The sequence below is a fragment of the Homo sapiens genome, chromosome 5 (assembly GCF_000001405.40).
Source record: "Homo sapiens chromosome 5, GRCh38.p14 Primary Assembly".
Lineage (NCBI taxonomy): Eukaryota > Metazoa > Chordata > Mammalia > Primates > Hominidae > Homo > Homo sapiens.
This window is the reverse complement of record NC_000005.10, coordinates 109,643,869-109,932,226: the sequence shown is the minus strand read 5'-3', so window position 1 is coordinate 109,932,226 and position 288,358 is coordinate 109,643,869. Positions and strand designations below refer to the sequence as shown.

The 288,358-nt window shown below is 37.7% G+C and overlaps 1 protein-coding gene, 3 long non-coding RNA genes and 3 pseudogenes across 9 annotated transcripts, besides 8 other annotated features; 4 read left to right on the top strand and 3 right to left on the bottom strand.

The window, feature by feature from the left end:
- Positions 1-19,955: 19,955 nt before the first annotated feature.
- Positions 19,956-24,724, bottom strand: LOC105379119 (uncharacterized). Of its 2 annotated transcripts, none has more exons than XR_948666.3 (3): positions 24,606-24,724; positions 20,699-20,778; positions 19,956-20,430 (listed from the first exon to the last, which is right to left on the bottom strand). It is a non-coding gene; the product is annotated as an uncharacterized LOC105379119 (long non-coding RNA). The 2 variants fall into 2 exon arrangements; XR_948667.3 differs by having other exon boundaries at positions 20,704-20,778.
- On the top strand, positions 46,732-48,141 carry PGAM5P1 (PGAM family member 5, mitochondrial serine/threonine protein phosphatase pseudogene 1; annotated as a pseudogene).
- Positions 47,324-49,045, bottom strand: LINC01848 (long intergenic non-protein coding RNA 1848). Its single transcript, NR_033175.2, has 3 exons — positions 48,943-49,045; positions 48,257-48,356; positions 47,324-47,790 (listed from the first exon to the last, which is right to left on the bottom strand). It is a non-coding gene; the product is annotated as a long intergenic non-protein coding RNA 1848 (long non-coding RNA).
- Positions 49,046-62,601: 13,556 nt separating this feature from the next.
- Positions 62,602-242,300, bottom strand: MAN2A1 (mannosidase alpha class 2A member 1). 5 transcript variants are annotated; one of them, NM_002372.4, is made up of 22 exons: positions 241,675-242,300; positions 218,453-218,707; positions 215,963-216,107; positions 202,714-202,885; positions 176,771-176,898; positions 164,519-164,692; positions 161,686-161,872; positions 157,262-157,439; positions 150,629-150,831; positions 147,301-147,483; positions 143,179-143,293; positions 142,700-142,767; positions 114,789-114,954; positions 112,340-112,558; positions 111,885-112,007; positions 108,390-108,504; positions 89,766-89,899; positions 86,221-86,362; positions 84,437-84,570; positions 76,893-77,087; positions 67,081-67,191; positions 62,602-65,381 (listed from the first exon to the last, which is right to left on the bottom strand). In NM_002372.4, the coding sequence occupies exons 1-22, from the start codon at positions 241,807-241,809 to the stop codon at positions 65,229-65,231; spliced, it is 3,435 nt and encodes a 1,144-aa protein (NP_002363.2). In that variant the 5' UTR covers positions 241,810-242,300; the 3' UTR covers positions 62,602-65,228. The 5 variants fall into 5 exon arrangements, 4 of the variants coding, with proteins under 4 accessions (NP_002363.2, XP_016864961.1, XP_024301816.1 ...); XM_017009472.2 differs by lacking the exon at positions 241,675-242,300 and adding an exon at positions 240,325-240,345; XM_024446048.2 differs by lacking the exon at positions 241,675-242,300 and having other exon boundaries at positions 215,963-216,067; positions 218,453-218,464.
- On the top strand, positions 91,530-92,278 carry CT45B1P (cancer/testis antigen family 45 member B1, pseudogene; annotated as a pseudogene).
- Positions 95,605-95,899: a silencer, noted in NCBI's record as "tiled region #1675; HepG2 Repressive non-DNase unmatched - State 15:Elon". NCBI's record gives its function as "represses a minimal TATA promoter and a strong SV40 promoter by Sharpr-MPRA in HepG2 cells {active_cell/tissue: HepG2}" and the evidence as "EXISTENCE:reporter gene assay evidence [ECO:0000049][PMID:27701403]".
- Positions 99,265-99,512: a silencer, noted in NCBI's record as "fragment chr5:109168416-109168663 (GRCh37/hg19 assembly coordinates)". NCBI's record gives its function as "represses an EF-1alpha promoter that drives an FKBP-Casp9 reporter gene in an ReSE screen in HepG2 liver carcinoma cells {active_cell/tissue: HepG2}" and the evidence as "EXISTENCE:reporter gene assay evidence [ECO:0000049][PMID:32094911]".
- On the top strand, positions 232,393-232,625 carry RN7SKP230 (RN7SK pseudogene 230; annotated as a pseudogene).
- Positions 241,128-244,426, top strand: MAN2A1-DT (MAN2A1 divergent transcript). Its single transcript, NR_186543.1, has one exon. It is a non-coding gene; the product is annotated as an MAN2A1 divergent transcript (long non-coding RNA).
- Positions 241,437-241,536: a silencer, noted in NCBI's record as "silent region_16228". NCBI's record gives its function as "represses an Ori minimal core promoter by ATAC-STARR-seq in GM12878 lymphoblastoid cells {active_cell/tissue: GM12878}" and the evidence as "EXISTENCE:reporter gene assay evidence [ECO:0000049][PMID:35858748]".
- Positions 241,947-242,156: a silencer, noted in NCBI's record as "silent region_16227". NCBI's record gives its function as "represses an Ori minimal core promoter by ATAC-STARR-seq in GM12878 lymphoblastoid cells {active_cell/tissue: GM12878}" and the evidence as "EXISTENCE:reporter gene assay evidence [ECO:0000049][PMID:35858748]".
- Positions 242,187-242,706: a silencer, noted in NCBI's record as "silent region_16226". NCBI's record gives its function as "represses an Ori minimal core promoter by ATAC-STARR-seq in GM12878 lymphoblastoid cells {active_cell/tissue: GM12878}" and the evidence as "EXISTENCE:reporter gene assay evidence [ECO:0000049][PMID:35858748]".
- Positions 242,717-243,006: a silencer, noted in NCBI's record as "silent region_16225". NCBI's record gives its function as "represses an Ori minimal core promoter by ATAC-STARR-seq in GM12878 lymphoblastoid cells {active_cell/tissue: GM12878}" and the evidence as "EXISTENCE:reporter gene assay evidence [ECO:0000049][PMID:35858748]".
- Positions 242,976-243,644: an enhancer, noted in NCBI's record as "H3K27ac hESC enhancer chr5:109024284-109024952 (GRCh37/hg19 assembly coordinates)". NCBI's record gives its function as "activates a minimal SCP1, AML or CMV promoter by ChIP-STARR-seq in naive H9 embryonic stem cells {active_cell/tissue: H9 hESC(naive)}" and the evidence as "EXISTENCE:reporter gene assay evidence [ECO:0000049][PMID:30033119]".
- Positions 243,117-243,216: an enhancer, noted in NCBI's record as "active region_22883". NCBI's record gives its function as "activates an Ori minimal core promoter by ATAC-STARR-seq in GM12878 lymphoblastoid cells {active_cell/tissue: GM12878}" and the evidence as "EXISTENCE:reporter gene assay evidence [ECO:0000049][PMID:35858748]".
- Positions 244,427-288,358: the final 43,932 nt, after the last annotated feature.

Sequence of the window (288,358 nt, the reverse complement as noted above, 5' to 3'; positions counted from 1 at the left end):
CCATCAAGCAACAGAGGCCCATGTCTCATAAAGCTATATCGTGGTTAAGATTTAAGTGCTGGCTGGCCACAGTGCCTCGTGTCTATAATCCCAGCACTTTGTAAGCTCAAAGTGGGAGGATCGCTTGAGCCCAGTAGTTCCAGACCAGTCTGGGCACATTGTGAGATCCCATCTCTTAAAAAAAAAAGAAAGAGAGAAAGATTTAAGTGTTAATTAAGTTACCCTTCTGTACAAACAGCATGTAACCAGGAGCAACATTTACATTTGCTCTCTTCCCTTCTCCATCACCCTCTTGCTAGAAGCATTGTGGGCTCAAGCAAAAATCAACTCAAAACCACTGCTGGTTTTATTGGCTGGGGCTGAAGAAGCCCGAGCCAGTGGTTGAATTTCAAAGGAAAATTTGCATCTCTCTCCTCCTACCTGGGTATTCTCATCAGCACATCAGAGGGCCAGAAATCAGCTAGAATTTTAAATTAAGTCAAAACAATATCCACAAATATAAAAGTCGTTGTGTCCCTCCGGACTGCCCAACAAGGCTGACTGAAGTATGAGTCTGTGCTAGCAGAAGCAACACTTGTCCCCTTTGAAGTGAGTGGACATCTCTTCAAGGAAACCCTTCAAGGCTCAATCTTCAAAGGGATACAGGATCCATCTGATGCCCCCAGCCACAGCCTCTGAACCAAGTGGGCTTTGCTCTCTGGCAAAAGAGCCAGAGAGTTCTTTTCAGGTTGAAACAGTCTCAGATGGCGCGGCTTTTAAAGCAAATTAACCACTGCCTGTCAGGTAGAAAAAGCTGGAACTGTGACAAGGGACAGCAATAGGAGATAAAGAAGAGGAAGATGAGGAACCCAAAGTGCTAAGAGAAGGGGGGAATTTTGAAGAAGCATATTTTTATCACTGTTTAAAATTAGCAGAAGAGACCAACAGATGTCTTAGAAAGGTCTTTTGCAAAATCGAAACCAATAATCCTAGTGAAAGCTAGACTCTCTCGTAGGCTCTACTGGGACTTAGAAAATGAATTGTATTTAAATCTATGTGTATTGCAGCTCCCAAAGAGCAGCCTTGTGCAGTCACTGTCTCCCGAATAGCTAGTCATAGTTCATTGAACACTGATAGGTTTGTTCTTATGTGTCCACTCGTCACACCCATAATAGTGCACCTGAGGGAAGCAGCATCATGTGGTGGTTAAAGGCCTGGAGTCAGGACTTGGGAGTGTATGATTTCAAACTCCTGTTCCACTGCTTGCTAGATGTGTGACTTTGGAAGTGTTACTTAATTGCTCTAGGTTTCAATTTCTTCCCCTTCAAAAGGTGGAGAGGAGTGATCATGGTGCTTAACTCACAGGAAAATTAAGTGAATCAATATAATCAATACATGTGAAATAATAGAACAGTGCCCACCAAAAGGTACATGCTGTATAAATGTTGGTTATCATTTATGGATAATAGAAGCACAATTGGATAAATTGTTCATGTTTGTGGTTGTTTGCATCCCTTCTTGTCCCGGAATGAATGTGAGGCAGCTAACAAAAAATAAGTAAAGTTCAGTAAGATAGCGTAATTTTCCAGTAGGAGCAAGAGAAAAAGAGGGCAGGGCTAAAATTCAGCTAGAATATTTATTGTTGGCATTTTTTTTTCAATTGTGAATTAACCTCTCAAAAGGGACCAAGAGGAAAGACACCAGCTAAATAGACAATGGGAAAGGCAAGTCCTCATGTATTGATGTTGGTCTATTCCTCAATAATTTTCAGGTCGACGTCTCATTGCTTCCTTTGAAGTCAACATTTTCCCTGGTTTTGTTCTCTTTTCTTCTTATTACTATTCCTACAGCTCATGCCAGAAATACATAGTACGGATCAGGAATGCTGCTAAAGCGAAGACGGAGAGAGTGAGGAGGTAGAAGCTAAGAACAAATGCAGACACGGACCCAAAGGGAAAGAAGAGAATCAGGAAGTTTAAGGGACTTAAAATACTTCCTGTCCAGACCTATAAATCTATTACCTAAAGATGTGTTCTTTCTACCCTAGAGTGCTCTGTGACTCTCAGGCTCTACAGGGAACTCCCAGCCTGGCCTCTGCTTCCAATTAATGCTGCCCATTAACATTTTCATGAGGTGATACATTTGTCTTCTGAATATGGTAATGATCTCAGAGTTCTTCCTTGTCTTGGGAAAATTTATTCACCAAAAATGTCTGCTCCAGGAACCAATTAGAACAGCACTGTCTTAAGGAATTTTACTATGGTTTGAACATCAGTATTAACTTAAGCATAGGCCATGTTTATGTGGCACATAAACAAAGAAGTGATTGATATTCTAGAACTAGATGGTTATAATAACAACTCATGTTTAGACTCATGAAACTGGAAGAGACCTTTTAGAGATGAAATGCTGCTTCCTTATTTTGCAGCTGAGATAAAGTAATTTCCTCCAACCCACCCTATTCTGTTCTTAATAGAGTGAGAGGAGATGCACAAAATTTATTTTTCATCAAAACAGATTAAAGAAACCCGATGCATTATTTCCTTGGTTTTCCAGTTTATCAGTGTGAGAGCATCTTTTGCTGTTGGAAGATGTGTTTCAGGGACTGGGCATGTCAGGATGTTCACTCCGACTCCTCTGTAGTGGGCCACTGGGGAGCCTCTGCTAACTCCTCTCCAGCTGTCCAGCTGCCATCTGTCAGTGTAGCCATTGTTAATTCTCGTGAGAATCAGTTATGATTTGAGAAGAGTTGCCATTTGTCAGGGGGAAACCACATCACCAAGTTTATTATGCTGGAAAGCATAATTTTATTCAAAATTAGTTGGTAAACTCTAGCTGGAGATCCAGAAGTACGGAGATCCATACTTAATGTGTGTGAGCTTTCTGATTCCTATTTTTCTCACTTCTTAGAAACATGGTGTCAAAAAAAAATGGCCTCTGCAAATAGACGGTCATCAGGCTTGTGATCTTAGGTCAACCTCTCTAAGCCCCAGTTTCCTCATATGTAAAATGGAGACATTAACAGTATTGTCTATGACATATGGTTATTATAACATATAAATGAGATAAATCAAGTAAAGCATTAGTTCATGTAGGCACTAAATAAAGCAAAGGACAGATCTCAAACCTGAGGAGTAGACAGACATTCATGTAACACAACAAAGTAATAAAAAAAAGATGTCACGCTATCAGACTGACCTTTGTAATGCATACAATTATGTTTTCCAGATAGTCCATTCTGAGGACATACCTTTCAGGGGCTCCCTGTCCCTCGCCTCCTTTACTCTCATGACATGACACTTTCACAGCCACCTCTTTACCTCACACACTGCATTCAGGAAAAGCACTGCATGCAACAGAAAATGGCTGATTCCCCCATGTTTTGAGTCTGGACACAGGACCTGGCAGAAATCTGAGGGATGGAGAACAAAGAGATGAAAAGCACTGATGGCATAAGAAATAAGGAAGGAAGGACATCTATGAATATGACATCGCCAAGAATCTAGAGTGCAACCTGTGGAAAAGTTGAATAGATTAAGAAATTTATTTTGTTTCACTGGCCAAGTGGTGGGTGAGGAGGGAAGGGAATATGTGTTCTTTTTCCCCATCCCCCATCTCCACTTTCTAGCAAACACTTGGATTTCTCCAATTGGAAGTTAGGAAGGTAGAGATAAATAGACATATCATTTGGCAAGTATAATAATAACAATAACTGACTCGGACAAGAATTATCAAAGGCTGAGAAAACAAGTGGATGAAAGTTTGATAAGAAACAGTATATTTACACCATTTCCAAATATTAATTACAAAGAAGATAGTGCTAACTTTACAGTAGAAAAACACTTAAAGATGCCCCCATAACCACGTAATCCTAGCTAACATCACCAATAATGGGACAAACTGGCATCATGTCTCTACTGATGTAATGGATACAATATTATTTATGTAGTATTCCTGCCAAAAAGGCATAACCTGAAAGTAGTGAGGAAACAAATACACACAAATGGAGGAGCATTGCACAAAACAACTGTCCAGATACTCTTGCAAAATGTCAATGCCGTGAAAGACAAAAAAGCCTGAGTAATTATTCCAGATTTAAGCAAACTAAAAAGTACAATAAGTGATCCTGGACCAAGGAAAAAGGCTATAAAAGACATCATTTGGACATGATCTACTACTGTCTGAATGTTTGTGTCCCCCCAACATGCATAAGTTAAAACCCTAACCCCTAAGGTGATGTTAGGAGGTGAAGCCTTTGAGGAGTTAAGTCATGACAGCTCTGCCTTCATTAATGGAATTAGTGCCTTTATAAAAAAGACCCCAGAGAGCTACCTAGCCCCTTCCATCAAGTAAAGGCACAGAGAGAAGGCACCATCTATTAACCATGAAACTTGCTCCACTAGACACAGAACCTGCCAGCACCTTGATCTTCGACCTCCCAAACTCCAGAACTGTGAGAAATAAATTTCCGTTGTTTGTAATCCTTGTTTTTAAGAGAGACACACAGTATTTAGAGATAAAATTCGTGACATTTACAATTTACTCTCAAATCATTTAGCAAAGCTAACAGTAATAGTAATAGGGAGAAGAAGGAGAAGGAGACTGTTGGAGGGGGAGGGGAGGTGGAGAAAGAGAAAGCAAGGATTGTATAACATTAACATTGGTGAATCTAGGTAAAGGGCATATGGAAGTTAATTACATTACACTTGCAACTTTCTGACTTTCAGTAAGTTTGAAGTTTTTTCAGAATAAACATTTTACAAAACATTACGAAAAAAAGAGAAACACAGAGAAAGAGAGAGCGTGCACCATGTATAAGACAAATAACTAGCTGATTGTAAGATAGGTTTGTTAACTGAAAGCACCATCCCCTCCATGAGGAGAACACTGACCTTGGTCACATTTTTTTTTTCTTTTAAGACAGAGTCGCACTCTGTCGCCCAGGCTAGAGTGCAGTGGCGCGATCTTGGCCCACTGCAACCTCCGGCTCCCAGGTTCAAGTGATTCTCCTGCCTCCGCCTCCCTAGTAGCTGGGACTATGGGTCACATTTCACTTGGAAGTACTCCACTAAGTTCCCATATTGTTGCAGTTTCCAGGGTTGTAACCCCCAATCATTGTGCTTTCACTGCCAAGTTACACTGCTGATTTTGTGTAGCCTTAATTCTTTCTGAAAGCATTAAATTATTTTTAGTAGAACTCATGCTACCTACCAGTCATGAAAAATTGTTTACTGTTAATTGAAAATGTTTGTAAAAAGAGCAAACTATTGTCAAAAACAATGCATACATGGCTGAAATATTTCTTTTCCCTTGAATCCTTAAGTATTCTTTGAGTAGGCATTTGCCAATTGGAGTTGTACATTGTCTTTCTTGCGTTAAGCACACCCATCGCCAATTATTTCCAGGTTTCATTTCTTTAAAGTTGAAAGTATATTTTGTCTAGATGTTTACATTCTTTTCCATCATTTACAGATATCTTGTCTGCTGATGCAATATAAACTCTTTAATCACAAGAAATTTCGTTGAATTTCTTCAGAACATTCAACTTATTTTTCATAGAAATGACTCATATATATCATCAGTTTATGTAGTATTTAATTAATTCTATAATTACAGTTTTAAAGATAACTGGAAGGAAGAGATTTGGAAACAAACACAATTAGCTCTTGGTACACATACAAGCATACAGCCAACCTAGGGAAGAACAAGAACATAAGGCTGACCAGCCAACTGACTGTAAGCATTCAATGTGCCATGAGCTTCAGTCATCGTGTTTAGAGAATAGAAGAAAATCAGTTAATTCACAAGGTGTTGGGTGTCAATTCAGTAGCAGTCACTAAGAGATCTTCTGCGTATTTACTTATTTTCAATCCACAAAAAAGATTTGCTATCTTCCATATGTAAAAATATCCCTTCCATGGGTAAAGATTGATTGTCAATTCTCCATGAAATTTACCACTTATCAGAGAAACTAAAATTAGGAGTATTGATCTGATGGACATACAGCCATTGAGTGCCTACTGTGTGCCAAGCACTGTTCTGGACATCAGGATAACGGGTTCCTACAGAGCTTCATCACAGTGGGTATAGTTATCTGGTAGGATTAACTGCTGGACTGCACTTCTCTGCCCCAGTAAAGTTCATAAGAAAATGCGTGCTTGGCTCAATAAGTAAGGAATTAATTCAAGGCTATTCTTTCTGTCTTCTGAGAGACTGGAAGAATAAAAAAGAGGGAGGTTTTACCCTGTGTCAAGTTAAATGCTGTTATCAGTTGCTGCATGTACAACATGTTGTTTATGGTAAAGTCAATTGATTATGATGCCCGAAACCAAGTGATAGATGGGACATGGCTGTAGCAGCAGCAGAAAAACAAAGAAAAATAGCCATCATTAACATATGGAGGCACATGTATGCGATTTTGTGTTTTCTTTTATTAAAGCAATTTTGTAAATTTGAGCTGATCCTTTTAATTAATCATGGAGCCAAGGCTTTTTAGTTTTCTGTTTTTTATCTGTGTCTTCAAATTACTTTTAAAAGACTGTTGCTGCTTTTAGTAGAATTTTGCCTTCAAGTTAGGAAGTAACTGAGAAGATTTCTGAATATTCGGGTTAAAGAACATAGCTGTTGGTTTTGGTGTTGAACTCTGGTTTGCCTACCTGCCTAGTTGGTTCTGCCCATCTCTGTGCTTGTGATTGATACCCACTCCCCTCTTTTATTGGCTCTCATGCCCACAAGGCAGGCCATTCCCTCCACATACACACACCCTGATGTACACAAGGGTCCCTGCCAAGGGTGGCTCCATCTTTCTTCTCTATGAATTAAAACTTCTACTTTGCTAAGTAGCCAAAAGAAGGTTCCTGAAATCTCAGTAACTTCCGGTCTTTACTCCAATTTCATGAATACCTAAAGTGCTTCTCATGAATACCCTTAGTCAATGATCCAGGTCAAACTCTTATTTTATCAGAAAATCAAGATGGGAAAAGGTGAATGACACAGCCACTGTCATATCATAGAACCAAAGCAAAATCCAAGACCTCCTCTCTCTCAGCTAAGCTCTTTCTACTGTGTAACAATCTACCATTTTTTAGTACTTTAACAATGGTTCATGTAGCCTCTACAGCGCTATCCTGAGTTTGCTTTCTGTGATTCCAGCATGTAGAGCATGCCTCACAATTAGCATGTAGGTTCCTTGAGGGCAGGGACTATTCCTTTCATGTCCACAGCTTGCACAGAGTGGAGAGGACACTGACTAAAGGACAGGGGGATTTAATTAGCCAAATCTCATATCAGACAGCACCAGATCCTCCCTCCCAGCCACCTCCCAGTACCCCAATAAACAACCAGCCCATATCTTCTGATTACATTTCCAGGCTCCCATGTGCTTTTGATTAACTTCTGTGTTTTTCAGCCTTTGCATTGCTGATGCATCCATTTTCTGTCCCCAAGTGGGATATAGAACTGTAGGTAACAGGCAGTTAATAAGCTAAACAGGTAGGGACAGAGGCTCATTAATGGTTGCTCTATGATTTGTGGCCGGTTCCCTCAGCACCTAAATCTTGAAATAAATATATTCAGAGACTCCGTTATCCAGGAAGAGGACATGGATCATTTTTCTTTCATTAACAATGGAGCCGCTACAGCAACATTTTTATTTATATGCACATTTCCAAGCCTAAAAGCTTGTCCCTTTAAACCTGCTTGCACTAAATTTTGATCGGCCCTTGATGAAAGAAGACTTATGAATCGGAGACAACCTGGTAACCATCTGTGCCCAATGCATATTAAAGGAAATGTAAATTCGCAAAAGACTCCCCAGCATATATCAGCTTCTCCACCCTGGGAAGACAGAGGATGATTAGAGAATCTGGGACCAAATCTCCCAATTCAGGAGGGCCATGTTAATGAGGAACTTTGCCGAAGTACACAGCAGGAAGAAGCCTTCAACAAAAGAAATTTCTAGATAACAGATGGGCCCAAATTTCTTCTATCTAGAAATCTATCCTTCTATCTGATGTGATAGGCACTTTAAGGGGTCTCTACCCAACCATAAGACCACACATGCATGCTTCACACATACACATGTGTGAGCATGTACCTGCACACATATGCCTCTCTGAGCTCTAGTACATGTGGGTCCAGGCAGCCATATTAATTGTCTATGTGAACATTTTGTGAGCTTTCTATCCATACCATGCCACCCCAGGACCATAGTCTTGGAATTGTTCTGGACAGCCTGTATACCATTAAGGCATATACTGTGATCAGAAATCAGGCAATCACATCCCTCCCTCAGAACCCTTTTAACCTTCTCTGACTTAATCTAAACTAATCAGATTTTTTTCTGTGAATTTGGAGTTGGCACTGATAGGAACAGCTCTACTGTTTGCCTGAGTTGAGGGCTTTGTAAAATTGCCAGATAAGAGGCAGCCGTCTTCTGCCATGTGCTTGAAGAAATAGCAAAAGTTGGTGTAATAAGAGAAAAATAAAGCAGATACACAGTGACGAGTGGAGAGCAAGAGCCTCAAAAGTCAGAGACAGACACACACATAAAGACAGAGAGACAGAGACAGAGGGAGAGAGAGGAATTGTGTTACTTTCTGAACACTTTAAGATGCTGGTCCCAAACCTAGACATGTCTTCCCCTGGTGTTTCATGAGATAGATAGCCTATTTTCTTAGTGTCAGTCCTCCATTCTGCTTGAATTAGCAGTAAAAGAGCTTTGGGGACAATCCCTAGCCAGGTGAGGGCTAGGCCCATCTAGGCTTCAGGGACAGATTTCCAGCAAAGCCACGCAGCAGTTCTTCCCCACCACTGAGCAAAGGAGCCTTTGTTAGGCTAGGGTGCACCACCTGTGCACTGTCTGCCTGTCCTTTGTCAGAACCAGCCCCTCCTGCTAGCTTTTTAACATCTCTGTCCTTGCCAAAAACATTCAGAGTTGGAAGACAAAGGCATCAAGGATGCAGAAGAGAGGCCCTGGCAAAAGTGAGAGCAAAACCAAGGATTGCTGTGGACAAAGATAGCAAGGACAAGTCACTTCAGTGGGCTGTCATTCACAACCGAAAGCCACAGGCTGGAGTGCCTGTGGTGGCTGGAATACAATGTTCTACCATAAGGAAAATGAGGTGGGTAACTCCTTTCATTTCCACCATAGTGAAGGTCTATTCTTTCCTTCAAAAATATTTAATATACTATTCCAATTGTATTAAAAATGCAATACCAGCCAGATATGGTTGCTCCCACCTGTAATCCCAGCACTTTGGGAGGCCAAGGCAGGAGGATCACTTGAGTCAGAAGTTCAGGACCAGGCTGGGCAACATAGGGAGACTCCATCTCTACCAAAAAAAAAAAAAAAAAGTTGAGTGTGGTGGCACACACCTGTAGTCCCTGCTACCCATGATGCTGAGTCAGAAGGATTGCTTGAATCCAGGAGGCAGAGGCTGCAGTGAGCTGATTGCACCACTGTACTCCAGCCTGAGAGGCAGAGCAAGACCTCATTAAAAAACAAAAAAAATCAAGCAATACCCAACGTGGTCAAGTTCTGTCTCTTCTTGGCTCTAACACACGTCCTAGGTATCTGATCGCAGGATAGAAATCAGTACAGAAAGTATTTCACACCCTGCCCCACCCCCAAACAAAGCCAAAGCAGGTCTGTCTACAGCTTACTCCATGGCACTGCATCATTCTTCACCCCACAGCCTCCCCCCAGCCCCCACACCTTTCCTCCACCGTGCTCCCTGGATAAGCATCCCACTCATGCTTTAGACTGCCCAGAGGGAGTAATTTGGCACCACACGGGACACCTTATTCTTGGAGTGCTAAACAGAAGTTAAGACTCGTGACTCTTCTCAGCTCTAATCACACACTAATTTCTCTGATAAAGCCACTTCAGATTTCTGTTCAGCCCAGACCCTTGGCATCAGGCCTTGGAGCTGTTCTGGGCCAGGCTGCTGGACATACCATGTGATCTGAGCTCAAGCAGTCACCACATACCTCCCCCATCAAACCTTCTAACCTGCTTTGTTTTGATTATTTTAAAATCCTGCCAAACCTATTAGGGCTAATGCTCCGCTGAAAGCAGCCACGACCTCCTGTCAGCACTTGGCACTGCAGGGCCATCCGTGACAAGGGGGGAGCTCACAGTCCTCTCTGTAGGAGGCTAGCACCCTCTGCTTCCAAAGAGGGAGGGAGTGACTGCAGAAAAGGCACCTGCCACCTAAACCTCAGAAGTCAACGGCTCCCCTGCCCCTGCAGCTAAGGCCTCAGTTCTTTGAAGCATATGAGCAGCTGCAGAAGCAATGGTGGCCTCAAAAAGTCCCATCAGCAGCTCTCAGAGTTTGTCTTCAAAACAAAAGTGCACCTGTGTTTTGGCAAGCTTCAAAGGGGTTATGAGTTGTGAGCAAATGCAATGTGGTTGAGTGAGAAGTGCTTTGAGCCTATGACTGCACAGACACACCACAGCATCTGGCACCATGGCTGCTCTGTGACCTTGAGGAATCACTCTCTGGACCTTCGGCATAGAAGAGATTCACACCTGATCAGATTCACCCCTGAGCTTCAGGACCTGGGTTAACAGTTAAAGACCTTCCCAGCTTGTCCTTCCATGCCTCAGGTTTGTACTGCTTTCTTTAGCATCTAATAAACAGTTCCTGTCCCTTCCCCTTTGGTCTTGGCTCCTAGAATGCCCTTCCATCTCCCTACTCAAATCCAGCACATTCTCTAAGACTCAGCTTAAGTTACTTTTTCTTGAAGGCTTTCTTGGCTCCCACAGCCCTCAAGGCTCCTCCTACTATCCCATCAGGCAATTGCACACAATTATGCAGCCATTATAGACTCCTTTATGTTGTTCTCGATTATTATGTCTGTGTTAATATTGCATCCTTCAATATCCTAAACTCCTCAAGGATAGGGTCCAAATCATTTTAGCACACTCCTGGATTGTGTGCTAAGATTAAAAAGAAAAAAATAATAAAATGGCAACATCCCAGGGCATGATTATTCTGCCACCCTTCCCCAGTAGTCACACTCTTAGTCAGGAGAACACAGCACTCTGTCATTTTCTAAAGGTCAGAAAAAGGTGATCGCGGTCAGCCAGTAAAAGTCGGGTGAGCCACGTCCATCTGGGTGTCCCTGCTGTCTATTTCTAAGTAATCCTCTGCTTAGGGGGCAGTCAGTGATGCCAACAGTGGGGGCTTTCAATCCATAATTACAACGTCTTTCCTTCAGCCCAAAATGTGGAACAGCTCCTGATTCCTCCCTTGGCAGCCAAAAGGCTGATCTAGCCCCAACCAACTGCAAGAGGTAATGGCAGGACCACGAACCTCCTGCAGCTGCAGGGATGAGCCATGGGAGGCTGATAACCACGAGAAATGACCACAAGGACTCTATGGGTGTCCTTGGAGGCAAGGACTGGTTGAGAGAAGAGTTGGGGAAAGTAGAAATGAGGCTTTGCAATGAAACTCTGAATAAAGCTAGCTCTATGGGCCTTTGCAGGTAAAAGCCCTAAATGACGGAAAGGTAGCAATCCCCATCCCCAACACTACTCTCCATATCCATGCAGGCACAACCTTCCACATGCCCCAGGAGCCCGGCAGCTTTTGAGGACCCTGCTCACTCTCAGTGGTAGAGGAGGAAGAGAAAGAGAGAAAATCCATTCAAAGCCAGGACCTAGCAGAGTCCAAATAAGAGGATATTTAAAAATAAATAAATAGCTCAATTCACTTTACAAAAGAAGACATAGAGGTGGCCAACTAGCATATGAAAAAATGTTCAACACCACCAATCATTAGAGAAATGCAAATCAAAACCACAATCAGATACCATCTCACACCAGTCAGAATGGCTATTATTAAAAGGTCAAAAAAGAACAGATAGTGGCAAGATTGCAGAGAAAAGGGAATGTCTATACGTTGCTGGTGACAAAGTAATTAGTTCAGCCATTGTGGAAAGCAGTGTGATGATTTCTCAAAGAACTTAAAACAGAATTACCATTTGGCTCAGCAATCCCATTATTGGATATATATCCAAAGGAATATAAATCATTCTACTATAAAGACGCGTGCACATATATGTTTATCACAGCACTATTTACTGTAGCAAAAACATGAAATCAACCTAAATGCCCATCAATGGTAGAATGGGTAAAGTAAATGTGGTACATATGCACCATAGAATACTACACAGCCATAAAAAGAATCAGATTATGTCCTTTGTAGCAACAAGAATGGAGCTGGAGGCCATTATCCTCAGCAAATTAATGCAGGAACAGAAAACCAAATGCCACATGTTCTCACTTATAAGTGAGAGCTAAACACTGAGTACATATGAATGCAAAGAAGAGGACAACAGACACTGGGGCCTACATAAGGGTGGAAGGTGTGAGAATGGAGTGGATCAAAAAACTACCAATTGGATACTATGCTTATTAGCTAGATGATGAAATAATTTGTACCCCAAACCCCCGTGACATGCAATTTACCTGTATGACAAACTTGCACCTGTACCTCTGAACCTACAATAAAAGTTTATTTAACAAGTCAATTTAAAAGGATCTAGAGACTTGGTCATTGGCTAATTTCATTGCACCGGATCCATCACAGACAATAGATATTTGGGCTCAAATGTTTCTAGACTGGAGCACGGGATGAGGGAAATATTGTATCTTTTGTTTTGTCCTAAGGAGGAGAAACAAATTCCCAGGGTGTATTAGTCCATTTTCATACCCCCATAAAGAATTGCCCAAGACTGGGTAATTTATAACGGAAAGAGGTTTAATTGACTCACAGTTCAGCATGGCTGGGGAGGCTTCAGGAAACTTACAATCATGGCGGAAGGTGAAGGGGAAGCAAGGCACCTTCTTCACAAGGTGACAGGAAGGAGAAGTGCTGAGCTAAGGGGGAAAACCTCCCATCTCAGGAGAACCATCAGATCTTGGGAGAACTTACTTACCATCCTAAGAACAGCATGAGGGAAACCACTCCCATGATTTAGTTACCTCCACCTGGTCTCTCTCTTGACACATGGGGACCAAGGGATTATGGAGATTACTATTTAAGATGAGATTTAGGTGGGGACACAAGCCTAACCATATCATTCTCCCTCCAGCCCCTCCCAAATTTCATGTCCCTTTCACATTTCAAAACCAATCATGCCTTCCAAACAGTCCCCCAAATTCTTAATTCATTCCAGTATTAACCCAAAAGTCCACGTCTAAAGTCTCAACTGAGACAAGGCATGTACCTTCCACCTAGGATTCTGTAAATCAAAATCAAGTTATTTGCTTCCTGGATAAAATGGGGGTAAAGGCACTGGGTAAATATACCCATTCCAAATGGGAGAAATTGACCAAAACAAAGAGGCCATAAGCCCCATACAAGTCCTAAATCCAATGGGAGAGTCAAATCTTAAAGCTCTGAAACGATCTCCTTTGACTCCATGTCTCACATCCATGTCATGCTAATCTAAGAGGTAGGTTCCCATGGCCTCAGGCAGCTCTGCCCCTGTGGCTTTGCAGTGTATAGCCCCCTCCTGGCTGCTGTCTCAGGTTGGCATTGAGTGTCTGCAGCTTTTCCAGGTGCATGGTGCAAGCTGTCAGTCGATCTACCATTCCAGGGTCTGGAGGACAAGGGCCCTTTTCTCACAGCTCCACTAGGCAGTGCCCCAGTAGGGACTCTGAACAGAGGCTCTGACCCCACACTTTACTTCCACACTACCCTAGGAGAGGTTCTCCATGAGGGTTCCACCCCTGTAGTAAACTTCTGCCTGCACATCCAGGTGTTTCCATATATCCTCTGAAATATAGGCAGAGGTTCTCAAACCTCAGTTCTTGACTTCAGTGCACCAGCAGGCTCAACACCATGTGTAAGCCACAGGCTTGGAGCTTGTACCCTCCAAAGCAATGGCCTGACCTGTAAGTTAGCCCCTTTTAGCCATAGCTGGGATGCAAAGCACCAAGTCCCAAGATTACACAAAGCAGCAAGGCCCAGGAACAAGGCCTCTGGGCCTGTGACGGGAGGGGCTGCTGCAAAGGTCTCTGACATGCCCTGGAAACATTTCCCCCATGTCTTGGCAATTAACATTTGGCTCCTCGTTACTTAAGCAAATATCTGCAGCTGGTTTGAATTTCGCCTCAGAAAATGAGATTTTCTTTTCTATTGCATCATCAGGCTGCAAATTTTCCAGACTTTTAAACATAACTTCCAATTCCAAACCGTCTCTTTGTGAATGCATAAAACTGAATACTTTTGAAAACATCCAGGTCACCTTTTGAACATTTTGCTGCTTAGAAATTTCTTCTGCCAAATACCCTAAGTCTCAAGTTCAAAGTTCCACAGGTCTCTAGGATAGGGGCAAAATGCTGCCAGTCTCTTTGCTAAAGTATAGCAAGAGTGACCTTTTCTCCAGTTCCCAGTAATTTTCTCATCTTTATTTGAGACCACTTTAGCCTGGGCTTCATTGTTGATATCACTATCAGCATTTTGGCCCAAACCATTCAACAAGTCTCTAAGAAGTTCCAAACTCTCCCACATCTTCCTGTCTTTTTCTGAGCCCTCCAAACTGTTGCAATCTCTGCCTGTTACCCAGTTCCAAAGTCGCTTTCAAATTTTCAGGTACCTTTATAGCAGCACCACACTCTCTGTGGTACCAATTTACTGTATTAGTCAATTTTCATACTGCTATTAAGAATGGCCCAAGACTGGGTAATTTATAAAGGAGAGAGGTTAAATTGACTCACAGTTCAGCATGGCTGAGGAGGCCTCGGGAAACATATAATCACGGTGGAAGATAAAAGGGAAGCAAAGCACCTTCTTACCTTCTTCCCAAGGCAGCCGGAAGGAGAAGTGCTAAGCCAAGGGGGAGGGGCCCTTATAAAACCATCAGATCTCGTGAGAACTCACTATCTTGAAAACACCATAAGGGAAAATCACCCCATGATTCAATTACCTCCACCTGGTCTCTCTCTTGACAAGTGGGGATTATGAGGATTATGGGGATTACAATTCAAGATGAGATTTAGGTGGGGACACAAAGCCTAACTGTATCACAGGGGCAGTATTTTTAGGAAGAGAAATACAAGCATTAAAAAACAAGAAATGGAAATAAATGCACCCAGAAATGTCTCTAGGACTTGAAATAACATCTTTGCACATGCCTTTGGCAGAGCTAGGCTTGCTCTAAGAGTCCTATCTCAGACACAGCAGTGTTTAACTGGGGCCTTCTTTTCCCTGGAGATGTCCTGTTCTCTTCTCACCATTTTCTTCGCATCCCACACTTCAGGACTTCTGTCCACTGCTCAGTTTCTCACCACTCACACACAAGCCCAGCAGCCTCATGGCTGTCAGGAGAATTATCTGTTATCAGGCTTCTGTGAGATTAAATTTAGTCATTATCTTGGAAGAGAATTATCTCATGTTGACAAAATCCCTCAGAGTTCACTGTAGAGAACTTTAGTTTCCACATTCAAGTGAGATTTGAATTTGATCAGGCATCAATTAAACACTGTGCATTACATAGTGACCTAACTTCAAAAGAAAAGTCAGTGCTTGTGCTATGCTTGTTCAGCACGAAGGGTTTCGTTTCCTTCTTCAACCATCATTTGAGGTTACAGGTCAGACTCAGAAATAATGGGCCATACGTTTACAATAATACATAGGGGTTATGATTGCTGCTTTTAAAAAGAGCCATAGCATTCTAAATTATAGGCTCATTTTCCTGGGTCAGCTTTGCCTCAATGAGGGCAGCACCATGTGGCACTTAAGAGCAAAGCTTTGGGACCAGACAGGCCTGTGTTCAAATATTATTCCATCACATTTAGCCATGTCAGATTGAGCAATTTCACTAAGCTCACCAAGCTCAGTTTCATAATCTATAAAGTGGGAATTAATAAAATCATGTATATAGAAAGCATAACACAGTGCCTGCTATATGATAAGCAGTCAATAAATGGCAGCTACCACTCATCGGTACCTCTCTTAGAGTAGTTATCATTTTCTAAATTAAATAATTTATTTAATTAGCAAATATTTGTCAACCATATACTAAGCCATTGGGGAAGATAATAGAGATAGAGTAACTAAACTCGTGCTCTCCGCCCTCAAAGAACTTATAATTTTGGAGTGAGACATGTTTTTTTATCAAGCTTATGAGACTGTGTATATAAAGTGTTTCAAGAGCATTGGAGGCCGGGCGTGGTGGCTCACGCCTATAATCCCAGCACTTTGGGAGGCCAAGGCGGGAGGATCACGAGTTCAGGAGATGGAGACTATCCTGGCTAACACAGTGAAACCCCGTCTCCACTAAAAATACAAAAAAAAAAAAAATTAGCCAGGCGCGATGGCCAGTGCCTATAGTCCCAGCTACTCAGGAGGCTGAGGCAGGAGAATGGCGTGAACCCAGGAGGCGGAGCTTGCAGTGAGCCGAGATCACGCGGCTGCACTACAGCCTGGGAGACACAGCGAGACTCCGTCTCAAAAAAAAAAAAAAAAAAAAGAGTATTGGAGAAGGAGCATCCAAACTGACTGAATATATCCAGGAAGGCATTGTAGAAAAGATAGCTCTTGAACATAGATTTCAATGATATGCATTTATTAGGACTCAAGTGCAGGCAAGCCACTTTAGTGGAGAACATAGCATGTACCGAGTCTCAGAGGCATGAGAGAGTAGAGTTCATTCACGTAATCGCAAACTGGTCTGTCATACCTGGTGAGGAGAGGTTAAAACAAAGATGAAGAGCTGGATAAGAAAAGGTCATTGTAAGCTCCCTGAAAGGAATGAAAGGTTTGATCAGTTTTGCATATTGAGGATAAGGCCCAGCTCATATTCATGTGTGCCCAGCACCGAGACCTGCACATAGCAGACGCTCAATAAATGTTAGTTGAAAAGACAAATTAAAGAATGAATGGAGCATCTCAGTATTACTATCTCACTTTCAGTAATCAGATCAAATTTGTACGGGGTAGGGGTTCCTAAGGCAGAACTGGATGTTCCCAAATAAATCTGGACCACAGCCTTTTGTATCTTCTACAGGGAAATCCCCAAGGCCCTTTTAATCATCTTACACATGTTGGACCACAGAACATACCTGAACACACTTTTCCAGCTCTCTGACCATGATAAAATTAGTTTATACTCAGGTGAGATTGGCCCTTTCCGGGCATTTTCATTTTTGCCCCCAAGCAAATACTTACTGTAGGGTTTGAGTATGAAACAGTATCTGTGGTGGAACAACTCAAGTGCCTTTCAAAACAAAGGATTTAAAGATATGGTTCAGGAATTCAGAAAAGTCAGAGCCAGTCCTAAAGTCTGCAAGCATATCTGGTGTAAGAGCAGAAGAAGGGCTGGACTTGTGAGGTGGAGAATGGAGGAGATCCACAAGAAAAGAAGAAAGATGGTTTCTGCCAGGCTGTTCTAGGAAAAGAGAAATAGAGTGAACCCTGTTGCTTCCCTCATCTTCTAAACGCTGCATTTCTTTATTAATCATTTTGCTCTGTATTCACCATGCATTTCACTGTGGCCAGAAATGTTATTTAAGCTTATAATTTGTACTTTGGTTATTGTTGACACTTAAATGAATATTGAATAGTGATGACAATTGTGTGTATAGAAGCACCATCCAGCGGACTGATGAAGGGAAAACCTACATGCCACACCAAAAATGCCTTATGAGGCCCAGTTTTCAGGATTCAGCTTCACATACTCCCTGGCTTTTCAATATTACACAGTAAAACTGCAAATCAGAAAGCATGAACAATGTGCTTTCCAAATTTATTGGTTTTGATAGGCACTGAAAAATATCTTTAGGATTTCGATATAAGGTGGGGTAAGCTGGCTGCTTCTGAGGTCAAAAGAATGTAACCCCATTAACAACAAGAGGAAGAGAACAAGAATGCTTTGCTCAGTAGAGTGTTCCATAAAGGGTTTGTCAAAATTTCTCCTGGAGAGAGAGCAATTTGCACACTATTTCCCTTGGTTTTATTTTGTGTTGTCTCAAAGGTCCACTGTGAAGAAGATTCTAAACAGAATTAACCTTGGAGAGAAAAGTAGCAACTTTGGTATCCATTGTTTTTTACATCATATATACCATTTCCTTTCTCTGACCTTCAGCGTTAGTTAGAAGGCAAGAGCAGAAGACAGAATTGTACTTTGAAAGCTCAAGAGGCTTTTGTTGTTCACGTTCAAGAGTGAAGTCTAGATCTCCCTGCTGAAAGAGCTCCCTGCCTGTGCTAGATTAAAACAATCAGGATGCTTTTCTCTGTAGAATGAACATTTTTGCCATTCAGTGAGATTCCATTTTCCTTCAAAAGGTCTGCCTGGCAAGGTTAGCACCACATGTGTGAACTCATATTCTCACATGGTGGTCAAAACCATGCTTGTTAATTAGATGCCATCATGGTTTGGGTGAATGGTTACAATCACTTTCCATTTGTCTCGTTAGCAACTTCACTCTTGGAGTCAGGCTTCCAGCTGCCCGGGGAGGACAATCTAGAAAGAGTTAAAAAGACCCTACTACCCTTGTCCATAGATATATGCAGCAACCAGGAGCTACTGGCCAGAAATGTGGCCATTTTCAATGTGTTTGTTGTCATTATTTTGCAGAGTACCATAACCCCTTCAAGGAGTTCTGTATTTTGTATCAGCAAACATATATTAAGAGTCTTCCATGCACAGGCATTGTGGGAGATAGAGGAATACAATAGCCTATACTATACAGAGTTTTCTTGGAAGGTGGTTATGTGTCAGTAACAATAATCCAGGGGAAAAAGTATAAGCGTCTTAAGAGTGTTTCAGATAAAATGCTATGAGAATTCAAAAGGGGAAGTTATTGATTACTTCTGGCATTTGAGCTGTGCTTTAAAGGGTAAGTATAATTTGGACCTATCTGGAAAGCATTTCAGAGGCATTGTCATTTGAAAGCTTTCTATTTTTACAGTAAATATTCTAAAATAAATAGGTGGGCTTTTTTTGTTTGTTTGTTTTTCAGATGAATTTTCACTGTGGCAAGAGTGGCCTGGAGCGAGCAAGTATTTCAAAGAAGACACCAGACAGTGGGAAAGCACAAGCTGGACCCATGAACTTTCTGGATTCACATTTTCACTTACAATAGGCAAAACTTTGACAACCTCAGATATAAGTGATAGAAACAGAAGTTTTTCAGTAACTTTTTTGGGAGGTATGTGACCAGTGGAGATACGTTCAAACTCCTGTCCCAAAGCAGAAGGGGGCCCACAGTACTATCTCTGGCTGGGCATTAGAGCCTTATGGAGGGGTTGCTCTGCAGGCTAGAAGTATAGGTACAGAAGGTAGCACCTGGGCCTAGAGACTGGATATGTGAGCAGGCTAGCCTGCTAGAGTTGTCAATCTAAAGACAACATGGTGAGGCCATAGTGAATCTAGAGCATGAGATCAAGTCCAGCAGTTCCCTGAGGTACTAAGGCTGACCACAGGACTCATAATATTGTGCACAATGGACAAGGCCTGCAGAGAGCCAGGAGTCATGACAGTTGCACTTTCAGTCATGCAATGTAATGATGGACCCTTCAGCAAGCCTGCAAATAAGACAGGAGACTCTCCAGGAAATGGGTGCCCACCTGGGTCAGGCACACTGGTCCGGCTATGGAGATTCTGAAATTTGCATGTGCCACCACAGGATGAAGCTGTTGCCCTGCAACTCAGTGGGGTTGTGCCAACAGGAAAGGCTCACTTGGTAGCATCATGGAAGCAGGTTGTTCAAAGAAGCATTTGTTAGAAGGTGAAGGGGAAATGCCTAAATTCTCCTCTGAGGCCTAAAATCAGAGCAGGGAGAAGTGCTGCTGGCATTGCCGAAGGAATTTTAACCAGTGGGGGACAACAAGAGAGACTGAAAAGTGCAGCCAGGTCCATCCTGTGCCTGGAACAACCTGTAGGTCACAGAATCTACACTTTCTTAGTGACACAGTGTAATACAGTTAGTCCATCATGTTATCTAAGAACTCTTGTGGGGATGGGTACTGAATCTTACTTAGTTTATTGGTGTGAGTACTTTTGAAGTGAACAGACTAGTATTAAACTGCTTTGCTACCCCATTCAGAGAAATGCACAGGATTCTGAGTAGAAGCTTTAGCCAACAGAAGCATGACACCTCTGAATGTAACCGAGCCTTTTTTCCTTTCATTCTTTTTTGCTGGCATTTTTAACCCATGAATCATGAAAAAAATTTCCCCCTAAAGATCACTGTTTCATTAAATAGATAACCATCTTCCAGCCAACTCTGAGATCTGTCTGCCCATGGCCACAATGTCCAGATGCTAGGTTCCATCACTGTAATCTGGAGACACAGGCATCCATGCAATTCTTCCCCTGGTTCATAATGATATTTTGAAATACAATCTGCTATTTAAAACAGCTGTTGTTGATTTACTTGGGACACATGCTGATTTTACGTCAAACAGAATGTCATGTGAACTTCTCCAAGGAGTCCTAGGGAAAAAAAGAAGAGCACAGAAGATAAGAACAGCATTTATAAATGTTTGCCTACGTTGGAATCCCCAATATAAAATTTTTTGACACTCTGAGAAATAACATACCTATGTAACTGACTTAATATTTCTTATTCCATCCTCCAATCTCCTATGCTGATATGAGCAAGGAGAAAAAAGAAAAAAATCCCCTACTGACAGTGAAATGCTTGTTACACTGATGAAACCTTTGATAAATACTAAAAATATATATATTTTAAGGGACGTACCTTACCTCTTCAAGTCTTCTACTTCTGTTCCATCTTCTTTTCCCCTCAACCTCAACTAATTTCCATCATCATTATTTTCCCTGAAATTAATGCAAATTTATCTGATTTTAAAAAGATTTCTTGTGTAAAAAGCACTTCGAAGGCATAAAATGGGAATGGGGGCTTCCTTTTTCGCTTCCTATCTCCAGTAGCTAGCACAGAGCCTGGCATGTATGGGCATTTAACAAATTCCTAAATAATTAAGTTGAATAAAGAGTGCGGTTAGTACCCCAGAAAGGAGGAGCTGAGGACTCCCTAAGCAGAAATTAGCCTCTCCTTTAACATTATCCCCTCTCTCCTGCAGGTTGATGTTTATCTCCACGGTCCAGCTCTGTGATCACCTCCCTCATCTTGCCAGTCACCATCAGTAGGCCCCCCACCTTCCAGCACTGGGCCTCTCTGCTCTGCCTTGAGGTGTTATATCAGTCTGTGCCCCTGACTCTCAGTTCTGCTTTCTTCAATGTACTGGAGCCAACTCTCACCCTGGCTGGCTCTTTCACCAGCTCACCTCCATTCTCACCCTAATTGCTTCCATCCGCAGTCCCTACACTGACACATCCGTGTTTCAGGAAAGTGAATTACAAAAGAACCCAGGTTGGTTTTCGTTTGTTTGTTTTGTTTGTTTGTTTGTTTGCTTTTTTCAATTTTGCCCCAAAAGCCCATTCCAAAGCACATCCAAGTGGTCAGTTTCCCTTGTGGTGTATCCTTGTGATGTATTGGCATATCTAGGACTCCTTAGGGAGAAAAAAACCGCAGGAGTTATAAAGAATCAGCAACTACACAAACATGGCTACTGAACAACACTGTGAGAACAAACAGTAGTGCACTGGAGTTAGCCAACACAGCAGGCATTTTCTGATTCCATAAGGAAGACCTGATGTCCTTATGCATCAAAAGTTAAACATGACAAAGAGATTTTCAAAGAAATTTAGATGGTATGGTGAATTAATAAGATTTTTTAAAGTCACTATGAAGCATCTACTATATGCTAGTCTTATTTCAGATGCTGAGGATACAACAGTAAACTTCGCTTTCAGGGAACTTACCTTTACTTGGAAAGACTGAGAAAACAAAAAACAAAAGCAAGTTAAAAACAAAAAATAAATGATGTAACTTTAGACACTAATAGATGCTCTAAAGGAAAATTAATCAAGTTGAGAGATTGTGGCGACACAGCCGGGACTCAAGGACCATTTTAGGTCAGATGCTCAGGGAAGGACTCTGGATAAAATCCTTCAAAATCTGGAAGAGAAACTTCAGGCAGAGGAAACAGGAATTGCAAAGAGCCTGAGAAGAAAATAAGCCTGGCATGTTTAAGGAACCCAAGAAAGCTCAGATGACCAGAACAGAATGTGTAATGGGGACAAAAATAGAAAATAAAATTAAATCTGATGTGAGATTTATTGGCCAGTGTAAAGAATTTGAGTTGGAGGATTTTGAATGAGAAGTGAAAGAATCTCTTTGAGATTTTAAAAGATCTTTGAAGGTGATGTGTGGACACTGGATTTTGGGCAGTCTAGAGTGAAAGCAAAATCCATTACAAGACTTTCACCCTAGTCCAAATGAGAGATGATGGTGACTTAATAGAATGATAGAATAGGATATTAATGACTTAATAGAATGATCAAGTGATAGGATAGTAGTCATGAACTTGGTGGAGAATAGTTGGATATATAATTTGAAGAATGGACAGGATTTGCTGATGGGTAGGATTTAGGATATGAAGGAAGAAGATTCAAAGTTAACTCCTGGAACTTTGGCCTGACTAACTGAATAGATGTACTGAACATGCTAAGTTTGAGAAACTTATTAGATAGACACTGGCAATGCCACAGAGGCACCTTGATGGGAGTTTGTAATTCAAAGGACAAGTTGAGGCTGGAGATAATATTTACAGCCATGAAACTGGATGGAGTCACCTAACAATACAGAGAAGACAAAAATCTGATAAATAAGCCCCCCCAAACTCCAAAACAGTGATCAGAAAGAAGATAAGGAACCCATAGAGAAGCCTGAAAAGTAGTTGAGGAGACAGAATGAGTATGAGAAAATTGTCACAGCCTGGAGGTCAAGTGAAGAGTGTTTCAAGAAGTAAAAAATTGTGTCAAATGATGCAGAGAGTTGACGAAGAATGAGTGCTGTAAGGTGATCACTAGATTCAGCAATGTGGAAGTCACTGGTGACTTTACCAGAACAGGTTCAAATGAGTGATGAGAACAAAGCCTGATGAAATGAGTTAAAAACAGACTGGAAGATGAGCAAGCAGAAGGACAGTATAGACAACTCCATTGAGTGTTTTGTCATGGAGGGGAGCAGTGCAAGTGGGCAGTAGGTGGAGAAAGACATGGGACTGGGAATTAAAGTTCTTTTGTGTTTGTTCTTTTAACATGAGAAATATTAAGAGTTTTTGTATACCCATGGGAATGATCCAGTTGATGGGGAATATTAATGATACAGAACACAAGATGAACTTCTGGAGTTAAGTAAGTAAAAGGAGATGAGCTGCAGTTACTAAGTGAATAGAGAAATTGGCTTTTGATAGGACAAATTGTTCTAATCTAAATGCTTTTCTTTCAGAAGAAAATACATTAATTGCTCCTTTTTTTCCTCCCTTAATAAATACAACCTTGTGGGTTAACTCTAAAAGAGAGTTACTACCTTTTCACACACCAGAAAGCTAAAATAACACAGTCAAGTGATTTGTCCAAAGTCACATACAGCCAGGCCTCATTCCCTGAGTTTCTGATGCCTTATCAATGGTTCTTTCTGCCTTTCTACACAACATGTGTGTGAGAGTCAGGCAATGGAAATGTCACTCTCAAGGGCCGATTCAAAGTCACAGGTTTAGACCCTCGTGGAAATTAAGTAAGGCAAACTTTTGACAAATTCATTCAAAAAAACTGTTTTCAACTTCAATCTGCACCTGTCTTTTCCCCAATCAGCCTAGATCAGAGATTCAGAGCTGACAGATGGTCTTTATGACTTATCAAGGCAGCACTCCTATCCCTTCTATTCTGCCAGTCCTTCCAGACGGATTTTTTTCTCAAATGGCAGTCTTATCAAGGATATAGTTTATTCTGCTAGCAAATAGCCAAGGGACAGGCTAGAAACAGATAGGCAGCAGAGGGAAGATGGTCTGGAATTATCAATTTGCTGGGCCTCATGCTCAAACGCATAATTAACAGTTGATAATTGTTCTGGGTTGGGCAGAGTCCTATAATGGTTAGATCAAGGCATAGTTTACTGTACTTAAATCTGGGCATTTACAATTATTCTCCCCTTAATATAAATTAGGAAGTTGGAAGCTCTCTCTCTCAAACAGATTTCTCTCTCTCTCTTTTTTTTCTTTTTTAACAACTCTACTACCACCTAACTTGCCCTTTAAAAATATGCTCAGATTCTTCCAAGGATAAGAGTGAGAGACAAGAGGATATGAATCCAAAAGGTGGTTTCTGCTGTTTTGCCACATCTGCTCAAAATTCCACAGCTGGCACTGCCTCCTAGAGATTACCAGAATGACTAATGATTCACACAGCTCCCAGTCTTAAATGTGCTCGGGAAAATGTTCAGGGATTTGACCACAGCTTTTCAACATCAAGAATGAGAGGTGTGAGAGCTCCCAGACATCAGCTAGTTCATCTCTTGCCAGATCTGGATTTTTCCCTTCTGGATAAGATTCTAGCAGATGCTTTAGCTAGTCTTGTTTTAAATATCTTAAAGGATGGCACTCCCTCCGCTTTCCAAGGGTAAGGCTTTTTCACAGTCCAGTGGATCTTCTCACCAGTCTGTGTTTTCCAGAAACTTGCCTGAAATTTATCTTTTGTTAATTTCTTAACATAACTCATGTTTATTCACTTTGGCAACTCACCTGCAAGCAGCATCTCTCCCTCATTGGCAATTAAGCAACTAAGTCTACAAGCGAGAGATCATCAGCCAATGTCTTCCCTCTATTTCTTTTTCTTGCTGGATAAATCCAGCATGCCAAGAAGTTCTGTGCACTGAACACCCAGTGGTTTTCTGTTCATTTTACTCTGTCTCTTCAATTATTACCTCATCACTCTCAGCCACCGCGTGGACTGTTCCTATCTACCAAGCTTGGCAGGGGACTCAAGTATCAACACAATGCAGTCATTCTCACTGATTCCTGGCCCTGACCCTACAAGGATTCACAACAAATTCCATCCTGTCACAGATTGCAGCATGGGGATGGTTAACAGAAGATACACACTGCATCAAGGTCAATGTAGAAGACTCCAACCCATCACCAAGTGGCTCCATGTTTTCTGCTGTGATGGTATCTTGTCCACGCTCATGCCAGCCTCTCTCTACGCATCAAACCCACTGCTACTTTTCTTCTAGCCCATTCTTCTCACTCTAGATGCTACTTTTGGGCCCCTTAGCTCTTCACTTCCAAATTTTCTCTCAACCTTCTTCTCTTTGTACCTCACAGCTCTCATTTGAAACTTGCTGCATATTTTCCCAGCTGAATATGTTAATCACATTCATCTTTTCCTCCTCTGCTGTAGACAACCCTGTGGGCTAAATAAGTCATATTATTTCTTTCACTTTTTCACATACTGGAAAATTAAGACAGCATAGTCAAGTGACTTGTCTCAAGTCACAGCTAATATCAGGTTCGGAGCCAGCACTCATACCCTGAGCCCTATCCATAGTTCCTCCTGATTTTCTACACAACACATGCATCAGTGACACACAATGGACACAGGCTTTGCTATTGACTCCCCTATTATTCCAGGAAGGTGCTACATACCTAAATATACTTATTTTACATGCTGTAAAAAATCAACTTTCTAACTTTCCTTTTTACAAGAATTGTGTCTTGGATGTTATTTTAAATGATTAAAAGCAAAAGACAAGTATAGTCAACAGTAATTTATTGTACTTTTAAAAATAACTAAAAGAGTATAATTGGTATGTTTGTAACCCAAAGCAATGATAAATGCTTGAGGTGATGGATACTCCATTTACCCTGAGGTGATTATTACATATTGTATGCCTATATCAAAATAACTCAAGTGCCTCATAAATAATACATCTACTATGTACCCATAAAATTTAAAAATACTTATTTTTAAAAAAACAAAGGAACAGTTTCTTGCAAAGTTAAATCACTTTTTTCCCTTTGCATTTAGACCAAATATATTTTGCTATGCAGAAATGCCTAAGTAAATTATGTGATAACTGAAAAGTAGTTTAATAGAATTTACATTTGATTTTTTAAAAATCCATTAAGCTAAGGATTTATAAAGACATTTTTTCTTCTGCTCAATACTTGCCTGAACAAAACACCCACCCAGCCAAAATCAAACAAAAAGCTTCTTTTGTCTTCATGAACTGATGTCACTTGAGTTGTACTACTTTAGAATCCACAGGACTAGAGTGAAAAAACAAGCAACTGGAATGTGAACAACATCAGGGAGATGTGACTCACATACCTGCTTACTGGCTATTAGACCTCTTTAAATTTCCCACACAATATGAACTACGGTCTGCTTCAATTTCCACACTGTATTTTAAGAGTTTTTGCTTCAATACTCTAGTATAATTTCTAAAAACACAAGGCTTCACAGCTATGGCCAACTGCTTATCCCAGGCAAATTAAATTAAGCCCCTGGCATGCAACTTAAAGTTTGTTTCGCCTAATTAAGCAGCTAATGGGTATGGATGAATCTGAGGTGCAGATAAAAATATGGTTTTCAAAGAGCCTTTCTGATTACCATGCTCTGAAATGAGCAAAGAAAAATATTTATGCAGCCATTTTTATAATCATGCTCAAATCCATTCGTTAAGCTCCTGGGAAGATTTCAGAAAACTCTGTCCTATCTTTCCATGAGGTGACCTGCTCATTGCTAAAGAAGGTTAAAATCCTTCACCAGCGATTTTCTGTATTGTGTCAACACCCAGTCATCTTTAATATGACTTGTGGAAAAATAACCTCTTCCTATTGCCAACATGTGTCTTCACTCAAGGACTGTGTGGGTCTCTATTCCAATGAAGCACCATTCTAATAAAGTGCCTCATCTAATAAATGGCCCTGGTGCTGCTGTGCCACTGCAACAACTGTTAGTGGGATGGAGGAGAGAAGAAACAAATAAATAGTTGGGGAGGAGTCTCTGAGACATCAACATTCTGGAACGTGTATTATTTCCCTATCATTTTGCTGTGTTTTCATGTATTAAATGTCAGAGAAGATGGCCCTCTTTCCCAGTGAATCTCCTTTTCATTGCATCTTTTTAAAGTAAGCTTTCATTAACAACAAAGCAAATACATGTGTTATTTTCCAAAACTTACAATCATAAAATAAACTTCATGCCATGTTAAAGTCAGTTAAACACTGGGGCTCGGTGGCTCACTCCTGTAATCCCAGCACTTTGGGAGGCAAAGGTGGTCAGATCACTTGAGGCCAGGAGTTTGGGACCAGCCTGGCCAACCAGCCAAAATCCTGTCTCTACTAAAAATACAAAAATCAGCCAGGTGAGGTGGTGCATGCCTGTAATCCCAGCTACTCGGGAGGCTGAGGCACGAGAATCACTTGAACCCAGGTGGTAGAGATTGCAGTGAGCCAAGATCACGCCATTGCATTACAGCCTGGATGACAGAGAAAAAAAAAAAAGTCAGTTAAACAAAATTTTGAAGACAACTATTTTAAATGACAGCTATCATTGTGACAGATTTATCTCAAATTCTATCCATTCCATCCATTGTCCTTGTAAACATGGGCATTTTGGGGGAGGGGGGTTCTGTGTGTTTTTCTTTTTCTTTTAGTTTTGATTTTCTTCTTAGATCTCTTACCCATTTGTAATAAGAGAGTGAAGAAATACCATGGATATAGACGAAAAAAACCCAAGGCCACAGCAAATGTTCCAGAGGCATCTGAAAACTGAAGTCAGGTTACTGTGTGGATAATTCTCAAGCAAATGGATGCCTTTATGGTTACTTCATTTGGTCCACAGGTGAACTTGTCACATCACATTTACGGCAAAAAATCCTTTATGTTTCAGGTATTTCCTGAACCTTAAGTGAGTTTCTATTAGACATGTTCTGTTTCCAAGTAATCTGTTTTCCACCCCTGTGTCCAGGAAATGATTATCAGAAAGGAAGAGAGAAAAACGACATCATAATGTAATCTGGCCCCTCTTTTGCTGGGCTAGGAACACAGCATCTGGCAGAGACTTTCAAGTGTCAGATACTACTTTATCCATCTATTTCTGAAGTTCATTTAATAAATAATGGAGACTGATATGAAAAGGCTTCTAGTTCTACCAATGGAAATCCCTCACCCTGGCTATGAAACAAACTTTAAAAAAGAAATTGTGACTTTTCTGATGTTAGTTTGCTTCAGATGAAACTTGTTCTTATTCCTAGCTTGAAGAAGAAAATTTCACCCTTTGCCCCTTTAAGACTGTATAACTTTTCTTCCCACAAACTAACAGTATCTCCACAAGGCACTACTGTCCAGGTTGAGATGAAGGTTCCAGTTGCATTCTCTTCTGGGCGCACGTCATTTTGTTTGCTGTTCACTTATCACATCAAAATGCATAGCAAGTACCAGCTTCCCGTCAGATAACACATATACATGAGCTATATGCACTCATGTGTATACACATATAACTCAATCTAACTTTCCCCTTTCTATAAATTCAAATTATGTTCCCTGATGTGGTCCATCCTGGAGGTCACGCACAGAGCTCTTACCTGAAATGGAAGGGAAGATAGGAAGGAACCTAACACATATTTAGCATCTACTATATGTATATAAAATTAAGACATATATTATCCTATTTTATCCTCACAACAACCCTGTCAGGTATACATTATTACTTCTATAGATGAAACAAAATAAACTCAGAATGGTAATAGTCACTCATGTTTGAGTGTCCTGGCCAAGAAAGACACCTTCCTCTTTCCCAAGTCTTTATTGTAATCTCACCTATGCACATATATCCAGGACTAATTCTCAATCGGAGGAAATTTCTAAAAGGGCCAGCAAAAAGGAGCACTGCTCAGTCTTCATGCTCACAGCAGTTTCCTCCTTGAAAGTTTCCATGGCAGGGCCATCAACTGGGGCCAGGAGCAGTGGAGGAGCACCTGGAGGTGGAGATCTTTTCTTCCAGCCTGTCAGGGCTCTGCTCAGATGCCATCCATCTCACAGGCCCAGGGAGTGTTTAATGAAGCCGATTTGGATCAGTGGGGATTGGTGTTTAGGCTGTTCTCCAAGACTCCTAAAATGGCCGGGAAATGTGCCCATTTTTGGCTTGCTGTTGTTTTATTTTTAAATAATCTTCTTCAACAACTTTTTAGGTGCCTGTTCTATTGAAAGCTCTTTCAATTATTCAAATCAAGTCAATCAGGATTATTGAGCACCTATTCTGTGCCAGGAACAGCTGGAGTATACAAAAATCTGTAAGATGCTACTCCAGGAACTTAAGAAGGATGAAATAAAGTCACCAATAATGCCAAGGGGTTGAATACAAGAGCTATAAAGAAGTCATAGGTAAAGAACTACGAGAATTCAGACAAAGGAGACATCCTTTCTTGTTGGGAAAAATCAGAAGAGACATCATGGATAGGAAACAAGCATTAGACAGACCTTTAGGAATTCATTCACTTGGTCATTCAGTCAACAAATACACAGTGAATATTTACTATGTACCACGCATTTGTTAAGAATCGGATATACCAGAGGGATATAATCCCTGCCTTCAAGGCATTGGCATTCTAGCAATGAGAAAGTAAACAACTAATTATAGCATGTATGGATATTAAGAATTGAATGACCAGGATGAACTGATAGTATTAAGAGGGGTAGGAGGTATATGGTATCAGTGGGGGTGGGGGAGGTGCTTCAGAAAAGTGGTCAAGAAAGATCTTGCAAGGGAAATGATTTTTATTGAAGACCTAAAGACTAAAGAGGAGTCAGCCATTTGCATAGCAAGGGTAAGAATATTCATGAGACTGAAAGCAGAACGTAAACATTTCCTAAAATGAAAAATAATTTGGTGCTCTCAAGAAAGTCTCAAAAGGTCACTGTGTTCAGAGAATAGGAGCAATAGGCAGGCTAGCTTGCGACAAAGTTGGACAAGCAGGTGGGGTTCAGGTCTTGCAAGGCAGTTAGTTATGAGTGGAAGTCTTGATTTTCTCCTAAAAACAGCAGGAATTTTGACAGGTTTTATTCTGGGAAGTGGCATGAGGCCAGTCTGCAATTAGGAAAGAGAAGTCAAGTCAGAGTACCAAGTGGAGAATGGGGTGGATCTGGGAGGTGAATTAGAAAACTATAACATTGCTCCATTTGTGACAATGTGTTTTACACAAGGGTGAAGCTGGGAGACATAAATGTAGACAAATTCAAGATACATTTTGGAGGAAGAAACAATAAGAATTTACTAGACTGAGGTGAAGCAGGGCATTTACATAGATAAAGCAGCATAAACAGAAATTCAGAGGAGATAAATGGTAGGTCTGTGTGGGCTTCAGTGAGACAAGACCAGTGTAACTCTTTCTTGCAACAGAGCCCTGGGCCATAGAATAGCATTATTCATCTTTGAATGTGGAACTAGACCCTGTTTCCACTCCTTAATTCCAGCTTTAATTCCCCTTCCCCTGCTCCTGGTCTCCATCCATGACTCATTACAATAAAAAAAAGTACAGGTTGTAAGACTTCACAGATACCTAAGCAAACAGTGAAGCCAACATTCTCCAAAATGTATTCTGCGTGTCACTTGTTATATGAGATGCTTCTTGAGAAAAAAAAAAGTTGGAGAGCTTTGTGGTCAAATAAGTTTAAAAGATGATTTTCATTTTCTTTTTCTGGAGAGTGACAAAAATATTAACATGTAAACACTCTGAGATGTCCTTCAGTAAAGAAACTTACTTATCTTTGTTTAATGGTTAACCCACCTTTTTCCCAAACAAATAGGACCTTAGGCACCTTAGTCCATAGACCAACCCCAGGAATCCTGTGGAATCACTGACTTGGCCCACAGGACAAGTTACATAATTACCCAGTGCAAAATGAAAATGATGAGCCTTTTGCTTAAAAATCATTAAGAAATTCAAGACAGTGACAGCAAAGCACTAAGCCAAGTGTGGGGCTGTTCTACATGAGGGCTCCTCTGGGACTGCACAGAGCTTGCATGACCATGAAGTCAGCCTTGTAGTACCTCAAGTTACAGAGGAGGAAACAACCCAGAGAAGTAAAGTGGCCTCCCATGATCTCACATTAGGTAAACATTGACACCGGATCTTCACCCTGTGCCTTCTGACCACTTATAGCATACCAACTTGGCTTCTATAAGATGAACCAGATAATTTGGGGGATGGGCCATTTGTGACTGATGCCTCAGTCAGGCGCAACGGCATCATCTTTGGTTTTGCTCCTGCTATGGCAGGCACCAACCCTAAGGGGCAACCTCTGGCATGACTTGCCTCTAGCTTGTCTTCAAGCTAATTTCATTGCTTTTTCCTGTCATCACTCTGGTTTATTGTCACCAGTCACTGAACTTAATCACTACCCTAACAACAGTTCTGGGGATAATGTGTGTCTTCAAGAAATATTGTGAACTGCCTAATTAGAGATGAGTCAGAAAGTAAGGCTAGAGGAAGGGAGAAGACCATGATTATCTAATTCTCACTCTGAGAGAAGAAACTAAGTACCTTTGTCCCTGACTTACAATGGTTCAACTTCCTATTTTTGGCTTTACAGTAGTATGAAAGGCATATGCATTCAGTAAACACCATGTTTTTCATTTTTAATTTTGCTCTTTTCCGATGCTAGAGATATGCAGTGGGATACTCTCTTGAGGTGCTGGACAGCGGCAGTGAAATGCAGCTCCCAGTCAGGCACATGATGACAGTGTGCTGTGTTGCCAGCAATTTTTGGATATCCTGTTTCCGCATCCATCATGTCTACAAAATGCCCATCTGTGTCTCCTGCTTCTGGTGAGAAGAAGAGGAAGGCAATTACTCTTGAGATGAAACTCAAGATAATTGCCCAGCATGAAGGCAGCAGGCCAGTAATGGCCATCACACGTGAGTTGGGACATTCACAGTCCGCAATCATGACTTATCCTTTACATGAGTTTTTAACTTCCAATATTTTCAACTTCCAACAAATTTATCAGGACATAACCCCATTGTAAGTCAAGTAGCATCTGTATTTCCTATCCATATTCCATAAACCATTAACACAGGGTTGTATACATAGTGGGTGCACAAAAAAAGCGTCTCTTCTCCCTTAAAGGTAGGGAAGCTATAGAAATCCATGTGGAATCAGAATGAGGAAATGGTGGGGAAATACTTATGCTCTGTGAAACTATAAGGTGGATGATGCTGAGTTCTCCAAGAGTAAAATAAGGAAGGGCTTCAAAGCAGAGGATAAGAATGAGCTTTGGAATAGGCCACACATGTATTTCAAGGATAGGAAGGAGATGTGGGTAGACAGAACACAGGGACTTCAAAGACACAGCAAGAGGACATGGAGAGTGTAGAGGGTTTCTACTGTCTGGCCTTCTGTATTACTCAAGGTTCTCCAGAGAAACAAAACCAAAAGGTTATATGCATATATAGAAAGGGATTTATTGTAAGAAATTAGTCTGCATGATTAGGGCGACGGACAAGCCCCAAGGTCTGCAGGGTGAGAAAGCACACTGGAAGCCCAGCAGAGCAGATGGTGAAGCACCAGTCTGAGTCAGAAGGACTAAGAACCAGGAGAACCAATGGTGTAAATTCCAGCCTAAATGCATGCTGGCTCTAGACCCAGGAAGAGCTGGTATTTTGTTTTATTTATTTATTTATTTTGAGACAGAGTCTCACTCTGTCGCCCAAGCTGGAGTGCAATGGGGCGATCCTGGCTCACTGCAACCTCCACCTCCCTGGCTCAAGCAACTCTCCAACCTCAGCCTCTTGAGTAATTTGGACTACAGGCATGCACCACCACACCTGGCTAATTTACTTGTATTTTAGGAGAGACAGGGTTTCACCATGTTGCCCAGGGTGATTTCGAACTCTCAAGCTCAGGCAATCTGCCTGCCTCAACCGCCTAAAGTGCTGGAATTACAGGCGTGAGCCACCGTGCCCAGCCAAGAGCTCGTATTTTAGTTTGAGTCCAAGGGCAGAAAAAAGCCAGCGTCCCAGTTCAAATGCAGTCAGGCAGAAAGAATTCTCTGTTAGTTAGAGGAGGGTCAGCCTTTTTGTTCCATGCAGGCCTTCAACTATGTGTGACGCCCACACACATCAGGGAGGGCAATCTACTTGACTCAGTCTACCGATTTAAATGTGACTCTCTTCCAAAAACACCCTTAGAATAATGTTTGACCAAATATCTGTTCAAACACTGACCCAGTCAAGTTGACACATAAAATGAACCTCACATCTGCCCAACATCATTCCTTCTTATTTCTGCTCCATGATTCAATTTTCCTTTGGGGAGCCACCCCTTGCCTATGAGCAGTCTATGTGGGTGGGCTAGGGCTGACTCCAATTCTGAATTTCTAAGAATAGACATTGAGAGTATTCCAATGCCCTGAATAGAGTTACTGAGTTTGAGAGAGGCCAATGAGTCTCAGATCCTGGGACTTTGGCTGTAAACTGTTTGAAAAAAGGAAAATAAAATGAAAAGAGATGTTTTCTGCCAGGGTTGTTATGCTGAAAATGCTGGGCTCACTATGTGGAGAGGACTTACTTATGAATGACGCCAGCACAGAGGAACAGAAGTGAGAGAGAGCCCTGATGACACGGTTTGATTTGAGCCCCTGCTCAACTTTTCCTGGAGGTTTCAGTTGCATGAGTTACACAAGTTAGTTACATGAGTTTCATTTCATACTTAAGCTGGCTTAAGGTAGGTCCTTGTCTTTTATAAGCAATGAATTTTGACAGATGCTATGAGCACATTATGCTCAGAAAATAAGCCAACGGAATGGGCCTGCCTTATCTAAGGAGCTGTGAGCGAGCAGCCGGCAGCTCTGCTTTCTGAGTGGTCCTTTTGAACAAAGTTACAGCATCGCTAAAGGCAGATGAGTGAGCTTGACTTAGCTCCCGAGGCTGATGGTAAATCTATCAACTCCTAATGTCACACTATTAACTGGAATGATTCTAGCCCTGAAATCCCAACACGTTCACAATAAAAATCATCTTGTGCTATCTAATATGAGCGTAGACAGTGTACTGTCAGGACTGGGATTGGGGACAGTAAGCAGAGAGGTTAAAATCCATTTCTATTGCTCTGAGGGATGGGAACAGAATTTGGGACCAGGATGGTGCCAGGAATAAGTTAGAAGCATGGAATATGAAGGCAGAGGCACCAACATGTTAGTGCTAACTTCAAACAAATCCATGTGGAATCCTAGATAACTTCCTTTTCCCTCCCTCTTTCCCATCTCTCAGTTTGCTTTTTCTTCCCCCTTTCCCCCCACAATTTTGAACCCTCTCCTGTTCCAAGCACTGTGCCAGACACAAGGGCTATGAAAACAGGCATCAAAGAAGGTTACAGGCTGGGGCTGGGAGGGTCACGTTGGTGGGGACAGAGCAAAGCATGCATGACTATTGTAGCACAACGCAGTCAGTGTTGGATAGTGACACAAGATGCTTTGGAAGCACAGTGAGAGAGACTCACCTGCCAACTGCAGGGATATAATCAAGGCTGCTTACCACCACTTTTGGGTTTCAATACCAGGCGAGTGGGACTTCAAAAAATAATAATTTTAAAAAATTACTCTAAGGATAAACTTGGAATCTTGTAACTGGTCACATTTTTTTTTCTTTGTTTTGATCACATCTAGAAACAATATATGATCTATTCTAAAGTAACTTTAGTTCCTTATGGAAATGATTTCATATGTTAACCTCACTCCTAAATTAATCTTAATTCTTACAAATGTTTTCATTTATTTTTATTCCACTGTACAATGCACATTTCTGTAAAATATTTCAAATTTGGAGGTAATGAAAGGTAAATAAGTAAATCATGTACTTATATATCTTAGTAACTTTTCAATTACTTAAAACAAGTAAGTTTTTTTAATGATCATTAAAGCATAGGTAGTAACTCTTTTATAGTAACCCTATGATCCTTGCTTAAATGAATAAAGTAGTATGTACTGGTTCATGAAAGTACAAATATCAATAGGACAGAACAAATATCCAAGAAACCAACACTAGTATATATAATGATTTAGTGTAAGATAAATGTAATATCACAGCTTAATAGGGAAAAGGATGACTCTTCAATAAATAGTGCAGGGATAATTAGATCACTATTTAGTGGGAAAAAAGTAACCTCAAGCAAATAAAACTTCTGATGGCTTAAAGAGTGAAATGTTTAAAATTCGCCTCAAATAAATGAAGAGAAATATATTTAATATTTATCAGATCCTTAGATGTGGAGTGACTTTTAAGGAATTACCCAATATAATAATCAAAATAGAACAAAATATGTTTATTTTTTATTTTATATGTTTTCTATATTTATTTTTATTTTTATTCCTATTGATTCCTAGGGCTAGCCCAGTCACTGGGCTCCTTATCATTAGATAAGTAATGGCAATATGCATGAACATATATAGGCAGACACACTTAGATTTAGTAATTTTGCTTCTCAAAATTTACCTAAAGGAAATAATCAGAGATTTGTCTAAAGATTGATAAAGATTCTCACTAAAGTTTAATTATTTAGAGAGGACATTTACAAATGTTTGACTTTTTAGGTATCCCAAGACTTTTTTTATATTTTACACAAAAATACACGCAAATATCCCCTAACATTTGAATACATTCTATTTCTTATATTGGATGATAAAGTTGCAGGTAGTGATGGATACCGGCACATACGCATATGCATTTATTTTAAAAAGAATACAATCAGCTCACACTCTTCTATAATTTATTTTTAATTTAAGTATATATTTATACTCATCCATCAATTTTTTATTGCATATCTACTAAGGGGAAGGAATACAGTGGTAAGTAAAAACAGTTGAACTCTACTATTGTGGGGTTTATGATGTAACAAGGAAGGAAGACATTACAGAAATAAGTCAACTAATATTAATGTAGACTCTCAAACGAAGTTAAGTGCTAAGGTTTGGATATTTGTTCCCCCAAACCTCACATGGAAATTTGATCCCCAGGGTTGGGTACAGGGTCACATGGGATGTGTTTTGGTCACGGGGTGGATCCCTCATGAATGGCTTGGTGCTATCGTCAAGGTAGTGAGTGAGTTCTCACTCTATTAGTTCCCAGGATAGCCAATTGTTAAGAAAAGCCTGGCGCCTTCTCGCTCTCTCCCTTGCTTCCTTTCTTACCATGTGATCTCTGCACATGGCAGCTTTACTTTGCCTTCAACCATAAGTGGAAGCAGCCTGAAGCTCTCACCAGAGTAGATGCTGGCACTACACTTCTTGTACAGCCTGCAGAACCATAGGCCAAATGAACCTCTTTTCTTTATAAATTATGCAGCCTCAGGTATTCCTTTATAGCAACACAAATGGACTAAGACAATCATCCCAAGGGATAAAAAGGTTGTCTTATGAGGTCATATGACAAATGAAACTGATCCCAAGTGTGGGGAGTTAGGAAGGCTTCCCTAAAGAAATTAAATCTGAAATATGAGTAGAACTTAAGTGAAAGTAGAGAGATGGAAAAGAACGTTCAAAAGACAGGAAATGGCCATCGCAAATACTCTGTGTTAGGAAAGAGAAGGCACATTCAGAAACTGGAAATGACTGGTATGACTTGGTCATAAAAAATGAGGAGAGAGAGTAAGAGAGGAAGCTTGAGGAAGACGTAGCATCTAGGCATGAAGAGCCTTGGTCATTACGCTGAGGATTTTGGTCTTTATTCTTTATCCCAAGCCCAGTGGATGTGTTAAAATCCAATTGAAACTTTGAATGGATTCCTCAGGAGAAGATGGCAATTAAGCACAGAGCATTACTTAGACAAGAGATGATGGTAACTTGGGCTAAAATGGTGATTGCATCAATCTTATAAATGAAACAGATTTTTTTGGAGGTGATACCAACAATGCTTTTAGTATGGATATGGGGATGATGTAAGGGAAAGGAACATTGCCTAAGTTTTATTCCTGTGCAACTGAATGAATAGAAGGTGGTACCATTCATCACAGTAAGAACAATGGAAAAGTACCAGTCTAAGGGAAGATCATGGATTCAGTCCTGATCATGTTCAAGTGAGAAACTTTTATTTCAAGTAGTTAAATGTATAAGTCTGGGCTAAATATTATATTTACATAATAATAGTAACTGAAGCTTTGAACTTGGTTGAGATTAAGAAAAAAGTATGACATGAGAAAAAGATAGACTCTAAGAGAAGAATGTCAACATGTAATTTCTGGGTAGAAGGAGAAGAGCCTGCAAAAGATACAGAACAAAATGGCCATTGAGGTAGGTGAAAAGCCTAGTGAGTTTTAAAATGTATCCGTTGCATATAGCATTATTGAGCTTATTACTGACTATAGCAAGGGCTGTTTCAGTGAGACAATTGGGGCAAAGTCATATGGAGTGAATTGGAAAAAAGACCAGGAAATAAAGAAATAAAAATGGTGAATATGGACAATTCTTTGAAGAGGTTTAGCTATTGTGCTAATCAACTTTTGCTGTGATAATAAACATCTTCAGGATCCTTGTAGTTTAGAGCAACAAACATTTGTTTCAGTGGACCAGCTATAGTTCTGCTGGGTTTGACTGGGCTCCACTCAACTATGCATGTATTTCCATTCTGGGATCCAAGCTGAAGGAGAAGCTACTGAGATATTCTGTGCTCATAGTGGAGGATAAAAATATGAGAGAAACCAAGTCATGGTATTTAAAGCTTCTGCTAATACATGAAAATGTGGCCTTGGCCAAAGCAAACGGCCAAGCCCAAAGTCCAGGTCACAGCAAAATTTAATTAAATAATTCCATAGCATTGCACATTTCAGTGTTTCCAATTTTTTCATTTCTAAATATCTTCAGTAAAGATGTATGTATAAGGAAGATGATTGCAGCATTGACTGTAAAAATAACAAAACCTCAAACTACCTATGAATAAATGCTCACCTACAACAGAGAGACACATATTCCTCCTTCAGTAGGCACAAAAGAAAGGACCATAACATGATGGTAAGGAATATGTAATTCTATTACACAGTAGGTAAGAAAAATATTCCAATCTATCATAGCTATGAAAGGTAGAAGAAAAATAAGGAGATAATCTATAGGGAGATGAGGGGTCTAGGGAGCTTTTTTATTCCCCCTTCATTTTTTAATATAGGAAAGATTTAGACATATTTAATATCATTAGGAAGAATCGAGTAGAAAGGAAGCAAACAACTTGCTGGAAAAAAAGAAGAAAAACTGATAGCATAACTTTCTTGAACCTGTAGAAAGCTATAGTTGTTAAAGCACAGGTCTGGCCTAAGATATCCAAGGGATATACGTCTGTGTGTTAAGAGGGGTTAACACATAGATATACGTGTGTGTGTGTGTGTGTGTGTGTGTGTGATGAAGGGTTGTGTGTATTGTACACCTTTTCCTAGTAAAACACATGTTGATTTATTTCATTTATTAAACAAGTGCATATATATTAATTTAGCTTAATTTTAACCATTCTGTGGTAGGTAAGCATTTAGGTGGTTTAAACTTTTGTTACTTTTACAATCAATGCTAGAATGAACTTCCTCATTATACATATCTTTACTGAAGATACTTATAAATGAAAAAATTGTAAAAATTTAAATGTACAATGCTATGGAATTATTTAATTAAATTTTGGTATTCCACTTAATAAAATGCTATGTGATATGGTTTGGCTGTGTCCCCACCCAAATCTCATCTTGAATTGTAGCTCCCACAATTCCCACATGTCATGGGAGGAACCCAGTGGGAGGTGATTAAATTATGGGGGTGGGTCTTTCTTGCACTGTTCTCATGATAGTGAATGAGTCTCACGAGATCTGATGGTAAAATGGGAGTTTCCCTGCACAAGCTCCCTCTTTGCCTGCTGCCATCCATGTAAGACATGACTTGCTCCTCCTCTTTGCCTTCCGCCATGATTGTGAGGCTTCCCCAGCCACATGGAACTGTAAATCCATTAAACACTTTCCCTGTATAAATTACTTAGTCTTGGATATGTCTTTATCAGCAGTGTGAAAATGGACTAATACACTAAGTATCCATTTAAAATCATTTTGTACAAGACTATTGAATGACATATACTGCAGGTCATCAAGCAACTTAAACAATGTGATAATATCTATAATATATATATACAGTTGACCCTTGAATAACACAGATTTGAACTATATGATCCACTTATATGCAACTTATATGTGGTTTTTCTTTCACCTCCACGACCCCTGAGACAGCAAGACCAATTCCTCCTCTTCCTCCTTTTTCTCAGCTTACTCAGTGTGGAGATGATGAGGATGAAAATGTTCATTACAATCCAATTCCATTTAATGAATGGAGAATATAGTTTCTCTTTTTAATGACTTTCTTAATAATATTTTCTTTTCTCTAGCTTGTTTTATTGTAAGAATACAGTATATAAGATATATAACCTAGAAAATATGTGTTAATCTGCTTATGTTATCAGTAAGGCTTCTGGTCAACAGTAGGCTATTGGTAGTCATCTTCTGGGGGAATAAAGAGTTACACACAGATTTTTCAACTATGCAGGGGGTTGATGTCCTAAACCCTGCATTGTTCAAGAATCAACTGTATATACATATATATATATATATATATATATATATATATATATATATACACATACACACACACACACACACACACACACACACACACACAGACACACATATATGTATACACAGAGTACACAGAAAGAGAGAAATTAGATAGTACACAAATATGTGTAATACATGTAGTTGATCCTGGATAGGTTGATTTTTGCTTTTCTAGGCTTTTCTGGATATCCACTCTTTTTCAATGGCCTTATAATACTTTTGTAATTGGGGGAAAAGTGAATGTTAAAAATGTGTTGCTCTTCACCAGATCACAGTAGTGCAGAGCAAAGCAGCACAGCAGAGAGGTTGAGAGAACCAGCCCTGAAAGCACCCCAGTGCAACCTTGACACTGGCCGTTACTGCAGGTATGCCCTCAGGCCAAGTACTTCTTCTCTGCCTCAAGGTCCTCATCTCTAGTATAGAAACAATAATTATTCCATCAGGTTTAGTCAATATTAAAGGGAAATAACAGGTTAAAAATACTAAGCTCAGTAAACTGGCTATAGTTAGTGCTTTAAAAATCTGAACTTTTGGCCAGGCATGGTGGCTCATACCTGTAATCCCAGCACTTTGGGAGGCCAAGGTGGGCAGATCACGAGGTCAAGAGATCGAGACCATCCTGGCCAACATGGTGAAACCCCATCTCTACTAAAAATACAAAAATTAGCTGGGAGTGGTGGCATGCGCCTGTAGTCCCAGCTACTTGGAAGGCTGGGACAGGAGAATCACTTGAACCTGGCAGGCAGAACTTGCAGTGAGCCAAGATCACGCCACTGCACTCCAGCCTGGTGACGGAGTGAGACTCCCTCTAAAAAAAATAAAAAATAAAAATAAACTGAACTTTTTTTAAAAAAAAAGATACTATCTTTTTTTATCACGGAAATTATCAGTGTTGGAAAGAGTGAGGTGAAACAGGTGCTTTAATATACTATGATGGAAGTGCAGATTGGCACTGTCTTTCTGGAAAGTAACTGTGCAATATATTAATTCTCTTGTTCCTGTAATCTCAATTTTTAGGATTTTTACCTAAGGAAACAGTGCATGATAAGTAAGAGATTCATGATATTAGGATTTGAATGAAGCCTTATATATAATGAGGAAAAACTGGAAATTTCCTCAACATTCAATCATAAAGGAATAATTAAATAAATTGCAAAGATAATGTAATAAAAAAGGAAAAAACTCATAAAATTATTTCAAAGTGACTTTTAAAAATTAATAATTAAAAAAACTTTAAAATGCTGAAAAATATGATTTCAGGAGTATATATGTCAATAAATATAATAACAGGTAGTAGGAGTGTAACTAATTTTATTAAGTAATTTGCAAACCAGTTTTTTTCACACTTGCTTACAATAAGTATTAGTTAATTTTATAGTCAATGACAAATTTTTTAAAATGTAGAGACATTTTTAAAATAAAGAAAATGTATTTCCTTTGTATACTTTATTGATCTTTGGAAAGGAAAGGAAAAAGGGAAAAAATCCTTTCTAGAGAGTATATTTCAACTTCTTGTTGCCAAAGCAATCTCAGAAAAGATGGTCTCACAGACTTCCATGTCATTCAGCAAAGCAGCCATTGAAGGGGTTTTGTACAGCCTGAAAACAGCCAGGGTCTCCTGAAGCTTGGAGGGGACTGGGTAAGGCAGTAACAACCTTTACTTTATAGAGGTGCACCCACCTGTATGGTCTTCTCACAGACTTTTCCAGCCAGGCCAACCTCACAGAATGAGAGAAGGTCAAAGGTTATTTCTAAACTTGATTTAACAGACCAGATACTGAGGAGCTGGATAAATGTGGGCCTGGCTAACAGGTGCTGCATAGAGGAGCAGGAAAAGCCTGTGCTTGGTCGACCATCTTATAAGCCTGGCTTACTCTTCAGGTTTCCCTTTCTCCCGGTTTCCTTCTAGTTGAGTAACCATAGAAAAATTACTTAATCTCCTTGAGCCTCAGTTCCCACAGCTATAAAGCAGAGGTTATAATCTCCACCTCATAGTGCTATGAACAGGGGTTCTATTGGGGCAGTGCACAGTGCTAACAGTTGTATTGATCGTTAAATTATTAAAATACTTTACTACGAGTTGGTGAATAACCACTTCTGGAGCCCACCCAGTGTTTCCCATGACCATCTATCCACACCTCTCCATTACCCTCCAACCAGAGACACAAATGGGGCCTTCAGGTCTCTACTCCAGCACTATTGCCGGTGCCGTTTGGATAACCTGTGAAGAAGCCATATTTGTTGTTAAATGTTTTGGATATTATCCCCGGTTGTGGGAATAAAAGATGAACAAGATGATTTCCATGGCTGAGATTGTAGACTGTAGAGATTTGGAACTTTTTTGCAAGAAGTATATACTTACAGCACACACACACACACACACACACACACACTCAGGTCAACAGGATATTTTTCTCCCATGAGACCAAGAAATCTCCCTTTGTAAGGGAAGAAAGACTTGAGGAGAGGGTTAAAGAGCAGTGAGCAGGATGACCCCCAGAGCAGTTCTCGTAGCTGCTAGACACTGCCTAACCTGAGCTCAGAAGAGTGGGCAAGTTCAACCATTCACTAAGCCTCATTATGAAATCATCAGAAGCGGCCTTCCTTAGCCCTGCTACTTGGAAATGAAAAAGAGATTTTATATTAAAAAACAGATTTTCTTAAGAGAATGTACATGGCCTTGGATTTTAATAGATCTTCTGAGAGTTCTTGACACTGGTAGAGTTTAAGAGCACAGCTTTTGGCCTATCTTGCTTCAAGGCTAGACTGCTAACTGCTCAGAAAAAAAGGCTCTAAGAAAAAACACTTTAACTTATGATTCTGGTCTTTTCTTAAGGGCATTTGTTCCATTCCTTAGTAAAGACAGGTCTAGGACAATCTGCTCAGAGATATTTCATAGAATTATCACTAATTCTGGGATCCCCCTCTTCCAATAATGGACAACCAACACTCCTCCAGAACTTTTTGTTTCATTTAGCTTGTATGGGATAATATTGAGGAAACGGGATACCAAAACTCTAAAACAATTTTGTTAAGAAAAACATTGTCTAGATTTTCAAGAAAGAAACACATTAGTGATACTAAAGTAAATGCAACTTACACAAGAATAACTTCTTTCTTGTCCTTGATTAGTGTTCTGTAAAGAATAGCATGTGATATTAAACTGGGGCAGCTTCTGGGAGCACTGGTACTTGGTTGGAGTGAGAGCTATACTAATCTGAGTGTATTTAAATTGGAAAGAATTTAGATTTTTTTTCCACGTGCTAGATTTCCTGTCAAAAATGTGACTCTCTTAAATGCAGTATGTTCTATTCATTCTCAGGCCTTCTAAAGTACTAGGGAAAACGAGAACAAGCCAAAATCTTGTGCCCATGTCTTTTTTTTGGAATTGAGTTTGCACACCTATTATATCACTTTGGAAACCTGATGTCCAAAAGGCCTCAGCACCTCTAAAGACAATTTCATGAGCTACTATTGTTTTGTTTCTTTCATCAGGCATCAGAAAACCTTCTGAACCTCATAACCAGACTTTGGATGAGGGCAACATGCACTTTGCACAGGTGTTCTGCCTGTGACAAAGGACAAATTAAGTCTCCAAAAAGACTCATCTGCTAGCTTTTTCTGGTGACTTCTATTTCAAGGTCTTCTCTCTCTCTCCCTAATTAGCCTTCCCAAATGGACTGTTTAATGCATAACTAATCTTGAACTTGCTCTTTTCTCTGACTGAAGAGAAAATTGCACTTCATTTTGTTGAGCTATGGTGCTTATGTTGCACATTTATCAACGAGTGATATTTTAGAATTCTAGATGACAGCTGTTCAGAGTTTCCTCATTGGCAATATTAGATTGGGAATTACTAATGGTGAATATATAAACCCTCTTTTACATGCAGTCTAATCAAAATTGTTCTAAATATTTAGCTTCCTAAATTCAAATTATTTTCCAATGTATATTAGTCTAATGAAACGTTCTTTTTGGGATCTAGAGGAAAGTTGAAAGCATTTATAACATTAATCATGTGGCCAAATGTGTAATTGATAACAATATAATTCAGTGTATTGATCTGACTGTCTTCTTAGCTCTGCATCTACATCATCTTAATTTATTTCCACTATTTTCTTTTTGACAATAAATATAATACTTCAAAAAATTTTGGTCTGAAATAAATGGCTATGCTTGTTTTGTGTTGTTTCATCAAAGGAATTTTTTTAAATGTTTGCCTTATTCTTCTGCTGCAAGTAAAGAAGTGGAACAAAGTAAGCACATACAAGCTGAAATACAACTGGCAAATAGAATTCACAACGTGCTTCCTTTCAGTGATTGAAACCACACTTCTGTAGGCAAAAACAAAAGGGTCTCCTCTGTCTCTGCAAGCAGGCAGAGTTCCCTTGAAGAAAGCAGGAATCTGCAGGGGCCTGGATGATGAGGTACCAAGGGGACCACGGGCCCAGGATATTGGAAAAATTTCTCTAACATCTCTTTCTAAGAACTATAGTCCTTACCTTTTTTTAAACAGGAATCTTGCATTGAATGGATAGCACAAACAGAAGTTAAAAATCCCTAAGTTTGAGGGTGGAGGGATATGAAGCAAGGAAATATCAAATTGGAAAGAGCTGCAAAATCAAAGAATGAGTGATGACATGAAATAGATGCTATGGGGGTGACTTCACAGAAAGTGGAGGCCCTTATCATGTAGGAGAGGACGGGAAAAGAGAAAGTCCCAAACATCAGGAAATTGCAGAGATAGGTGAGAGCTCAGAAGTATACACCATTTCCATCTAGTTGTACAGATCCGTAAATGAGATTTGGTCTCAGTTTAGGCCGAGGTCCCAAGGCAATAGGTAGAAACAACTGCTTCCAGGTTCCAAAATGATATACAAGGCTATTTATGGAGAAAGTGTAATGGATGTAGTCTAAATCTGGTTTTGCAACCCTTAGCCTCTCTCAGAAAAAGAATAGAAAATGAAATTAAATGCTTGGAAAATTGCAATTAGAGAAAAAAATGTATTTAGGAATAATTGGTATAGTGCTGAGTCTCAACTCTTCCTGCACTCTCCACTCCTGACTGGGAAAGGGATGAATGTTGCCTTCTCCTGACTTCAAATCTAGTGAGGAGACTTCAAAATCAACCACCAGGAGAACCTGTGATGTGACCTCTGATACCAGACTGGTATGTGACTAGTGCCTGAGAGATCTAAAGGTTAATTTTATGGCTAGGGCTGGATGCCTACCAGGTGCTCAAAGGAAAAATGGGCTACATCTTAGGAAGCAATGGCATTTAAAAATGGAGGTGTACCACAATATACCCAGGGGGCTGTCAGATAAAGGCAAAGTGATTAGCAGAAGCACGTGCCCACATCGAGGGAGACTTCCAGCAATGGATGTCCCCAAAGAACCTATGAAGATGCTCCAGGACAAAATCAACTGTAAATGTCTATCATAGATTGATGTGAGTCAATAAGGCTTCCTCCCAACCTCTTGCCTCCCCTCCCTTCCTCTTACCTTGTCAGGGACCTGGGAAGGAGGGCAGGGGAGAAGTGACAGAGTCATGAAGCCAATCACTCCCCGCTTGCTTTTCCACCTTGGGCCCTGACAGGCCAATGCTGGAGGAGGAAAGAAATTTTAACTTTGGATGAAATTTGGAGTTTTGGCTGGACATCCAGGTTACTAAACTGAGATTACTCTGGAGATTAAACTATGTAGAAGATATTTTATTTTCTAAGAGTAACCAGGAAAGTCAATGGCACCTGCCCCTCATTTCATCTGGGACAGAGAAGAACTTGCCCTCAGAGTGGTTGTGCTTGCAGCAGTTGTCAAAAAAATTGTTTTGATTGTCCCTTGTTTGTTCAATGCAATGCTGACATAAAAATGAGCATAAACATATAAACGGTAGGTGAAAGCCAGCTGTAGAATAACTCTAGAAATGAGAAAGCATTTCACTGAAGAGAAGTGAAATTTGGAAAGCGTGAAAATCTTCTGCAGATACAAAGGCAAGAATCTGCATTGCACTTAGGAAAACAGCGGAGTAGAACTAAAGGGACCTCTAGTAACTGCATCTGCTTCCAACTGTGTCTTATGAAAAATATTATCTCTGGGCCAGACACAGTGACTCACACCTGTAAACCCAACACTTTAGGAGGCCAAGGCAGGAGGACTGCTTGTGACAAGGACTCCGAGTTTGCAGTGAGCAATGATCATGCCACTGCACTCCAACCTGGGCAACAGAGTGAGACTCTGTCTCTCAAAAAATAAAATAATAATAATAATTTCTGGACTGAAAGCCAACTTCCTTTTCTGGGGGAAAACAAACATATAAACACAGAGGTTTATATGTTATATATTTAGAGTTGTCTGCTGATATGGAAATAAGTATTCCTCAGTTAACTCATCAAATAAAAGGGAGTGACATTTGTAGATGGACAACTGATCTCGGTTCTGGAGCTATGTGTTCCATAACATGCAGAAAGTTGGTGTTCCAATATAAAGCAGTCCTATGTATGAGTTTGGGTTACAAGTTCTTCCGGAATCTAATTATTGGGATATGCTGAAAATTCCTATGTCAAGGGACTGAGAATTCTCACCCCCAGCTGAAAGTGTTCACGAACCTTGCCACACTCATTTGAACGATAACTTTAAGAGAGTCATGGGGGTGGAGTATGGGAGGGGAATGGGCATCCTGTGACTAAAAGACAAGATTAACCAGCCTGGTATATCTCATAAACCATCCCCATCGTCTCTCCACTCTCCCTCTCAATTAACAAATTATGAAAGACTATTATTAGATACAATCTTGGCTCTTCCACTAACTAGTGGAGTAATCAGGAGCAAATCATTTGCGCTTCTACACCTTGGTTTTCTCATTTGCTAAATGAAGTCTAGGACTAGAAAAGTGGTATAGGTGGCACAAAACAGATCAGTTATTTACTTACTTACTTACTTACCTACTTATTTATTGAGATAGAGTCTTGCTCTGTCGCCCAGGCTGGAGTGCAGAGGCGCCATCATAGCTCACTACAGCCTTGGACTCCCAGGCTCAAGCCATTCTCCCGCCTGAGCCTCCTTAGTAGCTGGGATGACACGGACGTGCCACCACACTCCAATTTATTTTATCTTCATTTTTGTAGTCTCGCTCTGTTGCCCAGGCTGGTGTGGAGCTCCTGTATGGCTGGAATTACAGGTAGGCTTGCGCAACTGCGCCCGGCCCAACTCTGTTATTTAAAAGCATATCCAGAGGCGGCGCGCCTGCCAGGCATTGAGCGCCTGGGACCTGAGCGGGAGCGGGCGGCCCCGGGATCCAGCAGGTGCTGAGGTTGGCAGTCTGCGGGCTGGCCAGGGGCTTGGTCCCGGGGTTCTGCTTCGCTGGCACAGTGGGGAAGCCGCGCGCAGCCGAGGCGCCGGCCTGGGCGTGGGGCACGCGGCCGAGCCTCAGCGTCTGGGACCCCGACCGGGACAGGCAAGAACCACTGTCTCTGAACAACCTAAGGAAGAGGAACGTGGAATCTGGAGAATAGCTGGCTTCCAGGCTGGACCACTGCAGAGCCAAGGCCACAGGGCACACCCTCCTCGTCATGCGTTCCCAATACCATGTGGACGGCTCCCTGGAAAAGGACTGCAGTCTGAACCCACTGGGTCGTGAACAGGTCGAACTAACTGGACTCCGACTTGCAAGCTTGGGGTTGAGGTTTAATAAAATCGTCCATTCCTCCATGACCCACCCCATAGAAACCACTGGCTTCAGCAACAGGCACCTGCCAAGCGTCTTCAAAGGCCGCACAGACCTGGGGCGGGAACCCTCCTCGTCAAGCCAGCCTGGCAGCGTATCACTGGAAGCGGCCGCTGGGCATGCTATGAAGATGGAGTCCGGATCGAGGGAGCGCTCCGAAACTACATCCCTCGGGGGATGCCAAGCAGGGGGAGGATAATTAGGAGATCTTCCGATGTCACGCCAGTGTCATTCGCTGCAGATGACAGGACACAGCGCTGCAGTTTCCTCCCGAAGGCTGGCTCCATTGCTCCCTCAACAATGGCAGCATCACCCACCTGGTGATCCGACCCAATGGCCGAGTGGCGCTCAGGACCCTCAGGGACACGGGGTTCATGCTCCCTCACAGCATCACCCAGTCCTGAGGGCCCTCCGCAAGACTCTGCCCTCCTCAGCTCAAGACCTGGCTCTGGCTTTTCCTTCCCTCCGTCCTCCTGTACAGGCTGCATTGCAGTTACGTGCTGTTCTCGAGGAGGCAACAGACAAGTAGAAATCCCTCAAATGCTGCGTTTGGGTATTTGTTTCTGGCCCGGGCTGACAAGGGAAAAATTCAGATCAGATAACCTGACTTATTTGCAAGGCTTTCTATCTTACCATGACCTGCCAGGACGACCGTGTGGGGTTTAAGGTGAAAACTCAGACGAAACTCGGGCCTGTTTTGGGGACTGAATGAGTCCTGACAGAGGCCATCACTTGGACGACCACAGCAGCCCGTCGCTGAGGGTCCCCTGGGCTCCGTGGGCAAAGCCTTGTCAGGCACGAGGGTAACTGAGGCACACGGAAAAGAAGGGCATGGAGGTTTTGTTTACAACTCACTTCATTTCACATTCTTTTAATTTCTTAAAACCCTTGTGTCATTTAAATATTTATCCATTATAGATTTTCCCCAGCTGGATTCTTGCTTTGAAAACCAATTTCTCACTCCAAAGTTACAGATCCCTGATGATTCTGGATCTGAACTCATCTACGTTATTAGGCCTTTGAGGGCTCAAGGACTTACCAACCACACAGGTGACCGTAGGCAGGTGAGGGGTGAAATGAGTCTGCAGAGGTGGTGTGAGCTTCGACCTTCATGCTGGTCTCAACGGGGAGGCGATAGGCTGGTGACAGCCCAGCAGGAGGAGATTACCCTTATTCAATAATAAATCCCAGACTGACAGCTCAATCCTAGTTTGCTTCTGATTTTTTTTTATGCTTAGGGATTAAAATATTTAAACATGATGTGTCTATCCCAAATATTTAGTACAACCATCCTATTAATTTAGAAAAAAACAATTTCTACAACACAGTAGTGAACATTTTCTGCAGTCAATACAACTAATTGGGATAGTTAATCTATTTCTTTGTCAACTTTGGAAATGACTACATACTAAAAATTACTGGTTTAAAAAAATTAAAAAATACATAAAAAATAAAAACATATCCAGAGTCTATCACTAGAGATTTGTGATTCAGTTGATAAAGACTAGGGTCCAAGAATCTACTTGTTCATACATTTAAGCTGATTCTGATGCAGATGATTACAACAAACATTAAAATACACAACCTCTAAGGTCTCTTGCAATTTTAACCCTCTCTTCTGTTCTAGTCTGTCACAACTGTTTATCGCTCACTTAGAGAATACGTGGTGCCTTACAAAATCTAGCGTGCTCGATGAATATAATTTTATTTGAAATCCATACTCACAGGTTGCTGGAATTGGTTAACAAGGATTCCAGTCATCATAGCATATTATAGCATTCTGCTGGCTGGACATGGTAGTCTTGTTTTTTCTCTGGTCCAGGTTACTTAGACGGTTGGACTGAAAGATTCCCATCACTGTGAGATTCTATGATTCTGATTCTAATTCTATCATATTATTAGGTCTACCATTAGGAGTTGCTAAGTTTTCTCTGTTACTTGGCTAAACATATGTGTACTGCCTCAGAAGGCCTCCAGGAAGTTCTCCATGTGGTTAAGAATGTTGATGTTTATGGTTCAAAAGTTATACACTCAGAGTGAAAATATAACTTTATTTATTCTCTACTTGCTATTTAAAGATACCTCAGTTTTGGATAGTTCAAAGTTTAAGCTCCTTCTAAGTATTCCCTTCCTCTCATACTTTCCAAATTGGCACCTGGACATACAGGTATGCTTATGTATCACACATACAATAAATGAATTGTCCTTAGGGATAGATACTGCCTCTGAGTCCTTGCTGGTCTCTGACATGTTGTAGCTTGTTTGGTCTGGTGCCCAGGAAACAGTGGTGGTGCCCACAGAGGTGTGGTTTGTCCCACCTGGTTCCCTCAAATGCTATGTTGGCATCCCTGCTGAAGTCAGAGCTACATTCATGACCTCTTCCTTCTAACCTTAGTCCTCTTCTGGTCTACTGCTTCTTCCATTTCCCATTCATGTCAAGGATACAGAATATTGGAGGATATGAAGAAATGAGGTGATATCTAAAGCTCAGCCCTCTAGACAGCCCACTCAGCCATTTCTGCCATCCAATCTGGCACCATGTTAGATGCAGTGCCACGCCAACTGTGGGATGCTCTGAAGCACAAGCTGGGATATACCTGCTGTCCTGGACCATGTTTCTACCACATCTTCCAAGAACTACTACCCCAAGGGGACAAGAGAGCTGACATAATCATGTCTGATGGCTTGTCTTTCTTCTCTTTACTCCTCCCAACCATCTCCTCTCAGAAATATAAGGGGCTTTCCCTATTCTTAGATAGAAATGTCCCTTGCAGCATATATTGGTCTTCTCTACATAATGGCTTATAGTAAAATTCAGTGATCCAGATTCCCTAGGCTTAGCATTTGATTTGTAAATGAAATTTTGGCAAATTTAAACAATATTTTTCCCCTCTCAACAAAGCCTGGATTTCAATATTATGTTCTCACTGTGAATTTTTTAAAATGTGGTTTTCCATTGATGGCCAAGAAATGACTCCTCTGTTCCAGCCTCCCATGAAATGAAGTCCAGTGATTTAATAAGTGCAGAGCTGCATAGCAACACGATTTCTGAAAATGAAAAACGTCAACTTAACATTTGCAAAAATATTATTCCTGTAAAAATAATTATCTAGATAGGTCTGCTTTTGGAAAGCCGGAAGCTAAGAAAATAAGCTATACAAGTATAACTGTTGCATCAAGGGCCATAGATGGCAAACTGCTTAAGATCAAGTATCATTGAGTTTACACATATTTGGTTCTCTTGCAGCTGCTACAATCATAGAAACATAAGGAATGCAGGACCTAAGTGATCCTGACAGTGAAATTTGACATAATGAAGAGAGATGATTTTTCCTAGGAAAGAGACAAGATTAACAGTATCAATTATCTCACAACTTGGCCCAGTCTAGCACTCCAGCCTTACTTCCTCCTCCTCACCCGTGTCAACCTACTCTTCCTACAAAGCCAGTGGACCCATGGACCTTCAGATCCACCAACTGCATTCCTATATCTGTGTCTTTGCTCCCACAATCCCCTCCATGGGATGCCCCCGGGCAGTAGGGCTCTAAAGATTAGCGAGCAAATTCATGAGGATTAAGTGAGTATCAATAAGCATGCCTCCTGTTTCTATCTCCATCAAACACAGGAATCATGTGTTGTTACAAGAATGGAAGTACTATATTTAGTTAGGCTCCTTTCACCAAAAAAAAAAGTGGATCATATTGGTATCTTACTTTGAGGGAAAAAGAGATTATATCCAATTACCGTTTTCTATAATTTGTCTATTCTTTTCAGAAAACCTTCTGAGTAGGAGCCACAGGCTGAGTCTGGCTCTGAGGGGGGTGGGGAGAAAATGGAAGAATAAACACTGAGCAGGAAGCAGGGAGACCACGGTTGTTACCATAGTGATGAGCATTGAGTCCGGATGGTGCTGTTGCCAGCTTGTGCTAGTGAGTGGGAGAAAACCACTTTCCTTCTGGACTAGTAGAGCTGAGGACAGAAATATCTGGGATGACCAATTTAACTTGCTACTTGACAGTCTAAATTCTATCTCTGTAGATATAGCCAGTTTTTATTAAGCACCTACTAAGTGATGCTTAATAAATGGCAAATAACAGGCAATGTGCTGGATGTATTAGAAGCTTTAATGTATGTAGACCCAGAAATTTAGGGACCAACATCCTCATTTTAAATATAAAGTAAAATTTCAAGAGACTAAATAATTTATTTGTTATTTAATGACCTAGCTAGTAAAAGGACAGGGCCAAAATTTATAGTCGGATCATTAATTTAATTCAATCTAATTTATTTTCGGTGTAAACCTATTTCCGCCAGGCCACAACTATGCCTGTCAAATGGTATGGCAGGAAAATTATATCCCTTTGAATAATGCAAACTTAGAGAATCCATGGTGGTTACCCCAGACTTTGACATTTTAGTTTTCCCTGTTTCGCAAGTTTCCTAAAAAATGATTGATGTTAAAGCTTTCTTTCCTTCATTTATAAACTGAATGGGTTTTCTGATAAATATCTTTTTCATAGGTTTGTTGGTGAACTATCATTTCTTCATTCTTAATTAAAATGATTAGAAAATGATCCTAAATGACAGGTTTCAATGTATTTGGCATTAATGTGACAGTATCAAAATTTACTGACAGTAACATTGACTTATAGACAGACAAAGTTCATGAAATTATTTCCTACATTCTTTTTTTTCCAAAATGGAAGCACCTTTGAATCTTTAACAACAATCATTTATTACCAGTAAACACAATAAACAATATCAGAAAATTAAAGACCCTTATAATTCCATTTCTAATATCTTCCTTACTCCCCAAGTAAAAACTGTTTGTGTTTACCCTTTTTGAACATTTATGCACAGTACAGTAGTGAAAAGTGTGAATTCACGTTCTGACTTTGTCACTTACTAGCTATGTGACTAGACAAATTAGTCTTTTAACCCTCAATTTCTTCTCTGCAAAATAGTAAATAATATTATCATTATTTAATATTTAAAATTAAATAATATTACTAACACATACGATTGTTATATGTAATAAATCATATAATAAGACAAATTACGTTACATGCTTAGGGCAGTACTTTAGCACTTTATAAATGGTAGCATACATATGTATGTATCTCTCTTTATACATATTGTTTACATAAATGAATTATGCTACACATATTGAGCCATAACTCTCATTTAACAAAATATCTTAAGCCATATTTACATGTCTATATGTAAGACTCTACCAATTGCTGCATAATACTCCACATTGTGAATATAAAATAATTTTAATTAAACATAATTAATTAATATTTAAGTTGTTTATGGTTTTAATCTCAATAGAAGCATTGGCAAACTGTCAACAAATGAAGAGATAAGAAATATTTTAGGCTCTGCAGTCCATTCAGTCTCTGTTGCAGTTACTCAAGTCTATTGTTGTAGCATAAAAACAGCCAGAAACAATACATAAACAAATGAGTATGGCTCTGCTCCAATATTTTCTATTTCCAAAACAGGCAGTGGGCTTGATATGGCAATGGGCTGTAGAGTTTGCCAATCCCCAATATAATGTTCTGATTGATACTGCAGTGCTTACATTTTTTTTTTTTACTTCTCCTGTTACTTGCTTTTAAATCGTACACACACACACATACAAACAATGTCTTAGTCTGTTCAGGCTGTGATAGCAAAAGACCAAAGACTGGGTGGCTTAACCAACAGGAATGTATTTCTCACAGTTTGGGAGGCTGAAAGTCTAAGATCAAGGTGCCTACCGATTTGGTGAGTACTCTCTTCCTAGATTGCAGATGGGACTTCTGGGTATGTCCTCACATGGCAGAGAAAGATAGAATGGAGGGAGAGGGAGAAAAAGAAAAAAAAAAATCTGGTGTCTCTTCCTATAAGAGCAATAATTTCATCATGCAAGCCCCAACTCTCATGACCTCATCTCTCCTTAATTACCTTCCAACGATGCGTGTCCAAATACCATCGCATTGAGGGTTAGGACTTCAATACATTAATTTGCTGTGGGGTGGAACACAAACATTCAGTCCATAACACTTTGAATAGAGAAACCAATTTTTAAATTGTAAGTCTTGATAGGCATTATACGATTTTCTACAATTTACACTCCTACAAAGAATGAGAGAAAGCCCAGGTTCCTACCTCTCATCACCTGCAGTTTCTATTGTAACTCATTTGATTCTTTAGTAATCTGATAGGTAAAACATTACATGTCATTTTGATTTGAATATCTTTGTTCACAAGGGTAAAATCTTTTCCTGTGTTTATTGGTGAACTATTATTTCTTCATTTGGGAATTTTCAGTACATATCTTTTTTCAACTTTTCTAGGTTAATATTTTTCTCATTGATTTCTGTCAGTTGTTTAGAGATGCTAACTCTTGCCTATCAAGACTTATCCACATCACACTTTCCCATTGCATCCAGCTTGACCTTTATAATACTCATTATACTCAAAAGTACTTGGTTAATGCAGGCTAGATAGCAAGGTCCATGAGGTCATGATGACTGCTTGTCTTATTCAGGGCTTAATGCCTAACACTGACCGCGGTGTCTGGTGCATATCTGGTGCTCCAAAACTGTTTGCTGAATATAATTAATAAATAGCATATATTTTGCAAATATTTACCACTGTATATTGTTTTGTTTTTCTGTTGACTTTATTATAGCATCTTTGACCACATCATTTTTAATTTTTATAACCAAATTTGTCTATTTTTCTTTGCAGCTCTTAAGTTCATTTTATGCATAGAAAGGCCTTCTCCACTCCCAAGTCATTAAAACACATTTCCTGTATTTTTTCTATTATGTATATATATATTTGCAATTAAATATCTAATCTATAAATTTTTTTCTATCTGTTTAAGGTACATAAACAATTTAATTTTTTCCATATGAAGACTATACTATTTATTGAGTGAGCTACCTCTTTACCACCAATGTGCAATGCAATCTTTATTATATTCTAGGCAGAATAGATGTATAATATACGTGTGTTTCAGCGTGTGGTAGGGTGTATCTCTATTTTTCCTGTTTAAAACTTTTTTCCCCCTATTCTCATGCAAGGACATTTCCAGGTAAATGTGGTTTCAATTTGTCAACTCTCTGTTGAATCAGTCAGTCATTCCCCACAGAGTGAGTAAGCCAGTTAAGCAGGACACTGGATGAGGAAAAATTATCTTTCAATCTGGCTTTGTTCGTTAGCTTTAAGTTGCACAGCTTAAAAAGATTCATAATCTTACCTGTCTGACCTGCTTCACAGAGTCATTGTGAGATTCGAGAGCGCAAATTGATCTGCGTATTTAAAGTGCCCTACAAATTAAAAGTTTCTGAGAAGTGAAAATTATTCATATTCCCTACTATTGACAAGTATCCAGTTATTTCATCCTGAGAAGATGACTCAAATCAACTGGAACTGGATGAGTAACATTCTGTGGTAAATGGAAGCAAATCAATGAAAACATCTTCCTGTTTTTATTCCAAGCAGGTGGAATAAGTAGTCCCGCCAAATGAATCCAATACTAGAGTGGTTCTTGGCTAGTTCTGTGCCTCTGTCATCCTGGCACACCACCTTGTCTATCAGGAGTCAGCACAGTCCCTCAGCCCTTTATTCTCTGGCAAGATCACAGGGAGGTGGGGAAAGCTCTGATGTGCTTCTCCACAGGGGCCGTGGGATGGGTTGGATGAATGTATTCTGGGTACTAGATTTGTTTCCTGAGGCTGTTGTAACAAATTACCACAAACTGGGTAGTTGAAAAAAAGAGAAACTTATTCTCTCACAGTTCTGGATGCCAGACGTTGCAAATCAAGCTATCAGCCAGGCCACATACCCTCTGGAGAATCTAGGGTAGACTCCTCCCTGGCCTCTTCCAGCTTCTGTAGCTGTCAGCATTCCTTACCTCGCGGCCGCATCACTCCCAGCGCTGCCGCCATGGTCATGTTGCCTCCTCTCTGTGTCTTCTCCTATTCTGCCTCCGATAAGGATGTTTGTCATTGGATTTATGGCCCACCTAGATAATCCAGATGATAGCCTGTCACGGTCTTAACTTAATCACATACGCATAAGGCCCTTTTTCCAAGTAAGGCTGCATTCACAGATTTAATGGATTAGGGCATGGAGATATCTTTTCAGGAGCCACCACTCAAGTCGCTACCTGTGCCCTGTATCCTAAGAGGAAGTAAATGTAAACGGGCTCTGTGCTTGCAGTGCTTTACCAACCTGAGACTCAACAGGACACAGTGGAATTAGCCAAATGGGAGCTCACTCTCAAATGATGGGCTTGAAGTTCTGACATTTTGCTATTCCTAAAATATACACATAACTTCTGTCAGATTCAAACTTGACTGAGGTTGTATTTTAAAAAGATATACATTTAATTACTTCCTCTCTGCTCCCACTCCAAATCTTCATACTCTAAATTGAAGAGTCAAGACAGCATCACCAAACTACACATGCTTCCTGCTTCAAACCACCACGACGCATTGTGGAACAAGGCGAAGGTCCCGTCGCCAGACACCTTAGCAAATCCACCCTATGTGGAAGTCATTGCTCAGGCACTTCTTACCAAGCAGTCATTATATTTTCCTAAGCAGTTCTTTCCCTTAATCTTTCAGGGCAAAGATACACCAGGACTGATTTTTAACCACAGATAGCCAAAAACTAAGATTTCTTGAGATCTAAAAACATTTCTCCTCTTAGTACTTCAATTGAAGAGAATCTCCTCTTCTGCAGGTCCCCACACTGATCTGAAGCCAAAGGCATTTATGAGCTGTGGTTGCTGGTTCCCTGGTCAAAACTCAGCTATTTTCATGTAATCCTTTCAAGATTTTTCAGATTACTCTTAAAATGTGGGCTTTAACCACCCCAGATAAAGTTTCAGGTTCTTTTTTTTCAGGTTTATGTTGTTTCTGGGAAAGGAAACCCCGGCATTTACAAAACCAAAACAAAATCAAAGTAAGTTTTGCATTAAACAGATCATTTTTTTCCCATCCCCAAATATCTATCTACCCAAAGATGCCATAAGCACAACATGGAGAAGTCAGACTTCAAAAGGTTACTGGAAAGAGCTGTAAGCGTTGCCATGGAGAACCAGTTAAAATGCATTTTATTTCATCTGCTAAAATAGTTTTTTGCAACCAGAAAAAGTGTTTAGGAAACCTTCTAATTTGGAAAGTTGGCAGTGTGGCTTTAATCAGTAGACCAGGAAAAAGAGTTCTTAGGAGGTATAGTGACTCCTCAAAGGTCCCACAGCTACTTTTGCAGAATTTGAGACTGAAATCCAGATCACCAGATCCCAATCTGGTGTTCTCTCCATTACTGTTGCATCATTTCCATTCTCTTTTGTAATAAAAATACTCCCTGAAGTGACAGCTTTAGGACTTCCATCTGAAGTGGAAGGATAGTGTTAAGAACCCAACCTCTACAGAGAGACAAGATGGCAGCGACTCTTCTGTAAAGGAACATTAGTAAATATGTTCAGCTTTGCAGGCCACACAGTCTCTATCAAAACTACTCAATCTGCCTTTGCAGCCATAAGGCAGCCACAGATCTACATGCGGATGGCAGTCTTTAATCAAAAACACTTCCAGCCAAACTTCCAATAATTTCCCTTCATGAAACTTCTATGAGAAATGAGATTTCTTGCCTTTGTGCTGTTGGTTTCAAGTCACCCTCCTCTCACACACCCAGTTGGTGATACACTTATCCTTCAGGCTCAGCTCTAATTCTCCTACCTCCTTGCCTTCCCTCCTCATCATTCCAGATGGAAGGAAAGTCTCCTTCCTCTGTACTCCCAGAGGATTTGTCATTTGTGCCACTAATGTGACCCTCTTGCTCTCATCTTCTGGCACCTTAACTGCACTGGGATTTATCTCCCTTACTAATAGGAGGGCAGGATTATTAGAATCCCCCTCTCTCAGAGCCTGGCACAACTGCCCTGCTTAAATGATAAATTCAGTTAATGTTCATTGATGGCACAATGCAAAAGTGAAAACCGATTGCCTTCAGGCTCCTCTTAAAGGTACCCCACAAATTCCGTAAGGATGAATTTGCAGATTTTACTTAAGAAAATATATTTTAACCTCAAAGTAATCTTATTACCTGCACTTAGAAAATTCATTTAGGAAGATGAATACGTGAATGAATGACTCACATGATTTTTCTGGAACACTCACTTCCATATAGCTGGTCCGAAATTATTTCAGTCCTGCATATGGCTGAAAAATCCATCCCAAGAAACACAAAGGCTCTGAGTCTCCAGTTCTAGGAGGGAGTTTCAGACCAAACAAAGACCTACCCTCAACTTCAGATCAAGCTTTGAAAGCCAACCGGTGAGGGTTCCATTTTATTTTACTGGTGTTTCACACATCCAGACCCTATAGGTACATCTTGCTTGCTAGCACTGTCATTTAGCTCTGAGATCAGAAAATGAGTCCTAAGGCTAAACTGTGAATTTAAAAAACTGGGAGCCAAGAACTCAAGTCTACATGTAAAGCCCGTAAAATAGGCCCTTCTACAATGTCAATCTAAACAATAAATTTGAAAAAAAAAAAAAAAGGCCTTTTTAAATAGCAGTGTTACAATTTCCCTCCTTTGTAGATTTAGAAATTCACAGACGGCTTCTCAATGATGTTTGAAAAAGTCTCAAAGTACTTGAAAGAGTTACTTGACATACTTCAAAGAAACTAGATGCCACTGACTCATTGCTCCCACCTCAGCCCCTTTTACTTATTCTTCCCCTCTACCTCCAGTTTTTGGTTGACATTTGGAAGGGTCATCTTGCCACACAGGAGCCAGCCCCAATTCCACATCTGAATTAAAACACTCTCAGAGTATATGCTAAAGGAACTCTAAAATCTTCAGGCATTTCCCTAGTACCCACATGCTTAGTTCACTTTGCATTTTTAAAAACCCGTCTACACACCTTATGTTTGAAAAAAGATACTGCAGTGTAATAAAGTGCAGTTTATTAAAATTTTTGAGCAGAATGTGCGAGGGGTGAGGGGAGGAGAGACAAAGTAAGAGGCCATGTTCCAAGGGACTGACTGCAATCAAGTGCACTTGAGTGGACTTAGTCACTCAAGTCCACATGTACTCATTCAGCAAAGCATCTACATAAGTAAGAGCGTGGTGCTGGGGCAGTGGTGACACCCAAGAGCATTGGTTTAAATGCTTTTAGCTCTTTGTCACGTAACACTAAACTCCAAATACTCAAGTGAGTTATTACTTCATACAACGAGAAAATTGGAATTGGTTCATTCACCAGCTCAGCATCATCAGGGACCAAGGCTCTACTTATCCAGTTGACTTCTGTCCTCAGGCTTTCCCTGCAGGGTTACAAAATGGCTGCAGCAGCTCCAGCATCAACACTTACCCAATGCTGTCTTTGAACACGGTCATGCGAGAGTAAGATGCTCTCCCCTTTTTAAGAGGGAGAAAAGAGGCTTGTCCCAGAAGCTCCCAACTAATTTCCATGATAGGTCATTGGATTGGCCAGAATTGTATCACATATCAATTCCTAAATCAATAATCCAGCCTGGAGAAGGAAATTATCATGATCGATTTAGACCAGCCACGATTCCCCCTCTGAGACCCACGGCTACCTGATACTTGAGAGTAAAATCAGAGTTTTGTTAGGAAGAAGGTGAAGGGGCAGATTTTGGTTGATAATAACTTTCAGTATATTCCACAAGGTCATATCCTTTGAGGGGATTAGGAATACAGCTTGAAAATTTATACATTCTTTACTGGCCATGGGAATTCCCTGAGAGTTTTGAGCAGGGAAATAACATGAACAAACAAATATTTAGATGTAAGGGATTTTGCAGCCTTTTATTCTGAAATTATAATTCTTGTTTCTCTACATTTACAGGTGGTAATCACTATTCATTTATTGAACAAATATTTATGGAACCCCTGCTGTTCCAAGCGTGGGGATACAATGCAAGACGGCTGCAGTTCTTGCCCTCAGAGGAGCTTACATTCTAATGGGGAAGTAAAACCAACAAAATTTCAGGTTTGGCTCTTCCTGTAAGAAAAAGGAGATAACTCAGTGAAGGAGTGGAGGTAGGACTCTGATAATGTGGCTGGTCAAGAGAAGAGGGCCTTAAGAAGATGACAACTGAACTAAGATGAGAAGGATAGGAGGAGGCCTGCCATAGGGAGGTCTGAGAGCAGAGCCTTTGATGCAGAGGGAAGCGCAAGGCCCTTAAGAGGAATGATCTTGGCGAGCTAGAGACCCAGAAAATCCTAGACAACTGTCAGTAAGAGGGAGAGTGGTAGAAGGCAAGACTGGCTTGAGTCAGGAAATAAATTTTTAAGCAACACACAAAATAAAGTTCACATACGCGGAAGGGCAGGGACCAGGCCAGGTAGGGCTTTTAGGCCATGGCAAAAGTTTCTATGTTAATCCAAGTTAATATGTGTCTACGTTTTTCCAGAATAAACAGAAGATTTTTAACAAGGAAGATTTTTGAATGTCACTTTTTAGAAGTGGGCAGGACCGGAAATAGCTTGTAATTGGTTGGTGTTAGGACAAGTGCACAGATTTTATGGGATGCTTTCAGGCAGTAGAGATTGTAAGGGTGGGACTTAAGAGTTATTTAGAAAAGTTTGACAAGACAGAGATCTGACTTCTTGAAAAATGTGCTAGGGCAGCTTTAATGAGCACATGAACTCTTGGGGGAATCTTGTTAAAATGCAGATCCCAATTCAGTAGGTCCGGGGTGGGACTTGTGAGGCTTCATTTCTAACACGTTTCAGGCAATGTCAATGCTTCTGGGATGAGGACCACACTTTGACTAGCAGGATTCTAGCAAAATGTGGCCTTAACTTGTATTTTCAGTTGTACTTTCTACTAATGTATTATATGTAACTATGCACTCTAGACACAGTAGCCACGTGTTGCTATTTACATTTAATTAAGATACTCAGTTCCTTAGTTGCACTAATCAGATTTCAAATATTTAAGAGCTAAAAGAGGCTAGTAGCTACCACACTGGACAGAGCAAGTATAAACAACATTTCCATGATCAAAGAAAACTTTATAGCACAGCACTGCTTCAGACAGAAGATAGTACTTCTAGTTTTTTAGGATTTGCTGTTATCATGTCTTCCCCCCGCCGCCCCGCTTTTTTTTTTTTTTTTTTTTTTTTTTTTTAACAGGGGACACATATTGTCTCTACCTGCTAAAATCAAATTCGTCTTCTAAGAATTAATTATCTCAAGTCCACTTCTTCTATGAGACCTTTCCTGAAACTCAAACTGGGTGTTGCTTTCAGCTTCCTTTAAATCCACAATCTCCACTTGGTTTTCCTCTGCAATGTATTCCTACTGTATTTTGCCTGCCTAGTATCCAAAGTGTCTGAGCATCCAACTCCTGTTTCTCTGGTTGTAGAACTCCATTTTCTTTGGGTTGGGGGTGGGGCACTACTTCTCATCCATTTCTCCATGTGATTCAGTTGAACCTAAGTCTATACTCCTAGCCATAATCATTAGCACATGAGCCAGATGAGAGCCAGTGACATTAATCCCAGGACATTTGCTGAAAAAATTAGACAAAAGTGTAGATAAAAGTGCCCTTTCCACTGAGGTCTCTGAGCTGTCTGGATGCCAGTCTGGACCTGCTGGCAGCCATTTTGCCATTCAATGGGCAGACCTTGCCCAAGAATGAGGACAACTCAGGGGAAAGAAAAACCGAGAGATCCAGACAGAGCTTAGATGGCATCTCATACCTGGCAATAGCTGTATTTGGAGTGTTATCTACCTTGAACATTAGTTACTGGATAGTTACAATTTCCTATTTTTGCTTCATCTAGCGTGTATTGGAGAAATCTCGCCCTTTACAACCTCTTAAGACGTTTGTTTTCTGCTTTGATATGTGGTAGTAACAGAGTACTTGCTAATTCTTTCAACTCCCCTGTGATCCAACTTTTCAACATCATAACGGCCCTTTGTTAGTCTGATTCGAAGGTTTGTAAAAGGCATTGTGAACATATGCCCACCTAAATTTTCTTTACCAATTTTAATACTCAAATTATTTTAACATGTTAATGATCTAATTTTATGGGGCCAAAGACAAGTCTCATTATTTCTCAATGACACCTATTTTTACTAACTTCTACAGATTGTTACACTCCTGTGTGTACATAACTGGGTTATTATTATTTTTTGAAACAGATTTTCACTCTTATTGCCCAGGCTGAAGTGCAGTGGCGCAGTCTCAGCTCACTGCAACCTCCGTGTCCTGGGTTCAAGCAATTCTCCTGCCTCAGCCTCCAAAGCAGCTGGGATTACAGGTGCCCGCCACCATGCCCGGCTAATTTTTGTATGTTTAGTAGAGATGGGGTTTCACCATGTTAGCCAGGCTGGTCTCAAACTCCTGGCCTCAAGTGATCTGTATGCCTCAGCCTCCCAAAGTCCTGGGATTACAAGCGTGAGGCACCACACCCGGCCTTAAGTGGATTATTTCTTTACTGCATAAGTTATCCAAACCAAGTGCAGATTTCCTAGTTAACATGTACTGTTTACCTAGCTAACCCATGTGTACCTCCCTGAATATTTATTCTCTCCACCTGCGCCTGCCTCTCAGCTTTGAGGGGACTCCTCTAAAGTCATTGAAGCTGTGTAATAGTCTGGGCCAGCAGGCTGGAGGGTACCTCCAGATCCGACTCTTTCAACCCACCCTCCCTTCTAGATCAACTCACATGGACCTTCTTAGCTTCATGTCTGAGCTTACTCCCCTCCACAACTTTGTCCTGCTTATATATGGAATCTGACCACAATCTGCCTACCTCCTAATGGGCTCAGAAGGCCCCGTGGGGCACAGGTGCTAGGAAGGTCCCTAGACTTCAAGCTGAAAGGTGCCTCCAAACCCAGATGTAACACTCACCACCACCCATCTACAATCTTCACCCTACAACTACATTTTCTAACTACAACTGGACTAAAGAAAGAGCAATCCAGGCCAGGCATGGTGGCTCACGCCTGTAATCCCAGCACTTTGGGAGGCTGAGGTGGGTGGATCACGAGGTCAGGAGTTCAAGACCAGCCTGGCCAAGATGGTGAAACCCTGTCTCTACTAAAAATACAAAAATTAGCCAGGAGTGGTGGTGGGTGCCTGTAATCCCAGCCACTTGGGAGGCTGAGGCAGAGAATCGCTTGGACCCAGGAGGCGGAGGTTGCAGTGAGCTGAGATTGCACCACTGCACTCCAGCCTGGGTGACAGAGCGAGACTCTGTGTCCAAAAAAAAAAAAAAAAAAACCCAATCCATCATGAAGGAACAAAGAACAGACCCTCACTACTCCCCCTACCCCTTCATTATGTTTTAATACATGTTTACAAAATAGGATTAAGAACTACTCTAGAGGACCATGTACATGATAAGATTATCTTTTATTAGAGATCTTATATTACATATTCCCAAAAAGATATAAAATCTTCCAAGAGAAAATATCAAAACCTGTTGATTCCAAGGTGAACAAAATGATCAAAATGAAAGCAAACATTTTCTTCCAGACAAAGGAATATCAAAACACTTCGGCACAAGTACAACAAAGGCATGGGAAGATCATGATAATGTTTTACATCACATTTTACAGCATTTTATTTTAATCAGTATTTGTAGAAAACAAGGATGCTGAGTTCTTGAACACTGCAGTCACAAACTCAAACTAAAATTTCCAAAAAAAGGAAAGAAAACACTGAACTACTTGGTCAACTGAACATCTGTAATAATAAATGTAACGAAACCTAACCAAATAAATATGCCACTGAGATCACAACTGAAGTGTATGGTTTTTAGTGTGTGCCAGAGACATTAAATTATTTAATCAGTTTTTGACTACAACCCAAAGCAAAGCATCCTCTCTGTTTCCCTGATGATTTATTCTAAAAGTAACCTTAAAAAGCAGAAACTTGCTGGTTAAAGAGAATTTCTGCTTTACCTGTGAACTGCTGGTAGCAACACAAGCTGAATAAAACCCCAGACTGACATGGGACAGATCCATCGCAAACAACCAGAAGTGGCAAAACCACTGTTATTGCATCAAGATTTTTTTTTTATTTCATCTGATCACAATTTCGAGAATGATTAAGCACACCCACTTAACCACAGACAAACTGAACTCCCACAGGAAGGTTATACATTTAAGATGCAATGAAAATACTGATCTCATTCCTGGGATTTGCTTCTGGCAACCCTAACATCTGTAGATGTCCACAAAAAGGAAGTCCTTTTTCTTTTTTTAGTTTTTTCCCAAAATATGTGGAAGAAAACTTACGGTACATGTTTATTGCATGAAATTACCCCTTGTAATATCTTTATCAACACTGGTATTGTTTCCTTAATTATTAAAGGTGAAGGAGTTTATGAATTTAACATAACAATAATCTTAGGAGCTGCATCTTGAGTGAAAATCCAGATGATAATCAAACTAAATGGTGAAAGAGAAATTGGGTTTTTATTTCTCTATAAAGATGTTGGAATGACAAGAGGTAAATGGAGGTTGAAAGCCACAGAATATGAAATCAATTATCTCAAAGAGAATTTTCAAAACTGTACATACTCAAAGACTCCTTTCTATGCTAAAATTGCATAGTCTAAATGTCGCTATTATTTTAATGTTAAGGAAACAATAATCCCAAATAAATTTTATTAAAAGCACTGTAATGGCACACGGGCTCAGAACTTCACTTTAAGGTTAGCACATACAAAAGTTGAGAACTGAATGAACAAACATATTCCTTAGTAAGATAAACCATGATGAGCTACATAAAAGTGGGTTTCAAAACAAGATCAATTTTAAAGCATTCTCTCTTTAATATAGTTAACTACTGTGAAATGGAAACAGTAGCTGGATTTTGCATTTTACAAAATCCTTGCTTCAAGTTGCAGTTTCCTTGGCAGCAGCACATTTTAATTAACAATATTTTCCTTCCTTGTTTTGTTTTCTGACATCTCAGTACATTCAAATAGTCAAAATGTTTAGAGTAACATCACCACAAATTTAATGAAACAGATCAGAATGTGGCCAGCATTGTCAGGCAAAAATTACACAATTTATGTGTCATAGAAAGTACCCACCCTCTCCCAGACCCCACAACATTCCCCCTTCCCCAAACAGTAATATGGACACTGATTTAACAAGACTTATAAAAAAATAAGGCACATTTATTTTGATATGGTAATTTTAAAATAGAAACCCCTTCTCAGAACACCTGTATTCAAATGAGCTGTGTAAAAAGACACCTTGTGGTACCTAAAATAGGTTTATGGTACCTATGGAATTGCTTCTATTTTAGTGAAGATGGAATAAATTGCACCCATCCCACATTGTCAAGTAATGAAAATATGCCTCTTTTTCTACTGTTGAATGATTCAAAATCAGGTATTTCTGGAAATACTTAGAAAGGGTAGGAAGGGAAGGAGAAGGTCAAGAGGTACATCAGAAAAAGGTATAAAAATCATCTACGTTAATCATAAGGGTGGATGGATTGCACTTTTCCACTTATTTCAACACATAATTTTTCTAACTAGTATGAATGATTGCAACCATTTTGGCCATTAGCTTTTACCCACAAACATTTTATTCCATTTCAGCCAAATAGGTGTTTTTGTAAAACTGATGATCAACACACAGATACTTTTAAGAATCTCTTCGCAACCCCCAACACAGACATAATTAGTTAGCATTTAACCTGAGATACAATCTGTTGAGAGGCTGTCTTTAAATATTTCTTCATTTGTTGCATCAATTCATACTGATGGTGGTAGTTCATGGGAGAAAGTTTAAAAAAAAAGAATCTTGATTGATAGCATGGCTTTTTTTTTTTTTTTTTTTTTCTTACTGTACTGGTAAAAGAAAAAAGAAAAAACCCACAGAATCACAGAATTCATGTTCTCACAGTAGCCAGAAGCTAAAATAATGTGCTTCTTTATTGCACGTCAAACCAAGAAAGGTATAAAAGCCAATGATTCTCAATCCAAATGTGAAAGTCAGGTTCACCTCAACTGGATTCGGAATGTGCTGATTTCCATTGGACTCAAGTTGATCTCACTTATATTCTGAGTGCCGGGAGGTGAATGCATCAAGGATAGTGATGAAGGTGTGAGACTTTCGACAATAAACTTGTTTAAAAGTTTCTGTACCAATATCTGAAAAGTAAATGATAAAATTTACATATTTAGATCAACTTTGAAGATTAGCAGCACAACTACATATTCTGTGAAAATTAGTATGAGAAGGAATAAAACAGTATGTTGAAGTTCTCTTTTGAGGAAAAAAGGGTGGATTAAATATACATATATGTTATTAAATATACATATATAAGTTCTCTTTTACAGAAAAAAGGGTGAATTAAATATACATATATACATGCTTGAACATACAGACTACGCTTGGAAGGGAACAGGAAACCAGTAATGGTCATGAGCAACATATTCTGCATTCCTTTTTGTATTGCTTGAGAATTTTATCATGCACAGGGGCTTTTTCAATAAAAGAAAGGACCTCCAATGGCCAAGAAGCTTTAAAAACATCCTCATTCTCTTTTAGTCAATACTTACCCCTAACAATGGTAGTCCTCAACCACTTTTTCCTGTTCCAACAGAGTTAAGAGAGAGCACACAGGCTCACTACAAGGAGGGATCATTATGTCATTGAGTCCCAGTCTATAGAGGTGGACAGGTCATTTGGAAAGTATTTCCCTCACCGCTGCCATGTTATCTGTCTCTCTGGATCGTATAACCCCCTTATGACTCAAGGCCTTAATGTCAGAATGCTCAGAACCAAGTAAACTTAGATCATCAACAATACAATAGAGTGCAAATACAGTATAATAAAAAAGTAATAAAAATATCAGTGCTTTCTTGGCACCAGCTCCAAGCAGGGTAGGGTAAAAGAAATGTAGAAGCTAATCTATCTAAGTAGGTTCAGGGCTCCTACCACATTTTTCTTATCTTTTTGGACCCCACACACATGCTAATTTGTAGGGTTGGAACTGAATCACTTGAGTCTGGTCTACAGCATTATTTATGAGGTTTTGGAGGAAAGCTGGGTCAGCTGAGCTGCCTGGTGAGGCAGACCTGCCTGTGTACCTAAATCAGCCCAGCTGCCTTCTCTGAGTCATGGCCCTTTCAGTGACAGAGGCAGGAGATTGGAGGTTTGTTTCCTTTCAAGGACAGGCTTGATGGAACTGCCAGAAAGACCAACTTGAAGAGAAATAAACAATAGGCAGCCAGCAAGCTGTGTTCAGACTGAGGATCTGTTTGGCCTGCACGGTGTGTTGACTCATATGCAAATCTGCATTAATCAGAAGACCAAGACCTACATTTATTTCCCAAGGGAAAACAACTGATTGGCGCTACGTACAGCTGCCTCCTGGGCTGTGGGTGGATTATCCCACTAGCCTACAGTCTCAATTTTCCCAGTTGCTTCTTTATGGCTACCTCTATAAGCTTCAGTTATTATAAACTTGCCTTGGCCTCTGTAGGACTTAGGTTTACCAATGCTGAACTAGATGATATGTGAGCATGTGTGGTTCAGGGGAGGAGAAAACTGGGGGACTGGGAGCAAGGCACTTTGTAGGCTGGAAATAGAAGGCCTAGGAAATAACAAGAGCATTGCCTTCAAATGTGCATAAATTCCAGCTATGCCTTTTGATGTCAACAAGGAAAGGAGGCTGAAGTTTTGAGAAAGTGCATTTTTCAGATGGGGAGATTCAAACTAATTTGCAGACTGATGAAACTGAGACAGTAAAGAAGCAATGAAACATGATCTTATTGTCAAGATCCTTTGCAGAAAGAGGATTTCAAAGCACACTAACAGTAAGCAAAAATAACCTTTTCAACTTACCTTTCCCTGAGTAGTAGAACAAAACAGCCCTGTGCCTTTGCTAGAGAACCGACAATCAAACCCTTTTCTGTGGAGGATCAAGGCTGCCTCATTGGAGTGCCCATTGCCCACCTGCAAATGAGCAGAATGCAGTCACACCGCGCAGACAATAAAGCAAATATTTATGGTACTTCACACACCACTCTCTCGATGTCAGCATCCAAAAGCACATTTATTTAGCAAGAAAGTTAGGCAAATTCATTTCTCCTCAGGTCCATGCTCACTGCCCATTCACCTGCTACCATTCTCTCCTACTTGTACTGAGCCAGGTAAGATTATGTTCTAAGGTTCCTTGTTAGGTAACCTCATGCCTTGGTTTCCCCTATAATCCCCGAGGACTTAGGTTTCCTTATGTCCATACATTATATATTGTTTTATTAAAGTTTATTCAAATAAAGCATTATGTTTTCGTCTTATTTTTCAAACACACACATCAGTTGAATAAACTGCACCTGAACTTAGTCCTTATCTGGTCATTGAATGACATACCATCTAACTTAAAAGTCACACATGCTTCTTTATTGAACATTAATTTTTGCTAACTGCATTCTTAATCTTTGATGTACTGATTCATTATTTTTATATCAGAGCTATTTAAATTTAGTTATGCTTTCACTTGGTAGGCCAGCTCACATTTACCAGCTTGATGTATCATTTAAATTGATACTGCAGAAGCTATTGTTGATAGGCAGGCAAAAATAAAAATACTAAACATGACAAGTCAGCTAAGAGGGTCAGTATACCTTTTCTTGCAATAAAATTTCTCATATCCATTTAAGTATCAATGTCATGAATGGTTTAGGCCTCTGAATATTTTAAAATACAATTATCTTAATAAATTTTGTTTCCTAAAGTTGGAAGGTGTTTATGATAAATGAATTAAAAATCCCTGGAAAAATTAAGAAACATACAGTTTTTGAAAAGAGTCATGTGCTGCTCAGCACTGACATTGTGATAAAACTGATTCTTTCCTCTGTTCTCTGGCCACAGACAGGAATATGCCCAAACGCCTGATCATCCTCACTAGGGGATAAGATTTTTTAATGTACTAAAGAGACATCTTTCCTGAATAGCTGCCAGAATCTCCACCACTGATTTGATTTTAATGTGCCTGAACAGTTTAAAGCTGTCCTCACCTCAGAGTCTTGGCTGGAATAACCTATGTTATGATGTTTCACACTGATATTTTGTAGGGGTACTGCTAAGATTTTGTTTGAAGGAAGAGAAGAGTCATTTAAGGAATTCTGAGTCATCACAAGACCACATGATACACACAGCAATTTTAAATCATATGATAAAAATTTCTAATTCATTTCAATACATTTAAAACACCCTGCCCATGTACTATAAAAATAACACATAGGAAAACCCTTCATTTATGGTATCATTAGATCTCCAAAAGAATAAGAAACAGGACTCTATCATGTGCCAACTGTGAAACCTTAGGATAGTAATTTCTTCTTCCTAAATATCTATTTTCTTGCCTGTAAAATGGAGGTAATGCTTGTATTATTTCCTTCATGGAGTCACTGTGTGGATTAACCTGTTGAAAATACTATGTAAGTAGCTTCACACTGCCTTGTAGGGCAGAATGCGCTAGTGCACGAGCTGTGTAGTAAGAGTGGTTCAGAGCCTGAGTGGGGAGTCAGACAGCTGGAGATCTGGATCCTTGCTCTGCAATTTACTAGCTGTGGGTTTCAGCAAAACCAGGTTTTCCTTTTCCATAAAATGAAGATGAAATGAAATGAAATAGCTTAACAAAGATCTGGCCAAATGTCTGGCACACAGGAAGCCCTTAGCATAAATTTCCTTTATTTGACATTACAACTTTGTAGCTAAAGACTCAGGGAACTCCTAAATTATATGTCTAGAGTCGTACATCAAAGTCATAACAAAGTCTGGATTCAGATTAACAGATTAGAAACCCTCTTCATTAAGCTCTTTTAAAAGCACATATCACTACTAACCTAAAGCATTTGTCCATTTTAACTCATGGGTCCATCCTTACATATCACTTGATAGCATGCATGGCTAAAATTCCTGCAACACATTTGCTCTTGGAATAATGAATATGTAAGGCCTTTATAGCAACAGAAGGGGACAAAAAATGTGGGGAGGGAAACACCTTTGGAATTCTACATTTGAATTCTACAAGAGATTTAAACCGACAATACAAAAATAGAGATAAAAGTCATAAAAATTAACTTTCACTGATAGAAAAAGTTATACTTTCTCTCAAAACTAAAATTACATCACTTTTGTAAAAACGAACTGAAATAGCAATCATCTTGTCCAAGTTTTTAAAAAATCAAATATTCATGAAAGTATCAGTTTTCAAGCAAAAATACCTGAGGCAAAGCAGCAGTTTTTCAGTTTCAAAGTCTGTCTAGACATTTTATTTCCAAGAAAACTGTTTTTCAAAGTAGGGAAACTGTGAATTTAACTTGAATATGCATGCAGGAAAACAGATACCTTCAAGCAGTCACACTGTATGCTCTAGGAGAGTAAACAGATTTTGGAAGAACTGCTTTTACATTCATTAATGCATTAGTAATATCTGGACCCCATAAAATGGGAGGATGTGGGGAAGAAAATTTACAATTTTTGAAATTGTGCCAAGCACTGTGGTAGGTAACTATCTTTGTAAAACAGATTAGATCACTTTCGAGGCTGAATTACTGAAGTAAGGCTGGCGTATTCTAAAGTTGCACAGAGAAAACCCATTGCAAACTTAATTCAGGGGATAAAACCAACATTCAGCTCATAGACTAAGCTGGGCCTCTGAGGCTCTTCCAGCAACTTGGTGGAGTATGGGGAAAGATGATTTGGTTTGCAGAATGAAGCCATCAGATAAAGCTGGGCTTAGAGAAAGCTGGATCAGACCAATGATTTTTTCTACCATGAACCATTTATGTGACTTTGAGTAAACCTCTATAAATTCAGCAAGCTAAGCTGGACCTGTGAAGAGTCCCTCTGAAGACTGAGGGTCAACCGCAGTGACAATATCAGTCATTGCTAATACCTGTTGAGCACTTGCTGTGTGCCATATCCTGTACAGAATGCTTTTCATCAATTAACTCATTTTATCGCACAACAACCTTTGAAATAGTTGAGGTGATATATAAGTTTGTATTAAAATATGTAAATATACGAGAAAATCTCTATCACAAAGCATTCTCTCTTATACTCAAATAGCAATGACCACCAGTGATCCTGGATTAGCCCTTAGTCTTCTCCCGCCAATGGATGGGATATCCTCTGTAGGTGTCCTATTATTACTGAAGACACAAGAAAAATAGACAGTGTATTCCCTCACATTTTCAGTGCTCCCTCTCCCTTCTTGTTCCCATGCAAGACAGTATAAGGTTCTGAGAAGCCATCTGGACTCAGACACACCTGAGCGTGCTCCCAGGACCACATTACTGGCTGTGTGCCCTTGACAGTTATCTATCATATCTCTAGGTCAGTTACTTTCCTATTCTGTAAGATGGGATGAAAATATTGCCTACCTTCTTAGGGTTGTTGTGAGAGCTTTAAATAAAGTTCATGTAAAGCACTTGGCACAATGCCTGGCAAACAGACAATTTTAGATATGTTATTTTTAAATATCTGAGGAATTATTAACAAAGTATTAAGTTGGTGCAAAAGTAATTGTAGCTTTGCCATTACTTTTAATAGCAAAAACTGCAATTACTTTTGTACCAACCTAAAATATCAGGAATAAGTCAAAGTGACATCAAGATTTACTCTGGCAATGTTTTTACCTCATTATTAGTGACAACTGCCGTTGTTCATGACTGAACTATCACAGGTGAGAACCTTTACTTGTCAAGCACTCATAGGGCTTACTATGTGCCACATGCTGTTCTAAGTGCTTTACTAACACTAAAATTATCTCCAATCCTCAGAACATCTCTAAGGTGAGTATTATTACCATCTCCATGTTACTAAGGAGTAGCCTGACACTCAGAGAGTTAAGTGACTTGCTCTAAGTCTCATGGTTAGAAAGCAAAGGAGACATGCTCATACCCAGGACATCTGACTCCAAAGTTTAAGCTTTTAACAGCTTCCTTCTCCTACCTTTGCACTAGCTATGAATTTGTGCTCATAGATACCTAGCCAGGAGAGAAAAGATAAAAAATATTTTTGATGTAAAATAACAAAATACTGTAAACTAAAGGAGGTAACCCCTCCAATTTATGGCTGAAAAAGGAGAGTATTGACTGATGGTTCCAGCAGAGATAAAACTATAACTTATCAAAAAATATATCAATTCAGAAACCAAGCTTTGGAAATTGTAATTTCCTTCCATCTACCACCTATCCACCTATCCATTCACCCCACTTCAAATAGGATTTGAGCCATTCTGAAAATTATACACACATGACAGTCTCTTTTAAGGAAAAAAGCAGGTGAATAGTCCTCTACTGAAGATCTTAAGATGTGAGTTATGTCATTCCTCTCTCGCACCAAAAGAAACAGTAAACTTTTGGAAACTGTAGTAAACATTATGTGTGCAACCACCGTTTGTGGGGAAGAGAGGGGCCATAACTTTGGCCAAATTCTCCAGGATGCATGGGACCCCACCCTCTTCACACGGTTAGTAAGGTGCACATAGATTAAGGCACGGCTACACATCTGGTGGGAAAATTTCTCCAACCCACTCAGATTCTTTGAAAATACCTAACACTCATCCCTAGTGCATTCTGGCAGCTGGAAAGGTTAGAAAATTACATGCTTCATTATAAGTCCTAAGATGGTATTATAACCAGTAGAAATTCATTTTTTAGGGTGCTCATTAAAATGTCCAATAATAGCTATCCTGTTTTGATCAACAAGATAAAATGACAGAAAGAAAGGGAAGGTAAATGGCTGTTCTGAGATACGTACAACAAAGGAATTTTTTTTTCTCACAATTTTCACCTTTCCAGAAGCTAGGGAGATCAATAAAGCACCAATCAATTCTTATAAGAAAGACAAATAAAGTAAAATCCTCAAACTGCCTTTTATAAGAAAAGAAGAGGCAGAATGAACAAGTGGAGAGAGAAAATCTTATTCAGTAAGTGGTGCTGATATTGAAATGATGGTTAACTATTTGCAAGAAACAGTTAAACACAAATCAAAATAAATTACATAGAGAAAGAGTTAAGATATATATATATATCATGTTTATATAAAATAAATATGTCTAAATATAAAAGCTGTGGAAATAATCTAAAAAAAAAAAAAAAAGCTGAACTACATATCACATTTCTAAAGTATTCCAAGTAGAATGGCTCCATGAAGCTGAGCTTATCCAGCTTCCTCTTTGTCCCTCTATTCCAGGCTGAACCAGCAGCTCCAGCTTCAGAAGCCTGACTCATCATCTGTCCTCCCATGAGATCCTCCCTGCATCTTCTCTACCCAATCTCCCTTCTTCTTAAATAATGGTCCTTTCCTGATGACAAGGCTTTTGCATGTAGTGTATTTCAGTGGTGTTCATGTTCCCTAGGTTTCAAACCTTTACAGAAGCTTCTTTTTAGTATCTCAAGATCTTCATAGTGTAGGGGAAAGGTGTGATCAAGGAAAAGAGTTGAAAGACAGGCCAACAGAATAGGAAAGCTAATGGGTAAGTTTGTAGATAGTGGCTGGAATGGGCAAGGCCACGCAGCATGCTGTGAGGCAGGGCTTCCAGAGATGTTTGTTCCCCTTTTCATCTGAATACAAATATACGGCATATAATCATTTTCCAAAAATTGATATAAAGCAGAAAAGCAAGATATGTCTGTCTAAAAGCAAGATATGTCTATATAAAATGTAAACTCATCTACTAATATAGAGCAATCCCTGAAAGCTTGGACTTTTAGAAACAAATTTAGTAATTCTAAAAAAGTCAAATGCTACCCTCTGAGGCCACACACAGCACTGAGATTCAGAACGCCTGATTCTGCCATTTACCACTGGGTGATTTTATTTTTATCATTTAACTTAGCTCTAACTCTCACTTTCCTAATTTAGGAAATGGAGATAACTCAGCAATTTCATGAGAAACATTTTTAAAAATTACAAATTCCTAGGCTCTCCTCCCCAGCCCTATAGAATCAGAATCTCAGAGATCTGGAAATCTGTAAAAGTCTCTATGTTTAAAATCTCCCCTGTGTGATCCGGGCACAGTGAATTTGAGGACTAGTAGCTGGAACTGCTGAACCACCTCAGTGGGTTGTCATACCTGCAGCCTGCAACTCGCCTCCCTCACTGTTCTTCGAATCTATAACCCCTTATCCCAGGAGTCAAGAAAACCAACTGAGGTTTAGAATTGAGAAACCTTTAGACAGCGGCCCAGAGGGCCAAGCAAGGGCACTCTCTATCATGGTGCTGAAGGAGTTGGTCAGGCAGGAAGACATGCGTCCTTATCATGCTAAGGTGGCCTTCAGACACATTTCTCATGAAATACTGTGGTGGTTAGGAATATGCTTACTTAAATACAGGCCAATGCAGACTTCAGGTCTTGCTTGGAACCTATGTCTATTTTGACATTATTTCAAGGGGAAAAATGAGTTGCATTCTCCAAATGAACAGCCCATTATTGCACATTGGAAGCTTCCAGCACACAGAAACAGGAACCCAAACCAAAATGCTTAGGTCTGGCTTCTGTACTTATTCATTGAGTCATTTTGGTCTTTTTTTTTAGTATAAGCATGGAATTACACTGGACATTTTGTAAGTACAGCTTTCTTTGAATCAATACCCACAACAGTTCCCTTCAATGATTATCCTTCTATTATCAGGTTAGGGAATTCTTTAAAGAAGTGGTTTTGAATGGACCAGTCCTTCCTTTGGATTACTAGTGGGCTTTTAAACAACTGTTATAAATATGTGCTAAGAGTCAAAGGCTAACACAGGAACTGGCACCAACTGATATGATAATGCAAAACTGCCAAGTATTTAGTTCTGATTATGAGCCAGCATGGTAGTTATCAATAGGCATTATTAACATTTCAGTTTTTAATCTTCTTGGTCAAATCTTTATGTTGTTAAGTTGCTCTCTATTCCCTCTGCTAAAACCCTAATCTGCAACCAAGTTGGAGTAAGTGTCATTAGGATAACAAGGTATGTTTACAGAGTGCCTTTGTTCTCAAAAGGCTTTCACAATAGGATTTCGTCTGTTTTTAGCAAAAGACCTGACACAGCAATACGTGACATTAGCCTCATGTTATAAATGGTAGCTGAGTCAGCAGTCACTCAGCCCACAGGTAGGGAGGGTGGCCCACCTGTCCAAAGGCACGAAGAGCAACGGGAAGCCAGGTGGCTGCAGTAAGTAGAGGCCAGGCTGCAGAGGACCTGAATGCTCAGTGTCTGAACCAATTCAGTAGGCAACGGGATTTTTCATCTGAGAAGTGATTAGATTTGTATTACAAGAAAATAGTCAAAAGCAGGAAGGATGTGAAGAAGTGAGTAACCACAAAAAAAGGTGACATAAAAAACAAGTTCCAGGCTTCGTTTACAGAAGGTAAAACCCTATGCTCACTGACTCTAGTCAGCTCCAGCTGCTTCCAGAAAACAATCACATTTAAAACAACTACAGTGGAGGAGCCACCTAGAAGTGAGGCTAAGGGATGGTGACCGCCCATCCTCCCCAGAAGCCTCTGGGTTCTTCAGGTCGCTGATGTCCTCTACCATCTATGCTGGGTGGTGGTAACCTCAAGCCCAGAGTATTTGATGCCCTCCACTCTATTCTTTCTGTTTCTTTTAGCTCATGAATTTATGACACGACACCTCGGGGAGCCAAAATGTAGACCTACAAAAAACCACAGCAGAATCCTAGAAAAAACATCTACACAATTCACTGATTCAAAATAGTTTTTGAGATCCTATGTGCAGACACTCTTCTTCACGGGGATATAGCCATGAATAAAGGACAAGCATAGCTCTCATGGAGCTTCTGTTCTGGCCACATATCTCTCCGGCCTCAGGGCCTTCACACTTGCTCTTTTCCTGGAGCACTCTACCCCCAGAAATCTGCAGGAGTCTCTTATTCTCTGACCTTCTTCAGATTTTTACTCCATTATCACCTCTGTGAGGCCCTCTCTACACACCTTAATCAAAATTGTGTTACCTCCTTTGAATGGCTGTTCCCTTTTTACTCCTTCATAACACTTAACACCATCTAACATATTACATATTTCTCTTACTTTTTCTTGTTTTTCTCCTCCCATTAGAATCTAAGCTCTAGAAGGGCAGGGGCATTTGTGTGTTTTATGGCAGTAACTGACATGTAGTGGGTAGGAAATAAATCCTGCAAGTTCACTGATAATGATTTTAAAAAGCCTTTCAATACACACACACGCACACACGCCTCGAGCATTTGCTTGTAGTCATTATTATAAGTCATATATGTTTGCCTGCATAGCCAAGCATAAGTTCCTTATCTCTGAAGGAAACCAAAATACTTCTCTCTCAAAAAACTGAGGATTATTGAGCTGAAGAAGGAAAAAAACCAGGGGGCCATTCTGTCCCTTCTTCTGCCTGCTTGATGGCAGGACAGCAATTTACAAATACAAGAGGTCTTCATCCCTTCCTCTCTGCCTTTTCTAGTCTAAAGACAGGCCCCTTTACAAGGCTTGCTAATTAGCTAAGAGACAGCAGTGCCAGAGCATCTAGGAGCAGACTTCACTCTTCCCATAAATTTATCCTCCCACATTTTCCTACCTTTTGGAAGCCTGAAGGTGCTTTCTTCTTTGTCTTGTCTCTAGAGGATTTATGGCTCTTTGTTAAAACATTATTTAGGCAAGGTGCCAAAACCACTGCCTTGGGAAAAAAATACTTTTGAACTTAGGCCTCTCCCAAGTGACAGGTATAGCATGTACAATATACTATTGCTATTTTTCCCCTGTTTATCTGACCTTTGCTTTCAAAATTGTCTCAACTAAAAATCTATAAAGAAAAAAAAATTATATTTTTTCTCCTATATCTTAGACATAAAGTTGTAAATCTCTAATATCCAAATTATAGGCATTTATCCTTACTTTATTGCTTTAGTTCTTTGTTCTACATTAAACATTTCTCACCTCTTATATTGTCTTTAAACATGAGCATCCTCTTCTTTTCATACTTAGGCCATTTACCATGAGATATTTTCCACAGAATCCATAACCACTTACTATTTCCAGCTAAATCTATGTCAATTTGCAATATCAAAACAGCTTTGCAACACATAAGAACAATGTCAAATGTCTAATTCTTATTCTTTCCAAATGCAATCTTTTTGATGTTAAAAACAGGTATGTATATAACTGCAGTCTAACTAAATTAAATTTCATACCTAATAAAACTTCCCCATGCTTTTCCTCTAATATTTCTTCTAAACAGTTGGTTTTCTAATGGGAAACTGAGTTGCAGTGATTCTCAAGAGAAAGGTACGAAAATACAAAGCCTCTGATATAGAAATAACTAAGTACTATTTCTCTAGCTTCTGAGAGATATTGTCTAACAAGGAGAAATGAATGGGAAAAGTCACTAGTGCTAAACTTAAGGCCCAGATTGCCCACCTACTAATGGTATTTCCTGACCTGCTCGCCATACAGAACTTAAGAGTAAATTAGTATCAGGATATACTCTAAAATATACAGCAATAGTCAAATGAAAGGCATGAAGCTTTTGGCTAAAGGTGAAGCCCTGTTAATAATTCCTCAAAGCATAGTAAAGCATACATTATTTTTTTCTCCTTTCCTTACCCCCTTAAAACAAGTACATAATAAACAGTAATTTTTTATAAGATATATTTTGAGACATACCTTTGACTGTATTGTTCTCAAATTAACCAGATGAATGTCACAAGGCAAAGATGACTGTAATGGAGAGAATTCACCTTGCAGCTCAAGGGTAGGTGAGGAGAACTTATTTGCCATTGGAATGACTGGATGATTCATGAGAGAAGAAGTTATGTGGCTAAGGAGAGAAGGATAACTGACCGACTTCTTTTCTTCTTCCTATCAAGAAAAAACAAAAATGTTTAAGAGGTCTATATTTCCAGTTCTCATCATATTAACAGAATTATCTGAGAGGGTTTAATATAAAAATATATGAATAATTTGGTTTCATTACATTTTATAAATAACAGTCTTAGAAAATACTCCATAAACTACCAAGTTTAGTTGTAAGCAATAAAAGAAAATAAACAGCACACATCTAACTCATATGTTTAAAATATATCTTCCATTGATTTAATACTAAAAATACTGAAAACATTTCCTACAAACATTTCAGGACAAGGCATACCTTTTTATGAAAATTCTCAACCTATCACAAAACTCTCAAAGTACAAGGATTGGGCTGTACATAGATTATATGTTGTGCATCATCAAATATTATCTCCCTTCTCAGGTTTCATCCACCATATTCTTGTAGTTTCATTTATACCCCTTAACAAGACCATAAAGGCATATACTGATTCAAAGCTAAAGTCCATCCATGTTACCAAATGATAGGAACTAAATGTTACCCAATGACAGAATTTAAAGAAAACAAAACTCTCAAAATAAATCCAATTTTTAAATATAAATAACATAGGCGGCATGCCTAGATCATCTGATTGTTTTCTTTCAACTTGGTAAATCATTGCCAATTGTTTCACTATTTTTATTCCAAAAGTAGAAGTGTTAAATATGTTACTGAATAGTTATCACACACTTACATAGTATATGATTATTCCATATAATTTAAAATGCTTTAGTTTTTGCTATGGTATATGGTTAAAAGCAACACTTCTGTATGTTCAAACATTAAATAATCTACTAATGTTGGTAGATTAAATATGCTAGATGACATGCAAAATTAAATCAATGACTGAGTAGAATCTTAACCTAAGGAGTAAAAACAGACACAAATAACTTAGAAAATAATTTATGCAGAAAGGTCCTTTGATCACCAGTTACATTTGAACCAAATTTAATTTTGTATCTTATTTCTTAAAATGATTACTCCATTGACATCTTCTGATTTTGCATCCTTTTTGTAATATAAGGCTCAGATAAAAGGCTTGGCTACTGATCTGTGTGAAAAGACAGGATTTATAGAGATATACAGCTTAAAATTCAGAATGTCAGATTAGCATTGCACAGAAGGGTGCTAGCAAAAAGTGACTAGCATCGTGCCAGAAGCTAACATTAGATGTCATTACATTTCAGACTATGGAGAGAGAAAAAAAAAATTTTAAGACAGCAGAGGGACACTGCAATATTAAGATACTGATAAAAAATCGGGTCTGAATGAATTGTATTAAAAGAAAGATTAAATAAAGCATATAAAATAATATTCTCCAACAACACTGAAATTTAATGCAGCTCGTAGAATAACATGAATAGAGAGGGAACAATTTCAACAAGATATTTTAAATGTACTCCAAGATCAAAGGACTTCATAATCTAAGTTAGGATTGCTGACAAAGTCACTCACGAGTAATAAAACATAAAAGATTCAAACAGAAAAGAAAACACCTCCCTCATCAAATCTGGGAAGTATTAAGTCCACTCTAGGTCAAGAAACATTCAGAGAAAGCTCTGGCTTTGTTCCACACTCTTGGAGTAATTCCTCACCACTCCAGTGAGTAGCCAGAACACTTCCTGATTAATCTTCTATACTCCAGAAGCAATAACGTGCATATATACCAATCCTCCAAACCAAATTAGTTCTTCCTAACCGTTGGTGTTTCCCCAAATTAACCACACAACAGAATGAGTTGGGGCACCTCTAATCAACATAGATTCTTGGGTCCTATCCCAAATCTACACAATCTTGAGAGGTGGGGTCCTGAAAATGCAAAGCTGAAAAGCCTCCCCAGGTGAATTTCATGGAGTTAGCCGCACACTGCTCCATGACCCTGTGCCGGGAAGTGCCACCCCAGACATCCAATCTTATAGAGAAAACAGAGCTCCCTTTAGAATCAAAAGATAAACTTTACCTTTTAACTACCTTTGCATTAGAAAAACAAGATTCAGTTTCAAAGACATTTTGATGGGAGTCTTCTAAAAGGAAACAATGTCATGGATATTAAGGACTTCAAGAATTTAAAAACTGTGTAGTTTACTGTCCTTAGAAAGATAAGGAAGTTTATAGAAGAGTTGTGGTTCACTACCCTAAGAGCACCATGAAAAAATAACACTGCTGGAGGCTGGCCAGGTTGGAGTGGCAAAGTCTCACCCAGAGTTCTGCCATTCATGTACTTTCTTATCATATTTACAGCAACAAGAGGCTCAACAAGATATTAACTGTTGAACCATCAATATTTAAATTAATCTCTACAAAGGTAACCTTTCCACTGTAAATCATATGATAAACCCAAAGTTTTAAAAACATGTTTTCTACAGGAAATTTTATGTGTTTAAGTTATAAATGAATACCCCAGCCTTGTACTTAACTAATCTAGTACTATAAACCTTATTTAATTTCTTGTTGGTTGGAAGGTTTCAGACTGTATAAGTGTAGCTTTCTCTCTGCAGCCTGTCTGACATTAAAGAAAGTTTCTAGCACCTTCTGATCCAAACCACACAAAGTACAGCTCTTCCTCACTGGGTTCCAGCCCTTAGTCCATGAGTCAGAACTTCTTGCCAGACTTCTTGGTGCCCTTTATTAAGCTCACTTTGAGTTAAACGATCCTGTTAAATCATGGTGAGATAGTAAGAGACCATTTTTTAAGTTACCCTTGTTTATTCAGTTTGACTTGAAACATGGTGGGAACTTAATAAATGTCTGTTGAAGTAAATCTATTAATTTAATAAGCAAATGCAATATAAATAAATGAAAGAAGAACACTAGAGAGGAAGGGTGGAGTAAAAAAGACAAAGAGGAAGGAGGAGAGAAAATGAAGAATAATACATTGAATCATAACATTTGGAGGTAAGTATCTGTAGCTGAAGACTGTGGGGCAGATTTGTAGATCACACATTTTGGTAGGTCTGTATGGTATTAAAATGTTTTTTTTTTTTTGTTTTTAAGCCAACTCTTTAATAAAAAATTCATAATAAAAAAGCAACCTCAAAAAACCCAAAACACATTTTTTGTTTTTTACCCAAGAAACTGGAAATCTGTGTCACCCTGGGCAGGCATTCAGTCCTATTGTGGAAACAATCAGCTGGAGCTGAGTTGTGGGTCTTGGTGGGATATGTCCTCAAGTTTACTGTAGATCTTCTGGTCACCTAAGTATTTACCCTTAAACCTGGTTGATCTCCCTTATGCTGTCACTTTTCTAAACCATATAAGTATTTAATATTTTAATCTGATCTCTCCCAATTTCTTCTCCTTATATTTAAAGGTACAACAACACAATTTTAACACTTGAACACTTACAGGGTTCCTAGCTCAGTGCCTCATTAACCAACCAGTAGCAGGAAAGGGGTAAGGATAAACCGTCAAAGAAACAAATCCTAAAGCCGTCAATGCCTGTTTTTAGTCCATTTTCTGCTGCCATAACAGAATACCACAGACTGGATAATTTATCTATAAAAGAAGTTTATTCAGCTCACAGTTCTGGAGGCTGGGAATTCCAAGAGCATGGCACTGGCATCTGGTGAGGGCCTTCTTGCTGCATTATCACATGGTGAAAAGGCAAGAGAGTGCAAGAGAGCTCATTTTTATAACAAAGCCACTCCTGCAATAACTAACCCATTCCGATGATAATGGCATTAATTCATTCATGAGGCAGATCCCCCATGACCCAAAAGCCTCCCAAAGGTCCCACTCCCAACATTACCACAATGGTAGCCAAGTTTTCAACACATGAACTTTTGGGGGACACATTCAAACCCTGGCAATGCCAAAGAGATGAATCCTATTTTCCATTTCTATTGGCTTTGAGGATGATTAGCATAAATGATGGTCAACCTCGTGCAGCCACAGTCCTCACTGGACACCTGCACATATTACACAGTGGATATCATCCAAGTCCTTGTTTTTACTGACTCTCTGCAGAATTCTCTGAGGACAGGACTTACTTCCACTTAGTCAGCTCGGGATTATTTCCATGAGGCTCTGTCATGCTCAGGGCTTCCCATTAAAATCTCTTCCTATTCAGGGAGTATCCCCCTACTTCACTTCCCTCCATCATTATTTTAGATATTTGAGTCTGAGTTGAAATTAAGAACTCTTTCTAGAAAATTCAAGTTACATGGTATTAACTTTCATCAATTAAGTGTCTTTTTAATTATTTTCACTAGACATTAAAATGTATTTTCTCTTCTCTAGTTCATTTCTTATTTAAAAGAAACCATTAATTGAAGACCCAGAATCTATACTTGAGTAAAAGAAAAATTTAATCAACATAAAAACATTAAATTAAATTTAAATCAATTACTATCCAAGGAGTTCTGAATGGGAATAAACAAATTATTTCACTTCTAAGTCAAAGCTTTATAGATTTGATGTGAAAATTTTTATTATTGCAGTTAACAGAAGTTTTATAGATTAGTGTCAATATAAAGTCATATAAGCGAGAAACTTTTTCAGGAGGAGCAAAAGACAGTAGCTGTCAGCACTCAGACAATGATTTTCCTATGCAGATTTAGTCCTTAAAACTAAGCTATCTTGTCAGTGATTGATTTAAAATATGAGTCTCAAGAATGGTATGGCTCTTGACATCTAAAGTGGATACTAATTCTTTTTTCTAAAATATTCTAAATACTGGAAGAATTTTTGCTTTAATTAGCTGTTGCTATTTCATTCAATCAACTAGTATTTTGTTTAAAGAATGTCTACCAAATATAAGGACAAATGAAAATGAAGGCAACAAGTCCCTGGAATCTAGTAGGAGGAATGCAACATGCATATGAAGACAAGGTAATAGGCAGAAATTGCAATAAATACAGTGGCAAAATGTACTCTAACAGCTCATTCATCTATGCATTTCGATATTCATTCATATGACATATATTAGGCATGTCCTCTGCCAGGAACAATCCTAGAAGCAAAGAAAGGCACATTCCCCACTCTCATGGAGTTTATGGTCCAAAGGAGGGGAGAAGACAGGATCAAATAATCGCACACTTGCAGGAAGGTGAGATGCACAGTTTGGAGGCAGCATAGGGGAAGGGCTTTTAACCTGGTCCAGAAGCAGCTGATGAAGTAAGCACTAACCGGAACTATCACCAAGAGTCTCTAAGGCAGAGGATAACAGGCCATGTGCAAAAGTGCGGTGGGGAGGAGGGGATGGAAAGTACTTGGGACTTAAAGGAAACCAGTGGGCCTAAAGCAGACACAGTAAAAGGCATGCCAATGCCAATGCCTAGGGGACATGCAGGGCCCATATCATGAGGGGCTCTGGAGGCCGTGGTAAGAAATTTTGACTTTTATACTGATAGCAATGAGAAGATATCAGAGGGTTCAACAGGAAGCAATAAAGTTAGATGTGGCTTTGAAAAAAAACAAAAAAAAAAACCATTCTGCCTTCTGGGTTAAGAACAGACATACGGCAGAAAGAGAACAGGGTGGATGTGTATAGGCTAGACCCAGGAAATACAGGAAGTCACTTTAGATTAGGGTGGTGGAAGTAAAGAAGATTATAAATTTGAAATATTCAGGCAATGAGATAGATAGGTGATGGCAATTACTCTGTGAGAAAAGGCTGATGGGGAGAAGTGTCTATCAGGCAGAACTCATGTCTGTCTTGGAGTTGTATGGATGGCGGTGGCTGTTGACTGGGGGGAACACTGAAAATGGGCCAGGTTTGGGAGAGAAGAGAGATTATGAGTGTTTTGGATATGTCAAACTTGAGGTGTCCTTCTAAACAGAGAATATCAGGAAGCAATTAGATAGATAAATCAGGAGGTCAGACACAAGCCTAAGTTGGAGATATGTATTAGTGGCTTCTACCTGTGTGGAAGATGCAAACAAAACCAGAGGAGTAGAAGAGATTGCCAAGGGATAGCATAAAAAATAAGAAAAGGAGAAGGCCAGGGGACATGCTTTGAGAGCTCTAAGATTTAATGGCTGAGTAGAGAACTATTAGAGAGATAAAGAACTGCCAGACAGGTAGGAGGAAAACCAAACTGCATAGCTCCATAGAAGCCCTGGCAAGGCAGTATTTTAGAGAGTGACAATGGCCAGTGCCAAATACTGCTGAAAGGTGAAGTAAGATGACGAAAGTCAATATGCACTGGATCTACTGACATCGGAAAGAGCTCTTTCAGAATATGATGGAGGCTAAAGCCAGACTGAAACAAATGGATTGTGAGAAGGAAGTGATGAAATAAACTCATCTCATAAACTCTGACTCAATTGGGTAGGAGAGAAGAGGATAGCAGCTTACAGGAAATGGAAATAAGAGTCTGAAGGAAGGCTGTATTCCATTTCTACTTTTAATAGAAGAAAACAGAGTGTTCAAAAGCTAACAGAAAGAATCTCCCAGGAAGTGTTGGATATGAGGAGCAAGGGAGAAAGAGAGAGGGAGAGAATGAACAGTAAAAGGATGCTGAGGTGGGTGAAGAGAGTAAGTTCCAAGGACAAGTGGTGGGACCTGCCTAGGATGATGGACTGTAAAGTGTCTTTTAAATGTAACAGGAGGAGAGATGGGAAGGGTGGGAGTAGATGTTAGATAACTGGAACAGAGAGCCCTGTCTAATGGCTGTTCTCTCTATAAAGTGAAAGGTACGATCACTGGCTGAAAAGAGCAGAAAGGACTTGCAATGGTCAGGTGCAGAAAGGAGAATAGAGCAAAAAGAAAAAGCCCATGCTCAGGGCTATCCAAGGTGGGTGGATCAATAACTTACGGAGAACTCTGAAGATAACTTTGCCTGAACAAGCATATCGTCAGGTCATTCAGGTCCAGCTGGGCTTTTGCCAGACCATTCAACACAGAGTACTAGATTTTTGCTTTGAGGAGTAAACCTCATAGAAAACCTACATATAAATACATTTTCAACTGAAGAGTCTAAGACTAGAATAAGTACACTAAGATTTCAAATAAATTTTACTAAGATTTCAAATAAAGTTTACCAAATTTAATCTCCTAAGTATATGACTAAGTTCTATTCTTTAACTTTTATTTAGCTCAATTTTTCAATTCTTATGTCTTTCAAAATAATTTCAGGAATATTTACCCAAAGTGATTTCCTGTCATTATTTTTTATCTACATAATAAGCAAACATAAAAAATAAAAAGACCTAAGTGCAAATCTTACACGATATTTATAACTGAAGTTCTCTTTCTGTGAATGTGGGCCACATCTACTATAAAGAAATCTCAATATTGGAAATGATTTTTAAAATTTTAAAAGTGGAAAGTCATAATTTCAAGTTTTGGGTGACAAAGAACAATCAATATCAGATCATGCTAGTTATTTTTTCATACCGTATTAACAGCACTTCTTTTTTCTAGTAGTATTCGAAATAGATTAGCTGTAATCTTGTTATCCTGGATACCTTGCTCAAGGCCACGATTATCATCTTGCATGAGTCTTCGATCCATGATAACTTCAATCTGACCTAACACACAAACAAACAAACAAGCAAAACTGACCAGAATAATTTAATACTGACATTCATTGAGCATCACTTAAGTAGCAGTCATGATGTATTGCTCTAAATTTCCTCTCTAGTCAAGGAGGTGGATTTATACAACCCACTACACCATGGGCTTTCTCTTGATAGTAGCTCAAAGTAGCTACTACAAATTCATAAAACAGGATAGTATTTCTGTGTTTCTTTAGTAATGTTTCACAATATCTGATAAGAAATTTAAAAGTGAGACAGGACAGATCAAAATTTAAATGAAACTTTTTTTCCAAAACATTAACCTAAAGAGTAAATTAAGTTCTCCGAAACTTTTAGTAGCACCATTTGGAATCAAAAATGCTTATGAGGTTTATTAGGAAATGTACATCACATTTCCAGGAAGTGAGATAATGCTGCTTTGTTAACCACGGCTTGAGTCTTACTGTCTAGTCCTCTATTTAGGGCACAGCTTTGAGAATTTAAGGCAGTGTTTAAAAATGAGTGGCTCAAGAGTCATGTACGGCACAAAGATGTTTTATGTTTTCTCAACATAGTGTTTTTTAAAAAATTGTATCAATATTTTACAGATTGAACAACTTCACGTAAAATTCCAGACTTCTGGACTCTTCTTCAAAAAAAAATTGAATTTAGCAACACTGGGCCCCTAACCACACAGCAACAATGCTGCCCCACTGCACATCGGGAACATGCTCTTCAGTTTGCTCAAGTCTCTAACCCTCCCTACTGGATCCCTGATGTGGAACCATTACTACTTTCAAAATCGAATTCATGTCTTTATGGCATGAGTTTATATGATCTTATCTAATGAAGGCCACAAAGAAAAATGAGAAGTAGCAGTTTTTGTGTGTGTGTGTAAGATACAGAATGCATGTATACGCCTCATGTAAAAAGTGGGCTTGTGTCAAAGGACACACCAGGAATCTGCACTCAGTTATTATCTGGCTCCTTCAGATATGTATCTCTACCAACTCTTAGAATGTAAGAAGACCAATGATACCATGTATGATAACCAATTAAAAATATGTATTATAAAGGATCAAAGCCTCTCAATAGAAAGACTTGCAAAAATTAATCAGTGTCTATTGACTATTTTCTCTCACTTTCTGCGCATCACTTTCTCTCTTTTGGAATCCTCAAAGCCACACCTCTTTATCCCCATATCTCTATCATTTCTACTCCCTTCCTTCTTTCAGGTGGTAGCAGAATAGAAAGACCATGATTCAGAAAAGGACCTAAGTTTGAACCACAACTTCCCAACTTTGCAAACGTAGGCAACTTATCTAAACCTCTGAATCTGAGTTTCCACATCCGTTAAATCATAATGATGATGGAGACCTCTGCAAAATACATACTATTAGGAGAAGCAAATTATCTTTAAAAAGAAATCTTGACATGGAATTTTAGGTCTCCTGTTCTTCATCTGAAGATTTAGGAGATTCATCTTTTTATGTTGTTCTCACAAAACCCAAACTTAACTAATAGTCTGGTTGTTGAAAGAAAAAAGCTGAAAAGAAGACAGGGAGGTTTTAACTAGAGATTATACCACATCTGACCAACAGAAAAAGTATACAGTTGGAATTGAAACCTTTCAGAGTGGAAAAGAGTGTAAGCAATACATACCACTATTCAAACTCGAAACCCCTAATGACTGAGCAGAGAGCAGTGTCAAACGATGTTTGGCATCCTGGATATAGGCCATTGTGGTCATGGGATAGACATTTGCTTGAAGAGGCAATTTGCTCAGTGTCATTCTAGGTTGAATCTATAAAACACAACAATTCCATCTACAAAAAGTGATATTTACATATGTTCTTTTAAAAACTTGAGGACAGGTGATTTTTCTTCCCAAGAGAAAAAGACAAAGCTTCCTTTTTATTCAGTGGAAGAAATAATTTAAAAATTAAAACATTATTTAAAACAATATGAAGAAAAACCACAAGGATATTAGAAAACAACTTTTAGGTGGGAAAGGTAGAACTTGTCCAGATTTTTAAAATAGGCATTCCTATTTAAATTCAGAATAAAAATGCTTAAAAGTCTTCTAGCTCTCCAATATTTGCATAAAACAAATTATAAAGGTATTAAGTATTCATTTCTCATCTAAATCTAACAAACTGCTTTTGTAATGAATGCTAAGTATAATACCTCTCTATCCCCTTTCAAGAAATATCTCTTATTATTCTTGAATTGGTTTTAATAAATACCACAGGTCTCTGCACCAAATCTTCTAAGATATTATGTTAAAATCAAATGCATATTTATATTTAAAAACCATTCAGTGCTTACTCTTTTTGATTAGTTTCAATGTAGATAGTTCCAAATTCCAATTCCTTGCAGCCTAGTACCTGAATGTTTGAAATATGACTCTACTTTTTGAGAAAGACTGTCGGTAACCCCAAAGCCCATCTGGGTCACAGTGACTGACTCTAAGCTCAGAACCCTATTATCAGTGAATCTTAATGATACCACATAAAAATGTCATCTCCTCATTTAAACTCATGAAAGTTGGATATAAAAGTGAAGAAAAGAAGAGGTACAAAGTTACCGTAATAGTTAACATGTATTAAGTGCCCATTAACGAAAGGCATGGTCCGGAGTATTTCACAAATGTGATCTTTAATCTTCCCAGCAACCCTGCAATGTCTCCCTCAAATTACTGGTTGTACTAGGTTGAATAATGCCTCCCTCTCTCAAATTCCTGTCCACCCACAACCCATGAATGTGATCTTATTTTGAAATACAGCCTCTGCAGAAATAGATGAGGTCATTCTGGATTATGTTGGGACCTAACCTAATGACTGGCATCTTTACAAGAAGAGAGAAATTTGGACACAGACAGACAGATACAAGAGGCATAGGGAGAACGCTGTATGACAAAAGAGGTAGAGATGGGAGTGATGCATACACAAACCAAGGAATGCCAAGCATAGGCAACCACTAGAAGCTGGGAAAGGGCAAGGAAGGTTATTTCCCTATAGCTTTTGGAGGGAATATGGCCCTGCCAACACCCTGATGTTAGAAATCTAGTCTCCAGAACTGTGAAAGAATAAAGTTTTGTTGTTTTACGTGATTCCATTTGTATGGCAGCCTTGGGAAATTAATAAACTGATAAAGCTACAACTGTAAAATGTTTAAAGAAAAAAAAAAAAGTAAAGCTACCTTAAAAGAATTCTCTATTTCTCCTTTCCAAACCCAATTAACTTGTAAATGTAAACTTATTTTAAAAAATGTAAAACTACCACAATCGTGTTGTTGCTACCCCGATTCCCCACTGGTGGAGCTAGATACCTAGTTTTGCCCAAGTACTACTATATCCAAAGCTTAAAAAATGGTCAATTTTAAAAGCAGAAATATTACAGACTTAAAAGTAATATTTTCTTTTTTAGTCAAACGTTCCATCCTCAAAAAGAAAATTCACATTTTTAGTTATTCGGTTTTACTAAGTTTCTCATTCATGTCTACACCCAAAAATACAAATAACTGGTTTTGTATAATTTTAAGAAAATACTTTCTTTTGTACATAAAAAAATGAATCACCATGAAGTTGAGATTTTATCTGGAATCCAAATGGCTGTAGTCGAATTAACATGCTAATTCAGAATGTATGCTGCAATTTTTATGTTTTGGAAAAAGTTTAAATTTAACTTTTGCAGGAAATCATAGAAGAGAAAATTATTAAAATCTTTTTCACCCACCCCCAGTTGAAAATCAAAGTGTTTATTGTAAAATTATTTCTATTCACAGCCAGAAATTTCTAAAACACTTGTTTTAAAAACATGCTCATGGTTTTAATGGTATTTCAAAGATATGTTATCAAACACATACACTCAGAAAACAGAGATTTAGGTAACAATCAAAAGTGCTCTATTAAATTGGAGAATTGACAACCTGATAAGATTGTATAAATCAATTTCCTTACTACAATTTGAAACATTTCATGAAAATTTTGATTAAATATATACCTGCCCATTTCTGAATAGATATACCTATGTATATGTATACATGTGTGTCTGTGTATGTATAATGGTATACACACACACACATATAGAGGAAGAGTTTTCCTGAAATTTACAAGGGCCCATTATTAGATCATACATTAAACCAATATATAGGGAACAAACTTAATAGGTATGGATCAATTCCTTATGAGGACAACTAATATAGACTTTGTATCCCCACCCAAATCTCATCTTGAATTGTAATCCCCAGGTGTTGAGAGAGAGACCTGGTGGGCAGAGACTAGATCATGGGGGTGGTTCCCCCCATGGTGTTCTTTTGACAGTGAGGGAGATCTCACAAGATCTGATGGTTTTATAAATGGCAGTTCCCCTGGGCTTTTCTCTCTCTTGCCTGCAGCCATGTAAGACTTGTCTGCTTCCCCTTCCTCTACGATTGTAAGTTTCCTGAGGCTACCCCTCCAGTCATACAGAACTGTGAGTCAATTAAACCTCTTTCCTTTATAAATTACCCAGTCTTGGGTATTTCGCTATAGCAGTGTGAGAGTGGGCTAATACAAAAACAGACCGGGCACAGTGGCTCATGCCCACAATCCCAGCACTTTGAAAGGGCGAGGTGGGCAGATCACTTGAGTCCAAGAGTTCGAGACCAGCCTGGCCAACATGGTGAAACCGTGTCTCTGCTAAAAATACAAAAATTAGCTGGGTGTAGTGGTGTGCGCCTGTAGTGCCAGCTACTTGGGAGGCTGAGGCAGGAGAGTCGCTTGAACCTGGGAGTAAGAGGCTGCAGTGAGCTGAGATCATGCCACTGCACTCCAGCCTGGGCAACAGAGCGAGACTCTTTCTCAAAAAAAAAAAAAAAAACCCAATAAGTATAATCCATCAATCCCTAATTATGTTTCCTTTCTGGTAGATAAATTCATATATATATTTTTTAGCATCAAGATATTTAACATTCATAGTGGTCACCAAATTTACCCTTTGAACAAATAAATCCTTACAAAAAGATGTTCTAAAAAAATGGTCTCCCAAATATTTCTTCTAACTGTAGAACCCGAAATTTTCTGTCAAAATTCAGTTTTATTTTAGATATAATTTGCAACTTTAAGTATACTTTTTCAAAGGATCCAAAATTAACTGGGCCATTGTTATATATAAGAATTACACACCAATACAACCATTACTTAAACATTTTAAAGGAAAAATTACCTGGTACCCATTTAGGTCAGTATAAAATCTATTTTGGCTTTTTATATCAGAAGAAATTTTCATTGCAATCTCACGGTTATATACTTTTCGGATGTCCACAATATTGGAAACTTCCACAGACTGTCCTTCTATTCCTAAATTTAAAAAAATATATATGGATTAATAGAAAGAAATTACTTGCCTCACCTTTTTGAAATATACTATACAGAACTCTTTCCAAAGTTACATTTTCTTGTTTTCTACTTCTTGTCTTAACATCTCTCATATAATAAATGCTATGACAATTTAACTTTTCTTTTTAAAAACTATCAGAAGGTAGATAGCACTTATTCAGGGGAGCATATTATTCATCTAAAGAATGAAGCAGCTGGGATGAGAAAAATGTAGATGATGTATAACATGTAAATGATTCTCTGAGTTCTAGAGGAGAAACAGGACATGAAATGAAAAAAGGGCTGCCCAGCTACAGGCCAGTCCACTTCTCATCTGCACCACCATTCCCCAAAGAGCCATTCTAGCCCACTTTTTCACCATTCTCTCCTTATAGACCAGAAATTATGAGCCAGTAAAGTTTACATTCTGCTGGTTCAAGTGACAGTGTATTATTGCTAGGAAAAGAGACAGGAGATCTAATGAGATGGTTTATGGCTGAAAGTAATATTAACATATTAGTATTTGTGGACTATAATCTGGAAAGCTCTCCAGAAGTTAAATCAATTTTAGTTGAGTTTAGTTATCTCTTAGGACTCCTTGTTATGAAATGATCCATTTTGTCCTTTGTTATGTAAAACAGAGGACAGCTTTAAAAAGTCCCTAACATATCAAACATTCATTTGGATAAGCCTCAAGTGTTTACTAGTTTCTGTCATTCTACTTTAATTGTATCTTCAGGTCCTCAGTGAGGCCTTGGGTCAATTTCATAGATAGAGAAGAGGAAATCCAACACACTTAATACAGATCAAGGGTGTATGAGATAAAAAGGAATGAATTAATGGCATTTGCAGCGACCTCCATGAGACTGGAGACTATTATTCTAAGTGAAGTAACTCAGGAATGGAAAACCAAACACTGTATGTTCTCACTGATATGTGGGAGCTAAGCTATGAGGATGCAAAGGCATAAGAATGATAGAATGGACTTTGGGGACTTGGGAGGAAGGGTTGGAGGGGGGCGAGGGATAAAAGACTACAAATAGAGTGCAGTGTATACTGCTCAGGTGATGGGTGCACCAAAATTTCACAAATCACCTCTAAAGAACTTACTAATGTAACCAAATACCACCTGTACCCCAATAACCTATGGAAATTTTTTTTAAAAACGGTGCGAGAGAGATATTACAGGACCTTCTAAAGAGAGCAATTAGGAAAGTGGTCATAAGAAGAAAGAGTGACATCATTCTATTCAATAAAGCTGACGCTTTCTGAGGTTCAGAAAGGAAAAAAGGAAAAATGCATAAGGTAGGAAAGGAGTAAGGAAGACTTTTTCCTAGGACACAAGTAGAATCCCCAGAGCTTAGCAGAAGGTGACAGCAAAGAGTTAAAGAAAGGAAGTTTAACTCTGTGAGGTTTGTGGGAAAGAGTGTAAATGCAGGCCCCATGATTGTCGGGGCTGGCACCCGTGATCCTACTGAACACAAGGCTTCTCCTCAGGACTCCGGCGCACCACACAGGTTCCCAGTGTTCCCAGTATTTGGCTGGGGCAGGGCACGCCATAGCAGGCAGTTTCCCTTCCATCCCCCTTGGGCCATACTGGATCGGTCCTTCTGGAAACAATGACTGATAAAGCAGAGAAGGTTGCTGTAGAACCTGAAAATGTGTTTAAACGTCCCAGGGAATCTGAGACTCCTTCATCTCAGAAAAGGCAGAAGATGGCCCTGTTGTTAAGGAAACAAAGAGCAGGAGACAGCCTTATTGGAGGCTCTGCCATGTCCAAGGAAAAGAAGCTTATGGCAGGAGATGGTATTCCACCAAGCCAATTGGATTCTCGGTTTGATGACTTCAGTGGTTGCAGCAAAGATGGGCTGATGCAGAAACCTGGTAGAAATGCACCTGTAGGAGGAATCATTACCAGCAATTTCTCTGGAGATGACCTAAAAGTCACAGAAATACTCCCTTTTCCAAAATGTCAAGAAGAAATTAATGCTGATATAAAATGTCAATTAGTGAAGGAAATTCAACACTTTAGACGAAAATATGAAAAACTCTTCAAATTGCTTGAAGGACTGCAAGGACCTATAGAAGTCAAGAAATGATTTTTTGAATCCATCATCAAGGAAGCCACAAGATTTATGAGACGAGACTTAATTCAGCACCTTGAGAAGAAACTGGAACAAATGATTTCTGGCTACTTGTTCAAGAAGGATCATCTCACCGCAAATGCATAATCTTGTTAATGACTGAGGAGGAAAAAAGGATCAAATTGCTGTTTTCTAGAATGGAGCAGGATATTGCTGAAGCCTCCTAGCATGTGTTAGTGAATAAAATGGCCTTCCAGAGGCTAAGACATTTCTGTTAAAAAAAAAAAAAAAGAATGTAAATGCTGTTAGTGTAGGCACCATAGATTTATCTGAAAAGTACAATGGAAATTCTAAAATAAAAATAACAATCTAGTGATAAATTAACACTTAAATGGGCTGAAGCCTCTAGGATCAGAATTTTCAGAATGCTCACTGAATTTCTTTCCGGTATATACTGCTCTTCCAACTTGAATGGAGCTAACTTCAGTTTCTTCCTACATTCATAAAACTATTATGAGTACCATCTCCATGGGTGAGGAAATGCGGAATGTTATTTAAAAAAAAAAAAAAAAAAAAGAGAGAGACAGGGCCTCACTATGTTGTTCAGGCTGGCCTCGAACTCCTGGGCTCAAGCAATCTTCCCACTTCAGCCTCCTGAGTAGCTGGGACTACAGGCATGTGCCACTGCACCCAGCTAATGCCTTTTTTTTTTTTTAATGGCCATAGTCTGAACCACTAACCCCTGCCAGTTACCTACACATGTACATTTCCTGATGACAATTATTACAAGGACCTGCAAAGATAGATGACCCAAATATCTCCACCACTATTGGGAAGTTGAAAAAGAAATCACACATATAGCTGATGATAAATAACAGTATCTTCTCTGACCTACGAAATGCATCACTCTAAATGCAAACCCTCTTTTCAGTATGCTTACATTAACCAAAATAGTTTTGTAAAGCCAAAATGAAATGTATATGGAATTTTAATAACAAAAGATAAGCATCTACAAATGAACCAAAAACATCCAAAACACAAAATGTAGCACCAAGCATGATAGTATTCACGTAATACTAGGGAGCTTAGCTGATGACAAGAAGTAAACTCTAATTCACTAAAAGAATTCATTGGGTTTTTAGTACTATTTTATGTTTTCTTCTCTCTAGATTAGATATTGTCTCAAAGATCAACAGAATACATGAAATGAAATAAAGCCTTAACAAAAGAGAACATCATTAATTTTAATTCATGTATCTCCAGAAAGCATTTATAAAAGAACATGCTTCAAGGAAAAAATGATAATTTCACACTACCTCTAGCAATAATAAAGTATTTCTGTTGAGAAAATCATCTTTCTCAACCTCAGTATTATACTCAGACCCTGTTGTGGCAACAAACACTTAAAGCTCTTTAAAAGGAGCCTTTATGTCCATTCACAATTCAGCAAGATATCAATTTAAAGTTTGTATCAGGACAGACTTTTAAAATAAGATTAAACTTAATATGCTTATTATGAACAAGCCAAACAAAACCTGTAATGGTCATAAAAGCAAGGAGGTATCCCTGAGTTCTCAATGATAATTTATTATTTTTTTAAAGATCAGTATATGTGAAAGAGTGAAAGGATTGCCAATTGTTCCTATTCTGTGTCAGTAATTCCCTAAGTTTGTACCTTTCCCAAAGAGGCTCATGAAATGGAAGGGAGAACTTCCCAGGAAGCAGGAATGCAAACCAGCAGTATCCAGTGGTCTGTTTTACCTGTGCATCACATGGCAGCAAAAATGCTATTTTTTTTACTAAAGTGGCTCCACCTGGGCATGAATGGCCAGGGCTTTCTAAGTCCCTCTGGGGGACTTAGACTTCTCTTTAACACTTTACAAGATTAGTCACTAGGGAAAGAAAGGAGTGATGCCATTCCCAGGTTTTAACAAAGAGAAATATGTGCCCTCTTGCTGCTAATTCTCTCCCCCTTGGAAGAGAGAATGGAGTTTGTTTATCCTTATTTGCATAGGCAACGCAAGGTAGAACAGAGCCAGTTCACAGGTGAAAAGTGGTAATAAAAAGGCCAAAAAGAGTCCTTCAGAAGGTCCCACTACATCAGAGTGTTCTATAGATGCTGTAGATTCCAGTCTCACACCCGGAGCTAGGATTTTTTTTTTTTTTAATCTCCCTACAGAATGTTAGCTTCTCACAGATACAGACTGTCTTACACACCATCTTTGCATTCCAGTTCTTAACAACATTTGGGGTACATGGTAAGTACTGAATCACTGTTAGACAGAAATAGCTAAGATATGAAAGCCTGTCCTTTATCATGCAGAAGTTAGCTGACATGGGAGGAAAGTAAACTGGGCTATGGATAAAGTTTAAGTAGCTGGAAAGATGAGAGAATAAGAACTTTCATTTTACATATATGTTACATGCATGTTAGAATATAAGTTCCCTAAGGCTAGAGACCATGTCTTATTTATCTTCATGTTCCCAGCACGTAGACATGTACAATAAACGTATACTGAGTGAAGGGTGGTAAACGTATGCTGAGTGAAGGGTGGCAGCTATGTCGCAATGACAGGAGCCAAGAGTTATTGATGCTTACTATGTACCATATGTTTACTACAAGCTTTACATATAATGACTCCTTTCTTCCTGACCCTAAGCTGAGGAAGAAATCACTCGCCCAAGGACAAGACTGGCAGAACCAGGACTAAACTACTACATCATCATGTCTCACTGGCAGACCAACTATTGGAGAAGGCTCAAGTTACTCTGGGACCAAGGGCTGGGAGAGGCCTTGTAGTAAGCGAGTAGAGAGAAGACCTCCAGATTTTGTTTTTGTTTTTAAGGGCAGAGGGCACTGAACTGAAATCTGATATCCTGCAAGAGCTATTTGAGTGAAATAAAGCACAAGAGGCTTCCAGACCCCAAAAACTCTTTAAAACAACCCAAAACTCTCTTTTAAAATGGCACACTCACCTTAGAAGCCAAGAAAGTAATACATATTTAATATTAAAGACAGATACTCTATTGCACAGCAGTTCCTCCCCACTGTACCTAGCTGAGATGTACATAATGGTGAGCCCAGGAGGCACACACCAGCATGTTCACTGCATACTGGCACTAGGAACAAAAAAATGGGAAGACATACTAGATGCCCTTCAACAGGGAAATGAATAAATAAAATCACATACACCCATGTTATGGAATGCTGTGTCACAAATGAGAAGAATGAGGTAACTGTCTCTCTTGGCAGAGAAACATCAGAAGAAAAAAGCTAAATGTAGCATTTGTATAGCATGATAAACTATGCTGAAAATCGACACAAACACAATACTATACTTTTCTACAGTTGTAAGACCGTGTGGTGCACGTATGCTTGCACATATATCTGAATTCCTCTCCTGAAGAGTGGATGGAGACAGACACAGATGCCAGAGGAATTTTACTTTATATCTGTAATGTGTGAAGTCAGAAGAGTACACATATATATTATTTATACCTGTATTTGTAAAATAATATTAAGCATCTTTAGAATATTTTCTGAGACAGCAAGAAGAAATAAAACCAAGTAGGTCACCGTCAGGAGGCTGAGCCGTATCACAGCTTTGGGAGGACAGAACACTCAGGCTTACAGGGTTTTAGCACCACTCTCAAAATGATGTTGCTCTTCTCAGAGCCTTCCCCCACTGGGTGGATCAGGAGAGAGAGAACAGAAAACAAAAGGCATCACCCTTTTAACTGTTGCTTAGCACCAGTCTAAGGAAACCAAAAAGCGTGCTCCCTCGTGTGGGGAGAGAAAAACTGGAGGGCATGCCGGTGCGGTGGCTCATGCCTGTAATTCCAGTACTTTGGGAGGCCGAGGTGGGTGGATCATGTGAAGTCAGGATTTGAGACCAGCCTGCCCAACATAGCGAAACACTGTCTTTACTAAAAAAAAACCCCACAAAAATTAGCCAGGTGTGGTGGTGGGCACCTGTAATCCCAGCTACTTCAGAGGCTAAGGCAGGAGAATCACTTGAACCTAGGAGGCAGAGGTTGCAGCAAGCCAAGATCGCGCCACTGCACTCCAGCCTGGGGCAACAGAGTGGGACTCCATCGCAAAAATAATAATAACAATAATTATTATTATTGTTATTATTAAAAGAAAAACTGGAGGGCAAGCCCGACACACGCCATGCCTGAAATATGAGGTAAAAGAAACATCCATGAGGGTGTAAGGACTCCAAAAAATGCAAATGGAAACCCTGGAGTCATAGCTCTGAGCAACAACTAATGACGGCCTTTGGAAAATCCCAGGCTTTTACTTCCTCTGTACCACCAACTCTCTCAGATCCTTCAACAATTTATCTGAAGCCGCCTAATTCAACCCTGAATTGCAGAATCTCAGAGTTAGCTCAACCCTCTCCACCTCTCCAGATCATTTTATTCTAGCTATTTTGAAATGCAAAGTATACTTTTCCAAGGAATATACTCATAAACCATACACCACTCTCACCACACTCAACCAGTTATAGGAGTGAGAGGCAACAACTTGGGAAAAACGACAAAAAAGAACCTCACTCATATCCCAGCAAAGTCCAGTATCTTATCAGTGGCACCTAATGTGATTAGGACAACTCATTAGATCAAGAGGGACAATAGCAAATGGCCCACGGTCACCTAGGAAAAAGACAAGTGATGGCGAGAATCCTAAGCGGCATATTTAAGTCTGCAAATAAAAGTTTAACTGAAATTTAACATAGCTATCAAATCACATAAAATAAATCTCCAAAACACCCATCTAAGATTCAAAGAAATGTCTGAGTGTCTTAAAAATACTGGCTCTCAGGCAAAGGGAACCTTGTTATCTATCTAATTGTTGCTCTCATCTCCTTTCCTCCAATCTGTGTCTGAGCAGAGAGGATGACAGAATCATCATTTTGTTGCAGAAGTAGGATAATAATAGCTATCAGAAAAAACTAGGGCTTCTGATTTTGAATATTCCCTCTTCAATATGGGAAACATTTTGTTTTGTATTTTAATCATCAAAAATATAAAAATACCTTTGCTATTATGCACTTACTTTAGTGATGTTTTTGTAAACTTTATCCAACTTAGCTTAAAGCTCAAGCTTATGGTTATTAATTAACATATACTGCTTAATTCGATAAGTATGCTTATATGAAATTCTCACAACAATGACAAACTGAGTAAGTCAACATCTAAATGTTTCTAAAAAGAAAATATTATCGTGACCATATTTAAAAAAAAAACTGTACTTATATCTGAAAGTACCAAAATAAAAATGGTAATAATTCCCACTACTGGATGATCTTTTTTTCCATGTTGACTCACTCAATTTACCATTCATTATAAGATCTAATTTATCGTCTGAGTCACTGCCGATTTCTGGGTCTGTAAATGTTCATATTGATTATTTCTCCACAAGTGAAAATGTTAACATCTGCTTTCATGAATACAAATTTTAGTAAATTTCATTCCAAGTCACAAATTTAAGAAAATGATGATATACTGCTTTGTGCCATTCATAAAACACTACTAGATAAACAGCTACTATTACTTACCAATAACTTATGAGTTAGGCACTAGTGTACCTACTTTATGCCTTTCATTTCAATAATTCTCATGAAAATGTCAAAAACTAAATCTGTAATAGGAAAGGTATGGCATTTTGATCATATGAATTGCAAATGTTGGGTAAAGATTATACCAATAAACTATGATATACTTGAAGAAGACATAATAAATGAAAAACATAAAACAAAACTGAAAGGCTTTTTGGTTTTTTTTTTAAAGTACTAATGTTATGAAACAACAGAATTTTTTGGAAGCTCTGTTTTGGAGGGATCATAATACCGACATCAGTTTTAACCTCAAAATAGATAAAATAAATAAGGTCTAACTAAAACACTCCCCTACGAGGTGAATAAAATACCTCACAACACCGGAGTTTTTTGGTGCCTTCCCCGTGTCCCAGGCTTGGGCTGGTCTAGGACAGAGGAGAGAAGTTGGCTGAACTAATCATGATATTTGATCTGCACATCTGTGGCACTGGCAGTTACTCTGAACTTACCTACTTCCTGTTTTCCCAAACATGCTCCTTTCTAAGGCACCTTTAGGCAGGAAAAGATTCCTCATAATGACCTGCCTCCATGACAGATGTTTCTTTTCCACCACTCTATTTCTTCTCCCAACTTATAAAAAAAATAAAACAAGCAGCAGCATATCTCTCACCTTCTTTAGTGGGTACTGAACAAAAACAGTTCAACATATTGGTGTCTGACTGGACTTTAATGACTAAGCAACAAATATTTCTGCAAAACACATGGTTTCCAATTGCTTGCTTTCACCAAAATTGAAAGCATACCTAATCAGGTTGTCAGGCAGTAGATCTTTAAAAATAATTGATTAAAATTAATGTTTGACGATAGATCAGTCTGTGGCTTATGGCATCTAACTCAGGAGTTCAAAGTACTGAATGATATTCCTATAAGAAAACTCCTTCAATCCCTCTCCCCCTCCCCCTCCCCCTCCCCACAGTCTCCCTCTCCCTCTCCCTCTCTCTCCACCGTCTCCCTCTGATGCCGAGCAGAGGCCGGACTGTAGTGCTGCCATCTCGGCTCACTGCAACCTCCATGCCTGATTCTCCTGCTTCAGCCTGCCGAGTGCCTGGGATTGCAGGCGCACGCCTCCACGCCTGACTGGTTTTCGGATTTTTTTGGTGGAGACGGGGTTTTGCCGTGTTGGCCGGGCTGGTCTCCAGCTCCTAACCACGAGTGATCTGCTAGCCTCGGCCTCCTGAGGTGCCGGGATTGCAGATGGAGTCTCGCTCACTCAGTGCTCAATGTTGCCCAGGCTGGAGTGCAGTGGCGTGATCTCGGCTCGCTACAACCTCCACCTCCCAGCCGCCTGCCTTGGCCTCCCAAAGTGCCGAGATTGCAGCCTCTGCCCGGCCGCCACCCTGTCTGGGAAGCGAGGAGCGTCTCTGCCTGGCCGCCCATCGTCTGGGATGTGAGGAGCCCCTCTGCCCGGCCGCCCAGTCTGGGAAGTGAGGAGCGTCTCTTCCCAGCCGCCATCCCCTCTGGGAAGTGAGGAGCGTCTCTGCCCGGCCACCCATCGTCTGAGATATGGGGAGCGCCTCTGCCCCGCCACCCATCGTCTGAGATGTGGGGAGCGCCTCTGCCCTGCCGCCCCATCTGGGATGTGAGGAGCGCCTCTGCCCGGCCGTGACCCCATCTGGGAACTGAGGAGTGTCTGTGCCCGACCGCCACCCCGTCTGGGAGGTGAGGAGCGTCTCTGCCCTGCCGCCCCATCTGAGAAGTGAGGAGCCCCTCCGCCCGGCAGCCGCCCCGTCTGGGAAGTGAGGAGCCCCTCCGCCCGGCAGCCGCCCCCTCCAGGAGGTGGGGGACAGCCCCCACCCAGCCAGCCGCCCCGTCCGGGAGGGAGGTGGGGGGCAGCCCCGGCCCGGCCAGCCGCCCCATCCGGGAGGGAAGTGGGGGGGCCCCTCTGCCCGGCCGCCACCCTGTCTGGGAGGTGTACCTAGCAGCTCATTGAGAACGGGCCATGATGACGATGGCGGTTTTGTCGAGTGGAAGGGGGGGACGTGTGGGGAAAGGAAAGAGAAATCAGATTGTTGCTGTGTCTGTGTAGAAAGAAGTAGACATGGGAGACTCCATTTTGTGCTGTACTAAGAAAAATTCTTCTGCCTTGGGATGCTGTTAATCTATGGCCTTACCCCCAACCCCTTGCTCTCTGAAACATGTGCTGTGTCCACTCAGGGTTAAATGGATTAAGGGCGGTGCAGGATGTGGTTTGTTAAACAGATGCTTGAAGGCAGCATGCTCGTTAAGAGTCATCACCACTCCCTAATCTCAAGTACCCAGGGACACAAAAACTGCAGAAGGCAGCAGGGTCCTCTGCCTAGGAAAACCAGAGACCCTTGTTCACATGTTTATCTGCTGACCTTCCCTCCACTATTGTCCTATGACCCTGCCAAATCCCCCTCTCCGAGAAACACCCAAGAATGATCAATAAATACTAAAAAAAAAAAAAAAAAAAAAAAAAGAAAACTCCTTCCATTACCAGCTACTTATTTATGTGAACAACTTTCCTTTGCACTGATATTTATATAAATAAAAATTAAGAATAAAATCATATATCATTCTAGCAATGAGTGACATTCATCAATGGATACATTATCCATTAGGAATTAAAAAGGTACAACCCACTGAGAAAAATGTTTTCATTAAAATTTATAAAATAAAATTATTAAAATAGGAACATATTTATGTTTTTTGACCAACTGCATACAAATAATAATTTTTATATCTCAATCCAGAAGAAATAAAATACTTAGAGCCTTATAACAGACTTTTAAAACTGTATACATAAATACACACACACACACACACACACACACATGATTTTTGTTTTAGAGAAGTAATGAAAGACTGACCAATAACAAGGCTCTGAACCACAAAAATACTACATTAAGATAACATTCTGTGGAGAAATAGAATGTAATTATAAGGAGAAAATAATGATGTGAAGTTTCCGACAGTTAAAGAAAAAGCTAGTGCAGGCTTTTAAAAAACACATGATTTAGTACCACTGCCCATTGGATATGCTTATTTTTAAAAGTCACCATGTACAATACACCAAAATAACATCCTTTGCAATTATTTAAATGTATAAAGAAAAACTTCAAGTCAATTAAAAAATATATAAGGGACAAAGAGTTCTTCAAATCCTTATAGTGGGGTTCTAAACAACCTTATTTCACACATTGTGATATTCTTTTCCTCCTTTCTGCCTTTCATGTGACATTCTCTAAGACCTAGCCTCTCAGTGACTCACTTCCTTCATTAAATCCTCCCCAATTCCCCCAATCCTTAATGACCATGCTTTGTCTTATAATAGTAAACTATCTAACCCATCTGGCTCACTCACTCTTGTAAGTAGATACAACACTCACTATGGGTAAGGTTCCTTGTATATTTACTCGGTGAATACTCCAAACATCCTCTGAAGCTGATTTTACTACTGTCAACATTTCAGGATGATAAAACCAAAGCCAGGTTGGCAGTAACCTGTGCAAGGTCAAACAGCTGCTAAGTGGCAGACCTAGGATGGGCCTGGGAATAAAACACAAGAGAACTGGCTCTGGAGTCTCAACTCTGAGCCATTACATATCTCCTGTGTTTCCCCCATCCCTGTGCCCTTCACCTGAGTTCAGTGCAACCCACCTTTGTAGGGGATGATGCTTCTTTGCTAAGGAGTTATGGCTTCAACAATCAGCTGCTCTCAAACAGCCCCAAAGATAACCTCTGAGTTCTGAATCTGTGTAACCAGAATGTGCTTGCAGTCCCTTAAAATAACCTTCTCTTTCATGCCTGTAGGGAATGATCAGATTCGTCACATAGCTACTTATTTCAATTTTTAAAAGTTCCAATTAACAGGGAAAAAAATCCTTAGCAGTCAATTGCATATTATGATATTCCAAAAATGTTTTAATTACCTAAGCCTGCCTAGCTATAACTTACTTAATGCTTTTTACTTTTAAATCAAACTAAATATGGAATATAGCTATGGAAAAAAATGAGAGATTGATTGCAAACCATCTTAATGTCTTCATGAATCTTTTTATGAAAATAAAAAGAACTTCAGTGAAGCTCTGAGACCTTGTTTACAAGTGGGGCAGACTCCAGGGATGGAAGCCCCAGATTCAGGCATTCTTAGAAGATGAATTTAATCACTTCTTGGCCTTTTGGCTAAGACCAAGTGTAGAAGATGAATTTAGAAGCAGGGAGTCAGGCACAAGAGATTTTATGTGAAACTAAGTTGTATGAAGACTCTTTGACAGTTATACCTAATTGAACATCTACCTTTTTTATAGATTAAGAAACTGAGTCCCTAAGAAATTAAAGGACAAACCCATACTCCTCTAGTTTGCTTAGAGGCAAAACTAAGGATTTGGATCTCCAAATCCCAATGTGATTCCCTTATAAGAGGGGTCTTCAAAAGTTTCATGGAAAATGCATATCATGAAAAAACTATGCATGGATTTCATCAAAATAAACTCATACTTACTTATTGTAACATGTCTGAACAGGATCTAGTTTGAGCACTAAGAAGGGTGAGACTTGGATTTGATAAGAGCCCCTATCAGAGCAATATAAATTATGCTAAAATTTAAACAAGAACAAACATCAAATTTATGGTGAAGCTTAGGTGGAAGTATGGTGAAATCACTGATGCTTTATGAAAAGTTTATGGAGACAATGGTCCAAGAAAATCAGCACTTTACAAAACAGATAAATTGTTTTAAGAAGGGATGGGACAATGTAGAAGACGAAGACTACACCAATTTTCAAGAAAAAAATTAAGTTTGCTCCTGCTCTAACTGAAGAGAACTAACAATTAGCAGCTTATACAATTCTGACTGAAAAATTAAAGTTGAGGAAACTTTCCACTCAATGGGTGCCAAAACCATTGCGTCCAGATCAGCTGCAGACAAGAGCAGGGCTTTCAATGGAAATTTTAAATAAGTGGGATCAAGATCCTGAAACATTTCTTTGAAGAATTGTAACAGGAGATGGAATACAGCTTTACCAGTATGATTCTGAAGACAAAGTACAATCAAAACAATGGCTACCAAGAGGTGGAAATGGTCCAATCAAAGCAAAAGAAGACTGGCCAAGAGTAAAAGTCATGGCAACAGCTTTTTGGGATGCTCAAGGCATTTGGTGTGTTGACTTTCTGGAGGCCCAAAGAACAGTAATATCTGCTTGTTATGAGAATGTTTTGAGAACATTAGCCAAAGCCTTAGCAGAAAAACACCCAGGAAAGTTTCATCAGAGTTCTTCTCCACCATAATGCTCCTGCTCATTCCTCTCATTAAACAAGGGCAATTTTGTGACAGTTTGAATGGAAAATCATTAGGCAGTCACTTACAGTGCTAATTTGGCTCCTCCTGACTTCTTTTTGTTTCCTAATCTTAAAAAAATATTTAATGGGCACTCATTTTACTTAATAATATAAGTAGACTGAAATGACATGGTTAAATTTCCAGGACCCTCTGTTCCTTAGGGATGGACTGAGTAGCTGGATTCATTGCTTACAAAAGCGTCATGAACTTGATGAAGCTTATGTTGAGAAATAGTTTATATTTTTAATTTTTATCTTTTAATTCCATTTGTCCACAAACTTTTTGAAGTCCCCTAATATGTTTAACTAGATGAAGCTCATTTTGATTCTCTAAAAGCCAAGAGTCAGGTTATAAATCCACTTATGTTTATATATTCAAAATTGCTCAGAGAAAAACTAAGCAACTCTGTTCGATTGCTAAATATGCAAGAAAATCAGTCATTTCAGTCAAAGGAAAGTCTTTCCTTCCATACTTTTTGATGTCAGTTCATTACATTTTACCTCCAGGCTGCTTGTTTTCTTTGAGTAAGATCCATTACATATAATACTTTATAATATGTTGGTGGAAAACAGGGCAGAAGTATTGCATTTAAGATGTTTCCCCTAAGGGTTAAAACATGGTTTACACACACATACATACTAACTCGCTAACAAACACCTGCCTAGGAGAACACAGTCCTTGCGCCAATGAAATGTACACGACATACTCGTTACCCACAGTGACCTAATTCTTCAAAGTAGCTGTTGATATCAGAAACTAGGACACTAAAGTCCAATAATTACAGCTCTGAAGACAAATAAGGCCACAGTTAACAATGTCACTTATTGGTATTATATTATTGCAAGGTATGTACTTTCCTTGTAGGTGCAGTATTAAATAAAACACAAGAGGATACAGGAGCTTCTGTTTGTATTATATTCTATCTTCTAATTACAGATTAACCAAAAAAGCTAAAGTAGCAGCCTATATGGTAATGTTTAAAGCTTCAATTAAATGAAAGATGATTATACTGCAAGAAAAATTAATTCCCACCTCCCTCAACTTTTCCCCCAGAAGAGTGTTATTTTCTACAAATGAAATAAATTGCATTTCATTAAATTATGGGTGCTATAAAATGGATTTATTAAACCTGACATGGGCAAAACAATATATTTCATTAGAAATTTTTTTTCTTTTTTTCTTTTTTTTTTTTTTGAGACAGAGTCTCGCTCTGTTGCCCAGGTTGGAGTACAGTGGCGCTATTTCGGCTCATTGCAACCTCCGCCTCCTGCGTTGAAGCGATTCTCCTGCCTCAGTCTCCCGAATAGCTGGGATTACAGGCACGTGCCACCAAACCCAGCTAACTTTTTGTATTTTTAGTAGAGACGGGGTTTCTTTCACCTTGTTAGCCAGGATGGTCTTGATCTCCTGACCTTGTGATCCGCCTGCCTTGGCCTCCCAAAGTGCTGGAATTACAGGTGTGAGCCACCGTGCCACGCCTTCATTAGAAATTCTGAACTGCTCTGATCTTGTAGAGCTTTTAAGGCTAGTGAGCACAAGATTTCTTCTAATTTAGTATTTTTAGAAACCTTTTGAATGCGATGTCTGAACGATAATGAAAAGGAAAACAGAGTGTTCTTTTATTAGTTTAAAAGATGTTAAGAAAGAGAGAGCCCTTCAACTGCACTTCTGATCATTTTCAGAATCTGGAGAGAATGCAGATAGAGAAACAAAAGTTAAATACCAAACCAAAAACAAAAGTAGGTTGAACTATACGGCCTCTCAACTCTGTTTCAAAATCATTAAGGACCAAAAAGTTTATATAATTTTGGAAATGTTGCTTGTCGTTCTTGATTTTGTTTTCTCCTGAAGCTTAATTTGGGCAATAGTTACTTTGGGGAGAAAAGGGTCAAAGAACAACTAAAGTAGAGACTGAGAAATGTAAGAATATTTTGTCAGGTATGCGTTAGTTTAGTTTTTAAATTGGATTTGTAAGGTTTAACAAAAATAGACACCCAACAAAGACAATCTTTAATACTAACTCATTTTCTGTTTCTTTATTCCTTGTTGCTGAGATTACAAAATCTTTTGTATAATTAACTGGTTTAGTAACCTAATACAATTACAGTATGTAATCATAAAACATTAATAGTCTCTCTCCCCAAACCCTCATTTCTTCCTGGATTGAAAATCTGGTACTAACAACAAATAGGCTCTATTCATTAATACTCATGCAAATAACTGCATCTGGTTGGTTTAAGGGGGACAAAAGTAGCATATATCCAAAACTAGTTTAGTAAATTAAATTCAAGAATAAATATTTTTTGTTATTTTATGCAATACTAGCTAAAAGCCAATCTACAACAGCATGGAAGTTGGCTGACGTTTCCTTTGCATCTAAAATGAAAAGCCACATTTTGTCTATGCATTTTGATCAATCATCCAGGTGTCTGATTTACAGGAGGCCAAAGTTTAGAATGTTAAACAACTTTCCAGTATTTCTTAATAAGGAAGACTTGGCACTAAATAACAGATCCCTGAAGACTGATCACCCTTTCAGGCAGCGTGAACGCTGATAGAGCCAAATACCCTGAAGACTTCGTATATCTATCATGGGCCTTGATTAGTGATTTCATTAAAACCACAATCAGCCAGGATTGAGACAACCCGAGTGTTCAGGCAATGGTATGTGAAAAACAGGAGAGACAGGTGAGTCATGAAGATTACTAAGGAAAGACTCTCTCCACAACCGGGCTTATCTTTTCCCAGAGGGAGATTTGTTAAGAGGAGCTCAAATACAAACACGGGAAGGTATATAGTTTGGAAGAAAGCATTTCAGGTGATTCTGGTATCTCTATTTCCTACCAACTGCTTTCATGTTGAAAAAAAAAATGATCCGGACTAGAATGAAAAAAGATTTACAGGTTACGTCCAGTTTATATATGACGGCTTCTCATTTAATCCAGGCAACTACTGTAAAACTCATCAGTGAGGCGCTCTAAGTTTGCATTACACTTATTTATCCATCATTTATTATTTTTTTCATATGCCCGAGAACACCAAGGAAGAGAAGACAAATAATCTAGAAAGGAAACACATGAAAAAAGAAAATCAAGCCAGGTGCAGTGGCTCATGCCTATAATACCAGCACTTTGGGAAGACAAGGCGGGTGGATTACCTGAGGTCAAGAGTTCGAGACCAGCCTGACCAACATGGCGAAACCCCATCCCTACTAAAAATAGAAAAATTAGCCAGGCGTGGTGGTGTACACCTGTAGTCCCAGCTACCTAGGAAGCTGAGGCAGGAGAATCCTTGAACCAGTGGGGCAGAGGCTGCAGTGAGCCGAGATCGCTCCACTGCACTCCAGCCTGGGCGATAGAGCGAGACTCTGTCAAAAAAAAAAAAAAAAAAAAAAAAAAGGAAGGAAAGAAAGAAAGAAAACTAAAGAATAAAAAAGAGAAAAGAGGCAGAGGCAAGACCAGCAAATAGAAATGGGCTACATTGAGAGCCCCTTTGGAAGGCCAGGAGCCAGTCAAACCTCAGTGGCCCGGGCTCCTGCTTAACACTATTAGCCACTGGACAGTTCACTGCCCAGAGGGAAACAGGAAGAGAGGGGGAAAGGAAAAATGACAAGCATTTAGTTCTGATGAGTGTAGTTTGCTCAAATAAGTAAATAGGCAAGTCAGAGCCTATTAATTTCCAAGTCAAGCACTAAGCTACAGCCACTAGCAGCAGAACAGGGCCATCTAGTCTACACAAACTGCCCTATGATGTGAGAACTAGAGGTCCTGGATAATCCAAGGAAAACCCAGAAGATACAGTGACATAATTAAATAAAAGCAAAAGCAATTATGCAAATATACCTGATTGAGAAGTTGGAATTTTAGGAAGAGTTGCTACAGCATTTCCTCTGAGACATAGCCCATCTCTAAATATAACTGATGAAAAACAATGGTAAATCAAACCTGATGACACAAGTTTGTGCCAAAGTGTGTGCCATGTTGTACTCCAGGAAAAACTTTTCCACTAAAAAACAATAGTTTAAAGCAAACTTAAAAATAGATCAGCATATCTTCTGTGGGGTAATGCTATAAAGTTGAAGATGTAACTTAGAGCTCTCAGGGGTATTAAATAATGGCTTACACAAGAGTACAAACAGATGATCAAAAACAGTTTCTGACTTACCAGAAGTTTTGAGAAACTCAATAGAAGATTATTTCAGAACTACAGGTTTTCCTGTAGGTAGCAAAGTGATCACAGATAACTTCAGAAGTCACATTTAGGACACAAAATTAGTGTCTAGCATTATTTTTCCCACCTGCCAGAGAACTTTTACTTCTTGATTCATCCTATGAATCATGGGTTATTCTGAAAAACCTATCATATTATTACCTAAAGAAGTTGCATGAGAAAGTTTGTCCATACCTGAAATTCTAACAAAAAGCAAATACTAATGAAATTTGAAGTTAATAAAAAAGTTAAATAAAAGCAAAATTAAATTTAACTATGAAATCAGAAAATTGAACTTCTGTGATTTAAGAGATTCCCTGAACATAGTATCCCTTTGCTTTCCCACAATACCTAAAAAGGAAACCGTGCCTACCTATACATTTATCTTTAGTTTGTGAAATCCTTTATTTTTTACCTGTATGAAGATTCAGGGAAATAGTATTTTTTCTTTTCTAATTTGTTCAACTTAGCTAACAGCAAAGATAAATTTAAATGGCATTTTTATGAGGTCTTTTTCTAAGAGTGTTGATAATATGGTAAATACCCTGGTTATTAGGATTAAATCTGTAGTTGGAAAAGCACACCATTCTACAAACAATGAATTCTAAATCAACCAACCTAAATGTGCAAGTCTTTGGAAACCACAGCTCCACTCAGACCCCATGGAATCAGTTCCATTGCCCAGGGTTAAGTTCTCAAAAGGATCAAAAGCCTATTTCCTATCACTTGGGTTCATAAAGATGCTGCTCAATACTGTTCTAAAAATGATAAACAATTGCTAGGTTTTATACTCTACTGGGTAAAGAGCTGTAAACAAATAGAACCAGCTTAGAACATTTTTCTCTTAAAGTTACATTCCAGTGATACAGGCTATATTTAAGGAAGCAGGCCCCATATATGTGTGTGGTCTATTAACTGAAAGTCGTATTTAATATAATTTCCATTTCATAAAATCAAAACACTGTATTGTTTTCAGGTGTTAAAAATAAAGTTACCAGTTAATGAGCTCAAGACCAATATGGCAACAATTAAGAGAAGATATACAGAGGAACATGTATATGTAGGGATTGAAACGTTTTACCATTTTTTATTATCAAAGGGTAAGTTTCATATTTTAAATCATATTAAAAATGTCAAGTTTAGAAAAACATCATCTACAAAAACCAACTGTTAATTTAAGAATGGCATAAGAAAAGCAAGAATTCAAAAACCATAATACATATGTTTCATAACTGCATTCCTATTTTCTTACCCTGTATGTGGTATAGTCGGACTCTATGAGTAACATGGTCAAAAAAGCAAGTCACTTCCGAATAAATCCTTCCATGTGTCACTCTGACAAAGGGCGGTGTTGTGTAAACATAAGGCTGAAAAGAAAATAATATATTTAAGAAAAATATTTTGGCTTCCAAACTTTTAAAAGAATATGTTTATTATGGTTTCAAAAATAGAAAATACGTATCACCTGATATTTGCAATTTTAAGTGTAAACCAGATCTTACAAGGTAACAAAATATGCATGTGATAAAAACTGAACGTGTTTTTTATTTTTAAAAATGCTGAAAATAGGAAATAAAAATGTTTACAACTTCACTGGTCTAGAAAGCATTCCTCCCAGCTATACAAATTTCTAACTAAAATCCTTCTATTTGTCCATATAGTTACTTATTAGAAACAGCAATCATTCTACAGAAGTTACATTTTCCCAGGTAAATAATTATTATAACCATGGTCCCAGCCCCCTAATGTTCAGGGTTTGGGACAGGTGGCAAGGATGACTACAGGGAGTCATCTAAGCAAACTGAAAGCAGGATTCAGAAACATAGTTTAATCATAGCTCGGTTTACTAAACTATAAAACATTCTGTCCTTTTACTTGAAAGAACTAGCTGAATATAAATTCACAAACTTGAAAAAACTACTTGGAAACCACTAGTTTAGTTTTTATTTAAATTTTAAAAAATGGTAATAAAGCACATAACTTATGTGACATGGAAGCAAATTTAAAACATTTATGAGTAATTATATTTTTAAAGTATTAGATACCTTAGCTCAACAATAGCATAGAAAGTTAGGCTTGCAATATGAACTACTTAAACAGTGTAAGATTTTCGGCCAGGCGCCGTGGCTCACGCCTTGTAACCCTAGCACTTTGGGAGGCCGAGGTGGGCGGATCACAAGGTCAGGAGATCGAGACCATCCTGGCTAACATGGTGAAACCCCGTCTCTACTAAAAAGACAAAAAATTAGCCAGACTTGGTGGCGGGTGCCTGTAGTCCCAGCTACTCGGGAGGCTGAGGCAGGAAAATGGCGTGAACCCAGGAGGCGGAGCTTGCAGTGAGCTGAGATCGCGCCACTGCATTCCAGCCTGGGTGAAAGTGCAAGACTCCGTCTCCAAAAAAAAAAAATTTTTTTTTCAGAATTGTGTAATTTTCTTCCAAATTTACCTCTTTGGCTAGGGAAAATTTTCTGGAGTTATTAAAATGCTTAATGGTTTACAAATTTCTTGTACCTAATTACCAAATAGCTAGAAAGTGAGGGAGGGGATGAGAACCTGGGATGATGAGTTCTGGGCTCTTGCCTTTTTCTGATGCACTAGACTGCCTCTTTCCCTGATGTTTTTTATTTTCTCTCTGTAAAAATGACAATTGTTTTATCTTTCTATCTGACATTAGAGCTATTTAAAGATAAAATGGTTTTAAATAAATTAGTTATTGGTATCTACGCATGAAATTCTATAGCACAACTACTTTTTTAAGTATAAATACAGTCAATCAAAATAAAATGTCCAATGACAAAAGCTGGTGAATGAGAAAACACTGAAACAGCTCATATTTGGGACTCACTGCCCATCCTGGAATGCCTCATATGAGTTGTAGTTTGTCTTTAATTCTTCACTGACTTAAAAAAAAAAAAAAAGAAAAACCCCAAACAGCCAAAAAAAAAACCAAAAACAAAAACAAACAAAAAACCTAGAGTCCTTACTGTAGCCTACACAATCCCTTAAAATCCAGTATTGGATTTTAGTTAGCAGGTTTCATAACTTGTGGAACAAAAGTAACTTTTTCAGGAGATAGGTCCCTAGCTAACAAGACAATAATTAGGATAACATTTCACTGATCTTGAGGTATAGAAAACCTATAAAGGTATAAAAGCAAAGGAAGAAACTCTACAGAAAAAAAAGAAATGACTACACAAAAATTTAAAACCACTATAAATGAGAAATACAATAAAATAATTAACAAACTAAATGACACAATAAGAAAAATTTTACAACATATAGGGAAAAGGATTAATTTTACCACATATAGAGTGCTCAGAGATCATCAGGACACACCAACAGAAAAACAGTCAAAGAATAGAAATAGGAAAATCACAAAAGAAATATGAAAGATAAATGAAGGTACAAAAACGTTCAACCTTACTAGTAACCACAAAAATCTTAACAGAAAAATATTTTTCTACTAACTTACTATTATAGGCAAAGCTTGTAATATGGCCAATTCTCAGTGCTTGGAGTGGGATTTTAGAGTTAATCTCAAAAAATGCTGGTGGGATTGAACATTTACCTAGTCTTTCTAGAGGGAAGATAAGCAGTACACAGCAAAAGTCCTTAAAAGACTTCAGACACTGATACAAAATGACTCTTCTAGAAAGTTATTCTCAGCAATTAATCAGAATTGCATTGTAGCATTCTTTTTGAATGCTACAAAGAAAGCTTATTACAATGTTATGGTAGTGAAGAATCGGGAGAAAAAGAATATAAGCAACATCTTAAACACAACAGTATATATTAAAATTGGATTTTTAAAAAACATACCATCAGATTGTGAGCACTGTCACAAATGAAAAACAAAATATGTACATGCAATAAGTCAAGACTTGAGAACGGGGAGAAAAGGATATGCATAAAATAAAAGACAATAAGAAATACATCCAAATGTTGGCAATGGTTTTCATGGGATTGTGCACCTGTTGGTAAATTTTAATGTTTTCTTTAGTTTCTGGCATTTTCAAAATGTGCCAGAGTTTGCGTATTACTACCTTTATAGTCAAGAGTGAGAAAGATTTGTTTTTTAAAGGGCTGAAAGTTAAGGAGAAAAATGGTCCAGTGGAAAATCTATTTTTCCCATACGGCTAGAGGTTTTGTGTCTGTATAAAATGCATACATATAAAGCTCCCTAACTCTACGTAAAATCTAGTTTCTTCCCATGTTCATTGTTTATCCTAACTGAACATTGTTCATTGTAGCATCTTAACAAATTCCAACTCTAAAAAACTATTTATCTAACGGGGTCTTGCTCCGTCAACCCAGGCTGGAGTGCAGTGGCGTGATCTTGGCTCACTGCAACTGCCTTCCGGGCTCAAGCCATCCTCCCACCTCAGCCTTCCTGAGTAACTGGGACTGTAGGTGCAGGCCACCATGCCTAATTTTTGTATTTTTTGTAGAAAAGGGGTTTTGCCATGTTGCCCAGGCTGGTCTTGAACTCCTGAGCTCAAGCAATCTACCCTCCTTGGCCTCCCAAAATGCTGGGATTACAGGTGTGAGCCACTGCGCCCAACCATTTATCTAACTTTCGACTACAAATTGCTAAGTATCAATAAGGTGATAGATAATACTGCAACCAAAAGTTCATCTATCCCTAATAAATCAACAGATGATAAAATAATGACACTCACTTATCTTTTTCCTCAATACTCTTTCAATAAGTGTTTATTCCATTTGTCATCTCATCAGTACCACTTACCTTGGCATTACCATCAGGTAAGAAGAGGTAGGCACCACTTTTGTCTCTTTTAATTGTGGTTCCATACCATGAAAATTGCACATTTACTTCATGGTGTTTACCATCTTCTTTAGTCATCATTTGCTAAAGATTAAAAAAAATAATAATAAGCAACTCACCACTAAGATGTTAAGCATGTTGCATCTGGTTCTATGTATATGACAATTTAAAAAAATAATTTCTGTACTTATCTGGTGGACCAGTGACACACAGACCACGGAGTAGCGCCACCCACAGACTATACATGTGAGCAGCAAGTGGTCAATGAAGGTGCAAAAAGCTCATGCTTCCTTTTACTCAAGAGTATTTGATACAGCTCTACTTAAGACTTTTTTCCCCTTTTGCCTAATTAATCTACACACATTGTAGCAAAAATGATAAGCATTCTATGAATTTTAGAACTATTCAGAACATACCTTCATAAGTCCAGTTTGATCAAACCGAAGTAAAACAAAGGAGTTCTCTAGTGTTATACCTTCTTCAGTATTTATCATATTCTTTATGGTGAAAATTCCGCTATCTTCTACTTTATTCTTATACAAGACATAATCAGCTAAATGTGAATTTGAACTTGCTGATTCCAAAATCTTATACACTTTCAGTCCCAATGGCGGTATATGTGCTCGAAAAGAGATCTTTAAAAGATAGGGAAGGGAATTTATTAAAGATAAATGTTATCTACTGAGAGGCAAACCATTTATATTTTTGGTAAAACCAACAAACTATCATATTTTTTAAAAAGAGAATCCAGTTGGCCCTCCATATCCACAGGTTCCATGTCCACAGTTTCAACCAATTACAGATAAAAAATGTTTGAAAAAAAAACAAAAAACAAAAAATACAAATAAAAACTATAGTATAATAACTATTTACATAGCATTTACATTGTATCAGATGTTACAAGTAATTTAGAGATGATTTAAAATACACAAGAGGATGTGTGCAGGTTATATGCAAATGCAGATGCTCCTCAACTCATGATTGGGTTATGTCCAATTAGAATTTGAAAATATCGTAAGTCAAAAAGGTGTTTAATACACCTAACCTATCCAAAATCATAGCTTAGCCTAGTCTACCTTTCATGTACTCAGAACACTTAAATTAGCCCACAGTTGGGCAGAATCACCTAACACAAATCATATTTTATACTAAATATAAATAGCTTATGTAATTTATTATATACTATACTGAAAGCGAAAAATAGAATAGTTGTATGGGTACTTGAAGTACGGTTGCTACTGAATGCACATTACTTTCACGCTATTATAAAATTGAAAAATCTAGGTTGAGCCATTGTAAGTCAGGGATCATCTGTACTATGCCATTTTATATAAAGGACTTGAGCATCCATAGATTTTGTTATCCCCAGAGGGTCCTGGGACCAGTCCTCTACAGATACCAAGGCATGGCTGTGTAACAATATTCTATAAATGTTTGATATCTTATGGGTAAACCATACATGTCTCAGTTTATCCAGAGAACCTAATAACCTAAAGTTGGTAGGCCTATCAAAAGCACTAATGTTTTTATCCAATATGTGAACCTGTATGATCATTCTCAATTGTTTGGCTGTACTCTAGAATGCCTAGAGAAGGAAATTTTCCATGAATGTAAGGGCTTTACAACAATGCCATTTCCTAATTATTAATTTTTTTTGCAATATTATGATATTTCGGTTAATAAAAATGATAAACATAATATAAATATTAAACAAGTTAGCATTAGCCATCAAATGCTTGAGGTTCAGCAGACACTGAACAGAGCATGGGGGATGCACACAGTTTAAGACATGACCCCTGCTTTCCAGGAGCTGTTGCTGTTCCATTTTCTAGATGGAAAGCTTCCTGTAAAATCTGACCAAAATTTTTATTATAGTTTACCTTTCTATCTAAAAGATGATGCATATTTAAGAGTAGCTAGAAGGTGGATCACGGGGTCAGGAGTTTGAGACCAGCCCAACCAACATGGTGAAACCCCCTCTCTACTAAAAATACAAAATTAGCCAGGCGTGGTGGCACATGCCTGTAATCCCAGTTACAGGAGGCTGAGGCAGGAGAATCACTTGAACCCGGGAGACAGAGGTTGCGGTGCGCCGAGATCGCGCCATTGCACTCCAGCCTGGGCAACAAGAGCGAAATTCTGTCTCAAAAATAATAATAATAATAATAAAAGTAGCTAGCAATAGCTTCTGTCAAGCAGAAACAATTCTTAGAGTTCCTAGTTTATGGCTGTATCTCCAGAAATGCCGTTTAAATGACATTCCAGATTTTAAAAGTCTAACCTTTCTAGTGGTACAGTGATCAGTTTAATATTGCTTATTTTAAGAAACTTTGGCACAAAAAATACCTATTAACTTGAGCACAGATTTTCCACAATTATATCTCACAAAAGAAGCATCTTAATTATTTTAGGGCATTTCTCTTCCATGGTGTGTTATGTCACCTTTGCAATGAAAACCTAAAACTATCCAAAGTTACTAAGGGTGGTATTTATCTCACTTTCGATATGCATAATTATCATTAAATTCACTTAGAGCAAAACATTCAAAATTTTATGAGTAATAATTACTGCATTACCTTAGAATAAACAGTATGCATCCTTACAAAGATATACAATATACATATGAACAACATATAATAAGATACAATATATATACTAACAAAGAAATTAACATTTTAGGGAACACAGGATCATTTTTCCTTTAGTGTCATTTGACCCACCAGTTAAACTCTCTGGTATTTACAACTTTCATCACCTCACATACACCAACATGATGGCTAAATGGGGGCTACTGTACATACACAAATTATATACTGGCTAGGTTTGTTTTACAATGCCTCCTTAAGTTCTATGGCTACAACATACCTCATAGGCTGTTTCTGAAATAGTATTTGCTGTATCCCAAACTGCGCTGACTTGAACTTCCACAGGTTTTCCTGAAGCAGAGAACACTTGCACTGTCGGGGAACTCACATAGACTGAGACCAACGAGATTCGGTCTTGTTCTAAAGGATTATAGACCACAAGGTACCTGCAAAAACAGCTGCTTCATTATTGGGATCTCAAAATATTTTTACTTCTTACATATACATATACATGTAGATATACATATACATATACATATACATATATATTTTTGAGATAGCGTCTCACTCTGTCACCCAGGCTGGAGTGCAGTGGGGAGATTATAGCTCACTGCAGTCTCAACCTCCTGGGCTCAAGCAATCCTCCCACCTCAGTCTCCTGAGTAGCTGGGAGTAGCAGGTGTAGTGCATGCTACTACATCTGGCTAATTTTTTCCAAACCCTTCATAATACTTCAGTTCATGGACAGTCATAGAGTCAACTCATGGAGAAGAATTAACAGGAATATTCTGTGAGAACTTTCAGAGAACAGGCAATTTCATCACAACAAATATCACACAGTACAAAGGGTAATTAAATAATGATTCAGAAGCCCTTTCTAAAGAATTAATGCTTTACAAATGGAAGATATTCATAGATGTGTAATAAAGCTTTTCTGTACCCCAGAAAAAGACTTATATAAATACGGTTTTATTCATCTGTTTAAAAGAATGAGCTCCATACAACTAATACCCTGATTCCTACCTAATCTCACAGAATAAAAAAAATTCACAATTTGTTTGCAATTTCATCACAATGAGTTCCAGTTAAAAATCTAATATTCATTTTAGACCACTAAGAATGTATGGCTATATATGGAAAATCACATAATTCACACATATATTTTATATACAATGGGACTTTATTATTAAAGAAAGTTGATTCTAAAAAAGGTCACTTGAAGTGAATCCACTTGTAACAGGGCCCCAAATGTTTATAGTAAGTAATGGTGAAAAAAAAAATTGATTGGGATTAGGTAGAAAAAGGAAAATGCAAACTATTAAAATAAGTTTAGGCAATATTTGCAACTACGTGCAACTTTTGGTATGAACAAAAACATAAATGAACTGAAATTTGGGACACAATTTTTCCAATATTTTATACCAGCATATTATGACATCCTTCACATAACATTTAATTTTTACATGATGGTTTTATTAGTAAACTATATTTGAAAAAATATTTAAGGACTTTATTTTTCCTAAAATCCTCTCCCAGTTCTGATGTTCAAATAATTCTCAGTTGAGGTACCCAACAGCCTTGATTTTCTTACTAGCATAACTCTGCCAGACTGTCATTCTTTCATGGCTTTGCCTGTGAGCAGAGACGTTCTAGACCATCACATTGCAGACTTCATGAAATCTGCATCCTCTGCAAGGTTTATGATTTTATAATTTATAATCAATTTGCATCATATTGTCTTCAAATGAAGAGTATTTCAAAGAGGATGTTGGACTAATAATATAACTCACTGATTCACTAGTGCATATTTTCATGATCTGAAATATTTTTGTTTTCCTATACAATTTTGTAACCGCAGGAACACACTGAATAGTTGGATAACAACCACCTCTCCCCCAATACATTGTAGCTATAGATGGTAGCACCAAGCTTACCAGTATTCTTCCATCCTGTATATGTGTTCTATATATTTTTGCTTTAATTGCATTACAAAGTGTTCATTAAGAAATAAAATGAATACCTACAGGGGCCAAAACTAAAGGGAAAAAAGACAACAGGAAAAATGAAGAAAAAGAAAGAGGATATAACACAAAATCCATGACACTAGACTTATAAATTGTTCATCAGAAGCATTTATGTTAAAGCAACATTCTGAGATACCAAAGGTGATAATGACATTAAGAATGTCTCTAATTCCTATTAGGCTTACAGTATGCATCAGGATAACAGGACCTAACTTGTATTACTTATGTTCACTGAGATTCCATATGTATACAAGAGATGAACAGATGAAACCACATAGTCACAAACATATTTACAAAGAGCAACGAATCCTCCTAGTACTTAGATAAAATCCCATTTTACGCACAGAAGCAATTCTCAAGGCGAGGGAGGGTGATGCCCTCTTGAGAGGTATACTCAACAGACTTACCTCAGAGATTTGTCAATCTATTTGCAGCCTCCCACAGCCCTCCTACCAGAGATTACATTTCGCCTGACTGTTCCCCATTCACAAACACACCTGGCTAACTGCAACGGCCAGGATTCATTATTACCAATGGGACTGTCCTATATTTCTAAGGTGCAATGGGGAAGAAAAACAGTGGTGGATCACTCATTCTCTGTACCAAAGATGTTCAAAGCAGAACCCCAGAAATGAGTGATTTACTACTGAAACCCATGTTCCCAGAGGCTTACAGAGCTAGTATTTAAAGAACTTGAGAAAATGGTGCCTGAAAACTTTGGCCAATCTCCTAATTCTGTAGTAGCCCTGAGGCATACCTAGGCACACTAAGCCTAGAATCCCTACTGGCATGTTCTTTGGGTGCTCCACTACAGCCAAAGGTCATGAAGACTGTGATACTATAATGTGTGTCCAAGCAATAAATTAGATAATAAGCATCCAGAACACTAATTCCTTCTATGAAAAAAAAGTACTCATACTTAATGCAAACAATAATTTTAACCATATATTTGGTTTTGCACCCTATTAAATCACTTTTTATAATAAGCTATGAACTAGGTTCTATTTTGTTTCATTTTAGTAGCTAATTAGTATTTGACCATAACGATGTTTCTACTGTACTGAATGATTATGTAATTATCATGCCAGGAATCTATTCAAAGACTAAATGTGTAGAGTATATAATGAGTATAATGTTGCACTAAGAAAATAATTTTTAACATGATTAGAGATTCACAGCATGTTTTTTATGTGCATCACAGAACAAATTTATCTGACACACGAACTCCTATCTATGTACATTTTAAGTAGAGTACAGAGAAAGGATGATCATATATAGATATTTCCTTTGGAAATAAGTATACAATCATAAATAACTTAATTTTCATTGTCATCACATTTGGTAGTCAAACATTTGTTATACTGCCAATATCCCCAAACATGAGTCCTTTCAGGCCCTCTAGTTGTGAATGAAACCAATAGGTTTCAGTATATCATAATATCATACTCACTTACTGAAAATTAACAATATTTGATCCACATTAACAAAAGAATTATGTTTATATCTTCAGAATGGGGAGGGTTAATTTCAATTTTAGCTGTAAGGTCAGTGCTTTTTTCTTCTCCAATTTCCACCACATCAGCATTAGCTTCTTACGTATCATCTGTCACCAAGTCACGTCCAGCCTCCTAGTTCTCACTGTGACATTGGGCCCCCATAATTCAGGGTTATGAGCAATTATCTCAGTTCTCCATATACAAGGAAAAACTCTCACCTCATGAAGAAAAAGCATTCATATGTTACCTGCCAATCAAACTAGAGGGCAGAAGATAATCTACTTTGGCTGGAGAAAAACGAATGGACAAAAATGAAAGAACATCTGTATGCTCCTATCAAACTGGGAATCACTTTATGGAAGAATCCCAGTGTAAACGTGGCTGTCCTTGAAGATTCTACTGAGGATGAGTATACTAAAAATTCCTTCACCTTTCATAGAAGTAATTCATATCATGTTAAAAAAGACAACTATGGAATACTGAATTTTCTCTTTGAGGTAAATCTAATCAGTGCCCACTAAAATGTGAACAACAGACTGGGAGCACACAGGCTTCCTTCTAGGACTGGCTGCAGTACAAAGTGGAAGGAACATGCCCCTTGGTCAGAGGGACCTTCATTCAGAGTGCATCCTGCATGCCTGGGCTGGTCCTCAGACCTGCATGGGCAACCCCTGTGGGGCAACCTTTCATTCTTCTCACTGGACATATAAGGAAACTGAGGTTCAACAAGAGCAGGAATGTTGCCAAGACAGGCCCAGGTAAAAAGTGCCACAATAGGGCTTATAATGCAATTTCACCTCCACACCCATCTTCTTAACTACTTCACTCACAGGCCAGGCATATAAGGATCTTTGTGACAGTTGTGACAGCTGAAGTTTCCTGTGGAGATTCCCTTAGTTGCATCCAAATTCAAATGTGAAGAACTTTCTCCTTAGCAAGGCCAATATCCCCAGAGAGCCTCTCTCCTCAGGAAGCTCAGATAAGCAATAAGCTATTTACATTTCAAGTATATTATATTTGTGAAAGAAAATTTATATACTGGAACACTGGAACAGAAAAAAACTTGCAATATATACTAAGGAGTTCATCTCATGACCTCACTGCATGAAGTAAGCAAAAACGATATTTGAGGAAACATTTTAAAAGCAACTTACATATTTTTATGATTGTGTAATGAAGATTAAAAAAATACATATTTTTTCAAGTTCTTTATAAGTGCACTTTAAAATCAGTTAAGCAAACACCAAAAGGCATATGAAAAATAACTGTAATTTCATGTGCTTACTATAGGTACCTAGCACAGAATAATGTTCAGTAGTTAATGAATCATCAGTGCAGAAAAATACCACTAGGAGAATTTATTACTTGTAAATAGTATCTACTGATGTGGGGCTTTATAGTTTTATCAGAGCAGTTCCATTTTGATTATTTCAATTCCTTAAAAAGTGCTTTTCAATTCTTCGAAAATATAAATTATATAATTAGTCCCTTTGTAAAGATGGGGCAAATGGCACATTCAATATTACAAAGAAAGTTAAGAATAAAGCAAAAATTAGAGCTCATTTTGTCTGACTCTTAATCAATGACAACATATTAAAAAAATCATTTCAAACAAGAATGCATTCATCTTCTCTAAGTAGCCTCATTAGTGGAATATAACCTAAAGAAAAACATTAAGCTTTATACAGTATTCTGAATATGGAAACATGAATTTACATGTTAACAGAAGTTGCAATATCTAGATTTGAAGTTCTTTTGATATATACCATTTTGTTTTCTAGGTTTAAAATATAATGCTTACCATATTGACAGGAAAAAATTCAAGACCTTAAAAACTAAGAGTGTCTTTTTGAGTTATACTAGATCTTCAAAAATCACAATTGTGTGATTCCTGGGCTCTTGAGTCAGACACATTCAAACTCAAATCCCCACCATGTCACTTAGAGTTTCAGAGGCTTTGGACAAGTTATTTCACTTCCCCAAGACTTAATATCCTCATCTATAAAATCGGGAAACAAGATTATTGTTAATGTTAAATTATAAAATGTTTAGAAAACCACCTAGCTCAGACCAAGCACAAAAAAAGAATCTCAATAACAATTCACTTCTCTCCTTTCCCTTACAAGACTCTCATGGTATCCTGACCAAGGACCCTGGCACATCATCACACTGGGTAGTACAGTGAACGATTTAACAAACCCAGGTCAATGAGCTGTCATAAATCCTTTTTTTGTGTAAGGCATGTATAAATCTAAATAAAGGAAATTAACAACAGGTGATAATACAGATATCTTGAAACAAGAATTCTGATAACATGGTAGTGGTGAGAATACACATTCAAAGTAACCACATGGCTTATGGCTAAGTTAAAAAGCAAGCAAAGAAAGGAGAGAAAGATGCTGTATGGTATGTGTAGTTATAAACTTATGAATATGAATACATAATCCCAGTCAACAAAGTACCTACAGTTTAGGAGGGAGAGGCACAGAAACAAACTGGTAAGTTCAATATAACAGGGTAGGCAATAAGACAAAGGTATGTAATAGCATGTCATGGGATGCATACGTATGCATGCAGACACACAGACACAGACACACACACACACACACACACACACACACACACGGCTGTTAGGAAGATTAACAATCTTCAGGAGACCAATCAAAACAGAAAATTAATTTTATACAAAATGAGCAGAATGTATAATATACGCAGAAAATGAAAAAATGTCACTTAGTAGAACATAAAAATGAATGGAGAGACATATCTTTCTAAATAAGAAAACTAAAATAATGCAAAAGCACAACTCTCCCAAAATTCATTCGTAAGTCTTATGCAGTGCCAACCAAAATCCCACTGAATTTCATTTCTTGGAAGAAAGGTGAGGGAAGGAAAATGATCATGAGATGGGCAAAACAATTCTATAATATACATACATCCTTAATAATAGATGAGCAAGACAAATGGTTACTAGATGCATTAAAACAATATGTCAACACTGATTCCAGATAAATGTAAATTTTGAAACATAAAAAAGATACAAAGTTAGTAGAAAAAATAAATATATAATCTGTGGTACAAAAGGTCTTTCTAGCCATAACTGAAAAATACAATGAAGTAAAAGGCTGACAGATTTGGTAACAAAAAACTAAAAATTTTTCTATCTTAAAAATGAGATTAAAGAACAAAAACTAAAAAAAAAAAAAATAGTAAAACTTGTAAAGTGCTCTTATAAATCAACAGAAATATAAACACTCTTTTGAAAAAAAGGTGAGCACTTTATTTTTGTCAAATTGAAGTTGAGAAATAAATGATGTTTCCACTTCCAGGGGAAATGGAGTAGCTGTCAACAAACAAGAGCTCTCACTTCTACTAGCCAACTAGAAAAGCCAGATAAAAAATAATAATCATTTGCCTGAGGGCAACAGAAAAACTGCTGAAGAGAGGAAAAAACTTCAGAAAAGTGACCAGCCTTCTGCAGTCATTTTCACTCTGGGGCATGCCAATTCTCAGCAAGGGAGAGGCTGTGAGTTCCATGCAAAACCTAGTGGAAAGTCTGGAAGAAATCACTGGGGAACAAAGAGATCAAAAGAGCATTTTGTGGAGACTTTGGGAGGCTTCAGGTACACAGTTGATTTTTTCATTACGACAAGTGCCAAATACTGAGGCTGCGCAGAAAGGGAAGCTTAAAACCTGAACAGAAAGCTTCTGAAAAGTAGAGCAGAGACATCTCATGACATTCCAGAACCCACCAGGGGATAGGGCCTACAGAATATAAGCAGGCTATTAGTTGAAAAATTACTTAGAAAGCCAGGTGAACAACAGGTTGAATAAATCAGTCTCAATTTAACATAGTCCTTGATTGGAACATCTATCTAGAAGAAGATATTTTCTAGAGTCTCTCTAAATTTTATGCACAATTGTCTAGTACTCAATATGAAATTAAGAGGCATCACAAAAGACAGAGCCACGTGACTAAACACCAAGAAAAAAAGAAACTAGAACTATACATGACCCAGATATTGAAGTTAGCTGACATGACTTTAAAATTATAATTAATATGGCCAAGGAAAGAGAAAAACATGAATCAAGTAGAGGACAAGGTAGAGAATTTTACCATAGAAATTAACACATTACAAAATAATCAAATGAAATTCTAAAAGGATAAATATTTACAGTTAAAAACTCCAAAGATATCTTTAACAATAGCAGAATAAATATATTTAACTCAGCAAAAGAGAAGTCAATAAAAAACATACAAATGGAAGTGGTGAAAAAAAGAATATGCAATATAGAAAAGAACGTTAGGGACACAGGGAACTCAGTGAAAAGATCTAATATGTGAAATAGGATATGTGTAGATGGAAATAAAAGAGAAAATAGCACAATATAATTACCTGAATAGCTGAGAATTTCCCAAAACTAAGGAAAGGGACTAACCCACAGATACAAAAAAACTCTGTGATCCCCAAACGGAGAAAATACACCTGGTGTGTCATGTTAAATCCCCTATGAAAAGGCAAAATCTGAGAAGCAGCCAGTAAAAATAAGATTACACTGTTCAAAGAAGCAACAATAAGATCATCAGCTGACATATCAAAATAATTAAGAAAGCCAGGAGAAAATGGAATTATATATTTGAGGTGGTGAGGAAACAAAAAAATACTGCCAGCCTAAAAATCTATATCCAGCAAAAATATCCTTAGAAAATGATAAAAATGCCTTCAGAGAAACAAAAACTGAGTGTATGGGTTACCAGCAAACTTGTACTGAAAGAAACGTTAAGTCTTCAGGCAGAAAGAAAATAATATCAGAGGGAAACATGAGATTGCAGGGAAAAATGAAGAGCACAAAGAGGGGTAAATATATAAGAAAATATAAATGACAACACAAAAAAACACAAAAGTAATAATTTCAATTAAACTATAATAAGTCATCTATGCTTTTCTATGTAAATACTAAAAGAATATTAAAATCATCTATAAAAGATGGCAAGAAAGAAGAGAAAAATAACTTGATGACTTACCAAAATATTAGCAATACTTATTGTTAGGTGGCAGCATTATAATTATTTTTCATACTTTATACATTTCTTATATCTAGCATTTATAATTTTATAATCAGAAAAAACTATAACTTAGAAATAGTCTGTCTTTCAATCCAATGATTCCTACTTTTAGAAATTTAGTGTAAGGAGGCCAGATGTGGTGGCTCATGCCTGTAATCCTAGCACTTTGGGAGGCCGAGGCAGGCAGATCACCCGAGGTAAGGAGTTCGAGACCAGCCTGGCAAACATGGCGACATCCTGTCTCTACTAAAAATACAAAAATTAGCCAGCATGGTGGTGCGTGTGTGTAGTCCCAGCTACTCAGGAGGCTGAGGCACAAGAATCACTGGAACCCAGGAGGTGGAGGTTACAGTGAGCCGAGACTGTATCACTGCACTCCAGCCTGGGTGACAGGGTGAGACTCTGTCTCAAAAAAAAAAAAAAAAAAATTAGTGTAAGGAGAAAAACAGAAATATAGTAAACAAAAAATATTTAAACTATTTCCACAGCTAAGCAATGTAAATATCTAAACAATACTATTCAAAACATTATATTAGCTAATCAATATAATATTAAATTGAGGGAACACATTAACAATTAAAAGTATACTTACGTACTAGAATACTAATAGCCATTAAATATTTATAAAGAATTTTTTAAATACAAGAAAATGTTTGTTGCATTATTAAATACAAAAGAATATTCTGAATTATATACAAAGAATAAGCAGTGAAATATAAAAATATATAAAATTCTAAAAAGAAACTGTTGTTAATAGTTACCTCCTCTAGGTTCTAGGGTTATCAGTGAATATGCTAGAAATCCTTTTAATAGCTTTGGATGTAAACACTATTCTACAGGAAGTTACGTGTTTATTAGAAAAATTCAGAACAATAACAACATCAAAAACAAACAAATTTTTTAAAGGGCAAAGGAAGCAGGGAAATCCTTTTCAGTAATAAAGACACAGATATACGGGAAATAATGTTATTTTCAAGATATACAGGCCACTACCACTAGACGCTACACAGTAAAGTGCATCTCTAAAATGCAATTATATGAAGTTAGAAAAGTAGATAAAACTCAAGTCATAGTGGGGAGTGGGTTGTCTTTTAGTCATTACAAGGAGCTTGGAGCTTTTTGTGCAGTTGATGGAAAAGGTTTAACATGGTCAAATTTTCCTTTTTAATACCTATTTCTAGTTGCCAGGCAGAGAAAGAACTTAAGGGGTGAAGGCTCAAAGCAGGACGGCGAAGTAGATAGCTTCAAGTTGATAGCTTAGGCAGGAAAGGTGAAGACAGATAGATCCATTTTTCCACTGGAAATTTAAAAATCAGATTTCCAGGTATGATAGGGAGCATAATGACCCCAAGATGTCCATGTCCTAATTCCATAACCTATGAATGCTACCTTATATGGCAGAAAAGACTTTGCAGATGTGATTAAATTACAGCTCACGGTATGGGGAGCTCATTCGGGGCTGTCTAGGTGGGCCCAATGTATTTACAAGGGTCCTTATTAGAGGGACGATCCAACAGAGAAGAAGACTATGTGACAACAGAACCAAGTGGATGGGATATACAAGGAAGGGGCCACAGGCCAAGCAATGCAGGTCATCTCTAGAAAAGGAAAAGGCAAAGAAATGATTCTCCCCTCAGAGCCGCCAGAAGGAACCAGCCCTACCAATATTTTGTTAATCCAGTGAAAATGGTCTTGAACTTCTGACCCCCAAAACTATAAGATAATAAATTTGTGTGTATTTTTTAGTAGAATTAAGTTTGTTGGTAATTTATTATAGCAGCAACAGGAAACTAATATACCAGGTTACACTATTCCTGTTGAAAATGAGGACTAACTTCCAGTTTCATACCACCAAGGATATATAAAAGAAAATCCTGAGTCCTGGAAAACAGGATGGAGGTGGGCAAAGAGTAACAAGCAAGAAGAGCTTGGGGTCCTTGGAACTGGGACCAAGCAAAGATTAAATGAAGTGGGTCTAGCCCTTTGCCCTCTCTCCTGTATTCACAAGGGAAAAATTTTAAATGATGGTTTCTGGAAGCTACTAGCTGGTTAAGTAACAAATATGGCCTGCTCTTACAAGAAAAAAAAATTCAACGCTAAGGTACAGAACACTCTTTCAGCAATAAAAATTAGAATTTTACTTGGATATAGTAGTACATAAATGCTACCCTATCTTCCTAATATATGAAAGTTTATTTCACACCTTTCTCTATATTTAGGAGAAATCATTCTTAAAATCATGGACAAAATATTATGAGCCTATCATCCCATGGAGAGCCATTTGTCCAAGGAAAAGATTCAAAAGGAAGGTAAACAAGCATGCTGCATGTGTGATCAAATGCAAATATAAAGTTGTCCTTCACAAAACAGTATGACCACAGTACCTAAAATTGCTGTTGGCAACTAAGTGATTGCTGCAAATACCTTATTCTCCTCAAATGCAAGAATTCCACAAAATATTACTAATAAACTTTTAGTTTCTAAACTAAGAATGGCAAGGAAAGTATGATATTATTAAGTAAATATTCTAGAAAGCTCTATGTTAGAAAATATTACTGGGGCAGACAGTTATGTTTGTTTATAATACTAACAGACAAAGCAGTAAGTCAAATATAAAACTGTATTAAAGGAATATTTTTGCTATATTTAAGTAAATGACTTAGCTCGTAGCAGAGTTTTTCAGATGTTATGGTAATCTTAGCAGCTATGATGATAATAATACCAACAGCTAGCACTTAATTAGCCTTAAAACAGTGCTGAGCAGTTACTTTACAAGCCTATTTTACAGAAGCATAGAATGGTTCTGTATCCTACTCATGGTTATGTAGCCATAGAAATGGTACAGCCAGGATTCAAACTCAATCCGTCAGGGAGTCAGAGACAGGGAAGGTGACCTGCTGTCTCCCTTCAGTGGGTAAGGCAGTCAGGGTGCACGTGCTAGAAGCACTGATGCAGCAACTAGAGCACTCAGAATCCCATTACCCTCCCCCTGCCTCTCTGAACAGAGCCTTATCAGACTGCTCTATATTCACCCCAGCAGAGAACCTTCACTCCAAAGCCTCCCCACCTGCAGTGCCAGGAATGGGGTAAAGGAGTTTTCCTGGAGGTGAGGATTAGGCTACTTCCCCTGGTTGCTATGATGACAACACAAGCGGTTGTTTCACTACCCAGTTCTGAATTTCTGTAAGAGGTGGTAAAAAGAAAATTTGCTACATAATAGGTCTTCATTTTGGAATACTGGAGATATTTTGGAAGACAGATTATCTTATGTCCCAGTTACTGGAAACACTTGGTTATTGTCCACAGTAGTCTCTTCCTCAAAACTTCCTTTCCTGGTGTTTATCCAAATGATTGCTTTATAAATGATTAATACTTAGACAAGAAAACCAAATGTTAACTGGATGTGACCTCGGGGATTACCTATTAATACCCGCCAAATATAGAGAGCAAATGAAACTGAAGTTCCAAAAATATGAGCTGGTTAGTGACAGAGATGGGGCTAGAATCAGTCCTCTGACTCTCATGCAAGGGTCCCTTCACAACACTGTGCTCCGGAAATTCCAGGCATCTGACAGTGAGATCTGCCTAGAGCTCAAAGGCATGGAAAGAACAGAGTTGGTATCAATGTCCACAGAATTTGTAGTTGCAAATGCAACTTAAAACTACAAATGAAAATGTTAACCCTCAAAAGTAGAACTACAAATTTCAGGAACTTTTCACAATGCAAAAAGCATTTCTAAGACCATAAATGTAACCGAAGCAGAATAAATATGTGGACTTACAATTTTTGTAAAGAAAAGATTGAAAAATTTTACAACTATTTCCAGTACACAACAGAAAATAGTAAAGTCAAATAAAAGAATAAATATTCCAAGTATTCTAAAACTTTTGATATTAAAGCAACAAAAACAAACACAAATTGTATATAATTTGGCTGACCCCAAGAGTCTTGTCACCAATTAAGTTGCTTTCTCTGAGTTTTGCCTCAAACAAAAATACCATCTGTTTTACCTAAAACATTAAGATGTTCTATTTCCTTGTCAATTCAGAAATCACATCTGTAGCCATTTTCTGAAAAGACAGCAAAAGACATTATATTTATGGGTGACTGCATAAGGAATGATGTTCAATCAAAATGTAATTTTCATCTACTGGAAGAAAATTCATTTCTCCAATGAATATAACTCTGTAACTTTGGAAGAACACATAGTACATAAACAACCTAATTTTCACAAATAAAAAGGACCTTAAAAAGTTAACAAAGTAAAATAAGACTGTTTTGTTGTTAAGGACAGAAATGGCAAAGATGTTTGTATTCACTGTCTATATCTGTGTTGACAAATGAAATCTATCCTGTGTGAGGTTTCCAGGTGAATAGAGGAGAAAACAACAAATTTTTACTAGTGCTACATCTCTTCACATTAGTAAGCCATCATATGACTGGTAAAAAATATGAAAACAATAAAACACAAACCACTTTCTACTTTCAAAGTATTTTTAGAAACAATATTGGTCCTAGGAAAGACTCCCTACTATACAACCCAATGAACCGATTAAAGATACAAAACACTAGAGAAAACATCACTCACAGTGAATGCAAACACAATGTCACAAGGGATAAAAGAACACATTTCAAAGAAAAACACACAAGCCAACCAACTACCTGTAATATTTTGAGTATATATTAAGTACCTACAACAAATCTGAAACCCTATGTTTCAGTTTGAAAAGTAACGCGATTTCACATACAATTGTCTTGCCTAAAAAAAATAAAAATTTTAAAAAAAGCGCTACTCTCTGAATAAGGATGAAATAAATAAGTCCAAAGGCTCTATTTAAAATGTTTCTTTTACCACAAAGTTGTGAGGTGTTCTGAAGTCCAAGATGGGCTTGAAGCCCTCCCTGACTTTTTCAGGATCAGGATACCTTCACTAAAATCCTTTTCCTTGTTCCTCTTGTTGTGCACGCTTTATTAATCTGCATTTAGAAGGAAAAAAAATCTAGTTCAGAAGAGTGGAAGACTTTGAAATATGCCACATCACTTTAGTCTATGTTCTGAACTGCTTTGGGTTAATAATTAGCTTTATGTTACTATTTCAGAAGACATGATGGACACTGGGAGGAAAAGAAGTGGAAAGTGGACAGAGAACTAAGTTTGCAAGAAACTGAAAACAATAAGCTACTGAAGTAATCTCACGTAACCATCAGTTACTCCCACCCCAATAGAAATCATTTTTTAAAAATCACTCATACTCCAGATATTTAGTTTACTTTAACATTTTCACAGTACTTTATACAACTTCAAGTGTTGGTGCTACAGCAATAGCAAAACAGAATCATTCAAAATTTATATTATCTAGCAAACACACCAAAACTAACACCAGCTATTCTTTGACACCACCTCGTCTTCTTTTCAAAGTTTTTCTTCAGTTACATACAGTTATGTATTTCCAAATATCTTAACTAGAAATTATTATAATCCTTTATCCATTATACATGGTACTTTCCATGACAATTCTGCCTTCATATTTTAATATATCAAAATACCTCATCATAATTCTATATATATGAGCACCTGTTTTTCCTCCCCATCATTTGCATTTTCTGATTATGGTCCTTGATGGATGAAGATGTTATTTATAAGAAACAAGCAAAATAAGTTTAATCTCACCACACAAAACACACAATTAAAACACACTTTGCAAACTGAATTCACTGTATAATAATCTGACAATAAACTAGAACCATGCAATTAGTTAATTAAGAAAGTTTGACTTAAAATATAAACAAAATCAATTAAAACACAGACTAACCAGGCAATTTAGCAGGTGGTCTCAGAACATTAAGCTACTCTGCCTTTATTTTTCAAGAAATAAAAATAAAAAATATAACTTTAAATGCAATCTATCTGTTTAATTACTTTCACAAATAAAATCTAAAAGAATTTTGTACCTAAGAACAAAATCATAGCAGACTAAATTATAAGGGCCTGGTAAGGAAGATTCTTTTAAAGTTCATGTGAAATTGAAGAAAAGAATGATTTAAAATCCTATGCTGTTAAAGCACTAAGGCAAATCCCACACTGCATATCACTTAAAAATCAATGTGTGAGACTGGTAATAGCCTAATGACAAACACTTTTCTTCGAACTTCTAAATGACAGTAAAAATATATATTTAATTATATTGTATTAGGTAGCCTATCATAAACTTTAAACTGCCTGATGCAAGAAATGCAAAAAGCATTATTTTAGGAGATGCAAGAATAGAACGATAAATCTTTTGAAAAAATGAATTCAGATGATGAGGGAAGCTTGAAGTATAATTAGGAAGCTACAACACTCAGTAAAGTCAAGGAATGAATTCTCGCAAAGAAAAAAAAAGTCAACACCTAAATACCTACATGTTTAGAGAATGTGGTACAAAAGGGTGAAAAGCACTGCTCAGCTAGCAAAGATTTCTTAAGAGACAGACATTTTTGAACAGATTTTTGAAATGATGGGAATCAGAACAAAGAAAAGCTGAGGCACCCAAGTATGGATGATAGTAACAATCAATGCCATTTAGAAGAATCAAAATGGTTTCTGCTATAATGCATCTTTTTAGGAAGCTTGCTAATTATTTTAAGCAATTTCATAATTCGCCCAAACCAATACTCTACAGAACTACAATCTCTAAACTGTGAAATCCAAAAAGCTCTGAAAAAATCAAAAGCTTTTTTATAACTCATTTGGTAGTAAATCTAAACAGAACTGACATGAAGCTTTATAGAATCTTTATTTTTTGATCGGAACATTCAGAAATTTCAAAGGAGACTGTGCAATAATATGCCACATATGCACAGTACTTTCCTAAAATTAAAAAGAATTCTGAACCCTCACATACATCTACCCCTGAAGATTTCAGGTAAGGCACTGAGGGTTTGTCTTATGGGCAGTCTACACAGTACAGTATAAATCACAGGTCACTTAGAAAAGAGACCTTGCCTGTGTAGGTTCTGAGCAAGAAAGAATCAAGAAGAAATGAAAGAGGCAAGAAAATATGAACACATACCAGTACAGTGCTGCCCAAGACAGAAATACAAAGTAAATTTGTCACTGAATGAATGAATGTATGAATCAAAGAATAAGGAACTATATTTTAACATAGGCCCACATAGTCCTACAAATAAACAGGAAATGTTTAAGAATAAATATTCTATTTTCTTAATATTTAAATAACCCAAATCTCAATTGTATATATATGCTCTTATTTTATGAGCTTTTCTTTATCTCTTTAAATTTTTAATTTTGCAGCATCTAATTATGTTTTGGTTTTAGAATATGTAGAAAATTTTTCAGTTTCATTGTGTTTGGTATGATTTTCCTAACTGATAAGTCTTGAGAACATGTTTTAAAGACATTTCTAACAACCATTACTGATTTATTCAGTATAGACCTGCTCCTAGAGTATTCAGAACACAACTCCAGTCCCTGAGCCGAAGTGGGCAAGGAAGAGTAGCTGACAGAAAATCTGGTAGCTGCTTTTTGATCTAGTTAATGAATCTAATTTGCAGATGCTGCTCCTTCCTACCCAACAACCATTATCTCTTTCTCCTTTATTGATAGAAAGCCAATTTTATTTAGGATGGCAACAGTCATAGCTTAAAAAACAAAATCAAAATGAACAACAAAAAAAACCTGCTTCCCCATGCTAGATGCAGACATGTGGCACAGTTCTGGACAATGACATGTAATTAGAATTCCAGTATGTGGAAATTCTGACAAAGTTACTGAGTCCCCAGTTTATCCCAACTGCCATGACCTTCCTCCTTTGCTCATCCCTCTTTCTGGACGAAACACAGATGTACTGTATGTAGAAGCAGGAACCATCCTGAGTTCACAAGAACAAGAGCCACAGGCTAACAGTGGTAGAGCTAACAGGTAAAAGCAGCCTGGACTTTTGACGGCACCATGGAACCCATCATGAGCCCTAACTACCTGCCTTGAAACTTGTCCATAAGAATAATAAAAGGCTTTCTTCAGAAGCCATTGTAATAAGGTTTCTGTTGTATGCAGTTCAGTGCAATACAAAATGAAACACTATACATACAAGAAGTCATATTGGGTAACAAAGGAAAGCCAACAAGTACAAAAAACTTCACCTTTAAAGAAGAAAACAATGAATGCGAGATGATTCTAAATCAAAACTTTTCCCATAAGGGTTCATCACTATGGATAAATTATTTAATTGCCTAATGATTACATGACTTTTTCTCATAATTTTCACTCTCTCCACCTCCAATTTTTAGTTATTAGTTTAGCAAACACCTCCTATGTACCAAGCACTTCTTCCATATTTCACTCAACCATTCACAACTTCAATTCAAACAAGTCATCTTCATTTACTCCATAAAACTTGAAAACACAAATTTCATAAAAACTTAAGTTAAAATCCCAGAATTTACCAGCCCTATGTTCTCTATTACAAAAAGAAATGCTAATTTAGGCATCTTTTAAAAATCTTTCTATATAACTTACACATGTAGAATATTTGACCAATTCATTACTGATAAACATTTAAGTCTTTTAAAATATTTGTTCACATGATAAACAAAGCTGAAATGCACGTCCTTTTCCAGAGTTCTCTCCACCTCCATATCTGATTATTTCTGCAGGACAGATTCCCTCTAGTGCAATTCCTAGCTCAAATGCTACTGGCAGTAGGTCATTTTCCTTAAAGATTTGCTAGGCACCATTTTGGAATAATGAACAAGACCAACCCATACCGGCAAGAGGTTTATAGCAAGTCTCTTCAGAGGACTATTACGCAGGCATTTAGTGGGTAAACACAGTCCCATGGAGTCATATGAGAACACTACCTAGCTTCAAGGATCTCAACCAAGTTTCCAGAGGATGTAAGATGTAACATCTAAGCTGAGTTCTAAAAGACAATCAGAAATTTATCAGGCAAATGGTGTATGTGTGCATGTGCATGTCTGTGTGTGTGCACATTCGGGTGCATCTAGAGGTGAAGTCTGAGGTTGTTTTTTTTTTTTTTTTTTGAGACAACAGTCTCACTCTGTTGCCCTGGCTGGAGTGCAGTGGCGCAATCTTGACTCACTGTAACCTCCACCTCCCCGGTTCAAGCAATTCTCCTGCCTCAGTCTCCCAAGTAGCAGGGATTACAGGTGCATGCTACCACTCCCGGCTAATTTTTGTATTTTCTGTAGAGGTAGGGTTTCACCATGTTGGCCAGGCTGGTCTCAAACTCCTGACCTCAGGGGATCCACCCACCTCGGCCTCCCAAAGTGCTGGGATTATAGGGTAAGTCACCATGCCCGGCCAAGATTGGAGATTTTTTGTTGTGATTTGGTTCTTTCGCTTTTTTTTTTTTTTGAGACGGAGTTTTGCTCTTGTTGCCTAGGCTGGAGTGCCATGGTGCAACCTCGGCTCACCACAACCTCCACCTCATGGGTTCAAGTGATTCTCCTGCTTTAGCCTCCCAAGTAGCTGGGATTCCAGGCATGCGCCACCATGCGCAGCTAATTTTGTATTTTTAGTAGAGATGGGGTTTCTCCATATTGGTCAGGCTGGTCTCAAACTCCTGACCTCAGGTGATCTGCCCGCCTTGGCCTCCCAAAGTGCTGGGATTACAGGCATGAGCCACTGCGCCTGGCCTGCTTTTTTGTTTTTTTTAACCCCCCAGGTAGTAAAGATGTAGAGGTAATATAACAAAAAATGGAGTGTCCAAGAATTGATAGTTCTCTGAATTTTTGTGTTCTGAATAGAGTCATTGTGGGGCTGGAGCACATAGTGCAGACTGAGCTGATGCAAGAGATGATGCGAGAGACAAAAATACAGGCACACAAGCCACGTTAAAGAGTCTAGAGTTTATCCTTAGGGTAATGGAAAAAAGAAGGGTTTTGAGCTAAGTTACATCATTGCTAATATTAGTTAAGTGCCTGCTAAGCGCTAGGTCCCATACTATGAAGTTCATACACATAACCGTATTAAACTCCGCCAACAAATGTGTGAGGCAGGGACATCTGTCACAGGGTTATTACCATCACCCAGTGGAGGGACAGTAGCAGTCTGAAGCAGGGTAGTAGCATTGAAGATGAAGAGGACAAATTTGAGACACATTTAAAAAACAGAATGAGGCTGGGTGCGATGGCTCACACCTGTAATCCCAGCACTTTTGGAGGCTGAGGTGGGCGGATCATGAGGTCAGGAGATAGAGACCATCCTGACTAACACGGTGAAACCCAGTCTCTACTAAAAATACAACAACAACAAAAAAAATTGGCCCAGTGTGGTGGCGGGTGCCTGTAGTCCCAGCTACTCAGGAGGCTGAGGCAGGAGAATGGTGTGAACCTGGGAGGCGGAGCTTGCAGTAAGCCGAGATTGTGCCACTGCACTCCAGCCTGGGCGACAGAGCGATACTCCATCTCAAAAACAAAACAAAACAAAACAAAACAAACAAACAAAACACAGAATGAAAAGGTCTAGCATGTGTTTGGATACGAGTTGAAAGTAAAAAAGACAAGATGATCAGGGTAGCCCCATAATTTATTGTCCAAACTAATTTTGAGAGTGAAAGAGGCTAATAGTGAAAAAACTGTCATATCTGGTCACTCTAAAATTGAAAGAGCTTGGGACCACAGAACAGGTTCAAGCAGGGAAGAGGAGTTCCGTTTTAAACACGGTGAAATGGAGCTGCTAATGGGCCATCCCAAGAGAGCTATCCACTTGGCCAGTGGGTCTAGAACTTAGGAGACTTTTCTCAGCAGAGACAGATGTTTGAGGAGTTAACAGTACACTGATAGTAAGTGAAGGCAATGGAATACGAAATATCACTCTCACCAGAAGTTGGTATTTTTTAAATCTTCTTGAAGAAAAACTATTATTTAGGATCTCCTATATGCTCCTGCCTCTCCACCTATTTCAGGCATTAATATAACCTGAAGCTGCAGATCCATGGTGCTGTTAAATTCTATCAAAACTAAATGGACACTTCTACCTTTAGTTTGACAATAAAATTGACAATAATGATTTAGATTTCACTACGTCTAATTGTTTCCAATGCCTTTTTAATTCTTCATTTTTAATTGCTAATTTTAATTCATCTATCAGTCAGCTGAACTGACCTCATCAAGAAATTTTTAAAATTTCTTTTTAAAAATATGGGAAGTGTGCCTGTGGTATAAGTGTTTTCATATCTGAAAATGTCTCTCTACTACCTTCACATATGAAAGATAACTTTGAGTATAAAATGATTTCAAAACTTCATAGTCTTCCTGTCTAAGTCAGTCTAGCGTTTGTTCTATATTATACAATATAGTCTTTCTGCCTGGGCACTTTTTTAATATGTCCTTTTTCCTTTTAGTTGAACTAAGTTACCATGGTGTACTCGGGGTGGCTCTTTTTTCATTTTTATTACCCAGCACTTATCCCTCTTCATCTATAAAGGGAGGCCTTTTCAGCTCAGAAAACTTTTCATCAATTATATCTTTGATCATTGCCTCTGCTGTATTTTTTCCTAAAGTTTTTTAATTCTTTTGTTGGAATCTTGTCCTCCATACCGATCATCATCTTCCTTCTCATTGTTGGCATTTGTCTTCCTTTTGTCTACATTCTTAAAAAAGTATCTCATGGACTTTTTTTTCACATCCATACCCTCTTTCAGTGTCAGCTTTACTCTTCAGCATCACTAGTGAAGATGGTCTGTTATTGCCCCTCCAACAATCTCTCCTTATCTCACTCCTCTCCTCTTCCAAATATTTTCATTTTCATTTTTTGTCATCTTTTTGTTTCAGTGTTTCACCTTGTTTCATATTTCTCAGAGATTATAACTCAAAACTTTTTGAGAGTTCCAGGTCCTCTTTTTTTAAAAAAATTTTCATCTGGTCTCTGTAATAAATCATTTTAATAAGTAAGCTACACTTCTGAGTCTTCATGCTGCACCCTATTTTTTAATCAGTCTGTAGAGCTTTTTCACAGCTCTCCTATGACAACCTTTCAATCACTTATCCTCAAAGAAGTAGACATTTACCTAGACTCTGTGTTTGCTAAAACTACCCTTGGTCCTTTTTATTTTGATATTAGCTGAAGTCCTTCTCTAACGTAGTTAGTTTATTTGACAAATATTTGTTGAACACCTACTGTGTGCCAGGTATTTGCCAGGGGATGCAAAACCAAACAAGCTCTCTACCCTCATGGAGCTGCTAGTCTACCAAGTGAGACACACAATAAGGAATAAATGACATGGCCAGTTTGTTAATAATGTCATGAAGGATGTAAAGAGGATTCAGTGATGGAGAAAAAGAGTGGGTGAATAATAGGCTCACATGCATGGATCCAGCCTGATCGCAAGTTTCCAAAAGGTTTAATATCCAAGGTGGCTGTGCCTGATTGGTATTCAGTCTTCTATACCAGCTCTGATTCTGAACAAAGGGAAGGCTTCTTTCTTCAACAAAGAATATCACAGTATTCTTGCCCATGCCACCACCAACAGCAATTTCCTTGAGCGGACTTTCCTAGCTCAATGATCTATCGTTAAGTTTCCTTGTTCCTGCCTACTTTATTTCTGGCAGATTTAGTCTCCAAATTGATTGCAAAATATGGACACAGTGGAAGCCCTTTCATCAATGTGATCAAGGCTGGCAATAGATCTATTAACAGAAAGAGTTAAAGTTGAGCTGAAAATAAAAGTTAAAGTAGAAGATCATTATGATATGTATGTGTTATTCTTAATATTTTACTTTACCATGAAATATATACATGTATCATATTCAAAATATGCAAATCCTTTGACTATGGAACCAGTAATTGGAGTTTTCATATTTTCTGCATAACCAAACATGTGATAATCTTCTGTGGTTCCAAGCTTAGGTTTCTCTAAAGTATAGCAAGAACTTAAACTCAAAAATGTTAAGAAAATCTGAGTGCAGCCGGCTTCTATATTTTTATGATTTCTTCCCAAATCTTTTGCAGTCATCTCGCCAACATTTATCAGTGACTCACCTTTGCTGAATATTTCCAAAGTCCTCAACTTCATAAAAAAGGGTTTTTATGTAATTCAACAGCGTAATAAAATGGTTTATGAGAAAAAAATAACAACAACTTGTTTAGGAATAAATAACTGATTCATGATAATCACACAACTGAAAGACTGGAGGGAGGGAAGTACATTGGCCTGCTAGCTAACAGCCTGTTAGCTACAAGGCCACATTACCATGGGCACTGAAAAGGAATGAAGAGTGTCAGTTGATCTACTTGGTCAATTAAATGAAGATGGTCAACAGAGACCTTAGGCAGGGAGGAAGAAGAGAAAAAAAAGAAAAGCTACCTAACTTCCTAATAGCCTCAAAAGTAGCACTCTTCCAATAGAAAAATATTTGTTCACTTTTCTAGTTGATATAATACCAGAATTTGAAAGCCTTGGGGGTAGACATTATGAAAAGGAAAAGGAATCATTCTCCATACTTGCTTTAAAAGACATGCAGGTTGCTTTTATTTCTAACTGCTTATCATTAATCAGCAAGTAATTGCATTTTTCAGACCAGTTCTATCAGCTTTGTAGTTTGTGGACATCTTAGATTGTGATAATACACTGACTGTCAAGCCAAGGTTTTGGTATTCCTACAACTGTTCATCATCTTCTACATTTTCATATGAGCTTTAATGGGAAACTAAGAGTCAGTCTCATGGTCTCTAGTCAGCCATCACGTAAACTGGAAGTGTCAACTATTTTTTTAATATAATAGATGTTATTTAATTTCAGTCAATGTGAGGTTGAAACAGTATGTCAGGAATTAATACTCATCATTCCTGATGTCATAAAATACATAGAAATGCTAAGGGTGGGAGGGACTGGAACAAAGGTGGAGCCTTTTCTCCTCATTTCCTCCCCAAGAGACCTTTATATTTTCTTGAAAAATTAGGCAAAATGTAATCCTGTGATGACTGAATTGGAATGGCAAACACCAAATAAGATTATTTTGTATTGCTACCAAGCCATGACTGCTCCAACACTAGTACCAACCACTAGTCAATGCAAATAATTTTTAACATAAAATTAACTAACGTAGCATCTTGCAGGTACCTTGAATTCCTTAAGAAACTTTTGGTTATTTACATAATATAACATATTCCATTCAGTCTTTTGGATAAAGCATCCTTTCTGAAAACACTCCAGTAGACTACAGACAAGATGAAAAGTGCTTCTGGATAATCAGGGAACTAGCCAACCTATACCTTGAAAAAAATCAGAGTTAACACATAACAGAGACAGAACATAGGTGAAAACATACAAATACCTTTTACAAGCAATATATATTTAAACAGAAAAGCATCCTAGAGGACAGTTTATAAACTCATCCTTCAAATCCAATAAAATTCATAAATACACTGTACTATTAATGCCTAGATACAACTAAACTAGACTGGAATACAGAATAGCTTAGTTTTTATGTGTTTAAGAGTCTCTAGGACCATCAGTTACTAATTCCCTCACCAAAAGAAAAGTTCAAAACAGCTTTATTTAAAAGGTAAAAATATCTCAGCTTTTCTCAAAATAACAGAAGCTGGAGAGGGTCCAGGATGTCAAATCCTGTATTCTATTATTGCCTTGAATTCTTTAGGATAATTAAAAAATATAGCCGACCAGTTTCAAGAAAGAAAACCTTTAATCTTACTGACTTTTTACACTCATTTTTCTGTTAACTAATGGAAAGACATTTCTATATACTAGTTTTCTAGTACGTGTCAAGGTTTAAGCTTAAACCATCATAATCCATGAGCTATTAAGGACAGTTCCTGGACTAATTATCGCAGCTAACACTTCCATCTCCTCCACAGTTGAGCACAAAGTGCGCTCCCTCTGTACACTAACAGCTCTTTCACCAGACTCACTTCTCAGACTAGAGCCGCCTTGGTTCAAGTCATGGAATCTCACTTCCGCCGTTAAGCTCCAAATGCCTCTATCAAATAATGCTGCCACAATCTGAGTGGTCAGAATTCTATTTTCCTAGAAATTCCATTTCCAAACAATAAAAATAAGGTTGCGAGTTTGGCTTCTTCATTTAAAACTTATGTGTAAACAACTGGTAGAGATATTAGATATTTTCTAAGACACATTCTTACTTGGTATAAAAATATATTGATAACATAAGAAAAGAAAAAAGCTAGCCTTGAATCCCATTAAACTAATAGATAATTAGTGCCAGAAGAATTGTTTACAATAACAATATTAAAAATACAAAATGTAGAATCAGGCTATGTTGATCATAACAATAAGTCTTACATATAAAAACCAATCTGATAAAGCCAATTCATTCAGCTATTTGGAACTATCTTTTATATCCATCCATTCTGAACATTCACCCAATATCCAATCTTAACGAAGTTAACTCTGTAAGAATGCAATGATGCTGAGATGCAATCTGAAATTTTTCAGGTCTCATGGTATAAAACTAAAATCTTAAATGGACAGTTATACAAATTCCAAGCTTTATTGAATTATGGTTTATCTTTATTTGTAACGGTCTTAAAGTTTACTTAGAAGCACTCTGGCACCCAACCTCCAAATATGAGACCAAAGAACCACCTGAGGAGAATATATACCAGGATACCACATTTTCACATAGAATGTGAACCATGTTCTTCTATGCATATCTGGTGTCTGAAGCTTAATATTCTCTTCAGTCAATATTTAAATGTATTTCAATGAATCTGTAATTACTCTTGCTATGTTGCATATAATACCACAGGCATGATGCTAGAAATAAAGAAATAATTCCTACTCTCAAGGAGTTTACAATCTACTGTGATTAACTTTAAATAATTATACTGGAAGAAACAAGCCAGCATTAACTGCCAGCCATATGAGTGACCCATTTTGGCCTGATCTAGGTAGAAATTTGGGGCTAATAGCATAATGGGATGAGACTTTGGACATCTTGGGAGGTGGGTGAGGTTACTCCGTACATGAAAGGTATGTGAACTGAGGTAGCCTATAGGTGAACTGTGATAGCTAGTCTCCGAAGATGACTACCATCATTCCCACTGCTTCCTATACATGCTCCTCACATCAGGAAATGGAGAGTAATTCCCTCCCCTTGAATCTTGGCTAACCTTAATGACTTCCTTGACCAATAGAATGTAATGAAAATGGCCTTCTAGGACTTCCAAAGCTAGGTCTTAAGAAGTCTTGCTGTTTCTACCCAGAAAACTCACTTTTGAGACTTTCAATCTTAAAACACTCCCCCTTGGAACCAGCCACTATGGTTAGAGAAGCCCAAGTCATATGGAGAGGCCATGTGTAAGTACTGGCAGCTAACAGCTCCAACTGAACCCTCAGCCAACAGGGAGCACTAACTTTCAGCAATGTATATGAGCCCTCCTGCACACTGAGCCCAGTCAAATCTTTGGGGAACTCCAGTCCCAATCTCCAATTGCCTGCAATGGTATGAGAGACCCCAAGCAAGAACTGACCAGCAGTTCTACAAAAACGTGGGAAATATAATAAATTGTATTTAAGACATTAAGTTTTAGATTAGTTTGTTAGGCAATAGTCTACTAAAACATTTGACCATCAGGTCAGACTTTCCTCAATAGGTAAGAAGAAGTACCTAGAGAATGCTGAATTTAGAAGTGACTTTCTCAGAGCTCTGTTTTTGGCTAGATTCCTCTGATAACTTCATGTAATAAATAAGGGGCATAGGAAATTGAAGACAAAAGGGTAAGAAGCTGTTGAAGTAATTCAGGCACGAAGTATGGCTTAGAACCAAAAAGTAACAGGAAAAGAGAAGATGCATTTCACAGATGAGAAAAAAAAGACTCTCCAAGTGATGAAATTTAAGGAATAATAAAAGGTAGAGGTCAAAGTAGGTTCTGGGATTTCAGAACCTAGATAACTAAAAAGATAACAATACTTTTAATCAAGACTGGCATCCAAAAGGAAAGCATGTATGGAGAAAATCAGAGGAACTTAAATTATTGGTGCTGGGAGGTCATCCAGGGAGAACCATTAAACAAGCCAATGGCAATGCGTTATGGGAGGGCTTTTCTTTTTATATCTTAGTTGATATTCTGAAGTATCTGTTTTCTACACAAAAACTACGAATCCACACATGATATAGCTCACATAACTGTGTGAACTAAATTAGGCATATCAACATGTACTAATGTCACTTTAAACAGATCTTGGACTACTTTTTAAATACTTACAAAGTTATGTTAGGTTTATTGCTATAACTAATATTGCCAACAGCATGATCAAATTTACGTGTATTATTTATATTCTATGGGTTTAAGTTAGTATTTCTCAATCTTTTTTACATTATCACCTCCCTAAGGACTCTTTTTAGACATTTACTAATCACCCACATACAATTTTAATGCCACACACAAACTGTTTACCTGTTACGTACTATATCTGTGCTTTATATATTAAAAAGAGTAAGATTTTCTTCAAATCCCCAAAAACCAATTTTCACTCTCTTGGAAAAAATATCTCCCCCATCGAGAATGCATGGTTTATTTAGAGAGATAATTTGTTACTCAAACAGGAACTGTGTTTATAACTAAAAAAAAAGCCAACCCTTACAACATTAAAGAAGACTCATGAAGAATATGACAAAGACTCACAGCCACACCTCTAAGGCTTCCAATTTAAAAACTGAAAAGGGCAATTATTTTACTTTCAGTACCTGCTAAATAAAACAATCAAATTCTTCCATTTTAAAGGCCACTATCATTCCTTCATTGTTCATCTATTTTTACTGACAGATCAGTAACTAAAATAATTTGCAGCTAACAAGTAAAATAGAGATTTTAAAACCTAAAATCTAAGAAGCCCTAACCTATAAAATGGATAATAAGCATAAAAACAAATAAGAATCTGCCAATCAGAAGTATTCCTAATTTACCAACCTACAGAAATAGGAAGTCAATATTTGATAAAAAAAGAACTGTAAAGAAGTAATAGGAAGATAAACCCTATACTATTTAAATAAAAACTATTTAAAAAGAAATATCAAAAAGCAATCATTTTACTAATAGCCCCCGAAATTCCATTTATGTTTACCTGTAGTTAAAACTCCTCAATATGAAAGCTTAAAAATATTTTTCTCTTTCATTAATATACTACATTTCCTAACTTTCTTCTTCTGGCATTAGAAAGGCAAAATTATCAATTATTGTTTGCTAAGGCAAAGACAGTGAAGGAAGGAGATAAACTAAAGGGAACATCTTTTCTTCTGACCTATTATGGTTCCAGCCCTGCCTCACTGCACCCAGCATAAGAGCACCCAGAGATGGGGCACAAATCACTTATATCAGCATATATTATTCTTATAACCAGCAAAAACAAAGATCTTCCTCCACCAAAATATAAAAAGAAAGAAAAGTTAATAGATGAGAGAACTATGCCTAAAGCCAAATAGATTTACTAATGCCAGAGTTTACTAGGAACACAATATTTAAGGAACAGGCATATAACCCCAAATGCATCAAAACATAACTTATTTTAAGACAAAGAAAACATTTTGTAATTTTATAAGAAATATTTCTTTCAGTGTCATTATCCTTTCATCCTAACTATGACCTGGCAATCTGAAAGCTCCTAAGGCTTCTGCCGTGTTACAGAGAACATTAGTATTACTAAAATAAAAAAACTTATTATCTCGTTCTAAGGAATAAGCTGTATACACCTTATGTCTCTACTTACTAAAGAAATTTAGACAACTAAGACTTTAGTCTATGCTTAACAAAAAGTCTCAACTTTACTAGCAACTATAAATTCTTTTTACATTCATTCCATTTATTTTTAAATAATTTTAATAAAATATATTTAGTTGAAATAATGAATTACTCTTTGAAATTATTGTTTTATCCTATAATTGGCAAGAGGAGGTACTAAATATCTTGATTCTGACAGTTAAAGGTTATATTACAAAAAATAACCACTGTGTGCCTGGGTCAACTAGGAAATGACCAACAAATATTTGGTTATTAAAAACAGATACCTTGCTGTTTAAAGAAATACCAATAAAACATAATGCATTTCTTTATAATTATTAGGTAGCCACCAATTAAATGCCCTGGTTTAAGGTCACTGAACACCCTTCCCATTTACTTTAGCATAAATCAATAGTGCTAAAACAAGGCTGTTTCACCAGCAAAATGACAGTTATCTAATAAACAATTTACAGTAGAAACCTTGATCTTCCAATAATAATAAAGTTTCTTCTTTCATATAAAAATAGGATCAGGGATTAATGAAAACAAGGTAGTTAAATGAAAGGTTAATCAAGAAAGGATATAATCTGAAAATTTTATAGAGATAAGAAAATGTTTTATAAGCTATATATTTATCATGCTATACCTTATATCTGTGAGAAATATTGTTATAATAATTTATTCAGCAGTCAATATACTAAGCACTGTGTTAGCTATTGGCACTGAGCATAACACAGTCATGAAAGAAAATCCATTTTTTAGGAGTTTTTTAATTAATAAATTGATTGCCTCAAAATATACGCTAACTAAAAACCAGAACCATAAAACCAAAAACTATTAAGCCAGAAAGTGGTAAACATTTGTAAGAAATTATGAATTTACCTTGGCTCCGCACTCAGCCTTATTATATTTTTTTGTGGCAGAGAATCTTGTGATTTTTGTTTCAAATCCTATAAAAATGAACAGTAATTTTTTAATTTTACTTAACACTCCATGGACTCATCCTGAAACCAGAAGACCATTCAAATTCAAGTTTAGGAGGAACAGATTAAGGACTTATAAAAAGTTAAATATCAAGGGGTTTCTAATTAAAGCCAAGCAAAACAACTAGTTATAATGCCCCAGTTGCCTTACTAACATCTTAATAGTATTCTAAAACCCTACATATTTCACATACTTTGAAATATTTATAGAAAAGATGAACATACAGGTAATTTATATTAAGTGATAAAAATTCTTTCAAATAATGTACAAAAAATTATATTTCAATGTCTTTTTTCATTAAGCTTCTCATCCTCTTTGCTAATGCAAGAACAATGGAATTACACATTTTTATGATGACCATAGATGAAATTACTAACCATCTCCAGGAAGGTATCAGGAGAGTAAGAGTCGTATGTGAGTTTGTCCTTCAAAATAAGAAGAAATGCAGAATTTCCAATTATCTTCTCCAAAACCATTAACGAATGAAAAAGTCTGTAAATCAAAAATTTTATTAGTCTGAGAAACAATTTAAAAATCTGCATACAATATTTTCAGTTTCATTACTAATAGCCAAACCACCAGTATCTTCATCTTGTATTCAAAGTGAAACCTATAATGAATCTATGACAAACCTGCTCTTTTTTCCCCTAGAACTAAGTACATCAGAAGATATAACTGACAAGAATCCATTTAAAACCGAAAGCTTTCTGGACACACCTGAAACACATAAACATAATCAAACTATGTATACTTTCTATGAATATCGCACCAAATAATAATATCCAGTAGGATCACCCCAATAACTTTGAAGCATTCTATCAAAAAAACAATGATTTGCTACTTTAGAAAAAGCTCTAACAAGGGTTTTAACAATGAATAAAAACATGAGATAATTCAGCTCACAAGAAAATTCAATTCGTATACAAGTCATACCCCAAGAATTAAAATAGATGTTTTGTTTAATTTAGTTTCATGTTCTTGTTCAAGAGAACCAGAACAAGAGTTTTTGACAGATGTGAATAATGAAATTGTCTTTATCCCTGTTAAATTTTTTGGTCACTGAAATTACTAACTATATTCAAATTGTATTTTTATGTCTAAGGAATCAAAAGTCTACTGATTCCAGACCAATTCTGAAATACATCCGCTACTGCTGAAGCATTACTCATGGAAAAAGAACTTGCTTGAAGATTTTTTTTTTTTTTTCCTAATTCAGTTACGTTTCTTGAAGGCTCTACAGACCAGGCATCCATAGGCAAATTCATATTGGAGAAGTACGTAGAAACTCCTCGCTAATCACGTTTTCAATTATATTATTTTTTCCAATACAGAAAGCAACTTTGGATCTATGCCTTGAAGACATTTTTGTTGTCATGCAACAACAACAAGAAAACCTATAAAAGAAGTTAACTTCTTTTTTGCAGAGCATTAATATTTCCTTCAGAGATGTAAGTGATCATGATCAATGTTATTAATTAAATACATTTACATGGCAAATCTATAATTTTAATGCTAAAATCTTATGGATTTGAGTTCATGCCATAATCTAACTAAACTTCCCAACATATTCAAATGTTTTCCTAGACAGCATTAAGTGTTTTCACCATACTAAAACACCATACGAATATGGTTCAGTTATGACAGCAAGACCCTCAATCTAAGTTCCTTTCTATTGTCTACAGGGCTATCTTTATTAGGCAGCCTGAATCTGCAGAGTGAAAGTCATGTTCTCCACCACCTAAAACCAGATGTATTAAAGAGTCCTAATTAAACTGAGTGAAAGCCAGGATCAATGTCTGCATCCTAAAGGCACACATGCAGCCTTCTCATAAGATGAGTACTAAAGACTACAGTATATCACTCCCCAAATGTTTTCTCAGGATGTATAGAGCTGCTTTGCTTAAAACAAAACAAAATGAAACACAGTACATTTGGGAAACATTGGGTAAAACAAAATTCTAAACGTTTCAACATTTCATTAATACAGGATTTTTTTCAGGGCCTCTAATTTCCAAACATACACTTATCCTATTAATACGGAATACGGTTCGGGAAAAATCACTTGGGAATCACAGTTTCTTAGTTTGCTGTTATGGTTGTTGTATTAAGGAGATGTTAGCATGTCTGCCACTATATAGTTTGTCTACATTTTAGGACCCTCACGCTCACCCTGTGTTCCGTTTTCTCCCACCTACCTTAATTACAAGTTAGGAATAATTAGCGGAATTCTAAAACATTTCTCTAAATGACCTCATTACCATTTCTTCTTCCCTTCTACATAAGCCACATTATCTATTAATACTTTTAAGCTGACTATTACAAACATTGTCCCAATCTAATTCATTTTTTTCATGCCATGATTAGAATTAATCTCCAAATATGCCATGATGTATTCTTGCTTTCCAGTTTGTAACTATATACACATTCGATCTATTGTTGACAGCATGCTCTCAGATTCCCCCTACTATGGCAGAGGAGAAAGAAGGGCCTGAATGCCTGATGACACTGCAGAGCTGCCATACCAGAACCAGTTGTCTACAGATTTTTTTCATATGACATAAAAATAAGCAGGACAGGATTTATTCTGTTTCTGGTTGCTATTACTCGCAGCCAAATGCACCCCTAATTCATAAACTTGTTCACAGTGATATTTCTGCCAAATTTGAATGAATAGTAGTCATCAGTCCAAGTTCAAGAGAACACCCAATACTAACTACCTCTTTGTTAATAATTCTCTAACTTATGTTTTGAAATTTCCTCCTTAAAATGTCTGTGCTAATGACTTGGTAATTGTTTATGACTTTTCAATGAACTGTGAAGTACTAACATAGCAAATTTACAAATGCCAAGTACAGTTTGAGACTTACTACCTTTTTTTCTCTAACACGCAATTCTACACGGGGAAGTTTTTATAAGCTAAAAGCAACACAAAACATATGGAGGAACCAATGATAGCTCTTCCAGACAGGTCAAGATACAAAAAATCTTCTGTAGCCAAAGCTCAATGACCTATAAGCAAATCTCTTTCGATATGACAGCCAGAGATAGCAAGTGGGCGGTGTAGGAAAATGACTTTTCTATGTCCTCTTAGGAGCTCTACCCTGGTCTGATTCTAAGCAGTCTCACTTTTAAACTCTCAACAAACCAAGCAGGCCAGGAGCAGGTAAGAAGGAAAAAAGGAGGATCTGACCTTACTTTCAAAAATGGTTTCTGTGGGAGAAATACCATCTTTATCATCTAATGAGGGTTTTCTACTTTAACCCCAGATCAACCTCGACAGGTGGGTGTCATATATATTTGCCATTAAAAAATGGAGAAGATATTCAAGATACTACTTTGAATGCATTTTTTAAGGACTGAAATCAACTAATGAAAACCCAAGAATATCTTTTTCCCCCAATTTCTAGAAAGCCAGTCAAAATATTGTAACTAAAAATTTAATTAACATTTACTACAATTAGTAATATAAGTCGTGAGTCAATTTTTTAACATTGATTTTATGTGTTGTATACGCTTTTCTCATCAAGGAGTAGTACTAAGGATATTCACTTTTAAAATCTATTCTTTAAGAAAATCACAGTATATTTTAAATGACTTTAAAATGTTATCAAAGCACAACACTGCTGATAAACAGTATCAGGAAGAATAGTCTAAACTACAGTAAATAAAATAGTCAAAACTCCTTCCCCAATCTAGGAATGCCCCCTGCACTGATCCTAATGAATGAATGGTCATCCAAAGGCTGGCGTGAGGATAGAGAACTCCCTACTACAAAAGGTAAGATTTCTTCCCCCTTATTAGGAAGCTCTGTTTGCCAAGTCCTCTGTTATCTCAGACCATGCCTATACTCATTGTTTCAAAGTCTTTAATATAGAAATAACTTAGCTTCTACTCCCTTGCCCATCTGAGAGCCCTTCAATGAGTTAAAGATGGCTTTGATACCAACACCCAGGTCATCCTTTCTCATTCCCAATGGCTTATATCATCCACATATGATAAGGTTTATAGGTCTTTTTCCTTCCTGGCTATGCTTCTCAGCTTATTATGTCAATATGCCTCTTAAAAAAAAAAAAAGAAGTATACAAGAACAATTGGATATGAAATAGGATGAGATTAAACTGACATACAATGAAGTAGGAATCTTTATCTCTCTACATTATAACTATGTTTTATTTGATGCCAAGTCCTTGGTCAAGAAGATAACTCCAGTCTCCACACTGTTATTTAGAAGAAAATAGGATCAGCTTTAAACAGTAGTAATAATATTTTACTACCCTATTTGCAGAAATGCATTGCAATAAAAAGTTGGTGCAGCTGGGACTCTGTCAACAGATTTCTTAATATTTGAATATCAGTGCTGTTTTGATACAGTAATACTTATGAGGGATATCATTGTTAATGTGGTTTGATATACACTAACAACTTCACCAAAAGATATAATCTTATTACCCATAATTTTAATGATTTTTTTAAAGATGATTTTTCTATAATTAGATTACCTGGTACCATAATCCACAACCACCCAGTCTTTTGCAGTTCCTGTGATAGCATCATGATGTTGAAACAGTCCCAAATTCCTTCTGGCTTCTGTCAGTGCCGTGTAAAGTGATGATGAGAGAAATTTATTTATCTTGTATTTGTGAGCTTGTCTCAGGGCGAAATAGTAAAGAATTTCAGCAGCCCTAATTGCATAAAAGTCATATTTTTATTTTAAAACAAACACTTTAGCTTATAATCTAAAACTTGTGACATTGATACTTTACAAATTTTTTAATCCATAATTGCAGTACAAGCAATTTATGAAAAAGATATTGGTAATAATAGTTCATATAAAACAACCAATGTATCCCGTATAACACATTTACGTTCTCAATCATCAAAGAATACCATGTCTACACTGGTATCAGGAGTCCTTGTTCTAGATGATCCTGAAAAAGAAGCCAGAACCTGTTGGCAGCAAGACAGGCTTATTTATGAATAGCACAGTGAAAAAAATCTGAAAAATTGGATAAATTTCTCTGTCCTTTCTTCTCTCCAAGAGCAACACACACATAGACCATGAACATCACCAGAATATCATTTACTCTCACATATACACATTAAGAGAAATGAGAAAGAAAGGCATGGTCGGTGAGCGGGACACTCAGAGGAGAGGAGAGGCAGAAAATAATGGCCCAAGAATAGTTCAGGGGAAAGGGTTAGTTTCAGTTTTGAATGATAACATATAACAAATACAGAGAATTTAACAATACAAACTGAAAGATGATAAACAGTATGTCGGCTGGGCATGGTGGCTTATGCCTGTAATCCTAGCATCTTGGGAGACCAAGGCAGGAAAATCACTTGAACCCAGGAGTTCAAGACCAGCCTGGACAACATAGAGAGACTCTATCTTAGCCAGGTGTAGTGACATGCACCTATAGTCCTAACTACTCAGGAGGCTGAGGTGGGAGGATCACTTGAGCCCAAGAGTTTGAGGCCGCAGTGAACTAGGATCACACTACTACACTCCAGCCTGGGCAACAGAGCAAGACTCTGTCTCTTAAAAAAAAAATGTCCTTTGTAGTATATTTTAAAGGAAAAAACCTTCAGTCTAAGAAGAACATGGGGGCTATAATTTCCACCTTTTATGTTTTTTCATCAGAGGATATGGCTCAAGATAAGTTTTTCTTAAAAACTTATTTAAAAGGAGACATGGCTTGATGAAGTAAAAAGTATAAGAAGGTTCTATACACGAAACATGTTTTAAGGACAATGCAGACAGAATCAAGGCAACTTGAAAATGTTATCAAGATTCAGAAAAGAGGAGACACTAGAAATACTTTGTTTGTAAAATGATGCATTTCTCTAAACTGTAGAAATAATCAAAGGAGAGTAAACAATCTCCACTTTTAAATTCTAATCCTTCCAAAAATCATGAAGTAACAATCACTAAGCTTGAATTAACTAAATTGTGTATCTATGTTAACGTATATCCATGGCAAATATTCCTGGTTTTAAAAGGAGTACATATGCATATCCAGACACCCTAAAATGTTAAAAAGAAGATTTGGGAAATATTGTCTTCCCTATACTTTTATATTTTATCCACATTTTGCAAATGAGCAGAGAGATGAAATATTACTATTTTCAGACAAACTTATGTATAAATAAATACATTTGGAAAGTCATAACTATTGTATGGTTTTTTGGTTTGTTTTAATGCAGCAGGATTTTCCAAATATATTACTAGCAGTAACCACAATGCCTTGAATATGTTCAATAAATTAAGATAAACCAATATTCTTTTTGGCACTTAAAAATCACTAATTCAGTGGTCCAAAACGATCTCTACATTATTGAGAATATAACCCACTTTATAACAGAAAAGTTTAGAATAGTATAAGAGATAACTGGTTGATATTCTGTAGGGTAAGAATGGATAGTCACTATAATATGTAAACATTATTTTAAATTTAATAAGATATATTCCATTACCTCAAGCAGTTATTTCTTTGTAAGAAACATTCCAATTCTACTTTTAGTTATTTTGAAACACATAAATGATGAATATACAAATTACGATTTGATTATATACTGTATGCTTATATCAAAATATCACATGTACTCCATAAATATGTACAACTAATATGTATCTATAATAATGAAAATAATTTTTTAAAATGAGACATTTTTCTGGCATATTACGAGTAACAGTAAAAGGTTAGGCTTTTGAAATAGTATTTAATAGCAGCACAATATTAACAATAAAAAACTACCATATAAAAATACAACTCTTAAATTCATAATTTTTAATAAAAAGCCTTTCCAAAATGTAACCAATGTCCACTAGTATATAAAAGACGGTAAGTACAATCTAACTCAAACATCAAGATTCATCATGAAAATGAATTACTTTACTGGTCTATACATAGAGAAAACTTTGGGAGCCTCTGGAGTAGTTTTAACTTTATCAACAACCAGCCTCCGTTAGTTACTTAGGACCATGCTCTCCAATATGGTAGCCATAGCCACACATGGCTATTGACATTTAAATTAATTAAAATTAAATGGGCACATTTCAAGTGCTCAATAGTCACATGTACCTAATGACTATATTTTGGACAGTGCAGAAATAGAACCTATCACTATAGAACATTCTATCAGTGATTGAAAGTTCTCCTGGATAGTGTCAGTTTAGTGTTTTTATGTCTTCTACAGACTTTTCTGTCTTCTCTGTATCCATTTACATTTTCAATCACTATCTGACCCATCAGTCATCATTTTTTCAAATGTTGTTCTTCTATGCAGATGACTGTGCCTATAGAAATGTGCTTCAAATAAGTATGTAAGAACTGAGATGAAGCCTAGTCTAAAGTTCTCCCACATACAAAATACATTAGTTTTGGACTGTGAACTTTGAAGCTCACGTTTGGCTGCTGGGAGGCCCTATTTCCTTCTTTGATGCTCACCTATGTTTCCAATGAGAAGCCTATCAGATTACCAGCCTGCAGACACTCATGATGGTGTCACTGAATATTAATATGGTGTGCAAATAACACAGGTAAATTAATTAGAAAAATACAAAATGTAGAATACAACTCCTTAAAAATCTAATTTAAATAAACTATTTTTTCTTCCAGAACAAAAACCCATGTAATAATTTGATTGTAGTTTGGAGACGTATTTCTGATTGCATTAAAATTTCACAATTACACTAAGTGCTTAATTAGAGCTTAACACTACATAATGTACTACATGAATGATGTATATTACGTAAAACTCTACAAAAAGATTATGATAATATAAAGTGAAAAAATACATGTAGCTATAGAAAGGTAAAAGTACCTTAAATGAGATTCCATGATTCTGTCCATTCGTTTGTAAAAGGGTCTGGATGTAAAATAGCCACTCCAGTAATGATCATCTCGATCGGCATAAGTGAAAAAATCTCCACTTAAAACAGGGAACATCGATTGGCCCTTGTCTCTCTGAGTTTCATCTGCTTTATCCAGCGCATCAAAAAAATCTGATAAAGTTCCAAACTGTATCTAGTTTTAAAAAAATGCACTTCAATTATTCATTCTATCTTAAAATTATTTACTTCTTACACTGTTAGGGAAAGTTAATAATAAATATTTAACATGTGTTTCCAAGTTAAGATGAATACATAGCTCAGATTTTATAAAAATCAGAAGCAGGGAAGAAAATAATAGTGACTTTTTTTTTACTTACATTAAGGCCCAAATTAAACTAAGGGAAAACTTATACACTTCAGCAGTTAAAAGGAGAGCTATTTAGATCTACAAATCAGTGAATATGAAAACTCCTACATATCTCTAGAATTTCAAAGTGTACAATGATTTGGGCATGGATTAATCCACATAAATGAAAGATGAGGGCAGCAGCAAAAATAAAAGACATATTAAAGTGTTCCAGAAGTCTACAATAACAGTTTTATTAGCCATAAAGTCTAGAAGAATAATTCTGTTAGCCATAAGGTATTTCATATATCATACCCTCCTCTATCTCCGTTTTCCCCCAGTTGAGTTCTTGTGAAGGAGAAGGGACTTTAAGAACAGCAGGTCATTTTAAAAAAATGAACTTACTCTACCAGTAGGTAACACTGAGTAGAAGTTAAATCCAAGGAGTGCTAAGAATGGCAAGTCTGGCTGCTTAAACACACCGGTCTTTCTGACTAATGATTTAAATCAGCAGTAAGAAATTCGTTTTTATGAGTTCAAACTATTCTACAAATCAAAGACAAAAAGAAACACGATACCAAATCTTGTAAACAGATATTAAAAGGCAGTCCTGTCAAAAATAAACAGATTATTTAACAGGGAATGTGTTCCTTTTAAAAGAAAGATGCGGATTTTGTTGTTTCCTACACACATACACACACACACACACACACACACACACACACACACACAGATATTGCAAGTCATTTTGATTCAAGGTAGCAATAGCATAGCTTTGAATTCCATCTCTACCACTTATCTGACATGTGTTTTGAGCATATTACATAACTTCTCTGTCTATCCACGTTACAGTGAATAGGGCTCTAAGAAAAAAGCTTACAACTGGCCGGGTGTGGTGGCTCACGCCTGTAATCCTAGCACTTTGGGAAGCTGAGGCGGGTGGATCATGAGGTCAGGAGATGGAGACCATCCTGGCTAACACAGTAAACCCCGTCTCTACTAAAAATACAAAAAAAAATTAGCTGGGTGTGGTGGCAGGCACCTGTAGTCCCAGCTACTCGGGAGGCTGAGGCAGGAGAATGGCGTGAACCCAGGAGGCCGACCTTGCAGTGAGCAGAGATCACGCCACTGCATTCCAGCCTGGGTGACAGAGCGAGACTCCATCTCAAAAACAAACAAAAAAAAACTTACAACCATGACTGGCCAATAATGGTATAAATTTAGCTATCACTTATTCACTGCAAAGACAAAATTGCGACTGGAACATTTACAACAATGATACTGATAAGGCAAATATAAGTGACTGTAATCTAGTTGTGGTGCAATATATTTTTACAGCAAAATAGATGATTATTTCTAAATCCTTATGTTTATATTAAAGATAAGCAATTTTCAACTGTATTCAATTTGGTGTAGCCAATGTATCTTGGCTTCACCAAACAGAGAGTGATCTTGGGCAAGTTAATCTATTTGTGCCTCAATTTCCTCATCTACAATGGGAACAATCATAGGACCTACCAGAAAATGTTCAGATAACTAAATAAGTTAAATAAAGTACTTTAAGCAATTTACAGCAAATAATACGCACTCAATATGTTTTAGCTAACACTAAGAGTATTATTACTCACAAGCATTACTAGGAAGAAGACTGTGTGTGTTTGTGTGTGTGTGTGTGTGCACGCGTGTGTGTGTGTAACCATAAAAGAAATGAGTCACGAATAGAAGGAAATATGGCATTAACTTCATATCCAGCAGATACAGATGAGCTCAGGAAAGTATAAATAATAAGAGTGACAAAATAGTCTACGATCTAAATATTTCTGAGTCTCACTTTCCTCAAACATAAAACAAAGGATTTTATTTAGACAATAAAAACCATTTTGAACTTCAAAGTTTAGAAATCTATAGCATGCTACAGAATTAGTATTAACAATAAAGTATACCCTTTGAAAATATTTCAATTAGTTTTTGGTATGAGCCAAGATAAAAATACTTCCTTCTTGGCAATGTCCCAGAGCAGTTTAGATAAGTAGCCTAGTAGGCTTTCTCAAAAACTTAATTCAATCTTTAAGGGTAGAAAAATAACTCAGTACCTGTGCTAGAGTATTTTTTAAAGTAATTATTTAAAGTAAATTTCTCTAGAAAGTCTCTTGGTAGCTCATAAAAAGTAAATATTTAGGACACCTTTAAGAATAACCAAATAAAAATATTCACATGGTTTTTACATTAAAAGGCAACAACTTTAATCTTAAATGTAAGAATTCTATCAGGACAACACATAAGAAAAATTACAAAAATTGTTAAATGATGATCAAATGGCAAAATGACTGTCTTGGCTATTCCACGTCAATTTTTCAGCCATCTGAACTCAGTTATTTACTTTTGTTCTCCAGTTCATTAAAAGAAAATATTAAATTTATGCTTCCAGTTCAGACAAAGTAACTTTAAGTATCCCACAAGAAACAGATATAACTAGATAAACTGTAGAAAGAAAAAGCTTTGAAGACATTAAAGAACTAAAGCAGCCAGAACTTAAGGGATAAAAATGTTGGAGAGAAAGAAAATGCATTAAGGTGGACCCTATACTCTACCAAATTTTCATCTTGGGGTACTGGTTCAATCATTGCACAAGACATAAAGGCCTAACACAAAGCAATGTCCTAGAAGAAGAAAATAATAAAATTTAGTATCTGGTCATGAAAAAACACTCTGTAAATGAGGAATATAAGGAAAATTCCATAATCTGATAAAGGGAATCTACAAAATTCTACAGCAAACATTATGACTAACGAATGTTTTCTCTCTTAGAAAATTATGTCTGCTTTCACCACGCCTACTCAACATTATACTAGAGGACACAGCCATTGTACATGGTAAGAAAGTAGATGGAAAGATTTAAAGCTTTGGAAAGGAAGACATATATATGCCATTACTCATATATAGGAAATCCATAAAGAATCCACAAATAACTAAAAATAATAAATAAATTTAACAAAGTTACTGGATACAAGGCTAAAATGCAAAAATCAATTGCATTAATACACAAAATACACCACGTTCATCGATTAGATGGCCCAATAATTGTAGTTATTTGTGCTCAAATCAAACCAAAGATTCAATGCAATCCCACTCAAAATCCCCTTCAATTTTTTTTTTTTTGGTAGAAATTTAAAAGATGACCTACACCTATGTAGAATTACAAAGGACTAACAGTAACCAATGCAATTTTGGGAAGGAGAACAAACTGGAAGACTTTTACTATCAGATATTAAAACCTATTATAAAACTGTAGTGTTAATAATTAAGACAGTGTGAGATGAGTCAAACAGACCAATAAAAGTGAATAGAGAGTGTAGACACAGACCCACACACAAATGCAGTCTCATTCATGATTAATGACAAAGATGACACTGTGGTGCTGTGGAAGAAAGTATGGTCTTTTCAATAAATGGTGCTGGATATCTATATAAGCCAAAATGTATCTTGATCCCTACCCTCACACAATTCACAGCAATCCATTTCAGATAGATTATAGACCTAAATGTTGAAGGCAAGACAATTAAGCTTCTAGAGGATAGCTTCATAAGAATGTAGCTTCAGAACCAAATGATAAACAAAAATTTTTCAAACAGAACAAGTTCTAAACATAAAGAAAAATAGTTATATTTGATTAATTAAAATTAAAAATTTCTGTTCATCAAAAGACAGCATGAGAAAGTGAAAATGCAGGCTACATAGTAGGAGACAACATTTGCATAACTTTTATATGAAAAAAGATAGAATTCAAAATGTACCAAAGAGCTATAAACAGTAAGAAAAAGACAACCCCAATTTAATTAAAAAATCATCAAAAGACTTAAATAGGTACTTCACAAAAGAGGATACTCAAATGGCAATAAACATATGAAAAGAGACTCAACCTCATTAACCACAGGAGAAATAAAAAATAAAACCATCCCATCTATCAAAAGGATAAAAATGGAAAACAAAAATCCTGACAATACAAACTGAGAAAGGGTGTGGAACAACTGAACCTCTTGTACAACACAATTGATGCATCTATTTTGGAACAGTTTGGCAATATATACTAAAGCTGAACATGTGCATACTCAATGGCCAAAAAATTACATCCCATTTTATACCCATGTAAACTCATAACAAGTAACCAAAACATGGACAAAATATTCAAAGCAGACTTATTTGTGATAGACAAAAACTGGGAACAATCCCAAATACCCAATAACAATACAATGAATAAACTGTGGTATATTCATCAAAAAATGAATACTAGAGATACTACACAGTACTAAAAAGGAATGAACTACTGCTACCTGCAACAGAATGGATGACTCTCGCAAACATAATGTGAAAAGAAAAAGCCAGACACAAAGTACATGTGTATGGTCCCCATCGTATAAAATTCAAGAACAGGCAACAGTAATCATGGTGACAGATGTGAAAGTAGTGGTTGCTTTTGCGGCAGTTGGTGATGACTGGAAAGAGATCTGAGGGACAATAAAAGTTCTAAGCCTTAATCTGGATGATGGTTACATGGAGACTTTTAAACTTGCAAAATTCTATGCACACTTATGGTTTGTCCACTTCTTCTATGTATGTGGCACTTCAATTTTTTAAATGACTTTTAAAAAACTGTTCTAGTAGGCAAAGGATGAAATAGGTAGAATACTAAAATCAGGGTCTAATTTTTTCAGTCAGACAGGAGACCAGATGCTTCTATGAACCAAAATCACTTCCTAGTAAGATGTAATTACAGATAAGATACTCATATATATATCCCTTCCTCTGATCACATATTCATGTATGAGCATCATCTCTCAGGAAAATACACGGATAATTTAAACATACCCCTAGGATCCGAGTTCATAATCTGATAAAAATTCAGCTGTAACAATCCTGAATAAACTTGATATTTTATTAGGTTTATTTATCTATTTGATATTACTTAGGTTTATTTAATAAACTTGAATTCTTACTAAACTATAGTTCACCATCAGCTTTCAAATTTCCTAAACAGTAATATCACTTCCTTTCTATAGTATTTTCACAGATGTTCTACTTTTACATGTCAATATGTGAAATAATAAACATGCTGAATAATTAATCTTCTTATGTAGAGTCTCTAAGACACATTTAAAAAGAAAAAAAAAAAAAAGACTTTAAAAGCCTGTTGTCCCAACACAAACAAATGATAAAAGTTTGAAGTGGTAGATATCCTAAATACCCTGATTTGATCATTATACATTCTCCGCATGTATCAAAATTCATAGGTGTCCCATAAATATATATAATTATGTATCAATAAAAAATCAATTTTGTAATTAAAAACTTGATCAAATGCAATATATGATTATTGCTTGAATTTTGACTCAAACAAAGCATGTGTTAAAAGAATTGTTTTTTATGAGATGAGGAAAATTTGAATCTGTCCAGATATGTATCATGAAATTATTGTTAGTTTTTTAGGTGTGATAATGGTATTATCGTTATATTTTTAAACAGAACTTTTATAATTTAGAGATACATACTGAAATATTTACAGGTGAAACTATATGAAACCTGAGATTGGCTTCAATATAATCCTATGGGGAGGAGTGAGACAGCAGTGTGGCATGGCTGAAACAAGAGTGGTCTTGAGTTGAAGAATGCTGCAGCTGAGCCATGGATATGGGGAGAAGGGGAACAATTTTTGCTATTTTCAGAACTTTACAGTACATTTTAAATTTTCCATAAGAAAAAAAAAAAGAGTAAGAACCATAGGCAAACGATTAATTTTAGAAGTCTTCTCACTTAAAAAAAAATGTTAGTGTATTCTCTGGACATAGGACATTTGTTTGCAAAATTCATGACATGTTCATCTGCATCTGCCAGTCATGCTACTAAATCACAAGGATGCAGCTGTCAGAGAGAAATAACAGACTTTCAATGTTGGTAAAAAAACAAAACAAAACAAAACAAGCACAACAAAAACAGTAAGTCCCTGAAGACTAAATATCACAACTTGGTAGGTACATATTTTCAATCACATAAAAGTAAATTCCTCTTTAATCCTCAAGGAGTGTTAGGAACGGGACAACTTTAGATATGGAACTATAGCATATAATAATTTTCTTCCTAATGGATTATATTTTACACAAGAATTATATATTCTAAGAAGCACTGTGATGTAGGACAAAGAAGCTAAGGATTTCTGTTTATAGTCTCATTTAATAATAAAGGTTCAATTTCAAATACGGAATCATAAATATTTTCTCCTTACCTTAACTTTAAACTTGGACTGAGAATTCATATAATCAAAAAGCTGCTGATAATTCTTAAACTGTAAATCCCATTCCGTGTATTCACAGTAGCGGAAATCATCTCCTAGTGGAGCCAGGAGAACTTTGGTACGAAAAAGCTTTGACTTCTTTCGGTACTGATCTAGTAGCATCCGAGCCCTACAAAAAAAACAAACACAAAAAAACAGCAAATATGAATTTGACTAAGAAAAAGTGAATGTGACAATTGATTAAAAAGGAAATAACCAAATTCAAAAGTACATTTTATTAAAAGAAACTGTATATTTTATCTATCTGCAAGGTTAGTATAATTTAAAGACAGATTTTTTTAAAACTATCATACTAATTTTCATTATCCTTTAAAAATATTCATAAATTCTTATCAGAAGGAAAAACTCATAGGTTTCCAATGGATTATCTTTGGAGAAATATGGTCATGTACCAACTTGGCATATAATAAGTGGGGTACCAAGGACTTCCTAAAGCCCAGCCACAGAGATTGAATACCAGATAGCCCAGGTGTTAAAATGATTTATCTAGTAAGACAATAAGGACTTCCCACATATACAGACTTTGAAGTTTGCTTTGTCTTAATATTCCTTTCTCTAATCTAAAATTATCTGATTAAACATAGAAAAAAGTGTACTTTGAACAAAACCAAAAGGGAATAAATGTTAATCTGTAACATTTTATAGAGTCATATTTCCTCTTCTAAAGAAAAAAAAATCCACACACTTGTCACCTGCCACCAATAATCTGAGTATTTGTCACAGTGTCCTTTTCAATACTGACCATCAGATAAGGATTAGGAGTTGAATTAGTTATTTTGGTTTCTACTTCTCTGGACTCTAACCAATAGCTTGATGGAATAGCTTTTGTATTTCATATTCTATTATAGTATTCTGCAGAATGTCCTTTGGAAATCACTGAATTAGGGCATCATTTAAGAAAGTCTGAGAATACAAACTAAGACAAAGGGCTTGTGAAAATGAAATTATACAAGTGGATGAACCCAAAGCAGTTCACAATATTTACAAAGACAAAGCTTAAGAAATCAGTGATTAAACGACAAGTATTTTTATAATTTTCACTTCAAGGATCATCCAAAAGTAAATTCTAATTCACAATATAAAAACTTACGAAAGTATCTCAAAGAACACCAATGACAGAATGAAGCATCTTATAAAAATTATAAACATTTAACTAAATTTAAATCTCATATGGTCCTTTTTACATTTGTAATCTCTGAAATTGCTTTGCAAATATAAAATTTTAGCAGTAACATAATACCTTGGTGAGTAAAATATAACCACAGCGTCCTTATGTAACATATAATGCTTAGTTTTCTGACATTAGCACATTACTTTATCTTTACTAGTAATTTACTAACATTCCACATTTGCCAAAACACTTTTAGGTTACTTACGATAAAAAACACATGAAGAATGAGATTGACCACATAGAAAGAAGGCTACCAAAAAAAAATGAGTAAAAATAATCAAATATATAAATCATAGATATAAGATATAATTGAGCTCCAACTAGATTTCCTAGGCAGCCAGCATAAAAAAGGGTTTACTATTAGATATAGAGTATCTTGTATACATATGTGTAAAGCACATATAAAGAAAAGAAATCACAAACGTTAATGGCATGCCTTTAACACTTCACATCTATCCTAACTCTCAAGCCTGTCCAGAAAGTGTCAACACTGGGAAAGCCAAGTAACCAGCCTGTAACGCCTGGCAGGAAGAAGACACTCACTAAATATATGGTCCAATGGTAATTGGTAAATGGTAATATGGTAAATATATGGAACCAATAACAAATCAATTGACCCAACATCACATTTGAAAACATACAGATGCAATTTGCTCCTGATTTATTTTACCAGGTAAGAAATGTCAACTTAACTGTAACCAAGAAAAATAAAATCCCCGAAACATCAAATCACGTGACGGTCAATAGAAAAAGCCAACTTAAAATATATAGTACTTGACCAAAAATGAACTTGACAAAGAATGATATTTCTTTACTTGCAAAGTAGAAGAACCTGCTGAGCTGGACATATCAAAAGATGCCATCTGTACATTATGGTTAAATTTCATTTTCTTTGGGACGTTAACAAATTGAACAGGGCTAGGCATGGTGGCTCATACCTGTAATCCCAGCACTTTGGGAGGGCGAGGCAGGAGGATCATTTGACCCCAGGAGTTCAAGACCATCCTGGGCAACACAGGGAGACCTCGTCACTACAAAATTTTTTAAAACAATTAGTCGAGCATTGTGGCATGTACCTGTGGTCCCAGTTACTCAGGAGGCTGAGGTGGGAGAATTGCATGAGCCCAGGTGATGGAGGCTCCAGTGAGCTATTGTGTCATTGTACTTCAGCCTGGGTGACAGAAAGAGAACCTGTCTCAAAAAAAGTGGGGAGCTTGAAAGGGGCCAATGAGCTGGAATGCCTGTGTTTGATCTCAATTCATCATCAGGTCAAAACGAAGGTGATATATGGATCTGAGGTAACCAGTAGAGTTAACATTTCAATACTTGTAAGAAGTTTGTTTGTTTGTTTATTTTAGAGACGAAGTCTCACTCTGTCACCCAGGCTGGAGTGCAGTGGAGAGATCTCGGCTCACTGCAAGCTCTGCCTCCCAGGTTCTATTAGTTCTCCTACCTCAGCCTCCTGAGTAGCTGGGATTACAGGCACACGCCGCCATAGAAATGGGGTTTTACCATGTTGCCCAGGCTGGTCTCAAACTCCTGAGCTCAGAAAATCCGCCTGCCTCGGCCTCCCAAAGTGCTAGGATTACAGGCATGGGCCACTGCGCCCGGCCAAGAAGTTTAAAAAGAAAAAATCTCTAAGTATTATATAGACTCATTCAACAGTATGCCCCCAGGTGCCTGGAAATCACTTTCAAAACCACTGGAACTAAATGAGCACAAGGTATCATCCTGAGGGGCAATTGTTGAAAGGTTAGATGACATAGCAAAAGGATTATAAAAAAGCCTTTTTTTCCTCAATAATGTGCCTCAGGTAGTCTCAGTAGCACCCCCCAAAAAAAGAACAAAGGGCTCACAATACTATGAATGCACTGGGACTCCCCAGCTGAAACATCTTGTTCACTTTTAAGAACTTCCCCATCCCTGGTCACCTGAGCAGAGAGTAGTGTAAATACCTGTAAATATAAACAGCTATTTGCCCACCTACACAGGCCAGGGTGCCCCCACACTCAACCCTTCCTTTTTATTACACCTTCCACCACACAATATACTGGCTTATTCTCTTATGCCTACTTAACCCAACCCTAGCTAGAAAGCAGGTTGTTCAGAATTCCTCAGTGGTTCTCATGGCTGTAGGAACCAAGAAAATGAAATCAAGTCAATCCCTAACCTTGGGCAGTTTTTCTAAATAACTATTAAAGTCACATTTTGATAGAAGGGCTCCATGACTTTAAGAAGGCTGCCATGCTAAAACACCTTCATGTCTGCCACAGTGAGAGGCTCACAAAGAAAATCTTTGTGATTCTAAGGACTCATTGAAGGTAAAAAGATCTCATTTCACCTTCTTCCTCACACACTTTTTTTTAAGTGACTTCTCTTTTGAAAATAAACTGATTTAATAGTGCAAAAATAAATTTATTTAATTTATTTAATGGGCTATATTATTTTCCTAGCAGAGTTTAGTGTTTTTATATTACACCACAATGTTTCATTTTAATACACTACTAATTTTTAAGTGAAGAAATTAAACTTTAAAAGTACCAATATTAGAAACTACATGTAAGTTGGTTTAATGAGATGCTTCCATCATTAGCACAATTTTCTTCTAAAGAAATGATTCATACCTTTGATTTTTATTTAAATGTATTTAAGTATAAATATTCCTAATTAAAGTTTACTGTAAGTCAAAAACATCAGAATGATGCAAAGATGTGTATACACCAGAGCTGGGAAGCATTCACTATTATTGAAATTGTTATTAAGGGAACAGATAATTACACTCTTTATGTGCTCCATTTCAATAAATGTGTTTTTGCAGTTGAATTGCTTTTCTTACCAATTTGTACAATAGGGACCAGAAGTTTTATTCAACAAAAGTATATGAAATCAATCAAACACAGTAGAAGGCTTTTATAATGAGGGCAAAGGAGATGGTAATAATAGTGTATTATAGGTTATCCATTGTATATTGATCTAGTATTGTTCACTTTCCATTAAAATGTAACACATAACCGGCATAGTCAAGGCTCTGGCATTTTTAAGTTGCTTTAGATCTGGTTTGAATGAATACTTCAAACAAGGATAATGTTGGCTAATAAAGCCCATTTGTTCAACCCTTCAGCAACTAGCAGCTAAGTGGCTACTTTATTCAAGATGTTGTCTTATGAAATACGCATTTTCATACCTGCTTTGGACATTTCCAGGATGTATTGTTTCTGGGGGGACTCCCCAGGGACAACCAAATCTGCCTCCAGGAAGACGTTTAAAATCAAACTGGCAGCATATTTTAGGATCAGGTCCACAAGTGTGAGGGATGTCATAGCTGTAGAAGGGCATCATGTGGCATAAAATATCTGTGACAGATCCCAGATCTAAAATAAAGAGCCAACACACAAACCTGCATTTATAAAATCTGTTTTCCCAAAAAATATTCAAAATGTCATTACTTTACACAAAGTAATGCTGATTTAGCTCTGTGCTAAATCAGCAGCCCCTTTAACTTCCAGTACATATACCCCAGCGGTATTTAATGGCCACCTGTCTGAAGGAAGATACTCACACATCTCAGTCTCTATCTACCTCTTCTATCTAAGCATAGCAGAGACAGGAAAGCCCCAGCATGAACCAGCGCCAGCTGACCAGGAGGGATACAAACTGAGCAGCCGTAAAAGTTACAGCTGGCTCATCCAAAACTATGTCCATCCCTGGCTGCCAGTTCCTGCCGTAACTGTTCCCAATTCAGGTAACAGAATTCACTGAGAGATACCATGATATTAGCTGCAGAGGCTGGGTGAGAAGAACGGAGTAAAAAAGGGATGGAAGAACAAAGGAAGTGTGGAGCATAGACTTATAAAAACACTGGAGAAATTCACTCTTGGAGAAAATTTCCTCTTATGGTGAGGAGAGGATGTGCAACCCAGGAGAATCTACAGTCTCACCCCATGTTTACCAAGAATGAGTCAGTCAATGGGACTTTTCACCAACAAAGAAGCACAGGAAAAGAAAAAGTAATTTTCAAAAAGCGAAACAAAAATAAAAACAAAACGAATAAGATATGGAAAATGAGCACTGATTCCTGATGCAGAATTACTTTTAATTAAAACTACAATGTTATCACATGTTGGCCTGGAGAGGTGAGAAGCCTACCAACAAGTGAGACTGGAGGACCTACCTAGTAGTTAAAAGCTATCTTTGCGAATATGATCCTGAGCTTTTAAATAGCCCCCGCCCTTTATTTATGTATGGATTTCCAATTTTCAGCAATGAGTATGTACTGCTTACGTAACAGAAAGACAAAAAAATTTACATTTTTAATAAGTGAAAATAACTGCTTCATTAAGAACTCGAACACGTGAACAAGCTCAACTTAATTCGAAAACATTTTTTAAAAAGCAACATGTTCAAATTTATCAGGTAAGTCCTAAAATATTCCAGTTTTATCAATTTAGTTAACTGTTATTTTCCAAATTTAAAACTATTAAAATCTATGTACTTCAGTGCTGTCAGCTGTTTCACTGAATCATATTCACAACGGTGACACTGTAGATGCTGGTCACTAATGCTTGCTATGAGCATATAGTCGCCACAAAAGGTTGTCACAAGTCCTAAAACTCTTCTCTCCTATGGATAAGGACATACTCCATACCCCACTAATTCTCCTTATGCGCTACTCTTTTGCAGCTAATTTGCATACTTAATTTTATCTGCTACATTTGGCTGTATCCGTATTTTATCAAATTAGACTGGAATTTCCCTATAAGCAAGGATGTTTTCAACATTTCTTCCTAGCACAATACTGAAATACATAAAAGTACTCAATAATTTCATACTAACTGATATTTATGGGCAATTGTTTAAGTAGGGCTTCTTCAAATTCTTTGTTTTTCAAATTAATATGCTCCTTAGCATTTGATCAAACTATATGGAATGCAATCCCCTACAAGTTCTTGTTCTCCCTACAGGTTTAATTTTCTAGAATTAAGAAACTGTATAGCTAATGCTTTCCTTACTGAAAAAAACAGGAGTACATATAAGAAAGTTACGGTCTAAATTTACAAATGATTTTTCTGAAACACTTAAGGGGTCTAGATTACACAAGAAAACAAGTATAATGTAATGCAGTAATTTCTCAAACACTGTTTTATAAACAAAATATTTCTTTCAGATGAAAGTTTACTGAGAACACAATGACAGAGGTTAGGAGCCTGGGCTTCAGGAACTACACAGAACTACATTCAAATCTCTGCTCTCTATGCATGACCTATATGACTTTTGGCAAATGGCTTCTCATATCTAAGCCTCCATTGCTTCACCATAAAAAAAGAATAATATTAAAAAGATTAAATGAGAATGAATATAAAGCAGAGGTAACATAATACATGGCCCATAATAAAGGCTCGATAAATAAATAGAAAATAAGGTGGTCTGAATTAAATAGGGGTTGAGAAAGGCAAAGGCCTCCCAAGAGGCCTAGATCTTTTCTCCTCTCTCCTAATAAAGAGCTGCACAAGTATATCCTTAGAATGCCTGCGTGGCCACAGAACACACTGTGAAGACAGGTGGTATTTTGACATTAGGGCTGTTTTAGGAGGACAGGATTAAGGCTTTAAAAAGCAATTCTTACAAGATGTAGAGACGAGAGACAGAAGGAAGGAACACTGGCTGAATATAAGATATATGACTGGATATCAGTTCTAATGCATGTTCAAATTTGTGATAAAACGTGCTTTCTAAAACAGAAGCAAGTGAAAGCATTATTGGCAAAATACTAACTCCTTATATTTATCTACTTTCTTTAAACATAAAAAGATTCTCCTATGCTCTATAAATATCTGCATTATTACTTAAAAGAATCTTGACACAGGCACATGGGAAAAATAATTACGAGAGTGACTATCTTTAGGCCACCTGATTTTTCAAGACTGACAGTGAACAAAACCCACAGTGGCATGAGTTCATAACCCTTGTGAAATAGTATCTAGGCCAAATGGGATCAACTTTCATCAAACCCTACATACCCCAATTCTGTCTCCAAAAAAACTCCAATGTTTTATGCAGTGCAAAGTGTTTTTTAACTGCATAATGAACTCTCTGGATAAGCATGTGAGAAAGTCCAGCACGGTTTAGAAGATAAGCCATTGTTGGTGAGTGTCCAAAGGGATCAATAGCCCAGCCGGACCGAGGTTTCACTCCTGTGGATAAAGATGATAAGTGTTAATTTTTTTAATTGATATATGAAATAAAAAGAAGTCACAACACATTCAGACTCATTGTCATTGTATAGTCTCCTAGAGATATCAGACCAAGGATCTACCCAGCATTATCCTCTGCCAAGTATTCCCAGCAAGATATCATGAAGGGAGGATTGTGCCACTGCCTATCCACATAGGCAGAGGATGCTCACTGAAATTAATCAGTTAGAGTTCAAATAAATACTGCCATCTTTTAGCCATTAACATCTTTTACCTATTATAAAGCCACTGCCATTAACTAGAGGTAGAGAATAAACAGGACCAGGGCCCTTCCTGGAAGGATATCACAGTCCTGTGATCTGTGGAGCTGGATAACTCTGGAACTATTACATGATAAAGAAAAGTAACGTACCTATTTCAACTTACATTTCCCAACACCAACATTAAGGACTTTTTTAGTCTGTCTTTTACACATTACAAAAGCCCCAAATCATCTTATGATACAGTGGCAGAACAGGCCAAAATAACTATACCATATTTCATTAAATCTTAAGTCATTATGATGCTGGTGCTTTCACTCTACCTACAAAGGTGCCAGTGATTTCTCATAGCTGGCTCACACCAATAATGTGAACTACTGACTAAAGATATATCTCAATTTCACAGAGGATAAAATGTAAAAAAATAAAAATGAAAAAGATAATAAATGTACTGGTTAGAATAAGATTGTTCATCTAGCATTATAAAAATCTGATGTTTTAATTATTTGGGATTCTCAAATAAAGTGTCTACTTACAACTTATAAACTGACATAAGTAATATTGCTGTGTGTATTTTTTTTCATTCAAACACCTTTTAAGCACCTTACCTAAGATGATGAAAGACCCCACAGTTACAAAAACGAGTTAAATTAGATCTTGACTCTAGTTTGCAGAGGCTGTCATTCAAATAAGTGTAACACAAAGTAACACACAAGACAACAAAGAGAACTAGAACTTTGTAAACAACACTAAAGAAGAACATAGACATGGGGAGCCAGTAAAGGACAATAAGGAAAAGTCAGGATCTACAGGGGACCAAGAGTATACAGTCAAAACTCAAAAAGAGCATATGTCAAAACTAAAAGAACTGACCACATAAGATTTGTGCATTTCACATATGTAATTTACATCCAAAAATTAAAAAGAAATATTGAACTCTATTTAGTAACTTTGGTTTTTGTGGTAGCACGGATTTAACAATTCTGAAGGCAGCTTTCATGTATTCTAAGATTGAACAAATGAGAACAAGGGAGCCAGAATTTTCACAGTAAGATAAGTAACTACAAATGTGGAAGACTGGAATGTACCCTATGATATTGCATTACAACAGGAGATATCGGTACTAACTTATGGTTTTTCATGAGGAAATATAAAAATATAGATACAGGTATCTGTATGTATATTCACAAACATACACAAATTTTCCAACTCAGTGCACTTGAAGGACCTAGATGCAATAAAACCTCAGTACCAATGACCACACCTTAGCTCTCACATCTTGGCCTCTACATACCAATCATTTTACAAAGAAAAAAAAACCTGAAAGAAATAGCTTATTCCAAGGCTGAAGCCAGGAAAGTACATGATAGCCTGGAATATATTCTTGCGTCATAAAGCAAAGAGACAGTCAAGAAATCATGGGGGCATATTAAAATAACTCAGGAAAAGACCAAAGAGGCTTCTAATGGCCAAATCTGGGACAACTGAGGTGTGAAAATAAATAATGCATTATAACCCAGTGAATATTAACCATGAGCCCATACTGATATAAATAAATAAACAGAAAATAAGAAGGAAAGCTCTTCTCTTTAGTAGAATGCCAACTAGCAATTATAGAAGGAATTAGAAAATCATCAATGGACACTAAAACATAAACATGAGAGATGGCTGAGGTATAGAATATTTATTCCCAATGTATCTCCCACATATTAATTAGAAAGGGCAAAAATTTAACACAGTGGAGAAACTTAGCAGACAAACCTTAACTAGTTGTTCCCAGTATTACCAGTACTAGGACAGAGACATCACATGCCTCCTGATATGATGCAGTGAGGACAATGGGACATCACATTACTGCAGTGATATTGTAACTAGACAGACAAACAGGTAGATAGGAAGAATACATAAATAACTTGAATCCCATCATCAAGAAACTGACAAAGTCAAATAGAGAGACTTCTACAAAAGTGGATCTACTCTTCAAAAATATAAAGATCAAGAAATCCCCAAAAAAAGACTAAGGAACAGTTTCAAATAAAAGGAAACTAAAGAGACATGACAACTAAATGCAATGTACGACCATGGATTCCATTCTTGACTGGGTGGGGGGAAAAGCGGCTTTTATAAAAGACATTATTGAAATAATTGACAAAATCTGAATACAGCCTGTGGACTACACTGTCCTACTGTATCACTGTTAACATTCCTGATTTGATAACTTTATTATATTTACGTATAAAAGTGTCCTTATTTCTTAGGAAATATGCAATGAAGTATTTAGAGATAAGGGTACAGGGTACCTCCAACTTACTCTCAAATGATTCAGAAAAATATACATATGAATCAATGTACAAGATACATGGGAGTCCTTCCCAAGTACTATGATGCCACTTATAAGTTAAAAATTATATCAAAATTAAGTTATAAAATTAAAAAAGGAGTATGTATTGTCCAAATAACAAGGACAGAATAAGCTTACAAAAAAAGATAAAAATCAGTATCAAACACTGCAGTGATGTCAAAGAGTTTATAGTGTCCATTCAATTTAACAATTATAACATCACTGGTAATCTTTTCCACATCAAAACCGTTGGATCCAGAGGGGTAGCAACCTAGCTGCAATGGAATAAAGAGTCCCTGAGACTAAATAATGTAGAAAAGAGAAAGTGTAAACTATATTTTTTAAAACTTTGATATGAAAGGAGTGGAGAACTAGGGATAGACTTAAAAAGGAACCTAGTGTCCTGCTAGGGTTTTTCTTGGCAATACTTTTTAAAAGGAGGGTAAGGGGCAAACTTAGGAAAAAGTACAATATAAGAAAAATCCAAAATTTTATAAAGAGGGCACATTTGCTAATAAAACTGGAAAGCTCATCAAAAAGATTTCATGCCTTCATGCAAGAACAAGATTATCAAAAGTAAAAGTATAAAAGTAAAAACTGTTCAAAATACAAGAACAAAGTATGGAAAACATTAAGAAGAATTAACATCAGTCAATTTTTGGCAAACCTAATAGGTTTAAAAATTAGAACATTAGTAATACGAATAGTACCTAATAAAACTGGATTATTCTAAGTATATTTAATACTATAGTTTAAGAGGAATCAGGAAATATATTTGTAATATGGATATGGTAGTCAAAAGACAACTTTAAAAGCTCAAAAAAGTTATAATAGGCCGGACACGGTGGCTCATGCCTGTAATCCCAGCACTTTGGGAGGCAGAGGTGGGTGGATCACCTGAGGTCAGGAGTTCGAGACCAGCCTGACCAACATGGTAAAACCCTGTCTCTATTAAAAACACAAAATTAGCCAGGTGCGGTGACAAGCACCTGTAATCCTAGCTACTAGGGAGGCTGAGGCAGGAGGGTCACTTGAACCCAGCAGGCGGAGGTTGCAGTAAGCTGAGATGGCGCCAGTGTGCTCCAGCCTGGGAGATAGAGTGAGACTCCGTCTCAAAAAAAAAAAAAAAGTTATAATGGTCAATTTTTATAATAAAGTTAAAAGCAGACATTAATAGCCAAAGATTAAACAACTAAAAATGCATCCCATAATCAAATGTAAAAACAGTCTCCAAAATAACATGTCCTAAATTCTTTAGAAAACAAAACCAAGTTTAGTGAGAATGATGATTTCCAATTTCATCCATGTCCCTACATGGGTGCAGCACACCAGCATGGCACATGTATACATATGTAACTAACCTGCACATTGTGCACATGTACCCTAAAACTTAAAGTATAATAATAATACTAAAATAAATTTTAAAAAAAACTTAAAAATAAAAAAAAAAGAAAACAAAACCAAGGACACTAATTCATAAGATGCAGCCAAAGCTACAATACAAAGAAATGTCATATCCTCAGATATGTTCCTTATATTTAAAAAGAAAGTAACTGGGCCAAGGGAAAATCTCCCTGAACCTGGCTTTTCTCAGCTTTATGGAACATGTAGTGAGTCTCACTCTGATGCTCAAAAGCCTACTAATTAAATTCATAGAGGTCTATGTTAAATAAAATTTATGGAAGGCCACTGTATTAGGCTGAGCAGCTGCAGTACACCCCAAAAGACCACATCAAACCAGAATACAGTCACTTGTGCTAGGTGCCACATAATCAAACTGAACTTGAATATGTACCAGTTTAAAAAACAACAACAAAAACCAGGAGATTTGAAGCAATCTGATCCACAATCAGAAGGGGCCTGGTCTACTTGAGCCAGCATGATAACGAAGTCTCCTCTGTTGTAACCCTGTAAGGGAAGTAACTTTGAAATAACCAACCTACTTTTTGTTTCCTATTTCTGCTTTTGCAGCCTTTTGCTGCCTATAAAGCCAGTCTTCTCTGCTTTGCTCATCAGAATATTATTTTTTAGATGGGATGTTGCCCTGTTCATGAATTGCTTAATAAAGCCAATTCAATCTTTAAGCTGCATTTGTTCACATTGTGCTTTTGACAATTATACCTCTAAAACTGAACAGTTTTATGATGTTGTAAGTGTTGTTAAGTGTGTTCACTATTTGGGATGGAGGAAAGAGTGAAGTAGTGAGATACCTCATATCACATGCTAAGAGTCATAAGTACATCCCCTGAGCACATCGAAGGCCAGCACTGATCTTCTCCAAGGCACCTTGAGGTAGGAGGAACATACATTCTCAGACTGACCCTGCCACATTGCCATTGTCCTCTGCCTGGACTGCAGAAATGAGCTCCAACTCCATTTCAGCAGTTTGCCTATGCTGACTCCACAGGATGAGTGAGATGGATGGGTATGCTCTCTCACAAGAGGCCTCGCTGCCACTCACCTTCACGTTGTAGAAAAAGAACAAATGAGCCAAAATGTATGTATGTGTGCACATGCACCTGTTGCCAACTCCTTGAGAGAAAAAGAAACAAAAAACAGACAAAAGGAGCAAAGAAAGAGGAAAATAAAGATAAGGTAGTATGAAGAAACACAAAATACCTTTTAGCTTAAAAAATTTTAACCTGCTCTTTAAAAAATAAATAACACAGACTAACAGTCAAATAAAAATGCCCTACAGAAAACTATAAAGAAGATAGATACAAAAGTTGTAGAGAAGATAGCTTTAAACACTTTACTATCTCTAATAAATTTGTTTTAAAATACTATCCTATCCTTGTGGAAAAAAACTTATACTGTGTTTAAATATACATATGAAAAAGTCCAGAATGCTATAATGTTATATATCACAAAACAGGTTATCTCTAAAGGGTACAGAAGGATTTCTCCTTACTTTCTGCTAGTATATTATTTTTTCCTATTTTCCCACACTGACTGCATGTTATTTAATAAAATACTGTTTAAAACAAAGAATACTATATACAATTCTTACTTTATACTCCAAGTAATTAAAATGTTGATAAGAAGGCTGGGTTTCTAACAAAAATAATACAATTTACATTTTAGATGTAAATTGGATATTAATAACTTTGGAGAAATTTTTAACATTATCAAAAAATCTACCTCCAATAAAAGACCCCTCTAAGCCTAGGATCTGAGCAATAAATTATTTCTAATGTACATAAGCTGTCACGTAATACAAGGAAGAATTCAGTACTACCTAATTCATTTTATTAAGTATCACAAACCAATAAAAAAAATACAAATGTAGTACATTAAAAAAGAAAACTAATCTTACTCATGAAAATGGATATAAAATCATAAAACCACTAAATAAATTAAATTCAATAGTACCAAAACCAAAAGGGATTTATTCCAGGAAGTCAATGACTTTTTAACTGAACAAACTGCTGTCACATCCACGGAAACATGAGAAAAACCATACAGTATTGATAGACGGCTATAAGAAAACCAGTAATATTACGTATTCACTGTTAAGTGAAAAATACTAAGAAGAAAATAATTTTCTAAACACTATAAATAGCACCTACCATAAAAATACTATATAATATGATACTTAATACAGAACAGCTAAACAATTTCTATTAAAAATCTGGAACAAGAAAGACCACTACCCTATGTCATTACTATAAGAGATGTTATCTATGCAATAAAATACTAAACAGACATATAGTCTAAATACTATAAGTATTTAAAAAGATAATTTTCATTTTATGATTTTATTACATATTTATAACTAATAAGAAATTATATAAAATATTTATAATAAAAAGATAGGATTTATACAACTTTAGACCACACATATACACATGCATATGAAAAATTTTCTTATATACTGGTATTAAATGATTAAGAGAAATGAAAAAGATACCACTAAAAACAAACGAATAACCATAAACTGGTAAAAATATTCATATAGCATATATGTGACAAAGTGCTCATATTTAGAACATACAAAGAATATCTACAAATTTTAAAAAAGGCAACAACCCTTTACTAGTATAGCTAGTAAGACTAATAAAGAATAAAAGAGAAAAGAATCAAATAGACACAATAAAAAATGATAAAGGGGATATCACCAAAAAGTGGGCGAAAGATATGAACAGACACTTCTCAAAAGAAGACATTTATGCAGCCAACAAACGTGAAAAAAAGCTCATCATCACTGGTCATTAGAGAAATACAAATCAAAACCACAATGAGATACCATCTCACCCCAGTTAGAAAAGCGATCATTAAAAAGTGAGGAAACAACAGATGCGGGACAGGATGTGGAGAAATAGGAATGCTTTTACATTGTTGGTGGGAGTATAAATCAACCATTGTGGAAGACGGTGTGGTGATTCCTCAAGTACCTAGAACCAGAAATACCATTTGACACAGCAATCCCATTACTGGGTATATACCCAAAGGATTATAAATCATTCAACCATAAAGACACATGCACATGTATGTTTATTGCAGCACTATTCACAGTAGCAAAGACTTGGAACCAACCCAAATGCCCATCAATGATAAACTGGATAAAGAAAATATGGCACATATACACCATGGAATATTATGCAGCCATAAAAAGGATGAGTTCATGTCTTTGCAGGGATATGAATGAAGCTGGAAACCATCATTCTCAGCAAACTAACACAGGAACAGAAAACCAAACACCGCATGTTCTCACTCATAAGTGGGAGTCGAACAATGAGAACACATGGACACAGAGAGGGGAACACGACACACAGGGGCGTCAGGGGCTGGGAGGCTAGGGAAGGGATAGCATTAGGAGAAATACCTAACATAGATGACAGGTTGATGGGTGCAGCAAACCACTATGGCATGTTGTAAACCTATGTAACAAACCTGCATGTTCTGCACATGTATCCCAGAACTTAAAGTATCTATCTATCTATCTATCTATCTATCTATCTATCTATCTATATATATATATATATAGCAACAATTCAAATAAAAAGAATGGGTAAAAGACTTAGAAACTTGAAAATAGGGTATACCACTGGCCAATAAGCACAACAAAACATACTCAGCATCATTAGTCATCATAGAAATGCATGTTAAAATAACAGTGAAATATCACTATATACCCACTAGCATGGTTCTAAGAAAAAAGACTCACACAGCAAACACTGGCAAAAATGTGGAACAATCAGAACTCTAATTCGTTGTTGGTGGAATATAAAATAGCACCACCACTTTGGAAAACTCTTTCAAAGTTCACATAAGCTGCAACATAAACTTATCCTATAGCCCAGCAATTCTAGTGCTAGTAAACATTTCACTCCAAGAGAAGGAAAACATATGCCCATAAAAAGACCTGTGCACAAATGTTTATCACAGTATGATTCACCATAGCTCAAAACTGAAAGCAACCCAAATGTTCAACAGGAAACTGGATTAATAATAAAAGGAAATGGATTACCAACATACACAACAAGAATGAATCCCAAAAACTTCATGCTGGTGACAGGATATAAGATCACTAACAAAAATCAATTGTATTTCTACATACTAGCAATGAATAATCCTAAAATGAAATTAAGAAAACAATCCCATTTATAATGGCAGTAAAACAAACAAAATGCCTAGGAACATATTTAACAAAAAAAGTACAGGACTTTTACACTGAAAGCTATAAAACACTGTTGAAAGAAATTAACGATGATCTACTTAAATGGAAAGCCATCCCATGTTGCTATATCAGAAGATGTGACATTGTTAAAACGGCAATATTCCCCCAGATTGACCTACAGATTTAATACAACCACTAGCAAAATTCTAGCTGATATTTTTGCAGAAATTGATAAACTGGCCTAAAATTCACATGGAAAAAACAAGTTTAAAAAAAGAACGGAAGTTGCAGAACTCAGACTTCCCAATGTCAAGCTTATACAAGCTATAGTAATCAAGACAGTACGGTACTGGCATAAATATAAGTCAAGGAAACAGAACTGAGAGTCCAGGAATAAACTCTCATAATTATGGTTAACTAACTGTTAACAAGTGTGCCAGGACAATTCAGTGAGGAAAGAATCATCTTTTCCAATAAGTGGCATTGGAATAACTGGGTATCAACATGCAAAAAAAATAAATATGAAACTCTACCTCACATCATATACAAATATTAACTAAAAATTAATATTTTAGTTAATATAACAATTATATTAATAGTTATATTAACTATTATATATTAACTATATAATATTAACTAAATATAATATTTAGTTAATTTAATCACTGACATAAATGTAAGAGCTAAAACCATAAAACTAGTTTAAAGACAGTAGTACATCTTTATAATTCAGGATTAAACAACAGTTTCTTACTATGGCATCAAAAGCACAAGCAACAGAAGAAAAACTTCCTCAAAATTAAAACTTGTGCACTAAAAGACACCTTCAAGAAAGTGAAAAAACCACAGAATGAGAAAATAAATTTGTAAATCACTATCCAACAAAGAACTTTTAACCACAATATATAAAAAAAATTCTAAGTCAATAATAAAAAGATAAATAACTCTACTGAAAAATAGGAAAATAATTAGAATAGACATTTATCCTTAAAAGATCTATACGCAGCTGATATACACATGAAAAGATTCTTAGTACCACTAGTCTTTAGGAAAATGCAAATCAAAATCACAATGAGATTACCATTTCACACATATTAGAATGACTACAATAAAAAAGAGAGACAGTAACAAATGTTGGTGAAGATACGGAGAAAATAGAAACCTCACACATTGCTGGTGGGAAGGTAGAACGATACCGCTCTTTTGGAAAAGTTTGACAGTTTCTCAAAATGCTAAACATTTTTACCATATAACTCAGCAATTCTACTCCTAGGAAGAAAGGTAGAGTCACACAAAAACTTTTAAACAAATGTGTATAACAGCATTATTCACAGCAGCCAAAAGCAAAATACAACCTAAGTGCCCATCAACTGAATAAGGGATAAACAAATCTGGTATATCCATACAACAGAATATTATTCAGCTATAAAAAGGAATGAAGCACTGATATATGCTATAATACATGATGAGCCTTGAAAATATTATGCCAAGAATCCAATCACCAAAGGCCATACATTACATGCTTCCATCTATGTGAAATGTCCAGAATAGTCCAATCCATATATACAGAAAGACTAGTGATAGCCTGAGACTGGGGCAGGGAAGGGTGAAGCTAGGAAGGGGAGTGACTACTACTGGGTATAAGGTTTCTTTGGGGGATGTTGAAAAAAGTTCTAAAAATAGACTGTGGTGATGGTTGCACAAATCTATGAATTTATGTGAAATATATCTCAATAAAGTTGTAAGAAAAAATTACACTGGGCAAAAGACACAAGACCCAAAATAATATTATGTGAGTTCATATACTAATAAATTCTTCTTCAAACAAAACTCATGGACAATGACAGAAATCAAAGAGCAGTTGGCTGCAAGTGGAAAGATGAGGGGATGAGAGACCTTGGGTAATAAATGTATAGATTAAATGGGTATGTACATTGTTAAAACTCACTGACCTCTACATTTAAGATTTATATATTCCACTGCATGTAAATTACACTTCAATAAAAACATAAAAAACATTCATAACGGAGGTTTATGAAGTGAATATTCTTGGGTTAGCATATCAAGTATTTAAGAAAAAGGGCATTGTGTAGAGAGGGTCCCCAAGACCACCTTCAGGTTTGGTGATTTGTTAAGAAAAATCACAGGTCTCAACATATTGTCGTACTCACACCTATAATTTATTACAGTGAAATGAGAAAAAAAAATCTGCAAAAGGAAAAAGCATACAGAGTAAGTCCAGAGGAAACCAGGTGCAAGCTTCTAAGCGTCCTCTCCCCATGGAGTCATACAGGATGTGTTTAAATGCTCCAGCACGAAACTGTGACAGTATGTGTGAAGTGCTGTTGACCAGGAAACTCATTACAGACTCAGTGTCCAATGTTGGGGGCTGGTCATGTAGGCACCCTCTGTTCAGCACATACTAAGAATTCAGACTCCCAGAAGGAAAGCAATTGTTTAGCACAAACTATTTTGTTTGTACAAACAGATTAAAAACAGTGAGCCACTCTTATCGTTAGGATATCCATGTTCCCAGACACTAACCAAGGGCCAATCTTGCAAGCAAGGCCTTTCTAAAGATAGCAGACCTGCTATGCTAACTATTTTCTACACGGGCATGATACCTGCAACATGCTTCCAAATGGTTCTGATAATAAGAAATACCAGCACCACTACAACAACACGGAAACAGAAAAAATTAAGTAAATGTGTCAAAATGTTAACAACTGGTAAATCTGGGTGAAGGGTTTATGAGAATATTTTGCAGTATTCTTATACATTTCTTCAAATTTGCAATTATCTCAAAATAAAAAGTAAAGAAAAAATAGGGATTAAGAATTTTATCTCTAAGGGACAATTTTTTAAAATAAGGAAATATCTAAAAATAACTTCAATAAAAAACACATATACTTACATAAAAAACTACATTATTATACTGAGATATAAAATATTTGAAAGGATTTACATACCATGTTACAAAATGCAAATATTAAATATCACATAGTTTTCTATTAGTCCCAAGTTTTTATAGTGGACATCTGATTCTATCAGTCTAGCATCTTTTTTCCCATTTCTTGTAGCAACAGAATTATTCTGTTGAACTGGACCCATTCCATGAGGCCACTCATATGGAGGACCCATTCTCATGCCTTTAGGTGCAGCTGACCCTGCTCTCCACAATTCCCTTTCCCCCAAGACCATTTCCACCAAAATGACTAGACCTTAGTGATTTGAACTCCTATACCTCTGGACACAGTAACTGGCTCAGACATAAGGAACTGACTCAAGTTGGGCCAACTAGATAAAGTATTAAAGAGAATTCCTGGTTGCTAGGTTGGAAAAATTAGTCTCGGCTGCCTAGAGCCATCTTACTCACCTTGTGAAGAAACCCAGCAAAACAAGCAGAGCCCAAAGATACAGTGCCCAGACAACATAATTTAAGTCCCCTGGATCCCTGGATACAGCAATACCTGAAGCTACCGTATCTCTGGAACACTCAGTGACATAATGAATATCTTTCTTTCCTTTTTTTGCTGAAAAAAAAAACTTAAGCTACCATAATTAGGTTTTTGCCTCTTGTCATCAAGTCTTAACATACAATTAAAATAATCCCAAAACCAATAAAAATATAGATAAATAATACATTAAACAAGGTAGATGATCCTAAAAGTGACTATAGTAAATCTCTGTAACTCAGTTTATGAGCTAAGAAATATCATAAATTAATGAAGAATAAATTATTCAACAATAATGACTAACAGGGAAAATAGTTACTCGAAAAAAGAACAGAGCCTCACTTCACATCCCGAAAATTAACTGTCCAAAATAGCCCAAATAAAGAATATACCAATACATACCTATATTATTTTCCAGCCACTGATGTCCTTCAATTAGTTGATCAATTAAGGCAAAATAATGTGGAGTAGCTTCATCAGGCATAACCCAGCCACCTGTCACAATTTCAAGCTGACCATTTTCTATTAAACTAGAGAGAAAATAACAAGAGTCTACATTAATAAATGTTAAGAAAAGTTCAAATGAAAAACTAAACAAGCATAAACATTAAGAACAGCCTTTAAATATAACCAGTATGTATACTAGTTGTCAAAAAATGTGTTTAAACCAGTGAATGAATTTCAACTTCAAGACCTCATGATAGCACCCGGTGTCTCAGGTAACCCCTGCCCTTCTGCAGGAAAAGCCACGCAGGTCATTCTGGAGGTTCCTTCCACATGGGTATAAACTCCCATACAGCCTCAAAGATTCTTAATGTCAAAAGCCACATCTGGTTGGTTTATTTATTTATTTATTTGAGACAGAGTTTCACTCTTGTTGCCCAGGCTGAAGTGCAATGGTGCAATCTCGGCTCACTGCAACCTCCGCCTCCCAGGTTCAAGCGATTCTCCTGCCTCAGCCTCCCGAGTAACCGGGATTACAGGCATGCGCCACCATGCCTGGCTAATTTTGTATTTTTGGTAGAGACGTGGTTTCTCCATGTTGGTCAGGCTGGTCTTGAACCCCCAGCCTCAGGTGATTTGCCCGCCTCAGCTTCCCAAAGTGCTGGGATTACAGGCGTGAGCCACCACGCCCAGCCCATATCTAGTTTATTTCTGAATCTTGCAGAGCACCTAGAAAGGTGTTTTACACAGACTATATGCTTGATGAGTGTTTATTGGAGGGCTGTCACTTTAAGCACATTATTTATTTCAATATACTTTTATCAAAAAATCAATATTTACTTTAGTCCTTCTGACACTGATAAGTTGATCATGCAAACTACCCTAAAAAATAACAAGGGTAAAGCTAGTAAATACCACATGACTCTGGGAATACAGATAACATCATAAAGTACTTTGCCCCAGATTCAGTTGAAATATAGGCTATACAGTTTATTTTTCATTATTGAGTGAAAGGCTCTAACAGCTTCATTACTTGTCTATTGGGTATTCCTTTGCCATAATACCATACCAGGTAACAAGATCCCTAATCCTAATAAAATTGTTTTGAGAAGATACTTTCCCCTGAGAAGAAAAAAAAAATCATTAACTATTAAAAATTTGAAATAGTGCCCAAGGAAGCATAAAAGTCAAGAATTTAAGCAAGGTCTGGCACAGTGGCTCAGCCCTGTAGTTCATGCACTCTGGGAAGCCAAGACAGGAGGATTGCTTGAGGTAAGGAATTCTAGACCAGCCTGGGCAACATAAGGAGATCCCATATTTACAAAATAAAATTAAAAAGTTAGCCAGGTGTGGTGGTGCATGCCTGTAGTCCCAGCTACTTGGAAGGCTGAGGTGGGAGGATTGCTTGAGCCTGTGAGTTTGAGGCTGCAGTGAGCTATGATTACGCCACTGCACTCCAGCCTGGGAGACAGAGTGAGACATTGTGTCAAAAAAAAAAAGAAAAAGAAAAAAGAAAAAAAAATTGAGCAAGTATCTATCTTAAGTGCCACAGACTTGCCAGCCTGCAACAAGATGGTTTGGAAAATGGGGTAAAATTTCAGAAAGAAGCAAAGCAGCTTTAAAAAGGACATACATCACTGGATGCCTACAGCTAACAGCCAACTCTCAAGCCAAATTTAGTTGAAGCAGACCAGAGGCACAGAGGATGAATAACTATTTTCCTACAAAGCATATGATAGAAGCCACAACATTAACACAACATGTAATTCAAACATATGCATGATCATATAACCAGTAACAGAGTGGATAATGGACGTAATTTCTAAAAAACAATCAAATAATAAATTCCCTGCAAAAATTAAAGAAATAAATTTATGTTGCCATGGGGATCACCAACTAATATAATTTCACATGGAGAATATGATGACTCATTAGAATGTCTAAAGAAACACAATATCCAATCAAACTTCAGATTCTCAAAGGCCCAAATCAAGAATCTACAATGAAGAAGCTGGAAATTTCTAAAAAACGCCCTTCTTTAAGAACACAACTAAATTCAAGGCTACCGGTCCCACCTTTACTGTCAATAGACCTATGCATACAATTAGTTCTTTTTCTTATCTTTCTGGTGATTGCCTGATTTAGCCACAGTCTAGAGGCTATGGACCAAACCTGCCCCTTATGCGTTATGCTTCGCAGCCTGAGATGTCAGGACAGTATGAGATTTATTATCTAATTATCAAATACGGAAACTTGACTTCATTATTTCAATATATCAATAAATAGATCTTTTGGAAAATTTCAGACATAAGTTCAGATATAAATCAAAAATAAACTCTTCGCTGATGTTGAATAGAGAAAAAAACTGCAGATTAAGAAAACTAAAAATTAAGTGGAAAAAATTTACTCCAATGATAGAACTTTTTTCATCTATATTAGTTTTAATTTACAACATAATTCCTGTCCCACAGGCATCAATGGTCTTCAAGAAAGTCAACCAGCCAAGAATTACAGTATATACAGTAACTAATTTTCCCAGCTCCATTTGTTAATAATCCATTTCTCCTCCATGATGCCTGGGATGCTACTTTCATCAAAGACTGAATTCTTATCTGTACTTAAAGGTTAAAGACTATTCTGTCTATTAATTTTGAGGAGGCATGAAAAACTTCCCACTTATTAAAATGTTTTCCAGCATTTATCTATTTTCTTCTACCCTATCTTTCCCAGTCTGGCTGGTCTCAACTGCCCTCATAGCTCAGCTCAGAGATGTCTTCATGTGCACCCAAGCTAAACTAACACTCCCACTGTACCCCCCATTCTATCTATCCATCACAGTCTTTATCAGAAACCAAAATTACCTTGTTCATTGTCAGATCTCCACTCTTTCCCTCCCGACCTCTACCCACCATTAGAATGTAAGCTCCAAGAGAGCATGGACTAGAATGTGTTTTGTTCACGTTGGCACGTCCGGCACTCAGAAGCTTGCTTGGCAGATAATGGTCATTCAAATATTTATTACATAAATGAGGAATTAATGAATAAGGCCATCAGTTTAATATTAGTATTTACCTACAGTTTTTATATTAGAAGAAGCTCACAGATATTTGCAAAATAAAATAGAAAGAGAAAGGTCAGTCAGAATGAAGTTTCAATTATCTAGGTATGAGATGATATGATCTAGAACATGGTAGTAGTAATTATGAAATATGGAGGAGGAGGAAGACGGGAGACATCACATGAAAAAGTATCAATGGTAATTAGAAAATGACTGAAGATAGATGAAAAGATTAATGCAAATATGACTTACAGTTTTAATTCCAGGTGTCTAACGGAATGGTAGTATTAATACACAAACAGTGCAATTGCGTTGAGAAAGGAAGTCACTTTGTAGTAATGCATACAAATTTGGACAGGGCTTTTTGATGACAGTGTGACATCCAAAAGGAGTTAAGTGAAAAAGAAGAGTAAGTTTAAGAAAAGGGGCCAATTAAAAAGTTAAGTTTCAAAGAACTATTAACAAAAGAGAAAATAGGGAATGATGAGAAGTTAACAAAAAACAAGCAAAAGGAGAGTCAAAGATCAAGCTGAAGGAAAATATAAGAGAAATGGAGATAAGAAATGTTAAATGACAAAAATAATAAATCTGAATTTAGCCTGAAACAGTCTAGAGAAGAGTAATAAAGAGCAATCTGTCCTTCCAGTTGGTGTAAGCCATTAAAAAGCTACCATAACTGTGACTTAGAAATAAACACATCAGTGAGTCAGAATAGGAAGTTGAAAAATAGATTTTTAAAAAACATTTACATTATTAAAATAGGCATTGAAGATTTATTTAAAAAAAAAAACTAAAAATAGAACTACCTTATGATCCAGCCATCCCACTACTGGGAAAAACTCAAGTATACCAAGGAAAAAAATCAGTACACCAAAGGGATGTACTGTTTGGACTCTCATGTTTATTGCAGCACTATTCACAACACCAAAGATCGGAATCAACCTAAGTGTTGATTTAGATGAATGGAAAAAGAAAATGTGGTATATATATAAACAATGGAATACTATTTAGTCATAAAAACCTATGAAATCATATCATTTGTAGCAACATGAATGAAACTGGAGGTCATTCTATTAAGCAAAATAAGCCAGGCACAGAAAGACAAATATCCTATGTTCTCACTCATATTTGGGAGCTAAAAAAAAAAAAAGTTGATCTCACAGAAGTGGAGAGTAGAAGGACAGACACCAGAGGCTGGGAAGAGTATTTGACTTAGGGTAGCGATTGGGAAGAGGGGTTAAGAGAAGTTGTTTAATGGGTACAAACATGCAGTTAGATAAAAGGAGTAAGTTCTAATGTTCGACAGCAGAGTAGGGTGACTATAGTTAACAACAATGTACTGTATGTTTCAAAACAGCTAAAAGAGGACTGGAAATGTTCCCAACACTTAGAAATGATACTCAAGGTGATGGACGCCCCAACCCTGACTTGATCATTACACATTCCATGCATGTAACAAAATATCACCTATACCCCATAAATATGTACAAATATTTGCATCAATTAAAAATATAAAAATACAATAAAACAGCCATTGATTTAGTGGAGAAAGAATGAGTTATATTTTTTCTTTTTAAGACTCAATCAGAGTGACTTAAAACCAGCTCATAAGAAAATGCCAAGATATTATGTCATGGAAGCCAAGGGATTCATATTTCAAAATACTATGCTCATACAGGTTTTTCAGAAAAATTGCATGACTAGGTCAAAAATAGGCAAATATATCATATCATATATAAATGACATCATAATAGTAGGCCAGAAAGCACATAGCTTTTAGTTCCTCTTAGCATAGTTTCTTTTATAAGATAGAACAAAACATCCCATGGAAGAAAAGAGACAACATTATTTTAATATGGACCATATTGTAATAGTATGATACCTGGTAGAATAATCAGGTTAGTGAGTACTCCTATTTCATTGAACTGCCTGTTTTTCCTAGGGTATTACCCTCTAATCCATCCACAAGAATAGAAAAACAGATAATAAACCAGAAGATTCTTACAAGCAGGAAGATTTGGTCTGATATAAAATATTTACTGTGTTGAGCAAAAACACTTGCCATTAACAACAACAAAACCCAAAAACATCAGAAGGACACAAATTTGCCCTGAATTCTAGAACATACATGATAAGCACTTAAGGAAGCATCTGATGAGTGAAAGAAAAACAAGAAATAGTCCCCAAAAAACAAAGAAAATTGTCAACCTAATTACTGAGAAGCATAGCAATAACCATCATCATTTAGTGATAACTACAAAACCTAGGACTAAAAGTCTTAACAGAAACAATATGTCTGGAAATACTTTAAAAAATATTTACAAGCAATAACAGAAAAGCTATGTTAACCTAAAAAAGGACCATACTTAAAGCCACTGTTGTTAGTGATGATAAAAATAAGATGAAGATGGATTGTAGCTGTACATTCAAGACTAACAATTTTTTAAAAGTAATGAGAAATACCCGTATCTATAAAAAAATTTACTTAGAATGAATACAGGCACTTCCAAGTCTTTCCATTCACAGTGTTCAACAGGTATCAATTGAACTATTTCTCTGACAAGCAGGGGAATATTAGTGGAGAAAGTTAATTAAAAACATTAGAATTTAAATTAAAATTTAATTAAAATTTAAAAAAAAGATGTGCCCACACCACAGGGTCTATTGCTTAATTTCTACCAAGACATTCTCTGTCTATTTTACATGTACACTTCATGATATTTCCTAATAAACATGAAACCTAAAGGCCAAAGTGAAAGGATATTGGGTAAGTAAGGGAAACAAAGGTATATGTTTATCTAACAAATCCAGAAACTAAGAAACCAGGAACTAATTTTCAAAATTAACAATACTTGTCTTTCACTTTTTACACTGAGTTGACTTGTAACTAATGGTAAAAGACATTAAAATACCACCATGTTTCTATTTCAATGATGAGAAATTTGATACAGAAAGCTTAAGAAAATTACTGATCAAAACTAAGCTGAGCATATCTGTCATTCCGCATTTTACCTAAAATGCAGAATTTACTGCAAAGCACAACAAGCTGCAAATCATTTTCTCTGAGTGTCACTTTTTCCCCTATGTAGAATCATCAGACATTTGGAATTTGGTCACACACAGAAGGACACACTCAAAGAGCTTTTCTCCCTAATGGGGAAATTGTTACAGACAACTTAGTAGCAAACAATGCATCATTTAGCAAGCTTCAAAGAATCACAAATTAATTTCACATGAGAAAACCAGCTGAATTTCTAATGACACATCTGGAGAAACAGGAAATAATACAAGATGACATACAGTATTTCATTCTTAAATTTTAAAAAAATTTTAAATGAAAAATTCAAAAACACAGAAGCTCCCAATGAATCAACTTATATCCTAAAGACATTCTGCTAATCAGATTGTCTGATTCATATTCCTTTCCTGGAGAATATCTAGTAGGCAGGGAAAAAGATTTGTTTTAAAGCCCCTTATATAATGATAGGAGAAACTCACTGTATACTTTTGAACATTGTTGACACATATCTATACAGATTAGTGTATGAGGAACAGAGGGCAAATCAGTCATCTCTCATCATTTCTTCCTCATTGCAATCCAGCCACATGCCCTTCTTTCAGCTAGCTGTCCATGCTGTCTATCTGCCTGGAATGTTTTCCCTTCAAATATTTGCCTCATTGGTTCTTACAGGTTCATTAGGGGCTGTTACTGGCCACCACATTCCACCCAAATCCAGCCTGAACTGTTATCTTACAGAAAATCTAACTTTTCTTCCATAACATTTACAACAAAATTTAATTGCATATTTGTATGTCTACTATCTTTCTATTCCAACAGGCTGTAAGTACCATGAGCGCAGGAATCACATCAGTTTTGTTCATCATTTAACACTGATTGTTCCTATTAGCATAAAATTGTAAGAAATGGGTACTGATAATGCAAAAAAAAAAAAAAGGCAAAAGATACAATGCAGATATTTCAGAAATAACTGGCTCATAAAAATGACAAGAAATTTAATCTCACTCATAAGGAAATGCAAGTTAAAACTTCATTAAGATGCCACTTTTCACCTATCAGATAAGAAGATCAAAAAGTTGTATAACATACTGTGATGTTAAGGATGTAGACATAAGTAGTCTCACATACTGCTGGCAATAACTATCAAACTGTAAAATGCATATGTACTTTCATCCATGCTCACTGAAAATAAGTCAGAAAATATTGTATTTTAAAATAAGAGCATTATATATACTAAAGACAAAAGATACACTAAATATATTACCAAGAGGCCAGAAAATCGGGAGTAGTTAAATAACAAGTCCCATTCACATAACAGACTTTACTAAAAGATTCTCCAAGATACATGTTTAAAAAGCACGGTACAACACCCATTAGGGATGCCTATTACTTAAAATAATAAAACAGCAAATAAGTGTTGATAAGGATGTGAGGAAACTAGAAATCTGTGCATTGCTGGTGGGATGTAAAATGGTACAGTAGTATGGAAAACAGCATGGTGATGAAAAAATTATGCACGAATCTTGTATTACACATGTCCTTATACTGCCCTTTGATTCCTTGGTGCAATTCCACATTATTCCCAGGCAGTATACCCTATAGAAAAAGCATGTCAACTTGCTTGTTCTAAAACAATTTGGGGAAAGCCCTAGAGAATAATGTTTTAGGCAACAAAGAGGACAAAATCATACAGCTAAATGTTGATTATATTGTCAGTCAAATGAAACTGCTGTACCCACCCTCTCCCCCCAGCTCTTTGTTACCTTTGTATAAAATTAGATTATAAATAGAGATCATGGATACAAACAGATGTTTTCAAAGATAAAAGTTAAAAAATTACCTAGATCTCCAAAAGTAAGAGATTAGTCAAGTTAACTCATCCATACAGTGACAGAACATTATTCAGCCATTAAAAACGATATCACAGAAAACTAGTGAAATTCATAAATGTTTATAATGTATTTTGCAAAAAAGCATGACATAAAAATATAACAAAAATACAAGAAGCACACATACAGAATTACTGCCATTTTCATGTCAATGCTTATCATGCTCATATTTATGTCTATGTAAAATATTTAAATGTTTTACTCTGCCAAAAAAATACACCTAAATGACAGTGATTAAAAAAAAATTAAACATAGAATTATTATGTGATCCAGCAGTTCCATTTCTGGAGATGGAAAGAAGGGACCTGGACAGATATCTGCACACTCATATTCACAGCAGCATTATTCACAGTGGCCAAAACGTAGAAACCACCCAAATGTCCATCAAAGGATGAATGGATAAATAAGCTGTGGTATGTATTAGGTTGGTGCAAAAGTAATTGTGGTTTTTGTCACTACTTTCAATACATACAGGGGAATATCATGTAGCCTTAAAAAGGAAAGAAATTCTGATACATGCTACAACATGAATGAGCCTTGAAGATACTATGCTGAATGAAGTAAGGCAGACAGAAAAGGACAAAAATTATATGATTCTACGTACATAAGGCACCTAATAGAGTAGTCAAACTTGTAGAGACAGAAAACAGAACAGTGGTTGCCAGGAGCAAGAGGAACGGGAATTACTGTTCAACAGGTACAAAGTTTGCATTTGGGGTGATGACAAAGTTCTAGAGATGGATGGTAGTAACAGCTGCACAATGATGTAAATGTTGTAATGCTACTGTACACTTAAAAATTGTTAAAATAGTAAATTTTATGTTATGCTTATTTACAATTTAAAAAATAGACCCACTCAAAAAAAAAAAAAAAAAACCAGCACAATGTGCATGGCATGCTATCATTGTATAATATATATGCCTATGCCTTTATGTACATGTGCATATGTTTTCCCATACATCCATAAAATAAATAAGAGCCTGGTCATAGTAGTTACCTCCTGTGAAAAGAGCAAAATGACAAGGAGACAGGAGTGGCTGAGTACCTTACTTTTCATTGTGTATCCTTTGTATATATTGGGGCATATATTAAAAAGTAAATTAAACTAAATTTTTTTCTGAACTATAAATGCTATAACCTGTGTCTCCTAAGCACTGAAAACTAACAAAACTGAGGCCAGACGCGGTGGTTCACATCTGTAATCTCAGCACTTTGGGAAGCCAAGGCTGCCAGATCACTTGAGGTCAGGAGTTCAAGACCAGCCTGGCCAACATGGCGAAACCCCATCTCCACAAAAAATACAAAAATTAGCTGGGTGTGGCGGCACATGCCTGTAATCCCAGCTACTCGGGAGGCTGAGGCACGAGAACTGCTTGAACCTGGGAGGCAGAGGTGGCAGTGAGCCAAGACTGCAATACTGCACTCAGCCTAGGCAACAGAGTAAAGATCTGTCTCAAAACAAAACAAACAAAAAAAAGTAACAGAACTGTAGCTTAAAAATAGTCATGAAAATTTATTTAAAAATGTCTTGGGACCAAGTGCAGTGGCTCACACCTATAATCCCTGTGCTTTGGGAGACCAATGCAGGAGGATCACCTCAGGCCAGGGGTTTGAGGACCAGCCTGTGAAATATAGTAAAACCTATCTCTACAAAATTATAAAAATTGGCTAGGCATGGTGGCCTGCACCTGTAGATCCTAGCTACTCAGGAGTCTGAGGTAGAGTATCACTTGAGCCCGGAGTTTGAGGTTGCAGTGAGCTATGATAGTACCACTGCACTCCAGCCTGAGTGACAAAGACCCTGTCTCTAAAATTAATTAATTAATTTAATTTAATAGAAATAAAAATAAATTTCTCATATGGTTCAATAATTTCTGCAAAGTTTTAATAAGCAGGGGATGTACTTTAAATCTTTCACTGTATAGTAAACAATACTTTATTCATAAAATACTCATTCAAAATAAGTTGAAAAATGTGAAAGACGTTAAAGAATAAAATTTAAAAACTCACTACCTTGATATATATGCACAAAGGGTTATGGGAGCCAGAGTTTTTAACCAAGTTAATTTACTTAACATTATACCATGAGCATCTTTCCATATCAAGAGAGACATATATCATTATGTTTACTGTATTGTATTATATTATTGTATTTATTGTATTGTATGTTTATATTGTATTACATTTTCTAAAATATTTTAATTGAGATATAACAATATACAATACACATATTTTCAGTCTCATGAATTGTGACAACTGTAATCACTATCCAAAATAATATAGACTACTTCCACCAATTCAGAGAGTTCCCTCATGCCCCGTTCCAATCCATGCTCGCCCACTCACCCTGCCCCCAAAAAACACTCTGACATTCCATTTCTATCACAATAGATCAGTTGAGTCTCCTCTCAGAATTCATAAAATGGAAATCAAACAATATTTACTCTTCTGTCTCTCTTCTTCTGCTGAACATTTGTGAGACTCATCCATATTACTGTGTATTTCAGTAATTTATCATTTTTTTACTGCTAGGTATTCTGTTGTATGAATATACAACAATTTTTTAATCCATCACCTGCTGAAGGACATTTAAACTGCTTGCAGTTTGAAGTTACTAGGAAAAAGCCTGTATGAAAATGTCTGTACAAGTCTTTTTGTGAACATTTTTTCATTTCTCTTGGGTAAATTGCTAGGAGTGGAGCCCCCAGATCACATGGTATATATTTTAAGTTTGGAAAACTCTTTGGAGGCTTTTCAGAAAGTCGCCCCCATTTTGCATTCCCACCCGCAACATATGAGTTTCTGTTGCTACACATTCTTGCCAACTTTTGACGTTGTCATCTTTTTTATTTTAGCCATTCTAAAAGGGTTGGAAACAGTATCTTCTAGAAGTTTTGATATGTATCTCCCTGATGGCCAAGATTTACCCAGCTTCTACACACACACCCTCGCTGCCCACCCTCCCCAACTGCTGCTGTCTAATAAACATCTTTCAGATGTTCAAACATGCCCTTGTTAATCCCTGGCCCATAATCACCATTCTCTTCTCACAACCTAAAATTCCTTCTCTGCCCTCTGACACCCACTTCTTGACTGGCTAGTTCTAGTCATCATTCAGGTTTAAGCTTGAATATCATTTGCTTCAGGAGGCCTTCCAAGACCCCCTTCTTGCCTCTATAGAAGAAAACCCTTTATTATTATACTGTGTTTAATTACATGTCTTCCCTGCTGTTTTCTGAGGGCTGGGACCAGGTCAGTCTTGCTTACCTCCTACATTTCTGGAGCATAACACAATAAATATTTGCTGAATGAATGGTAGAAGTAAATAAGGGAAGGTTTCAGAGATGAGGTAATATTTCAGCTGAGTGTTAAAAATGAGTAAGACTGAAATTATCCACTGCACAAAAGGAAAAAAATAAAAATCCAAGCTGAACACAGGCAAATTCCTAAGAAGCACAAAACGGCATGTGTCTGAGGACACCCGTGGCTCAGAATGCCTGAGTAGAGTGTGAAGCAGGAAGTGACTGGAGATAAGGATGAGCAAGTCGGGAGGAATCAGACAGAAAAAGTCAGTATGTGTCAGGCAAAGGATAGTGGCCTGTGCCTTTTGAGACTGAAGCACCACAAAGCATTTTAAAGCAAACATGGTGGGACTCACATATTAGAAAACTAACTCTGTTGATGAAATGGCAGACACTTAGAAGTGGCACAGCTGGAAATGGAAAGGCCATTTGGAGGTTTTCACAATAGTACGAGACAAGAGCAATGGAGACGAAAAGCAGGGGTCAGAGTCTGGAGACACTGAAGAGGCAGAAGTCACAGAGTTTAGGGACTAACTGGATGTCACAGGAAAGGGAGGTGGAAAGGCAGAGCACCACAGAGGTGAAGATTATTTGCCCACTATTTCTGGGGCAAGACTGCCTGGCTTGGGTCCTATTTCCACACTTACTAGCTGGGTGACCTTAGGCACTTTCCTTAACACCTCTGCTTCAGATTCCTCAACAGGAGAATGAAGATGATAAAGAACCTTAACTCAAGAGAATGCTACAGGATTGGCTGAATAATTAAACGAGTGCTTATCTCTTACTATTGCCACTAACTAGAGAACAAGAAGTCCAGGTTGGATCTTTAGATCTGGAAGTAGTCCAAATGCCTGGTAATTAAAACAACAGTGTGGAAAAGCATGCAAAATGAAGAAAACTAAGCAGTGTTCCCCAACAGGCGAGAACAGGAACATTGGGGAAGTAAGCAGAAGAGGAAATCAGAGAGGTGATGAAAAATGAATGGTCAGCAGTGCCAGAATAGACCCGAAAGTGAAAGAGCTCAAGGTCACTTCAAAGCCAAAAGAGGACAGAATTTCGAGGAGAATGGAGTGATCGATGTCAATGCTGCAAAAAAATCCTCTCTGAGGCTTGAGAAAGTATCCAAGGGATGGGCAGAGCACCTGAGAAGTCCCTCATGGCTTTTACAGGTCTCCATGACATAAATAGATGCCAGTGGTTGAAGGGAATGAGAGGTGGAAGGATAGCCGTCTCACTCAAGACGAACTGGAATTGAAAAGGTAGGGATAGAACATATGCTTTCTAAAATAAACGTAAACCACTGCTTCAACTATTAGAACTAAAGTTATTTTAGACCCTGGTGCATTGCTTTCAGTGCTTTGATGAAATGCTAAATATCTTTAGATTCTAAACTCAATCCAAATCTGCAAATGACTCTGAATATCACAAGACACACTGTAACTTCCCATTGCTCTATAAATTTTACAGCAACCTTCAGTTAAATACCATAAAATCCAACCTGTATAAAACGTATAATGAATTAGTCTGTTTAGGAAGATTAATAGTCCAATTTCTTAGAAAACCCAAGATGCACATTAGTTAAGTTTGGATTCTTATTTAAAAATGTAACATCAAATATTTCTCTGATTTCAAGAAGCAAGCAGAGATAGTTGAGAAGACAGTGGAAGGTTCACTTAAATATAAACCTAGGGGAAAAATTGTAAGAAGATAGTACAAAGATTATATAAATAAAGAGTTTGCATTCTTGCTAAAGCAATGAAACCCACCAATTTGGTGAAGATAAAAAATCTATACTAACTGATGGTACCTTCATCTCAGCACACATTTGGAGCCCCTTTTCACACTAAAAGATCCACAAAGAGAAACTGGTCAAGACTTTGGTGAATATATAAACTGTTCTTAGGTTCTAATAATTCGTGGGTTTCTCCACTCAACACTGGTCTCAATAGCAAGAGCAGATGCAATATAAAAGCTGTTCCAATATCTCAGAGCCCAGAGAGGAACAATGAATATGTAACATGCTGTGTGCTAGTCAAAGGAAATGCTAAGGCTAATGTTTCAGCTGCCTGACTCTCAATAAGGGTTCACATTTTGATGTATTATAAACATCATGCAGTATTTAACTGCATTTAGCCAAAAAATATTCAAATGTGAAGCCTAAAAAGTTTTAAAAAATTACACCACCAGTCATTTTCAAAATAAAACAAGCATAGAAAACAATACACTGATTATTTAATGGAAGGCAGCTTCTTTTAAATCCACTGGATATGTATTACCAGTAGGTACTATGATTATAATTGATTAAATTATTTCAGATCACACAAAAAAACAGAAAATATAGATGTTGTTTACGTAGATCTCTCTTTAGTTAACTAGATTTTCACTTTTAAAAGCTTATAGAGTTGAATAATAATGCTGCTGGGGGAGGGGATAAGAATCAAACAAGTCACTGCTAGAATAGATTATAAGGATCATTTGAGTTTTGTTTCTGTTAAGTTCCCACAATCAATTGGTATTCTTCAGGGACAATGAAAGCTTACGTGGAACTCTGCTGGAATTAACAGGTTCTGCTCTGCAACAGCTAGCTTGCAAATTTAGGTACAGATTTAATCCATAGCTCATCTTCAAAAAGAGAAAAGCCACTGCATAAGCATTACACTAGAAGTCACACAAAAAAATCTATTAGTAATGCCACTTAGTACAAGCTCAGAATTTAAATAACAGGAGCAAACTTAAATATCTATTAAGTTTTCCTCCAAAAACATACATTTAAGCAACTAACACTAAGAATGTTTTGTTCAAGTAAGTGGGGGGGAATGCTATTACCCTAGTTCTAAAAACAAATGTAATAAGTGAATAAAAGTGAATTATTACAGCTAGAAGAGAGAGAACTTTAGCAAATCTTGACCAGAAACAGAATTCATCTGCACTAATCTGGCTATAAAACCATTTTTCCTTCAAGCAAAATGATACTGTTCACGATCAAGCCTGTATTCCAGAATATTTTCCAATGCCAAAAAAGCTGTTCTCACTCAGAAGGAATCTGAGTGAGACAAATCTGAGTGAGACAAAGATTGAGCACTAGATTCTAATCTGCAGTCCCCTCCAATATCTTACCATATTTTATGTGTAATATTGGACTGATGCATGAAATTGCCATTTTTGTATATCAAAAGTAGTCAAATATTGGCAATTTTATATGGTTCAACCTAAGAAAAATAACCAACAGAATAAAAAAAAGAGAGAGGGGAGGAAAATTTGCATCCAGGTAGAGTCAGGAGAAACAGGCCATCCGCAGGCCATAAAATTGGCAGCATTTCTGACAGATATGGTAAAAGTAAAACTGAAATAATTCAAGTACTGACCTGCAACTGCCCTGCATGAAAAATCAGCATGGAATCCCAGCATAAATAAGAAGATTCTGAGAGATTCGGTCAACAGCTCCTAAACTGAAGGGCCAAGGGCTGAGGCAAAGCTGAGTCTTGGGACAGATACTAATCACAGACTCTTCGCCCTCATGGCACTTGTGTGAGTCCCCCTCTGCAGAAGTCTCTCTGCCCATGCACTGTGACTGCTGCAGAGGCAGTCTCCTTAATGAAGCCATGCTGGGAGAGAGCCAAGCATGGCTGGCCTCACCTGACCACAAGCAGCCAGCAGCAGACCCAGTTTCCTTCTGAGGTGGCTGGACTCTGTGAAGCAGCACATTCAGACACACATCTCCTACCTGGCTTACAGGCCACACAAAAACAAAGCTAGAGGGAGAAAGCCAGCCCCAGGCTCAGCAGCTACACCAAAGAAACAGAAAACCTTTCATAGATGGGGCACTCCTTTTCCAGATCTTCTCATAGCCCCAGCTCCTCTCTTCTCTCACTCTGTCCTATTTACAACCAGGACACCTTCCCCAACTGCTGATCCCTGATTCTCATATAATCTTGCAGGATGTAATTCTCCAACAGAGGAACTAAGGAGACGTTGTAAGTTCCTATCAGCTAGCTTTCTGGTTTGCAAGCAATACAAACTGATGCTGGATACTGTCTTGAACACACAGAACTGAAGACAGGCTAAAAGTCCAGGCTTAACAAAGGGCTGGAGGAAAATGAGAAATCATGCTGCAGGGAACACAGGGATCTTATTACAGGAAGAGTCTTGCAAATGCAAGGTGCTGTGAGGAATGACCAGTAAACATTCTTCTGTGTCTGCTTCCCTCCCTCCATCTGTCAGCCCTCACTTCGCTCTCTAAAGATTCAAAGCCCTGGGAAATAATATGCTGATTAACTGAGCTCAGGTCACAGCTGACTTGTCTGGGCTAGGCAACAAGGAAGAGGAGCTGACTTCCTTGGGTGAGAGACCACTTCCCAAAAGGAAATCAGGTGAAGTGGATGCTGGTCAGCCAGTAATAACTAGTACCCACAGCAAGGAAACTGAAAGTATATGGTTAGAAAAGAAAGGGATTCAAGGCAAGTTACACCATGTTTTGGGACAAATTCCAGGTGTGGATACAGCTGTTGCTGCTCACGGATAAATAAAAAAGGAGGGAAATACTTGGACTTACGGACAACAATACAAAAAGCACAGAAGTAAAGTTAGAACCAAATACTCAAAGCCAGAAAAGACTCAATACCAGAGTACTGAACCGAGGGAGTGGCAGGGAAGACTCTTGGGAAAAATCTCCCAAAACACAGTAAATACAACAAATTAAAAATGCATATGAAAAAGAGAGACTAGAGACACAATAACAACGTACTTGAATTCTAAAACAAATGAAACAAAAGCAGTAGTAAATCAGTAAGTACAGAACACATAAGCTAAAGAAACATTTGAATTGATAGGTGGAAATCTTAATGAAAAGTTATACTACCTAGATATATAACTTAGTGAAAATTTGAAATTTCATAAATAAAGTAAGTGAGCATGGGGAAAAAGTTACCTTCAATGAAGCATTATATAAGAAAGCTTTAAGAGAGAAGAGAAAAAAAAATTACAGTTAAAATCTTCCCATTATACGGACTGAGCACAGTGGCTGATGCCTGTAATCCCAGCACTTTGGGAGGCTGAGGCAGGTGGATCACTTGGGCCCAAGGGTTCAAGACCAGCCTGCGCAACATGGCAAAATCTCATCTCTACAAAAAATACAAAAATGAGCCACCGTGGTGGTGTGCGCCTGTAGTCCCAGCTACTGGAAAGCTGAAGTGGGAGGATCACCTGAGCCCAGGAGGTTGAGACTGCAGTGAGCTGTGATCATACCACTGCACTCCAGCCTGAGAACAGAGTGGGACCCTGTTTCAAAAAAAAACAAAAACTAAAAGAAAAGTCTCCCATTATAGAAGACTTCAGCATTAAAAATTACATATGGTATCCAGGAGAAATACTCAAAGTCTCAAATAAAAGTTAAAAAAGCACTAATGTTTATTGGGGTTTTAAAATGTGCCAGGCATTGTGCTAAGCATGTTGTCTGAATTAATTCAATCCTCACAAAAACCAAATAAAATTGGTTTCAATATTATCCTCATTTGACAAATGAAGAAACTGAGGTATAGAGAAGTTAAATAACTTGCTCAAAGCCACACAGTAGATGGGACTTGGCAGAATTTGAACCTAGGCGGACTGGTTCCAGTTCCCAGCCTTTAGAACCACCAAGCTGACTGTCCTTCAAGTAAAAAGGACAGCAAACTCAAGCAAACGAACAACAAAAGAGTGGTAGTATAACAATATTAATTATAAAAAAGAGAAAAGATGGTATCAATGATGATACATACAGTTTACAATGAAGAAAAATAAATCTTAGTCTAGGAGTGCCCACCTTGCAGTCCCTGTCCCATAGTAGACGTTCGGGAAGTGTCTGTTGAATGAATGAATGAGCTAATACAGAAGCCAACAAAGATCAGGCAAGAATGGAAAAAAAAAAAAAAAAAACATAAAATACCCAAAAAATAAAAGCTGATAGGGGAACAGTAGCAAAAAATAAGTACAGTCAGTTCTGCCATAAACACTTGTTTCAAAAATGGGAATGAGTTCCCAGGTGATTGATTACATGAGGAAATAAATTTTGCCTTGCTTATGCACAATTTAGTCTCCAAGAAACATTAGATGAAGGTACAAAACTTCACGCAGCTGAACAAAGCTGTATAAGGAATGCACAAAGCACACGCACACACCTCAAACATCTACCAGCTCCCTCAGTTCATCAAGGGTTATGAGCCACAGTCATCCACATCTGCTATTCAACTTTCCAAAAGATTTCAGCTAACCTACTTGCCATCACTTCTCAGTAATAACTCGAATCTATACTCCTTCCAATACACCCTTCCACAAGCAAACTTTAGGCCTTTTTCAAGGTAAACTGACATATATATTTATGCATTTTTTAACCAATTTAACACAGGTAAAACTGGATTAGCATCTTTATTAGGTTTCCATGTTCTGTGTGTGTCTACATCACTAATGAAGTTTTAGAGTGCTACACTCTAACGATACTTTTTCATGAGCCCTGGGTTTAATATTGCACAATTTTGCATAACATTATTTTTAAGAACGTGTATGCAATATGACAGCAAAACTGACTGTACGAAGATAAAAACAGTAGTTGTAAAATACGGAATTAGCAGATACCAAACTCTATATTCTACAAACCCCACCTTTTCAAACACCAGTAGAAGCTTCATCAACATTGATCACACATTAAGTAACAAAAAAAAAAAAAATTCAAAAATCTCTAAAGAATAAAAAGTATACAGGCCAGGGACAGTGGCTCATGCCTGTGATCCCAGAACTTTGGGAGGCTGAGGCAGGTGTTCAAGAGTTCAAGACCAGAGTTCAAGGCAGGTGTCAGGAGTTCAAGACCAGCCTGGCCAACATGGTGAAACCCTGTCTCTACTAAAAATACAAAAATTAGCCAGGCATGGTGGCAGGTGCCTTAATCCCAGCTACTCAGGAGACTGAAGGAGGAGAACCGCTTGAACTGGGAGGCAGAGGTTGCAGTGAGCTGAGACCACACCAGTGCACTTCAGCCTGGGTGACAGAGCGAGACTCAGTCTCAAAAAAAAAAAAAAAAAAAGAGTATACAGTCCATATTCTATGGCCATAAGACATTAAAGCTAGTTTATAATAAAGTATAACTGGGAAAAAATAGCACTTGCAAATTGAAAATTATTTTTCTAACATACCTAAGTCAAAAAGAAAACAGTAGTACAGTTATTAAATATGTAGGAAAAATACAATAATGAGAAAATAGCATATAAAAACATAAAAGCTAGTCAGACTATTGCTAAAAGGTAAACACACAGATGAACTTATTAAGTGGACTGGCTCATTTAGCATTAGTGAAAGTGAGTAGAAGGAATTAGGAAAGATGAAAGCAGATAGGTCAAGAGTAAAAACTGGTAAAATATAAACAGGTTCTAGGAGGGTAAGGTGGGCAAAAACCAACAAAATTAAGTAAATCAAAATGAAGAAAAAAATCAGATTCCCAAAACAAGTAACAAAAAAGCAAAAATAACTACACATGGGATAAATTCTTAAAATCAGAAACAATCTGAGTAACTATAAAATTATTTTCTTAGAAAATACGAAATATTTTTCATGCTCAAGAAGTAAGGTAACACCTAAAGACCTAAAAAAAACTTTTTTTTTAGAGTTCCGGTCTTGCCCAGTCACCCAGGCTGGAGTGCAGGGGCATGATCACAGCTCACTATAGCCTCCAATTCTTGGGTTCAGTTGATCCTCCTACCTCAGCCTCCCAGGTCACTGAGATTATAGCCATTAGCCACTGCACTTGACAAAAAATTTAAAACTTAATCAAAAAATTGCCTTTATAAAACAAATATCAATGCTTATGTGGTTTTCCAAGACAGTTATTAATGTTTAAAAGGTTGCAAACTAGTGTATCTAAACTACAGATTCAGAAATGCTGATGTGATCTGTTTAGCACTGTGTGAGTGTGTCTGCAACTCTGTGTGTGTGTGTTTATGCATGCATATGTGTGCATATCCTGGTATATTAATCTAAATTAATAGCTAACATTTCAGTGTAAAAACTCTAGGTATTTTACGTAATATTTTGGAATTCTAGTTTGTCTTGAGTAACTGGAGGGATATCCTGACAACTCTGGTTCCAGTAGCAGCACATGCCTAGAGTGGATGTGGCTAGCCCCTTTGGATGAGGTAGTTAATTAATCCCAGTACTGGTAGAAAATATACCCTTCACTTCCTAGTCAAACCTGTAAGCATTTTAAGCCTCCTATCAAGAGGGAAAAAAAAAAAAAAAAAAAAACTCCAATGGAAATTATAAAAAGTCAATTCTCCCCAAATTATCTTTAAATGTTTACATCAATTTTCATCAAAATCCAAAAAGATTACTTTTTTGATGGAGTACGAAGAATTTAACAAATTAATTACAAAGCACTTTGGCAAAATTCAATGTTCACTCATTGAAAGAACTTTTTAATATAGTTAAGAATAATGTGCAGGGAGCAGCCAAGATGGCCAAATAGGAACAGCTCCGGTCTACAGCTCCCAGTGTGAGCAACACAGAAGATGGGTGATTTCTGCATTTCCATCTGAGGTACCGGGTTCATCTCACTAGAGAGTGCCAGACAGTGGGCTCCTGAAGGAAGCACTAAACATGGAAAGGAACAACCGGTACCAGCCACTGCAAAATCATGCCAAATTGTAAAGACCATCGAGGCTAGGAAGAAACTGCATCAACTAACGAGCAAAATAACCAGCTAACATCAAAATGACAGGATCAAATTCACACATAACAATATTAACTTTAAATGTAAATAGACTAAATGCTCCAATTAAAAGACACAGACTGGAAAATTGGATAAAGAGTCAAGACCCATCAGTGTGCTGTATTCAGGAAACCCATCTCACGTGCAGAGACACACATAGGCTCAAAATAAAAGGATGGAGGAAGATCTACCAAGCAAATGGAAAACAAAAAAAGGCAGGGGTTGCAATCCTAGTCTCTGATAAAACAGACTTTAAACCAACAAAGATCAAAAGAGACAAAGAAGGCCATTACTTAATGGTAAAGGGATCAATTCAACAAGAAGAGCTAACTATCCTAAATATACATGCACCCAATACAGGAGCACCCAGTTTCACAAAGCAAGTCATGAGTGACCTATAAAGAGACTTAAGACTCCCACACAATAATAATGGGAGACTTTAACACCCCACTGTCAACATTAGACAGATCAATGAGGCAGAAAGTTAACAAGGATACCCAGGAATTGAACTCAGCTCTGCACCAAGTGGACCTAACAGACATCTACAGAACTCTCCACCCCAAATCAACAGAATATACATTTTTTTCAGCACCGCACCACACCTATTCCAAAATTGACCACATAGTTGGAAGTAAAGCCCTCCTCAGCAAACGTAAAAGAACAGAAATTATAACAAACTGTCTCTCAGACCACAGTGCAATCAAACTAGAACTCAGGATTAAGAAACTCACTCAAAACCACTCAACTACATGGAAACTGAACAACCTGTTCCTGAATGACTACTGGGTACATAACAAAATGAAGGCAGAAATAAAGATGTTCTTTGAAACCAATGAGAAGAAAGACACAACATACCAGAATCTCTGGGACACATTCAAAGCAGTGTGTAGAGGGAAATTTATAGCACTAAATGCCCACAAGAGACAGCAGGAAAGATCCAAAATTGACACCCTAACATCACAATTAAAAGAACTAGAGAAACAAGAGCAAACACATTCAAAAGCTAGCAGAAGGCAAGAAATAACTAACATCAGAGCAGAACTGAAGGAGATAGAGACACAAAAAACTCTTCAAAAAAATCAATGAATCCAGCAGCTGGTTTTTTTTTTTTTCAAAAGATCAACAAAATTGATAGACCGCTAGCAAGACTAATAAAGAAGAAAAGAGAGAAGAATCAAATAGACGCAATAAAAAATGATAAAGGGGATATCACCACCGATCCCACAGAAATACAAACTACCATCAGAGAATACTACAAACACCTCTACGCAAATAAACTAGAAAATCTAGAAGAAATGGATAAATTCCTGGACACATACACCCTCCCAAGACTAAACCAGGAAAAAGTTGAATCTCTGAATAGACCAATAACAGGAGCTGAAATTGTGGCAATAATCAATAGCTTACCAACCAAAAAGAGTCCAGGACCAGATGGATTCACAGCCGAATTCTACCAGAAGTACAAGGAGGAACTGGTACCATTCCTTCTGAAACTATTCCAATCAATAGAAAAAGAGGGAATCCTCCCTAACTCATTTTATGAGGCCAGCATCATCCTGATACCAAAGCCTGACAGAGACACAACCAAAAAAGAGAATTTTAGACCAATATCCTTGATGAACAATGATGCAAAAATCCTCAATAAAATACTGGCAAACCGAATCAAGCAGCACATCAAAAAGCTTATCCACCATGATCAAGTGGGCTTCATCCCTGGGATGCAAGGCTGGTTCAATATACGCTAATCAATAAATGTAATCCAGCATATAAACAGAACCAAAGACAAAAACCACATGATTATCTCAATAGATGCAGAAAAGGCCTTTGACAAAATTCAACAACACTTCATGCTAAAAACTCTCAATAAATTAGGTATTGATGGGACGTATCTCAAAATAATAAGAGCTTTCTATGACAAACCTACAGCCAATATCATACTGAATGGGAAAAACTGGAAGCATTCCCTTTGAAAATGGGCACAAGACAGGGATGCCCTCTCTCACCACTCCTATTCAACATAGTGTTGGAAGTTCTGGCCAGGGAAATTAGGCAGGAGAAGGAAATAAAGGGCATTCAATTAGGAAAAGAGGAAGTCACATTGTCCCTGTTTGCAGACGACATGATTGTATATCTAGAAAACCCCATCGTCTCAATCCAAAATCTCCTTAAGCTGATAAGCAACTTCAGCAAGTCTCAGGATACAAAATCAACGTACAAAAATCACAAGCATTCTTATACACCAATAACAGACAAACAGAGAGCCAAATCATGAGTGAACTCCCATTCACAATTGCTTCAAAGAGAATAAAATACCTAGGAATCCAACTTACAAGGGATGTGAAGGACCTCTTCAAGGAAAACTACAAACCACTGCTCAATGAAATAAAAGAGGATACAAACAAATGGAAGAACATTCCATGCTCATGGGTAGAAAGAATCAATATTGTGAAAATGGCCATACTGCCCAAGGTAATTTATAGATTCAATGCCATCCCCATCAAGCTACCAATGATTTTCTTCACAGAATTGGAAAAAACTACTTTAAAGTTCATATGGAACCAAAAAAGAGCCCGCATCGCCAAGTCAATCCTAAGCCAAAAGAACAAAGCTGGAGGCATCACACTACCTGACTTCAAACTATACTACAAGGCTACAGTAACCAAAACAGCATGGGACTGGTACCAGAACAGAGATATACATCAATGGAACAGAACACAGCCCTCAGAAATAATGCCACATATCTGCAACTATCTGATCTTTGACAAACCTGAGAAAAACAAGCAATGGGGAAAGGATTCCCTATTTAATAAATGGTGCTGGCAAAACTGGCTAGCCATAAGCAGAAAGCTGAAACTGGATCCCTTCCTTAAACCTTATACAAAAATTAATTCAAGATGGATTAAAGACTTAAACGTTAGACCTAAAATCATAAAAACCCTAGAAGAAAACCTAGGCATTACCATTCAGGACATAGGCATGAGCAAGGACTTCATGTCTAAAACACCAAAAGCAATGGAAACAAAAGTCAAAATTGACAAATGGGATCTAATTAAATTAAAGAGCTTCTGCACAGCAAAAGAAACTACCATCAGAGTGAACAGGCAACCTACAAAATGGGAGAAAATTTTTGCAACCTACTCATCTGACAAAGGGCTAATATCCAGAATCTACAATGAACTCAAACAAATTTACAAGAAAAAAACAAACAACCCCATCAAAAAGTGGGCAAAGGACATGAACAGACACTTCTCAAAAGAAGACATTTATGCAGCCAAAAAACACATGAAAAAATGCTCACCATCACTGGCCATCAGAGAAATGCAAATCAAAACCACAATGAGATACCATCTCACTCCAGTTAGAATGGCAATCATTAAAAAGTCAGGAAACAACAGGTGCTGGAGAGGATGTGGAGAAATGGGAACACTTTTACACTATTGGTGGGACTGTAAACTAGTTCAACCATCGTGGAAGTCAGTGTGGCGATTCCTCAGGGATCCAGAACTAGAAATACCATTTGACCCAGCCATCCCATTACTGGGTATATACCCAAAGGACTATAAATCATGCTGCTATAAAGACACATGCACATGTATGTTTATTGCGGCACTATTCACAATAGCAAAGACTTGGAGCCAATCCAAATGTCCAACAATGATAGACTGCATTAAGAAAATGTGGCACATGTACACCATGGAATACTATGCAGCCATAAAAAAGGATGAGTTCATGTCCTTTGTAGGGACATGGATGAAGCTGGAAACCATCATTCTCAGCAAATTATCGCAAGGACAAAAAACCAAACACCACATGTTCTCACTCATAGGTGGGAATTGAACAATGAGAACACATGGACACAGGAAGGGGAACATCACACTCTGGGGACTGTTGTGGGGTTGGGGGAGGGGGGAGGGATAGCATTAGGTGATATACCTAATGCTAAATGACGAGTTAATGGGTGCAGCACACCAGCATAGCACATGTATACATATGTAACTAACCTGAACATTGTGCACATGTACCCTAAAACTTAAAGTATAATAATAATAATAAAAAAAAGAAACACGCTTTCCTATTTTTAATAGCCTATGATAGTCATACAGAATGAGTTAATTAAAATTGATTGGTCAATTGCTTAAAAAAAAAAAGAATAATGTATCATATATTTCAAAATAACTAAAAGAGGAGAATTCCAACATTCCTAAGACAAGAAAATGATAAATGTTTGAGGTGACAGATATCCCAATGACCCTGATCTGATTATATATTATATGCTTATATTAAAATACCAGATGTACCCCATAAACATGTACAACTATTATGTATCCATAATAACTAAAAATATTAAAAACAAAAAGATGAGAAGGAACGTCAAATGTCAGTTAACGAAGTATATTATAAAGGCACAACAATTACAGTCAAACAGAAAAGTCCATGAAACAAGTCAAAATGCCCAGAAACTAATGCATATTTAAATATAATAAAGATTGCACTTCAAATCACTAGAAAAGGATGGACTAATTCAATCTTAGGAAGGCAGGATGGCGCAGTGTGCAAAGAAGACAGCCTCTGGAGGTGGACAGCCTGGACTACATGGAATGCCAGGCTGCCCTGTGATCCTGGACGACTCAGTGTCCTTATGTGTAAAACAATGATAACAATTGTACCTATTTCACAGAATTGTTTAGAAGATTATTAGTTACAATTTGTAAAGTGCTTAGAACAGGGACTAATACAGTAAGCGCTGTATAAGTGACATTAAATAAATTAAAGAAAACAATTCATTATAAGATAATTCTTAACTCCAGGGGATACATGGAGATCAGAAAACCTCCCATCGTAACGTATTTTTTTTAATCAGTTTTTTAAAAAGTGAATGGTAAAAAATGAAATTAGGAAGAAAAAAAGCACTATTTATTTGACCTCTAGATTGGAGAAAACTTTTTAAAACATGACAGCAAAAGCAATATCTGAAGAAAACAGAATAACAGATTTGAGTAGATAAATATGTTAAAATTTTGTATATCAAACACTAAAAGATGAAAATAAAAATCTGAGGAAAAATATGAGTTAAGGAGTATATGTATAAATACTCCTACAAATCAGTAAGAAAAAGTACAATAAGCAAGTCACAAAAACCTTAACCTGTATGAGAAAATATGCAACACTGTTACCAATCAAAAATTAAAATTAAAATTAAACTTTTCAACCATCAAATTGGCCAACAACTTCAAAAATTATATTGCTGACTAAAAAGCAAATAAATTGATACTTTCTATATGGAAGATTGAAATATACATTGAAACAAACTATACAGGTGTCACTTTAATTATATACTTAAAAAAAACTTTTAAACTATTAAGCCACTTTGACCTAGTAATTCCATTTGTGGGACAAAGTTGTAACATAGGATTTTTTTCCCCCAAGGCAGAGTCTTGCACTGTTACCCAGGCTGGAGTGCAGTGGCACTATATTGGCTCACTACAACCCTCTGCCTTCTGGGTCCAAGCATTGTCGTGCCTGAGCCTCCTGAGTAGTTGGAATTACAGGCGTGAGCACCACCTGGCTAATTTTTTTGTATTTTTAGTAGAGACAAGGTTTCACCATGTTGGCCAGAGTGGTCTTGAACTCCTGCCCTCAGGTGATCCGCCCACCTCGGCCTCCCAAAGTGCTAGGATTACAGCAGTAAGCCACTGCTTCCAGTGGAACACAGGATTTAAATGGAAAAGTTTCAAATGGCTTTTTCAGAGATGAACCAAAATCAACGAAAACGGTATGTGAAGAAATATTTTAAGTTTCAAATATAAAGCTAAGAATTTTCACCATCTAAAAATTCAATACTTAGTTCATTGTACAATTAAGCTTTAATATTACCAAATTCCAAAAAAGTTTTAAAACAAACCTTTTAACAGCATCCTTCTTCTGAATATCTATAATATCCCACCACTTTGAAAGGTAAGAGATCTCAGACCAAATAAACTTCCTCCGTGAGTCTTCTTTCAGCTTTAGGACCATGTTATTAAAAATATACTGAGTCTTGTCTCTAAAGTAGTCATTGAAAGTCTTCAACCAACCTAAATCAAGACACAAATATACCACAAAGGTCTAATTCGTATGGCTGATTTCAACTCAGTCACATTCCATTGCATTACTTTGGACATCGTTAGAATTTTCATTCATAGACATATTTTTAAATTTAACAGGTGTTTTCAATTAATGAAACTCCATTTTAGTTGTCATGGGACTCAGAAACCCACTAATATTAAAACAATGAAAACACTCTGAAAACTGCACAAATTCAGATAGAAATGAGAAAAATAAGATAGATGACCTAAGGCCAAAAAGCAGTTATTTATATTTTAATAATTATAGTATCTAATTCAATTTTTTATCTCTAAGGAATTTTTTTTGAATTTTAAAAATCTAAACACTGTTTACAAGTTGGCAGTACTGTTATCCTAATAGGGGATCCAAATTTTATCCTCTCATGCCACATCTAAAATTCTTCACCCATTAAATAAGTTAAACTAAGAAAAAAGAGATTGCAAGTATAAACTATACCTAAAAGCTTTCAGCAGACCAATAAGGTAATTACACCATAAATATGAACACTGAGAGGTAGAATTCTGCAAAATACAGGCATTTGTTCCCAAAAGCTGTTCATTATTCAATTCCTTAGAAGCACAAAGTAACACTAATCAAACAACAAATGCGAATGCATATAGGTAAAATTTTTCAAAAAGAGAACTGTAGATGTTGACAGTTTGCTTCTCCTGTTTTTTCCTCTACTTTCCAAATATCCTGGAAATTTTATCTAAAGATAGTTGCAATTTGGCTATAAGAAACATTTTTAACACCAACAGGTGCAAACATAGCACCACAAGGCAGACTACTAAAACGGCCAAGCAAAAACGTACACAGCCACCAATTCTGTCTACTGGTGGCAGGCAAAGCAGACCCCCTAAAAAATAACCCGTTCCCATCTAAAAAATCGTATAAGGAGAAGTTCCTGTATATCCAAGCTGAACTATTGGTCTATTGTTTCCAAACTTACATGTGAGAGAATTAAAGAGTAAGAGGGTCCAAATGGCTGTTTCTTATCTGTATATAGTTAAATTAATATGTATACTATATTTGCTGGCAAAAAATAAATAAATAAATAAAAAATAAAAGCCTGCCAGGGCAGAGAAGACAAAACTATTCTGACAATGTGAATATGAGCTTTTGAAAAGAGCACTGCAGCTATGACTTATTTATTCCTCTTGCTTTAATTGAAATCTACTCATCCATCCTACAATTATTTACTGAGCACCTACAATGTGGCACGTATGAAGCTATAGGCCAAATAGAAATATAATGTCAAATAGTCTTTATAGGACTTTCTTGATCTGGGGCACTTTTAACCTGATTTGGTACCAAAGAACACCTCCTGGATACTTCAATTTTTCCACATTTAACTAAAAAAAACTGTGTCTATTTTTAAAACCTCAAAGATATTTCATGAAATGGTGGTCTGCAAAGAATCCCACCTAGCTTCACCAAAGTACTAACCTGGAACACTGCCCCCAGAGCACTGAGCCAGGATCCACCTCTGGATTCCCAGGGAATAGCCCAGAAAGTCCAACCAACCCAGATGCCCTAACTCCCTGATGACCATACCAACACTACCAAGTTAAAAAACATCAAGTGCTCAGAACTGATATCATCATCAGTCTTTAACTGCCCTTTCCCACATCTGTACAATTAAATTAGGTAAAGGGGAAATAAAAAATATTCTGAACACCCAATTTGTAAAGTATACAATTAAAACACTTATATAAACTGCTCCACATCTTAAAACATATATTGGTTACCCAAAATTTCAGTTTGCACTGAATTCACTCTATGCCCTTGTTATGGACAGATCTGTGTCATATGCTGAAGTCTCACCACCTCAGAATGTGACTGTATTTGGAGACAGGTCTTTAAAGAGGTAATTAAGGTAAAATGAGGTCATGAAGATACGCCCTAATCCTACATGACTATTGATGTACTTATAACAAAAGGAGATTAGAACACAGATACACAAGGAAGACCATGCAAAGACACAAGGAGAAGACAGCCATCAACAAGCCAAGGAGAGATGACCTCAAAAGAAATCAACCCTGCCAACACCTTGATCTTGGACTTCTAGCCTCGAACTGTGAAAAAAACAAATTTCTGTTGTTTAAGCCACTTAGTCTGGTACTTTGCTATGGCAGCCCTAGCAAACTTATTCAGCCCTAGAACAAATCAGCGTCATTACCATCCAAGAAATAAAGATTGCAATGTGGGAAGAATTTATTTTATCAAATATCAACATAATATTTAACTGAATATACTATATCTACCTACATATTGCAAAACTGAGCTAAATTCAAATGTACGTAAGTAAATCTATTTCTGTACCGTGCTTTTATTATACACGTGCAACAAGGACCATGTAAATGAAATGGTTCTATTAGAATTATCGTCTTTAAGATATCACATGATATCTTTTACCTAAATTTAAAGGTTCAAACTAATTCCTAATTATCTGGCTACTAGCTAAAGAACTATAAATAGTGAAATGCCTCCAAATTAATTTGATAATAAAACTCCAGTAATCTAGCATAAAAGGCAAATTTTTAAGGGTTAGTCTTTATGAAGATTGATAAGTAAAAGTTTTTTTGTATGTTTTTTGTTAAGCACAACTATTTATTTTCAACAGTTATAATCTGTGATGAATGAACTAAGGCCATTTCAAAAAAGAGTTTATCATGGGAGTTTTCACAGAGGAATCACAGTGATTGATTAGTCCATTTTGCCTTCAACACTTCATTCACCCCTCAACAATCATGAGGAAAATATGGTAAAGACATTCACATGAGCCAAAATACAAGCTCAGAGAGGTCAACCTGAAAGCGTTCCATAAAACTCATACTGATATCACCACCATACAGCATAATTAATGAAGAATGAACTGAAAGATAGCCTCTTGCAGCTTTCAGTACTGAGTAATATAACAGTAAATTAGCTTTTATTGCTCTTATACAACAGAGTAATCAAGTATTTCCTTTTACACTGAATTGGTTCTTTCGTTTTCTAAATTACTGTAAAAACTACAATTGTATATTAACATGAGACCAACCAGAAATATAGTATTTTATAAAAAGTGGTAGGGGATGAATTTTCATGACATAAAATTATATTCCTACCTCTAGATTTAATAATCTTAGGACACTGAGTTGCAAACTGATTTACTTAAGTGGTCAATTCACAGCTTTTTTTCTTTCTGTTGGAATATCCCTGAAAATTGAACGAGGGCTAGAACAGCATTAAGAATACCTTTCAATTTATTCTTTTCCATTCTAACACTATTACCACCCATAAAAAAGCTAATAGCTATTTTAAATAAGTGGGGAAATATTTAAAACAAAGAGTGCATAATTACAAGTTCCACAAAGCAGGCATAAACCCAAATTCGATACCACTATTTTTTTTTAAGTTCTAAAATAAAAAAAGCCAATAAAGCTGGAAACTCTATTGTCTACATTCAATGTTCATGAACAATTAAGCACCTAGTAACTGTTCACAAATCACAATTTATTTTTAAAATTTTGAGCTCTCAGCCATAGGTTGGAAATCTAGAGATTATGTGGAGTTCTGATGCTCTTCAGGAACATTTAGTTTTATTTGGTTCAAGGGCATATACACTAAGTACCACCATGAGGATGTGGGCAAGAGTTACCTGGCCCTGAGCCCTGGACTCTAGAAGGACCTCCCTATTCTTCTGACTACACCCCTTTCAATTGGATAAATCCACAGGACAAACTGACCCAGAGCCTGCCCTGCCCTTCTGAGTACCAGGGTCCAGAAATCTGTCTAAACAGCCCCAGACTGGAAGCCTACTGGGATTCTTATAAGTCTCTCCCCATCAGGGCACTTAACCCTAACAAATGGGACCGACCCTCTCTAGCCTAAACAGTGGCCAAGAGGCTGTAGTTTGTAGGGGTGTAGACCTGGCACCAGGACCGCTTCAATCAAGGTCCTTCCTGGTTTGGGACAGGGCCAGGCCTGGGAGGAGAAGGCAGCTGGCCTGCCCCACAGGCTGGCTCTCCCCATACACACCACCATATTCCAGTGGGGAACTAGAGCAACAGCAATCTAAACCTACATTTGGTCTTCTAGATCACTGAGCTATTTCTCCAGGCAAGAGGAGAAGACCTATTTTTCTTTAGTAATTTATTTCTTTGATTTATAACTTAAATGTTTAAACACAGGGTATGTGGGCCTCTGTGTACTTTGCCCCAGTTCCTGCAAATTTTAGAAGCAGGCCTGAGCACACATACCACTCAAACTTAATCTAGTATCTACTGCAAACATATAAGAGCAAGAGTTCAATAAGTACTTAATAAGATGAATGAAAGGTATAGCCAAAAGGACTAGGAAAAAAGTACAAATGCAAATTTATTACTTCAGCTAGAAATGAAACTAAAGATAAAATAATACAACCATATTAGCTTTAATATGTTCACTCTCTGTTCTGATGCTATACCTAATAATCATTGTCCATTATCTTTAAGTTTCCAAAATACTTATATTTTAAGAGGATCTGTGAGCCCTAAGATGATTAAAACACCCATCCCTAAGAAGGCACCCCGCTCCACAAAGCACTGTTACACTGCTATGGTTTTGATTGCTATAATAATGATTTTTTCTTTTCTTTTTATTTTTATTAATAACGATTTTTTAAGTATATTAATTCCACTCAAAAGTTAAATAAGCACCAATCTTCAGGAAAACATGAAAAGTTTTTGAATAAAAAATAATTATATCCAGATAAATAATACATTGGTAATAAACAACACATGCAACTTAAGCCTCAAGATTTTTTTTCCATTTCAATGTGATAAATATTCTCAAATTTTAAAATAAAGTTCATTAAAAACAGAAATATCCTTTCATCTAATAATTTATTTTCTTTTTTTTAATTTTAGATTCAAGAGGTATATTTGCAGGTTTGTTCCACGGGTATATTGCATGATGTTGAGGTTTGGGCTTCTATTGATCCCATCACCCAAATAGTGAACACAGTGCCCAACAGGTAGTTTTTCAACCCTTTCCCCCTTCCCTCTCTCCCTCCTTTCAGAATCCTCAGTGTTTATTGTTCTCATCTAGTAATTAAGGTATTTTCTATGAAAAAATGACGAACAGGTTTCTTCCATCACTCCTTAATCCTTCAATATTCAACTGCAACTTCTAGTCATATACTTATGGGGTAACATACAATCTTAAATGGTATTACTATTACTCAAATACGCTGCTGATTAATTTTAATTCCAACACTTCTATTATAAGTTAAGCTTGCTTTTCCTCCCTGATAAACTGTGAAAGAGTTTTAATTAACGTTCTGATTTATTCATTCAAACATGTACCTTGCATCTAATAAGGGCAAAGCAATAAAGCTAAATGAAAACAGATTCTACAGTGAAAATATGAATAAAATGCCATGGAAATAAAGAAATGGTAAAGTCTTACCAAAAGAAAAGAAGAAAGATTCTTAGATTAGTCATCATCTGGAGAGAGAAAAAGGGTGGTAGTTCCAAATAGAGGGAAGAGCATATGGAAAAGACAGGAAGTTGGTTATGGCTGCATTGCAGGGTACATGATGCAAATATGGTGAGAAATAAATATAAAAATAGAAGTGGGAGACAGATTATTGAAAACCTTCTAAACCATTCCTGTTTCTTACAGAGAACTTTGGAGGGAGGACATGAGGGTTTTCTGACCTGTGCTTTCAAAAATAACTGTACTAAGAGTGTGAAGACTAAAAAGGCAAAGTAGAAGCAGAGAAACAGAAAATGAGACCACTGCAAAATTCTGTAAAAAATGGTTATGGACTGCAGTTGAAATAAACAGAGGGAAATAAGAGGTCAAGGAGACAAAATGAAGAGAACTTAGTAATCGACTAAGTTTCCAAGAGAGGGTAAGAAGACAGTCACAGATGAAGCTGAGGCTTCCAGAGATCTGTGAGACTTGGAAAACCTAGAAACCTGCTGATGCCTCTAAATGCTTTTGAACCCAGGTTTCCAAAATAATCTAACCTGTTTTTCTCAGTTGATTCAGTGTCATTTAATAGTTTTCTAAGCATATCAGCTTTAATTCAATGAAGATATTTGAGAGAGATCATTTTTTGAATCCATATGAAGATGCTGTCACTGGAAATTTTACCCCACACCAGAGGAACCTATTTGCATTATTGTTAGGACAGCAGGCGTTTTGTTCATCCTGCAGCCCTATACGTACAATGTACAACTGTGACCCCTTATTATATTGCTTTTCTAAGTGCCCCTTAGAAGACCTGCATACTTTTTCTCATAGCTGCAATTGTGTGATCAATCTCCAAGATAATTTCTAAATCTGTGCTAAAGCTCCTCCCCTCCCTCATTAATGATCCCATCTATGAGCATCTAACACTGACTGACAATACTTCAGGCATAGTAAGTCTTCCCCAAACAGAGCTTGGTTATTTGAAATAATGAGAAAACTGTCTAAAATATGACAGACACTGTTAGAAAGAAAAGTGACTTTCTTTGGTGGGTTACTCTTAGGGTACACGAGGGGGCTACTTAGCTTTAGACAAATACTGGGCAAATTATCAAAGTCTCTAAAAGAAACCAACTTAAAGGCTGGAAAATATTGCTAGGTACGGTGGCTTAAGTCTGTAATCCCAGCACTTTGGGAGGCCAAGGCGGACGGATCACTTGAGGTCAGGAGTTCTAGACCAGCCTGGCCAACATGGTGAAACCCCATCTCTACTAAAAATACAAAAAAATAGCTAGGCACTGTGGCGTGTGCCTGTAATCCCAGCTACTCAGGTGGCTGAGGCAGGAGAATTGCTTGAACCTGGGAGGCAGAAGTTGCAGTGAACTGAGATTGCACCACTGCACTCCAGCCTGGGCAACAGAGCAAGACTCCATCTCAAAAAACAAAACAAAACAAAACAAAAGCTGGAAAATATTGCTTGTAAATCACTTTCTAATTGTAGAAAATGTGGCAATCAGGAAAATCACTCACTATCTCATGTACTAATATAGTATTTAGGGACAGAGACATTCATTTCAATTAAGATAAATCAGAAGGAAAAGAAGGATAGGAGATAGTGCAGTGAGATGTCCACTTTTGCAAGATAGCTGAAAAAAATCTTTTTTATGGTTAATAATACTAAAGTAGTTGACATTTGGCTTGGAAATACTTAAAAGACTTCCCTCCTATATGCTCAGCCTGTGGTTTCAGAAGAATTATCCAAAAAACGCAATATGTTAAAAACTGTTACAAGTACTGGTTCTGGAAAAAGATCACTTGATTTCAAACCTAGCCCTGCCATGAACAGATCACTTATGCTCTCTCCTGCCACTTCTCCCACATCTATGAAGGGAGGGTAATTACAGACTCTGTCATGAAGTTGCTGAAAGGAGTAATGGATGTGATATATGTAAAATGCCTAGAATAGTGCACAGAACATAATAATTCCCTAAGTGTTAGTAATTATTTGTATTACCAGGGCACTGGAGAGTTTTGAAGCACCCAGGCTTGAAAGACAGACAAAGGTAACTGAAACTGAGGAGAAAGAAGAGCTATTTAATGATCATCTAAATTTCTCAGCAGCTGCTTAACATATGTGCTCCTCAAAGAATAAAGTCCAATGAGAGACCAAACCATCTATTCTTCCTCTAAAACAGAATCTCAATACACATATTTTAGAGATCTCTAAAAACAGAATTCTAAATAGCCATACAGCGCCATTTAACTCAAGTGCTACAATTTTCTTAACAATTAAGGTTGTCAGATAAAATGCACAGCCAAGTTGAATCTGAATTTCAGATAAACAACAAATAAATGTTTAGTATAAGCATGCTGCATGTGATATTTGGGACACACAAACACACACACACAAACTACAAACACACACACACAAACTATTCATTGTTATTGAAAATTCAAGTTTAACTGAGCATTCTATATTTTTGTTTGCTAAATCTGACAACCCTATTAATAACCCAAAGTCCAGATAAATGTGTTAAATTAGCTAATGCCTACAACACAAGAAGAAAAGAAATAGAATAATTTGAACTAAATAAAGTATCTTAAGAGGCAATAAAAAGAGGTAAATGGAAAAAACACAGATTTTACAATCAGGCAATCCTGAGCTTCAATTCACCAACCTCTGAGAATTTATAATTAAATTAACTGACTTTGAACAAATTACCCTAACTTAGCCTCGCTGCCCTCACCTGTTAAATGTGGCTTCATTTACCACTTTTCAGGGTTAAAAAATCACACAAAGTAAAAAATAACAAAGACCTGCAACTCCCCTGATGCCGTACAGGCAATAAATGCCAGAACTCAGTTGTTCCGCATACGATTTTAGCTCCAGAAACTAAAATTTCCCATCATGGCAGCCAAAATCAAACAATCCACTTTATCCTGCAGTAGCTAAACCAAATAAAGTACTCTCCAAACAGTGTTCACGTACAACTTCTCCTTCCGATGACCATCTCATTCTGATCAGTAAAGTTCCTTTAGCAACCAGACTTCTAAGTCTCCACCACCTCTCATCAAGTTTGTCCAACCTGCAGCCCACGGGCTGCATGTGGCCCAGGACGGCTTTGAATGCATCTCAACATGAATTTCTAAACTTTCTCAAAATATTTTGAAATTTTTTTGCGATTTTATTTTTTAGCTCATCACCTATTGTTAGTGTATTTTATGTGTGGCCCAAGACAATTTTTCTTCCAATGTGGCCCAGGGAAGCCAAAAGATTGGACACCCCTAATAGAGATATTAGCCAACTATGACTGACCAGAACTATTTTCAAATTCTAACTATACTTGAAAATATTTGAATAGAAATATTTGGAAATATTACACTGATTTCCTCATGTTTTTATTCTTTTTTTACAAACTTTTTTAGAGGATACATAATTATCATAATACTAAATGCAAACATCTGTTTCTTAATTTTACACACACAAAAAAGCAAAAAGTCCTAATCACCCTCTGAGTCAATAAAAAGTTCTACAAAAGAATTGCAAATGTACAAAAGAAAATTATTTTCCAGTGTAACTCTTGGGCCTAGGTCTTCCTACTATTTTAGAGTCATACCACAAGGGGGATTATTTTCTAATGTTCATTTCACAAATTGCTTAACTAACAATATGCTGTCCAATCTTTCATTTAGTATACCTTATCTTCTCTCCACACACTGTGACTTCTTTGAAGTAAAATTAACCAAATATTTCAGCAGTTTAACTAGTGGGAAGCAAAGAATTAAGATTATAGATACAGAGGTGCTGTAATTGTGTTTTAATCAGCTTATTAAATACAACATGAACATGTATCAATCAACTAACATTTAATTTCATGGTCTATGATTCAAAACTTTCAAAAGCATAACAGTACAAAGTTATCAGCATTTACTTCACAATTCTTTTCCAATTCAGTTTTTACTCATGTAAAACACTTAAATATTTTATGACAATTGTTAGATCTTTTCAGACTGTAACATAATTTGGAATTTTATTAAAATACAAACATATTTTGAAATTTACCTTTTCTTGAGAGATATTACCAACTCAGTCCAAAAAGAAAAATATCTATATATAGAAAAACACAGCAACATAAATTCACAAAGTTGGGGAACTAAATATAGAAAATTTTTAAAAATCTATTTCAAATATTTCTATTCCCAATAGACGAAAATCCACCGATGAAACAAACTACTATGCTAAAGCTTGTTTTAAATTGTTGCTGCAGAAAATGCAAACAAATCTCTATAAATCTCATTTAGAAAGAACACTGCCTAATTGCACATTCATTTAGGAGTATTATACAAAGATTTCCCATTATAGTGTCACATTTTGACTTGCAGTGTATGTGAACACACTTTTCTCTTTTTCCTCTATTAAAAAAGAATGGCTTTTCATGATGTGAATAATTCAGTTTTTCACAGAATAATTTATTTGTCAATATTTTACTTTTGTTAAGTTAAGGAATAGTGAAAATTATTAAGTCAGTGGATTCTTCTCTCTAGCATTTTGCTTGACAGCAAAAATCACTGTAGTTTTAAAATGTTTGTTTCTGACAATTATTTTTTCCAAGTGGAGAAGGGTTTGAGAGTCAGGGTCATTAACATCTTTTACTAAGACAAAAAGATTCAGCTATAGTTACTAGGATACCAAAAGAGATTATAGTCAGGAATACTTACTAGGGATGTCTACTCAGAAGATGACCTACTAACTAAGCAGGAATAGTAATGCAAACAAACAAACAAAAAATCTAAAAATCGAGGGCAATCCCTGCCCTCAAAGAGCTTATTATTGCCTGTTTTTAGTACATAAAATTACAAAAGAGTACTTTAAATAAGTTTTTTTTTTTTTAAGAATAGAAATAAGTAGCCATCAGGAAGGAGGGAACTTAAAAGAAAAGCCTACGCCAAAGAATAAGTCAAATGTTTCATCCTAGTTTGAAGAGTCAGATTCATTAGCTCATTAACTTATTTAACCAAACTCTAATGACTCAGTACCATGTGCCAGTTATGATTCTAGGCATTCCCAACACAGCAGTGAATAAAACAAAGTTCCAGCCCTTAATGAGCTAACATTCTAGTGAGGAGACCAAGTAAAAGTGCTGTAAATGTTTACATCTGCGAAGACCTGCAAGCGTGGAGGCGTGTGTGTGCAGTATGAGTATGTGGTGGAGGGGCTTTGAGAAAGGTCAAAGAGGTCTTATTTATTTGGCAATTATTCTATATGCCAAGTGTTCAGCTAGGCCATGAGGAGAGTGTGTTTAATAGGAGGCATATGTTCTTTGCCGCTAGAATTTACTTTAGTGGGAGATCCAGGTAAATTGTCAGGAAAGTATTCTGGTGCCCCTTGTTAGCTATGTAACCTGGTAACACCTTCATCGTGAATCATGGCACTAACCTTCATGCGTATGCACTAAATGTTTGTAAAACATTTGGCATTCTGCCCAGTAAACCATGGATTTTATTATTACAGTTAAGTGCCCATGTATGGAATAACAAGAAATGAGATTGGTGAGAATTAAAAGTTGCAGAAAAAGGAAAAGAATAAAGGTCTTTTAAAAAATCAAGAAAAGGGAAGAAGTGGGCTTCATATGAGGAAGACTCACAAGACACACTTTGAAGTATATTTATAAGCCTACAAGGAAGATTACACTATGGAATCACATCACTCTCCCAATTAAGTAACAAGAATTAAACTAAACATGATTGGCAGAAAGAGAAGGGAGAACAACTTAGATATTACAAGTGGCTCTGCCACCATTTCACTCAATAATTGAATAGTCAAGTGATTATGAGATTTATAGAGAAAAAAAATCTGCAGTGCCATAAGCCATCTAGATCCTACATTAAGTGGGAGCACCTCACCTCACTGAGTGTGAGTCTAGTAATCAAAGATACGTGTTTTTCATATGCATCCCCTAAATGCAAATATACTAACTAATCTGCACTCAAGTGAATAAATAGCAAAGAAATTTGGATTACATGTAATTTTCATCACCTTTTATAATTACTTTATAACTAACCCTGGCTTAAGATGTTACTCCACCTGTATGATCTCCATTTTACAGATACACAAATCAATGTGCCCAAGGACACACAGGCAATACACCGCAGAGCCAAGATACCTGCCTCATTCTGCCTAGCTCCAAATCCCTGAAGTCCTTCCATGATGCCCAGCCTTCCCTGAGTTTTGATTTAAAAGGTACAGGCTAAGATTAAGGAGAAAGACAATCTAAAATATATATGAGGAAAACATAACACTAACAGGTATATGTAGGAAAAGATAAAGACATTAAGATCAAAGATAGGGAAATCAAGTCAGAAGGTGAGGTGTAATAACTGCTCATCACAAATTTCCAGAATATTGATTTCATATATTTTACATGTCAGTGCACACTAAATATTGCACTGTAGTCTAGAAATCCAAGCATTTCAATATCCAAGCTTGCAGACTACCTCTCACATCCAAAAGCAGCACACACGCACAAAAAAAATGCTTCACTAAATCATGTGTCCAGACCTAAAGTAACATATTTTGTTGTCTTCAAAATAGAAAAATAGGAATATCTGCCAATAAACTAATGGGGAAAAAATGTAAGTAGAAGATAAATGAATGCTGGAAGCAAAGAAAAAAACCTTCAAATTATTAGGTTACCAGTGCTTCTGACAGTAATCATGAAATCGAGATATTAAGAAAAGTAACACACTCCTTCAAAATAAGTCTTTGGAAATACACCCCCCTCTCCAATCCCCACAAAAAAAAAAATGCTGCAACTAAATTATCTGTGACTGGGTACTCAAACCAACAAATATGTATATCAAATCCTATGTCCCATTATAATTGAAACAACTTCCCCTCATCTTGGCAGGGCGGGGTCAGGGGTGGGGGAAGGGAGGAATCTGTGGTCCCAATAAATAAACGCCATCATATGCAGTAACAATAATGATAGCAGCTACTGTTGTGCCATACATGATTCTTTCACTTTGCACCCTATTGAAACAGATACTACTATCCTCATTCTACCAGGGAAAAAACTTGGTCTCAGAGGGATTAAGTAACTTGCCTAAAGTCATCTAACACTGATAAATACAGAGAGCTGAGACTCACATTCGTATGTGCCTGAAACCAATCAACACCAAGGTTCTTAAAGCATTTAATACTGCTTCTTTATTTTAAAGATTCAAACTTTCCCATGAGTATTCTGCCTTTTCTAAAAGTAGACCTCATAGACATGAAATAATTTTCCTATGCAATATTTTTTAAAAAGTTACTAAAATGAACAAGCAGTCTCTTAAAACTATATACTGTTTTGTCCCCAAAGGCAAGCCCTTCTTTTTTGTTTATTACCATTTCATACTGCACAGATACTATCCTTGAATGGCACATAAACTGATAAAATGAGAACACTAAAACATAATGACACATAAAAGGAATATATTAATGTTAAAAGTCAGAGAATAATGTCTCAAAAATTTGAGAAGTGGCCTCTACCAGATTCTCATTAAAAGACTCTAGGCCTAAAGAAACTTAATAACCTCCTGTCTTTTTGAAGTGCAAATTTTACCTGGGTCGTTATGGGAATGAGGCACCACAAAGACTTGAAGGGGTTCAGTGTCCCATTCATTAGATTCATAAGTAATGTCAAATCCTTGCTTCCAAACTCCACCATCTGGATTGTCAAAAGAAATTAGACTGTAAACATCCAACATCTAAAAATGTAAAAGAAAAAAAATTAAAGTTTAACAATTATTAATTTAATGTTGGTAAATATTTGCTCAAAATTATTCACTGCTATACTCTGCATATGTATTTTATAAAATAAAACTATTTCTGTAGACATTGAGGAGTTTAGAGTAGAAAATATTCCATCACCATTCAAAGGCTTGAAATGCTATTTGTGCTACAAAACTACCCTGACAAATAATCCCTCCCATCCGCTTCTAATAAAAAAAAAAGTTCATTCTATTCCTTCTTCTCCTACTTTACTTCCAAAACAATTTAATAGAAATTTATAGAAAAAGAACCATGAAAAAAATTTCTGATGAAATTTGATTATGACCAGATATTTCAGCATTTTCAAAAACAGTTCTGAAAATGATATTTTACTTTGTGCTATCTTTATTTTATAGTAAATCTCATGTATATTAAAAATCTATGCCTGAACAAAAATATATCTATCTATAGCTATTCTGCCATGTAGCATATGTTATATCTACCTATCTTATCCTAGAAGTAAAACTACAACAGGGTCAACCAGGCATAATCATCTAAAAATTGAGAAAAATTTTAAAATTGAGATTTAGCTTTTATGTATCCTATTGTTTTCTAGCTTTTCAATGCAGCATTCCTTCTGGCTAATAATGTTGGGATGCAAAGGAAAAAACGGTGGGAAAAAAACTAAAACTTTACTTTTGTTCTTCATAGTCTCTATAATATTAAATGTGACAACACAACCAAACAACCTTTTGTAAAATTTAAATTATGTTAAAACTAGACTGCAAAAATCACATCCAAATATAAGTTATAAAAAAAATTTAAAGGCCAAACAAATTATATGAAAGTCAATACAAAGTATTTTAAGCCAATAATATTTATCTCCCTATGGAATATATGAGTTTAATAAATAAAATAAAATCTTCTCAAGGATAAGCTGACAAATCTTTGGAAACAAGCTGGGCAGGAGGATGTGTTAGCAGTGTCTGTTTCTTCCTTCAGTCCTGCAGCTCTCCCAGTACCCTCCTGACTTGCTCTGCCTGACTTCCATGGTTGCTCTGCAACTCCTTTCTGTCCAGCCCAGATTTAGACCACACAACAAAAATAATTTTTTTTTTTTTTTTTTGCTGTTCCCTTATCATGGATGACAACAAGGCTAGGTACTCAAGAAGTACTCAACAAAAAACTAAATAAAGCCAAACCTCACAGAAACAGCTATCCCTGTAAGCACAGGATTCTGATCCTATCAGAATCTGGCTACACTCTAGCTGATGAGGTTGCAGGTGCAAGACCTGGCCAGCTCCACTGTCCCCAGCTTCCAGCTTGGCCTGTGAGCCACGACCTCAAGATCATATCATGTTCTCTGCCCTCAGCAGTTAGTGGAAAGTACATATTCGAAAACGAGGCCAGAAGCCAAATAATTTTGTCCAACTTTAAAATATTTACCCCTTAGGATCCTTCCCCCAAAATCCAGTTTCTGGTCTAAGGCACAAGGTTAAACACAGCCTTGCCCTAATTTGCAGAGCCAATGTGAGTGAAACACTCTGAGTTTAAGAAAGGCAGAAGTCCTTTCCAATGCTGGTTTTCGACTCCATTGCCCTCTATAATAGCGCTGTCCAAGAGAAATATAATACAAACCAAATTTTTAATTTTCTAGTAAAACAAAGCAGTTGAAATTAATTTTAAAATTTCATTAATCCAGTATATCCAAAATATTATCTTAACTCATAATCAATATATAAATGAATTAAGATATCTTGCACACTAAGTTTGAAACACTGTGTGTGTACATTACACTTACAGCACATATCAAGCCACATTAGTCACATTTCAAGTGCTCAGTAGCCACACGCAGACAGGGGCTTCCATACTGGAAAGTACAGCTCTAGAATATTTCCCTTCCCTCTTGCAAAAGGATATTAAGAAAAAAAAAAAAAAGTCTAACCTTACTTTGTACAAAATCTATAATGTACAACTGATATATAATAAGAACATGGATTTTCTTGTATTCTCCAAAGGAAGGTAAAAAAAAATCTCTGGCAAAATTTAAACCTTTAAAGGTTTTCAACTATTACAGAAAATAAGACCTGAAAAGCATACAAAAAGACTGTATTCACGTAAGTATAAAATAGTAAGATAAACTGAGAGAAATAGAATTATGGAATTTTATCACTAAACAGAACATTAATGTTCATGTGACTAATCAAAATACTTTACAAAAAGAGAAACTAGAATCCAAAGAGTTTAAGCAACTTACCAAGTCAGAACAGACATCAGGTCAAATCTTAAAAAGAACAAAAAAAAAAAAAGGCCAGTGATTATTAACGAATGTATACATTACCTGCACATCTGAATTGTGACTTCCACTTTGTGAAGCAAACAGACAGTCTGCAGTGTCAACTGAGAGGGATAATTGTGAGGGCAGAAGATGTGAGCCAGCACCTTGGCTGAAATTGCTTTGTGAACTTTTCGGACCATCCTCCACAGACTCACTCAAATTGATGACTGAGTCTCTAATATTTGAGATGATCTCATTATTCTCAGCTAGCAAACGCTCCAAATGGTCTATTTTTTCTTGCAACATTGAGAGCTGGCCCTACAATAAAAAAGAAAAAGGCAGCTATATGAAATACTAATATAGATCTGCTGAGGCATACACATTTTTTTTTTTAAATTATGTGGTTGCCTACGAGGGCAGCCACTCACCCTTCACTTTCCACTTTTATAAGTGGGATCGCAGAAAGCATGAACAGCTGGCAGGGTTGAAACACCAATTTACAGCAGAAAATCTTCTCCGCGGCTGCAATCTTTGCTTAATCATATTTTAAGACGTGCAACAGAAAGACCAAAAATATTTTGGGAAATATTTCTGTTCCCCCCAAACTCAGTCCTAAAATATCTTTGGGTCCCTGGAATCACTGTACAACAGCATATTATATTCAGGTATGAAATTTTTAATTTAAGTATAATTGACTGGAGTTACTCACAAGGGTCAAAAAAGTATGAACTTGAAAAAGATCATTCCATCTCAATCCCTTAACACTAGTGGATAATCCTAAATAAGAAATATCATCTATGGAAAAATCAATTAGTCAATTCAGCCATAAGCATGAACATCTCCCAAGTAACCATACCCGAAGTCATTCAGTCTGCTTTTGCTATACTGTGTGTCTTAAATTTTTTTCATTGATCCTCACATTAAGAGGGTTGCCATCTCTGTAACATAAACCTCGTTATACAAAATAATACCTCACCTTATGAGAGCAGGGACAATCTTTACCTTGTTCACCCCTATATCCTGGGTTCCAAGTACATAGAAGGTACTCATTTATTTGTCAAATGGCCCTCATATTTCTGAAACTCAACAATAATTCTTTAGTGAATGGCCACTGTGTCAGGCATGTATGCTAGGAAGACATGCATAAGATACGGGCCCCTGTCTTTGAACACACAAGGTGATGTTATAACTAGCAAAAGCCTCAAAAAACCCACATTAAGGTTTTAAAAAACTACATGCATGGTGAACAAACAACTCTGGATACTCATTACCAGGAAATAACAGGAAAGCAGAAAGGAAAGAAGGAAGAAGAGAAAAGAGAAAAGGATAGAAAATATCCAAACGCCCAAAAGTAGGGGACTGGTCAAACGATAGATTCATTATCATGGAAGGGATGTCAGCCACTGAAAATTTAGAAATATAAATTGTTTTAAAATAGAAATGTAAGGAAAGGTATTTTCAGAAGATAAAGTAAGGAAAGGTATTTTCAGAAGTGGTGAAAAGGCAGTTTAAAAATAGTATGTATGACATGATATGCTTTAGGAAAAAATATGAAAGACCATATAACACACAAGATATAAGGTTTATACTCACAGGTTATTGGTCAGTTCAACAAGGGGAAAGGGAGAAGTTAAGAGACTGAGATCTACCAAGAAAAGGCCAATCATTTGAGCAAACTATGCCAGAATTGGCAGAAGTCCGAAGAGACTGCAACAGATTTTGGAATTAAAAAAAAAAAAAAAGTAGCCAAAATTAGCAGCAAATCACTGGGGGTGGCAGTGGTTGGGGGCAATACAACACTAGGGGTGAATATCTACAGCCTGATGCTAGAGAAGAAAGGAGCACAAGACAGCCATGTACCTTCTCAGACCTGAAAGATGCTCTCACAGGCCTCTCTACTTAGAAGCACATAACAGAAAGAGCCCCTCTACACATTAAAACTATAGTCCTTTAAAGGCAATTGTCATCTCTAAGATGGGGTGGGGTGATAAGTCACCACAAGATAGAACTCTAAAGCCTGTTTATCAGCATACACAGAGACAAGAAAAAGTTTTAGCACAGGTCCCATCCTGAAAGACAAGCCCCACTGCACCAGTGAAAGGCAAGAGAGGGAGCACACATCACTTTACAACTGGAAATGGCAAAGCAAAGGAAATGGGAGATGAGTGCAACACTAGTTCAGGGCTCAAATAGAGAAGCTAGTTGAACCATGTAGATTCCAGATCCTCAGAGCTGTCGAGTAGTATCGTCCTATAAACCTTTACACCCTTCTTTGTAAGTGCACATCAACATTGGTTACAAGTGATTCTCCATGAAAAGACGAAAGGGGATCCCTTGGCATAACCCAAAGTTCAACCCAAAGAAGCTAAAAATATTTGAGTCAGGTACAGTTGATGAATCTGTATATATTTTCCTAAATACATATGCTATCAAAGGCTGTCTGAAATAGGGGAAATGCTTTTCTTCACTTATCACAACACCACAGACTGCAGCTTTTGAAATCCCTTCTGATAGATTCTGTTGAATAATTCCAATACTGAAGATACAAATTTACCACAGCAGGTAATGGTAAATCAAGTTACTCTTATTACAAGCAGTATTAGAACATGTTGATTCATCTCGCCAGCAGTACAGCTACACATCTTCATAAAATAAAACATTACCTTAATCTAAAATGCCATCACCACAGAGCTTTTAAAGATACCACATTTTGTCCGGGCACGGTGGCTCATGCCTGTAATCCCAGCACTTTGGTAGGCTGAGATGGGTGGATCACCTGGTCAGGAGCTCCAGACCAGCCTGGCCAACATGGTGAAACCCCATCTCTACTAAAAATACAAAAATTAGCGGCTGAGCGCGGTGGCTCACGCCTGTAATCCCAGCACTTTGGGAGTCCGAAGCGGGCGGATCACCTGAGTTCGGGAGTTTGAGACTAGCCTAGCCAACATGGAGAAACCCCGTCTCTACTAAAAATACAAAATTAGCTGGACATGGTGGCAGGCGCCTATAATCCCAGCTACTTGGAAGGCTGAGGCAGGAGAGCCACTTGAACCCGGGAGGCGGAGGTTGTGGTGAGCCAAGATCGCACCATTGCACCCCAGGCTCGGCAACAAGAGCGAAACTTGGTCTCAAAAAAAAAAATAGGTAAATAATAAAAAAATAAAAATTAGCTGGGTGTGGTGGCATGCACCTGTAGTCCCAGATACTCGGAAGGCTGACGCAGAAGAATTGCTTGAACCTGGGAAGCAGAGGTTGCAGTGAACCAAGATCGCATCACTGCACTCCAACATAGGCGATAAAGCGAGACTCCGTCTCAAAAAAAAAAAAATACCACATTTTATCTTATACTTACAATATTATAATACTACAAACTTAATACATGAGTGCCCACATTTCTCCAGATCTTTCTGTACTTTGAGGAAAAGATCATTTTAGAGCCATATACACAGCAAAACTGCCTATAGCTCAACAAGTACACACTGAATAAGAAGACAACCCTTCCTGGGAATATTTTTATTATGGCTTTGGTCCCATAATCCATGGATAAGAGTATTATTCAAAATAAACATTAGCTAGAGGAGTTAGTTCATGAAAAAAGGATCCTACAGCCATTAAAGATGACTTTCAATCTCATTTAGCTTTAAAGATATCATTAATGATCAGTACCTGGAATTCTGTACTGAATTAAGTACATGGAGAAAATTATGGCCTAGGGATATATGCACACAATGGTCTAAAGAACATCATTTTTAAAATTATATTATGCGGTGGAATAAAGTCTCCCTCCAAACAGGTGAAATTCTTGAAATGAACACCCTCATAAGCAAATTCTGTACATGTGACAGAGAAGAGTGGAATGACCTTAAAAGGATGCACTTGTAGTCTGCATTAAAGAAACAGAAATCATAGATAATGCTTCAATTATGCTGAGAAGTCAAAGAATACTTATAGTAACATTGAAAAAGACAATTTTCTGTAGGGCAAGAAAATCACTTATGAGAAAACTACTTTATTCTTTGATTTGCTAATCAGTTCTACAGGGAGGCCACAGCATTGCACCGCTCAGGAGTGGGGAAGGAGGTCATGATATTTGATTTACTCCGCTTTTAGTGAAAGAGAAAAACCAAGCAAAAAATCACATATCAAATACCTTTGAGAGAACAAATTTAGAGTCTACCACAAGGTAGAACAGGCTCAGTTACCACTCAGTCCTATGAACAAAATCAATCAATGTGTATCTACAGCTAAATCCGTAAATTTATTACATAATTATTTGCCTCAAATAGGACACTACCCGCTGGTATTGGCCTCACTGTGATCCTTCCAGCATGGCTGAATCTGTGTATCTTCTCCTGCCTTCCTGGAAAACTGTGTGCCTTTCCTTCTCCCTGCTTCAAAGGCCAACCCTCTGCCGAGCAACAATCCCATTTATCTCAACTGCTCCAAGGCTTTGTTCTTTGCCCTTTTGATTAAACCCTCTCAATATTGCTCAATCAAGTTCCACTTCTAAAAGCAACTCATTCTCAGTAATGTAACATGTTCTATTAGATCAAACTATACGAAAATGCCATTCTCATAGGTAAAACATAGTCAAATATCACCAATTTCGTAAGGTTGAACTTAATATTTATTATATGCTATATACATCTAAAAAAGTCAAACTCTGTGCTTCCACCCTCCTGTGCTTAACCCCATGTGATGGTTAATTTGGGGTTCAACTTGACTAGATTAATGAATATCCAGATAGCTGGTCAAACACTGATTATTCTTCAGGGCTTCAGTAGGCACTGGGCCCATCCTTTATCTACTCAAAGTGAAACCCAGGTGGTTTAGCAATTGATTAGAATTATTGAGCTGCCCCAGGTGTATCTGTGAGAGTGTTTCCAGAGGAGACGGTGTGTGAGTGGACTAAGTGGAGAAGATGTGCCCTAAATGTGGTAGTCACCATCCAATCAACTGGGAGCCCAGATGGAATTAAAAGGCAGAGAAAGGGCAAATTCTCATCCTCTCTAAGAGCCTGGCCGCTTTTCCTCTCCTGCCATTGGATGTCAGAACTCCAGGTTCTCCAGCCTTTAGACTCCAGACTCACACCAGTGGTCCCTGGGCTCTTGCACCTTCCACCTTGGACTGAGCTCCACTATTGGCTTCTCTGGTTCTAAGGCCTTCAGACTTAGACTAAGTCCTGCTACCAGCTTCTCTGGTTCTCCAGCATGCAGATGCAGATGGCCAATAGTGGAACTTCTCAGTCTCCATAATCAAATAAGCCAATTCTCCTAATAACTCCCTTCTCATGTGTGTGTGTGTGTGTGTGTGTGTGTGTGTGTGTGTCCTATCAGTTCTGTCTTTCTGGAGAACCCTGAATAAAACATCTTACATTCCCATTCCCCTCCAGGGCCCCACCCACTTCATGTACCGGGATTATCAAAAGTTTCTCTCTACTCATTATCCCCCTTCCTTACAAACTCCCATTCATTCATCTGCCCATTACAATCAGCATCTGCTCACCACTCCACCAAAACTGACCTTGTAAAGTTCCCAGAGGCTCCCATGTTTCAAGCCTGATGAAAAGCACTCTGCCCTTACCTTATCCGTCATCTCAGGGAGTATTAGGCACAATGGAGCACTCCTTCCCTCTGGAAATGTTTTCTTTACTCATTCCCAATACAACATGCCCTAGGTTTTCCTCCTGCCAACTGTTTATCAGTCTCCTTTGCTGGCTCCTTCTCTCCCAAGCTCTAAATGTTAGAGCACCTCAAGGTTAGCTTCTTGAGCCTCTTACCTCTCTATACTCTCTTACATGATCTCATCCACTCCATGATTTAAATTCCATGATGTCTCCCATATTTGTATCTCCCGCTGAAACCTCACCCCTGAAAAACAGACCCATATATTCAAATACCTGCCTGATGCCTCAAATTGGCTTTCAAACTTAAGTCCAAAAATCATCCTCCTCAAAAAGACACCTACAGTCCTCAGATCTCCAGTAAAGGGCTTTAATCTCTACCTAGTTAGGCACCCTCAAAATCAAAACATTGTACACCACAGTCAGTAAGGACTGAATATCTCTTTCTCTCAACTTAGCTTCACCTTCATCTTATCTCCGTTCCAAGCCAGCTCCTCCCCACCCTACCCTAAAACCTTTGTACATGGTCTCTGTTTACATAATGCTTCAACTCTCATGCCAAACGTCACCTCTGCATAGCCTTCCCCAGCCAGTCTAAAACAGGCCTCCTCATGTTATGGTTTATCTCAATTTATTTCTTGTTTCCTCCACAGTGTTATTACAATTATCTATTTTATTCATGTATTGCTTCCCTCTTTTCCTCACTAAATGAATCCCTATATTGACAACAGGCACCATAGCTGTTTTACTCAATGTACTGTACCCTGATGCCTACCTACCTAGCACACAGCAGGACCTTAGGTATTTATTGGGAGAAAAAAAGGAAGGAAAGAAAGAAAAATGGCATGTAACATTTTTTTCTAAGTATTCAATGTTTTGGCATACAAACCCACACCAAAAATAATACAAATAAAAACAAAACACACCATTTTTGAAGAAAGAAAATCCAAAAGAAGTCTTCACTGCATCCCAAAAAGTAGGTAAGAATGGGAAGGAAAGAGCTAATTAATAGGGTGGTTTTCATGGGCTGTTTGGGAAATAACATAGAATGGGACCCACGTTGGCCACAGGATGACAACCATGACCTGGTGAATAGAATACAATATGTGGCTCCCTTTCTAGAGCAAAGATTATGGATTCTGTACAGTCCAATCAAAAGTTTTCCATTTTCACTACCATCACTAACCTGGCTCAAGAGACTATTATTTTCACCTCTTGTGGGGAGTGAAGGAAGTTTGGAAAAAGAACCCCAAGATAATTCTGGACTATTTCCTATCATGGTAGTGATATAAGATCTGCACTCAACCAAATCAAGTTTCTAGTTATAAGAGCTGTAGAAGATATATATGTTTATAATATACCCACCGATAGCAGCATTCAAAAGAAACAAAACTTTACCCCAAAGTGTATGCATGTATCTGAAACTTAGGATCTATACCACCTTTCATTTATGTTTTTTTTTTCCTTCAAATCTAATTGTGTTAGATTCAACATATCACTCCAACACATCAAGTTCTTTCTGGACTCTGATTATGTCATCAAATGTGCCCACCATGTAAGAGCAAAGATTACCTTTATCTTTAATGACATCCTTCACCAGATAAAGGTGGAAGCAATTCAGCTTAATGGCTAAGCATTGGCTCCTGTTCAGGCTATCTGGCTTCCAATACTAGTTTCCGCACTTATTGGCCATGTGATCTTGGGGAAGTAACTTAATCCTGGGCCTCAGTTTCTATGGGCAAAATGCAGATACTAATATCCATTGCTTGGACTGGCTGTGAAAGAATTTAGCACAGGACCTGCCAACAAGTAAGCAGTGAAGAAAGTATTATTGCAGCTGCTGCTACATAGTAAAAGTATGGCTTTTGAAAAATCACTTTGAAGGGTACTACAATATGCACCTCCAGATAGTATGTGTCATAATTAAGAACAGACTCTGAAGCCAACCAAAATTTGAATTCTGGCACCACTACTTACTGGCTATGTAACTCTGGGCAAGTTCAAAGTTACATAACTTCTCTGTGCTGCAGTTTCCTCATCTGTAAAATGGGGAGAATAATACCTAACTCATAGGGTTGTTATGAGGATTAGTTAGTATATGCAAGTAAATTTAAATAGCGCCTGGTGCAGTAAGCAGAATAATGTTTAGTCAAAGATATCCCTGTCCTAATAATCCCTGAAATCTGTGAATACCTTGCCTTACATGACAAAAGGAATTTCACTGATGTAATTAATTTTAAGGCTTTGCAGATGGGAAGAAAACCCTAGAATATCTGAGTAGGCCCAATGTAATCATAAGGAAAAGAGGAAAATGGAAGAGTCAGGCCAGAGAGGGAGATGTGAGGACACAAGAAATCAGAATGATGCTATTGCTGGAAGGCAGCCTTGAGCCAAGGAATGCACTCAGCCTCCAGAAGCTGGAAAAGGCAGGGAAACAGATTCTCCCCTGGAGCTCCAGAAGGAATGCAGCTCTGCAGACATCTTTATTTTAGTCCAGTAGGGCCTGTTTCAGACTTCTGACCTAAAGATCTGTATGATAACACATTTTTCTTGTTTTACGCCACTAAGTTTGTGGTGATAGCAGCAATAAGAAACTAATATACTTAGCAAATAGTTGGCCCTACAAAAATAAAGCTTATATTCTTATGCTTAGTCCTTTTTAGAGAAATTCTTGCCCAAATCTCCATCATCAGAGCTGGAGAGCCATGACCCTAAGGAGCTGTGAGCCCAAGCAATGGAGGGTGAGGCCGTGCAACCTCATAAACTGTCTTCCAGGGGCATAATTTGGTCTAACAAGGCTCTACACCTAACTTTGAATAAAGGAGTTAAGAAAAGACAGAGTCACCCTTTATGGTTCAAAGTAATTTTCAGAAAAAGCAGCATCAACATCTTTATCTTAGACTGAGTTTTAGAATCAATCAATTAAAAAATTTTAAGCCATTCTGGAGCCACAGTAGGGCATATGGAGTAAAAGACTGCAGTTTGCCAGGTAAAAGCCATGGTAGCTTGGACAGGAAGGGAAGGAACATGAAAGAATGACAAGAAAGATGAGTTAGGAATGGGAGGGGCAGGAAAGGAAAAAAAATTGGCATTGAGTTTTTTGCTAGGGCAAGGGGGAGGATTATGGGTGGCATTTTAGAGGAACAGGCCCACAAGCCAGTTACTGGGGAGGAGACAGAAGGGCAAATGTTATATTCTGAAACTATTAGATAGCTGAATGGTGGTGTCAGTGAACATGCAAGTCTGGAACTCAAGAGAGAAGTCAGGGCTAAATATATAAACTTGAGTGGCCAGAATAAATATGAATTTCAAGCAATGGGAACAAATGGGATTACCTAGAAAAGCGCAGAGATCTGCCTTTTATAATTTAAAATGGCTCACCAGGCGATTCTCACACATCCCCAGTTAAGAAGCGCCGCATTAAAGCTAAATATAGGAACTGCGATTTGGTAAAAGAGAGTCTGTATTTCCAGCAGGGGTGTCATCGTTATTGCTGCAGTCCCTGGTCAGTCAACCACTATTCAATCTCTACAGAAAAACCCTGCCTTTAGTCAGATCTCTGGAACTTAACAGGAAGGCTTTTGGGCTTGATAAAATGACAGGTAACCCTCCAAGCGCCCACTCCACCCCTTAAGATGTGTAGTGCTGAGGCCAAAAAGAGTGTGAACTGGGGCTGTGGCCACGATTCTGTATGTATCTCCACCTGTCTGTCAATGAGCCACAAGCCAGTTATAAATAACCTTTTAATGGTATTTTCCAGACTCAGAGCCTAACATGCCTGAATTTCTTCCAAATTGTGCAATTTGTCTTTGTGCAGCCACTTGTCCATTCAAAGAAATAAATGCCCTCACGATGTGAGCACAAAAAATACGTAGCTACAGAATACCTTACCAAATTGCAGAAGCAATATACTCTTTGCCCAGGCAAATCATTTTTCATAAATCTCACACCTGCCTAGGTATGACAGTAACAGAGGCTGCTCAGATGCAGGTAAGAGTGCCAAATGACTGTGAAGGGAAAAGCTGGGACTCCAAGCCCAACATCCCTTGTTCTGGCAGAGCACTCAAGGGACTCATGACTACTGCAGCTGGGCCACCAACTTAGTAGCTGCCAGAATCACTACACAGGATCCAAGCCCTGACCTCAAATAATAGCATCTCATTCCCTCACCACCCTCCTCCAAAAATGTGGTCAGGACTCCAGTTGCTGACGTTTTCTACAGGTTCCAGGAGACAGCACCAGCTCCACCCTATGAGTTTCCAGATGTATGTTTAGATTAGAACCATATGGCCCTATCTGCACCAGCCCAATATGGCTGCACAGAAACTACCTCCTGTTGAGGCAACATTTTAGACATCAAGCTATTACATAAAATGAGACTATGCAAAACAGATAACCACTTAAAAGTGAGTGGAAGAAGGGTGTATAACTAGGGCAAAATGTGTAGATTATAAAATTTTAATAAAATGCAGTTTTATTACTTACAAATCCATTTAATAACTGCAATTAAGTGGCACTAAACATATTAACTGTTGACTAACAGAACTCTTTCTTTAATTCAGCACTTCCCAATCTGTTCTATGGAACACTATTCTTTGCAGGATTTTTTTTTAAAAACCACACCGACTTTACTTCTAAAACTTATTTTTAATTTATATTCTTATGCTTAGCACTCTGACAGAATCTGTCAACAGTGTATCCCACCCAAGAACTTGCATGAAGGTTCATGTGATATGCTTTCAGGCCTTAACAATTCTCAGCTAGCTAAACAGGGTCATGTTGTTAACACATCATATAGGCAATGGTTGCTGGTCTATGTTGGTAATCTGTCTTACATGTTTGACAAATGCTTATCTTTGTACACAAGGTTACTAGGCACTATCCATTCACACTACCTAAACACATTTACCATGAATTAATGCCATGTATTGCATGTTAGGATATGCTAACAAAAGTTCTGTCAACATCTTATAATTTTAAACAAGTAATTTTGACAAACAATTTCAAAACAAAAAGAAAATAATTGTCAGTAATCAACCTAAACAGTGTTGGCCTATTAAAATAAATGCAACTGACATGTCTGAGATCGTTTTTCATACAGAAATAGTTTTGGAAAGCCTCTGAAGGCAGGGTTGTATTAAGTAGATAATCAACCCCCCTTCAACCTTATTTATACTAATCATCTCCTGAATAAGTCCCTTCTATTTCTTATTGACAGGGGACAGGTATTTAGGCAAGTCTCATCTGAATTATTATAAATTCTGAATTTCCAAACTACTCTTTATACAAGCACTACAGACTCTAAAGTTTTACAAATTCTTTCCTATTGCCTTTCTTTATAAAAATCCATCTGTAACAACTGGTCTACAAGGGCAAGGTGAGACACAGAAGCAACAAATGCAGTAGTAAGACATAACATAATACATAAAAATACATTAATAGCAAACTTCTAAATATCATACCATTGGTTATCAAAGATGAGTTAAGGATACAAATTTCTGGAGTTCTTCTCAAATCTCTTTTGTTTAAAACAATTATTGGTTGGATCTTCTACCTAAAAGTAGCAAGAAATATCCTATACATCAAGTGTTGTTATTTGACCCTACAAATTTTCCAGAGGTAGCCCAGGGTCAAAGACAGTTTTTACTTCTCCAGTTCATGGGGTCACCTACCAGCCCAACAGAAGGGAGTTTTTCTTTACTATCAACAAGAGGCAGTTTGGAGGGTATTCTCAGAAATCTGTCTGACTTTCAGAACAACTTTCAAACTTCAGCCCCCTATTTGGGGTGTTGCATTTTGATCCTTAATAAATCTCTCTCTCCCTCTCCACCACCGGGCTGCCCATCCTCCCTACACACACAGACACACACACACACACACACACACACACACACACACAATTTATGTTCTGTCTTAACCCAGAAAAAAAATAATTTAGTCTTATCATTTGTGCCAAAGATGAGAAGGGTCTTTTTTAAACTCTACTAAAACGCTTCTTTGAAATCCTTCCTTCTGATCATCTTATCTTTTCTTAGGTAAGCTGATCCATGAGCTGCTGGTTTCTGACAATTTGAACACAAGCTGCTTTATTTCATTAACATCTGCTACAAAATATTCTTAATGTAAGATGTGCAGCTTTTGGTTATCAGAAATGTACTTGGCCCTGCCCTCACTAAGCACAGTCCCCAAGTGAGCTCATTCATTCTCGGCTATGCTGATGACTACCAGATCAGCATCTCCCTTCCCTGATCTCTCACTGGCTTTCCAGCCCACTTGATTATTTCCACTAACATCCACGTCATCATAAATGAAATGAACTTGACTTTCCAGATCAGCTTGTCCCTATCTCCTTCTGCAAATAGTACAACCAGTCTCCAACACCCCAATGGAAAAAGGTAGGAGAAATTTTCTGATTCAAGCCACTCATCATTACCCTTGATCAAACCTGTTAAAAAGCTTTGGTCTTTCTCTTTACAAAATGTCTCCACATTTTTCATCCTCCCGATTCTAGCCAATTCAATACTGGTACAGGGATTTACTGCCTTATGTCTATATTACCTCAAACAGATTCTCAGCTGCCTTCCTACTTGAATCTTCCTACACACAGCTACCAGAATAATCTAGATTGAATATTCTCTTAGCTCCTTTCCAGGTCTGAAATTTTCTACAAAATTAATTCTCTCACACTGCTTTTCTCAAGCAGCTTCCTGGTATATTCAATAACTTGGAGTGATTCACTACCATCTAACTCATAACTCTTCAGACAAACTCTCAGGGCAATTTGCAATCTGATCCTGAACTACCTACAGTGTTTTCCCAACTACTCTTCACAGGCACCAAAGATTCTAAATCAAGCCAATCTCCTCCAGGATTCAAAGCCTTCATAAGCACCGTACTTTACACTAGCAATTTTCTTTCTCCCTTCAAAGTATCGTCCCATAGGGAAAGCTTAGCTTCTTTACCCTCTCCTTTAGTCAACTTAAGCCAGGCCATCACCAAAACTTGTTTCTGTTTTTGAGTTCTCTTTAAGGCCTTTGTCTTTATATCAGGAATGTAAAATAATATCATTGACTCTTGTTTTAGTCTTAGCTCCTGTATTCCCAGAACCTAGAACAGTGCCTGCTACATAATAGGTATGCTACAAATCTCTGTCCATTGGTAACAACTAGCATTTACTGAGCACTTACTATATGCCAGGCAACATTCTAACCTCTTTAACTTCTAATGAATAATAGCACTTAACTGGCTCTAATAGTTTCACAAACGGCAGTTTTGTTTCCCTAAATAACTAAAAAGTTCTTTCAAAACAAGTAACATATGTCTACCACAATTTCCATATTACCTAACCCAGTAAATTTTCAAATATATGTTGGATATGGGTATAGTACAGTGGAAGGCCAGTGAATTATAAGTCAGGATGCATGTCCCAGGTATCCTGTGACTGGGCAAATTGCTGAGGTCTAGTTTATGTGTGACTCGGTGCCCTTATCTGAAAAATCAAAGACTAAAAATTACCTGACCTGGAAGGACCCAGCCTACTCTACAATTCTGTGCCTGAATTTTTCATGACTTTTCTGGAATGCTGGTGACTGTTAAAAGAATGACTGCTTCACTGGATTCTAAAAACACCAATTCAGGACTTTATGTAGAAAATGATTCTAAGAATGATTCACATTCTCAGTCTTCAATGTTCCGATGCTCTACAGGTAAAATGTTACCACCAAGGCCAGGACCCATAAATGCCACATTCCTCTACATCTGTGGTATGAAGAAACAGAAGGGAACTGCTGCAAAGTACATCTTCAGCCCCGAAGTCCTCACCCTGAAGGGAAAGGCTTCTCATCACAAAGGAAACAAAGCACTATCAGTTCTAGAAGAAGCATGGCAGTTTGAGGAAACAGTAATTGTGAACGACCAAAAAAAAAAAAAAAAACCGGCAAAACTTCATACTTTCAATCCTGAGTAGGCACAAGGGACCAAAATGTTGGTGCATAATGAGTTGTAAAATGATTTTTTAAATAATGAGATTCAAGAGACAGGAATCAATAACTTCTATTTCCTCTGACGCTAACAAAAAGGGAAAGGAATTAGAAATAGACAGAAAAAACAAAAACTACATATCAGGAAGTCATGGTCCAGAAGTTAAGGAAACTGAAATATAGCATGATTCTCACCAGCTGGAATATAAGAGACTCCACTTGCTCTAATGCTCAGAATATTTCCTTCAAGTGGCACAGGTGTAATTATCAAGATTATCCCTCCTTCTTATGAAGCCAAACTACCTGACATATACTGCATGGTATTTAATATCATAAAATTGAAAACACTATGTACTGGTTTTCTTTTTTTTAACATTTTTTATTTCTTTAACTGACAAATAGGATGTGAGGGCGATCTGGCTGCGAAATCTGTCACCCCATTGATCGCCAGGGTTGATTCGGCTGATCTGGCTGGCTAGGCGGGTGTCCCCTTCCTCCCTCACCACTCTATGTGAGCCCCTCCTGAAGCTGCATGCTCAGTCGTAGAGGATGACCATCCCTGATGGAGGACGGGTCTTCGGTCAAGGGTATACAAGGAGCTGCACTCCCCTGCTGGAACCTCCAAACGAGCTCTAACTGACAAATAAAAATTGTATATATTTATCAAGTATATCATTTTGAAAAATGCATACATTGTAGAATGCTAAATCAAGCTAATTAACATATGCATTACATCACTTATTTATTCTTTTTTGTGGTGAGAACACTTAAAATCTACTCTTTGCAATTTTCAAAACTACATGCTTTATTATTAATTATAATCAGTATGTTGTACAATAGATCTCTTGAACTTATTCCTCCTACCTAAAATTCCGTATCCTTGTTTACTGGTTTTCAATTTTTGTAACCAACCTATAGTCAGAGTACATAACACATTCAGTCACAGAATGAAATGTAGATGATATAAGGTATGTTGATGTAAAAAAACTGATGGCTGAGGGAGGGTGAGAAATGAGAAGGAAGAGAAATTGAGTGGGAGAAGGCTGAGAAGTACCAAATTCCTTGACTGACAGAGTGGGGAGTCACTTTAGGCCTAAAGTTGATGAATCAAGAAAACAAATGCAATTACATCATTGAAAGCTGTTAATGTATATCAAACAGAAATTGAATACAAAACTTTTTTAAAAACTGGGAAGAGTAGGGGGTATTGAGTTAAATTCTTCATCTCTTATAAAGGGAAACAATAGCTCAAAATTGAAACAAAAATCAAAACAGAGGTATATGCATATATTTAAAGAAGGAACCACACATGGAACATAAAGAAATGGTCAGAAGTGGGACTCAGAGAAGAGTGGACTAAAGATGGGGAAAAAAGGGAGAGGGATTCTATTGTCAATGTGTACCTTTCTATGTCATTTGAATTATTTCTATGTGCATTTATACCTTTTACATGTTTAAAAGAAAAAAAAAATCATTGGTAAAGTCCCAGCTCTCCGGACTCCTCACTGAAGCCAATGAAGTGCACCAGCAAGAACATAGGACAGGGTCAAATTTAGAGTCTTCTCTGCTCTTGGAAAAAGCATTTAATTTCTCTGGACTTCCAAAGGCACCACCTGCAAAGGAGGCCAGTGGTAAATCCATTTACATGTGAAAAATACACAAATGCATACATTTTTAAATGCAAAAAAACAAATACTTAAAAAACTCTACTTAACACTAACCTTAATACTACTCGATGAGACGCATTACCCCCATTTTGTTCGGACTCAGTATACTGCAATTTAAAGATGATACTAAAATCTGTGAGGACACAAATGGGGTGTTAGCCTGTGTCACAGCAACACAGCAAAGAAAGTGACATATAATCTTTAAAAGTGAAGAAAATGATGAAAATTAGCAAGAACTGCTCTTTGATAAGCAGAAGAGCAGGCCAGTACCTCTGCTGACAACCTGAAAGTACCCTGCCTCCAAGCTGAGCAACGCTCAGGATCCCAGAGACCGGCTGAGTTCCATCTTCTATTTACAGCTTATGAAGAAGATACCTATACCTGAGCTCTCCCTTCTCAGGACTAACTAACCCAAGCAATCAGACTGGGCTCAGAATTAAGCCCATCTGTGAATTACAGCAGATCCAAAAAGTCATAAAGTCATGGTTTTCAGTCTTGAAGCTATGGATCAATTTTGCCTAGTTCATGGCCCAGAACCTTCCTTCCCAGAGCAGTCCTACAGTGCAAAACCTTCAGGTGAAAGAAGAGAAACAAACTCATCAAGCATGTCGATGCTCTAGCATCAAAGTTCCCCAAGGATACCTGGAAATCTATGAAACATGTAGATAACACAAGTTTTAAACCACTCTCTAAAAACACAAAGTTTGACCAATGCTTATCTAATAACCAATTTACGAGAATTTTGTTTGTCTTTAATTAACTCACATCTACTTTAACAGATCTAACAATACTATTTGCCTCCAATATTAACAATAGAGAAATATAGTTTAAACTAGGGATTGGCAAACTCTGAAAAGGGCCAGAGAGTAAATATTTTAGGTTTTGTGAGCCAGTTTCTGTCTTAACTACTAAACTATGCCACTGTTGTGTGAAAGTGGTCAGAGACAATTGGTAGATGAATGACCATGGCTATGTCATGAAACATTATTAAACCACTTAAAAATGTAAAAACCATTCTTAGCACATGGCCCTATAAAGACAGGTGGCAGACAGATTTCACTCATAGTTAGCTGACTCAGCAGAGTTCAAAACCAGAGGCCTTGGAGACAAAAGAAGGAAGATTATTTGTCAAGAACTTCATTCTTTCCCTAACCTCCCACCTCCACCCCACTTTCGTAAAAAATGCTATTTAGAGGACAAAATGAAATGATCAGGAGGAAAGTCTCTATCCACTCTCCTTATTTTCCAGTTTCTTTCCCTGCTTTTTCTCATCTCAAGAAGATATTTAAAATGTTGTAACCAGAATCATCAAAATTAACAGAAATAAAAACAATACACTGAAAAGTAAACAGTCTGCCTGAGAAAACTGCAGACATTTCAAAACATTTTTGCAGACAATTTTTATACTACCTTATTAATCAATATATCTTATCTTCCTATGCTAAGAGGAATAAATCTGGATAAGTGCCAACCTGTAATTCAGCTGGAAGAAAGTAAAAGATGATCTATTTACAATGACCTGACCCTAATGTTTTTCTCAGAATACACACGTCCAATTGGAAAAGAATTTTTTTACGTTCCATTATAAGAATCTTCCATTTTTTCCTTCAACTTACCTATGAACATAATCTATCCTTGAAATTTTTTGTAACATACTACAATCTAGAATCCTAAATGTGTAAGTGAATTTCAGGCATCCTGAGAAAGAATAGAGTTCACCCATCAAAAAATGCTAATTGGCTTTTTGAGCTTCGGCCTTTTGATCAATCCTTCCTAAAACACAGAAGTGCTAACGACATGTACTGGGTATAAAGAAGAGGCCACAGCCAACACAGTTTCAACAGGGATGATTCCCACTCCCAGAGGATATTGAGAGCAGTGTCTGGAGACATTGTTGGTTCCTACAACTAGGGGTACAGAGAGAGAACAGTGATGTTGGCAGATATCGGGTAGACAGCAAGGATGCTGCTAGACACCCTACAACGCACAGGACAGCCCTTAACACGAAAGAATTCTCTGGCCCAAAATGTCAACAGCAAAGAGGTTACAAAGCCTGGATAGAGGCAGCAAATGGTAGAGTATGTCCAGTTTTAAACTAAAGTACTTTCTCTTCTTTAGAAAACAGTATGTTAGATTTAGAAATTTAACATTAAGATATTTAAGAGATACCAACCAGGCGCAGAGGCTCACGCCTGTAATCCCAACATGTTGGGAGGTCAAGGCGGGCAGATCACGAGATCAGGAGATCGAGACCATCCTGGCCAACATGGTGAAACCCCGTCTCTACTAAAAATACAAAAATTAGCTGGGCATGGTGGCTTGTGCCTGTAATCCCAGCTACTCGGGAGGCTGAGGCAGGAGAATCGCTTGAACCCGGGAGGTGGAGATTGCAGTGAGCTGAGATTGCACCACTGCACTCCAGTCTGCCAACATAGTGAGACTCCGTCTCAAAAAAAAAAAAGATATATACTAGATACCTACTATCCACCTGTCTGCATAAAATATAATTACCTTAAACAGGGCACTCTTTCAGAAAAGCTATGATATGACCTCAAGTGACAGAGTTCATCAAACCAAATGATTTACTTCCTCCCTATTATAGGCACATTTAGCTATACTCACTAAAGCACTAGATGTGAGCTCCATTTCAGTACAATTAATCCTCAAACCTGTCTGAATTTAAAAATGGTTTCAAACTTAAAAATAGCAGCTTGGCTTGATAACTGAAACAGAAACCCATTTTAGTTAAAATGTCCTACTTCCTCTCCTGATTAACCTACTAATAACAACTGAGAAGCAAAAATCACTATTTTAGAGTTCTTCCTCCTTGCCTTAGTTCTGCTCAAACTTTTATAAAAGCTGCTGCTATCAGGAACTTTTACCAAGACAGAAGGGATAAAAAATGCAATAAGGCCTTTACAATCCAGCAAATACAGGTCATCAGAGCTGCTAAATATCCTTTCATTTTCTTAAAGATTACAGAAGTTGGAGAACAAGGGAAAACTAAGACTCCTGAATGCAAAAAAAGCTAAGAATAAACCAGGTGATCAGCAACAGCTAGTGAACCACTCATTCCAGGAAACTCTCAACACTTCAGTCCTTCAAAAAAGACTAAAGTTTTCAGTTATCACAAAAAGCAATAGCTGACTCAAAAACAAATAAAAGTGGTCATTTTAGCCACTATTTTGCCCACAGCCCAGACACCTCTTAATGCAAATTAAAAGCTAAGAGAGAAAATCCCCTTCCAATAATACAATTGTGACATCTCCCTGACAAAAATATTTGTTTAGGCCCTGATAACAGTGTTCATCTGGGAACAACACACCCAATTCAATTTAAAAAAAACAAAAAACAAAACATAAACTACTATCTTCAGACCACAGACAGTCATGAGTATCTGGCCCAGTTGGTTTACAGGAAATAAGTTTGGGTCTTAGTGAAAAATGCTGATCAGGAAGAGACCCACAGGGCTGTTGGACTGAAGAGGAGTTAGAGGACACCATCCTCAAAAGGCTCTAATGTTTGTTCTTGCATTCCTAAATGCTGGATGCACTATCAACGTTCCATCACTTCCCAAAAAGCACAGATCTCCGCATTATATCCCAGAAAATAAGACAATCTCCCTCATACAAACGTGAACAAACCCCAGCACCAAGTGCTATTGTTTATAAATAGACTGCACTCAAGGAAGGGGAAGGAGATCATATTTTCCTTATATGTCATTCTTAAGTAAGATTTACAGATTTATGAAAGCAAGAAAAAAACTGGGGAATCAAAGTCCTAGTTATATGTATTGCCATGAGTCAACTTTCATTAATAACATCTACTATGCTGGACTCTTAAGTACTACTGATGTAAAGTATGTAAGCACATTTCTGTATGTGTATTACAGTAAGTTAAAAAAAAAAAACACAAAAGGCAACTGGGAGCAGTGAATCACACCTATAATCCCAGCACTTTGGAAGGCTGAGGCAGGAGAATAGCTTAAGGCCAAGAATTTGAAACCAGTTGGTCAACATAGTAAGACCCCGTCTCCACAAAATAAAAATTTTAAAACTGGCTGGGCACAGTGGCATACACACCTGTAGTCCCAGCTACTCAGAAGGCTGAGGTGGGAGAATGGCTTGGGCCCAAGAATTCAAGGCCACTGCAGTAAGCTGTGATTCCATCACTGCACTCCAGCCTGGATGACAGAGCAAAACCCTATCCCAAAGAAAAAAAAAAAAAGGTATACAAGTTCTCACCTTCTAATGGCTTTCAATCAAATGCTTATTTAAAGGCATTCTCACTTTCTCACTTGATAAATGTTACATAGGCAAAAAGATAAAGTTTTAACTTCACTTTCACATTTTCCATCGGAGTCTCAATTTCCATATTTTAAGAGTTAATATTAATCTCTACGGTCATATGCTACACTAATTACTTAAAAAGTGATCATTTGTTATACAAAACCTGACTCATTAATTTACTTCTCCAGATCCAAACATCAGACTAATTAATAAGACAACCCTATTATACACACCATAGATAGTAAGCACCTTGTGAAATCTGCTTGTAAGAAGTGATGACTAATTTCAGGGAGACCTTAACAAAGTTTCTCCTTTCCATCTGCTCAAATTCTTCCAAGTTATCATAAAGCATTTTCAAGACATTAGTCTCTGACCAACCTCTCATTCACAGTGGAATTTTTATTAATTTTCTTAGCTGAGATTTATTAACCCTGAAATATACACACAAGTTTCAACAGATTAGGCCCCCTGTTGCCTCTAGTCCTCCAAGGAATTCCTCCCAGAAGCAGAAGCAAGGCTTCGGAGTGCTTCAGGATAGACTTCCAAAGAATATCTTAGAGGCAGGCAGCTGTTCCGGGGTGAGAGAAACTGGAGCACCCTCGGCCAGCCCACTCTTGCCCCAGAGTCCAGCCAAATGGTGGAAAACACCAGAGTTGTGAGAGAAGAGAAAAAGAACAAACCCCCGCTCTCCAAAAAAACAACAAATAGATTGCTCTCAATCTAGGATGGTCTTTAAAAATATCTTGTTTACAAGATAGACCTAAAGCCTAGTGAAGGTTCCGTATCAACTGAAACCAACTAAATGGGCAATTTAGAGGAACCCAATACCTATCTAAATAAACCGTTCTACTAGATACCAAAAAATGACACATAGTGACCGACCTGCTTGGCTCTACTAAAACTCAAGAATTCAATACCCAAACTTGCCAAACAAATGTATTGCAACCTCCTTTTGCTATGTTTGGTATTATTAAGAATAAGTTAGAAGCAGTGAAAAAAAAAAGAATCAACTCAAGTTCTGGATGCTGGACTACACAATGGTTTTCATTATAATGTTTAGCTCTGAAATGAGCTCAAAGACATTCTGGGAAGGGTATAAATCTCTAGCAGTAAATGTTTCAGAAAAAGGACCATATTCATTATGGCTTCAAAATAAAAGTTCCTTTAGTCATAAGCTAAGGTACCAGAGAGCAACATGCTCTATACAGGGGGCAACCAACCCCAGGGCCATGGACCTGTTAGGAACCAGGCCACACAGCAGGAGGTGAGTGGCATAGCAGGTCAGCAAGCATTACCGCCTGAGCTCCACCTCCTGTCAGATCAGCAGCAGCATTAGATTCTCATAGGAGCACGAACCTTATTGTGAACTGCGCATGCCAGGGATCTAGGCTGCATGGTCCTTATGAGAATCTAACGCCTGATGATCTGAGGTGGAACAGCTTCATCCCCAAACCATCCCCCGAAACCCCCGACTCCCCCCATCCCCACCCCTGTCTGTGGAAAAACTGTCTTCCAGGAAACCAGTCCCTGGTACCAAAAAGGTTGAGGATCACTGCTCTATATTTTACATCAGATCTTTCCATAAGCAAATGGCAGCCTAAACAGTAGGCAACAGATTCCTAAGAGGCAAGACAACTCAGTGGCTGGGAGCCTGGGCTACAAAGGCTACCTGTTCAAATCTCAGCTTGCAGCTGTGTGATCTTGGGCAAGCTAATTAATCTCTCCGTGCCTCAGTGCCTCAGTCCCCTCGCCACTTAAGTTTTACCCTGTAAGATACGAAGGCTAATGTCACACACATAACGGTTAAGCTTACAGAGGGGTCTTAGAATGTCTATCTGCTTGAGGATTCAGTGGCCGTCCAAGCACTTAAAGAATACCTTCTTTCTGCAGTGAAAATCCAGTACAGAAAATCTGAGAAAGGCAATCTTAAATGCAAAATGTTCCACCTCCCAGTTGAGTACCAACAGCCTTCCCCTCCAGCAGCCACTTTGACCTTTCATCAAATGCTTTACGCTTAAAGCAGAACTTCAGCCTCTCATTGAGGACTAAGGATAGATATTACAATACTGGAATTAGCTTTGCCTAAGATTTCTCAGTAACTGAATGAGTCACTCATGTCTTTAGATTCTGAACAGAGAAAATGTCAAGGTTGCCAGAAAACCCAGGTCCAGATGTTTGCATAAACCATTTTCAAGTGATCATCAAGCCAAAGCCAAAGGACATTATTTTAGAAAACACTTTAAGTAAAAATATCACTTTTTATGATTTTCCTGTAATGGAGGAAAATCTGAAAATGAGGTTACTGGAGGGAAAAAAATTACAGTAATTTCAACCCCAAAATTACACAACATATCAAGCTAAGCTTAAAACTCCTTACCTTTTTCCAACTGTTTTCTTCAACCTCATCAAGAAGCACTGGACAAGCTCTGAGCTCAAGATTTAAAGATGCCCTCAGTGCTTGTTTCTATTTTCTCTGTCATACTACCTAGGGGAAGCAGAGGCTTTTAAAATTTTGATACATCTCTCTGCAGCAAGATTTTTAAAACCTCTCACCGACAAAACATGTTGAGTGCTCTGTATTGATGACAGCATCCATAAAAGGGTCTTTTTTCACTTTCACAATAATTCCAGTAAAGTTTTTACTTTAATCTCAATTAAATTCAAGCCATTTGCTCTAGCATAACACAAAAAAAATGGCAAGGATATTCTTTGGTCATTTAAGTTATCACAAAAGAGAAAAAAATATATATCAACTTCACGTCTAGGCTTCTCTTTCTCGTAAGTCAAGTAGGAATAGTTAGATTGCCCTGTCAGGGTTTGAGTTCTTCAGGTTCATTCGTTACAGAGCACACTACACACTACACAATACCCAGTTTCACCGCAATTTCTGAAGTGCACGGGTTATATTGGCAAGTAACTTGAAACTGAACTCGCACATGCCGCGCGGTGGATACCCTTCCAAAGGGAACAGACTGTGTCCGCTTTGCTTATTTTTGGTAACTTTAAATAAGACTTTGGATGGGTCGTCTTCCCAACTCATTTACCAATTTAACCACTGGACGCAGGACTGAGCGCCCCACAGCTTTCGGCCGGAGTATAACACGCGCTTCCCCACTCGGTTCCCCCTGTCTGCCACAAACAAACCAGATGTAATAGCTGAAGAATGACGACACTAAAATCAACCTAGAGATTCACATCTAAAAGGGCCGCAACACGAAATAAACTTCTCTCTCTTCAGAGGCAGCGGGGAAGAAAAAGAAAAAAAAGCCTAGGTGGGTTCGGTTTGATCCATTTCCGCGACTCCGTGCGCTCAGGGGCTCTGGGCTGGTGCGGGCGGCTTAACCCTGTGAGAGCCGAGAACGACCCCACCGGGATACGCGGGCCCCGGGCTGGCGGGGGGTGCCTCACGCCGCGCCCGTTCCCCCGCCAGCAGGTGCCCGAAGCCACCCCAACAGGCCGGGTGCGAATGCCGGAACATGGCCACTTTCCTGAGCGGGATGATGCCGCCGCCGCCGCCGCACGCCGCCCAGCACTTTGTTAACTTGGCGCGCCCGGGCGAGGTGGCTCCCAGGAGGTGATCATTGCCGTCCGAGAGCTACAGAGCCCCTGGCCTCGCCCAGCACGGGTGTGGGGCCGCGGCGGGAGGAAGAGGTTGGGTAGCAGCCGCTAACCAGGGGCCCGCACGCCTGGCCCCTCGGAGCCCCGCGCCCCCTTCCCAGGTGCTTACCTGAGGGAAGGAGCCCTCGCGGCGCGGGTTCCTGGGGTAGTCTAAGTGACCCCGGTCCAGCATCAGGTAGAGCGAGAAAATCACCACACAGAAGATCGCACTGCCGAACACGGTGAACTGGCGGCTTAACTTCATTTTCCTCGATAGACTCGGGGCCAGGACACTCTCCTCAGCCAAAGGAGACAGCGCACTGTGGACTCTAGGAAGCAGCCGCCGGAGGCTCCCTTCTCCCGGGCTGCGCGACCTCCGCGCTCTCGGATGCGGGTGCGAGTCCCCGCCTTGCTCCGCACCTAGTCTCCGGCGCCACCACACGCCCTTGGCCTTCGCCCTGGCCTGCCGCCCTCCCCGGGGTCGGGCGCCCCTCTCGAGGCGAGACTCGCCGGCAACTGGGAAGGGGGGCCCCCACAAACTTGATCGCAAGCTCAGCGCCGACCTCCGGCAGGGCGCGCGGGGCAGGCGGAGGAGAGGTCGCTGCCCGCACTTCCTGCCACCGCCGCCCCAACTGAGTCGGCAGGAAAAGTTTTCTCGACGAGGGCAGGCGTGTCCTCCTCACCCAGGGGAGGCGCGGGTTCGGCAGCTCCCGGGCCGGGGCCGCGCAGCTAGGTCAGAGAAGCGGAGGGGAAAGGAACAAGATCGCGAGGAGCCAAGCCCTACAACTTCTGGGCGGGACGGTCGGGCCCGCCCCCGCGGCACCGGCACCGCCCCCGCCTACCCCGACTGAGCCCCTTCGTGCTGCTGCCGCCGCCGCCGCCGACGCTGCGGCTGGGCCGATGTGCACCCCGGACTCCGGGGCTCACGGATTGATGAGTTTCCTCAGAGCTAGCGTCCGCTCGCCAGACTCTCCCGCCCCCCGCCGCCCCTACCTTCCCCCTCCCGGACCCAGGCTCCGCGGGGAGGCGCAGGGGGCGGGCGGCGGCAACGCGGAAAGAAGGAAAAGGAGAGCAGGGAGGAAAGGACCGTCCCCGGAGAGAAGCCCGCTCCAGCTGCAGCCGCTAGCCCCCTCCCTCTTTCCCGCCCCACAAACGCGGAGATGGCGGCGGAAGCGGCGAAAGGAAGCGCCGGTTCTCCAGCGCCACTTGGCGCTCCAGCACCGCCCGCCACGAGCAGGAGGAGACAGCGGCGGCGCAGCAGCCGCTGGGTCAATAGGCGCCCGCAGCGCCTGAGCCGAGCGGGCGGCTGGCCCCGCCCCCTCCCGACGCTCCGAGATGAGGGGGCGGGCCCCACGGCGCCCAATCACAGCGCGTCGCCCGGCGGACCCGCCCCGCGCCTGCCTCCCAGTGTCCCGGCGATAGGAAGACCTCACAGGGCTCTTGTGACCTGGCAGGCAGCTTTCTGGGAGTTGAGGCCTTCGGGGGCGTTCAGGCGCCAGCACCCCCACGTCCAACAGGGGTTGAGCTTACACCCCACTTCCCTTTGTTGCTCAGGTTTCCTATCCTAGGACACTCGGGCCTGGCGTGCCTGGAAGAGTACTTGGTGACGGGCTGGAGGAAATGCAAGAGAAGAGGGCTTGCACATTCTCTTCGGGCTCACTATTTCCTCCTTTGGTGACAGCCTGTTAAAACCTGGGGGAAAGGAGACTGACAAAGGGCCGTCCAGGCACATGTAGAAACATCTGACTACGAAATCCATGAGTGTAATCTGAGAAGTGATGCTTCTGCCAGTTATTGATTTATTGCCTCTCAGCTCCAAATTCGCCCTTTTTGACTGCACTGTAAAAACGGATCTGAGCCTTTTAAACAGTTTTTCGTTTGCCTTCTGGGACTGAAGCTTTATCAGCAGAGGGCGCTGAAGAGACATTACAGAAAAAAAGGATTTTGCTTCCTGATTTCTGTGTATTGATAAGCTTTTGCAGCATACCTGGCTTTCTCCACTGCCAAGGTCCTATAGTGCTCAGTAACTAGCAATTTCCTCTCACATGCCCAACTCTAGGAGCTTTGTAGAGGAGGTGAGACACTACCCCATGAATAACTTCCCTGGCACCCTAGAGGCATTTGCAGCAAGTTGCAGAGGGCACATCTTCCACAAGCTTTGCAGACGTAGCCCAATGGTGACTTCTCTGCCATTCAGTGAGCCAGGTCATGCCCTCTCCAAAAACGTCTAGATCTTAGCCCTGGGAGGAATTGGGGAGGTTCTTCATTGGGCACTCTGTCTCTCAACCCAAGAGTTAGTTATAAGGTTAGCTCCTTATAGCTGCTGTTGCTATATTCTTTAAAGTTCTCTTCTTGCTAGTGAATCCTTCATTACTCTAATCCTCTATTATAGTTAACAATTCTTTTTATTAAGCCTTCCCTGTCCCGGGAGTAGTCCCAAGAAATAGACCTGCAAAGATGGGATTAAAGGTCAGTTTGATTGAGGTTTTGAGCTTTAGCTCCTTGCCAAAGGGAAATGTAATTCATGACATGCTGGGCATCTCAATTAAGCAATTACCTGTGGTTGATCCTGATGAAGTGCCAACTGAAGCCTGTGCCTTGGGGCCCCAAGTGGCTGCTACACTTGACTGCTATGGTTATAAAGATGACTAGAAAGACTGGTGTGGGATGGATTCTTTTGCGTGCTTTTGAGTGGTTATAAAGAGAAATGACAAGCACAGGTTTTTTAACTCTCAGAGTTATGGTATGAGAACCAGAGATATTCTGCAGAATTCCAAAAGCTCTGGTTTATTGTAGCAACAAGAATTATGCTGAGAATCAAACAAAATTTTAATTTTCATGTTACTGAATTATAACTGCTATTAAATTCACACATATTCTGAGTTTTTCGTGTAAAATGGTGTTATTTTTTAATAATAGAATCTCAATACTTGAAATGGGTTGGACCCAGATGAAACCGACAATCTTAAACACGCCAACTCTTTCTCTTATCAGTGGAAGTAGGTTGCCCTCCAGTGTCTAAAGAGACTAGCCTTGCTTGAAAACCTTGACTATAGAGGATGCCACTATCTAGATGGGCTCCCTGATTTCAATGGGGATGACACGATCTCAGAATAGCAGAAACCAGGCAGCACATAACCAACAAAGACAAGGTGGGCGCACATGTACCTTAAAGGGCAGCAGGAAATCAGACTGCCTTGGCTTACGGAGCTGCTCTGAGAACAAAATAGATAGGCAGTTGAAATAGATTATTGCTTGATATTTATAACAGGTAAAAAGATCTAAGTCAGGTAGCCAAAACCTGACTTGAGTCACCACAGTGGATAGTCACAGTCTCTCAGTTCTCAGACCTAAGTCAATTCACAGACCCATAGTCCCTTGGTTGAAAGAGAATCTGTGTTCCCTTTAAGAAGGATCTTGCACCTTGGCTACAGTACACATGGCAAATTCTTTCAAGCTTTCCCCAAAACGACATGTGGCCATTTACTAGTGAAACTGCATTGGCGAAAAGGAAATACACAGATCATTTGAGGTTTACTAAACACTGGCTCTGAGTTGATGCTAATTCCTGGGGACAGAAATCACCACTGTTAGTCCACATACCAACTATGTGGCTACTTTCCCAGTGTAATTGGAATATGTATTAACAGCATAATTTTAATGGCAAAAACAGCAATTACTTTTGCACCAATCTAATAATTGTAACAGACATACTTAGCAACTGACAGGATCCCCACATTGGGATTTAGCCATAGAATGAGGGCTATTATTAGGGAGAGCTAAATGGAAGCTCCAGGAGCTCTTAGAGCTTCCACTTAGCTCACTAAACACAACACTGCATGGCTGGCAGGAATTGCAGGAATCAGTGCTATCATAAAAGTCTTAAAAGGAGTAGGAGTGGTGATACTTACTCTCATTTAATTCACCAGTACAGGATACATCTAGTAGAATAACTGTGGACTCATAAACTTAATCAGGAAGTGATTCCAATTGCTGCTGCTGTCTCAAATGTATTATTTTTACTGAAACAAATCAACATAGCACTTGGCACTTGGTATATAGCTACTGATGTGGCTAATGCTGTTTTCTCTATATCTGTTTGTAAAACCACCAGAAGCAGTTGGCTTTCTCATGTTAGGGCCAACAGGATACCTTCACAGTATTGTCTTGGGGGTATGTCAATTCACCTTAATATAGTCCACAGAGATATTGATTGTCTTGACATACCATCAAATATCACACTGGTCCACTACATTGACAACATTATGCTGATTGGACCTGATGAGCAGGAATTAGTAAGTATTTTAGGTGCTGTAATAATATATATTTGAACCAGAGAGAAGGAGATAATGATCTTGAGTATGAGATGACAACTCTAAAGTGGTCACTTCGGATGTGGGATATGTTCTAGGATGGTAAAGCTATATGAGGACAAAACCACTGAGTCACTGAGAGATGAATCCAAACAGATGGTGTGGGTTAGCAATGGTTAGGATTTGGGGGAAAAGGGGCAAAGTGATTGTTGCAGGGACTGGTCATACCAATCACGTGGCCATGGAAGGAAAGTGGTATAGGCTGAATGTTTCTCTTTAAAATACACGTGTTGAAGTCCCAACCCCCAGTACCTCAGAGTGTAATAGTATTTAGAGATAAGGTCTTTAAAGAGGAGATTAAGTTAAAAAGACGATTAAGTTAAAATGAAGCTGTTAGTAAGGCCCTAATCCAATCTGACTGGTGTCCTTATAAGAAGAGAGAGAGACCAGGGATACATGCACACAGAGAAAAGACCATGTGAGGACAGATTGGGATGGCAGCCATCTGCAAGCCAAGGAGAGAGGCCTCAGGAGAAACCAAACCCGCTGACACTTTGATCTTGGACTTCTAGCCTCCAGACTGAGAAAATAAATTTCTGTTGTCTAAGTTAGCCAGTCCTTAGTATTTTGTTATGCCATCCCTAGCAAACAAATACAGAAGGCAACCACCCAGCTGATAGAAAATACTAGGTAGGTGCAAAAGTATTTGCGGTTTTTGCAGGTAATGGCAACTGTGATTTTTTAAAGGTAATGGCAAAAAAACCGCAATTACTTTTGCACCAACCTAATATTTGCAAACCACATATTTGTTAAGGGACTAATATCCAAAATATATAATGAACCCACATAATTCAATAGTAAATAAATAAATAGCCCAATCTTAAAATGAACAAGTCACCTGGATAAACATTTTTTCAAAGAAGACATACAAATGGCCCACAGCTAATATTAAAAGGTGCTCTAGGTCGGGCACTGTGGCTTCTGCCTGTACTTCCAGCACTTTGAGAGGCTGAGGCGGGCAGATCACTGGTGAAATCCGTTCTCTATTAAAAATACAAAAATTAGCCATGTGTAGTGGGAGGTGCCTATAATCCCACCTACTGTGGAGGCTGAGGCAGGAGAATCGCTTGAAACCAGGAAGCAGAAGTTGCAGTGAGCAGAGGTTGCACCACTGCACTCCAGCTTGGGTGACAGAGCAAGACTCCATATAAAAAAAAAAAAAAAGGTTTTCTAATCATCAGGCAAATGTAAATGAAAGCCACAATGAGATATTACCTCATACCTGTTAGGATGGCTACTAGAAACATGTCAAATAATAATAAGAGTTGACCAAGAAATGGAGAAAAGGAACCCTTGTGCACTATTTATAGGATTATAGACTGGTAGGCCATTGTGGAAAACAGTATGAAGTTCTTAAAAACTTAAAAATAGAACTACCACATTATCCAGCAATCCCACTCCTGTGTATATATCCAAAGCAACTTCTCTTTTTCAGAAAATTAATTTGGATGATCTTGATCACTTATTTACTTTACTGAAATAAGATTTTACTATCACTTATGAAAAAGCTGTATGTTTTCCTATTGTTACTAACATATGAGTCTTTAGGTCTCCAAAAGCTGACAATAGCCATTCCAAGAGATGTGAGGTGTTATCTCATTAGATAGCTGCACTCCCATTTTCATTGCAGAATTATTCACAATAGCCAAGATATGGAATAAACCTAAGTGTCCATCAACAGACAAATGAATAAAGAAAATGTGGTATATATAAACAATGGAATACTATTCAGCTTTTAAAAAGGAAGGAAATCCTATCATGTACAACAACTTAGATGAACCTGAGGAACATTATGTTAAGTGACATAAGCCAGACTCAGGAAGACAAATACCTCATGATCTCACTTATACTGGTATGTGGAATCTAAAGAAGTCAAATTCATAGAAATAGAAAGTTGTATGGTGGTTGCCAGAGGCTGGGAAGTGGAGGAAATGGGGGGATTTTGGTCTAAGGGTATAAACCTTCAATTATTAGATGAATAAATTCTGGAGAGCTAACAAACAGCATGGTGACTATGGTTAATGATACTGTATTGTGTACTGAAAATTTGCTAAGAGGATAGATCTTAAGCGTTCTCATCATCCACAAAATAATGGTAATTATGTGAGGTGATGGATACGTTAATAAGCTTACTTGTGGTAATCACTTTATAATGGATACATGTATCAGAACTTCATGTTGTACACCATAAATATATACAATTTTTATTTACCAATAATACCTCAATAAAGCTGGAAAATAGATTGATAGATAATTGATAAATTGATGATAGAGATATACAGATAAATTAGATGATAAATACATAGGATGGATAAATAGATGAGATGACATAGATGACAGATAGAAAGATAGATAGATGATAGATAGATAGATAGATAGATAGATAGATAGATAGATAGATAGACAGACAGACAGACATTCTGGTTTCCCCAGGACCTTCAGAACAAACCTAGGTGCCTATCCTGGGATACAATCTTTTCATTTGGGAAAGATATGAGAAATTTTATCCTCCCTTTGGATCAGAGCAATTATCTCTGTCATTAGGGAAACAAATTGCTACAGATTTAATCCTTATGCTATGAGAAAATTTTCTAGCAAAAGTGAAAGCAAACATTCTCTATAGTGTACATGTTTCTGGGGCTCAGGAGGCTAGAGCTTTTTGTAGGAACACTGAAAATAGAGGGAAGGGAAGGTACATGAGGGCAGAACCCATATCATAAAGGTTCAAATTTGATTGCTTCTCCAGTACATAAAGCTTTTGTGACTTTGGGAAAGTTACATAATATCTCTAAGCCTCCATTTTCCAACATATTATATTGGGGTAGTAACAGTGATCTTTCAGCCTTGCTGTATGATTGCCACAGGTAGTGACATATTGGGAGAGCATTCACCAGATACTTCCATTTACTCTGGGAAAGGGAAAGATGGGTGCAATTGAGAGGTGAGTAGGGGAGAGAACATTGGAAACAGCTGCTATGGGACATGGAGAAGGAAGTCCATGTGGATAATTGGAGAGCATTGATTTCTCATGGAGCAAGTTCACCATTTTCTCCCTTGTCATCGATCTATGGCTTGAGAGCTCAATGAAAGTGTACTGTGAGCATAATCCAGGAAGAACCCCTTCTACCAGGATGCAAGAACAACGGCCACCCAAGGAATGCTCCAGGTTGGGAGCATATCATAGATATCTGTCATTTTTCCTACCCACTGATATACATTTTTGCAGTGAAGATTAAGTTAAAGTGAGCACTCAATGTAATTTTGAATAGGAAAGGTCTCGAAGGAGTGCTTGGGGTGAGGTTTCTGGAAGGCATGAGGTCTAGCCCCATGCTTCTGGTGATAAGTCTGTATGTGCACAAGAGCCTCAGCTTATATTTGCTAACAATAGGAAAATCTATCTTTTCTGTCAACTGATACTCTAAGTCTGTCTGAGCTCCTCAAAGGCCTAAATAGATCATATCTAAGGGGGACAAATTGGAAAGGAGTAGGACAAAGTTCTAAAGCCTAAAAACTTGAGAAAATTTTATAATTGTGGTTGCATAAAACTATAAATGAATGCGGGTTTAATCCTTTTCTCCACTCAACCTATTGTGAGAATCAGTCTGTCAAAGCCCTGAGCATCCTTACACATTCTTTCTGGGTATGCTAAGAATGCAAGGCCCTGACCATTATTTACTTGTGTCCTCTCAGGGTTGTGTTTGCAGGGAGCAGCCTTGAGCAACAGAGTAATGTCTTCTCCCAAACAATGAGCAGACTGACTTACCACACACTGTAAAGCAGTAAATTCCTCAAGCTCAATATTCCTTTGCTGTGACAAATCCACTGTGTATGTTGCATCCACCTGGACCCTTTCCCTCAGACCCTGTGGGATCTGGGGGACATGAGAAACTAGCACCGACATCAGGCTCAACATCTTCCTGTCTCTTTAACATCTTCCTTTGTCTCTAATCAGGGTGTCTTGTGTTTTCCACTGACATCCACGAAACAGTAGTGACCCCTCGACCTTTTACAGATCTTGAAATTACCCACCTACCTCAGAGACTCTTCATATTGTTGGCATAGCCTTTACCTCCCTGTGCCTTTCTTCCCATGAAAGGAAGCTGCAAGAGAGGATGAGTCAAGTAGCATAATACACTGCTGAGAGAGACATAAGAAGGTAAGGGAAGGAGAGCTGGAGAAGGACTTTATTCTTTATAACCCTTCTCACTATTTGAAATTATGTATTGACTTATTTTATGTCTATCCTCCCAATAGAATGCAAGCTGCTACAAGTCAGAGACCTTGTGATTCAACATTGTATCTTAGTGAGTAAAATAGTGTCTAGCAATATTGAGGCCTAATAAATATTTGTTGAATGAGTGAATACTAATCTTGGTCCTGAGCTACCAGTTGATGTGGATTGGTGGTGCCCATTATGAGTTGCCCTGGCTCGTAATAGATGTCTGTTTGCTTTTGAGCTGCATTTAAAGCTATTCCTTTTGTCTTTGTGAGTCAGCACTAAATCTTTATATTCCTATAAAGTGAGCGTTTCTTTAATAAAAAACGCTTTAAAGATAATTTCTCCCCCAAATTATTTTACTAATCATCTCGATCACGAAAGGAAGTCCAATATAGGGATAGAAAGAAATGAACACCATATAATGCATCTATGCTCAGTGCTTTATTTATGTTGCCTCATTTAATTATCATAACTCTGCAAGACTATTATATTAACATCTATTTTACATATAAAGAAACTTAGATACAGAGAAGTTAAATAACTTGCTTTAGAATAGTTAGCTACTAAATGGTATAGCTTCGTTTTTCTGGTTTCAAAACTCCTCTTTTGATGCAGCATTCTATAGAATTATGATACTTTATACCTCGTATTACAACGAATAGATTTTTGAAAATAACATTTAGGAAGTGTATTGCTCAGATTAAGTGTAAAAATTAGTAATCATTCTAGGTATTTTAAGCAAGAAGTTATTTAATAGAGGATGCTTACAAAAATCCATGTCAGGATTGAAGAAATGGGCTGTAGACCAAGCTTCCAAAAGTGATTCCCCGTATAATACCAAGTGACCTATCAGTGAAGCTAGTACCTCTGAAGACTACTGGAACACTGAGTTCAAGAACATAACCCTATGACAGAAGATGGAGTCAAAAACCTACTGCTGTCAACGGCCTCTGCTGCATATTGTCTTCCAGGAGGCTGAATAATGGACCATGGAACACTGCTGCAGAAAAATGTTTCTATGACCTTAATTCTAAGAGAAATGCCACCAAAAGTGGTCAGGAGGATGCCTTAACTTCTTTTCTCTTAAGTTTTGCATGAGTGTATCGAATTGTAGACCTAATTCATATCATAGCTCTACGTGCAAAGAAGTCTAGGAAATGTTTTAATTTTCCAGCCTCTGAAGTACAAAAGCCACCATAAGAAGAGAGGAGAATGGACAGTGAGTGAGCCAGCCTGCAGTACTTACCATAGGCAGTATTTGTAGAAATACAAATACATCTACAGAGAGAATGGAATAAAATGTTTAAAACTGTCTCTTTCCAGAAAAACCTATATTATCTAATATATGATTACTTATTTGAACTCTGAACTCTTGAAATTACAATCTTTATGGCTATGATTTATCCTGGGGAAAATATCCTCTATGTACAGTATAATTAGGGCTAATAATATGTCTAAATGTGCACTTATCAGAGATGAGAAAATTATTTGTGATGTAGGATCATCACTTTCATTTTTCTACAAGCCTTTGTTTGCTGTCACTACAATTGGCCTAATTTGGGGGAAGAGGAGGTCTATTTCCAGCCAGACTAGGCCTTTCTATGGATTCTCTTTGACTCTGATTTTCATATGCCACACAATACTCAAATAGGAAAGGCTTAACAACTCTGTACTCTAAAGCTTCAAAGACACTTAGAACATCCAAACATTTTACATGGAGAAAGGTAAAAAGATTTGCCCGAGGTCTCAAGGAGACTAGACTAGAAGCCCAGTTCTCTGGTTCCACGTCTAAAGCTTTTTCATCACAAAACCAAGCCTTAGATTGCATGCTATCTAAATACAGAATGATGTGTGTGTGTGTGCATGTGTGTGTGTGTGACTCCACTTATATCAAGTTCAATAACAGGGAATAAGCTGTATCTTTAGAGAAGCATACTTACATGTAAAGCATAAAGGAAAGCAACAAAGCACTAAGCATCAATGTCTAGTTCGCGGTGGAAGAAAGGAGTTGTGACTGGGAAAGGGCACATGGGAACTTCAAGGGTGAGGGCAAGCAGGGCTCACTGATGCATGCCTATAGTCCCAGCTGCATGGGAGGCTGAGGCAGGAGAATCACTGGAGCCCAAAAATTTGAGTCCAGCTTGAGAAACAGAGCAAGACCCCATCTTTAAATAGAAATTTTTAAAAAAATTCTAAAGGGGGTGATGGAAATATCCCAGGAAATTCAGTTTTGTAGGACTTAAGTTTTTTTTCCTAAGTTTTGAAACCCAATGTAATGTATTTGACATTTTTGCCTTTACTAATACTTAGTTTTAGTACCTATTATATGACAGAGCCAGGCTAAATGCTGGATTACTTCCTTTAACTCTAACAAGAACACTCTAATAAAAGCACTATCACTATCCTCATTTTGTAGATGAGAAGACTAACGCCCAGCTTTTTACTAACTTGCCCAAATCCACACAGTTCAATAGCAGAGCTGAAATTTAATCCATCTGATTCCACCCCTCTGCTCGGCTAGCCACAAGAAATTTAGTAAGTGAGAAAATTATAGACACCTCTTTTTATTAGTATTTTATAGTCATAAAAGTTATAGTTATGAAAACCATAGTAATAATACAAAAAATAGGATGTAAAATTACACACATATACACACACATAATTATGATTACATCGATGTTAAAAATATATGTGCCTAGGTATAAAAGACCACAAAACACTGATAAGTTAGGATGATGAAATATGGGTGCTTTTTCCCAATCTTCTCTGTTTTCCAAATTTGTTATGAAGTGGTTGCATTAAATTTACAATGGAAAATATGTTCTAAAATAAACTTCCCATTTATTTGAAACATAAAATTTCATTTCTGTTCTTTTCTTTCCTACAGCTTTGTATAATCTTTAGAAAACTCTTCTGCTCAATGAGTGACTTCATTACTAAATTGATGGCACCGGATCATTCTAGCTATGCAAATTACAAACCCACAGCCAGCTGAGGAAAAGGCAGATAAAAGATTACATTAAAAATTAAAGCAATGTGTGGAGATATGGAGATAATGTGCTTGCAATTAGTTCTACATATTTAATATTTATGCAATTACAAAGCCAGTTATGATAAATACAGCATTAAATCTTGAGTCCTATTCCTTTTGCCCTCTGACATTTTTGACCTTGAACTGAGACTGCCCAATAATACATTAAAAAATGACTGTGGGAGAAGCATTTCCTTTCGCCTATGAATGAATGATAAATGCTTATTTCTTGGAAGGTGATCTCATTTCTCCCTAGCTTTTGTTTATTTTCAATGCCTTGCTTTTTTTTTGGTTTTTGTTTTTGTTTTTTACTCTGGCATATTCTGATCACCCTTGAAAGCACTGGGTTTTCAGTCTTCCACAGTTTGGTTGTGTTGTTTTCTGGTGCTGCTGCTGTGATGTGTTTTCTGTCAGAGGAAATTTACAGGCACATTAGCCTACTTGACAGGCACAATGAGCCACAAGGCTCTCCTAAGGAGAAACTTCCACATGCTGTGGCGAGATTTTCTGTCTTTCCATCTCATCCTCCCTCTTTAACCTTAATATAATATACCCCCATGATTCCGATATAAACCCCAACCACTTTCCCTTACGGGTATTGCTTTGAATCCTGGTTTTAATTCTCTGATTCCAAAGAAGATCATTATACTGCTTCTACAATAATTAATTCCTATTTCCATAACAATCTGACTGCAGCAGTTTGTAGATAAAGCCAATGTCTTCGCTTACAGCCCTATAGATACCAAGTAAGGAATGGATGGGGAACATTTTTTTTTTCTTCCTGTGATAAGTCACTGACACAAAGGGAGGAAAATAGTATCCAAGAAGTATGCAAAGAAAAAGCAATAGAATTAATTTTTTGGAGGATATTAAGAGACAAAATTATAAAACAATTTACTTTTCTTAGTGTTTCACAGATCAGCAAGAATTAATAAAATGTATTAAAAATTCAGAAACATGGGCAGGGCACAGTGGCTCACACCTATAATCCCAGACTTTGAGAGGCTGAAATGGGCAAATTACTTGAGCTCAGGAGTTCAAGACCAGCCTGGGCAACATGGTGAGACCTCGTCTCTACAAAAAATACAAAAATTTGCTGGGTATGGTGGCACATAGCTGTAGTCCCAGCAACTCAGGAGGCTGATAGTGGGAGGATCACTTGATCCCAGGAGGTCGAGGCTACAGTGAGCCATGATTGCACCACTGCACTCCATCCTGGACAACAGATTGAGACCCTGGCTAAAAAAAAAAAAAAAAAAAAAATTCAGAAACACAAAATGAGACAACTGAAGAGGTAAACTGTTTTCTTGGCAGATTCCTGATAAATTAGAATATTCCCCCAAGGTCATTAAAGAACAAAAGGCCTGTGCATTTTTCATTTCATATATATTATTCTGCCCTTTGGGAAGTAAATTTGCTAAAACAAAGCCTTTCTGGTACATTCATACCCTGACTTGATGCTAAAGATATTTCTTCAATTTAAAATCTTCTGCCTTTTAAATAATTTTGAGGGGTGATTTTTGTTTTGGTAGCATTCCTTTTGTCCTCCTTATGTGTGAACCATCAGCGTGTAAGTATGTAACCTAGAGAAGTTATTTAGAATAGACCAAAATCACATGTAAGTTTCTTGCTTGATTCTCTGCCAAGAAGCCAGAGGTATTTTCCAAGCCAATCCATAATATTGGTCGGAGCTACTCCATTTGTTGAATGAATAAACAAATGAATGAAGTTTGCATTATCAGGAACCCAGGAGTGGGTGGTTTTTCAGTGGACTCATTCTTTAGAAAATTAACTAAGAACATTCTTAATTTGGTCCCCGTGCCCTTTTCTCTTTCTTGGGCCATGCTCTCCAGATGGTTTCACGGAAGTCAACTGCAGCTGTGTTCTCATCCATGCCTTCTGTCCCTTCTCCCCTTCAGAGTTCAAACAAGACTCTTGTTTAGCTCTGGCAGCTTGGTGGGTCCTCAGAGAGACTGACTCATTTCTCATGCTCCCCTGAGGTCTCTGAGTGAGAGAGAAGACCACAGATTCGCTTACGTAGAGTGATTCTTCTTTAGTCCAGTTTTCTCCGACTATGGGGAATCTCCTCTCTGCCTTTTGCTCCTCTGTAAAGACTGTGAAGATAGAGGTTGAGTTTTTAACCTTATTTGTCAGGAGGATGAGCGGTCCCTCCAGCTAGTCCAAAGCATTGGCAACAAACCCCATAAATCCTGCCCACCATAGAAAAGCACAGAAAACCTGAAGAACAAGGATTATGCACCCTTATACGAAGAAAACCAAGGCACCAGTCAGTGGACTTTTATATACAGCTATTCTCCATCTGAAGATCTTTAGAATAGATCCCATTTATCTAGGGTGATTTGAGTAAGATTCTTTTTCAAACAGGGGACCAATTTACACAACACCTCAAGGCGTCTTTAAATTCATGTTTTATTTGTTTTGTTTTTTAATTCACAGGGTCATAAAATAACAGCTAAAACTTTCATAAACAATATACATTTATGCTCATACCTTAGCCAGTGGGAGATTTTCTCTTATTTTAACACTGAATTATTTTAACAAATGATTCTCAAATGCCTAATTACGTGCCAGGTGGGCCCTGCTGTAGATGCTGAAAATACTGCATAGTGCGTTTATTAAACCTGCAGTGTGCAGACTGCATCTAGACGCTGAGAGTTCTTGGGACCTTCTGATAAACCGTTCATATTTTCTGTACCTACTTATACATTAAACTGTACTGAGGTAAGTTCTCCAAATCGTGGAATTCAGCTGCCTCCCAAATCCTCCAGGACTAATCCAAAGACAACAGCCTAGTGGACACATTTTCATTGGGATGAGTGTCTCCAGGAGCATGATTTTATCAACTCCTCAAAGTCAAAATACTGAGGACTTTTTTCTTTCAGTATCAAGAACTCTTTACTGAAACTAACCAGTGCTCAGGTAGATGAGCTGCCTAAAAGGAAACTAAAACAAGGGAACATTTGCCAGCCTGGATGTCTCGCTCAGAGCTATCTGGGGAGCTACTATGAGATGGAGGGAAAGGGAGAGTAGCTCACCTAGAAGCCTGGCTGTCAAGAGAAAATCCAAGCCCGGAGCTTTTCCCCTAAGAACCCCTATGACATTTTATTCTTTAAATAAATCTTTTCTTCCTCTCTTTAGGTGAGAGATTGACATTTTAAGATCAATCATGCCTCTGCTTTGCAGACTAAGAACAAGATAAATGGAAAGTAAGCAAAATTTCCATTTTTTTGAATAAAAATGCTCAAAATAGCTGTATCCTAAATCAGTACTTTCAAAAAGGGATGCTCTTCCCCCAGTGGTCATTCTCATTACTATGGTTATCTCAAGACCTTTTGATGTCAAAATTTCACTGTTTTCTCTAAAAGAAGCATTCTGAACATTCACCTGCTGTTTAAATAGCAGCAGAAAGCAAAGGAATTTCACACCACATTTTTTCCATCATAGCCAAGGATGTTTTATCCCTTTTGACACAGTCACAGTTTTACCAGCTTTTTCAGCCCCTTACCATAAGTTTCAGCGTTTTTAGTATAGGCTACAGCTGAATTCTTTCCTTCTGTTTATGTTATTCAGTAACTTCTCTTCGTGTTCATAATGACCTTGTTAACAACTGGCTAGCCTCTCCTAAAACCAGATTTGTTTGGTGCTTTTTTAAAATCATTTATAAAAATAGTAAGGCTCTTAGGCCATTCAGTCAGTCCATAGACATTTATTGTGAGCCTACTATGTGCCAGGCATTGGATTAGGTGCTAGGTACCATGGACTGCCAGGGAGCATGCTGTGGTGAGGAGCACTGGATGAGGCTTGAAAGGTGCCACTTTAGAATCAGCCTTACTTCTGACCAGTGTGCAGCCTGGGCAAGGCCATCAATCTCTGGGACTCCAGTTTTCTAACCTAAAAAATAAGGGGAGGGAGAGGAGAGCTGCTGTTCAGTCTCTCATATTCTGTGATTGCTTCTGGTTTAGTGAACTCAGTGCAGTAGAAACACAGTGGCCTCACAAAGATGAATGCTTTAATAAGCCCTCCTAAAGCGTCCTAATTCTAATCCAAGGGGTAGTTTTAGTGCTAGGACTTACGCTTTTACAAACACCCAAGAAGACTTTTAAAGAAGGGGTATGCGTAGATATGTTTTTCACTTTACTGCATATTTGAGCTATTCTCCCCCCAAACGCTTGTCCTACCTCCCAGATGCTAGGTTGTATAGGAATTAATCTCCGAGCTTGAGGGTCAATTAGAATTCCAAGCATCATGATCTAATCTTCCCAGGATAATAATAAATCAGAGTTACAGAAACAAGCTACATAGCCAAATAATACTGAATCTACAATAGTGACAATTCATCAGGGGACATTAAAACTCCCTAATTCTGTGGCATTTCAGTATTTCCAATAGTTTTCAGTGTTTGTTCCTCACTGCTACTGCTATTTCTTTATTTGTATTCACAATAAAATCAATGCTTTCTGTTTGTACGATATTGTATTGTTACTTATATGCAAACCATTAGATACTCTTCTAATATCATGTGAGAATTGCTTTATTTCTTCTATCTTCTCACTATACAAATACATTTTATAAAATACTTTAAAAATGTATCTAAACTTGCAAAATATGCAACACTTTGTATTGGGAATAGGCAGTATGATTCCCCAATTTCTGACATACAAAAAGGGAAGAGAAAACCTCATATTGCTTTTTAGATCTCATCTGCCTGAATTTGTTTAGATCATTTCAATTTTGTATTTCAAAAAATAGTAACTTACTTTATACCATTGATCAGAGAGAGGATACTTTCTTGCTTCCATTTCTAAAAACAGATCCCACATACACATCACACATTAAAAAAAATGAAAAACAGGTAGTAAGGTATGAGTTATATTGAGTAGCTCTCTATTTACCTGACTTCCTAATAACATTTCACAGCTTTCTCTTCTTTCTTTCCTCCCTCTCACTATATATATCAGAGCTGATGACTGACTTTTACTGCTGCCTTTCATGCAAACTCCTCAGGCTTGCAAATCAGCTACTGATTCTGGGAACCGTCTCCCAATCTCCCTCCCTGGCTCGCACAGTTTCCTGATGGGGCTTTGGAGCAACAAAGAACACACACTTTGTACAGCATATTGATTTGAATAGTAAAATTCAAAGGTTGATTTTAGACTCCTTGCTTCAGCCCATATCAGTCCCTGTGGTGCTTGGCACAGGGCAGCTGCCCCCTAAACATTTTGCCTATTGAAAGGATGGCAAAAGAGCATCCTGGACAGGTGACACAAAGAGAAAAGAGGTATAGAAATGTGTGCAGCAAAGCCTTCCTGCAAGCAGGAACTCTACTTCCCATTTCAAATATGGTTGCCTTTTAAAAATAACATTTCAAGATACTTTATCTTTGTAAAATGAGTTACCTTCCCTAATAATGGTCCAGTTTAATAGTCTATTACACCTATCTGTTGACCTTTTCATAGTACTTTACATTCACATTCACCTTCATTTTGCCTGACCAAAACTTGTGAAGCATATTTACTGGGTATACTGGGATGTATGCACATGTATCCAAATGCCATGCTGATGAAGAAACATGGAAGAATGGAATGATTAATCATGGCAATTAGCATGTTTGAGAGCATACTACATACCAGGCACTGTACTAAGTACTTTATCACACACACATAGACACACACACACACACACACACACACACTCCCATTTAACACAATTATTTGAGATACAAACTATTATCAGCTCCATTTTATACTTGAAAAACTGAGACACAAAATGTTAAGGGCACATACCAGAAGGTGTCAGAGCAGACATGCTAATCAAGGCACTGCCCTCCATTGCCTAAAACTGAGATGCTCAGCATCACCCAACAAGTGACATGATATACGTGTCATTTGGGAACCCAGTTCCAAACATTAACTACATGAGTATTACTGACAAACTTCTGGATTTTGTGGCAATTCTATTTCCTTGAAAACACGAAAGTTCCTAGAGTTATGGCTCCTGAAAAAAAAAATTAAACCTCTGGCCCTTGAACTGTGCTGGCTGATATGACAGCCACTAGTGCCACATATGGTTATTAAATTAAATTAAATTAATGTAACCCCTCAGTTGTACTAGCCACATTCCAACCACTCAACAGTGCCACATGGCTAGTGGCTACTCTACTGCCAGCAGAGCTATGTGACATTTCCACCATAACAGCATTGTTGTTCTAGGAAACAGATAACTGAGTAAATACAACAAAGCAAATGATCCTTGAGCCCCTCAGAAAAGGATCTCACATATATTTCCAAGGAAGGATATTTATTGAGTGCCTGCTCTGAGCCAGGCATGGTGCTAGGTGCTGGGGGTGATGATCAACAATGATCAATAAGGATCAATGAGGTATGCATGATTTCCACCCCTTTTGGAGCTCATAGTCCTGCCAAGCCAGGCTCCAGTGAGAACACTCCTTTGGTAAGAGAGGTTCAACTAGTAGGAGGCATAAAAAACCTACTAGTTTTTTATGGGACACCTAACCCCGACTTTGGGGCAGAGGTGAGGCAAGGCTTTCTGGAGAGGGAAAATGTAAACTAGGGCCTTGACTGTGAGAAGCCTCATTAACAAAAAAGAGGGAAAGTGTTTCTGAATTAAGGAAGAGTCTGTAGGAAGACTCAGAAAGGTGAGAGAGCATGCCATGCTTTGGAAGAATTTAAAGAAGTCAGTAAAATTACTTTCTTCATCCATTCCATCTCTTGAGATTAGAGTTTTGATCATTGTTTTAACATTTTATCCAAGTTACTTAGCACAGAAGGGAAGGCAGTAGGGAAGGAAAAAACAAAGGATCACTTGGAGCCAGATGTGGCTAATAACTACTATAGCCTCCCACCATCCCACATGCTTCAGTGTGAAGAACGTGCATGGACAGTAGCCTTGGATTGATTACAACACAGCAGTCACCTTGGATAAAGGACATATGCTGGGTAATTTACTAGCATTATTTAGTTCAATCCTCACCACAAGCCTACCTATTTCCCGACATTCACATTTGCATAATTGGAAATTGCTACAGAAACCCATGAGATAGAGCAACCTGAACTTTTGAGCTCTTTGTCTATGTGCTTAAATACCAGGCTATACAGGCTTCTAGGTTATTGTTACTGCCCTAGCCCTGGCTAGTACTAGCTGTCGTGACCAGCTAGAGAATTGATTTAACTGACATGAAGACATAGCAGGTAAGCCAAAGAGAAAAACTAAAAAAACTTGTATTGCAGAGAAATTTGTTTGCACCAGGTAAGTGTAATCAAAAGAAACAAGTGCCTTTGGAAAATGCCCTACCTTTCTTCCAGAAGTCACCTGAATAATGATCAACAATTTACCATTTGTTTAACCTCAGTAGAAGAATTTTGTCTTATCCCTAGAGTTTTCCAGGAAATTAGGAAACTAGGAACACTTGTACTCGTTGTCCTATCTAGCAATGATCAAACTAACTCAGAACATTTGTGACCTACGGTGAGCTACTTCAAGCAAACTTTCTTTACAAAGTTCCCTCTAAGATTGCCTCAATCTGCTGAAAACTGTTTTACGATTCTACCTAGCTAAAATTTCAGTGGCGCATATCTTCAGATAAAACACTTCATTCACATCAAGCAGTAATTAAATGTGCAGGGCATGAAATAAGCAGCAAGTTTGGCTTCAGAGCCATCTTGCAATCTGTAAGTGATCCAAGGCAGACCATATGCCTTTAAATCTAGATGACTGCATACATATCCAAGAGAAACCTAACTGCCACTACTGCACAGCAAGAGTCATTGAAAGATGAAAAAAAAGACAGATTTATGTAGCTTGTCTGACAAATATATGTTAATGTATATGTCCAATGAGACTTGGTAAACTACCCTTAACTTTATTTTTGGGTTCTTGATTCAGTTCTACCAGAGAAGACATTCAAACTGACAACTCAAACCAACAGTATTCTTAAGTAGTCCATTGCCGTGGAGTATGGTAAGAATTTTTGTCTAAGAAGGGTTGCCACCCTCTTCCTTTAGTTCCTTGAACAAACTCCTCCTCCACTCCACAAAGGGGCTCCCCCCGTCTGTGCCTCATACCCTGACTCCTGAACAGGCTTGCCTGACCTGGCAGAGTGATTGATTCCATCATCAACATGTGATGCAGCAAGGCCAATGTGAATCTTCCTTGGGGTTGCTAATACAGGCATGGGAAGGTTCTCCATCTCTGGGCTTACTAAACTTGGTGAATGTAAGAGTAGATTTGCTGGTGGTGGCCTTGCCACCCTATGGAGAGAGCCTGTTGAGAAGAAATCAAGTAGGAAAAAGCAGAACTGAGAGATGGAGAAAATCAGAGTACTGAGTGCATTGTCCAGGTCCCTGCATTCTGTCATGTCTGATGTAACCTCATGAGCACTGAATGAGTTAAACCATCTGGCAATACAAGAGATGCTCAATAAATGTTACTTTCCATCTCTCCCTCCTTCTTTGACTTTGGCAGCTGCCAGACAAGGATTAAAACCATCTTTGGCAGCCAATGCTTCTGTTTCTGGCTTTCAGAGGAAAGCCAGTAAGATAGAATGGAAAATAATGAGCACAAAGTCACACCCTAAAACAATGTAAGCTCCCTCTGCATTTTACCAATATTCCTTTAAAAACAGCCATTCTTTGCTCAGTGCACATCTCAGACATCAGCCTAGCCAGACTCAAGCTGATACAAGAAAAAAGAGACAATTTATTTTCTGGAGGAGGAAGGATCTGAATTGTTTAAACCCTAAAGTGGAACCTACTGCAAGATGCAGACTCCAAAAGCACATCAACAGGCATGCAATTTTCTTAGGGCCAATTGTATGAAGGCACCAATCTGTGTTTGTCTGGCTACTTGCCAATAGCACCATCCTAGAGAACAGGCAATCCACAGTGTTAAAAATATAGAATTTATCAACTTGACATGGTGTTTAACCTCATGAAAACAAAAGCGTGTGGTGGTAATTGATGCTAAATATTAATGGTGATTTAAAACTCAGTTATGATGGGGAAAGTAAAACCACCACTACTAAATGGTATTTGCAAAATACGCATCTTCTCGCCCCTGCACAGTTGTGCAGATAAACCATTTGTACAAAAATGCTGGCAGTTGACGATCAAATTGGGTTGTTAATGTGGTACAATCTGTGCAGTACGAAAATCTTAAAGGTAATTTCTGAGACCTTATGTTTGTGATATTTCCAGACTCAATAAGCAATGTCATAAAATCGTAGAATTTAGAACTGGAATGAACCTTAACAGATGAAAGAAACCAAGGCTCAGAGAGATTTAATGAGTTGGTAAATGGCAAATGCAGGGACTTCAAGTCATGTCTTCTTGATTTCGTTTGGACATCTCTCTGTTACACCTCATCTTATAAACAATAGCACAGCATATTAGAGTTGGCAAAGATCCTCTAAACAAGCTAGTGTAACCTGCTAATTTCCCCGTGAGGAAACGGGGCCCAGAGAGGTGAGGTTCTTGCCAAAGGTCAGAATGGAATTAGGCTAAAATGTATTGACCTCTAGACCAGTGCTCACTCCTTAATGCCATGGATAAACACACTTTATCAAATTTAGTTGTAACCACAAATCATCCCACCATTTAAATTCTGTCAAAGGATGAACAAACTCACAAATATCCAGTCATCATCAGGGAAATCCTGGCAATGTGTAAGGTCTGGCAGTAAAATGTGTGAGAGTAACAGAGTCTCTGAGTCAAATAAGTATACGGTCAAATGTAAGTAAACAACTGAGCTGAAAAACTATAATCTGCCAGGTGTGTTGTGGTACTTTATCTCTTTCCACAGTCACTGAAATCTAAGGGCTGCAGCTTTTTCTGATACTGAAACCTCATTGGCTTTGGCAAGAAGACCCTTGAATGGCCTAAAGCATCAGTTCCCTTCTCAGTTCTTGGTTCCTAATTTATTCTGATATGGTAGACGAGGTATTTGTGTTGTTGCAGTTTAAAGTTCACTGCTTTCTAAATTCCTGTAGGATATGTGTTATACCAAGTAGAGACTGCATAACTGTAAATAAGTCTCTTTCTGTGTGTGTGTCTCTCTCTGTCTCATTCTCTCTCTAAAAAATTAGAGGAGTTAAGTCATTCTATCTAAGGAACAGGGGGAAGGTGAGAAGCAAGCCTCTGAGTTGCCTGTCCGCCTACAGGAGAACATTAACATTGTTAATCAGCATTACAGGCTTGGCTTTGCTTCCCAGGGAAATGGCTGGTAGAGATATAAAATGTTTCAGTCCTTTCCAAGCAATGTTGTCCTTGGTGATAGCCACGAAGGAGGGATTTTTTTTTCATTTATACCTTTTTGCAACCTTGTAGTTTTGAATGGCTAACAATAAGAACCAAATTAATGTCAAATCAGGTTAAAGAAGAATTAGCAACTTCTTGCTCTATACCCAACATTGTGCTAAGCCCTACCAGACATATGAAAAATAATATGGTCTTTGCCCTTGAAGACTTCACCATTTCTTGGAACAACAATATTTAATAACAAAAACAAGAAAATGTTGCTGTACCTCGGGTATAGTGAATTCCGGTAGGGCTGACCCCCTATCCTGTGCGGCATGACTCAGGGAAGCAGTCAGAAGGCCAGGAAGGAAACATGGTAGCTCTGAATAGTGAACACTAGGGCTATCTCACGTGAACCCCATGAGCAGATCCATCCCAGATACCCTGTGACTTCAACCAATCTTTTTTTTTTTTCCTCACCTGTTTTGGCTTTCTGTGACCATGACTCTTGAGGCTGCAGTGTAAAGAATTCCTCTCCCCACGCTCTATTCTTTAGTCCACCTGGGGTCTGTTGCTATGCGTCTTAAAAGCAGTGTTCCCAAAGTCTTAGAGAAATGGCATGAGTGAGCCCCATCATTTCTTGCTCATAGCACCAGGACCTTCGACTCAGGGACTGTTGTGAATCTGAACAGACCTTTCCTGTGATCCTGAGTGATTAGCCAGATCAAATCTGTAGTCTTCACTCTCTCATTCCTGTGAGTGAAATGTGATTTTTGTTATTTTTTGTTGTTTTCCTTATTTTTCATCTCCCCAGATAGTACCTTGGTCTTTTATGCAAATAATTTTCCTGATGGGTACACCTATTCGTTCTTCAGTTATATTCTGACTTGTCTGAGTCTTGGGTAAACAAAGCAGAGGCTACAGCCACCATCTCTGAAAAAAAATATATAGTGGTCAGTCAAACCATTAATCCCTGTTGGAGCAAAGTAGATGTGCCTGCCTGCCCTCAGTTCTAACCCACTATCTCAGGCTCTGTTACAGTTACTTTCAAGAACTTTGGAGACAGACTCAAGATGTTGTGTTTTTCTAAATAAGTTATTTAGCCTCTCAGAATCTGTCCTTCCTCATCTCTAAATAGAGACAATAATAATCCTACCTCCTAACGATGTTGGGAGGATTAAATGAAGTAATACAAGCAAAGTGCTAAATATTGTACTTGGCCCATGAGTGAATATGCAATATTGGCTTTTATTTTCATCATTGTTCTTAATCTTAATCTGGATATTCACTTTAGTTCAATTTCACTATATCAAAAAAATTTTGTAAGTCAGAGGAAGGCTACAATGTGATCAGCCAATAGTAAAACGGAGGAAGCATGCTGACTTCAGTCATCCATAGGCATGGACCTGTAACAGACAAGCTCTAACAGAACTTTTTATTTTTCAATCAGCACTATAACAATACCAAAAGACAAAAATGGCAGTAAAGTACTTACTACTCCCCCACCTAACAAATCAACCACTATTTTTCTATATTCTTTATCAACATTGTCTATACTCAACCATAATTTTGCAGTTGCTCTTAGAACAGTTTGGATTCATCCAAAAAGCAAATAGTCCCCTGATGAGCAAGTGTTGACTGCCTACTAAGTATCAGGCCCTATCCTAAGGAAACAGGAACACACCACTACACTCTAGCTGGTGAGAATGGACACCTTGAAAAATTTACAGTCAATCTAAATAAAATATTGTTTTTTGTTTTGCTAGCATGTCTTTTTTTTTTCACAGTGTAAGGATTTTCACATACTGCTACAGAATTAGAGGAATAGTTAAGAAACAGAAGGTAACGCCTATTTCAGGGCTGGTAGTAAAATATAGAAGTGACTAAAGAAGGGCTGACCAATTTATGTATACTAGCGGGGCCCACTGTAAGAGGCATTAGGAATTATTTATGTTACAGAAAAGGTAAAGGTAAGAATAATACTATTAAAAGAAGAAGAATAAAAGTGGTTCATGTAACATATTGTGCATCATGGGATATCAGCAATAGTGATGTCTTAGAAATAAACAGAAATAAAGAGACAATAAAAATATGAAAAAAGGACTATTTATGAAATTGAGGCCTTAAGGAAATGAAAGAAAAGAAAAAGAAGCTCAAAAACTTAAAGTTAAAATCATTTGTATTTACTATTACTTTAATGTTGATAGGTATCACAAAATAGGAAGTGTCAACCAAAAAAGGGAAATCTACCCATTAACAGAATGGGAAGAATACAATGACAATTTTTAAAAAATTGTTAAATGCCCAAACAAAATAACAACAAAAACTCCCTAGAAATAAATAAATGGGAAGCTTTTTGCACATTTTGTAAGATAATTTTCGAATCCTCTTTTTTACTTTGAATGGTCTTGCTGCTATTGCATTTCTTATGGAAATCACATGAACAATTACGATGTACACAGGCTACACTGAGATCTTACTGATCCATGTCTTTCTGAGAAGCATTCATTCTCATCAAAAAGAAATGGTACAATTGATCATCAAAATGATTAACCTTCTTAGATCTTAGCAAACTGTCACCCAGAAATGAGAGAGTAAATGTATTTTACTTGCCTTAGATGATTACCTAACACTGCTAGAGAAGCAGCATGTGAATTATTGTTGGGTCAGAGGGTGGCATAGGTTGAGTATTGGTGAATGTTAAGTCTTTCTTCTGGTCAGTTGATGTCCATTATTCACTAACAGGAGGGACAATTTAATTAATGTCAATTGTTTTTATTAAAAGTAATCTTGCAAAAAATGCCCCTTAAACTATCTTAAATCTTCATAAATTGAACACTAAAAATTATAATTCCAATGCAATGGAATACAAATCAGCTGTTAAAATAACACAGACACACACAAATGTATTTTAAAATGTTATGGGAATCACATGAATAATTAGTATATATATATATACATCTCACAGATATGGAAAGATATTCAAGATAGGTATTAAATGTTAAAATTCTAGTTATACTATTGTATCATATGCATAGTTTGATACTCTTTTTTAAAAGAAAAATACAGGCCAACCATGGTGGCTCAGGCCTATAATCCCAGCACTTTGAGAGGCCAAGGGGGGAGGATGACTTGAGGCCAGGAGTTCGAGACCAGCCTGGGTAACAAAGCAAAATCCCAGCTCTGAAAAAAAAAAATAATAATAATTAGCTGAATGTGCTGGCATGTACCTGTAGTCCTAGCTACTTGGGAGGCTGAAGCAGGAGGATTCCTTGAGCACAGAAGTTCGAGGTTACAGTGAGCTATGATCATGCTACTATACTCTAGCTGGAGCAACAGTGTAAAACTCTGTCTCTAAAAAAAAAATTAAATTAATAAAAGGAAAATACATATATGTATAATTATTTCTGGAAGGATACACAAGAAATTATGAACAGTGACAATCTCTAGGAGTAAGACCATGGTAAGGAGTATATTTGTGCTTTTCAGCTTATATACTTTCATGTCTTTGAGGTTTTTAACCATGAGCATGAATTACCATAATACAAACTATTTTAAAACCGAAAAAAAAAATTAATACAAAATCTGTAAATGCAGTGAATGGCAAATATCAAATATATCAAAGAAAAAAATGAAGGCTTAAGAAAGTGAAATCATTATTTAGTCCAAAAAAAGAGATAATTTTCAATAAGAAGAAATGTCGTATGACTCTAAAATAAAACAACCAGAATATAAATGCTAAACAATACATTAAACACATAAGTTGCCATGTGTTAGCAGCATTAAACTACAAACAAAACTATGAAGCGAATGGTTCCCTTTCAGTCGATTTGCTTTAATTATCAAGAATCAAATATATAAATGGAACTTTTCTCAAAGAACTTTATGAGTTTCCCTATGAATATGCATCTAAAAGACAGAAGGCCTCTTTTCCTTCTTCCTAACCACACTCACGCACACACAGCTCTGCCATGCACTATCAACATATGCTCACTCCTGAAGAGAAATTTAATTTCATGACCCACCTAAAATATCGACATCTAAATGTAGACATTCTTTTCACTGGAATAGCTGCTGCAGCCATACTCTTACAAGGTAAAGAAACACTTCAAATGAACATATACATTTTTTGTGGCATGTCAAATGGTCATTTAACATGTGACACGTGCAAAAGGATAGACAGGCTTCAGGGTGAGAGAAGCTCTTCCATTGCTTTACCCGCACTGGGCCAAACTGTGTCTGTTATCATCAGATGTGTCAACTGTTTCACTCCTTTCAGCATTCATGTTGAAAACCACAGGGGATTATCAAAATGCCTAACTTTGTTATAACAATGGAAAGAAGAAAATAAGAATGCCTGAATCCACACTGGGGAATGAATATGCAGGATCATAAATAGGTAATTAGACCTACAAATATCATATAGTATGGTTCTAAACATAACCCCCAAATCCTTCACCAAAGGAAGCCTTGAGCTGGTCCCATTTGAATCTTCTCTCATGTCCTTTTCTGCCAAGTTCCACACTGGCATAAGAAAAAGATCTCTTCCTTATATAAAAGATTTTGTGTGTTTACTGGTAAATATTATTACCAATGATGATTCTTATAACCACTTATTGGCAACCTAGTATATGTCAAGCACCGTGCCAACCAAACTGCACATATTTTCCAAATTATCATAACTCTGTTTAAAAAAAGAGCTCAGAGAGGTCACACAGTTTAATAATTATCAAGACTATGAAGGCAATCAAGTTGGTTACCTACAATGGGATCAGAAAATAGGGTGGAAGTGATACAGAAGGGATACAGATATACTCTTCACATAGTTTTAACTTTTGGAAGCATGTTAATGTTTTACTAATCAAAAATAAAATTAAATCAACCAAGATGAGAAGGGGAAAACTGAAACAAAAATTAAACTGCAATTTTAATTCAAATGTATGCCATAGCTAAACTGAAGCAGGCAAAAGAACTAATTCAAGTAATTTATAAACACGGTATTTGACTATGTATTGTCAGTCTTCGTTGGGGATGTAATGGAATAAATACTAAAAACAAATCCTGAATTCTGTTTAGTAGGTTTATTTATTTATTTTGTAGTGATATGGGCAGAGCAATTTGGGGATCATTTTAGGTGCATTACAGAATTAAGCAAATGAATAAATGTGCTGATGTTGTTGAGATCCAGAGTTCTCACTGTGGAAGAAGGAACTTACAAATATAGAACTGAAAAAGACAATAAACAATTCTATGGGAATGAATTAAAATGAAAAGGATCAGTGTGAATTTATGACTTCTAAAATATGCATATATGTGTATAGGCATATATAAGTACCCATGTATATGTATATGTATATGTAGAGGTGTGCCTGACTGTGTCTACCTACATGCACATATTTCCTAGCTCTGGCCACTGAAAGCACCTAGAAATAAAGCCACCACAGTAGCAATTAGCACACTTATCATGCCTATTTTCGTATCTAATATTTCTCCCTAAAAGGAACTAGGGCTTCTCAGAGAAATGATTGATTACAAGATTGGAGTGGGATAGGTACAAGATGAGCCTACAAAGTTTTGTTACAACAAAAATAAAGTACTAGAAAAAAAAAAAGATGGAGACCAGCTTGAAGGAGCTGATACTGGCCAAATCTGGAAAATTTTTAATGACAAAATAAGTGAGTATAGTAATGAATTATAAACCAAATTATAAGATTGAAGTCCATGCATTCATACTAATAATAAATATTAATAGATAAATCCACAAGTAAAAAGTGAGGCCTCTTGCTTACAGTAGACTATTGTGTCAAGTGGCAAATGTAGAAGAAAGGCTGGAGTTGAATAATTATTCATTTGCAAAGATTGACTCAGGCAAAAGTCACCAATGAACGCTAAACATAGGGGAAATTTTGATGGGGAGCAGGATGTTTTTCAGGTAATCCTTGGGTTTCTTATTCGTTACAAGGAAAAAAATAATTATACAGTGAACAAATAGTGTAACAGCTTCACTGTGTCATCAAAATTAATATCGCTAATGAAGAACAAATGGAAATCATTTGCTTCCAGATGTGATACATTGAAAAAGACACAATGCTGCTTATGTGATATTCTAGCCAGGAGTTTATAATTTGAGTTAAATCATGAGGAAATGTCAAATAACTCCAAATAAGGAATATTGTATATTTTTGTGTACTTCAAAACATCAATATCACGGAAGACAAAGAAAACCTGTGAAAAAATTTTAATGAAAGGTTAATAATTCAATGCAATATTTGATCCTAGACTGAACTCCACCCCCACATACTGCAAGAAAAAATGCTGTAAAGATGTTAGTTATTGTGTTAATGGATAAAACAGACATCTAGATGGTAGACTAGGATAAAATTGATTGTTATATTTACTGAAGTTGAACATCATATTGCAGTTATGTATATAAAAGTGTCTATTACTATGAGATATACATTAAAATATTTAGGGGGTAAAGAGCATGATGTGTAATCTCAAATTGTTTAGAAAAAAATATGTATATGCAGACACATACACACACTATGTGGAGATAGATGACAGATATTTTCTTACATTAAGGAGTTAGCTCAGCTCAAGAATGAACAAGATTTTAACAGGAAGGACATAAGATCGTGAATTACAGCACATTTATTTATATATAGCTTCAACATTTTATGTTAAATAAATGATGATATGTGAGAATAAACAAACTACTTCACTTTCCATGGTACAGATATATCTTGAGAAGACAAAAAGCAAAAATTACAATGCTTCTCTAGAAACAATCACTGTATTTTATTTTCCCGTGAGTTACCTAAGAAATTAATCCAATTCTCTACTCCATTTTAATTGTGTCTTTCCTTGTGTCTCCTTTCCTCATTGTGGGTTAATAATAATGCAAAGATTCTCTGAATGCCAGGAACTGCAAACACGCCCATGTGCTCATCCACTTAGATTTATTTTATTTCAGTTTTAGGATTATTTTATTGTAATTATATTAAGCCACTAATTTGTAATTGAACTAGTCCCAAATGAAGGACTAATCTCTAAGATCGTTCAGTTAGAATTTTTACAAATAGTCATATTCAAGTATATAAAATTGATTGAAACGCCACAAACCCCATGTAGACTATAGTATCCTAAGGCAACTTTTAAAATATGTATGTTCCTACTGTATACTTTAGGCTTTACTTTTAAAACTATTTTATTATGGAAGTGTTCAAACATATACAAAAGTAGAGAGCATCATATAATGAACTCTCATGAACCTATAATGCAGCTTCACCAGTTATCAACATGGTTTCAACTATAAGCTCAATTCTTTTTTTTTTAATTTTGTATCTCTTGACTTTCTCCCCAGTGCGCTCCTCCCCCACCCTTGGTAACCATAATTCTACTCTCAACTTGTAAGTTCAATTTTTTAGGATTTCACATGTAGGTAAGGTCATGCAGCACTTGCCTTTCTGTGCCTGGCTTGTTTCTCTTAACATGATGTCCTTCAGGTTCATCCATGTTGTTGCAAATGACAGGATTTCCTTCTTTTATAAGGCTGGACAGTATTCCATTGTGTACATACATTGTGTATATACCTAAATTATTATTGAAGCAAAGCTCAGATACTATATTATTTCATTTCATTTATAAATACTTCAGCATGTGTCTATTAGGAAAAAGTATAATTATTACATCAAAATTTTTTTTTTTTTTTTGAGACAGAGTTTTGCTCTGTCGCCCAGGCTAGAGTGCAGTGGCGTGATCTCGGCTCACTGCCTCCCAGGTTCACGCCATTCTCCTGCCTCAGCCTCCCGAGTAGCTGGGACCACAGGCGCCTGCCACCGCGCCCAGCTAATTTTTTGTATTTTTAGTAGAGACGGGGTTTCACCGTGTTAGCCAGGATGGTCTGGATCTTCTGACCTCATGATCCACCCACCTCAGCCTTCCAAAGTGCTGGGATTAGAGGCGTGAGCCACTGCGCCCAGCCTACATCAAATATTTTAATAATAATTTTAAAACAATTTTAAATTGAAATTTTACTTTCAAATTCTTTTGTCTTTGTCTTTATGGCAGTTCTTAATCTTTCTCTGATCTCTGACCCTGTCAGTACAATATTGAGACATACGAAGGCAGAGGCATTGCTTAAAGTCCAAGAAACCTCCTCCAGATTATAAATAGCCTACAGAGTTATGCTCAGAATCTGAAGCTGCGTAGCCTTAACATTTTAAAAATCACTTCATTGTAAAATAAATGCAGATAGACCAGGCTAGATGAGTGCATAGCTTAACGATTTATTATAAGACAAATGTCCTTTTAACCGCCTCCTAGGTCACCTCAAAAGCCTCTCATGCGAACTGTCTCAACCACAGCCATTCCCTTCCCAGAAAAGCAGCCAGACACCTGATCTTTATAATTATTCCATCTTGCTTTGCTTTATAGTTTTATTATCCAAGCTTGCAAACCTAGATTTGATGGTTTAGCCTTGCACATTTTTTAAAATCTTGGTATATGTTTCTGAAGCTCCATATCCCTTAAGACAGACTGCATGTTTATCGTATTGAATGTTCACTACCTTTCCTATCCATGAAAAGTAATTAGGTTTTATTGCCTTAAACATTCTTTCCTTCAGTGTATCATTACTACAGCTAAAATATATTCAACCAAACCCACACAATGATTAAAAGCAAACACTTTTTCCTGATGTAAGCAGACAAATTAGTCCAAAACACTTTGATCTAGATTGAGGTGGGAAGCACAAAGCATATTTTTATAATCTCAGTCAACACTAGAAAACCCCACAGTAAGTATTTCATTGTATTTTGAATAACTTCTGGTGGCAAAGTTTCCTTAGTTGTCATGACAATATTAACAATCTTTATAATATGGAAGCAATTAGAGTACCTTGGAGATTAAAAGGAAAAAAATAAAGAAATGAAAACTTCTAGAAAACAGTGTTGATTTAGGATAATTAGGGAGAAACATGGACTGATACCTTTTTATCAGTTTTAGGTATAACATTTTTTGAAAATTCTTCCATCTACACTATCATTGATTAGGAAAGCAATGTGGTTCAAAATGACAGTGTGTGATTGAAGAAAAATATGAAAAAGGGCATACATTAAACTATGAATCCCCATTTTTGTATCCTCAGTCTTTTGAATGTCTGTTATGCTTGCACATCATGAGACAAAAGTTCAGAAGCACAGCTTATGCTGCAAAAGGTATCCATTTCAGATAGGGTGTCAGCAAAAGCCTTCCTCCAGTAAGAGAGTAAAATAACACATTGTGATATATTTTTCTTCATTTATGTTTTAGAGTCAGACTTAGATTAGAAAGAAACTGGGAAAAAATCTCTAGCATTAGTATCCGTATTTGGTAAAGAGGGTAACAATAACATTACATCAGTTGATTCTTGGTAAATGTTTTGTATCTTGGTGAGAGTGATAGGTCCTAGAATTTTATTCTTTTCTTTCCTTTCAAATTTCCTTCCTGCTGCAAATCTAATCCACTAGAAGAAAAAAAAAATGTGTAATTGATTGTCCATTAGCTCTAATATACTATTAATATAAAAGTTATTTTCTCCCTTTTGAAATAGTTTTATGAGACCTGAAAGAATACTCCAGATTTTAAAATTTCTGAAGGTTCTAATAAACTGTAGCATTGTTTAATGTTGGTCATACTTATTACCCAAAAGACTACTAGGTGAGGAGATAACCATGGTACTATTATCATGCATTTACATCAACTACTTTTACATTAACCTATATTTTTCCATCAGTATTAGATATGAAAATGTAGGCACAACTGAGTAAACATATAAAATGATGAGGCATTTGTTAAAACATGGTATAAATTTACTTCTCACTAAATCCTATCACATATTTTTCCTTAAAAACATAATGATTAGAAGTCATTGTTTATCTGTGGGATCTTGATATTACTTTAAGCTCTTGAAGAGCCTAGCAAAGATGTGACCTCTGTCCTAAGTTTTATATTTCAAATTCCTCTAAGAGGGATAAAAATGACTTCAAGATCTGGCCACTATTTCTCAGCTGTCAAAAATGTCTTTTTTTCTGGTGGTAGAGAAATATCATATTGCACTGTTTTGTTTCAAGGTCATCTGTCAAGAGTCTCAATTTACCTGCAAGTCTTGATGGATCTTAAACATCAATAAATGACCCATTTCTACCTTGCAATATAAAACTGAGTCTATTCTTGTGTCATCTAATAAGACTATGAGTGCTTTTTTAGCAGCATTGGCAGTAAATACTCAAAAACATCGCATCTAATTCTTTTTTCTTTCTCTCTGGAGAGAGGACTAAGATGTCTCCTCCTAAGGAATATGAACTCTCTGGCATCATCTCTTTGTCAAACAGTTCACCTCATAATGAAGCAATAACCTTTCTATATACAGAATCTTTAAAAAAAAAAAAAAAGTGTGTCCCTATTGCGAGAGAGGCACTATCTCTGCCTGGATTGTCCATAAGGCATCCCTTTGTGTGCTTCCTCTCTATTCTCACAGAATGTAAAGCATTATTTCACACTGATATACCAAACAACCATCTGGACCACACAGTCGTGGGTAGTTTATTAAAGGGAAGTTTTTAAAAAGGAAACGACAAGAACCCATTTTATTCTTTACATTGTAAGCATAAGAACATCAAATGTCAATGAATTTATTTTTGTGTGATCCTGAGTACCTCTTTGCTGTTGTATGGAACATTCAACATTTCTTTTTGCCCAGGAAGCCTAAATAGGTTAGTATATAACCGGATAAGTTATTTAATATGTTTTCCATAATTATCATTGATGCTAATTGTTACAACATTTTGTCAAGGCACTATATTTTAAGTAAACTGGCTCTCTCCATCATATCCCCCTCCATGCCATTATCTTTTATCCAACAGAGAGCCAGAAAATTCATTTATTTATTTATTCAGCCATCAAAAATATTTGTGGAGTACTTTCTACATGCAAGGCACTCTTCTTAGTGTTAGAGAGTATTCAAAGAAGTTATTTTTTAAAAAAAAAAAAAACCCTTGCTTTCAAGGACCCTAGGCTTTGATAGAGACAGTAAGATGTGCTTTCAAAAACCCACAGTAGAAAGCAATGCTATTTGAGTGGTAAAGGGAAGGCAAATATGTATTGATCATCTAAGTGCATTCACATGTGATCTCATATAATTCTTACAGCAATCCACCCCCAGGAGTATTATTATCATCCCCTTTTTTTAAAGATAAAAAATGAAAGAACTTCCTGAAGGTCATAGGATTTTAAAGTGGATCTCTCTGAGTCCAAAGCTCATGCTCAGTCTGGCAGGAATACAGGCTCAAACTTTCAGGAAAGGAGAAGGCCTATGCTGATGTGGTCGGGGACACCAAGGCTGGAAAGAGAAGTGAGGTTTGGAGAGAAGGTATTCCAGGAATAAGGCACAGGGAAAGAAGTGGGGTGGGAGAGAGAAGAACTCACTTGAGGAACAGCAAGAAATAGTGCAGACAAGTAGTGGAAAATCAGGCTAGAACTAGTAGCTTTGGGCTCGAGGAGTAAGACCATTTAGTGGTGAACTGTGAAGATTACAGTTTTTTCTGCAACCGGCAGTTCTACTGGAACATTCTGATCAAGGACATGGGATAAAGAATGTCATTTTTCAAAAAAAAATTCTGCCAGTAGAGTACAAAAGCATGACAGAAGGAAGAGATACAATCTATTCCATCATTCCTGGTGCAAGCCACATTTCTGGGTTGGCCCAGGAAGCTGCCAGTCATGCTTCCTGTGGTTTGCGGTGAACATGTTCATTCCTTCTTGTGTGAAACTGGCAGTTCCTTCTTAGGTCTAAATGTGTCATGTGGAAGTGCTCCCATGGCGACACGAAAAGAGAAGCAAGGCAAGAAAAAGAGTCAAACTTGTTTTGCTGTAATTCAAATAATAATTTTACTCCCTGAGTAAGCTCAGTTTTTTCATGCATTTCTTTTTATAGTAAGGCCAATGTTTATTCTGGCCATGAAAGGAGGAGAGAGTCTGGGGTCATTGCCACTTCATAAATACCCTTCACAAAAGCATACCTAATAAAATTTCTAGATGGTCTAGATGGAAAGGGTCAGAAGGGTGGCAACCAGCTTAAAAGGCAATGGCATTACTGAAGTTTCTGTAGCATACTAATTGAGGTTGATGGTAGGAGTTCAGTGCTAGGAGACATAGATACGTCCAGATATTGCAGGAGTGCCCAAACCCTGAACCTAAACCACTCTCAATTTTCCTTTATCATAGGGTATTCCTGCCAATTGTGTATTAGAGTCACCTGGAGAGTTTTGAAAATATACCCATATCCAGGCCCCACCACCAAGAGGTTCTGAATTACTTGATCTTTGGGCATTCCTCCCCATCAACACCTCACCCCATTTCTAAAATGAGGTTTAATTTACACAGGGTAGTACACATAGATTTTTGGTCTAAAGTTTGATGAACGGGTGCAGTTTTTTAAACTTAGATGCCATAAAATTCAGAGATGAACATTCTTTGACCTTCAATTTGCAGGCTGAATTCTATAAGGATAGGGGAAATTCGGAGATGTAGCAGAAATGGAAATAATTGTTCAAATTACCTTTAAAGGGTATGTTGGCCTGCACTTACTCAGACAGTACAGTTTGGCAATGCTCACTATATATAATCCTTTTCATTTTATGTTATGTATGCTGAAACACTGGATTCACACTGCACATCAGTTAACTCTGGGAAGACAGTGCATCAGGAGGCCAGAAGATTCTTTCCCTTTGTGAGTCATATCACCGACATAACCTGAAAGCTTGTTATAGAGGAGCCAGATTGTATAAAAAAGTGAGTCCAGAGGGCTGTTTTTGGTGGTACAATCTTGGCCCCAATGCTTTAATAAAGACCCTTGGGTGATCCTGTTATTATGCTTGGAAACAATGGAAAAGGGAGCTCACAGGGGATTCTGGCAGCAACAGCATGTCTAAAGGCAAAAGCCTTGCCTTGTTTTGTGCTTCCAAACATAAGATCATCTGCATGGAAATATACCAGGGAGTATGAAGGAATCAAACCCAGAAAAGCATTAAGGTAGGGAAAATAGAACGAGGAACTTAGGACATTGTTTGATTGCCTTGTCACAATTAAAACTGCTTTGGAAACACTCATAAGGGAGAAGAGCAAGAATTTCATTGTTATGAAAAGAGTGATTTTGGTAAACATGCAAGCAATTAAACATGCAAGATATAACTTTATTGTCTGATGTTTATTCCTGGCATTCTTTCTGGTAGAACTGATGACACACTAAAACCTAATTTCTGGAACCAGTTTTTGAAAGCTCAGATTTTAAATTCTTATTGGTTATTGACAATGAGCAAACTCTTAACAAAGCATAGAAACCACACAGGATTTCCATTTCAACATTAGGCCTGGAAAAATATTGTCATAATTTTAACATTCTAATTTCAAAGGGATGGTAAAAATGAGTGAATAAATTTTATATGTAAGTTATCTAAAAGGAAGATGTTAATATTTGGAAATGTAGGCATACCAACAAAACACATATTCATTTCCCCTCAGTGCCTATATATAATTTACTATAGTTTCACCTAGTTTGCCATACTAGGCCAGGCTCTGAGAAAATTTCCTGACATGAATTATCTCATATAACACAACACTTTTATGGTGTTGGTCCTGTTTTTACTATTCCCTGTGTTACAGATGAAAGAACTGAGAAGTTAAATAACAATTCCAAGGTCACCTACCTAGCAGAGGCAGATGCAGGACTGGACTCCAGGCAGTGCTATTTCAGACCCAGGGAGAAGCACAGAATTAATATGTCAAGTTCCCTCAATCATGTGCAATATACAGCATCAGAAATATACTTCATGGCCCCCACTGGAGCCTGTTCAGAGGCAGGATAGGGAAGTCAGGGATTTGAAGCTCAACCCTGGCCTCACCTCCCCTCACCCTCTAGGGCTTCGTCAATCCTCACAAGAAGTATCAAACAATGAGGTAGGTTTTTTTTTTTCTTCATCCCCTCTCTTCCCTTCGGGCAGCAGGTTCAAAGTGACCAGAAGGACAGTCGTAGCTGTAGACAAGGATGGCAGTTGCGGTGGTTCCCCTCTGCGTATGACCCTGGAAAGCAGAGGATGATTCAGAACAGTGTCAGCAGCAGGCCCCGGGGAGGTGGCTGTGCCTGGGCTTGGATGAGTGATTCTGAGGAGGCCTCTCTGTCTCTGCTGTGATTTGTCCCTGTGCCCTTAAACCCACTATTCAATTTTTGGACCAAAGGACTGTTTCTGGAGAAATAATAGTGAGATGTAATACTAACTGCAGGTGTTGTTCTAAGCACTTCACATTTATAACTCCTTTCATCCTCGTTAAAAAACCTGTGAGGTAGGTAATAGGGTCACCAGCTCATCCCTGTTTGCTTAGGACTTTCCTGATTTCAGCACTGAAAGTCCTGTCACAGACAAACTGGGATGGTTTGTCACTTCAGGGAGGTACTGTTCCCTATAAAAGATAACAGAGGCCAAGAGAAGCACAGTGACTTGCTCAAGAACACAGCATTAGCAAGTGCAGAGCCAGGATTAAAGCCAGATAGTCCTACTCCAGAGCCTGCACATAACCAATAATAATATATAAATATACTTTCTTGAGGACAGGGGAAACTTAAGGATGGACCAATAACAATGATGATAATATCATCCCAAAGACATTTGAGCCAGGAAATCAGAGAAGAGAAGAGGTTACTGGGAAACTGTGCTAGTCAGGCCCTTTGTTGACATTGTGTCACTGAACTCTGACAACCCTGAGTGTTAGTGGGTATTATTTCTGTTTTGAGGATGAAGAAACAGAAATTCAGGAAAGGTGAGTTTTGCTTACAATCATAGAGGTAGATTTCAACTAACTCTTGTTGTTTCTGAAGTCAATGATACTTCATTGCGTCTGTCTACTTTTAACAAGAACTAACATTTGTGGAGCACTTTATAGTCTAGAAAGCCCTGTCACATGCACCAACTCCTTTGATCCTCGGGAGCCCACCTGAGGTGAGCATAGCAGTAACAACATTTTCACTTACACATGAAGGCACTGTGGATCTGAGAGGCCGTGTGTTCTCTGAGGTCACAAGGATATCATGTGGCTGAATTGAGACTAGAAACCAGGTTTTCTGAAAAGCTAAAATTCCTTTATTCTTTCTTCCTAACCTTATTAGAATATATCCTATAGGATATGAGTGAGCAAGGGGGCAATACAGTGGATAGTGAACTCTAGTTCCAGGAATAAAAGAACGATAGAAGTCGTAGGCGAGGAGGCAATTAACCATGGGAACTTCTAAATAGGCAAATAGGAGCAAGGAGGGAAGAGGCCTTGACTTTTTGACATTTTGGCAAAGATCAGAACAACTAGCACACACTGTGTAAAAAAAATCCTCTGTCTCAAACTGATTCATTCATTCAATAAATTCTTAATGAATGCTTAATGTGCGAAGCAAGGAGGGGTCCAAGAGTGAGAAATATGGATGCAGGCCAGCTAGACACACTGAGAGCATGGTGTGGAGAGGAAGCAGTAACACTGCTTTTCATGCCAATCTTGGCTCTTCTTACACTGGCTAGAGGTGGGGGACAGCTAGTTTGCCAGTTCGTGGTGTAAATTCTCCCACCTGTGGCTGATTGTAAGCTATCAAGGTGATGGGAATTGGCTCACAAAATTCCTGAAAATTTAACAATCAGTTCTCCAGGCTCAGCACACTGCTGAAACCATCCCCTACCCCACTCACCCTACCCTCCTCACATAGTTAACAGTGGAAATTATTATTTCTTACAAGTTCTAAAGGATTTCAGGAACGGTTTCCAGTACTAGGAGGGGAACATCAAAGCTGAGAAACTGCACGGCAGTTTGAGTTTTAGCCCAGAGTGACAGAAGTCAAGGCAAAGGAATTCAGTAATACTCCAAAGCACATCTATTGAGTCTTGCAAGAAGACAGGCTGAAGCAAATTTAGAGCCTGCTGAAGATCTAGAAGTATGCATCCCCACTCCAAGAGATAGACCACTTCAGCAAGCCCAAGTTTTATCACATGAGATTCTTACCTGGGAGACAAAACACGGTGATCCATGAATGGACCACGTTGGTCTGCATTTGGCCGAAAATACACCCTTAAAATTGTCAATAAGTAGATTGGACAGAGAGCAGGGGCTGGGTTCAGAAAGTGAGAAACTTCCGGGGAGAGAATGCAGGCGAGGACCCAGAAGGCAGAGTGGGAAGAACACCAAAGCCTCATGAATCCTACTTCATAATTTTGCCTGAGGCTGGTGAAATATGCACATGTTGAGCTATCAACAGATATAAAGGGATAATGTAATAAAACCTGGTCAAAAAATAAAGTAAGGTAACATGGAAGGACTTCTGGTCTCCTATCTTTTCTAATAACCTTGCAAAAGACATGTGACAGCAAATAAGAGTTTACAGCTGTATGGCTTCCCATAGAGATTAAAGGCTAGGCTTGGCAATACTCTGCAGTACTTAGCAGCATGTGTGAAATTACTCGTGGAAATGCTTCTCATTCTGTGCATTTTATTTATTTTTTTAACCATAGTATGAGACTGAATTCTTTCTAGATGCAGTAAAATGAACCACCAGATTGTTTTCAGGGATAGCACAAAAACCTCTACACACTTAACTAAAAAACATTAAAAGTGATGTTTGGTACTACATAAAAGTTCCTGAAGACCTGCTCAATTGGAAATTGTTTATGTAATGCTTGAAGGCATTTAATAGTCAGAAATGTTGCAAATTCATAATGAGAAATTGGTCAAATGAGTTGGTGGTGATAATATATTAATTCTTTCATTAATACAAAATATATAAATAAAACAGTACAAGATCTTTGCTTGTTAAATAAATGACACAAAAAACCAACAACCTAGATGAGATGGCACTTAGCCTCAAGGATGAGCCTATATCCGCTGCTATTCACACAGATGAAAAGATGATGGTAAAGGACAGAAAGCACAAAACTCAAATATAGTAGTTTATCATCATCTATTTGCCAATAACACATAATGTTTGACTGGTTAAATAGCATAACTAACATATGCATAAAGGCTCTTCAGAAACAATACATTAACATAAATTTTGGGCAACCTGGGATGGTTTCTACAACAATGTCTCAAATAATAAATTCAGTTAGACAAGAGTATATGAGAATATACTTCAATGCATAGCCCTATTTTGTAATTCTTGGCTACAGTATCCACTTATCCCCCCCCATAATTAGAAATTACAATTTGACAATATAACAAATGAACATCAAAATTCAATAGAGGCTTCTTTTAGAAGCTAGATTTTCCTCTTCTTTATATATTTATTACTACAATCATGCCCAGCTGTTATTCCAAATGACACTAAGTTCCAATACTCTGATAATCCAAGTTCCTAATTAAAATTAGAAAAAAAATTACACCCCACTACATAAAAAAATCAGAGACCCTCACAACATACAGTTCAAACAAGTTACCTGGAGAGCCTAATTTGACTACTATTTTTGTTTGTTTTCTTTAAATTATAAAATCAACATAAAATCAACATCAAGGAAAATTGTTGAAAAGTTGAAAAAAATCGACTGTCTTTCTGGATACCAATATAATTATTTTCCGTTGCGTATCTGCTATTGCATTCTTGAGCCTGGTGCATACATATCTTATATAGTCACAATTGTAGCACAAACGCAAATGTATATTACTTTGATTATTTTCATGAATGCCTTTTAGTGGTTGTTCACTGTTTTTATTTTCCCCTTGGTGAATATCCATTAAGTACCTAAAACAGTACCTGGCACGTTGTAAATGTCATAAATAAATACTTTAATAAAAGATGGCTGGAATGTTAAAGTGCCCAGAAGCTCCTAAAAGGATGTTCAGTTTTATGCTAAACTGAATGCCCTCAGATTCCAGGCAGAGCAGAGCCACAGTCGCTACTGAGAAAGAGTGAGTTAATGAATCACTCCATCCTTTGCACTTTCTTCTGAGCTGTTTCAAGTCTCTTCTCTGGCAGGATGCAGCAGCCTCAGGCCTGATAAGAGCTTCAGGTTCTGCCAGTGTGGCCTTGGGCTTGTTATTGAAGAATATGCCTGCCGTTGATTGTCATGGCTTTAAGGGGACAAGGAGGACACATTCTTCCTTTGCAACTACCGTTTGCTTTCCTCTGATAATGAGATCAAGCAGCCCACACTCTGGGCAATTGGTCCTAGTGGGAGCAAACAGGGACAGTTGATAGGAGCGGCAGGTGATAGTGAGGACTGGTGGGGCTGAAAGAAATCCATCCCACTTCAGTGTGGTGCAGCATGAAAAATGAACATGGGCTTCACCTGAATGGGCCACACTTTCCCAATGCCAATGTAACTCTGCTTCAGGTAGTTTCCTGTGGCGGCTGCCTGAATTCAGCGTACTACATTGTAAGGTGTATGAGTATATTGAAATCACAGGCACAAGAACAGTCCTGTATACTTTCTCCCCTTGCCTGGTCCTCAATTAGGGTTGTGCATATTAAGAAAGTCAGTAAATTATTCTGATCACTTTCTATTGAACAGAATAGCTCAATATTATCTCAAATACCATGTGAACAGACTGACTAAATTAATATAATATTTCGTGGTTATTTTGTGGAAAGAGTCTGGACTTATGATTTAGACAAATCCAGGTTCAAATTCTGTCTCTGACACATAATACATTGTATTATGTCATATGACCAAATTTCTTAGTACCTCAGTGTCCCATCTTGGAAAATGGAAAGAAGAATGCCAACACTGTACAAGTTTGTTAAATAAGATAACATATGTGATACTTTGAAGTAGCATTAGCAGCACACAGTAGGCACTCAGTCTCAGTTTTCTCCACATCTCCAGAGATCAGCTAAGGCCTTGGGAATAATATGGTTTCCTGTCCATCTTCCTATGCTCTGTTAGAGACAGTGATCTTCTAGTTTAAAAATCATCATAGAAAATAGAAGTCTACGGCCATTTCAGAAATTTTGAAAGTTTGTTAGAAGTCTCTAATGCCCACTGCCTCTTTGTAATTATGTGAGATCAGTTTGGAGATTCATTGTATTTATAGCATGTGTGCAGCTGATCCAAGGAAACACCAGACTCGACCAGAAGACAGATCCTAGGCCTTCACGGGGTAACTTAAACAAAGAGAAGCCCGACAGCAAATCCTGCAGAGCTCAGATTTCCTCTGATAGAATTCAACTCCAGACATAAATTACATGGTGCTTACAAGGCAAATGAAACACAATCTATCAAGATGGAATCACCAAGCTTGCACCTCGCAGCCAAAATGGATGTGATTGAAACAAGTTTTTTTGCAGATTCTTATTTCAGATTCTGACATTTTCTTAGAGCTTGTTTAAAAGTTTTCTGAAGTAACTGAAAAGTAATTGTATTTTTTGGCAACATAGAATCCCTAGGAAAGCACTTAAAATGCAGCAACTGCTGGCATGGAAGAGGAGACTTGCTTGATTATAGATATTCTGCCAGAGATTTAAAAGTATACTGAAAAATTGCAACTGAATTATCTGACTTTATGCAGATAACACCTCCTTTGCCTTCAACACAAGATGTAGTTAATTTACCAGTCTACCAACAATTCCTAACCAGCCTACTCTTGGAATAAATAAGATTTTAAGAAAATGAGTGATGAAAATAAATAATATAAGATTTTAAGAAAATGAGTGAAAACTTCATAAAAATATGAAGTTTCCAGAAAATGAGTGAAAGGATAAAACTTGAAGGATCTCCTTTATGTGTACATTAGGCAAGTCCAAAAATTATGGTGATGGAAAGCTAAGCTCAGCTGCTGTATTTGGTTTGTCTTCTTGTTTACTTGGTTTGTTTTGTTTTTTGTTTAATTTTTCCTAATGAGCCACTTGATTGCTTTTTACTTTGTATGGTTTATTTATTTATTTTTTATTATTTTTTTGAGACAGAGTCTTGCGCTGTCACCCAGACTGGAGTGCAGTGGCGTGATATCGGCTCACTGCAACCTCCGCCTCCCAGGTTCAAGCAATTCTCCCGCCTCAGCCTCCCAAGTAGCTGCGACTACAGGAACGTGCCACCACACTTGGCTAAATTTTTGTATTTTTAGTAGAGACAGGATTTCACCGTGTTAGCCAGACTGGTCTCGATCTCCTGACCTCGTGATCCACCCACCTCAGCCTCCCAAAGTGCTGGGATTACAGGCGTAAGCCACTGCGCCTGGCCTGTATGGGTTTTTAATTATACAAGTAATATATTTATATATTCTTTTCAAAAATAAACAGAACATTAATTTGAAAGGTAATATCTCCATTGACTACTACTATTAATTTTGGTGTCTGCTCCTGCCCCACTAACAAGATTGGCATATCTTTTTCCACATGCAGATAATATATCTTACTTTTTTTTGGTTGGGCTTTATGTAAATGGAACTATACAATGTGCATCATACTTAAACTTGCTTTATTCACTCAACAAAAATTTTTAGATCATTCCTTGTTCATATATATTTCATCCCTTTGAATTATTCTATGGTACTCCATTATATGAATATAGTAACTTTTAATTGGTCATTCCATTATAGATAAACATTTAGATTGTTTCCAGTTTTACTACAATTAACATCCTTACATGCTTCCTTATACATATTTGCTAGTGTTTCCCTAAGCTAGCTATATGGAAGTGGTAGGAGCATTTAAAAATTTAAAATTTGTAGAATGCCCTCTGAAGAGACTATATTACAACTTACTAGCCATGTGTCTTTGAGATAGTTACTTCCCTTTTCTGTGCCTCAGTTTCCACATCTCTAAAATGAGGGTGATTAGTATCTACCTCATGAGTTGTTCTTAGTATTAAAAGTGTAAATGCATGTAATGTGCTTAAAACAGTGCCCAGGACAACATAAACTGATGTATCACTTCTTATTACCAAGACACACTTCTACTAACAATGCATGAGAGTGCCTATAGCCCCACATTCTCTCCAGCACAGTCAACTATCCAGTTGTTTGATGATCTCCCATCACATGGGGAAAATATTATATCTCCTTGTATCAACCACCCTGCCAGGTGTGAACAGGTCCTCAGCTTTCCTCTCCAGCATCCTCGTAAGTCTTCATGGGAGAAAGGGGCTAGGCTTGGCAACCGGTATCCTGGCAGCTCATGTGGGATTCCTTATCACATCTGCAGTGACTTGGTGGGACACTCATCATCCACACAGCCTGCAAACAGTGGTCCAGATGGTCTTTATACTGCCTGTGGGTTAGGGAAGGGCTGAGCCGGGGGCAGCAGTGGCTGGTGTGTTGTGTGGTCCTTGTGGGTGTCAGGGCCATAAAAGGGAACCTCAAGTGCAGAAATGTACTTTCTCCAGGCTGTTCACTCTCCTTGCACCAGCATCTATTCATTAAGAATTAACAGGACAATCATGCCTGAGAACCTGTCGTGTGCTCCTGGTGAAATGAGAGATGACAAACAAGGAGATACCCTACCTTGGGGCAGGATAGGCCTTTAGTAATTCCTATCACTGGTGTATAGGCAGATAGAAGATGATATTCTACACAACTCATTTGCATAGCCTCATCTAGTGAATTTCTTATAATAAAATAATTTCTGTTTTACTAGAATGTAGCTCACTATGCTCTTGTTTCCTGACATAATATCAAGTTCTTTTTTTTAAATTATTCTAAATTTTACTCTAAGATTAATTATGCTCTCCATTAGTTGACATGTCTTAGCATCCACTATTTTGGCCTGGCCAGCAGCTATTTTCTCCCCAATGCTGCCTAAGTATCTATCAGTTGATTTGAGAAATCACCTTAGTATTCATTAATTCATTCAACAAATGTTATTAAATACCAAATCCATGACAAGCATTGTGCTAGGGTCTAGCAATAATGAGGAAAAATAAAATTTTGCCCTTGCCCTAAAGCTGCTTACAGTATAGGGCTGCATTTCCTAAAGTGCACTGCAAAGAAAACATGTTCCTACCATTGCTACACACACACATACACACTACATGATCAAACATATTTAGGAAATCCTATACACAGGGCACATTAGCATATTAAAAGCTCTGAGTGTCTGGAGATAAAGGATCATATGGTATTTAATTTGATTTCACCCAGATAAGTTTAGGCATACCTTTTGAGTAACACCTGTTGACAGTTCAAGAACTAGCATTTCTCAAAACGCTTTTCTGGATATCTTGGCCATTCTAGTGGAAGAAGAATTTGAGGAAAACTCTAGGATCCTAGATTTCCTAAATAGGTTATTGAATTCAGAGTGTTTTAAAGAGAGAATGTTATATATTTGAGAATATTGTATATATGTTCAAGTTATGCATTATTATCATGTATATAATTGCATTTAAAATTTCTAAACTCCTGTTAGGAAGGTTTAAAGGATATCATAACAGACTACCTTTCCCTGAAACTGTATGACTGTGCTTCAGTGGTTTTCTCCTAATTTTGAGGGCTCTGGGAACTGTAAACTATCTGGGCCTTTTTCTTTCATTGTTTTCACTGTTGTAATTAGCAAGATCTCAGAAAGATCATATGGTTAGCTGCCTGGCATGGGTTGGAAGCAGGAGTCCCCATCCTTCTGGGGAGTGAGGCTTACTGTTTTCTAATGCCTGGAACTCATTGAGGGATTCCTGATAGCATCTGGCTCTGTCACTTTCCTGCTTGAAATACTCTTGAGCAGCTGCCCCTCACAGCAGGGTGGCTCCAAGTGACTGGCTGGGGATCCCTGTTGTAAATGACAGCTGCAGGGTGATTTTGGTCATGGCTGCCAAGAGGCAGAAGTCGAGTGAAAACATTATAGAATTTTTATTATTCACTGAGACAGTGTGTGCATGGCCAAACAAAGAGGGCACCAGTTGAACGCAGAAAAAAAAAAAAAAAAAAAAACTTTGGGTCTGTTTCTTTTTTGAAAGGCTCACTAATGTCTTTTCATTGCCAGAAAGTGAAACACAACAAAAGGAAACAGAAGACACATTGAATATTTTAGTCTCAGCCTATCCTGCCTAGTTTATACATCCTTTGCCTGAGAAGCTGAATACTACTGCTGCTAATAATAACACCTACCATTTATGGAGCACTTACCAGATAATCAGGCATCACTGTTTATAACAATTGTCTGAATTTATCTTCCCAATATGCTTGTAGAGTAGCTGCCATAGCTGCCATTTTAGAGCTGAAAAACCTGAGATTTAGGGAGGTGCATAAGTTGGCCAAGGTTGCATAGCCAGTAGCTTGTAAAACAGACCCAAACTGAGACCAACTCAAACACGGACTTACTCAAAATTCCAAGGCCCTGACCCACAACTGAGTGAGTTTCTAAAGTCCAATAATAGTGACTGTCATTTAAACAGAGATGGCTTTTCTGGTCAGATCACAGCACTAAAAGAAGATGGTATTTCCAAACAAAAATAAACAACAGAAAATGAATTTAGTGATTGAATTTCATTTTGGGCTGCTAAATTTCAGTGTACATCGTGTCTGCTTTCCCCTTCAGTAAATAAAGCTAAAGATATTAAGCAATCATTTTGGACATGAAAATAACTACGGAACATATCCCAAACCTCATGGTTTCCTTTAAGATAAAGGTGTCTTGATTATTGTTTGTTTCCGTACCTTGAGCACCATCTTGTCCCCTGACTGCACTGACAGGAAATGAGGATCATTCAAACCCTCGTCTCCCACTGAGGGGACAGACTTGGAGAGTAGAATATGTATGTGTGAATTGGGCCTGAAGTTTGTGGAATGCAGTCATTATGGGAGGCAAAGCTTGTAAACGTCATGATTCCTGGGGAAACGGAAGACGCTGTGAGGGAAATGAAATTCAGGTTTCTATCCATGCTGATGGTGTCATATTAATGCGAAGAGCTGGCAAGTGGGTGCATTTCCTGGGAGTGCTTTTCCCTCTGAACACTTCTTAGGATTTTCTTTATAGCTGCTCAAAGATTTCCCTTTCTTTTCCTTTCTTTTAGAGATTAAAAAGCGATTTTCTTTTCAAATGGCTCAGCTCCAGTGTGAGAAGTACAGCAATGCCCTGTTCTCTTTCACATGCCTCTCAGAGAATGGAGAAATTGGAGAATATTCTATTCATCTCTGGCCACCATAGATGGTTTGACAATGGTATCAGGAGGTCTTCAGAAGACCTTTTGGCTGAGAGATCACATATTGCTTCTCTGAAATTGTGAGGTGAGCGGCTCAGGCTAGAAGTAATTGTGTTTTTCTTGTGCTCATGGTTCTCACAGTTCATCCTGATTTCTTCATTGCCACGTTTTGACACTGAAGCTTCTTTTTCGATAGGGCTGAATGCTGAAGGCTGCTGCCCTCCATTCTCACTGCAGCCAGAGATAAACTATTGGTCAGTATTTGAGATAAACTTTTATTAGAGTGTTTCCATTAAGATGCCTCAAGGCCATTACGTCAAGGAATGAGAAACATCTATCTTGTTCTGGTTTAATTGCAGAAAGGAAGGTTGGTTTTATATGCTGTAAAGCTACTTTCAGGGAACATAGAGTTTGATATCTATAGTTACAGGGTTTCATTTTGTTGAAAACTTCAGTTTCTCTTAACACTGCTGAAATTATAATGCAGTTTCACTTTATGAGACTCCTGAAATGGTGGTTACAGTCACTGCCTGGTTTACCAAATTGACAATGACATGTACAATATGAAGTGTTAGAAACCAACTCAGCTAGATTCACAGCAGCAGTCCACAGGATTTGCTCGCCCTGCCTTAAGCAAATGTGAGGAGAAAAGGGTTTATGCTAAACGCTCATGCTGCTGCCTAGAGGAGTTCTCTGCCCCACCTTGACCATGTTGCTTTTCTCCTTAGCAGCTCCCTAGAGTCCACCCACACCTTCTTAGTGCATCAGTCTTGAGTTCTTGACAAAGAT

Coding starts and splice junctions, on each gene's coding strand:
- MAN2A1 (NM_002372.4), bottom strand. CDS start 241,809: ATGAAGTTAAGCCGCCAGTTCACCGTGTTCGGCAGTGCGATCTTCTGT. Junction 143,294..147,300: donor GTTGTGGATTATGGTACCAG/GTAATCTAATTA, acceptor TTTGATTTACAG/ACTTTTTCATTCGTTAATGG. Junction 112,559..114,788: donor TTTCAGAAACAGCCTATGAG/GTATGTTGTAGC, acceptor TATCTTTTAAAG/ATCTCTTTTCGAGCACATAT.